This window comes from Pan paniscus, chromosome 2 (genome assembly GCF_029289425.2).
Source record: "Pan paniscus chromosome 2, NHGRI_mPanPan1-v2.0_pri, whole genome shotgun sequence".
Lineage (NCBI taxonomy): Eukaryota > Metazoa > Chordata > Mammalia > Primates > Hominidae > Pan > Pan paniscus.
This window is the reverse complement of record NC_085926.1, coordinates 33,474,345-33,762,702: the sequence shown is the minus strand read 5'-3', so window position 1 is coordinate 33,762,702 and position 288,358 is coordinate 33,474,345. Positions and strand designations below refer to the sequence as shown.

At 37.4% G+C, this 288,358-nt stretch overlaps 1 protein-coding gene across 50 annotated transcripts; it reads left to right on the top strand.

Moving 5' to 3' along the window:
* The first annotated feature begins 65,277 nt into the window (after nt 1-65,277).
* On the top strand, nt 65,278-287,220 carry CLASP2 (cytoplasmic linker associated protein 2). Of its 50 annotated transcripts, none has more exons than XM_055109607.2 (43): nt 65,278-65,730; nt 86,559-86,637; nt 93,558-93,661; nt 95,126-95,217; nt 96,358-96,433; nt 99,030-99,127; nt 119,792-119,862; nt 138,388-138,534; nt 150,935-151,014; nt 156,230-156,322; nt 161,025-161,170; nt 163,559-163,694; nt 171,213-171,283; nt 174,645-174,704; nt 175,810-175,887; nt 176,514-176,681; nt 179,063-179,118; nt 180,147-180,320; nt 186,569-186,592; nt 188,337-188,354; nt 190,808-190,909; nt 191,065-191,091; nt 194,579-194,605; nt 198,395-198,565; nt 201,382-201,489; nt 206,029-206,091; nt 207,019-207,125; nt 208,806-208,829; nt 209,932-210,176; nt 212,177-212,240; nt 221,992-222,155; nt 223,579-223,657; nt 223,789-223,839; nt 231,558-231,701; nt 238,133-238,276; nt 239,435-239,541; nt 244,024-244,177; nt 247,518-247,746; nt 265,402-265,595; nt 266,421-266,549; nt 270,915-271,121; nt 281,694-281,810; nt 284,742-287,220. In XM_055109607.2, the coding sequence occupies exons 1-43, from the start codon at nt 65,536-65,538 to the stop codon at nt 284,826-284,828; spliced, it is 4,710 nt and encodes a 1,569-aa protein (XP_054965582.1). In that variant the 5' UTR covers nt 65,278-65,535; the 3' UTR covers nt 284,829-287,220. The 50 variants fall into 50 exon arrangements, with proteins under 50 accessions (XP_054965582.1, XP_054965586.1, XP_063458304.1 ...); XM_034956047.3 differs by having other exon boundaries at nt 65,283-65,730; nt 150,932-151,014; XM_055109611.2 differs by lacking the exon at nt 223,789-223,839.
* Nucleotides 287,221-288,358: the final 1,138 nt, after the last annotated feature.

The window sequence follows — 288,358 nt, the reverse complement described above, 5'->3', positions numbered from 1 at the left end:
ATTTCTAGTAAGTCTATGGATTTTTCTATATGTTTCTTGGCTGATTTTTTGTACACTTTTGTACTTTTTTCCTTTTTTTCCCTTTCAGTTCTAGACCTACAGATGTACTCTTTAAAATTGCTATTTTGAATATTTCTTTTGGAGAATTTTTCTTCTAAGAGTGCTTTCTATTATAAGAGTAATAACCCTTTATTTTTCAAGTTGCAAATATTTTCCCCAATTTTTTGCTTGTGTTTTGGTTATATTTATGGAATTTTAAAGCATCAGGTTTCTGACGTGGAATTTTCTACTCTTATAGGCCCATACATTGTGAAATATCAGAATATTAGAGACAAAGAGATAATGTTCTAAGTGTCTGGAGAGGGAGAAAAAACAGGCCACGTACAAGGAATGATAATAAAAATGACTCTGGGCTTCTCAGCAACATTTGAAGGAAGAAGACAATGGAAGAGTGTCTTCAATGTGATGGAAAATGCCTTCCAACCTAGAAATCCTATAACCAACCAAACTGGCAATGTGAAGATTGACTATAGACACTTGTAACATCTGAACAAAATTAGGCCAGGCGCAGTGGCTCACACCTGTAATCCCAGCACTTTGGGAGGCCAAGGCGGGCAGATCACTTGAGGTCAGGAGTTTGAGACCAGCCTGGCCAACATGGTGAAACCCTGTCTTTACTAAAAATATGAAAATTAGCCAGGTGGGATAGTGGGCACTTGTAATCCCAGCTACGTGGGAGCCTGAGGCAGGAGAATTGCTTGAACCCAGGAGGCAGAGGTTGCAGTGAGCCAAGATCACGCCTCTGCACTCCAGCCTGAGCGACAGAGACTCCGTCTCAAAAAAAAAAAAAAATTAAAAAATTATCATTTATATTGATTTTCTTTGTTGCTATAAAAAATTGCTACAAACTTAGTGGCTTAAGACAACACAAATTTATTCTCTTACAGTTCTGGAGATCAGAATTCCTAAATCAAGATGTTAGCAGGACTGTTTCCCTTCCAGCGGCTCTAGAGGAGAATCTATTTCCTTACCTTCCTTGCTGCCAGAGGCTGCTTGCATTCCTTGTCTTGTGGTCCCTTCCTTCCTACATCCATATTTAAAACCAGCACATCTCTCTCTTCTCTCTATCTCTCGCTGTCTCTGTCTGTCTCTTTCTCTCATGCATACATACACATGCACACATATACCTCCTACTATCCTATTATATAGACCTTCATTACTACCTGTGACCACCCAAATAATCCAGGATAATCTCCCAATTTAAACATTCTTAATGTGATCACATCTTCAAAGTCTCTTTTGCCATTTAAGGCAACATATTCACAAGTTTTAGAGATTAGAATGTGGACATTTTAGGGAACCAGTATTCTGTCTACTACATCACACAATCACATTGCCTGTACTAAGATGAGAGAGTCATCTGAGAAAGAAGAAAATACGGAATATAGAAAATAAGAGATTCAACACAGAAAAAGGAAAAGACTCTCCATGCTGGTGGTGAAGTTGTGATATTCAAATGACAACTGCACAGCAGTCCTGATTGGGGCAGTGTGGTATGAGAGAGCCATGTCAACAGCTGTCCTTACCATGTTTCTGCCATTGTAACATACTTTTAACTTGATGGATATGCTTCACCAAATAGGGAATAAATCTAAATGTAGAAAGACAGATTAAGGACCCAGAGAATCTAACTAGAACCCATAAGGCTAGATAACAAAAACAAAAACCAACAGAAATAAATGATGTCAAACAGCCCTGAAAGAATCCAGATATTGGAATTATTAAACACAAATAATAAAACAACTATATTTACTATGTTAAAGGACACAAAAATTATGCTTGAAAATTTCAACAGGAAACTGGAAACTATAACAAGCAACAGAGCATGTTTTAAAAAGAATCAGATTGGATTTGACAATGGAAAGAAACCATAAATCAAGTTTAAGATCAGTGAATGGGTTTCCAGCAGATAGCAAACTGGAAGATATATTGAAAATACAATCATAAAACACTGCGACACTGCTGGGAATTATATTCGCATATATGTAATAATGTAAACATTGATTATTGATTTGACCAACTATTGTAATATAACTATATTGAGAATATTAAGGATAGCAGAAGACAGAATGACATTGTAAGACAGATAAATTCTCATCTACTACAATATGAAGCTGATAGATAATAGCTAAAGATAGTATATGCCTATTATTTACAAATTAGGTAGAGGTGTAAATGCCAGAGAGAGCTAAAAGCATAAAAGAATAGTTGTCTCTAGGAAGGAGGGAAGAAAGTAGAGAGGGATGGGGAAGGGAAATGCTGCATTTTATCATAACCTTTTTGGTACTACTTAATCTTTTTAAATATGTATGTATTATTTTAACAAAATAAAATTAAAATTGAAAAATAAAGATTAAAAAAGCTGTAGGACTGGATGAGATCATAAGGTAGACAGCTAAAAAAAAAGCACCAATATATAAGCCTAGGTCCTTCCAATATTTAGAGGTCAGGTAAACGAAGAGGAACCAGCAAAGGAGACAGAGCAGCTGGAACCATAGGAGGGGAACCATAAAAGAATGGTGTCCTGGAGTCCAAAGTATAGAAAATATTTCAAAAAAGAGAGAATGATCAATCACGCAAAGTGCTGTTAGGAAGAATGAAATTTGATTATTAAATTTGCTATCATTAAGGTCAACCTTCAAGAGCAATTTTGGTGGAATGAAAGCCTAATCTAAGTGGGCCCAAGAGAGTATGAGGGTGGAAAGTAAAGATGGCAGGAATAGCAACTCTATGGTAAGGAAAGGAGAATAGAAACCAGTGGGTCAAAAGAGGGTTTTGTCTATGTAAGTGTGAGCCTGTGTGTATGGTTTCAATTTTTGTTTGTTTGTTTGTTTTGTTTTTTTTGAGACGGAGTCTTGCTGTGTCGCCAGGCTGGAGTGCAGTGGCGCAATCTCAGCTCACTGCAACCTCCGCCTCCCAGGTTCAAGCGATTCCCCTGGCTCAGCCTCCCAAGTAGCTGGGATTACAGGCACATGCCACCACACCCAGCTAAGTTTTTGTATCTTAGTAGAGACGGGGTTTCACCATGTTGGCCAAGATGGTCTCGATCTCCTGACCTTGTGATCCACCTGCCTCAGCCTCCCAAAGTGCTGGGATTACAGGTGTGAGCCACCGCGCCTGGCTGGTTTCAAATTTTTAAAAAAATTTTTGGCCAGGCATGGTGGCTCACACCTGTAATCCCAAGACTTTGGGAGGCCAAGGAGGGCAGATCACTTGAGTTCAGGAGTTCTAGACCAGCCTAGACAACATAGTGAGACCTTGTCTTTCCAAAATAATACAAAAATCAGCCAGGTTTGGTGGAATGTGCCTATAATTCCAGCTCCTCAGGAGGCTGAGGTGGGAGGACTGCCTGACCCTGGAGAGGCAGAGACTGCAGTGAGCTGAGATTGCGCCACTGCGCTCTAGCCGTTGTTTTTTGTTTTTGTTTTTGTTTTTCGTTTTTTGTTTTTTGAGACAGGATCTCTCTCTGTTGCCCAGGCTGAAGTGTAGTGGTGCGATCTTGGCACACTGCAGCCTCCACTTCCCCAGGTTCAGGCGATCCTCCCACCTCAGCCTCCCCAGTAGATGGGTCTACAGGCATGTGTCACCATGCCTAGCTAATTTTGGTAGAGACAGGATTTCACCATGTTGCCCAGGCTGGTCGAATAAAAATATTTGAATGTTGATGAGCATGAACTATTACATTATGGGTCAGAAACATGATTAATATGTATATATTCCTAAAATAAATTCTACTGTGTCAGATAGCATCTATCAGCTTCAGTAGCGATAAAGAATAATTGCTAAACAGGTATTATTAAAACCTTAAAGAGACAGCTATCTTACTTATGGCACACAGCAGGCACTCAGTAAACATTTCTTGAATGAATAAATGTTATGCTGGCATTGTATCTGCTTTGCCAATCTAAACTGTATAACTAGTTAACCAAAATTTAAACTGGACTATAAAGCTTCTAAATATCTTAAAAGGTATATATTGCTGCTTATGTTAAAAAGAGCCCCCAAAACATGAACTAAACCAGGAAGGGATATTTGACATAAAACTGGTTTAAGCCATCATTCATGTTGTTTCTAAGAAGTACACTGCCAGATTCATTGAAGAAGAATTGAATTAGGTGATGGCAAGCCAGTTGCAATAATGAATGAAATTTACAGAAAACCTGAGGCAGAGATGTGGTTCAAATGAACCATTTCAACCTGGCCCCAGGTAAGCTCATGAAACTGGCTTGGTCTATCTGTGTGGCCCCTAGATCCCCCCTCACTCCTTCAACCTTTTTTCTAGGCTAACAATCCCTTCCTGTTTTCTCCACTCTCCCCGTAACTTTTCCAAATTATAAAGAACATATGTAGTATGTTGAAATTATCACTAAAGATACTCCTAATTCGTGTATCAAAATAGCCTCAGGACACATTCCCCAGAGACAGCATACCACCCCTGAGTTTAAATATGTTCTGGTATTTTCTCTGGAGGAAACGGCCATGATTTCTGGCCTTTATTTTCTACTTTTATCCCAAGAGTGTGCTTGCTGAAAGCCCACTTTCCTCCTCAAGTTTTGTACAGGTAGTTAGACAGGACTTGACATGGATCTTGTAGGGAGGCAGTGCAAGGAAGTAAGCTCTTTAAGATGTTCAGTAATCACACAACAGCCTTGAATTCAGGGATTATTTGGTATGTAAACACAGCTCCTAAATAACATTCGCCTAGAAAAGAAGATAATCTAATGCGAAATGAATTTCTTTGGCAACTTATTTAGAATCTCCTGTTCCCGCATGATTAGACCTACCCATGATTCTCATTCTGACCAATATTTTACTGCTTCACTGCTAGAGGATAAAAGAATGTTGCATTTTTAATTCAGTACATTATATCCAGTATATATCCAGTCTTAACTGCTGAGAGGGATTAATGAAGACTTAATAAATCACTGTGTTACAGCATAATACAAGATAGCCCTTTAATATTGTGTATCTGGATCTGACATCTAGAACTGCTGCAGCCATCTTACATCCATGAAGAGAAGAATAAAATAAATTTTTGCTGAACTTTGAGTATGTGCATTCAGATTTGCACACTGTATAACCCAGAGCTCCGGAAGATGGAACCAAAGTAACCACTTTTCAGAAAGTTCATCAGAGTCAGTAGGAAAGCTGCCTGATGATAAATTTGTGCCTCTACTATCTGGATTCAACAAACTGACTTGGGGCATAACAGTCAGCTGTGCCAAACTCTACTGTAACCAACCAACTTTGAGCTGACAATCCAAGGGGTTGTTTAAACCAAGCTATCATTTTTCCTTGTGAAAATGTGTGATTTCTGCTTTTAGAGGTCCCATCCTTGCCTTTGGTTGGAGACACAGGCTTCAGAAATCTGTGCTTCCTTTTATATACCTATAAACGCGTAAATACTCAAGACTTTACACTAAAATTGTATTCAAATTATATCTTTTCAGCTAAAAACTTACTCTGCCCCAGAATTTCTATTTTTCTTTTGTTTGGAACTCAAAACTGATATACCAAGGATGGCAAAGCAGAAAGAACCTGGTTCCCTGATGATATCCTTGTTACTAACTAAGAGCCCTCCTACCTCTGGACTTGTTGTTATGTGATATAATAAATTTCTTTTTTGGTTTGGGCCACATTCAGTTGGGTTTTCTCTTATTTGTACCAAAAGTAAAAGAACTGATATACCTTATTTTATTGCTCCATCAAAAAGAGTGTCTCCCACCGCATCACACACTGCTCCTTTATCCTCCTTTATTTCTCTTTATATGATTTAATCACTACCTGAAACTACATTATATATATATATTTTTGTTTGTTTGTTTGCTTATTTGTTTACTTGTTCATTGTCTATATTGCCCACTAAAATATAAGCTACATAAGGGATGGAGGATCTGCTCCCAAGCTCTCTCATGTGGTTGTTGTTAGCCCTCAGTTCCTAACTGGCTGTTGGCTAGAGGCCCTGTTTCTCACCATGCAGGCCTCTGCATGGGGCTGCTGGACATGTAAGCTGGCTTCCTCAAGTACTAGTGATCCAGGAAAGAGAGAGAGAGAGGGCACCCCAGACAGAAGCCACAGCCTAATCTCAGAAATGACGTACTTATAAAGCTTTGCATTCAGACTCCAGGGTTTGAGTCCTGAGCCCTGCGGGTCACTGAATACTGTTTGCCTCAGTTTATACATACATAAAATGGGAATAATAATATATACTTTTTGTCAAGGACTAAAATAGCTAATATATATTAAAAGCTTTGAATGTTATGATATTTACAGGTGAATTATAGGGCATCTGATATTTGCTTTAAATACTCCAGAAAAAGAATGAGCGGGGGGAATGATAGTGATAGATAAATAGGTATAGCAAAATGTTCAAACGTTGATAAATAGTTGAAAGTGGATAATGCACATATGGAAGCTCTTTTTGCTTTTTTCTTTATTTCTTAAGTGTGAACTTCTCCATAATAAAAAGTTACATAAGGCTGGACGTGGTGGCTTATGTCTGTAATCCCAGCATTTTGGGAAGCTGAGGCGGGAAGATGACTCGAGGTCAGGAGTTCGAGACCAGCCAGGCCAACATGGTGAAACCCCCTCTCTACTAAAAATACAAAAAAATTCACCCAGCATGGTGGCACATGCCTGTAATCCCAGCTACTCGAGAGGCTAAGGCGGGAGAATCGCTGGAACCCGGGAAGTGGAGGTTGCAGTGAGCTAAGCTCATGCCGCTGCACTCACCTGAGTGACAGAGCGAGACTCCATCTCAAAAAAAAAAAAGTTACATAATTGTTTACATAAAGTGTTTATAATAGTACCTGGAACATTAAATAACTCAATAAATATTAGTTATTACTTGTTTTTTCTTTTGAGACAGAGTCGCACTTTGGCCGGAGTGCAGTGGCGTGATCTTGGCTCACTGCAACCTCCACCTCCTGGGTTTCAGCGATTCTCCTGCCTCAGCCTCCTGAATAGCTGGGATTACAGGCACGCGCCACCATGCCCAACTAATTTTTTGTATTTTTAGTAGAGATGGGTTTCGCCATTTTGGCCAGGCTGGTCTCAAACTCCTGGCCTCAAGTGATCCGCCCACCTCAGCCTCCCAAAGTGCTAGGATTAGACATGTGAGCCACTGCACCCGGCCAGTTATTACTTTTAAAATGCTGGTTAAACAGATTTTTCTTTATTCAAATGCTATAATTTCTTGCCTACTGGGTCTTCATACAAGCATAATTCTTAAATAAGTTAACTTAGGTCTTTACAATACTCATTTAAAAATTATCAGTGCAGGCCAGGCACGATGACTTACGCCTGTAATCCCAGCACTTTGGGAGGCCGAGGCAGGTGGATCGCGAGGTCAGGAGATCGAGACCATCCTGGCTAACACGGTGAGATCCCGTCTCTACTAAAAAAATACAAAAAATAGCTGAGCGTGGTGGCATGCGCCTGTAGTCCCAGCTACTGGGGAGGCTGAGGCGGGAGAATCGCTTGAACCCGGGAGGCGGAGGTTGCAGTGAGCTGAGATTGCACCACTGCACTCCAGCCTGGGCAACAGAGCGAGACTCCGTCTCAAAAAAAAAAAAAATCATCAATGCCTTCAGCTATAATCATCTTTCTACCAGTGCCCAAGTAATCTTTGCAACTGCAAAAATGCAGATAAAATTTCCTATCTCTTATATATCATATATCCTATGAACCACAAGAGGGAGCCTATATTCAGAAACACACAAAAAGTAATTAAACTTTTCATGAAAATTTGTATGAATTTCAGTTAACCCCTCAACAACACAGAGTTAGAGGCGCTTATTCCTGCACAGTGGAAAATCTGCCTATAACTTTTGACTCCCTAAACTTTTAATGACTAATAGCTTACTATTGACTTACTGATAACATAAATGGTTGATTAAAATGTATTTCATATAACATGTATTATATACAGTATATAACACATATACTGTATTCTTACAATAAAGTAAGTTAGAGAAAAGAAAATGTTAGTAAAATTATAAGGAAGAGAAAATATATTTACTATTGATTAACTGGAAGTGGATCATCATAAAGGTCTTTATTCTCCTCATCTTCCACTTCGAGTAGCTGAGAAAGAGGAGAAAGAAGGATTGGTCTTGCTCTTCCTGGGGTGGCAGAAATCCACATATAAGTGGAGCTGTGCAGTTCACATTCATGTTTTCCAAGGGTCAACTATACCATTACCAAGAATGGTAGTCCACTGAGCTATTCCTCGGAACAAACGGAAGTATCAGTCCCCAGATAACAGCATTCTCTACTCCTTCCCCCAGCAGAGAGGCCAAAATTGTTTCTAAAGTTTCAAGAAAACTTAAACAGAATCTTCCCAGTGTGTGATGGTGGGGTGGGCTATCTTGGTAGGGAGTGATGTTGCGGTAGGGAAGATTGAGGACATACTTTGGTAGGCCTGGCAGAGTGACCTGTGTTTAGCTTTCTTGCAGTGCTTAGGAAAAGAGCCAGATACTATAGAGCCTGTCTCATGGGAACAAAACTCACAACAATATAAAGGAGCACCTAAAGGCATTTCCTTTTTTTTTTTTTTCCTTTTTTTTTTTTTTTTTTGAGACAGGGTCTCAAAAAAATGTTTTTGACGCTATGTTGTCCAGGTTGGTCTCAAACACCTGGACTTAAGCAATCCTCCTGCCTCAGGCTCCCCAGTAGCTGGCGTTATGGGTACATACCACCTCATTCAGTATCCCTAAAAGCATTTCCGAGCAAAATATAACTACTTGTTCTGGTGCCTCAGATTTTCCTGATGAGGATGATTCATTCCTTTAGAAGTTGACCATGCTTAAAATGCACTTAATCTCTGGATGAGAAAGAAGACTACTTTTCACTATCCTGGGGCTATTTTTCAGGTGGAAGAGCACTGGGAAAGGAATGAATATCAGGGTCACATGAAAAAGGCAGTTCTGGGAAGGTACCAGGCACCTGGATTGGCAAGCTAGAGGAGCTTAACAGACACTACCAACTTCAGACTGTCCCAGAGTCAGTGTGAAAAAGCACATAATAGATAATTCCAAAGACTGAGATTTGCCTAATTTTTATAATCTAGGATTCAGTCACATTTATTTTCAGCTTCGTAAACCATTTTTTGTAGAAGCTTTATGAAATATGCCCAGGGTTGGCAATTTTGAGGCAAACAAATTTTCCACTTTTTTCTTTTCTCCTGATTACTATAATTTTTTTAGTCTTATATAAATACTTCTCTCACAGAATTATGAACTTAAGTGCTCTGTGTAGAATGCAATTTTTCTCCTTTTTTTTTTTTTTAAGAAAGAGCCTCACTCTGTCACCCAGTCTGGAGTGCAGTGGTGAGGTCTCGGCTCACTGCAACCTCCACCACCTGGGTTCCAGCAATTCTTGTGCCACAGCCTCCCGAACAGCTGGGACTATAGGCGCACACCACCACGACCAGCTAATATTTTCTTCTTTGTATTTTTAGTACAGACGGGGTTTTGCCATGTTGCCCAGGTTGGTCTCGAACTCCTGGCCTCAAACAATCCACCCGCCTTAGCCTCCTAAAGTTACAGGCATGAGCCACTGCCCCCAGCCTTTTCTCTTAATACATAGAAATTTTACCTATGTGGCCAGGTGTGGTGGCCCATGCCTCTAATCCTAGCACCTTGGAAGGCCAAGGTGGGTGGATCACTTGAGGTCAGGAGTTGGAGCCCAGCATAGCCAACATGGTGAAACCCCATCTCTAGTAAAAATGCAAAAATTAGTCATGCATGTGGCACATGCCTGTAATCCCAGCTACACAGGAGGCTGAGACAGGAGAATCCCTTGAACCCAGGAAGCAGAGGATGCAGTGAGCTGAGATCGCGCTACTGCACTCTACCCTGGGCAACAGAGTGAGACTGTCTCAAAAAAATAAAAAAGAAATGTTATCTACCTGTTTATGGATTTGGATCTAACTTTGGTTGTAGTAGAGCCTTTTTAAAAAATATCCAGCATATCAAGGTCCAACCGTGGTGTACAAATGACACATTTAAGCTTCCCTGCAATGTTAACTTTATATAACGATATCTAATAGACATGTATTAAAAGTAAACTATGTGGGAGTACCAACATGCATAAGATCAGTGGGGTTTCTGAGTCTGATTTTTTATTTGGCTGGGAGGAGGGAAGGTTATAATAATTAATGCAGCTTATGTTAAACCTGGGGATGTTCTATACTCCTACTTTTTAGTTATATCATCCTTAAGGTTGCAGAACAAAATCATAGAGATACCCTAGAGCAGCTAAGTAAAAGGAACTTTTTTCCAGGCAAACACATGCTTTTAGCATGCCTGATACTTACTGTGATGGAAACAGAGTTGGTAAGAAATACTGATATCAGCAAGCGCCTCCTTCTCCTCTAATAAAGTGAGGCCAAAAATGGTTTTAGAGACCACTTGAAGAAAGCTTATGTAGGATTCTCCCAGAACAGGGGGGATGGGATGGACTGGCTTAGCAGAGTGATGTCAGTGGATTGGGAAAGTCTGCAAAGCTGAGGGAGGCATAGTATTTGGTGAGTTCAGTGGAGTGATTTGTGCTTAGCTCATTAAAGCTCCTAGAGGAGTATTAGGCAAGCTTAACCTTGAAGCAGCAAAGCAGCCCTCTACCTAAAAACCTGGAATGGGACAACTGATGAGAGGCCCCAGAATTGGCCATCAGTGTCCTTCTCTGTTGTGACCTTTGCCCTGACCTTGCATCTCTTAAGTTGTCACGGAGGAGGGAGATACCCACATTGCCTTCCTTGTAATGTAGTGTAGTAGGGAAGTTCAGAGGAATTCCAAGGCATGAATCTTGTCTAGTAGTTAAAGAAGACAAGGCCGGGAGGCATAACCACTCATTATTGCAAAGTGAGGGATCTTTTTCTTTAAGATGGAAATAGCTTTACTGATTTTTATGATTATAAATATAACACATGTGCACCGCACTTGATCTTAGCCAAAAGGCAGAGAAGTGATAACACATGTGCACTGCAAAAATGCAAAAAATAAGGAAAGAATGAACTCTATGATTTCAGTGGGATTAGTCCATAAATGCTGTTTGATACCTGATTTTTTCACCAATAGTATATTTTAGACATCTTTCCATGATAATGAATATCATTATGGCCACTGGGTATGTCTTTGTGTGAATGTCAAACTTAATGCTGGCAAAAATTCACACTGCTTACAGTATAGTTTCTAAATGAAGAAATAGTGATACAATAAACAAAGAACTTTGCATATGGATTCAATTATTTTCTTAGGCTATATTTCTAGAATTAAAACTGTTAAGTCAATTATTACATACATTTTTAAAATCTTGATGTATACTACCAAGTTGCCTTCCAGAAATTTAGTACCAATTTGTATCCTTAGCAGCAGACTATTGATAGTATGTATTTTCTACATCCTTATCAATTCCACACATTGTCATTTTTAACTCAACAAATTTTATTCCTTACTCAAAATTTTAAGAAACTTCCAAGCCCTAAATACCAATAATATGATACTTTTTTAAAGTTTATGAAAAAATAATAGTAGTCTATCAAATATTCATCAATACACTTTTTTTTTTTTTTTTTTTTTTTTTTTTTTGAGGAGACATGGTCTTGCTCTGTTACCCAGGCTGAAGTGCAGTGGTACAATCATAGCCCACTGCACCCAGCCAAGAAAACTATATTTTTAAATAGTCACTCCTGCTTCCCTCTTCTCCCAATCTCTGGCAACTGCAAATCTACACTCTTTCTGTATGCAAATCTACTCTCTATCTACTTTTTTAAATTTTAATTTAACCTTATTTATTTTTGAGACAGGGTCTTGCTCTGTCTCCCAGGCTGAATGGAGTCCAGTAGCATAATCATGGCTCACTGCAACCTCAACCTCTCAGGCTCCAGCAATCCTCCCACCTCAGCCTCCTGAGTAGCTGGGACTACAGGCTCACTCTACCCTGCCCAGTTAATTTTTTATTTTTTGTAGAGACGAGTTCTCACTATGTTGCCTGGGCAGGTCTTGAACTCCTGGGCTCAAGCAATCCTCCCACTCAGCCTCCCAAGCAGGGAGGCTGTGTGTCACCAAGATTAGTGAGATTCTTCTTAGCAAGATCAAAGTTTTGCAAAATGTCATTAGAAAATCTGGACCCAAGATAGGGCTATGGTAGGAGAGAAGATCTTTGCACTCTTGAGGAAAGTTACTTGGATGCTCCGGGTAGCAGTGAACAATCTGTGCCATAAACAGAACCAGCTCTGCTAGTTCTTTGCTCAATTTATTTGGTTGGTATTTGAAAATCTCCACATTGGAATTGTGGTGATTATACTGCTATAGAAACTCTTCAGTGTGAGTCCTGCTTGATTAGATTCTGTCATTGCACCAGGATGCTGGTCACATTGTGGTTTCTGTTGGATGTGTTGGCTGCAGACTGGCTCCATGGTGAGCAGTTCTATGAAAACTCAGATGGCCAACAGCCACCAATCAGTTCTAGCTGCAACTTCTATCAGACATTTTTATTATAGCCCTCCAAGTACTATGTGAAGTTGTATCTTTGTTTTTGATTCGTGTTTTCCTGGTGACTAATTATGTTGAGCATCTTTTCATGTGCTGATTGACCATTTGTATTTATTTATTTATTTATTTATTGAGACAGTGTCTCACTCTGCTGCCCAGGCTGGAGTGCAGTGGCACAACCATGTCTCACTGCAGCCTTGACCTCCCTGGCTCAAGCGATCCTCCCACCTCAGCCTCCCCAGTAGCTGGGACTACAGGCATGCACCACCATACCCAGCTAATTTTTAAATTTTTTGTAGAGATGAAGTCTCACTATGTTGCCAGGGCTGGTCTCAAACTCCTGGCTCAAGAGATCCTCCCACCTTGGCCTCCCAAAATGCTGGCGTGAGCCATCACCCAGCTCTTGATTCAAGACTTCAACTTTCACTCTGGTCCTCAGTTCACTCCTTGGAATCGAGAACAGGATTCCACGACCTGGCCTTTGTTACTGCCCAGCACTGGACTCAAATTCTGCCAATGACCCCTTGTGTTTCTGGCACTTCTGGCAACTACCTTGCTTCCCCCACCTGCTTCCTGCAACCCCATCCAGACTTTGAGATGCCCCATGTAGGGTTTTCAAATAAAAATACTTACAATGTTTGGAACATACTTACACTAAAAATTAATTATTCATTTGAAATTCAAATGTGATTTGATATCCTGTATTTTTATTTGCTAAATCTGACAACCCTAGCCCCAGAGCTCTGCCAAGAGGATTCGGGGGAGGGGGGAAATGCATTGAAAAAAATTCATGAATACCTTTTATTTTTTTCTTCTCTTTCCTGGTATAGCCATTTTTCAAAGCACTACCTGGGTCTGTATGTCAAATACTTCAGCAGCCAAGCCAATAGTCACAAACTCAGATTTAAACACCTATAATCCTGCCTTCAAGAGAGAAGATATTGTACATTGAATCTGGTAGTGTTTTATTCCACTGGGATTCACCGTCATCTAATGTATTATGTTATAGCAAGCTACATGGTATGGCCATTTAACCACATATATTTACAATGTGCTAATTTATACTGAAAAGCGTATTTTCACAAATTGTTAAAAGTATGAATCTCATATAGTGAGTGTATGTCAAAGTTTTATTTAATTAATGAAGAAACCAGAAGAAAAAGACAGTAGTTTGATGAGAATATGAGAAACTGGAATATATGTGACAGTGGGAACAGAAATGCTGAAATCAGATTGTTATACAAGATATGAGCTGGGCACATGGCTGATTCCTGTAATCCCAGCACTTTGGGAGGCCAAGGCAGGAGGATAACTTGAGCTCAGGAGTTCAAAACCAGTCTGGGCAACATGACAAAACCCCATCTCTGCAAAAAATACAAAAATTATCCGGACATGGTGGTGCACGCCTGTAGTCCCAGCTACTCAAGAGGCCGAGGTGGGAGGATCACCTGAGCTTCAGAGATCAAGGCTGCAGTGAGCTGAGACTGCACTACTGCACTCCATCCTGGGTGACAGAGTGAGACCCTGTCTCAAAAAAAAAAAAAAATTAGATATAATACTGGTTATAAGCTACAAGGCAATAAGGCTGGGCATGGTGGCTCACACCTGTAATCCCAGCACTTTGAGAGGCCACGGTGGTGGATAGTTCACTTGAGGTTAGGAGGTCAAGACCAGTTTGACTAACGTGGGGAAACCCCCTCTCTACTAAAAATACAAAAGTTAGCCAGATGTGGCCGGGCATGGTGGCTCATGCCTGTAATCCCAGCACTTTGGGAGGCCAAGGTGGGCAGATCACAAGGTCAGGAGTTCAAGAACAGCCTGACCAAGATGGTGAAACCCCCGTCTCTACTCAAAATACAAAAAAATTAGCCAGGCGTGGTGGCGGGCACCTGCAATCCCAGCTACTTAGGAGGCTGAGATGGAGAACTGCTTGAACCCCAGAAGCGGAGGTTGCAGTGAGCCAAGATGGTGTCACTGCACTCCAGCCTGGGTGACAAAGCAAGATTCCATCTCAAAAAAAAAAAAAATTAGCCAGGTGTGATGGCGGGTGCCTGTAACCCCAGCAACTTGTGAGGCTGAGGCAGGAGAATTGCTTGAACCCAGGAGGTGGAGGCTGCAGTAAGCCAAGATTGCCCTGCTGCACTCCAGCCTGGGCAACAGAGCAAGACTCTGTCTCAAAAAAAAAAAAAAAAAAAAAAAAGTGACCAGTCAATAAAACCATAACCTTTGGGTTAACTTCTCCACCAGAGAGAAGGAAAAACTGATACCTTACCAGGTTTTACAAGTTAACGTCTATTAATAACTTTCATAAAGTCACATTTCCTGAGCAATATCACCCTCAGGTGGGTCTATTAGAAAATGTCTAATGTGATTTTGGAAGGCCACTTAGTAGAATTTTTTTTGCCTTTTGTTCAATTTTTGGAAAATTTTTCCTGTATAACATGTACTACATTTATAACCACATAATTAGACATGGAAAAATAAGGGATAAAGACAAATAATATGCTCGATCTCCCTACCAGTCCATTCTGGGGTGAGCCTGAGATAAGGGATTAAAATATCTACTCGTCTTCAGTTCCTCTAAGCATCCTGGGGACTCAGATCGATGAATATGAGCTCAATGTTTAATGTTGTAGGTTTTCCAAACAGAAGGTTACCTAAATGCAAGCCAACTATTAAATGTAGTGCTGGTCCAAAGAAACATAATCTGTTCCAATACCCGTGGAAAAAATGACCAGTTTGGGTCCCAAAAATTGCTAAGGATTTCCAAGGCTAACTTTTACTGTTTTAAATTTTGGCATACATACTGAATTTAGAATCCATGAAAACCACCAAAAGAGATCCTTCTGTAATATTGATTTTTTAACTGATTTTTTTTGAGGAGGTAAACACATATTTTATAGATTTCAGAAAATACAGTGAGGTTGTATCAGACACGTATCAGGCCCAGATCTCTTTTTCTAATCTGGTCCCTTAGCGGCTCTGAAGGTGAATTGCTAATTGCTCAGAGCTGCCTCCTTTTCTAGAGAATTGTCCCGGCCAATAGGAGCCACCTCTCCTGAAAGGGTACTCCTCCTCCTGAGGGCAGCTCACAGCCAATGACTGACTGAGAAAGGTACAAAAGCCTGGCCCCTTTGTCTCCAGGTAGGACCAACTCGATGGAACTATTCACACTCCAGAGCTCTTCAGGGTTTCAAGTAGAAGCTAGGCTCCAGCTAAAACCACATCCTTGCTTGATTTTTTTTTTTTTTTTTTTTTTTTTTTAGACAGAGTCTCGCTCTGTCGCCCAGGCTGGAGTGCAATGGCACGATCTCGGCTCTCTGCAATCTCCGCCTCCCAGGTTCAAGTGATTCTCCCTGCCTCAGCCTCCCAAGAAGCTGGGATTACAGGCGCCTGCCACCGCGCCTGGCTAATTTTTGTATTTTTGGTAGAGATGAGGTTTCACCATGTTGGCCAGACTGGTCCCAAACTGCCGACTTCAGGTGATCCACCTGCCTCGGCCTCCCAAAGTGCTGGGATTACAGGTGAGCCACCGTGCCCGGCCTTTTGTTTTATTTTTTTGTGTCAACATTTTACCAATTTAAGTGAAGTATAGAACAGTTACCTCCCTATAATTCCCTTTACCCACTCCCATTGACAATATAATTGTCTAAAATGTTTCCTCTACATATTTTGGGAATCACATTAGCCAATGTTATAATTTTTGCTTCAATAATCAAACATAATTTAGAAAACTCAAGAAGAGAAGTCTGTTGTATTTATCTACATTTTTACACTTTCCATTGTTCCTTTTTCCTTCCTGATGTTTCATGATTCCCTCTAGTTTTTTTCTGTTTAAAGAGTTCCTTTAGGCCGGACGCGGTGGCTCACGCCTGTAATTCCAGCACTTTGGGAGGCTGAGGCAGGCGGATCACGAGGTCAGGAGATGGAGACCATCCTGACTAACACGGTGAAACCCCGTCTCTACTAAAAATACCAAAAATTAGGCGGGCGTGGTGGCACGCACCTGTAGTCCCAGCTACTCGGGAGGCTGAGGCAGGAGAATGGCGTGAACCCGGGAGGCGGAGCTTGCAGTGAGCCGAGATCGCGCCACTGCACTCCAGCCTGGGCGACAAAGTGAGACTCCGTCTCAAAAAAAAAAAAAAAAGAAAGAAAAAAAAGAGTTCCTTTAGCCATTCTTTTAGAGTTGGTCTGCTGGTGACAGATTTTTTAGTTTTTCTTAATATCAGAATGTCTTGATTTTTACCTTCATTCCTGAAGACTATTTTTGCCCATATGTAAAAGTATGGGTTCACAGTTCTTATCTCTCTTTCTTTCTTTTCCTTCCTTCCTTCTCTCCTTCCTTCCCTCCCTCCCTCCCTTCTTTCTTTCTTTCTCTCTCTTTTTTCTTTCTTTCTTTTTCTTTTTTCTTTCTTTCTTTTTCTTTTCTTTCTTTCTTTCTTTTTCTTTCCTTTCTTTCTTTCTCTTTCTTTCTTTCTTTTTCTCCCTTCCTTCCTTCCTTCCTTCCTTCCTTCCTTTTCTCTCTCTCTGTCTCTCTCTCCTTTCTCTCTTTCTCTTTCTTTCGACAGGGTCTCACTCTGTTGCCCAGGCTGGAGTGCAGTGGCATGATCTCGGCTCACTGCAACCTCCGCATCCTGGGTTCAAGCTATTCTCCTACCTCAGCCTCCCGAGTAGCTGGGATTACAGGCACGCACCACCATGGCCAGCTAATTTTTGTATTTTTAGTAGAGATTGGGTTTCACCATGTTGAACAGGCTGGTCTTGAACTCCTGACCTCAAGTGATCCACCTGCCTCGGCCTCCCAGAGTCCTGGGATTACAGGCGTGAGCCACGGCATCTGGCCCACAGTTCTCTAAACACTTCAAAAATCTTGTCCCACTTCCTTTTGGCCTGCATGGTTTTGTATGAGAAATCTGTTGTTTGAATTGTTTTTTTTTCCTACAGGTAAATCATTTCTGTCTTATTGCTTTCAAATTTTTCACTGTCCTTGGTTTTCCGAAGTTTGATTATAATGTGTCTTGGTTATATTTCTTTGTTTTTTTCTGTTTAAGCCTCAATTAGCCTGTGAAATTTATAGGTTTATGTCTTAATGCCAAATTTAGGAAAATTTTAGGCATGAGTTTTTTGAACACTTTTTCAATCTCACACTCTTATTCCTCTCTGATAATACAATTTATTGGTTTTTGTTAAGGTTCCACAGGTCTCTGAGGTTCTATTGATTTTTTTCTTCAGTGTATTTTCTTCATGTTGTTGAAGTTGGTTACATTTTATTGATCTGACTTCAGATTAATTGATTTATTCTTTTGTCTTCCTTAGTCTATTATTGAGCTTATCCTGTGAGTTTTAATATTTTATTGTATTTTTTTCAGTTAAAGGTTTTATTTGGCTCTTCTTTACATATTCTGTTTCTTCACCAAAGCTTTCTACTTTTCATTTGTTTCAAGCATGTTCAAAATTTCTCATCGAGTCATTGTATGATGGCTGCTCTAAAATCCTTGTCAGACAGTTCAAGTGTCTGTGCCGTCTCAGTGTTGCCATCTGTGGATTGTCTTTTCTCATTCTAGTTAAGATCTTCTTGGTTCTTGGAATAATGACTGATTTTTAAAATGCAATCCTGGATACTTTGGTTATTATGTTGTGAGGCTCTGGATATTATTTAAATCTTTGGTTTTATCAGGTTTCCTCTGATACTGCACCAGTCAGGGGAAGGTTGATGCGCCTTGTTACTGCCAAGTGGAAGTGAAGGTTCAAGCTTTTCATGTGGTCTCCCCCGAAAATGTGGAGAATGGAGGGGCTTGTTACTGCATGATTAGGGTGACAATCCTAGGTGCCCCACCTGGTCTTCTCTGACACCATCACAGTGTTGGGGGAGGAGGAGAGGAGGAATACCTCATGCCAGCTGGGTGAGACTGGAAGTCTACAAGGGTGGGGATGGGGACCTCAATTTTTCCTGTGGCATTTCACTACAGTAGGACAATTATTGTCTAAGTTTTCTCTCTTGCTAGGTTTCTCTTGTTCTTTCCCTTGGTGAGAAATAACAGGCTTTTCTTGGACATTTTTCCCCTTTTATTTATGTCTGTTGGCATTTCTGGTTGCCATATATATATATATAGTTCAGCCTAATGGCTGGCACATAGTAAGTGCTCGATACAGCATTGAGCTATTATTATTTACAACATAGCATAACCTAGATATAAACCAGATTGTACCAACCCATGGATCAGCAGGCTGTCACTTCTTGTTTCAACGTTTTGCACTATCTAATATATTCCAGAAGACAGTATCTCAAGTCCACTCCTGAATAACCCACACTTGAATCCAACCTTTCCTGTTTGCCACCTCATGGTCTCAATCCTCAGCACCAAAACTGGCCCTTTCCTGCTGGTCACCATTTCCCATATCATAACTGCCCCAGGTAGTTGCAGCCCTCTGCTGCATCAAGTGTTCAAAGATGTCTTGCTTCAGTTTCCCCCACAGCACCACATATATCAGGCTTACCAAAAGTTTTAGCATATTATTAGAGTATTGTTATAGAAAAAAAAAAACATTAAAACTGTTTACCAAGGCCAAGTGCAGTGGCTTACACCTGTAACCCTAGCACTTTGGGAGGCTGAGGTGGGAGGATTGCTTGAGGCCAGGAGTTTGGGACCAGCTTGGGCAACATAGTGAGACCCTGTCTCTACAAAAAGATAAAAAAATTAGCTGGGCATGCTGATGTGCACGTGTAGTCCCTTCTAATTGGGAAGCTGAGGGGGAGGATGGCTTGAGCCCAGGAGTTTGAGGCTGCAGTGAGCCATGATTGTGCCACTGCTCTCCAGCCTGGGTGACAGAGTGAGACCCTGTTTCAAAAAATAAAATAAAGGCCGGGAGTGATGGCTCACACCTGTAATCCCAGCACTTTGGGAGGCTGAGGAGGGCAGATCACAAGGTCAGGAGATCGAGACCATCCTGGCTAACACGGTGAAACCCCATCTCTACTAAAAAATGGAAAAAATTAGCTGGTGCGTGGTGGTGGGCACCTGTAGTCCCAGCTACTTGGGAGGCTGAAGCAGGAGGATGGTGTGAACCTGGGAGGCAGAGCTTGCAGTGAGCCTAGATCACACCACTGCACTCCAGCCTGGGCGACAGAGAGAGACCCTGTCTCAAAAAAATAAAATAAAATAAAATAAAATAAAATAAAAATTGTATATCATCAGTCATCATTACTCCTAAATCATCCATACTATAAAATGTTGATTATTTTGTATCAACTAACACTCTTTGCTTTATTTTTGTCTTTTGCTTTATAGGTTGTTAGAACTGTACTGTTTTCCCTAATAACCTATAAAGTGAAAGACAAAAATTATGGCTATAATTTTTCAAACAGCAATATTTTTTCTTGTCCCTTTAATACTAGAAACAGCCTACAACAAGGGAGTATTAAAAATATCTTTAAACAAATTTTTATTTTAGGTTTGGGAGTATATGTGAAGGTTTGTTACATAGATAAACACATGTCATGGGGGTTTGTTGCAGATATTATTATATCACCCAGGTATTAAGCTCAGTACCCAATAGTTACCATTTCTGCTCCTCTTCCCCCTCCCCCCCCCACCTCAAGTAGACTTCAATCTGTTGAAAAACATCTTTTAAAGTATGTTTTTTTCTGTGTCATTCCACCACGGATTTAAGCATCTTAAGGTAACATCTAATTAATAACTTCCTAAAGGCTTAATTAATAAACAGATGTAAACATCTTAAGACATAACTAATTATGTAACTCTAATTTATATAACTTCATATCCTCCAGACAGAGACACATTTTCTTTTTATGTGGCCAAGAAATATTTACAAAGCATGATGAATATAATAGTCCATATAAAATAATCAGGCTGGGCATTTTGGCTCACGCCTGAAAGAAATTGAAGAGGACACCAAAAAATGGAAAAATATTCCAATGTTCATAGATTGGAAGAATAAATATTGTTAAAATATACATACTACTCAAAGCAATCTATAAATTCAATGCAATCTCTATCAAAATACAAGTGACATTCCACATATGTTTACTGCAGCACTGTTCACAATAGCAAAGACTTGGAACCAACCCAAATGCCCATCAATGATAGACTAGATAAAGAAAATGTGGCACATATACGCCATGTAATACTATGCAGCCATAAAAAAGGATGCATTCATGTCCTTTGCAGGTATGTGGATGAAGCTGGAAACCATCATTCTCAGCAAATTAACACAAGAACAGAAAACCAAATACCGCATGTTCTCACTCATAAGTGGGAGTTGAACAATCAGAACACATGGACACAGGGAAGGGAACATCACACACTGGGGCCTGTTGGGGGGTGGGGAGCTAGGGGAAGGATAGCATTAGGATAAATACCTAATGTAGATGATGGGTTGATGGGTGCAGCAAACTACCATGGCACGTGTATACCTATGTAACAAACCTGCAGGTTCTGCACATGTATCCCAGAACTTAAAGTATCATTTATAAAAAGACAAAAAGATAAAAAATAATTTGTAAAATATGTTAATGGATACACAATAAAAAACATGTAATTTGTGACATCAAAAACAAAACAAAAAACAAAAAACAAAATACCCAGTGACATTCTTCATAGAAAGAGAAAAAAAAAATCCCAAAATTTATATGGAACCACAAAAGGCCCAGAACAGCAAAGCTATCCTAAGCAAAAAGAATGAAACTGGAGGAATAAAAAGAGCTATAGTAACCAAAACAGCATGGTACTGGAATAAAAACAGACACATAGACCAATGGAACAGAGTAGAGAACTCAGAAACAAATCAAAACACGTACAGTGAACTCATTTTTGACAAAGGTGCCAAGAAAATACATTGAGGAAGGCAGTCTCTTCAATAAATGGTGTTGGGAAAACTGGATATCCATATGCAGAGGGATGAAATTAAACTCCTATCTCTTGCCATATGCAAAATGAAATAAAAATGGATTAAATGCTTAAATCTAAGACCTCAAAGTATGAAACTACTACAAGCTAACATTGGGGAAAATCTCCAGGACATTGATCTGGGCAAAAATTTCTTGAGTGGTACCCCATGAGTATAGGCAACCAAAGCAAAAATGGACATACCATATATGATACATATGATATGTATCATATATGATATAATATATATTATATTATAAAACATATCATATGTTTGCATATATATAGTATCATATATATGCAAACTGCCCATCTGACAAAGAATTAATAACCTGAATGTATAAGGAGCTCAAACAACTCTATAGGAAAAAAATCTAATATTCTGATCAAAATGGGCAAAAGATTTTAATAGACATTTCTCAAAAGAAGACATACAAATGGCAAACAGGTATACAAAAAGGTGCTCAATATCACTGATCATCAGAGAAATGCAAATAAAAAATACAATGAGATATCATCTCACTCTAGTTAAAATGACTTATATCCAAAAGACAGGCAATACCAAATGCTGGCAAGGATATAGAGAAAAGAGAACCCTTGACATCATTGGTGGGAATATAAGTTAGTACAACCACCACTGGAAAACAGTTTAGGTATCTCAAAAACTAAAAAATGAGCTACTATATGATCCTGCAATTCCACTGCTGGGTTTATACCCCAAAGAAAGGAAATCAGTATATTGAAGAGAGATACCTGCACTCCCATGTTTGTTGCATCACTGTTTACAATGGCTAAGATTTGGAAGCAACCTAAGAGTCCATCAACAGATGAATGGATAAGGAAAATGTGGTACTTAGACACAGTGGAGTACTATTCAGCCATAAAAAGAATGAGATCCTGTCATTTACAACAACATGGATGGAACTGGAGATCATTATGTTAAGTGAAATAAGCCAGGCACAGAAAGACAAACACCACTTGTTCTCACTTATTTGTGGGATCTAAAAATCAAAACAGTTGAACTCATGAACATAGAGTGTAGAAGGATGGTTACCAGATGCTAGGAAGGGTAGTGGGGAGCTAGGGGGAGGTGGGGATGGTAATGGGTACAAAAGTAGTTAGAAAGAATGAATAAGACCTATTATTTGATAGCATAACATAACCTATATGTCCATAATTAAGGGACCAATTACCTTAATAGCTTTGGATATTAAGAATATTCAACAGCCTTTACAAAAGGAACAGCACTATGTGTACTGGTTAGGAGCTGTCTCCAAGATACAGTATCAAATAAAAAGGCAAAGGAAAGAATAGTGACAGTGTATGATACCATTTGTGTATAAAACAAAAATAAACCCACAAACCACATATTTAATATAGTTATTATACATATATGTATTATATGTGTATATTTTTATATTTCTGGAAGTTTACCCAAGACACCGGCAACCTTGATTATCCCCTCTTAGTGAACTGAGTGGCTGAAGGAAAGACACAAGAAGGAGTATTACTTTTCACTCTATGTCCTCATCTTACGTCAGTTTCCCTATAATTAGAGTCTGAGACAGAGATTGTTGATTCTGTGCTCTTCTAAGAGGAGTGAGGCAAGGAGGACAGGGCCTGGATCAAAAATCAAGCAAGGGGCCAGGCGCGGTGGCTCAGGCCTGTGATCCCAGCACTTTGGGAGGCCGAGGCGGGTGGATCACGAGGTCAGGAGATCGAGACCGTCCTGGCTAACACAGTGAAACCCCGTCTCTACTAAAAATACAAAAAATTAGCTGGGCTTGGTGGCGGGCGCCTGTAGTCCCAGCTACTCGGGAGACTGAAGCAGGAGAATGGCGTGAACCCGGGAGGCGGAGCTTTCAGTGAGCCGAGATTGCGCCATTGCACTCCAGCCTGGGCGACAGAGCAAGACTCCATCTCAAAAAATAAATAAATAAATAAATAAATAAATAAATAAATAAAATAAAAATCCAAAGAATACAAAAAGAAGAAATTGATAAATTATGCTAATCCCATTTCTTTAAGTAAACCAAAAAGCTTCTTTTGAAATGGAGATGTGAAAGACTTCACATTACTAAATTGCTCAGTATGACGATGATAAAATCTCTTCATACTATAGGCAGACTATTTTAGAAAAATGATTATATTCTATGCCCTAAAGAGCAGTGTATAAATATATGTGTGTGTCTGTGTGTGTGTGACCACGTTCAAGTTTATGGCTCAGCCTGTTTTCATCATTAGCTTTATGAGACTTTAATGCACTCAGCTGACAATATGCAATAGGCACTTATGGGGCGGGCATTCTCCCCACCTTGACTTGAGAGCCCACACAGCTCTGGCAGCCCTGGGAGGTAATAGGGAACTCGGGAGAAAGGACTCTTCTTGGAGAACCCCTACAGTCAAGGAAGCTAATGAGAAGCAGGAGCAGAAGAGTGAGAGTAATTTTGTCCCCAGCATGTGAGACAACACCTGGGGAACTATGAGAACAGACAGGGCATATATGAGCAGAGATTAGGTTCTTCAGTGGGTAGGCAGAAGCTCAAAGTCATTGTAATTAGAATACTAAAGAAAATGTAGCTTTTTTTTTTTTTTTGACAGTCTCTCTCTGTCGCCCAGGCTAGAGTGCAGTGGTGCAATCTTGGCTGACTGCAACCTCTGCCTCCTGGGTTCAAGACATTCACCTGCCTCAGCCTCCCGAGTAGCTGGAATTACAGGCACCCGCCACCACGCCCGGCTAATTTTTGTATTTTCAGTAGAGATGGGGTTTCGCCATGTTGGGTAGGCTGGTCTCAAACTCCTGACCTCAAGTGATCATCCCTATTCGGCCTCCCAGAGTGCTGGGATTACAGGCATGGTCACTGCGCCTGGCCAAGCTTCATTTTTATTTTTAAGTTCAGTGAAACTTAGGCATATAGGCTATTGTTGCATTCTCAGAGGTCTTATGATATGACTTGTTCTTCAGTTCTAGGTAGCTAAATCACTTCTGATGAATAATCATTTCTAAAAATTATAAAAAAGAATTGTGTATATTCTCTATTCATTGTGTAAGAGATGTTACTATTTTAAACTTGTTCCTACTTTTAAACTATACTCTCCCAAGATGTATTTAAATTTTATTTTCTCATATTTTGTTTTCATTTGCGTTGGAAAACAGCTGACCTTTATATTTATTTTTAAAATTGTATTTTAAAAGGGTATTATTAAATCATTCTGATTGCATTAGTTGGGATTTTTTTGTTGTTGCAAGTCACAAAAACTCAAAGTAGCTCAAATAAAAAAGGATTATGATTACCTTCAACTACAGTTGGATTTGGGGGCTCAAACACAGTTCTCAGGGACTCATGTTTTTCTCTTATAATCAGCAGCTATGTCAGTCTCAAAAAACTCTCATTCCAACAAAAAAGCAAGAAAAGCCCTGGAGAGTACTCTAATTGGTCCAGCTTGGTTCACGTGCCTATGTCTGAACCAATCACTGTTTCCATGGAGAAGAATGGCTAGGCCTGGTCATGAGTGAGTGAACATGGAGAGCCTCACCACAACCACATGAAATGGCTCCCCTACAGAAAAGGGGTGTCCTAGTACCAGAGTAAGAGGAAAGGAATGCAAATCACACCCATATGTCCAACAGATGTCTACCCACTGTTCTTCACAATGTGAATACAGAGGTAATAAAACATGGACACTACCCTTAATGGGCTCATTCTCTCCAATCTTCTTCCTTTTTCCTCCTTGATTCATTTGACACTTCAGTAAAGTGCTTTACCTCATTTGTAAGGTGCTACTCCAGATTGGAGCCTTCTGATTTCTGTTTAAATATCTTTGTGATCTGGGGGTTTCCATTTTGGAATTATACTCAAGAAAAATTCCTGAACATTTTGGGATTCTCCCATTCACTGTGAGAACAAAAACATTTTAAATTAAAAACATTATTTGCCTAATGTTGTAAGGGGTTGTAAGTAAAATATAACTGGTAAGACCAGAGGCTCCTTTTATTAAAATAAGTAATGCATGATTGAAGCAATTCTGGGGAAAATAATTTCAATCTAGATCTACCAATCATGGTATAGGTGTGCCTCTGGCATGTGCACACATGTCCTAGGCATACCTTACATATGCACATCATTCATGCTCACCCCACCTCTCCCAGGAACCTGTAGAGTCAAGGAGTGTTTCAGTTATTACTAAGACTTGAATAAAGGGTGGGGGTGGGGGTAGGGGTAGAAGTGTATATGAAGCTGCAAATGCCAAGACCCACTATCTAATTTACCTGCCTCCTTCATTTTTAAGATTACCATTTATAATATGACTATTTAATGACTTTGATATGTATATCAAAATATCAAATATATATATAAAATATGTATAGTCTAATTTACCTGTCTCCTTCATTTTTAAGATTACCATTTATAATATGACTATTTAATGACTTTGATATGTATATCAAAATATCAAATATATATATAAAATATATATAGTCTAATTTACCTGTCTCCTTCATTTTTAAGATTAACCATTTAGAATATGACAATTTAATGAGTTTGATATATATATCAAAATATCAAATATATATTTTATATATTTTAAAGTAATTAAATATGACTAATGACTTTGATATTATATATGTGTGTGTGTGTATATATATATATATATACACATATATATAAAATATAAAAGAGAAAAGAACCTGAACGATTGCTTAGTCTATTTTCTTGCTTCAGAGACAGATCTATACCAGATTCAACTTAGGAATTAATCCTTGGGCAATAACATTCCAACCACTCTTGGTAATTTACTGCACTGGGGCCAATCCCTAGTACCCAACCCAGAACTTAGTTGGATTGGAGAACAAGATGGGGCATAAATGAACAAGGTGGGGCATACATGAATGGAAGTATTAATGAGCGATAGACAGAAAGAGAGCAAGCAAAAAAGCGAAAGCAAAAAAAGGGTGGTTTTTGAAATGAGAATAGAATTATTCAAAAAGTTATGTGATTCGATTTTTAGTTAAACGTGACAAATGAACCGTATCTATTTATTTTGCTACATTCTAAAACTTCACCAAAACAACTATACTTGAATTTTTAATGGATTTATTGAGGTACACTTGACATACAAACTATACATATTTAAAGTGCACAGTTTTATAAGTGCATGCGTGTGTGTGTGTATATATGTGTGTATCCATCTCCACCATTAAAATCAAGATAATGAACTTACCTATAATCCCCAAAAGTTTCCTTGTTTCCCTTTGTAAACCCTTCTTCAGATTCTTCCCCATCCAATACCCTTTCCCAGGCACCCACTGATCTGCTTTCTGGTCACTATACATTGCTTTCCATCCTAGAATTTCATAAAAATGAAATCATACAGTTTGTAATCTTTCATGTCTGGCTTCTATCATTCAGCATAATTATTTTAGAGTTGAGATGTAGAAGGTATCAATAGTCCATTCCTCTTTATTGTGGAATAACATTTTGTTGTATGGACATGCCACACTCTGTTTATCCATTACTTGATGAACATTTGAATTATTTCCTGTTTCGGGCTTTTACATAAACTTCCTACATATATTTGTGAACAAATCTTTGTATGGATATATGCTTTCACTTCCATTGGGTAACTACTTAGGATTGGAATGGCAGGATTGTATGATAGGTATGTGTTTAACTTTTAAGAAATTGCCAAGTTGGTTTCCAAAGTGATTATTGTCCAGCAGTGTAGAAACATCCTTGACAACAGTTGGTATAGTCAGTCTTTTAAATTTTATTTATTTTAATAAGTCTGCAATGGTATCTCATTCTGATTTTAATTTACATCTTCCTAATGACTAAAGATGTTCAGCATCTTTTCATCCATATGTCTTCTTTGGTGACACATATGTTCAGATATTTTGCCCATATTTTAACTGTGTTGTTTGTTTTTCTATTATTGGCACTAGAGAGTTCTTAATATAATTTAGATATGGCTCTTTATCATAATTTTACTTTGAAAATATTTTCTCTGAGTCTATGGCTTGGCTTTCCATGCTCTTAACAGTGTCTCTTGAAGAGTAGAACATTTTAAATGTTGAAGTCCAATTTATCAATTTCTTCTTCTTTTTTTTTTTTTGAGATGAAGTCTCACTCTCTTGCCCAAGCTGTAGTGCAGTGGTGCAATCTCAACTCACTGCAACCTTGGCCTCTAGGGTTCAAGCGATCTTCCTGCCTCAGCCTCCTAAGTAGCTGGGATTACAGGCCTGTGCCACCAAGCCCAGCTAATTTTTGTATTTTTAGTACAGATGGGGTTTCAACACGTTGGGCAGGCTGGTCTCAAACTCCTGACCTGAGGTGATCTGCCTGCTGTGGCCTCCCAAAGTGCTAGGATTACAGGCATGAGCCACTGCACCCAGCCTCTATCAATTTATTCTTTTATGGATTGTGCTTTTGACATTATATTTAAGCAGTCTTTGCCTAATCCAAAGTCACAAAAATTTTCTCTTAATGTTTTCTCCTGGGAGCGTTATAGTTTTATATTTATGTCCCGATCCATTTTGAGTTAATTTTTGTATAGGGTAAAAGTCATTAATTGAATTTTTTTTAATTTTTAATTTTTAAAATTTTTTTGAGACAGAATCTGGCTTTGTCACCCAGGTTGGCGTGCAGTGGTGCAATCCTAGCCCACTGCAGCCTCCAACTCCTAGGCTCAAGTTATCCTCCTACCTCAGGCTCCTGAGTAGTTAGGACTACCAGTGCACACCACCACACCCAGGTTTTTTCTTTTTTTAAGAGATGGGATCTCACTATGTTGCCCAGGCTAGTCTTGAGTTCCAAGCCTCAAGCAATCCTCCAACCTCAGCTTCCTAAAGTGCTGGGATTACAGATGTAAGCCACTGTGCTTGGCCAAAGGCTTTGTTTTTTAATTTTTTTGTTTTGTTTTTGTTTCATGCATATGGATGCCCAATTGTTCCTGTGGAGGCGTTTGTTGAAAAGACTATAATTTCTCCACCGAATTGCCTCTGCATACTTTGGGGAAATCAGTTGTCCATATATGTATGGGTCTATTTCTCTTCTTTCTATTCTGTTCCATTGCTCTATTTGTCTCTCTTCATGCCAATACCACCCTGTCTTGATGTCCATAGCTTTATTCCTTTTGAAAGTAAGTGGTGTTAGTCTTCCAGCTTTGTTCTTCTTTCTCAAAGTGATTTTAGCTGTTGTAGGACCTTTGCATTTTCATTTGAATTTTAGAATCAGCTTGTCAAATTCTGTATAAAATCCTGCTGGGATTTTTATTGGAATTGCACTGAATTCAGAGTTCAATTTGGGGAGTGATATGGTTTGGCTGTGTCCCCACCCAAATCTCATCTTGAATTATAGCTCCCGTAATCCCCACGTCATGGGAGGGACCAGTGGGAGGTAATTGAATCACGGGGATGGGTTTTTCCTACACTATTCTCATGATAGCAAAAAAGTCTCATGAGATCTGATGGTTTTATAAAGGGCAATTCCCCTGCACATGCTCTCTTGCTTGCTGCCATGTAAGATGTGCCTTTGCCCCCAATTTGCCTTCCACCATGATTTTGTGGCCTCCCCAGCCATGTCAAATTCTAAGTCCATTAAACCTGTTTTTCTTTATAAATTACCCAGTCTCAGGTATTTCTTCAAAGCAGTATGAAAATGTACTAATACAGTAAATTGGTACCAGGAGTGGGGTGGTACTGTAAGGATACCTGAAATGTGGAAGTGACTTTGGAACTGGGTAACGGGCAGAGGTTGGAATAGTTTGGAGGGCTCAGAAGAAGGCAGGAAAATGTGGGAAAGTTTGGAACTTCCTAGAGACTTGTTGAATGGCTTTGACCAAAATGCTGATAGTGATATGGACAATAAAGTCCAGGCTGAGGTGATTTCAGGTGGAAATGAGGAACTTCTTGGGAACTGGAGTAAAGGTCACTCTTGCTATGCAAAGAGACTGGCAGCCTTTTGCCTCTGCCCTAGAGATCTGTGGAACTTTGAACTTGAGAGAGACGATTTAGGGTATCTGGCAGAAGGAATTTCTAAGTAACAAAGTGTTCAAGAGGAAGCAGAGCATAAAATTTCAGAAAATTTGCAGCCCGATGATGCAATAGAAAAGAAAACCCCATTTTCTGGGGAGAAATTCAAGCCTGCTGCATAAATTTACATAAGTAAAGAGAAGCCAAATGTTAATCACCAAGACAATGGGGAAAGTGTCTCCAGGGCATGTCAGAGACCTTCACGGCAGCCCCTCCCATCACAAGCCTGGAGGTCTAGGAGGCAAAAATAATTTTGTGGGCTGGGCCCAGGGCCCCCCGCTTCTCTATGCAGCTCCCCTGCTCTATGCGATATGATGTGCTGCATCCCAGCTGCTTCAGCTCCAGCTGTGGCTAAAAGGGGCCAATGTACAGCTCAGGCTGTTGCTTCAGAGGATGCAAGTTCCAGGCTTTGGTGGCTTACATGTGGTGTTGGGCCTGCAGGTACACAGAAGTCAAGAATTAAAGTTTGGGAACCTCCTCCCAGATTTCAGAGGATGTATGGAAATACCTGGATGTCCAGGCAGAGATGTGCTGTAGGGGTGGAGCCCTCATGGAGAACCTCTACTAGGACAGTGCAGAAGGGAAATGTGGGGTGGGAACCCACACATAGAGTCTCCACTGGGGCACTGCCTAGTGGAGCTGTGAGAAGAGGGCCACCATCCTACAGACCCCAGAATGGTAGATCCACCAACAGCTTGCAGTGTGCACCTGGAAAAGCTGCAGACACTCAACGCCAGCCCATGAAAGCACCTGGGAGGGGTGCTGTACCCTGCAAAGTCACAGAAGTGGAGCTTCCTAAGGCCATGGGAGCCAAGTTCTTGCATCGGCATGACATGGATGTGAGACATGGAGTCAAAGGAAATCATTTTGGAACTTTAAGTTTCAATGACTGCCCTATTGGATTTCAAACTTGCATGGGACCTGTAGGCCCTTTGCAATAGAAAGGTTGAAAATTACAACAGAGGAAGTCCCCTAGAAAGCAGAATAAAAATCAAAGATACGGAAAAATAGAAGAAAAAAATATGAAAATTAGTGAGGGCATCTAGTCCAGGAAGTCCAACATCCAACAAATAAGAGTTCTGGAAAGAGAAAACAGAGCAAATAGAGGGGAGAAATTTTCAAAGAGTTAAGACAAAATTTCTCCAAATTAAAGGACATGGATTTCCAGATTGCAAGGGTTAATGAGTGCCTGGAAAAATACATTACAATGAACTATGTCAAGATACATCATCTTGAAAGTTTACTACAATTGAAATAAAGCATTCTACAACTGCTCAGTGAAAACACTGAAATCCAGAAGACTTTGAGCAATGTCTTCTAAAATGCAAGATAAAGTTATTTACAACATAGAATTCTATAGACAAACCACTCAATAGTAAGTGTAGAATAAATGCAGTTAGAAATACTAGGTCTTAAATAATTTATCTTCCAGTGGAGGATATGCCTCACAAAATACAGGTATAAACCAAGAAGGAGAAAACTATAGAATCCAGACAATATGCAGGTATAAACCAAGAAGGAGAAAACTACAGAATCCAAGATACAATAAACCAGAGAAGGGAATTCCTTGAATTTTAGTAAAATGAAGTCAAGACAGCTGTGTAGCCCACCTAGAAAGCAATCAGCCTAGGCTAGGACAGAACAGAGGGCTCCAGGAGAAATATCAAGCAATTGCACTGATAAACTTCTATGTGTTTATAGCCATTGGGAAAAGTTTTATGATTCTCACAAATATTTTGAGAATGAATTAATGCTAAATATGTGAAATATTAAACAAAAAACCAAGGCAATTATATATTCACAGGTTGCATGCACAAAAAATTGCACAGAAAGGAGATATAATCACAATTTTCTATGTGGCTCAGTAATAAACAATAGTTACATAGTTCATAATAAAATTACTATGAATATTAAGCTAACCACAAATTGTGATTTAAATATATTGGAAAAATGGGATGAGAGGAAGTGAAAGTGAGGAAAGGAAAATGGAAATGTAAGAAAAATAAATTCTCAATTTCCATTTGGAAAAGAATAGCTAATATTTAATTTTGAAAAATTTTTAAAAATGGCCTCATAAACTGGTATTTAGAAATATGGTAGTAAGTACCAAAAAAAAATGCTTAAACAGGTTACTTATGGGGAGTGGAAAGGAAAAATGGGGAAAGGTGTGCTATTTTTTACTGTCAAGTTTATTGAACTATTTGACCTTTAAAAATTATTCATGGTGGGCAGATCACCCGAGGTCAGGAGTTTGAGACCAGTGTAGCCAGCATGGTGTAATCCCATCTCTACTAAAAAGACAAAATTAGCCAGGTCTGGTGGCACATGCCTGTAATCCCAGCTACTTGGGAGGCTGAGACAGGAGAATCGCTTGAACTGGGAGGCGGGGGTTGCAGTGAGCCGAGATCGTGCCATTGCATTCCAGCCTGGGAAGTAAGGGCAAAACTCTGTCTGGAAAAAAAAAATTATTATTCATGTGTATAATTAAAATATTTTATTGAAATACAATATGTATACATAAATGTTCACATTTACAAGTAAAATTTTGATTTAAAAAATACATTTAAATAAGTCAAAGGAACCATAAAAAGCTTTACAGATGTGGCCTCGGGCATAGTTCACTGTTGATGGAAATGATGAGCCACTAAAAGTGTTTCTGAAAGTATGATTTCAGAAGCATTGGTTTGTGGTTCTCAAGCACTTTGGAGCTTTCTGAAGAAAAAGCAATAAACAATATTACTCATTCTTTTGAAATAAAAGATTAACTGTGACTTTCTGAGAAAGCTGATTACGTTCTTATAAGTATTACAGTCTTTTTTTTTCTACACTGTTCTGAAGGTACAGCAGCAATTTCAGTCTTAAAGAAGGATCTGAACTGCTCATTTTGACTAAAGTTCAGTTAACCAGATATAGATTATCTTTGCCAGAGTGTTTTGGAGTTATTTCTATGTGATTGTTTACTTTTGTCAAACTTAATAACATGGCTCTTGGAAGCCAAAAGTTAGTAATGAAAACAGTAACTGAAATACTACTACTAAGAATAATTTAGCTATTCTAGGCATTTGTCAACATCATTTATTTGGGCTAAGCCCAATTTCAAGCCTTTAAAAATGAACAATAAGTGGAAATTTCAGAACTCCAAAGAAACAGTAATTAGTGAAATATTCTGCTGCTCCTTTTTCTCCATGGCAATGCCCCCCAACCTTGCCTGCACACTGGAATCACTTGGGGAGCTTTTAAAGTTCCAGTCCTCAGGCCACACCTCAGAACAGGTAAGTCAGAATCTCTGGAGGTGGGACCCAGGCATTGGTATTGTTAAAACTCCCCAGGTGATTCCAACATGCTGACAAGGTTGAGAACAACTGCTTAACGGAAAATCATAATGAACAACATTCAGGTACTATCACATTGGTTTCAGTCCTTTTTTTTTTTTTTTTTTTGAGATGGAGTTTCACTCTTGTCGCCCAGGCTGGAGTGCAGTGGCCCGATCTCAGCTCACTGCATCCTCTGCCTCCCGGGTTCAAGTGATTCTCCTGCCTCAGCCTCCTGAGTAGCTGGGATTACAGGCACCCGCCACCACGCCCAGCTAATTTTTTGTATTTTTAGTAGAGATGGGGTTTCACCATGTTGGGCAGGCTGGTCTCGAACTCCTGACCTCAGGTGATCTGTCTCCCTTGGCCTCCCAAAGTGCTGGGATTACAGGCGTGAGCCACCATGCCCGGACGGTTTCAGTCCTTTTCTTAAATAATCCTTAAACCTCTGCTGTGAGATCCTCCAACTTTTTTGAGGGGAAGGCATTAGGGAAGGGGAGATTATCCTCTCAACCAGACACTGGCTTTAAAGGAGATGTTTGCTCCAACCCCCAATATAACCCCGCTTAGGGCAGTAAAGATTGGCAGGGATGACATCCAATCATAACTCCACTACCCACTTGAGCTTAGCTTCATGAGCAAGTTCCTCTCTGCTCTTTAGTTGCATTATTAAACAAAAAGTTAGCACATTTTAAAAAATAACAGTTTCATTGGGTTATGATTTATATACCATAAAACTCATCCTAAGTCTGCTGTCTTAAAAAAAAGGTCACTCATTGAAAGTGCACAATTCAATGTTTTTTTTAGTATATTCAGAGAGGTGTGCCACCATCATCACTATCTAATTTCAGAACATTTTGGTCACCACAAAAGAAACCCCACATCCTTTAGCAGTCCCTCTCCATTCTCCCTCTAGGGAATTCCCAGCTCATAGGCACCACTAATCTAATTTCTGTCCTGTGGATTTGCCTATTCTGGGTATTTCATATAAATGGAATCATACAATATGCAGTCTTTTATGGTGGCATCTTTCACTTAGTGTATTTTCATGGCTCATGTTGTAGCATGTATCACTGCTCCCTACCTTTTTATGGATGAATAATATTTCATTGTATGAATATACCATATTTTCTCTATTAACTCATCAGTTGATGGACATTTGGGTCTTTTTTTCTTTGGCTATCATGAATAATACTGTTATGAAATCTGCATACACATTTTTGTCTATTTTTATTTCTCTTGGGTATATACCTAGGAGTAGAATTGCTGAGTCACATAGTAACTCTATATTGAACTTTTTGAGGAACTGCCCAACTATTTGCCACAAATTTTGCAACAGTTTTTTTGAAGTCATGTGCAAGTATTAAATGTTTAATTTGTAACAATAAAATAGAATACAGTTTATTTTTCTGAGAATGATGTTCAGAGATTTTTTTTTTTTTTTTTGAGATGGAGTCTTACTCGGTCACTGAGGCTGGAGTGCAGTGGCATGATCTCGGCTCGGCCACCACACCCAGCAAGAGATCCTTGTTTCAATCCACTTTTAAAAGTCTTAAGTCCCCTCACCGTCCATAAAACAGTTTTTTCCTCTCCAGAAAGGGATGGGGAAGGGATGAAAGTTAAAATTTGAGGACAGCTGTTAACTACGTTTCTCAAGAAAGTCACATTAAAATCTCTGAACATCGGCCTGCCGCGGTGGCTCAAGCTTGTCATCCCAACACTTTGGGATGCCGAGATGGGTGGATCACGAGGTTAGGAGTTGAAGACCAGCCTGGCCAAGATGGTGAAACTCCGTCTCTACTAAAAATACAAAAATGAGCTGGGTGTGGTGGCAGGCGCCTGTAATCCCATCTACTGGGGAGGCTGAGGCAGGAGAATTGCTTGAACCTGGGAGTTGGAGGTTACAGTCAGCCGATACCATACCACTGCACTCCAGCCTGGGCAACAGAGTGAGACTCCATTTAAAACAAAACAAAACAAAACAAACAAACAAACAAACAAAAACAAGTAGCTCCTAATGAGTTGTCACAGATCTTTAGGACAAATATATAATGGATATGTGTATACAACTAGATTTTTTATATGACTATGACTATTTGGACATTTCGTGGGGAGCTCAGAAATTCATTTTTCCCTAGTCCACAGTATATAGTCTGTTCTAAAACTTTGTCAATTACTGGTATAAATTCATCAAAATGTAATTTTGTTTTCAAAAAGGAGCAGTGATCTTGCTGGTAAAAATCTATTGTGTGTCTTTCTTGAATTAGTGCAAAATAATGACTTCTAATAAAGCTAGTAAGTCTTGTTACAAACATAGGAGAAGAGACCCAAACTAGAAAAACATCATTCAATGTTGCACTCTAGGTAACAAAAACAGGAATAAATTCCATTATTGTTGGCTGGGTGTGGTGGCTCATGCCTGTAATCCCAGCACTTTGGGAGGCCGAGGTGGGTGGATCACAAGGTCAGGAGATCGAGACCACCCTGGCTAACACTGTGAAACCTGGTCTCTACTGAAAATACAAAAAATTAGCCAGGCGTGGTGGCGGGCGCCTGTAGTCCCAGCTACTCAGGAGGCTGAGGCAGGAGAATGGTGTGAACCCGGGAGGGAGAGCTTGCAGTGAGCCGAGATTGCGCCACTGCACTCCAGCCTGGGCGACAGAGTGAGAACTCTGTCTCAAAAAAAAAAAAAAAAAAAAAAAAAAAAAAAATTACATTGTTGTTAACAAATCTTGGAAATTCACGCAACAAAATTAATGACAAAGAAGCTTGGAGAGCTAACAGAATGAACTATTGGCGCAAAACTGATTTATCAAATGACGTTATTGGACGTAGAAAATAAACTATAATGTATGTATTCTCACAGATATTTATCTCTTTAGTTGGACCAAGCTATTCTGTGCAGAGCAGGAGTCAGCTCTTGGCAAACAGGGAAGATTGCTCAATGACTTCTTGTTCTATTTATTATCAAAGCCCATCTTACAGGAGAATGTTTTCTTTTTTGAGTTTGACCCATCTCACCTTGGTCTCCCATCTCCTGTAAGGACTGAGGAAATAGCCAGAATAGCCAGCTCCTCTCATGTTCATATCAAGTCAATGCTCAAAAGCAGTGAGAATAGGAAGCTTCGTTGTCCGCCTTTCCGGATTTTCTCCATATGGTAGCACTGATAAGCAAGACAAGTAAGTCCATATGGATCCACAGATTCTTGATTGGTTTCCACAGGTTGTAACTACACCAGGGGAAGAAACAATAGGTGCACATGGTGGCCAAGATACTGAGGAACTCACAGGTGCAGTATATTCCTTTTATCTAAAATCTATGCCAGATAATTTAATACATATATATATATATATATATTATAGGTGTAGGGTCTTACTCTATTGCCCAGGCAGGAGTATGGTGGTGTGATCATAGCTCACTGCAGGCACAAACTCCTGGGCTCAAAGTAGTCCTCCTGCTTCAGCCTCCTGAGTAGCTGGGATTAAAAGCAGACACCACCATGCCTGGCTAATTTTTTTTATTTTTTGCAGAGACATAGTTCTCACTATGTTGCCTAGGCTAGTGTCAAACTCCTGGCCTCAAGTGATCGATTCTCCCACCTCAGCCTCCTAAAGCTCTAGGATTACAGGAGTGAGCCACCTGTGCCCAGCCTTAATTTTTAAGTCTTTTCCTCAAACTTTGTCTAATGACATATTTCCAATAAACCCCTAAGTGCTCCATTACCTCTGGTATACAACTTTTTTTATTTTCCTGCAACATTGCCCATTGCAATATAATTCACACGGGCAGAAGTCATTAGCATGCAATCATATGGTTATGCAACCTGTTTTCAGTCAAGATCTCCATCACCCTTGGTCAGATCCCACCTCTTTTCTTGTCTCACTTCACTTTTTGACTACAAAACTGTAGAAACTATACAAACGTTTCTTTTTTATAATGCCTGTGCTCTTGTGCTAGACCAGTCTTTGCGTTGCTGTAAAGAAATACCTGAGACTGGATAATTTAATAAGAAAAGAAGTTTAATTGGCTCACGGTTCTGTAGTCTGCATATGCATGGCACTAACATCTGCTTAGCTTTTGATGGGGCCCTCAAGGAGCTTTTGCTCATGGCAGAAAGTGAAACAGGAGCAGCCACGTCACATGGTGAGAGTGGGAGCAAGGGAGGGGAGGTGCCACACTTTTAAATAACCAGACCTCAGGAGTACACACTCACTACCGTGAGGATAGCCCCAAGCCAAGAGGGATCTAGCCCATGACCCAAACACCTCCTATCAGGCCCCACCTCCAACACTGAAGATTACATTTCAACGTGAGATTTCGGCAGGACAAATATCCAAACCATATCAGTCCCCAAATACTCCACTGATTGAAACATATTCATCTAATTCCACTGATTATATTTTACACTAAATTATTTACAAAATATTTTTCACCAAACATTCCTGAGCATAGATAACCATATGATTACATATCTTCCTCTTCAAATCCTCTACTAAATATAAATTACTTATTAGCTATCTTAAATATCCGAAATCCAATAAAATAAATTAGTAATATTACTAATTAATATTATTTTTTATAATATTACTAGTCTGGAAAGTGTGCTTTTATATCTGGACTGATTACATAGACAGCAAGGGAGGGCACCAATATGCAAATAAAAAAGGTTGGACTGAATGTCAATCCACATACTGCTTTATTCACTGTTTTGGTGAGGAATGATATGCTAATTGACCTTGACTTAATACTGAAGGAAATCATGAAAATAAATATTGTAAACACAGAGACTGGAAGTCTGGAGAGGCCAAAGGGCACTACATCAGGTCAGCTGCAGACAGCAGTTGCAGAGCCCTCAGTCACTCAGTATTTATGCAAACAGAAAACCTCAAAGTAACCTGTTTTCAATGCAAAGTAGCTTCTGTTACGTTTTTAGGATTTCAACTGAACAGCATAGATTTAAAAATGGGCAGCCGGGCGCGGTGGCTCACGCCTGTAATCCCAGCACTTTGGGAGGCCGAGGCGGGTGGATCAAGAGGTCAGGAGATCGAGACCATCCTGGCTAACACAGTGAGACCCCGTCTTTACTAAAAAATACAAAAAAGTAGCCGGGCGTGTTGGCGGGCGCCTGTAGTCCCAGCTACTCCGGAGGCTGAGGCAGGAGAATGGCGTGAACCTGGGAGGCGGAGCTTGCAGTGAGCCGAGATCGCACCACTGCACTCCAGTCCGGGCGACAGAGCGAGACTCCTTCTCACACACACACAAAAAGGGCATATTGATGCTACACACTTGCTTAATTGTATAAGCTGCCAAATGATCCTGGCCAGTCTGACCAATCCTGATGGATTTTCTGTGAACATTGAAGTTCTCAACTGACTCATACTCACGTATAGGTAGTCACAGTGTTTGAGATGCAGGCTGAGAAAAATGCAGTAGCAAACTGAGGTGGAGCTAGGCATTTGCCATTGTAGACAACTTATAAAGACGATCATGTTACCTGGAATTAGTAGTGATACTAGAGAATGAGGGTTATGAGGAGAAGGGACTATATGAGAATTCATAATATATTTGTTGATATTTTCCTGTAATTTTAAAATTTTGAAATAATTTTTAAAAAACAGAAAAATTTCAAGAGAGAGAAAGAGATGGTACAAAGAACTCTTGTATACTTTTTTTTTTTTTTTTTTTTTTTTGCGATGGAGTCTCGCGCTGTTCGCCAAGCTGGAGTGCAGTGGTGCGATCTCCGCTCACTGCAAGTTCCGCCTCCCGGGTTCACGCCATTCTCCTGCCTCAGCCTCCGGAGTAGCTGGGACTACAGGCGCCCACCAACACGCCCGGCTAATTTTTTGTATTTTTAGTAGAGACGGAGTTTCACCATGTTAGCCAGGATGGTCTCGATCTCCTGACATTGTGATCCGCCTGTCTCAGCCTCCCAAAGTGCTGGGATTACAGGCATGAGCCACGGCGCCCGGCTTCTTGTATACTCTTTATTGCAATTCACCACTTGTTAAAGTTATGCCACCTTTGCTTTATTAGTCTCTCTCTCTCTTTTTCTCATTCTCTCTCTCTCTTTTTTTTTTTTTTTTTTTTTTTTTTTTTGAGACAGAGTCTCGCTCTGTCGCCCAGGCTGGAGTGCAGTGGCGCGATCTTGGCTCACTGCAAGCTCCGCCTCCCGGGTTCACACCATTCTCCTGACTCGGCCTCTCGAGCAGCTGGGACTACAGGCGCCTGCCACCACGCCCAGCTAATTTTTTTGTATTTTTAGTAGAGACAGGGTTTCACAGCCTTAGCCAGGATGGTCTTGATCTCTTGACCTCGTGATCCGCCTGCCTCAGCCTCCCAAAGTGCTGAGATTACAGGCGTGAGCCACCATGCCCGGACCTCTCTCATATTTTTATTTTCTGGATCATTTGTGAGTAAAATTGCTGATGTCACAGCCCTTTACTCCTAAATGCTTCCAATTTCTCATGAAAAGAAAGAGATATACCATCTTCTCCCAGATCTCCTTCACTAAAGGAAAAAACTACTTACAGCCCTGTCATCTTTAATTAGAGTTAATATCATGAATAGCAGAACAAAATGGTGTAAGATTCTATGATGAAACTTTTCTTTCTCTTCAATTTTATATATTCCATCTAGCAGCTATGTATTGGTAGAACAGTATGTGATACTTAAAAAATTTTCCTCTTATGTTTACATATTTAGGCCAAATAGTCTAACTGCAGCTATTGAGTGAGGTAAAAAAAAAAGTCTAGATTATTAGAATGAAATCAAGAAACTATGTCAAAGACATAGTTGTAAACCTGTGTGTGTGTGTTTGTGTATGTGAGATGGTGTCTCCCTCTGTCGCCCAGGCTGGAGTGCAGTGGTGCAATCTCGGCTCACCACAACCTACACTTCCTGGGTTCAAGTGATTCTCATGCCTCAGCCTCCCAAGTAGCTGGGATTGCAGGCATGCGCCACCACACCAAGCTAATTTTTTGTGTGTTTTTAGTAGAGATGCGGTTTCACCATTTTGGCCAGGCTGGTCTCGAACTCCTGAACTCAAGTGATCCACCTGCCTCAGTCTCTCAAAGTGCTGGGATTACAGGCGTGAGCCACCATGCCTGTGCCATAGTTGTAAACCTTTCTTAACTTACAGAAAAATTGCAAGGATTAGTACAGATTTTCATATACTCTTTACCCAGTTTGCGTACATTTGTCTGCATTTGCTTTATCATTCTCACTTTGTATATGCAAATGTATGTATTCTTTCTGTATCATTTGGAAAAGGGAAACATTGTACCATTAAATACTTCAGTGTGTATTTCTAAAGTACTAGGAGATTCTCTTAGATAAGCACTGTGCAATTATCAAAATCAGGAAATTTAACATTGATACAATACTATTATCTAATTCACTATCCGTATTAAAGTTTATGGATTTTAATTCACCTTTTATTGCTGTGTTTCTGCCAGTCCAGAATAATGCACTACATTTAATTGTCATGTCTCTTTAGTCTCCTTTAATCAGTAATCAGGAATACTCCTAACACTTTTCCATGTATTTCTATATTTCTTGACCTTAACCATTATAAGACTTTAAAAAATTATTTCACCTGACTTGCTAGCTTCATGAAAGAGATTCGGAATTGTAACCAGCTGTAACTATCAATGTTAGTACAGTTTATGTTAGCCATGATGTCATATTCTTGTTGGAAATGAAACATATCTACAGGGCCCTTCCATGACAGTCTTGATCAAAAGTTGCCACCATTTATAGCAATTGTCACCACCTAATTGTTGTTTATGGGAAACTTTCAGAAACTGGCCAATAGCTTGGTTTTATTTTACCATGTTATGCAAGTAGAGTAATAAAATAAATAGTTGGGAAAACTTTAAACATAAATTGCAACACATTACATATATGTCTTTCTATGTATATACTTTTAAAAGGGCAGCAACAAGATCTATATGAAAGAAACTACAAAGCTCTGATAGGGAAATCCAAGAAGAACTAAAACAATAAAGAGATAGTTCATGTTCATGGGTAGGAAGACTCACTATTATCAAGATAGCTATTTTTCTTAATTTATTCTCTAGATTCAACACAATCCCAGTCAAAATCCTAGTAAATTATTTTGTTGTTTTCAACAAACTGATTCTAAAGTTTATACAAAGACCCAAAAGACCCAAAATAACTAACACAATATTAGATAAAAGCAAAGTTGGAGGATTGAAACTATTCGACTTTTAAGACTTGCTATAAAGTACAGCACCAAGCAGTGTTATTGGCAAAAGAATAGACAGTAGATCAACAGAACAGAATAATAGACATCCCAGAAATAGACCCACATATAAATACAGGCAACTGATTTTTGACAAAGGAGCAAAGGTAATACAATGTATAAAACATAATCTTTTCAACAAATGATATTGGAACAACTGGACACATAGAAAAAAATGAATCTAGACACAGACTTTACACCCTTCACGAAAACTGATTCAAAATAGACCATAGAACGAAATGTAAAATGCAAAACCATAACACTCCTAGAAGACAACACAGGAGAGAATCTAGATGACTTTGGGCATAGTGATGACTTTTTAGATACAACACCAAAGTGATGGTCCATGAAATAAATAATTGATAAGCTGGACTTAATTAAAATGAAAACTTCTGCTCTGTGGAACACTGTCAAGAGAATGAGAAAACAAACAAGCCATAGACTGGGAGAAAATATTTGCAAAATGCATATTTAATAAAGGACTATTAATAAAAATATACAATGAACTCTTTAAAGTTAATAATAAGAAAATGAACAAGAACTCAATAGCGAGAAAACAGATAAACACAATTTAAAAACGGGAAAAAGACCTGAATAGACATTTCTTAGATGAAGACATACTATGCCATAAATTTAAACAACTAAAAAAAGTTTAAAAAGAAGACATATAAATGGCCAAACAGTACATGAAAGAAAATGCTCAACATCACTAATCATCAGGGAAATGAAAATCAAAACTAAGCCAGGCACAGTGGCTCACATCTATAATCCCAGCGCTTTGGGAGGCTGAGGTGGGCAGATCACCTGAGGTCAGGAATTTGAGACTAGCCTGGTCAATATGGTGGAACCCTGTCTCTACTAAAAATACAAAAATTAGCCAGGAGTGGTGGTGCATGCTTGTAATCCCAGTTACTCAGGAGCCTGAGGCAGAAGAATTGCTTGAACCAGGGAGATGGAGGTTGCACTGAACCATAATCGTGCCACTGCACTCCAGCCTGGGTGACAGAGTGAGACTCCGTCTCAAAAAAATAAAGAAAATAAAGCAAAACTGAAATGAGATATTACCTTATACCTTAGAATGGCTATTATCAAAACATCAAAAGATAGCAAATGTTGGCAAGCATATACAGAAATTGAAATTCTTGTATACTGTTGGTGGGAATGTAAATTGGCACAGCCACTATGGAAAACCATATAGAGCTTCCTCAAATAATTAAAACTAGAACTACTCTATGATCCAGCAATTCCATTTCTGGAAACACATCCAAAAGACATAAAATCAGTATCTTGAAAAGATATCTACATTCCCAGATGCATTGCAGCACACACACACACACACACACACACACACATATATATATTTACACATATACACAATGGAATATTATTCTACCTTTAAAAAGTAGGAAATCAGCCGGGCGCGGTGGCTCACGCCTATAATCCCAGCATTTTGGGAGGCCAAGGTGGGCGGATCACGAGGTCGGGAGATGGAGACCATCCTGGCTAACACTGTGAAACCCCGTCTCTACTAAAAAAATACAGAAAAAATTAGCCGGGCGTGGTAGCAGGCGCCTGTAGTCCCAGCTACTCCGGAGGCTGAGGCAGGAGAATGGCGTGAACCCAGGAGGTGAGCTTGCAGTGAGCCGAGATTGCGCCACTGCCCTCCAGCCTGGGCGACAGAGACTCCGTCTCAAAAAAAAAAAAAAAAAAAAAGTAGGAAATCCTGTCATTTGCAACAACATAGGTGAATTTAGAGGACATGATGCTAAGTTAAATAAGCCAGGCACAGAAAGATGAATACTGCATGATAACTCTTTTATGTAGAATCTAAACAAGTCGAACTCATAGAAGCAGAAGGTAGAATGAATGGTGTTTGCCACGGGATATAGGACAGAGGAAATGGGGAAATGTTGGTCAAAGGATACAAAGATTCAGTTATGCAGAAGAAACAAGTTCTGGAGATCTAATATATAGCATAGTGACTATAGTTAACAATAACATATCATATACTTGGAATTCACTAAGAAAGTAGAACTTAAATATTCTCACCAAAAAAAGGTAACCATATGAGGTAATGGATATGTTAATTAGCTTGATAGTGGTAACCACTTTACAGTGTATACATATACCAAAATAGTACATTGTACACTTTTAAAATATATAATTTTTAATTTGTCATTAAGTTTAATTTGTCATTAATTTGTCTCAATTAAGTTGGAAGGGAGATTGGCAAAGACTCTGAACAGATACCTTTTCAAGGAAGATACACAAATGGGAAATAAGCATGTTAAGAGATGTTCCACATCACATATCATTAGGGAAATGCAAATTAAAACAACAATGAGATACCTCTACACATCTATTAGAACAGCCAAAACTCAAAACACTGACAATACCAAATGCTGGCAAGGATGTGAACTCTCATTTATTGCAAAATGAGATAGCCACTTTGGAAGACAGTTTGGCAGTTTGTTAGAAAATTAAACATACTCCTTGGTATTTACCCAAAGGAGTTGAAAACTTATGTCCACACAAAACCCGTACACTCATGTTTAAAGCAACTTAATTCATAATTGCCAAAAACTTGGCAGCTACCAAGATGTCCTTCAGTAGATGAATGGATAAACTGTAGTACATCCAACGATGGAATCATATTCAGCACTAAAAAGAATGAGCTACTGAGCCATAAAAAGACAGGGGGGAAACTTAGGTACATATTACTAAGTGAAAGAAGCTAATCTGAAAAGGCTACATACTGCCTGATTCCAACTATGTGACATCCTGGAAAAGGCAAAACTATGAAGACAATAAAAGGATCAGTGGTTGCCAGAGGTTAATGTGGAGGAGTGACAAATAAGTGAAGCACAGAGGATCTATTCTCACTATTATAATACCATTCAGAATAGTTACATAGCCATTCCATATGATAGTGGATACATGCCAGTATAGACGTGTCAAAACCCACTGAATGTACAACACTAAGAATGAACCTTAAGGTAAACTATGGACAACGGGTGACACAGAGTTGTCAATGTAGGTACATTGATTGTAACAAGTCTACCATTCTCTGGAAAATGTTGATAGTTGGAGAGGCTGTGCATATGTGTGGTAGAAAGTATCTGGGAATTTTCTGCAGTTTTTGTTTAATTTTGTTGTAAACCTAAAACTTCTCCAAAGCATAAAGTGTATTCTTTTTTTTACCACATATCCCATATTTTACCCATACATTTAAAACCCACATCCCTCCAACCCAGCCCCTGTTGGTCACAGAGTATAAAGTTTCAGCTAGACAAGATGCATAAGTTCTGGATATCTATTGTACAGCATAGTGACAGCAGTTAATACTATATTGTATACTTGAAATTTGCTAAGGGCAGGTCACCTGAGATCAGGAGTTCGAGACCAGCCTGGCCAACACGGTGAAACCCTGTCTCTACTAAAAATACAAAAATTAGCCGGGCGTGGTGGCGGGCACCTATAATCCCAGCTACTCGGGAGGCTGAGGCAGGAGAATCGTTTGAATCCGGGAGGCAAATGTTGCAGTGAGCCGAGATTGCCGCTGCACTCCAGCCTGGGCAACAGAGGAAGACTTCATCTCAAAAACAAAAACAAACAAAAAGAATCCATTTTTTCTCTATTCCAAGTTGAAATATTTACCTTTCCAGTTTGGGGCATATGTTCATGTAGTGTTGAAAATGGCATCAGTGAGAAATTGCTCAGTGATTTCAGGGTTTACACTTGATCATATATTGAGGAATAGCTAACAGTGATAACCAAAACATGCTGCCAGTCCAAATGATCTGGAGTGGAGCTTAAGGTCAACTACTTTAGCAGGCATAACATTAGAAAATAAACCAAAAAATAAAAATAAAAACTCCACTGGATATAGAGCTTGACCTACAGCTCAAGCTGTATAGAAATTCTTTTCGAAAGTCTTCAAGTAACATCATCTGTTTCACACATGCTAACCTTTATTCACTATAAAAATGTAAATGAATCTTTTTTTAAAGTTTCCTAAATTTGGTGATCCAAACAGCCACCAAGTAGCCCATATAGGCAAAGTTGGAGAAACTATGTTGACCTCCAAGACTTACAAATATTTTGGGACGGTCTCCAACATACTTTGGACCAGGGGGGTTTTAACTATTTTAATACATATTTTTAAAATTTTGAATAAAGCTTTTGATTTTTCATGACTTAAACAAAATTTTAATTTGAAATAATCTCAAGCTCACAGAAAAACTGTAAGAATAGTACAAAGAACCCGCATACATACCTCACCTAGCTTTCCTAATTGTCAATATTTTACAGTAATTTTATTTTATGTAGTTTTATTTTTAATTATAGAATTATTACATGTTTATTGGAGAAAATTATTAAAAATATTTAATATAATAAAGAACATAGATATCATCAATCATCCACTATGAAGAGAGAGCCACTGTTGACATTTATTTTATCTATGTCAGGCTAAAATTTTTATTCTTAAATGCTTTTTTGGTAATGATTGGTATTTCTTTCCAAGTCTGGGATTAGGGTGAAGCAAGTGATGTGTTTAGGGCACAAAATTTAGGAGGCTCTCATTCTCAGAGTTCTGTAGAGTGAGCATTTATATGATCCTGAGAGTGAGTATGTCCTTACATTTTGTGCTGTAGGTACCTCAGATGCCTCACTCTATTCCCTGCCCTGTTACTTTTTATGTTTTCTTCCACCCTCCATTTCGAGCTATGAGAGCAGAAAGAGAACAGGATGTCTCTTTCTCACTTCAGAGTTTCAAAACCCTTAAGGATGGAAAGTGCTCAATGAATAAACAATGTTTGGGAGGGAAAAAAACTGAATAATATTTGCACCAACTCCTGCCTTGTCACTAAAAATTATTTTATGAGTACAGGGAAAAGAAGAGGGGAAAGGGAAATGATGGGAGTTTAAGGAAAAATGAGACCTTGCCTCTTACCCACTCTGGGAGAATATGAAAGCCAACTCCCAGAGTGCTAGAGTGTATCATGCTATAGTGTAGCATGGGAATAGCAGTGGGACCTGAAGGCAGCTTGAGTATAGGAATTAGGGTCAACTCAGCAGCGATTTGCCTATGCCTGATAACCTAGGTATCAGATGCTGAGTTGAAGGTTATCAGGGCCCTACTAAATTCCCCCAAAGGCTCCTGGAACTTAGATGATGCAGCTTGAGAAAGAAGGTGTAGCTAGAGGGACACACAATTTAATGAAGATTACATTTCTACCACCCCAGTGGAATGGAGGTTTACAATAACAATTATACAGGAAAAAATATGTAATGTTTTCTGTATACCTGAACATGTCTCCTAAGATGTGTGTCCATTATGCAAGAGCAGAATGACCCACTGATCCGAATCATATTATATGACCATGAGATATGGGTGGGTGAGTAAAAGTTGAAGTTATATAGCAGAGATTCAGCCTTTCAGAAGACAGGGGATCCTCTCAGGAACCCATTTGCCACTATGGCTTTCTTTGTGTTCTCAACCTTACATGTCCAACTACCCATACTATTTCCCTCAGTTAACATACCCTCCACTTCCAACTTTTTGTTTGGAAATGTTATCTGCCTTCTAAAACCCAGAACATAAGACCCACTCCAAGACTTTCCTGATCATGAAGCTATGGGCACTTCTTCCCCATCTCTTTGGGAACCCACCATGTGTATTTAGGGGATATTTAATATTTTCTGCATGAATAAGTGATATGTGGCCTCAAATCATACTGTGAGTCTCCACATCTTATTAATAAATTTATACTTTTCATGCAAGTATGAACTGTATCATACATATAAACATGAAGGTGTTTTAATAGTACTCAGTATGTATAAGAGGTATTCAATGTACATTTATGAAAGGATGAATTCCCACGTTGTCTGTCCACCAAAATGGAATACTTAGTGTCTTCGACTGACTTCTCCCAGGACTCTGAGCCAAAGTTTCAGGTGGAAGTGATTTATTAAGAAATTGCACCTAGGTCAAACTAGCAAGGGAGTGAAGGAAGCAGGATAGGAAAGGGGATGCAGACAAGCAGGGTACAGGTTTAGATGACTTCCTGGACTCACTCTGATCCTGTGGAGAGCTGTGTAGCATAAGATACATCTGTGAGTTCATCCTGTCTCGAGGCTAGGGAGCTGGGCTTTTGTATGCTAGTCAGTGGCTGGCTACCAGCTATTTTGGGGGATGTGAACTCCCAGGCATCTCCAACCTTCTAACTGGAGGTGGCTCCAATAGCCCAGGGGCCATCCTTCAAAGAAGGTTGCAGTGTAGCCTGAGGAGATTCTGAGGGGATCTGAACGGGGTACCAGTATGTTCACTGCACCTGGTGACACAGTTTTGTGGGCTTCATTCTGAGGAAGATGCTCCTGTTGATCTTTGTTTTTTAGTCAGTTAATTCATTTCTTTTTTGGTCTGTTTGCTAATTTATATCCTATCTCTTTGTGTTGGTTTCTACAAAACAATAAAATATTAAAAAGTTATCCTTAAAGAAAACTAAATATCAGATAATCCAAAGATTTATGTTTGAAAAAAAGGAAATCATAAAAGTTCTGGATGAAGGCTTAGAGGGGCTTTGGGAAGCAGGAGCTTAAGAAGGTTAAGCTGCTCTATAGAAGGACATAGAAATAATTTGTTTTTTACATATATTTTTTAACTCTGAAAGGCAAGCGCAGGGAAGAGAGAAGTGAGTATAGAAACAAAGGATGTAGCCAAAAGACTACTGAGAAGAAGAATATCTAATGTTTGATCCTAAGATGACTATGTGGCTCCGCCTCCCTAAACATTGATCGTAGACTGCCACCAACTCAAAACCTCGGGTAAATAGGAAATTTTTTTTTAGTATTAAAACTAAGGAATGGATTGCAGACAGGGTAGAGATGAAGTTGCAGAATGGAAAGCAAGAAGTCAGTGGAGGCAGCCAGAACCAGAAGAACCATGAGACCATGACTCCACAGGGAAGAGCCACACATCTTGGCAGGGACACTGGGTTTCCCTTTCCCTAAGGTCTAGAATATGAACATTGTAGCGTACAAAAGCCCAATCTTATCTAGATCCTTCCGATAACTGGATTACTCTAAGGAAGCTAACAGCGCCTGAAAATTTCTTTATAACGGGCTTTTATAAAACAATATACAATCATAATATGGGAGAAGTTATGTGAGTCATGTGAAAATGCAAAACGAGGAAGAGACAAAGGCAGAACCAGAGCCCAGACATTGTGAGTCTTAGTCTGGTCTTCTGCTATATATTATTGTTCCCAATAGCAATTTGCAATGGCAGGAACAGAGTTACTGACTGTGTCTGAGGCTTCTTGGAAAATCTTAGTATTAAAACAGAGAGTCTGAAAAACGGGTTCATTAAATTCCCCACTCACTTTGGTTCAAATCCAAGGTATTCTATGGACTTGGAAAAATTGGCTGGGTGAACTTTTCTTTTTAACGGCACATTAAATCCCTTCTACTCCATCCTTCTTTTTAAAGACTTAACAAGTAGGCTTTGGTATTAAGAAAAAGTAAGCTATTCACAATCTGAAAACTTTTAGAATGGTGCAGGCAATTCCTGAGACCAGGGAGTCACTGTATGTATTCCAGGGACATAAGAAAGGCTTTGGGGTTTTCAAGAAACAGCAACTAGTTTCTTGTGACTGGGGATGTAAGGTATACAAAGCCTGGAGAAATCATAGGAGCTAGGCCAGAAACTTGTCATCTGTCTCTCCGCAATGGGAGGTTACTGAAGGTTTTTCAGTAAAGGAACAGTATTAAATCTATCTGGGAAGGATCATTGGTTGCAAAGTGCAGAAAAAGTCAAAGGGAAGCCGGGGGTTTTAGTCAGCTTGGGCTGCTATAACAAAATGCTATAGGCTGGGTGGCTTAAACAATAGACATTTATTTCTATTGCCCAGCATTAGAGTGCCAGCATGGTTGGGTTCTGTGTGGGTCCTCTTCTGGCAGATGGCAGTCTTCTTGCTGTGTTCTCACATGGGGTGGGGATGGGACAACACTCTCTGGTCTTCTCTTTTAACACCACACTAATTCTATCAGGAGGACCCCATCTTCATGACCTCATCTAAACCTAATTACCTCCTAAAGGCCCTATATCCTAATACTATCACATTGGTGGTTGGGACTTTGGCATATGAATTTTGGGAGGACGCAAACATGGCTTCAGAACACCAGGGAATCATTTTTTGAGGAGGCTTTTGCAATGCTTTAAAAGAGAAAGGTTGTACTTCTACTCTTGGAGTGAGAGTCTCACTGACTATCAAAGATCTGACTAAGATATTAGGAAAGTAAAGTCCAAAGAGGATAGAATGATTTCACTATCAATTACTTCAGATACACACACACACACAAAACAACTAAAAGAAAAGTCAGCCTTCGTGCACTTAGCCTGAATGCTAAATGCTCTGGTAAGGAAATACAGGATACTAAAGCTTCTCTGACTTGTGAATACCATGATATTGTTCCCCAAACCGGGGTGTCAAGTAAATGTGGCAGCTCATGTTTGGACTCAGGCTGGAAACATCAATGAGAGGGTAGGCGCGAGAAAACTGAAAGGCATTGGAAGGTCAAGGCCGCTTCTGGAGGGTGAAACCACTGCTCAACTCAAGCTAAGTGTTGCCTTTCGGGAAAGTGGGCTTAATATTGCAAGACTTTCCCATTTCCCAAAAGAAAGTAGTATTCCAAATTTCTATGTGGGCTCCACGGCATTTTAAAAATTGAAAACTAACTCTAATTTTTTTTTTTTTTTTTTGAGACAGAGTCTCGCTCAGTCGCCCAGGCTGGAGTGCAGTGGCTCAATCTCCGCTCACTGCAAGCTCCGCCTCCTGGGTTCACGCCATTCTCCTGCCTCAGCCCCCTGAGCAGCTGGGACTACAGGCGCCCGCCACCACGCCCAGCTAATTTTTTTGTATTTTTTTTTTTTTTTTTTTTTTAGTAGAGACGGGGTTTCACTGTGTTAGCCAGGATGGTCGCAATTCCTGACCTCGTGATCTGCCCGCCTCGGCCTCCCAAAGTGCTGGGATTACAGGCGTGAGCCACCGCGCCTGACCAACTAACTTTAATTTTTAAAAACAATGACATGGCCCAGGCGCTGTGGCTCACGCCTGTAATCCCAGCACTCTGGGAGGCCGAGGTGGGCGAATCATGAGGTCAGGAGTTTGAGACCAGCCTGGCCAACACGGTTAAACCCCGACTCTACTAAAAATACAAAAAAAAAAAAAAAAGAAAGAAAAGAAAAAAACACAACAAAACAAACAAAAAGAAACAATGACACTGTATGAGCCCAATAATATATGTTTGTGTGCTACATTTGGTCTGCAAGCATCATATGACCTCTGGCCTCTTTCCTAAACTAATTTATGGAAAATCCACTTTACACAAAGCCCTGTGCTCTGCTCTAAAGATAAAAGATGAATTAGGTACACCCTGCCCTAGAATCACTGGCAGTGGAGTAGGGGGTCAGATAATTATAATAAAATATGCTGATGCTCTGAGAGGTTGCCCATATGAGTAGGTCCTACTAAGATGATACCTAAATTGACATCTGTGTATCTATATTTTAATTGAATATTTCAGTGCTATATGCCAACTGGCCTAAAATAACATCTTTCTATAAGGGCTTATGTGATTTGGATCTGTGTCTCCACCCAAATCTCGTGTAGAATTGTAATCGCCAATGTTGGAAGTGGGGCCTGGTGGGAGGTGATTGGATCATGGGGGCACGTTTCTCATAAATGGTTTAGCACCATCCCTTTGATGCTGTCCTTGAGATTGTGAGTTCTCATGAGATCCGGTTTTTATAAAAGTGTGTAGCACCTCCCCTCTCTCTCTCTCTTGCTCCCTCTCTGGCCATGTGAAGTACTGCTCCCCTTTCTCTTTCCATCATGATTGTAAGTTTCCTGAGGCCTCCCCAGAAGCCAAGCAGATGCCAGCATCATGCTTCCTGTACAGCCTATGGAATCATGGGACAAATAAACCTCTTTTCTTTATAAATTATCCAGTCTCAGGTAATTCTTTATAGCAATGAAAGAATGGACTAATACGGCTTACATGTAGTATGATTGAAAACAAGGACTTCTGTGACTATCTGTAGGTTATCTTATATACTGTTATTTTGGAGGGAAAAAGTTTTGCTGTATTTTTTGGCTCATGGGTAGATGCAGTAAAAGGAATCAGAAATCAGGGACATGAGATGTGGTCAAAGGAGGAAGCACCATGCTGGATGGAGTATTAGTTTCCTAGGACTGCCATAACTAATTGCTATGAACTTGGCTTACAACAGAAATCTATTCTCTCACAGCTCTGGAGGCCAGAAGTCCAAAATCAAGGGGGCAGCAGGGTTGGTTTTTTCCTTCTGGAGGCTCTGAGGGACAATCCCTTCCATGCCTCTCTCTTGGCTTCTGGTTGCCAGCAATTCTTGGTATTCTTTAGCTTGTAGACATATCACCAATCTCTGCTTCTGTCTTCACGTGGCTTTTTTCCCTCTGTGTCTATCTACTCCCCTTCTCTTCTAAGACCTTTGAGGTCTAAGGACGTCATCCCTAATCCAGGAAGATGTCACCCTGAGATCCTTGACTTAATTACATCTGCAAAGATCTTTTTCCAAATACTGTAACGTCACATTCACAGGTTCTGGGGGCTAGGATACAGACATACTTTTTGGGAGGCCATAATTCAACCCACTACAGATGTTCCAGTACAGTGGTTTTCAACATGAGTCAAAATTATTTTCATAATAATACTAAGACATTATCTGCCATTTGCATTGTGTTGACATTTGCCCTGATGATACAAAAGCAATAGTGGGCAGAACTGAAGTTTCCTTAGCATGAACAATGCAGTGGCAGCAACTGCACCTGAGAAGGTGCAGGTGTAGATGGTGCAGGGAGAGAGAAGTGGGAGAAGCAGGCCTGTTCTGGAGCTGGGTCTTTGGCAGCCGAGGGCCACCAAGGCTGGTCGTCATAGAGCCACAGTAGACCCCAGGAGGACCCAGCAGGAACAAATAGCTGAGGCCGAGGCAGAGCAGCAACTATGGTTGAGAGGATAGTGATACATACCAGGGTAGCCTAGAAGCAGGCACTAGCCCAGCCTGTGAAAGGGTCTTGGGTACCAGGCTGTATCTCCTTTTCCTGGATACAAGTTTTTAGGGCCCTAGGGTACAAGATAAAGTATAGTCTCAGTGGCAAATTTCAAATGTCACGTTTTTTCCTGAGGCAGTAAAATAAGTGTATACCTCCCCAGAGGGACCATGGTGGCAACAGCTCTTAGAGAGCATAGATATCCAGAGGCTGGGTGCTGGGGTCAGACTTGATTGGATTTTGTCTTAGCCTGGGTTCTTCCAGAAGTGAGGATTCGGGTGCAAGTACTTGATTCAGGAGATAATCTCTGGACAGGTGGTGAGAGAGTGGGGAAATGAGACTTGCAAGGAAGGATAGACAAGAAAGGTGGTGTTAATGAATGAGTTACTGTAGGAGGCAACTGGGACTTAAGCCCTCTGGAGCAGTGTAGAATACTTAGAAGTGTCTCACAGAGAGGCAAGTAAGCTGGAGAACTTATAGTTCAATTCCTACACCCCCTTTCTGTTGAGGGTCGCCCCTCGGGTCTTAACTCCCCAGCCATAATTTCATTGCCGGAGAAAACCATCAAAAAGAGAAATGCAGGAATTGAGTGTATAGAATGGTCTGTAGGTAGGGGCACAGTCGAAGGACTGACAGTTTTGAATCTCCTTTCCCTAAGCTAATTAATTACATGGCTTTTATTCTCTGTGCTTCAATTTATTCATCTACAGAAGGATGATGATAATAATTGAAACTCATAGGGTTGTCATAGGAATTAAATGACAAAATACACATATGTAAAATGCTTACAAAATTCCAAGAAGCAGACTAAATACGATTATCAAATAACTTCTGGAATGTTCCTTAAATTAATTATTTAAATTAGTTATAGTTATCTCTCTCTTATAACTTAGGAAGATGATAATCTATTTGGCATTAGTTGCTGTTTCTTTAAAAAATGAATCTAATGGTTTTTCCTAACAGATTTTCAGCTTCACTAGTGTTTACAATTGTGAATTTCCCTCTGTCACTCATCAATATTTTTTAGCTGTGTGATCTTTCTTTTTCTATTTTACTTTTAGAGACAGGGTCTCACTTTGTTGCCCAGGATGGTCTATGAACTCCTGGCCTCAAGCTAACCTCCTACCTTGGCCTCCCAAAGTCCTGGAATTACAGGTGTGAGCCAGTGGGCCTGGCCAGCTGTGTGATCTTTCATTAACTGAACTGATTTCAGTTGTCTGGAAACTGCAACATTTTCATTGGGGCCACAAATATAAATAAAAAACTGAAGTGTCTTTCACTTCACCTCTCCCAGAATGCCAATGCAAAATGTGATAAATGTATTTATATTTTCCAACCGCAGTATAGATTTCTAGAGATATTCTGCATATATTTAACTAAAGTTTGCCTTCATAAGTACAGGTCCTTATTTATTTATTTATTTTGGCCTAGGCATCAACCAAGGTGGAGCTAATAAAACTGCTTCACGGATGGTTTGCTGTGCTTAGCAATTTTTTTAATACACAGATCAAATTCTGTTGCACAAATGCATCTAGGAGCTCTGAATGATTCGGGACTAGAAAATACATCTCTCCTCACCTGTTTATATTTTTTATCTCCAAATGATGACTTAAACTGTATATCTTGAGTATCACCACCCAAACTGTGTAGTTTCCTCCCCTAAATGAGCATAGCTAAGACAAGGGATTTGGGGCAGGATTACTTGGACTCAAATTTTGGCTTTGACATTCAATAGCAGGGTGAACATGGGGAAGTTACCTAATCTCCCTTTGCCTCTATATCCCCATCTGTCCATTGGGAATATTCATAGTATCTACCTCATAAGTTTATTATGAGGATTAAATGAGCCTATATTGTACAGTACCCAGCTCTTAGTAAATGCTAAGAGTTTGCTTAATAAAAATATAAAAGTTTGTATATGTTGACTGTTTAGTATTCAGTATATACTTTCCCTTTTATGACTGGTGCTTTGTGTGGATCAGGTGGAAAGCAGTATAGGTACCCATTTATCTTTGTGGAGGCTGTCATTATTCTTTGTCTAGACAATTGCATTGAACTTTTGTAGGGGGTCTCATCACTGGCCTTCTCTTGGCCATAATTCTAGTTTTTTCAAAAAGAATTTTTTTCTTTTTTGTAGAGATGGGATCTCACTATGTTGCCTAGGCTGGTCTTGAACTCCTGTAATCCTGAAGTGGAAGGACTCAAAGTGATCCTCTCACTTCACCCTTCCAAAGTGCTGCAATTATAGGTGTGAGCCACTGCACCTGCCTCAAAAAGTTTTAATAGTTCTGTATTAGTCGGGGTTCTTCAAAGACCCAATAGGAGACATACCTTTTTTTTTTTCCACAAAGAAAAATAAAAATTCAGCCTTGAGATAGAAAATTCTGACCAGCAGCTACTCTTGGCTAAGGCAGTATACATCTATACAGTAAAGAAAGCTTTCAAAATCAACATGTTCGTTATAAATTTGACTCAAAAATCAAATAAGCCATTTACTTTTTTAAAGCAACATTTACTTCTTTACTACTCCTCTGAGAAAATATAAAAATAAATTTTCTGCAACAAAGTATTCTTGGGCAGAAACCTTGAAATAGGTAACCTCTTCATGGAGTTCTGTCAGGTATTTGGCTTTATCTCTGCATACTTCCATAGACTCTTTTCCAGAAAATTATCTGTGTTAAAATACTTTACTATCTGGTTGAAAATGTTTTCACCAGTTATTTTACTAACATGCATCTTCACAGACATCACCATTACAAATAAAATAAACAATTGCCTAATCAATAACAATCATGCATTCATCCAAATATAAGAAAAAGAACTGGGTTACATATAACTTTTTTTAAAAAAAAATATTCGAATGTGTGCATTAACTATGCCGCTTTTATAAGAACATATTTTTTAAATGACTGGCGGCCTCTTTTGACCTAAACAGATATGGACATATCTACCTTTTAGGGTGTCACTAATTTTTCTTCTTTTTTATAAACTTCAGTTTCCTAAGGCAATTCAACAACCTCTTTTGAAGATTTATGCAATTTTTAATGATTAGCATGTTTAATTTTTTGGTACATTTAATTATAATACTCTACTCAGCCTTCTCTGTAACTGAAAAAAGTGATCATAGTTTTCTTTAAAAGTTTGTAAAATTGGTTGTTAAATGTCATTTCAAATATAATGGTTTCATGGCCAGGCAAAGAGGCTCACACCTGTAATCCCAGCACTCTGGGAGGCCGAGGCGGGTGGATCGCTTGAGGTCAGAAGTTTGAGACCAGCTTGGCCAACATGGTGAAACCTTGTCTCTACAAAAAAAAAAAAAAAAAAAAAAAAAAAAAAATTCGCCATGCGTGGTAGCAGGTGCCTGTAACCCCAGCTACTTGGGAGGCTGAGGCAGGAGAATTGCTTGAACCTGGGAGGTGGAGGTTGCAGTGAGCTGTCACACCACTGCACTCCAGCCTGGGCAACAGAGCAAGACTCTGTCTCAAAAAAAAAAAAAAAAAAAAAAGAAATAATAATGGTTTCAGGAAATTATTACTCAGTTTTCTCAAATAACAAATACCAATCTTTAGGCTCACTCACATATCCATAATAATGGAAATTTGTATTATAAGTAAACTTCTAAGCATATCCTGTACATTCTGGACGGACTTCAGCTTATTAGAATGGTGACTGGAATACCAATGCCCACAGTTCAGGCTGTCAGTAATCTCAGTAATTTCAGGTTTTTCTGAATATTTTCTATTTTCACTGTTTCAAACTTAAAATTAAAACTTACTCCTTTCGGGGAGAACAAAGCGGCCCTCCTGAGAGTGCCCCATATCTCTCCTCCACATCCACCGTGATCCACAACCACAGTGATACCACCATGTCTGACCTTGTTGTCTGGTCCCTGTTCAATTCGCTCTTCATTGAACTGATGCTGCCTGAGCTTCATAGCACTGGCCTACTCTGTGAAATCTAGGGACAGGAAGATGGTTGGCAACCTGACTGGGGCCCTACTATGCTTCCACTGCAAAGTGCCTGAACATCTATGTCCTGATCTTCAGCATCCTTGTAGCCACTGCACTCATCATGATTTTCACCACTAGCTCAGGGATAATCTCCCAAGCAATTTCTCAGATGACAAAGGATCTCCAAGGCCAGTAGTTGTGCCCATATACTCCACCATCCATTGCTGGCCTTGCACCTTGCCTGGGGCTGTTGGCCCTGCCCACTTGATTCTGCCCATTTATGCAGCAGTTTATATTCACATACTTTTCTACAATGGTATTTGATACAGGGCATGTGTTCTTGAAAAAAAAATACTTACTCCTTTTAACCATTGACTCATGCTCCTATATGAAAATACAATGTAAAAAAGTATTACAATTAAAGATGGTGTGATAGTCAGCTTCCGAAATGGTCCTCATCTTTGCCTCCAGTTTTTTATGTCCTAGCATAGTTCTCTTCCACACTGAATAAGACTGACTTACATCAACAGTAGACTATGGTGGAAAAGATGGTGTGTGACTTCTGAGATTGGGTAATAAAAGATATTGTGACTTTCTCCTTGGTATTTCTTGGATTACTCACTTTGGAGCAAGTTGGCTGCCATGTCAGGAAGACAATCATGGTAGCCCTATGGAGAGACCCTTGAGGTAAGGAAGTGAGGCCTCCTGCCAGCAACAGTGGGAATGAGCCACCTTTCCATGGCTGACATCTTGATTCTAACTTCATGAAAGAACCTGAGCCAAAACCATCTGGGTAAACTGCTCTCAAACTTCTGGCCCATCAAAATCTGTGAGATAATAAATATGTGTTGTTGCTTTAAACCATTAACATGAAGATAATCTGTTACGCGGCAATAGATAAACTAATATAGAAAATCATATAGAAACCAAATTTGCAACACAAACTTTTCAGTACATTTTTCCTATCAGAAAACTCTGCTAAATGGGTCAGGCACGGTGGCTCACGCCTGTAATCCCAGTACTTTGGGAGCCCAAGGTGTGTGGATCACTTGAGGTCAGGACTTTGAGACCAGCCTGACCAACATGGTGAAACCCCGACTCTACTAAAAATACAAAAAAATTAGCCAGGCATGGTGGTGTGCGCCTGTAGTCCCAGCTACTCGGGAGAGTGGGGCAGGAGAATCTCTTGAACTCAGGAGGCAGAGGTTGCGGTGAGCTGAGATCGCGCCACTGCACTCCAGCCTGGGTGACAGAGCAAGACTCCATCTCAAAAAAAAAAAAAAAAAGAAAAGAAAAGAAAAAAGAAAACTCTGCTAAATGAAATGGAAAAGGTGTCATTTGGAACAAAACATCTGGTCATAGGCAACTGGGATGGGAATTTATTTTATGGGAGTTAATGAATAACTTTTTGTCACAAAACATTTTTCAGGTCTTTCATAAGGTGGAAAATTTATTTTTGAAAATACTGGCTGGGTGGATCCTTGCAGACTAGGCAAGAAAGGTCATGTTAATACAATGGGTAGCAGTAATGTTTTCACGGTCTATCTTACCACCGTCTGACATGTTTTTGATACATTTGACAGGAAAACATCACTGGACACCCCGGCAACATCAAAGCACCAAATTTTCCTGTCATTAATTGCACATAAAAATGTTCTATTTCTCCTGGCTTTTATGGAAAACAAGGCATTGACTGTCATGAAAAAGTGGTATATTGTTTTATTTTCCTTATTACATGCATGTGACAAAACCTTTTTAGGGCTTAAAAATTCCAACAAGAACTCTCTCATATAGGTCCCAGAAAGCAGCTGAACTAGCGTGGCCATGATTACTGAACTCTGCCTGGCATTTCCTCCTTCGGCCTCCAGACTTCTCATTCCTGGGGTTTCTTTTCTGCCTCTCCCTGCTGAAATCACCCCCATGGTCCCACTCACCCCATTTGCTCCCATATCAAGAAGCTTCTCTTGAATCTTCCATGAAAGAGTACTCTCTCCCAGCTTGGACCATACCAGTTTATGACTATTCCTATATTTAGCATTTATAATTTACACATTTTTGGAGTTGAATTTTTCTCCCACGGAAGAATTTAAATTCCTTCTGGATTTGAATTATACTTTATAAGAGCTTAGCTCAAATTCTTGAAAATGGTAGGAGGCCCAAAGGTATTTCCAAACTGAAGGGTTGCATGAATAAGTCTTTCTGCACCTTGAGGGAATAGTGGGATGTTAGGAGAATTGAAGCCATTGGTGGTACAGAGATGAGAAGTCTTTTCAATAGGCAAGGGGGTAGAAACTCTGCAACTCTCAATTTTAACTCCTAGTCACTTTCTTCAACAAAGCATTGCACTCATTGGGAACCTACCTTTGACTTTCTTTCATTGGAAATCAATAAGCAAATATTTAACTCCCAGAAAATGATTTTATTGCAAACATTGTTGGGACAAGTGTATTTACTCACAGAAATAATTTTGTTGCAAATATTGCTTGGACAAGTGTATTGCATCTTTATTAATTTCTGTAGCAATGTATGAAGCTTTATTTGGCCTTCCTAGCTTAACTTTCTTAATATTGGTGCCAACTAATATTGGTATAAAAATATATTTACTACATTTATGGAGTCATTTCACTTTGTAATAGATTCAATTTGATTATTACCATAAAAGAAAAGAAAAAAATAGCCTTTGGTGGTGGGTGACAGGATTTTTTAAACCCTGTTTACAAACTAATAACTTAGCCTATGACTATTTCATTGATGCTGGCAGAAGACCTGAGACTCCTGGGTCAGGGACAAAGGACTTTTCTACTCACAGCACAGCAAGTAGCATAAACTCATACACTTTGCCTCCCAAATCTCGTGGAGAGAAACACTGAATTGGGGATTCTGCAATTTTACAGAAACCAGTAAGCAAATCTGTTCTCTGTCTGGGAGGGAGACATTATTTCATCCCTCAAGATTGCTCGCTGCAAACATAACCCAGAGAAATAGCCCAGGTAATGAGTAGTCAGGGCCTTGTATTCTTGGCATACCTAGCAAAACATATGCAAGACTCATGGAAGAGTATCTCTCCCAACAATCATTATGAATCTGCATTATTTAGACTGAAACAACGAAGCTCCGAGAAGGTAATAGATGACTTTATTACATTTACAAAGCCATTAGTATCAGAACCTGGGTTTTCCCAAGAAACTTGCACTAATATGTAAAATATTTTATATAATTTTTTTGTTTTAATCACAGGCTTAAATGATATTATTTGAATATAAATAAAATATTATTAAGTATAAATAATATATTATTAATATGAAATTTAGGCCGGGTACAGTGATTCACGCCTGTAATCACAGCACTTTGGGAGCCCGAGGCAGGAGGATTGCTTAAGCACAGGAGTTCAAGACCAGCCTGGGCAACATTGTGAGACCCCTTGTCTACAAAAAATAGAAAAAAATTAGCTAGATGTGGTGGTACATCTGTAGTCCTAGCTATCCAGGGGGCTAAAGTGAGATGGTTGCTTGAGCCTAGGAATTTGAGGTTGCAGTGAGCTGTGATCTTGCCACTACACTCCAGCCTGGGTGACAAAATGATACCTTATCTAAAAAAAAAAGATATTTAATAAAGGCATACTAAAACATGATAACAGAACTTTATTAAATATTTTTTAAATATTGCTATATAAAATACTATTAAATATAATTTATATATTAGTAAATACAACTTTACCTTTTTTTAACTTTCTAAAATGTGTATACTAGAAAAATTTGAATTATGTATACTATATGCTCACATATATATTATATTTCTATTGTCTATCACTGAAATAGACTGTAACTGCTTTATCTCCTTTTTTCTTTTTAAATATCTTGTTCTGAATCTCCACCCCCCAATCCTTTTTTGGGTACAACATGCATATAGTAAATGCATCATGTACTTATCTTAAGCACAGAACTTGCTGAATTTTTACCAATGCATATGCTCTTATCATCACCACCCAGATCAAGACACAGAACATTTCCATCAGTGCAGGAAGCTGTCTCAGGCCCTTTTCTAGTCAATGTCCACTGACTCCCTTCTTTTGTGATACCCACTATTTAACTTCCATCACCGTCAGTAAGTTTTTCCTACATTAGTAGTTCATGTAAATGGAATTACACAATATGTACTCTTCTGTGTCTGGCTTCATGTGCTGAATGTGATTTTTTAAAAGACTTAGCCTCATTGTTGAATATATCAGTAGTTTGGTTTTTACTGCTTTGTAGAATTCCATTGTATGGCATACAATGGAAACCACATTTATCTATTTTCCAGTTGATGGATATATGGGTTGTTTCCAGTTTGGGTTATAATGAATAAAGCTACTATGAACATTCATATATATGTATATCCCTTTTAACCTTTAAAGAAAGATTGTGATAAATCTTTGGCAAGACACTCCCCTCTATTCCCCCACCCCCACCCCAGTACCTAACACAATGCCCTTCTTGAAGGATATTTGCTGAAGCATGATTTCAAACCAGCTGTGTGATGATTTATTTGTCTCCTAGCCTTCGTATGGAAAATAAAATCCAGTGGCAGAACAAAGTCTACTCAAAGTTTCCACTATTATCACAAATAATGAACAAATAAGTCAGGAAGTCAGTCTGCTGTATTTAAATGATCTATTTCAGTCTTGTTGCCAGTTAAAAATAGACTTCTGTTCCCAGATAAATTTTAGTGACTGATCATAAAAGAATGCAGATATTTCCTACACCATTTTCTTTTTTAAAATTCCTCCCCATTTTCTCCACCTCCTTTCTTTTTTCTTTTTAGCAGAAATTCAGAGAAAGGTGGGTCCTAAATGGAAATATAAATAAATATTCAAAGAAATACAATATGTTTTGCAAGGAGTGTTATTATTGTGGTAGTTAATTCAAAACTTTCTTCTTCCAATTTTCTTTTCTTTAAGTCTATCTATTTGAAAGACCACAGAAGCCAGACATCCTGGGTTTGAATCATGGATCTGAAATCATGAGTGAGTCTGGGAACTTAATCTCTGAGCCTCAGCTTTCTGCTTGCTAAGTTGGGGATGTAATATCTTCCATACAGGGTTGCTTAGAGGATTAAAAGCCCTAACACATGATTAGGCATGAGTCTTTGTGAAGCCCAGTCCTTATTGAATCCATACCTTCTTCCTGCATGATTACCATTTGTTTCCTGCTCTCTTTGTCTCTCTGAAAACTTGGGCATCATCAGGCATCTGTCTGCGTCAAAGTTCCCAAATTGTGTGGCCAGCACCCTGGGGTGCCGAAGCACACACACCAAGAGCACTCCAGGATATTTTAAATTTTGAAGGGCAATGGTGATCATGGGCATTTGTGAGACATGTAATGGCTCCAAGTAGTGCATGGTTTCAATATCAGATTGTGGTACATTTTTTTTCATTGATGTCGTGTCTTTGTATTGTAGCACATTTTTTTTGTTGATGTCATATCTTTGCAAGACTGTGTTTTTTGTGGTTGTGTTGATTTGAAAAAAATCAATCAAATCTTTGAGCCCAGGAGTTCAAGACCAGCCTGGGCAACAAAATTAGACCCTGTCTCTACAAAAAATAGAAAAATTAGCCAAGCTGAGTATTGATGTGCTCAACTGCCTGAGTATCGATGTGCAACAGGATGAGAATGATGATATTCAGTCTCATTCCAAGGTTAGAGAAATTGGGCAGTAACCAATAGGCACAGATATCTCATTTATAAGTGGGGTTGTTCAAGAATGATATTTAAAATACAATTTTTGATTTGCATATTTTTTTCATATGCCTAGTAAGTTGCTAGGATATAAATACTAAGTTGTTTGGATCTCACCTATTTAGTGGACTTCTTAGGTGTTTCTTTTGGTCTAGGGATGCTGCGAAAAAATGACTGAGGTGCTAGCAATTTTGTAAACTTTCTGCTCTAACAATGTTGAACCTAGGACAGATAACAGTGATATAAATAAAGATGTAGATTTTGTAGTGGGTATATACTGATAATAACAAATGGTTAATCAAAATAGTTGAGACTACATCTTGTAGACAAACATGCAACTCTCCAGGAAACCAATTCTTTAATTAGTTAATTCCTAGTTATCCTCAAAGTTCAATTTAAATATAACCTCTTCCAAGAAGCCTTCTTTAATTTATAACTTTTCTACTCCCATACTAAGTACTATCTAGATAAGGAGCCTCTCATCTAGGTTTCAAAAACCCTCTGTTTACCCTCTCACAGCATCTCAGAAATGTTGATTTTCTTGTCCCTACTAGAGCTTGTGGGCAGAGACCAGGTCTAAATGAACTTTGGGTCTTTGGAACTTTGGCACAGTATCTAGCACAATATAGGTGCTCAGAGGATATTTGTTAATGAATTAATGAAACACAGAAAGAATATATAAGTAATAGTGACCAATGTTTACTATTAACTTTATAGGCCAGGTGCAGTGGCTTATGCTTGTAATCCCACCACTTTGGGAGGCCAAAGTGTGAGGATTGCTTGAGGCCAGGAGTTCGAGAATAATCTGGGCAACACAATGAAACTTCATCTCTACTAAAAATAAAACACAATAAATGATAATTAATAATAATTTTACAGGTTCTTCCAGAGTTACTCCTAAAGATGATTTAGTTAACTTATAACTTAAAAATGACCTAGTGTGATTTCCAATTTACATTAAGTTCAGAAAGGGAATAGAGACAACCAAGGGTGAAGAGCAGCAGTCACCTTTGGTCACAGGAACAGGTAGAGCTGAACCTAGAATCCAGGGCTCCTGCATTTTTTTTTTTTCTATACCACATACTGCACCTGGTCACCAGCAATTACAGTGTAAAGTTCTTCTGGATAGGATCCTCTTTTTATATCTTTCTGCAACCCTTTAAGAACAGAACCTTTGGACACTCAAATCCAAGGAATAGTTACCATAATGTATTAGTCAGGGTTCTCCAGAGAAACAGAACCGGTAGATAGATATGTGGAGAATAATTTTTTTTAATTTTTTAATTTTTTTTGGAGACAGGGTCTTGCTCTGTCACCCAGGCTGGAGTGCAGTGGCACAAACACAGCTCACTGCAGCCTCGACCTCCTGGGCTCAAGTGATCCTCTTGCCTCAGCCTCCCATGTAGCTGGGACCACAGGTGTGCACCACCATGCTTGGCTAATTTATCGATTTTTTTTTGTAGAGACAAGGTCTCACTTTGTTGCCCAGGCTGGTCTTGAACTCCTGGGCTTAAGCGATCCTTCCACCTCAGTCTCCCAAAGTGCCGGGATTACAAGTGTGAACCACTGCACTTGGCCTAATGAGAGGATAATTATTATAGGAATTGGCTCACACGGTTAAGGGAGGCAAGAAGTCTCATGTCTGCTGTTTGCAAGCTGGAGAACCAGGAAACCTGGTGGTGTAATACAGTCCTAGTCTGGAGGCCTGAGAATTGGAGGACTGATGATATAAGTTTCTGTCTGAATACTAAAGTTTGAGAACCAGGAGCACCCATCTTTGACAGCAGGAAAAGATGGATGTTTCTGATCGAGCAGAGAGAGTGAATTTGGCCTTTCTCCACACTTGTGTTCTATTCAGGCCTCAACGAATTGGATGATGTCCACTGACATTGGGAAGGGCCATCTGCTTTACTCAGCCCACCAATTCAAATGATAATCTCTTCCATAAACTCTCTCACAGACACACTCAGAAATAATGTTTTGCCAGCTATTTGGGCATCTCTTGCCCCAGTCAAGTTGACACATAAAATTAACCATCACACATAGTTTACTTGATTGAGGCACAGTCTGAGGGAAATTACAACCAATTAAAGATGGAAGAAACTTTACAACCTCAATACAATGTGAAACACAGAAATACTGAAAAAAGAACACAGAAAACAGTCAATCTCTTTGAATTTTGAGTTTGTTTATTCTTAGTTATTGTGAATATTTCAAATATCAATTTTTGTTGAATTCATTCACTCATTTAACTTAAATTGGCCACCCATTATTTGCTAGGCACCACCCTAGGAAAACACAAAGGTTCCTGGAGCTTTCTGTGTATTAGAAGAGAAAGATATTACATAAATAATCATTTTGTTGTGATTGGGAATAATTGTCAAGAAGATAAACACAGTGTGCTTTTGGAATGTATTAGACAACTTTACCCCCACCAGAATGGCTAAAACTAATAACCCTGACCATATCAAATATTGTGGAGCAACTGGAACTCTCAAGCATTGCTGGTGGGGATTTAATATGATCCAGTCACTTTGGTAAACAATTTGGCAGGTTCTTCTAAAGTTAAGCATACAACTTACAAGACCTAGTAATGCCAGTCCTTGGTATTTATTTACCCATGAGAGAAGAAAATATATCCACACAAAAACTTGTGCACTAACCGTTGTAGCAGCTTTATTCATAATTATAAAAAATAGGAAACAACCCAAATATCTACCAACAAGTGAATGGATCGACAAATGGTAGTGATTCCACAGAATGGAAAGCAATAAAAAGGAATGGACTTCTGAGACACCAACAGCGCTGGATGGACCCCAAACATTATGCTAAAAGAAACCAGACTCCAAAGAAGTACAGACTGTATGAAGTTCAGGAACAGGGAAAACTATGTTACCGTGATAGAAATCAAATTAGAATTGCCTAGGGAAGAGGAGGTAATTGGGAAGTGTCCTGGGACTTCCTGGGGTGTTGGAAACGTGCTGTACCCTCATTGGGGTGGCGGTTCCACGGGTGAATACATTTGCCGAAACTCATGAAGTGTACGCTGAAAATCTGTGCGTTTTACTTTAGGCAAACCGAAGTTTTGTTTTGTTTTGTTTTTTTAAGTATTACACAGTGACTGTGGTGGTGGCTGGAAGCACAAGTCAGGAGTGTATTCTTTTTTTTTTTTTTTTTAAACCGGCAGTGGGGGCGGGAAAGGGGGATGCCAAGTACTTTCCTAAGTGTTGAATACAAGTGGAGGCAAACTTGGAAACGTTCCACATTTCACAGGGCGAGGGCAGGGTGCCCTGACAGCGGCTAGCAAAGAACGGCCCGCCTCCCAGGGGGCTCGGCCCAACTCGGACCCCAAGTCTCCCTAGAGGTCCTATCGCTCCCAGCGGTTTCCGCAGCCACCTCCACCACCTCCGCAGCAAAACGCTAGCCGGACGGGAGGGCCCTCGCCGGCGTCGTGCTGACGTCACGCGCGTGCTGACGTCGCCCGCGGCCGCGGCCTCTGAAGCGGGCTGGGGATCGGGGGGCGCCGAGTTTGACTAGTTTGGGGGCGGCTGGGCGCTTGGCGTTCCTCCCGCCGCCCGCTGCGCCCCGCAAGCCGCGCCCCTGGCGGGCTAAGTGAGTCCCGCCCGCTCCCGCGGGGACCCGCACTGGAGGCTGGGCGGCTCTCGGCGAAAGTTGGCCGCTCACAGACTGGCAGGCGGGCGGGCGGCCGCAGCCATGGAGCCCCGCAGCATGGAGTACTTCTGCGCCCAGGTGCAGCAGAAGGACGTCGGCGGCCGGCTGCAGGTCGGCCAGGAGCTCCTGCTCTACCTTGGCGCCCCCGGCGCCATCCCGGACCTGGAGGAGGACCTGGGCCGCCTAGGCAAGACAGTCGACGCGCTCACCGGCTGGGTGGGTTCGAGCAACTACCGGGTAAGCGACGGCGGCGAGGCTGGGCTGGTCACGCCCTCCGCGGCAGCCCTTTAATCCCGGACGCGAGCGCCGGGCCGGCCGGGAAAGCTCCCGTCCGAACCACTGCTTAAGAGGGGAAACACACTTTGGGAAGCACAGGCGGGCGGATCACGAGGTCAGGAGTTCGAGACCAGCCTGACCAACATGGTGCAACCCCGTCTCTACTAAAAATACAAAAATTAGCCGGGCGTGGTGGCGGGCGCCTGTAATCCCAGCTACTCAGGAGGCTGAGGCAGGAGAATCGCTTGAATCTAGCAGGCAGAGGTTGCAGTGAGCCGAGATCGAGCCACTGCACTCCAGCCTGGGCGACAGAGTGAGACTCTGTCTCAAAAAAAGTAAAAAATAAATAAAAATAGGGGAAACAGGGGGGTCCCGCGTCCCCACTGGGCAGCCCGCCTCTTCGTACGCGAGCCGAGGACTGACTTCTGACCACATTTTTCTACACTTGTGAACAATGACAAATTCAGCGATTCCGTGACACGTTGCGGAGTTACTAGGACACAATGTTGATCACTTATTTTGAAAAAAAAAATCAGCGAAAGACTTCGACATTTGTGTTCACCTGTGTAAACACTACCCAGACCAACACATAGGACGTTAGGATACGATTTTAGGTTGATGTGTCTTAGTAGATAGGCTAATGCTGGGGGGGAAAAAAGTTACAAAGATGAGGTACGAGAAAGAATGAGCCTTTCTGAAGAGTTGGTGGTAGGCAGGGTGTAATGTAGCCGCGTTGGGAGGCCAGGTAAATATTTTGTATTTAACTTGCCCCGTAGTCGTTAGTAGTTACTTTTCTTTCTTGTCTTCTGGTGGCAGTGTTGCTTTAAAATGCTGACTGCAGCTTCCCATGGATGAAGTGATTCTTCTTAGTAACATATTCTCATGATCCAGCGAATAGGCTGTACTTTGAAACCTTTTATTCAAAAAGAGAAGAAAGACAAACTCTAGAATTATGATGCAGATTTAATGGTAAAGCCCAGATGAGTTTTGGAAAGGTTAGACTTTTTACAAGGATAATAAAGTTTGAGAGTTACCCACGTCGATGCTTCATTACATACCATCTCTTGATTATTATTTTTAAAAAGTTTGGGGAAAAGGTAATTTAATAATATATCATTACCATTTGGGAGATTATTTCTTTGGAAGAAACAAGCTAAATTTACTCTGTAAGAAAGGCATATACATATTCACACTCAAGATAGTTGATTTTATGCTACAGCATAGACTGTTGTAGAAAGACAGCGCTTTGGTAATGTTTGCACCCCTTCCGAAGTGAAGATTGGTGTGCCATCTTCTACACGGGCTGTTGTGAATTGGCTTTGGGCCATTTCACTCTTCAGATGTACCTCAGTGAATGACAGTTGAGCAATCACGCTGATATTCTGTGATACCACAGTATGCTAGTTTTCTGTTATGCCTCTAAGCCCTACTTCTACTCGGTGCTGTGTTTTTAACTGTTCTTTAAGAGTTAGAATCCATCAGGGGTCTCATCCGGGTTCTTTTCTGTTTTCACTACGTATTTTCTCCATGCTCCTCACTAGATAATGTAGCCCAAGACAATTTCAGCAATCAGAAGAGAACTGCCATAGTCTCCCACCACCTATCTATACACTTCCTTGTAGCTGTGACCATATAATCTTCCTTTTTCCTTGTTAGAATAGATAAATTGCCTGTTTTCCTCATTTATGCAATTCCCTCCACGAAAGTATTAGATTCCATGCCTTCTTGCTTACTCAAGGACATTGATCCATCAATTCTGCTCTCTTTCCTAAATCACTAGTTCTTCCCTTTCTGTTGAATTCTATAGCATAAAAACTTTTCTGACATTGCTAGGGAAAGGGCATTCTAATTAATCTGTTGCTTTAAGTTTTATAAACTAAGTTACCCAACTGGGTAATCTTTTTTTTTTTTTTTTTTTTACTTAAGATACAATAAAACATACTTAACTGTTTTAAAAAGTGTGTCATAGGAGCTTTTGAACATACAAATAGAATCATACTTCAATTTCAGTTTATACTGAACAAAATACAGTTTTTCTTTGAATTGGTAGTACTTCAGAATCTGAGTGTCTTAACAGTCATTGTGTGAGTAAATTTGAGTGCCTCCTGTATGCTGGGTATTCAAGATGCTAAGGATCCATCCAGCTTTGAACAAGACAAGGCCCATTCATTCAGCTGCATTAGGATATTTATCGATGACCTATTATTATCAGGAACTTACTCTTCTACGCATTGCAGATACAATGTGAAAAAAAGACAAATCCTTGTCTTTGTGGACTTAGATTCTAGTAGGAGGAGAGGAATAAGCAGGAAAGATAAATAAAATGTATAGTGTGTTAGATGGTGATAAGTGAACGGAGAAGAAAACAGTGAAGGGAATAGGGAATACTAGGCAAGATGCATATGTTGGAATTTTAAATAGTTGGTCGTTAAAGACCTCATTGAGAAGGTGACTTAACAGAAGATGGGAAAGTGAGATCCCTGCCATTGCGTTAGAAAGAGGTAGACAGGTATAGAAATTAGATCATTTCAGGTAGCATGTGCTTGTAAATCAACATGGTATGAAATGATTATGAGACTCTACTTTGGGTGGTCAAGAAAGGTGACATGTGAGTGCAGACACTGAAGAAACATAAGAGTCAAGAATGATTGAAGCAGAGGAAACAGCAAATTCACAGACCCTAGTTTTGTGGAGGAACATAAAGCCAGCCTGGCTAGAGTTTAAATGAGTGAGGTGTTAAGAAAGACGAAGTTGAGGAAGCAGCTGTAAAGTCATAGGATTTTATTCTAAATGTGGTGGCAGTAACTGGGCAGGTATAACATCATAGGATTTTATTCTAAATATGGTGGAGGTATAACATCATAGGATTTTATTCTAAATATGGTGGAGGTAACTGGGCGTGGTGGCTTATGCCTGTAGTCCCAGCTACTTGGGAGGCTGAGACAGAAGGCTCACTTGAGGCCAGGAGTTTGAGACCAGCCTGGGCAACATAACAAATTCCTGTCTAAAAAAATATAAATACAGTGGGGGGTTTTATGTGTGTAAAGGGTGGCTGCTTTGTGGAGAGTCGACTATAAAGGAATAACAGAAGCAGCAGAGAGATAATCGTGGCTAGGCCTGGTTTGATAGCAATGGCAATGCTGAGAAGTGGAAAATTTGGGCTGTGATTTGGTGGTAGATCCGACAGGAGCTCCTGGTGGATTGGGTTTGAGGGTTGAAAGAAAGAGAGGAATTATGGATAATTGCCTTGATTGAGCAGTAGGTTAGATTGTGCTATTTATTGAAATAGGGAAGACTGAGAGAAGAACAAATAAATTGGGTGACAGATGTAAAAAGTTTAGTTTTTACTGTGTTAGGTGTGAGAAGACTGTTACAAGTTGAGATGATAGACAGTTGGGGTCCCAAGTTCAATGGAGAAGTCATAATTGAAGATTCAAAATATGGAAATAGGCATATATGTAATATATGTAGTCTGACATTTGACTTTTACTAAGAACAGTCCTGCAATTTCAGGAGTTCTCAAATTTTTAAATGGCATTATGGCAATAAAATTTGCCTCATAAAATACAGTTAAGTACGATAACCACAATTTACAGAGTCCTTAGTGAGTACCAGGCACTGTCTCAAATGCTTTATTTGCATTGTCTCATTTAATTTTTGAGATGGCCTTAGGAAACCAGCATACTATTATTTTCCTTTTTTTTGTAGAAAAGGAGACATAAGTATATTGCTTTAGGCCATAGACCTGGTAAATTAGTGAAGGAGGTGCTTGAGCCTAGGGAGATTAGAATATCCATATTCCTTTTCTCTACTTTTATAAACCTCTTCAATATCCTATTATTTGCCAGCTCTACTTTTACTTTTGTATATTATGAGGATTAGTAACATTTACATTTCATCTGCAACCATAGAGTAAGTTGACGTTAAAAAATGGAGAAAACACAGCCTGAGCAAGATAGTGAGACCTCATCTCTACCAAAAAATTAGCCCAGGATATTGAGACTGCAGTGAGCCGTGATTGGGCCACTGTACTCCAGCCTGGGCAACAGAGCCAGACCCTGTCTCAGGGGAGAGAAAAAAAAAAAAGTGAAAACATTTATAACTATGTAGCGCTATGTAGTGCAGGGCTGTGTGCTAGCATTTCATGTATTTTCTCAGAATTCAAAATCATAGACCCTTTCGCATTCTGAGGAGGATTCTTCCCAACATTGGTGTCACCTCAATTATATATCCTATAAACTATTAAGAAATATGCCATTTTTTAGTTTGCCAAAAGAGATGAGGTTTATCTACCCATTAATACATATTGATGTTGCCTATTCCATTTACCTGCCATATAGGTGAACATCCAGGTTGTTTTTAATTCTTTACTCTTAACATTGTCCTTTTTGTCACCTTGTTACATATGCATAAAAAATTTTACTAGGGCAGTGATTCTCAATCCTGTCAGAGTCAGTGCCCCTTTTAATTACCCCTTCTCCCTTTTCAATTCTGAAATTTATAGATAATATCTGATAGACATAAATTTTAAAAACCTCTATAATGTCTTAGCTGTACTATAAAGGAAAATCACACATAATTTATAAGGTAAAATATATTTCAACATGTAAATATGTCATACTGACTACCCATGAAGACATAATGATAGTTACATGGTTGTAAATGCTGCCACTACCAATTCAGACCACTACAGGTATATGGTTGCTGGTGATTCACACTTTCTTTTTTTTTTTTTTTTTTTTTTTTTTTGAGGTGGAGTTTTGCTCTTGTCGCCCAGGCTGGAGTGCAATGGTCTCAGCTCTTTGCTCAGGTCTTTGCTCTTGTCGCCCAGGCTGGAGTGCAATGGATCTCAGCACACTGCAACCTCCACCTCCTGGGTTCAGGTGGTTCCTCTGCCTCAGCCTCCTGAGTACCTGGGATTACAGGCACGCACCACCATGCCCGGCTTATTTTGTATTTTTAGTAGAGACAGGGTTTCGTCATGTTGGCCAGGCTGGTCTCAAACTCCTGACCTCAGATGATCCACCCGCCTTGGCCTCCCAAAGTGTTGGGATTACAGGCGTGAACCACCATGCCCGGCTTGACCCTTTCACCAGTGGCATTACTGTTGGTGATTATGATATTCTGGAACTCTAAATTCGGAACCTCATTTCTTTGAACTTGAAGAGTTTTACCACCCCACGTGACATCTGTTTCATTAAGCTTACCCATTAATCATATCCTTACATCCATTCTTTTTTAAAAAATTTTTTATTATAATTTCAGTGGTTTTGTGGGTACAGGTGGCTTTTGGTTACATGGATAAGTCCTTTGTTGGTGATTTCTGAGATTTTAGTGCACCTGTCATCCAAGCAGTGTACACTACCAATATATAGTCTTTTATCCCTCAACCCTCTCCCAACCTTCCCCTTGAATCCCCAAAGTTTATTTTATCATTCTTATGCCTTTGATTCCTTATAGCCTAGCTCCTAACTTATAAGTGAGAACATACGATATTTGGTTTTCTGAGTTTCACTTAGAATAATGGCCTCCAGCTCATCCAAGTTGCTGTAAAAGACATTATTTTGTTCCTTTTTGTGGCTGAGAAGTATTCCATGGTGTATGTATACCACATTTTCTTTATTCACTCATTGGTTAATGGGCACTTAGGTTGGTTCCATATCTTTGCAAATGTGAATTGTGCTGCTATAAACGTGCATGTCCCTGTGTCTTTTTTATATAATGACTTCTTTTCCTTTGGATAGATACCCAGTAGTGGGATTGCTGGATGGAATGGTAGTTCTACTTTTAGGATTCTTTAGGGAATCTCCATACTGTTTTTCAGAGTGGACACCAGCAGTATTAAAGTGTTCCTTTTTCATCACATCACATGACACCAACATCCATTGTTTTTTGACTCTTTAATTATGGCCATTCTTGCAGGGGTAAGGTGGTATCTCATTGTGGTTTTAATTTGCATTTCCCTGATGATTAGTGATGGTGAACATTTTTTCATATGTTTTTTGGCCAGTTGTATATCTTCTTTTGGAAATTGCCTATTCATGCCCTTTGCCCACTTTTTGATGGGATAATTTGGTTTTTTTTCCTTGCTGATTTGAGTTCCTTGTAGATTCTGGATATTAGTCCTTACATTCATTCTTAATTCTATTTTCTCTCTTCATTCTTGTTTTATGGTCCTTATTTGATAAAATGCTATACTGCACTGAGCATGGTGGCTCACACCTGTAATCCCAGCACTTTGGGAGGCTGAAGTGGGCCGATCACCTGAGCTTGGGAGTTTGATACCAGCCTGGCCAACATGGTGAAACCCTGTCTCTACCAAAAAAAAAAAAAAGAAATAAAAAAATTAGCCAGGTATGGTGGTGCATGCCTGTAATCCTAGCTATTCGGGAGGCTGAGGTAGGAGGATCCCTCGAACCTGGTAGGCAGAATTTGCAGTGAGCTGAGATTGCGACACTACACTCCGGCCTGGGTGAGAGAATGAGATTTCGTCTCAAAAAAAAAAAAAAAAAAAAAAATGCAATACTGGTTAATCCCACTCAGCCTACCCTATAGCTACACTAGGGCAACTGAAGGTGTTTGGAGAAAAACACAAAACCTCTTTAACTGGCTTCATTTTAAATTCCTGACCATTATATGGGCCCTTAATGCTGCCTGACAGTCATACTATATTTTCTTAGTTCATTCACTCTTTCACTTAAACAACTATTCTACATCTTTTCCTCTCCCCTTGGTCCTACTAGTACCTCTTCTACAATCATCATTGTCAGCTGAGGCATGCGTTGCTTCCGACTTCACTGAGAAAATGGAAGGAAGCAGAATTTCTTTTTTGAGATGGAGTCTCACTCAGTCGCCAGGCTGGAGTGCAGTGGCGTGATCTCAGCTCACTACAACATCCGCCTCCCGGGTTCAAGTGATTCTCCTGCCTCAGCCTCCAGAGTAGCTGGGACTACAGGTGTATGCCACCATGCCCAGCTAATTTTTGTATTTTTAGTAGAGACGGGGTTTCACCATGTTGGCCAGGCTGGTCTCAAACTCCTGACCTGTGGTGATCCACCTGCCTTGGCCTCCCAAAGTACTGGGATTACAGGCGTTAGCCACCGCGCCTGGCCAACTCCTAGGTAATTTAAAGTGTTAGAGAGTATCATAAATGCTATTTGTTCTTTTGTATTTTTATTATTTATTTATTTTGGAGACAGGATCTTGCTCTGTTGCCCAGGCTGGAGTGTAGTGGCACGATCATAGCTCACTGCATCCTCCAATTCCTGGGCTCAAGTGACCCTCTGGCCTCAGTCTTCTGAGTAGCTGAAACTATAGGTATGAGCCACTATGCCTTTAAAAATTATGTTTTTTGGCATATAGAAATAAAATGGCATTTGGTATATTGATTTTTATGGCTAGCCTGCTTATGATAATAATTAAAAACATTTTTTATCCAATTTGTGGATTTTTAAAAGGTTTTCTATATGTATATCACAGACTAACAACGATTTTGCTTGGTTTTGGTGTATTGGCTAAGACCCTTAGGATGAGGATGAATAAAAGAAAGTATACCTCCTTGTGTTCTGGGTACCAAGGGTGTTTTCTAACATCTCACCATTAGGAATCATGCTTTCTGTAATTACAAAAACTTTACTATGGAGAATATTGAACATATGTAAAGGTAGACAGTAAAATAAATTCAGCCACAAAGCTTATCAGCCCGTGGCCAATCCTGCCCCATCACTGTGTCACAAATCACAGATATCATATTGTTTCATCCCCAGGACTTCCTAGTTACTGTGTCAAAGATATATGTTCTTTTAAAAAAATTATTAATGTAACCTCAACTTCATCACAATTATAAAACAATAATTCCTTGATGTCACATGTGCAGGGTTCACATTTCTAAATCTTTTAGTAAGTTATTTTAAGAAAAATTAGGAACCAAATAACAACCACATGTTGTGATTCATTAATATATTATCTTCCTATTGCTGCTAACAAATTATGACACACTTACTAGCTTATACACTTATACATTTATTCTTTTACAGTTCTAGAGGTCAAAAATCTAATATGGGTTTCACTGGGATAAAATCAAGGTGTCAGCAGGATTATATTCCTTCTAGAGACTTCAGGGGAGAATTTTCCAGCTTCTAGGGGATGCCTGCTTTGCTTGGTTCTTGGTGTCTTTCTCCATCTTCAAAGCCAGCAGTATAACGTCGTCACATCTCTTCATCTGACCTGTTCTGTCATCAAATCTCCTCTGACTGTGGCTTTTGGCCTCCTCCTTATAAGTACCCTTGTCTTTAAAAGGATTCCCCCTTATAAGGACCCTTCAAGTAAATCCACACATATATAGTCAACTAATTTTTGACAAAGACACCAAGAATACACAATGGGGAAAGGATAGTGTCTTCAATAAACAGTATTGGAAATACTGGATATCCACATGCAAAAGAATGAAATTGGATGAAATATGGTGAAATTATTTTACACCGTACACAATAATTACCTCAAAATGGATTAAAGACTTAAATGCAAGACCTAAAACTGTAAAACTCCTAGAAGAAAACATAGGGGGAAATATCCTTGACTTTGGTCTTGGCAGTGATTTTTTGGATTTGACATGAAAATACAGGCAACAAAAGCAAAAATAAACAGTGGAACTACATCAGACTACAAAGTTTTCTGGACAGCAAAGGAAGCAATCAACAAAACAAAATGGCATTCTACTGAATGGGAGAAAATACTTGCAAATCATATTTGATAAGGGTTTAATATCCAAAACGTATGAGATGCTCATCTAACTCAATGTTTGAGAAGATACCAACATCAGTAATTGTCAGGGTAATGTAAGTCAGAACCACGATGAAATATCACCTCATACCAGTTAGGATGTCTGCTATCAAAAAATCAAAAGAGAACAAGTATTGGAGAGGATGTGGAGAAGAAAATTGTACACTGTTGATGGGAATGTAAATTGGTACAGCTATCATGGAAAATGGTTAGGAGGTTCCTCAGAAAGTTAAAAATAGAACTACCATGTGCTCCACTTCTGAGTATATATCCAAAGAAAATAAATCACTATCTCAAAGAGATATTTGCATTCCCTTGTTCATTGCACCATTATTCACAATAGCCAGGATATGGAAACTGCTGTGTCCATAAACAGATGAATGCATAAAGAAAATGTGGGGGGTGTGTGTGTCGTGTGTGTTGTGTGTGTGTGTGTGTATATACACACACACACACACAACACACACGACACACACACAAAGGAATATTATTCAGCCTTAAAAAATAAGGAAATCCTGCCATTTGTGACAACATGGATGAACCTGGAAGACATTATGCTAAGTGAAATAAGCCAGACACAGAAAGACAAATATGGCATGATCTTACTTTTATGTCAAATCTTTAAAAAAAAAAAAGTCAAATTTATAGATAGTAACAGAATAGAATATAGAATGGTGATTACCAGGGGTTGGAGGATGTGGAAAAAGGGGAGGTATTGGTCAAAGGGTACATGCTTTCTGTTATACGATGAGTAAGTTCTGGAAACCTAATGCACAGTATGGTGACTATAGTTAATGTATATTGTACTTGAAATTTACTAAGAGCGTAGATGTCACGTTCTCACCACAAAACAGATGGGGAAGGAGGAGACCCTAGTGATACCTTTAGGCCTAGGATAATCCAGAGGAATTTTTCCCTCTGAAGATCCTTAATTATATCCACAGAGTCCCTTTTGCCAAGTGTGATACCATATTCAGAGGTTCTGGGAGTCAGGATGTAACGCCTTTGTGAGGTTATTATTCTGCCTGCAAGAGTCAACATATTTATTAAGTCTCTTTTAATGTTTCCCCCTCAGTCTCTATTTAAAAAAATTCTTGAGTTTTATTTGTGTAGATTTTCCCACAGTCTGGATCTTGCCGGTTTCATTCGTGTAATGATGTTTGACTGTTCCATCTGTTTTTCCTGTAAATTGGTAATTTAGTTAGATCTAAAACTTAAATTGAGTCCTTTTTTGCGGGGCAGGGAGGCAAGACTATTTAATAGGAAATACTCTCCTTTCATCTCCTTCCTGGAGACACATGAGATATGGAAGGCACACAAGCTCTAGGTCTCTTTTTTGTGTGTATGTGATGTTAGAGGCCATTAACGTTCAGTGTCTAGATCTGTTAATTCATTAGAGTTTGCAAAATGGTGGTATTTGAATTCTGTTATTTCTTCATTTATTGGCTGGAATAGTTTTATAAGGAGAAACTTTCCCCATTTACAGTTATTTGATTACCTAGTGATATGGTTTATATAGAATGGTAGGTATATTGCTATGATTCTTTCCATTTACTTACTAATTGTGAAAATAATGGTTTTTTTAGTGTCCTTCAAATGTTTGTTTTTGTTTTCATATAATTATGAACTCATATATTTAAACATATCTAATGTGTTTCAAGACAATGCAGTTACTATCCTTTTTGATATTCAAACTGTCCTATCTTGACATGACCCTAGTAATCTTTGACTGCTTCTTTGCTGTCTGGTATCACAAGATGTATTTCCTGCTCCAACTGGGGAATGAGCCACCTCTCCAAGAAGCTCTTGATCTTTTTTTCATGGGAAGAGGTGCCTGGAAACTGCAATGTGGTGCTAGTGGTATTCATGTTCCTTGTTTGGTCATTGTTTCTAGATTTCTTCAATGGACAGAGGTAGATTTTATTTTATTTGGTTTATTTTTATTTTTTGAGACAGGGTCTCTCTCTCTCTTTGTTGCCTAGTCTGGAGTGCAGTGGCATAAACACAGCTCACTGCAGCCTCAACCTCCTGGGCTCAAGCAGTCCTCTTATGTCAGCCTCCCAAGTAGCTGGGACTACAGGCGCACACCACCATGCCCAACTAACTTTAAAATTTTTTTTTCTAGAGATAGGGTCTCCCTATGTTGCCCAGGCTGGTCTCGAACTCCTGGGCTCAAGCAATCCTCCCGTCTTGGCATCCCAAAGTGCTGGGATTACAGGCATGAGCTACTACACCTGACCTAGATTTTATTTTAATTTTAAAGAAAAATATGTCATGAGTTCATACTGATATTTCTAATTCAGATTTAAGACTACAGTTTTTACTTCTGTCTGTATCTTTTTTCTGTCAACAACAATAAGATTTATAAAGACTGTTAACTGTATTTTTCAGAGTTTTGTTTTTGTCTGTAGGATATGTCCCATTGACAAGATAGAGCCAAATTACTGTGTTTCAAGTCACTTGAAAATAGTCTTTTGTGTGGTTATGCTACTAACTTGATGTAAATTTAGATTCATTTATTTTATTTCATTTTCAAAATAGTTGTTGCTAAAAGAAGATATCTTCAAATAACTCTAGTTTCTCTGTTCCTTGTATCCTGTTCTCACCGTTAAAACTTTATTTTCCATCATTGTGTCTTTGTGTGTTTTTTGTGTGTTTTTTGGGAGAGGATCTCACTCTGTTGCCCAGGTTAGAGTGCGGTGGCACCATCATGACTCACTGCAGACTTGACGTCCCAGGCTCAGGTGATCCTCCCACCTCAGCCTCCCCAGCAACTGGGACCACAGGCGCATGACACCATGCCTAATTTTTTATTTCTTGTAGAGATGGGGTCTTGCCATGTTGTGCAGGCTGGTATCAAACTCCTGGGCTCAGGTAATGCTTCCACCTTGACTTCCCAAAGTTCTGGGATTACAGGCATGAGCCACCTCACCCAGCCATCATTGGTTTTTATAAACATTTATGTCTGTCTATATCTATTTAATTCCCCTTTTTTTGATATACATACTTTTCCCAACTTTGCTTTTTTCACTTAACAGTATACTGTGGAAATCATTGCATAGCAGAATTAGGGTAGTCTTCATTTTTATTTTTAAAGTGTCATAGTATCCTGTAGTGTGGATACACCATGGTTTACTGAATCTGTCCCATATTGATGAATGTTTGGATAGTTTCCAGTCTCTTGTAGTGAATAATTTTTGCATGTCTTTTCATAATTTTACTTGTATATCTTGGGGATAGATTCCTAAGTATATTCTTAAGAGTACACATTTTTTCCTGCTTATTTGAGATACTGCTTGGCTCATATATGTGTAATTGAGTCTATTTTGGATTTTAAATTTTAACAGCTCTATTGATATCTCATTCTGTATAATTCACTCATTTGAAGTGTATATTACATTGATTTTGTAATAGCTACAGGTTTGTGCACCCATCACCACAGTAAATTTTAAAACATTTTCATCACCTCCAAAAGAACTCTTTACCTTTTAGCTATTATACCACCCTCCATACCCACCCCAACCTAGTCCTAAGCTACCACTATTCTACTTCTTATCTTTATAGATTTACCTATTGTAGACATTTCTTATAAATTGAACCATATAACATGTAGCCTCTTGTGACTAGCTTCATTGAACTATGATATTTTCAAGGTTAATCTATGTTATAGCATGTATCAGCCATTCGTATTTATGGATGAGCAAAATTCTGTTGTATGCATATACTACATTTTGTTTATCTGTGCATCAGTTGGTGGACATGTGGGCTGTTTCCACCTTTGACTATTGTGAATAATGCTGCAGTGAACATTGACGTACAAGTATGTATGGCTGTATCTGTTTGAGTCACTTCCTTTGGGTATATACCTAAGAGTGGAATTCCTGGGCCATGTGGTAAATTTATGTTTAACTTTAGGAGGAACTGCCAAACTGTTTTCTTCAATGGCTGCACCATTTTACATTCCCACCACCAGCATATAAGGGTTCCAGTCACTCTACGTCCTTACCAACATTTGACATTTTCCATTTTCCTAGTAGGTGTGAAGTAGTATCTTATTGTGGTTTTGATTTGCATTTCTTTAATGACTAATAATGTTGAGCATCTTTTCATGTGCTTATAAGCCATTCATATATATATATACATATATATATATACATGTATATATATATTTTTGACTGCGTCTCCATCTGTCACCCAAGCTGGAGTGCAGTGGTGCAATCTTGGCTCACTGCAACCTCCACCTCCCAGGTTCAAGTGATTCTCCTGCCTCAGCCTCCCAAGTAGCTGGGACTACAGGCGCATGCCACCATGCCCAGCTAATTTTTTATATTTTTATTAGAGATGGGGTTTCACCGTGTTAGCCAGGATGGTCTCGATCTCCTGACCTCAGGTGATCCACCCGCTTTGGCCTCTCAAAGTGCTGGGATTACAGGCATGAGCCACTGTGCCTGGCTGCCATTTGTATATCTTATTTGGAGAAATGCCTATTCAAGTTCTTTGCCCATTTTTGTTTTTTAATAGGTTTTATTTTTTTAGAGCAGTTTTAGGTTCACAGTAAAATTGAGTAAGAGAGACAGATTTCTCATATATCTGCCTGCTTCCGCATAATGCACAGCCTCCTCCACTGTCAGCATCCCCTACCAGAGTGATACACTTGTTATAATTGATGAGCCTACATTCACACATCATTATCACTCAAGGTCCACAGTTTACATTAGGCTTCACTCTAAGTGTTGTACATGCTATAGGTTTTGATAAATATACTTAACATTATAGTATTATGCAGAATAGTTTTACTGCCCTAAAAATCCTCTGTGCTCTGCCTAAAACTTCCTCCTTCCCCAATCCCTGGCAGTCACTGATCCTTTTACCATCTCCCATAGTTTTGCCTTTTCCAAATGTCATGCAGTTTGACTCCAACAGTATGAAGCGTTTTCAGGCTAACTTCTTTCACTATAAGCATACATTTAAGATTCTTTCATGTCTTATTCATGCCTTGATAGCTCATTTCCTTTTAGTGCTGAATACTATTCCATTGTCTGAATGTACTACATATTTATCCATTCACCTACTGAGGGACATCTTGGTTGCTTTCAAGTTTGCCAACTGTGAATAAAGTTGCTTTAAACATGAGTGTGGGCTGGGCATGGTGGTGCATGCCTGTAATCCCAGCCCTTTGGGAGGCCAAGGCCAGTGGATCACTTGAGTCCAGGAGTTCAAGACCAGCTTGGGCAATGTGGTGAAACCCTGTCTTTGCAAAAAACAAAAACAAAAAATATGAGTGTGTAGGTGTTTTATGGACATCAATTTTCAACTCCTTTGGCTAAATACCAAGGAACATGAATGATCATTGGATCATATGGGGGAAAGTATATATAGCTTTGTAAGAAACTGCCAAAATAACTGTACTATTTTGCATTCCTACCAGTAGTGAATGAGAGTTCCTCTCTCTCCCTACCTTTGTCAGCACTTAGTGTTGTCGGTGAATTGGGTTATGGCCATTTTAATAGGTGTGTAGTGCTATCATAATTTTATTTGCAATTCCTAATGACATACGATGTTGAGAATCTCTTCATGTGCTTATTTGCTGTTTATATATCTTACATCTTTTTTGGTGAGGCACTGTTTGGATCTTTTGCCCATTTTTTGAGTTGTTTATTTTCTTGTTGTTGAGTTTTAAGAGTTCTTTGTATATTTTGCATTACAGTCTTTTATCAGATGTGTATTTTGCAAATATTTTCCCCCAGTCTGTGGTTTGTTTTCCCATTCTGTAGACATCTTCCATAGAACAGAAGTTTTTAATTTTAGTGAAGCCCATCTTAACAGTTATTTCTTTCATGGACCATGCCTTTGGTGTCATATCTAAAAAGACATTGCCACATCAAGGTCAATTAGATTTTTTCTTATGTTATTTTCTAGGAGTTTTATATTTTACGTTTAGTTTTATGATCCTTTGAGTTAATTTTTGGTGAAGGGCATAAGGTCTCTGTCTAGATTAATGTTTTGCATGTGGATCTCAGTTGTTGCAGTACCATTTGTTGAAAAGATTATCTTTTCTTCATTATATTGCCTTTGCTTTTTTGTGAGAGATCATTTGATTGTATTCATGTGAGTGCATTTCCAGACTTTCTATTCTTTTCTGTTTGCTCATTTTAAAAAATGGGTTATTTGTCCTTTTACTATTACGTTGTAAAAGTTCTTATGGATACAAGTCCCTTAACAGATATATGTTTTACAATTGTTTTCCCCTATTCTGTTGGTTGTCTTTTCACTTTCTTCATCGTGTTTTTTTGAAGACTAGGTGTTTTTAGTTTTGATAAACTCTAATTCTTTTTTTGTTTGTTGTTTATGCTTTTTATGTCCTGTCTAAGAAACCATGGCCAAGGTCACAATGATTTACCCTATGTTTTCTTCTAATAACTATAGAGTTTTAGCTCTTACATTTAGGTTTATGATTCATTTTGAGTTAATTTTTATGTATGGTGTGAGGTAGTGGTCCGCATTCATCCAGTTGTCCTAGTACCATATGTTGAATCATTCCCCCATTGAATGGTCTTGACACCCTTGTTGAAAATCAGTTGCCCATAAAAATGTATGGGTTTATTTCTGGACTCTGAGTTCTATGTCATTAATTTATATTTCTCTTCTTGTGCCATTGTCACACTGTCTTGATTACAGAAGCTTTGTAGGATGTTTTGAAATTGGGAAATTTGAGTCTTCCAACTTTTTCTTTTTCAAGCTTGTTTTGACAATTCTGGGCCCCTTGAATTTTCATATGAATTTTAGAATAGGCTTCTTAAACTCTACAGTGAACCCAGTTGGCTATCAGATAAGTATTTTGCAAATATTTTCTCTTAATCTGTGACTGGGTTTTTCATTTTCTTAGCCATGTCTTTTAAACAGCAGAAGTTCTTAGTGAAGTCTGCTTTATCAATTTTTAAAATTTTATGTTGTCTCCAAGAATCTTTTATGTTTTTTTCTTTTATGTTTCTTTTCATGTTGTCTCTAAGAATTATTTGTGTACTCCAGGTGTAAAGATTTTCTCCTGTGTTTTCTTCTAGTAGTTTTATAGTTTTAGGTTTTATGTTTATATCTCATACATTTTTGAGTTGATTTTTGTAAATGATGTGATGTATAGGTTGAGGTTCATTTTTTATTTTGCACGTGGATATCCAATTGTAACATCACCATTTATTGAAAAAGTATATTTCTTTCCTTCATTGAATTGCCTTTGCACAGTTGTTGGAGATCAGTTGACTATATATGTGTATGTCTATTTTTGGACTGCCTCTTCTGTTTCATTGATCTATATATTTGTTTGTTCTTTTGAGACAGGGTTTACTCTGTTACCCAGGCTGGAGTGCAGTGGTGCATTCATAGGTCACTACAGCTTCAAACTTTTGGGCTCAAGCAATCCTCCTGCTTCAGCCTCTTGAGTAACTGGTATTATATGCCTGTGCCACCATGGCCAGCTACTTTTAAAATTTTTTGTAGAGACAGGTTCTCGCTATGTTGCCCAGGCAGGTCTCCAGCGATCCTCTTGTCTCAGCCTCCAGAAGTGCTGGGATTACAGGCATGTGCCTCTTACAGCCCCCACATTGTCTTGATTACTGTAGGTTTATATTAAGTCTTCAAATCAGATAATTGCACTGTAACTTCATTTTTCTTACTCAATATTGATATGAGTATTCTAATTCATTTACCTTTCTATATACATTTCAGGATCAGCTTGTCGATTTCTGCATCAAATTCTACTGGAATTTTGATTGGGATTGCATTCACACAAGAACAATTTGTGGGGTTTCAAATCTTTATAATATTAAGTTGTCCAATTCATGAACTTGGTGTATATATGTATGTGTATGTGTATATATATATATATATATCCATTTATTTAGCTCTTTTTCTATCACTTTCATTAGCATTTTGTGATTTCAGCATGTAGATCTTGGACTTAATTGTTAGAATTATATCTAAGTATTTTGTGATTGTTGTTAGTTTTGTAAATGATACAGTATTTTGAAAATTCCCAATTGTTGAGTGCTGGTCTATAGGAACACAGTTTGTTTTATTTTATTTTTTTGAGACGGAGTTTCACTCTTGTCACCCAGGCTAGAGTGCAATGGTGCGATCTCAGCTCACTGTAACCCCTGCCTCCCAGGTTCAAATGATTCTCCTGCCTCAGCCTCCCGAGTAGCTGGGATTACAGGCACCCACCACCACACCTGGCTAATTTTTTTTGTATTTTTTAGTAGAGACAGAGTTTTACCATGTTGGTTGGGCTGGTCTCGAACTCCTGACCTCAGGTGATCTGCCTGCCTCACCCTCCCAAATTGCTGGGATTACAGGCATGAGCCACTGCACCTGGCCCACAATTGATTTTTTTATAGTGACCTTTTATCTCATGACTTTACTAAACTCAATAGACCTAGTATTTGTTTTAGAGTGTCAGTTAGTTTTTAGAGTAATTAAATACATATATTTTTAAGGTTTTTTTGTTTGTTTGTTTGTTTGAGACAGTGTCTTGCTTTGGTGCCAGGCTGGAGTGCAGTGACACAATCTCAGCTCACTGCAACCTCTGCCTTCCAAGTTCAGATGATTCTTGTGCCTCAGCCTCCTGAGTAGCTGGGATTACAGGTATGTGCCACCACACCCAGCTAATTTTTGCATTTTTAGTAGAGATGGGGTTTTGCCATGCTGGGCAGGCTGGTCTCGAACTCCTGACCTCAGGTGATCTTCCTGCCTTCCAAAGTGCTGGGGTTACAGGCATGAGCCACTGTTCCCAGCTTATTTTTAAGGTTTTAAATATTTATTTTAATTTCAACTATTTCCTGTTATTTCTTAGTGTAGATCTAAGTTTTTGTCTGCTGTCATGTATTTTTTCCCTGAAGATTTTCCCTTAACATTTCTTGTGATACAGGTCTCTTGTAATGAATTCTATTAGATTTTGTTTGTTTGAAAAACTTTTTATTTCTCCTTTAGTTTTAAAATGTCTTTTAAAATATCTTTTATTTTAACTAGGTATAGAATTATGAAGCGACAGCATTCTTTTTTTTTTTTTTTTTTTGGTAGTACAATAATCTGTGGTTTTGCTTTCTACGGTTTCACTTACCTGTGGTCAGTTGTAGTCCCAAAACAGGTAAGTACAATATAAATTTTAAGAGAGACAAGACACATGTAACTTTTGTTATAGTATACTGTTACGGTTATTATACTTTATTATTGTTAATCTTTTACTGTGCCAAATTTATAAATTAAACTTTATCATAGGTATATATTTGTAGGAAAATTTATATATAGGTCTCAGTACTGTCTGTGGTTTCAGGTATCCACTGGGGTCTTGGGATGTATTACTTAAACAGATAAGGGGGGACTACTATACTGTAACAATGTCATTCCATTGTCTCCTTACTCTCATACTTTTTGGCCGGAAATCTTCTGTACTTGTGTATTTAATGTCCTTTTGTTTTTTTCTCATTGACTTTAAGATTTTTCTTTCCTTTGGTTTTAACAGTTTGAATAGGATGTGTCTTGGTGTTTTTTGGAATTTTCTGTTTGGGGGTTTTCTGAGACTTAGATGTATGGTTTGATGCCTTTCATTATTTTTCCTATATTCTTGGCCATTTTCCCTCCAAATATTTCTTCAACCTTGTTCTCTCTTCTAGAATTCCTATGACATTATGTTGGGCAATTTAATATTATCCCACTGCTCTTGAATGCTTTGTCTCTCCCCTTCCCTTTTTGTTCCTTTTTGTATTTCAATTTGAGTAATTTGTATGAACGTATTTTCAGATTCCCTGATTCTTTCCTTCTCTGTATCAAATCTTTTGATGAACCCATCAAAGGCATCTTAATCACTTTTACCTTGCTTTTAATGCATTTAAAAAATTATTTGTATTTTGACTCTGCCTTAAAGTTTTGGTCTCTCTGCTGGAATTCCTTTTATTCCTGCATGTTGTTGGCTCTTTTAACTAGAACATTTACTACATTAATCACAGTTATTTAAATGGTCTGATAATTCCAGCTTTCAGATTATCTATGTATTTTGTTCCATGCTTTATTCTTGATATTGGTATTTATCCCTCCTTGCTTTTTTGTGTGTCTCATAATGTGTGGTTGAAAACTGGACAGTGTTTAAGATGTTTAAGAGCAAGTTAAATAGTACTTATGCCTGGAGATGACATGCCTTTTTTCTGCTAAACTTATATATAGTGTGGAGCTATGCAGTCAGTCTAGTCAGGAGTTGAGTTAGGTTTCAATGTTATGATTGCTATAGTTGCTTTAGTTCATATTTGCTTCAGATTTTTTTGTCACTTGGTTAATTTTATGAAGGGTTTTCCTCAAGTTTCTACTCAACTCTGCACTTTAGGTTTTCCCTATTTTCTTGTGCTTCATAGAGGATTCTTCTTTGTGTTCTTGCCCCTTCCCCACTGGTAGACTGCTGTTGCTTCTTATTTCATGCTTGCTGGTCTGGTTGGGGGAAACAGCGTCATTCTTTGTTTTTCTGGTCTAGCTTCAGTCTTAGGAAGCTTTTTGTTCTGAGTCTTGAGGTAAGGCTTTATAAAGACCATGGCTTTCCCCAACTAGAGACCTTTAATTATATGGGCCCCAGGATGTTTTTCTGCTCCTTCCTCTGGGGTAGAAGGCTTTTTATCTTTTTCCTCTCCTTAATAGCATTGAGTTTTACCTGTGCCTTAGGCGTAACAGTGTTTGATATCCTTCACTGAGGAGCTTCAAACTTTTATTTCTTAGCTTCAAGCTTTTGTTTCTTACGGGACAAGGGTACTAGGAGCCTTTGTGCCTTTCCTGCACAGGCAGCGGTTTCCTTCCCCCAGGACTGTACCACCAAGAGATACTTTATCCAATATCCTGCTCAGCCCTTAGTCTTAAGAGTGTCCAGTGGAGGTTTGTGGAGAAAGAGCTTGCAAGTAGGTGTGAACTAGATCCTGTAAGTAGGTATGAGTTCTCCTTGTGTCTGTGGCTAGTTGTGTTTTCATGCTAGCCCACACTCAGTTGTAAATAGTTTTGTTAAGTATAACTGACTTCTTCTTACCCACTTACATCATGGGTTTATTTTCCTCCTGTCCTCTGTCACATGTGACCTACTGCCTGTGTCCCATGTCTTTGTTTAGATTTCAGGTTAGTTGGTTATTCTCCAGCCTTAGCTTTCTGATGGATTCAAGAACAGTCATGATTTTGTAGACCCAGTGGGCTTTTTCTTGTTAGAATGAGAGGGATATTCTTTCCAGTTTCTACATCCCAGACAGAAGATGAAATTCCTCTGTAATTAAAGAGGCCTTCATTTTTAACTGTTACATTTAGGAAACATTTCAAAGTTACAAATATAGTTATGCATACCACATAACAACATTGTGGTCAATGATGGACTGTATATACAATGGTGGTCCCATAAGATTATAATAAAGCTGAAAAATTCCTATTGCCTGGTGACGTCATAATTGTTGCAATGTTGTGCTTGCATTACCTTTTTTATGTTTAGATACGCAAATACCATTGTATTAACAGTTGCCTACAGTATTTTGCACAGTAACATACTGTACAGGTAGTAGCCTAGGAGCAATAGGATATACCATATAGCTTAGGTTTGTAGTAGGCTATACTATCTAGGTGTAAATGCACTCTGATGTTTGCACAATAACAAAATTACCTGATGATACATTTGTTAGAATTTATCCCTGTCATTAAGTGATGCATGACTGTAGAGTCAGTAAACTCCTGTGTGACCTTTGTCTAATTTACTAGTTAGCATTGTGCCAAATATGCTTTATCGCTGTCTTCCTGTTTACACGTTATTATTGTTGTTTTTATTGTTGAATCATTTGAGATTAGGGTGCTTAACCTCATGACTGTTTACCCTTGAATACTTAAATCTCATTTTTAAAAAATGTAATATATTTATGAAGATCTTTTATATGTCAAAAATTAAATACTGATATTAAAGTATGCATCAGTAATTTATATTCATTAAAATCCCTTTTTATCTGTAGGTATCATTAATGGGATTGGAAATTTTAAGTGCCTTTGTGGACAGATTATCAACACGCTTTAAATCCTATGTAGCAATGGGTAAGTTAACTTTGTTTATTTACAATTCTAAATAAGATTTGACATGATGACTTTTTTCGTTAGTTTTTATTTAGCAGAAATAGTTCTCTGTAAATTAAAAAAATGTAATTTCTGTAATCCCAGCACTTTGGGAGGCCGAGGCAGGTGGATCACCAAAGGTCAGAAGTTTGAGACCAGCCTGGCCAACATGGCAAAACCATGTCTCTACAAAAAATACAAAAATTAGCCAGGTGTGATGGCGTGTGCCTGTAATCCCAGCTACTTGGGAGGCTGAGGCAGGAGAATCTCTTGAACCTAGGAGGTGGAGGTTGCAGTGAGCTGAGATCATGCCACTGCACTCCAGCCTGGGTGACAGAGCAAGACTCTGTCTCAAAAAAAAAAAAAAGTAATTTTATGTAACCCAGAGATCTGCTACTTAGCATTTCAGTTTACCCAGAGACAAGGTTTTAAACTTACTTAAATCACCTTTGAGGCAAAAAAAAAAAAAAAAAAAAAAAAAAAAAGAAAGAAAGAAAATTGTTTTTACTGGATCTTTTACTATTTTGTGAAATGCCACAATTTGTAATATAACTTACAGTGCCATGTTTCAGACTATTTATGGGGAAGGATCAGTTTCTTCATTGCCAGCATGTTGCAGACCAATATTTTATAAAATACAATAAAAATAAATTATAGCAAAATTAAATGAAAAAAAAAACAAGACCCAATTTTTTATCATTAGATGCAACAAACAAAATTTCTTTGGTCAAATTGCTTTAAAAACATTTTCTAAGTACTCTAAATTTCCTTATCATAGACAGTCTGTAGATTGATCCTAGGCTGTAGATCATACTTTGAATAGCACTTACTTACAGTGTGTTTGTAGTACAGTGCATATGGTAGGATAATACTCTTCTTTGTATAGTTATTAGGATTACAAAGTTGGCTCTGACTTATTTTCTAAACCCAAATGACCTTCATGTACCTTTAGAGTATGTTATAAGTGGATTTGATCCTATTATATAGCAGCATTATATAGCATATAGAAGGGTAGCCTCAGATATTAGTGATTTTCTTTGCTTTTTTCTTTTGTATTTTAAAATAGAGATGGGGTGTTGTTATGTTACCCAGGCTGGTCTTGAATTCCTGGGCTCAAGCAGTCCTCTCACCTCAGCCTTCCAAAGTGTTAGCATTATAGGCATGAACCACCATGCCTGGCCAGTGATTTTCTTTTGTGGATTAAGTTAATGCCTCCTAATATCAGTATATCATCACACTTAACTTTTTGATATGTTTGGTTAACTTTTTTCTTCATGTTTGGTATGCTACCTACCATTCTGTCAGTTTTTTCTTTTATTTTCTAGTTATCTTTTCAACAGAAGCATCTGATGGGGTTTCTCCTATCTTTATTATTTAGTTTTAATCAACACCAGGTTCCACTTCATCCTTTGTGTTAATATTTTCTGAAAAGATTTTTTTTTAAGCTGTTAGTCTCCCCTTACAACTCTATAGTAGGCCCATGGACTCACTGGCTCACACCTGTAATCCCAACAGTTTAGGAGGCTAAGGTAGGAGGATTGCTTGAGGCCAGGAGTTTGAGACCAGCCTGGGCAATAGAGTGAGACCATGTTTCTACAAAAAAAAAAAAAAAATTAGCAGGCTTACTGGTGTGTGCCTGTAGTCCTAGCTACTCTGAAGGCTGAGATGGGAGGTTGGGCCCAGGATTTCAAGGTTACAATGAACTAAGATTGCACCACCAAGCCCTGGGCAACAGAGTAAACCTCTGTCTCTTTAAAAAAAAAAAAAAAAAAAACTATAGTAGATATTGAAAACTGCTCTGCAAGTATTTTACTTGTTTATGTTTTCTTTCTTTCTTTCTCTCACTGTCTCTGTCTGTCTCTTTATTTTCTTTCCTTCCTTTGTTTTTCTTTTTTGAGATGGGATCTTGCTCTGTCACCCAGGCTGGAGTGCAGTGGTATGATCGTGGCTCACTGCAGCCTCAGCCTACTCAACACTCAAGTGATCCTCCCACCTCAGCCTCCTGAGTAGCTGGAACCACAGGTGTGAGCCACCATGCCCAGCCTGTATTTTCTTAAAATATTTTGAATCAGTGTTTAAAATTGAGAAGTTTTACATGAAAATTCATATTTCTGGCTTGTCTCAAGAAATTGCCTAATGTAGTGACCCTGATCAGAAGTTGCTTTGTAGTTTCTCCTGTGTCTAGGTGATGATCTTTCCAATTCGTAAAACCTCCTCCACCCCCAAAATCCTCTTGTCTCTTCGTAACTGAGAAAGTTAGGTATGATATGGTAAGGTTGGAATACTGCACTTCTTAAACTGGCTCAATTTCAGCATTTCCTGTGTCTCCTTGACCATAAACATTTGTGTTTGTGACTGTTGCCCTGTAGTAGCTCCCTGTTATTAATTGCTACAGAGAAAATTTAGACTTAAGAATAGTTCTAGGTATTATGTATCTCACTTATTTTTCAGACACCAGGAGTACCACATGGGGTTTTATGTACTGACTACACTCATACTGAGGCAATGGGAATATTGGAACCAGAATTCTAGTTTGACTCCCAACACTGCCCTCTTTTCAGAACTTAATTCTCTTAAGCTGTCTTTTACCATATATGTTCCTTCTCCATCTCAGTAGACTTTTTCTTTGTAATCTTCAGCAAGTACTTTGTCTTCACTCTAAGCTAATCAGAAACTTCCTCACTCTTTCTAGGCCTAGCTGAACTTGTTTGTGCATCTGCTGTGCCCTTATTTCTTTTTGAAATCTTCCCCTCTTCTCCATGGTCCTTTCTTTCCCTTCTAAAAATGTACTTCAGATTTGAGAATCTCAGGAATTTTCAGGTTAACCTCACCCCACATTGAATTTTTCTTTACTCTGTGATTCTTATACAGTTAAATACTTAATAAATTACATTAACTTACTTTTGTTGGTTAGTGTTTTTCATTTGTATTTGTGCAACTAGATGGCACATGTTCACACACTCTTATGTATGTATAGTTTTTCCTTTTAATCTCCTATTCTTTCTGTTATCCCTGTGCATTTACTGTCAGTCAATATTGTTTTCACTTTGAATCATAAGTGCTCATCATTTTCCTTAATGAAACTTGAACTTGTTATTACTTTAGGGTAATATACAGTGTGGTATAATAGGAAAATTTTATCACAGCTTTGCTATCAATTAATTGAATGCCTACTTTTTACCCATTTTTGCCTATTTACCTTTTACCCTTTTACTACTTTACATACATGAAAGATTATCCTCACTTCATTTCTAATTTGTAGAACAGCTCTGCAAGATTGGCAGCATACCTATGTGCTCTTAGAGAGGTATGGAACTGGACTAAGAGTCCCAGAGTTAGCTTTTTGGTTTTATCTGTGTTACAGAACTTAGCCAGATCTCTTTAGGAGTCTTTCTGTAAAAGGAAGGAGTTGAATTGAATTATGTCTGGAAGGTTTTTTGATAATCTAACTGTAGATATATATAACTTGATTTGAGAGATAATGTTTAGTTTTGGTGCACTCGGGTTATTAGTTATCATTACATGTATTTTTAGTATTCTTTTACGTTAAAAGTGGAAGTGTTTTAGGAAAATTGAGATTCATTTTTGGTTTTAGATACAGTTCCAAAAAGAGTATGAGCTCTATTAATGTAATTCTTAAATATATAATCTATATACATAGTATTAATAATAGAAAATATTTGTTTCCTTTTGTGACCACATATATTGTGGAAAAATATAATTTTCAAACAAAAAATATGCAATTTACATTTAATATTGATCACCAGCCCTGGTTTTATAACTGATTCAGTAAAGGATCTCATATCTTATAAATTTTGTAAACTATTTTAAAATTTTAAACAATTTTAACCCAAAATGTTATTGTAGAAGGAATACAAGAATAATCAGGCTACCCGGTTATCACTTTTGTAGAATGGTTTGCATCTTGTACGATGCTAAAAGAAAAAAAAATACTAAGAGTTACGTTTCAGACTTCTTCCATGTGTCATTGTCCAAATTCCAGTCTGTGATAGATTGATTCATTTGTTTAACACATTCATATGGAGAGCCTATTGAGTGAAAAATTCTGTTCTGGATACCCAATAAATATTTGTTGAATATTCATCATATTAAATGATAATTCAATGATCATGGGCTTGGTACAGGTGCTTTTTCCTTATTTTACTTCATCCTGTCACTAGTCATGTGAGGTATAGTTCTGTCATCCTTCCGTATTTTACAGACAAGGAAACTTTGAAGTTCAGGGAATTTTCTGTTTTGCAATTAGTAACTGGTAGAGTTAGGAATACAGTCCTGTTCTATTTGACTTCAAGGTAGTATGTGTTAAAAAGCGATCCAGTGCAAAAACAGTATGAATTTCTTGTTTAAATTATTAGCTGTAATAATTTTATGTAATGTGAAGTTTTTTGTTTTTGTTTATGTTTCGTAAAATGGTTTTTAATATTAAAGTGAGCCCCTGTTTGGGCCAACATTTGAATTTTCTTGTTGGAGTTAAATTTCACCTCTCAGGAATGAAGTGTCTTTTCTTTTTCCATTATTGTTATATGGTTGTTAACATATACACACACACTCAAACACCTCAAATTATAAGTAAATGGAGATGGTTATGACTTTGATCTCACATTGTATAGATATTTATTTATTTATTTATTTATTTATTATTTTTTTGAGACACTGTCTTACTCTGTTGCCTAGATTGGAGTGCAGTGGTGTGATCTTAGCTTACTGCAGCCTCTGCCTCCTGGGCTCAAACCATCCTCCCACCACAGCCTCCCAAGTAGCTGGGCTACAGACACGCATCATCACGCTCGGCTAATTTTTATAGTTTTAGTGGAGATGGGATTTTGTCATGTTGGCCAGGCTGATCTCAAACTCCTGGCCCCAAGTGATCCACTTGCCTTGGCCTCCCAAAGTGCTGGGATTACAGGTGAGAGCCACTGCACCTGGCCAGTATAAATTATTTAAAACCTGGTTTCACTGCTTGTTGTTTGCATGACCTTGGATAAGTTATTTAATCCTGCTGTGCCTTCTCTATCAAATGGGCCTACTCTGTTTCATAGGACTGTTGCAAGGATTAAATGAGATAATTCAGTGGTTAGTGCATAATACTATCTAACATTTGTTAAGTGTTTACTATTGTCTTCTGCCTTTCAGAAGCTATCAGAACCAGAAGCCCATAGTGGCCAACCTTATAGATGTTGATAAATTCTTCTAGTGTTAACAGTACATCCAAGATGTATGAGAAGAATTTTAATTGTTCCTATTGATGAACGTTGCCTCATAATTAGACTTATGATTTTTATGTTGAGGACATTGATTTCTTACACAGTCATTTCTGTGATTAAGCTTAATATCTTTCCATTTGGCATGTTGCCTTCTCACTCTAGTCATTTTTTTCCCAAAAAGAATGTAATTTCTTTTTTCTTTAACTCTTGTTCATTACTATATCAGTTTTGGTTATTACATTATAGATAATAGATTGGCTTCAAATTATATACACATTTAATTATATGTGTCTATAAATAAACCAGGGAAATATTTTTCTTGATCTGTTTCTTTCTCCTTCCCTTGTTTAACTAGACTTAGTCCTCCGTTGATTCAGAGAAAGAAAAGCTATGTAGTAGTCCCCCATTATCTTCAGGGGCTGTGTTCCAAGACCCCCAGTGGATTCCTGAAGCCTCCGATAGTCCAAACCAGTCCATGACCTGTTAGGAACTGGGCTGCACAGCAGGAGGTGAGTGGCCAGCAAGTGGGCATTACCACCTGAGCTCTGCCTCCTGTCAGATCAGCCGCAGCATTCGATTCTCAAAGGAGCACGAACCCTATTGTGAACTGTGCATATTGAGGGATCTAGATTGTGCACTCTTTATGATGCCTGATCCCAAAACCATCCTCCCCACCCCCTGCCACTGTGGAAAAATGGTCTTCCACAAAACCAATCCCTGATGCCAAGAAGACTGGGGACTGCTGCTATACATGCGATGTGTTTTTGATCTGATAACCAAAACAGCTACTAAGGGACTAATAGGCAGGTAGCATGAACAGTGCGGGTATGTTGGACAAAGGAAGGATTCACATCCCATACCGAATGGAGCAGGACAGTCCAAGAATTCATCATGCTACTCAGAATGGTGCACAATTTAAAACTTATGAGTTGTTTATTTCTAGAATTCTCCATATAATATTTTCAGACCACAGTTGGCCATGGGTAACTGAAACCACAGAAAGTAAAGCTGTGGATAAGGGGGGACTACTGTATAGCTGTAATATCAAAAGAGAAACAAGGCAAATTTCCTTGCTTTTGAACATGCAGAATGATGATAGTGATAGTGATAGTAGGTGGCATATTATAGAAAGTGCTTACTCTGTGCCCTTTACTCTTTGAGTTGTTTATGTGTATTATTTTTTAATTTTCAATAATCCTCTGAGATGAGTACTGCTACCCACATTTATGGCTGAGGAAACAGACAAAAGGTGTCTAAAAAATAGACATTTGGTCACACACCTAGTACGACCACACTAAATGGTAGTGGTAATTTAAGGGATTACAGGAAGATAATTTTGACTATGAGATATTTTGGCCCTATGAACTGACTTTAGAACCTGTTCCCTTTGAATTCTACTTCCTCCTTGTCCCCTCCTCTATACATTTCTCTGAGAAAAATAATATTTAGTTTTGCTGTTTTTTTAACATTATTATAAGGAGATATCATGCTGCATGTATTCTTGTGAAACTGCTCAGTTATTTTTTATTGGATTCATGTGTAAAGAACTTAAAACAATTTCTTTACCTCACAACTCTTCATTTATGGAAACAATTGCTATTTGTAATTTTGAAAAATATAGTTTTTAATGGAGATGAGTTATAAGTAATTACTCTTTTACTCCCTCCCCTTCTTTAGTTATTGTAGCTTTAATAGACAGAATGGGAGATGCCAAAGACAAGGTTCGAGATGAAGCTCAGACTCTGATATTGAAGTTAATGGATCAAGTAGCACCACCTATGGTAAGCCTACATTTTAAAATTCAGATTTTGCTAATGGTAATCACAGGAAATCATTAAAGCCACAGCAAGCATGAACACTGAAATTTTAAGCAATGATTTGTTGCTAATACTGTTAAGAAGTTGATATTTAAGATACAGTGTCAATGTTTGACTTTCTGGTTTTTTGCTTCTGATTCTTATTTTGTACTCTTAATGCTTTTTTTAAAAAAGCTAACTAATAGATTTCAGTGATTTGACAGTATACGGATTATGTTATACTTTAGGATTTTTTGGTTTCTCTTTTTTGTAAATTATAAAATGTTTATTGAGAAAGCTTATTTTGAGAACACTGAATGCTATATTGTTCATTTCTGCAACTCCTACAGAGACCAGAAGAAAATTTTTTCACAGGTGATTACTTTGTTTTCCCAAATATTTTATATTTCAGAACTAATTTTTTTTTTTTTTTAAATATTGTGGTGGGTATCCTTCCACTCTTGTTTATTCATTTACATTTTAGGTTGTTTTTGGCTTTCTGTGATTACAAACAGTACCATAAGGGGCATCCCTTGTACTTCTATCTTTGAACATAAATATAGGTATTTATATGGAATAGCATTCCTGAGGTAGTATTGGTGAGTCAGGTTACTCACATTTAAGATTTTTTTTTTTTTTGTAATTTCTTAAGCCACCTTCTTGAAAGTTTGGTAGGGAGAGAGAAATATATTAATAGAACTGAATACAGACTACAGAAAGAATACTGAGTACAGAAAGAGGAGGGCTGTGTATGTTGTATATTTGAATTTAGTTAAAGGGTAAAGGTGGTGTTTCCAAATGTGGAGAAAGGATTGATTGGTACAGTTGGCTTTACGTTTGTAAAAATAAAGTTGGATTTCTTGTTACGCCCAAAATAATTGGTTTAGATTATTTGTATAGGTTTATCTATGCTTTTTCTAACAGAAAAGTGTGGTAGGTAGCTATAAAATGAATTGCCCAAATACGTCTCTGAATTTGGATCCAGCATTAAAAGGAAGAAAGTCTGAATTATAAAATGTCCACAAAAAAAAAGCCTGTTCCATGTGAGTCTATATTCGTTGCTAGGCAATGTTGGACCACTTAAATACTTACTGGACTGCTGGACTTATAATGGCAGCATTGTTATTGAAGGTTTCTTAATTATAGAAGAAATCCTGTGTCCTTGGAAATTCTAAGGTTTTCAGTTGTTGGACATGGTTCTTCTGAGAATAATCAAAATCTAAAGTGAAATATATATAAGTACTAAAATGTGATTAAGGTAATAAAAATGGGTGAGAGCAATTGTGTAATTTGGCTTAGAAAAACTTGTAAGTAGTGGAGAAATGAACAACAGTCTGATGAAAACATTCAGTTACCGATAAGGTTGGTAGTAAGATTGGGAAGAAATAAAACATTATAACATGAATAATTTAGTTTTTTGTTATACGTTTTTACTTTTCTTTCAAATAGTACATTTGGGAGCAGTTGGCTTCTGGTTTTAAACACAAGAATTTTCGATCTCGAGAAGGCGTGTGTCTGTGTCTTATTGAAACCTTAAACATGTAAGTTTTATGATTACTGAAAATAACTGTCTTGTTTTTTATTTCTCTAAAAAAACCTCAGTTCACAAAGTCAAGGAAAGCTATGGTAATAACACATTTAAAATTATTAAAGCATATAACTTCATTTGATACCTTTACTGTTCATTTTTTGTGTATGTTATCTTTCATGTTCTTAATTTTTCAGTTATGTCAGTAATAAGTGTTTCTCTTTTTTTCTTTAGTATGTTAATAGTAGCCACCCAAAACAGATGGTCATGGAACTGATATGCTGATAACTTAGTATCTATTTCTGTTCTGGATTGAATTTGGAATTGCTTTTAATTCAATGATATTTCACATATTATAGTCATTTCCCATCCCCACCCTACCCCTAGAGCAGTGTGGGTGGGTACCAGAATCATAGACCAAGCAAAACTTTCCCAGGTAACTGGACAGTGAGGCTGGTAGCTGTGTGTAGAGTTCTGGCTGCCGTAGTTGCCACAGAACTATGACTCTGATCTGAAAAAATGCTAGGACTTTTGTTCTTGCTGTGGATTATTTTTTTAGGTTCTGTGCAATGTCATAGGTCATATGTAGTAGCTTTCAGCTTTTCCTATAGTGCTACTTCCTTTTCTTAACTATATTTTCACTTATTTTCTTTTATTACTTTATAGTCCTTTCTGCCCTCTAGAGCCTATAAGTGTACTCAGTCTGCACAGCTCTTTGTGCTGGGTTTTGGCTCTCCTGCCATAAGCATAAAGATCTTTTAATTTACTTATTTCATTGGAATGCATTTATTTGAGACCAGAGTCTAAAAAAATCACAATTTTAAAAGTGAAAACTCTGATTTTCTTAAGTTATTCATAGGTTGCTAGGTTTAAGAGTGCCATTGTTGAACATTTTAATCTATTAGAGTATGTGTTGTCTTCACTGTCAGTTGTGATTATTCAGGTTTGCATACTACGTTGCTTAGAATTATTTTTTGCTACATTGCTTAGAATTATTTTTTGCTTATGTCTCATATCCTTCATGTTTTAATGATGTGTGCCCATCCTGTCCACTATATTTGTTATATTGCTACAAACAAGAAGGTATAAGGATATTTTGTTTACTGTTTATTAAAAACAAATTTTCTTTATTTTTTTCTCAAATTACATTTAGTTTTGGGGCTCAGCCACTAGTCATCAGCAAATTGATACCACATTTGTGTATCCTGTTTGGAGACTCCAACAGTCAGGTAAAATTTTATTTACATTCAAGCATTGACTGATTTTTTGGCTACCATTTCTTTTCTAGTCCTCTTATTCTATTTTTAAAAAAGAAGAGAGAGGGTGGAGGGGGATGCTGAAATCAAGATTTTACCTCATTAAAAAAAATCCATCAAAGTTAGTTTTTAAAAACATTATATTCATGAAAGTTGCTTATGTTTGTCAGTTGTTTGGCTAGTAGTAAGGACAGATGGGACTTAATGGTTAGTTCTTGAGTGTGAGAGACTGAGTAACAAAGAGCTTAGATTCCCTGCTACAGTCTACCTGTATGTTAATTGTGGGCACAGATTGTCAGCTTCCTTTGGTTATTGCTGAAATTGGCTGCATAACATTTTGCAATTGTAAGAACCCTACTTAACAGAGAGGATTTATATCAGTGGTATATCAGTTATTAGAAACTTTTTTATCTGAACTGTCTATACCAGCGGCCCCCAACCTTTTTGGCACCAGGGACAGTTTTTCCATGGGCGGGGTAGGGATGGTTTTGGGATGAAACTGTTCTACCTCAGATCATCAGGTATTAGTTAGATTCTCATAAGGAGTATGCGACCTAGATCCCCTCACATGCACAGTTCAAAATAGGGTTTGTGCTTCTATGAGAATCTAATGCTGCCACCGATCTGACAGGAGGTAGAGTTCAGGCGGTAAAGCTTGCTTCCCTGCCGCTCACCTCCTGTTGTGGTCCTTGAACAGGCTACGAACCCATATGAGTCCATGGCCTGGGGCTTGGGGATCCCTGGTCTATACTATAGGTATAATACAGGGATGTGTTCTGGTTCATGTCCCTCATGGTGAACTTGAATCTTGACTGTAACCTTTTGGCTCAGCTTGGCGATTTGGAGTGACCTCAGGAAAGATTTTCCCTTCTTTTAGATCCTACCTGCTCTGAAGACGTTTGCAGAGAATTCTACTGTCTCTTCAGTTGCTATTTCACAATGAGCTGTGCAAGGGAACTAGAGCTACCTTTCAAATTCCTGTATTCAGACCACATTCTTTTTTTTTCCTTTTATTATAGCAAATATAATATAAAATTTACCATTCTAACCATTTTTAAGTGTAAGTTCAGTGGCATTACGTACATTCACATTGTTTTGCAACACCCATCACCACCATCTAGCTCCAGAACTTCTTCATCTTCCCAGACTGAAACCCTGTACCCATGAAACAGCAACTCCCCAGTCCCTGGCAGTCCCCCGTCACACCCCCGGCGCCCCCTCCCCTTCCCCAGCTCCTGGCAACCACTATTCTCCTTTCTGTCTTTGTGAATTTGACTGTTCTGTGTACCTCGTAGAAGTAGAATGATAGAATATTTGTTCTTTTGTGTCTGGCTTGTTTATTTAGCATAATGTCTTCAAGGTACGTCCGTCTTGTAGCATGTATCAGAATTTCCTTCCCTTCTTTTTTAGGCTGAATAATATTCCATCGTGTGTATATAGCACATTTGGTTTATCCATTTATCTGTGGATGGACATTTTGGTTGTTTCCACATTTGGCTGTTGTGAATAATGCTGCTGTGAATATTAGTGTAAAAAGTATCTGTTTGAGTTCAGGCCACATTCTTGAAATGCAGTCTTAATACAGGAAAATACATTAACCATGATCATAATTTGTATTAATATAATTATTGGCAGTTGTTTACATAATCTTACTACAGATAGGATTTTTTTTTTTTTTTTTTCTGAGACGGAGTTTCGCTCTTGTTGCCCAAGCTGGAGTGCAATGGCGTGATCCTGGCTCACTGCAACCTCCACCTCCCTGGTTCAAGCGATTCTCCTGCCTCGGCCTCTCAAGTAGCTGGGATTACAGGCACGTGCCACCACGCTGGGCTAATTTTTTGTGTTTTTAGTAGAAATGGGGTTTCACCGTGGTAGCCAGGCTGGTCTCAAACTCCTGACCTCAGGTGAACCGCCAGCCTTGGTCTCCCAACGTGCTGCGATTACAGGCATGAGCCACCGTGCCGGGCCTACAAATAGATTTATTATTTTATTTATTTATTTATTTATTTATTTATTTATTTATTTTGAGATGGAGTCTTGCTCTGTCGCCCAGCCTGGAGGGCAGTGGCACGATCTTGGCTCACTGCAACCTCCACCTCCCTGGTTCAAGCAATTCCCCTGCCTCAGCCTCCTGAGTAGCTGGGATTACAGGCGCATGCCACCATGCCCAGCTAATGTTTTTGTATTTTTCGTAGAGGCGGGGTTTCACCATGTTGGCCAGACTGGTCTCAAACTCCTGACATCAGGCAATCCACCCTCCTTGGCCTCCCAAAGTGCTGGGATTACAGGCATGAGCCACCGTGCCCGGCCACAAATAGATTTTTTAAAAGCTTAATAAGTAACTTATTGACAAGTTTCTCAAATTTCTGTAAAATCATCTTTTAGTAGTTTTTTCTAGAAGTATCTTGGCAGGCCCTCTTGTTTTTTTACTGATGACAAGCCATATATGCAGGGGCATTAAAATCCACTTAGAGCTTCAAGTTGGTCTGTTAGTGTAATGTTACCTTGAGATGAAGTATTTTATTGTATCATATATAAGTTTATTAAAAAGTTCTGAATTCTTTGACAGGTGAGAGATGCTGCAATATTGGCTATAGTGGAGATTTATAGACATGTGGGAGAAAAAGTGAGGATGGATCTTTATAAGAGAGGAATTCCCCCTGCTAGGTAAGTCTTGCTAAATTTGGTTCTTTTTTTTTTTTCACCACTAGTTTTAAAAGTTTTCATTTTATTTGTGTATTTCAATGTATTTTTTATTTATTTATTTATTTATTTTTTTGAGATGGAGTCTTGCTCTTGTTGCCCAGGCTGGAGTGCAATGGCGCGATCTTGGCTCACCACAACCTCTGACTCCTGGGTTCAAGTGATTCTTCTGCCTCAGCCTCCCGAGTAGCTGGGATTAGAGGCGCTTGCCACCATGCCCAGCTAATTTTTTGTATTTTTAGTAGAGACGGGGTTTTTCCATGTTGGTCAGGCTGGTCTCAAACTCTCAACCTCAGGTGATCCACCCACCTCAGCCTCCCCAAGTGCTGGGATTACAGGCATGAGTCACTGCACCTGGCCTATTTTAATTTTTTTTTTCTTTTGAGACAGAGTCTTGCTCAGGCTGGAGTGCAGTAGCACAATCTTGGCTCACTGCAACCTCTGCATCCTGGGCTCAAGTGATTCCCCTATCTCAGCCTCCCAAGTAGCTGGGACTACAGGCATACGCCACCACACCTGGCTGATTTTTGCATTTTTAGTTGAGATGGTTTCATCATGTTGACCAGGTTGGTCTCGAACTCCTGACCTCAAGTGATCTGCCCACCTCAGCTCCCTAAAGTGCTGGGATTAGGTGAGAGCCACCGTACCCAGCCTGTGTATTTAAATAGGTTCAAATTTTTGAAATTTTTTTTGTTTTGTTTGTTTTTGAGACAGGGTCTGGCCCTGTTGCCTAGGCTGCAGTGCAGTGTTACGATCTCGGCTTACTGCAACCTCCACCTCCCGGGCTGAAGCCATCCTCTCACCTCAGCTTCCCAAGTAGCTGGGACAACAGACGTGTGCCACCACGCTTGGCTACTTTTTGTATTTTTTGTAGAGATAGGGTTTCACCATGTTGCCCAGGCTGGTCTTGAACTCCGGAGCTCAAGCAGTCCTCCTGCCTCAGTCTCTCTGGAATTATGGGCGTGAACCACTGCAGTCAGCTGAAATGTTTTAAAATTCAAAAGATACAAAAGGATATATATGTTGTCACCATTTAAAAAGTTCTTAAGGTCCTGTAATATTTTTTGTCATTGTTTCATTATATATTCATTTATTATTTAGTATGTAATTATGTACCATTATCAAGTAATCATCCTTTGATACCAGGTGGTAATAGTCATTATTTGGGAGATGCTTGAGCAAGGATTTACTAAAAATATTAATTAATTCATCAAGTAAATCCTTTAAAAGTATGTACTGTTGAAAGGTACCATACAATTTATTGGGTAACAGAAACTGTATGAGAATCAGTTTTTTAAAAGCTTAATAAGTAACCAATTGTAGGGTTCTTACAATTGCAAAATGTTATACAGCCTATTTCAGCAATAACCAAAGGAAGCTGACAATCTGTGCCCACAATTAACATACAGGTAGACTGTAGCAGGGAATCTAAGCTCTTTGTTACTCAGTCTCTCACACTCAAGAACTAACCATTAAGTCCCATCTATCCTTACTTCTAGCCAAACAACTGACAGTTTGTTTTTGTTTTTTAAATTAGTCACTACTCTTAAAACCTGTTCAACTAAAAAGGAAATCAAGAATATATGAGTAGTGTGGCATTAGTCAGATCACTAAAGATCCTGCTGATAATCTTCTAGTGTATCAGAAAATATTTTTCAATGGCTTTTTTTCTTTACTGCTTCTCAGTTTATATACTTTTATTAAGGGTATTTGTATTAAAGTATTTCTTTTTCTTCATAATGAAATTTTGAGGGCATTCACTAAAGGAATTTTTTAAAACTTTTTATTAGGATATTTAGCATTTCAAACAAATACTCAAGTAGGTGGAATAAAATACTTGGTTTAAACAATTATCAGTGTGTATCCAGTTTTTTGTGTTACACCCTAGACTACTTACCCTCGTGCTGTATTATGTTGAAGCAAGTCCAAGTTATAACATTTCACTTGTAAATATTTCAATGTATTTTTAAAAGAAAAAAATTTTTGTCAGTCACAATACCATCATCACACTCCATAAAGTTTTTTTTTCATGTAATTCTATAATATCAAATATGTAGTTAGGGTTCAAATTTCCAGTTGTTTCATAAATATCATAAGTGTGTGTCTTAATCTGTTTTGTGTTGCTGTAAAGGAATATCTAAGGCTGGGTAATTTATAAAGAAAAGACATTTATTTGGCTCATGATTCAGGGGCTATACAAGAAGCATTGTGCCAGCATTTGCTAGGCTTCTGGTGAGGGCCTCTCACAGCTTCTACTCACAGTGGAAAGTGATGAGGAGGTGGTGTTTGCAGAGATCACCTGGCCAGAGAGGAAGCTAGAGAACAAGAGTCAGGCTCTTTTTAACTACCAGCTCTCCTAGGAACTAACCTAGGAAGAACTCATTCACTCTTCCCTGCCCCAGGGAGGACAGGACATTAATCTATTCATGAAGGATCCACACCCATGACCCAAACACCTCCCATTAGGTCTCACCTCCAACGTTAGAGATCAGATTTCAGCTTGAGGCTTGGAGGGATCAAATTCAAACCATAGTAGTATGTATGTGCTTTTAACAGTTTGTTGAACCAGGGTCCAAATAAAGTCTATATGTTATATTATGTTTTGTTAAGTCTTTTAAAACCTTTATGTACTCCAACACTCTTTTATCCTTGTGTTTTATTTGTTGAATAAGCTGACAGTTTATTCTGTGAAGTTTCCCCCATTCTGGAGTTTGCCAATTCTTTTCCTGTGGTATATAGTTTAACATGTTATTTTCTCTTCATATCCTGTAATTGTATAGTTAAATCTAGAGATTTCAACAGATATTTGGTGGGGTGATGTCAGGAAGAGCAAGGCGACTTTACGAGTGGTGATGTGTTCTAGTATGATGTGTTTCATTATATTTGATTGTCTCTCTTAGCAGCAGTTGTTTGCCAATACCAATTATTTGCTGGTAATAAGATTGTCTCAGAAATAAGCTTTTTGTTGACTTGATCATCTATTCATTTTCTACTTCCAGGGCTAACAAGAATTCCATTTGAGTAAATTCTACATCATTTTATGGATGAAAGAAAGAAGTGATGTTAACATATGTATTTGTGTGTGTGTGTGTATGTATACATTATATCTTTTCTAAATTTATATTGAAATTACTTTATTCTTTTTTTTTTTTTTTGAGATGGAGTCTCGCTCTGTCACCCAGGCTGGAGTGCAGTGGTGCGATCTCGGCTCACTGCAACCTTCGCCTCCCGGGTTCAAGCAATTCTCCTGCCTCAGCCTCCTGAATAGCTGGGATTACAGGCACATGCCACCATGCCCAGCTAATTTTTGTATTTTTAGTAGAGACGGGGTTTCGCCATGTTGGTCAGGCTGTTCTCAAACTCCTGACCTCGTGATCCGCCTGCCTCGGCCTCCCAAAGTGCTGGGATTACAGGTGTGAGCCACTGCACCTAGCTTTATTATTGTTAAATAGATTTTAATTTAATTTTTTTGAGACAAGGTCTTACTCCTGCCCAGGCTGGAATGCAGTGGCGTGACCACGGTTCACTGCAGCCTCAACCTCTTGGCCCCAAGCAATCCTCCCACTTCAGCCTCCTGAGTAGCTGGGACTACAGATGCACACCACAACACCTGGCTAATTTTTAAAATTTTTTTGTAGAGACAGGGTCTCCCTATGTTGTCCAGGCTGGTCTTTAACTTCTGGGCTCAAGCAGTTCTCCTGCCTCAGCCTCCCAAAGTTCTGGGATTATAGGCATGAACCACCATGCCTGGCTAGACTTTATTTTTAGAGCACTTTTAGGTTCACGGTAAAATTAAGTGAAGGTACAGAGATTTCCCATATACTCTGTCCCTATACATGCCTAGCCTCTCCCATTATCAATATTCCTCAACAGAGTGGTACATTTGTTATAATTGATGAACCTACATTGACATATCATTATTACCCAAAGATTATAGTTTGCACTAGGGGTGACCCTTGGTGTTATATATTTCATGGGTTTGGACAGATGTGCAATGACATGTGTCCGCTATTGTGGTATCATACAGAATAGTTTTACTGCCTTAAAAGTCCGTAATGTTTCATCTGTTTATCCCTCCCTCTGGCCTAATCCTTGGCAACATTCATCTTTTTACTGTCTCCATATAGTTACATTCATACAATATGTAGCTTTTTCAAATTGGCTTCTTTCACTTCATAATACATATTTTAAGTTTTCTCCATGACTTTTCATGGCTTGATAGCTCATTTCTTTTTAGGGTTGAAAACTTTTCCATTATCTGGAAGTACCACAGTTTTTCCATTCTACTGTGGGACATCTAATTTGCTTCCAAGTTTTGGCAATTATGAACAAAACTGCTAAAAATGTGAGTTTGCAGGCTTTGTGTGGACATACATTTTTGTCTCCTTTGGGTAAATACCAAAGAATGCAATCACTGTGTTGCATGGTAAGAGTATGTTTAATTTTGTAAGAAGTTGCCAGACTGTCTTCCAAAGTGCTTGTACCATTTTGTATTCCCACCAGCAGTGAAGGAGAGTTCCTATTGCTTCACATTCTCACCAGTATTTGATCTTGTCAGTGTTTTGGGTTTTGGCCATTTTAGCAGGTATTTAGTGGTATCATGTTTTAATTTTGCATTTCCCTGATGACCTATGATTTGGAGTACCTTTTTGTATGCTTGTTTGCCATCTGTATATCTTCTCTGGTGAGATGTTTGTTCAGATCTTTTGCCCTTATTTAAAATGGATTGTTAACTTTCTTATTGTTGAGTTTTAAGAGTTCTTTTTTTTATTTTGGGAAGCAGTCCTTTAACAGATGTGTCTTTTGCAAATATTTTCTCCCACTCTGTGGCTTGTCTTCTCATTCTCTTGATGGTGTCTTTCAAAGAGAAGAAAGTTTTAATTTTAATGAAGTTCAACTTATCAGTTATTTCTTTCATGGTTCATGCTTTTGGTGTTGTTTTAAAAAGTCATCACCAAACCAAAGGTCAATTAGATTTTCTCCTATGTTATCTTCTAATAGTTTCATAGTTTTGCTTTTTATATTTAGTTCTGTGATCCATTTGAATTAATTTTTGGGAAGGATGTAGGTCTGTATCTAGATTCATGTTTTTGTTTGTGAATGTCCAGTTGACCTAGCACAGTTTTTTGAAGAAACTATCTTTTATTCTTTATATTGACTTTGTCCCTTTTCCAAAGATCACTTTTATCATATTTATGTGGTTCTCTTTCTGTTCCATTGATCCATTTGTCTGTTCTTTCACTAATACTACACTGCCCATAGTTTTGTAAGTTAGGTAGTGTCAATCTTCCAAATTTGTTCTTTTCCTTTAATAATGTGTTAGCTATTCTAGATCTTTTGCCTCTCCCTATAAATTTTAAAATTGTTTTGTTGTTATCCACAAAATAACTTGGCTGGAATATTGATTGGAATTGCGTTGAATCCATAGATCAAGTTGGGAAGAACTGACATCTTGAAAATACCGAGCCTTCCTATCCATGAATGTGGAATATGTCTCAATTTATTTCTTATTTTTTGGTTTCTTGCATCAGAGCTTTGTACTTTTCCTCGTAAAGTCTTACACTTATTTCGTTAGATTTATACCTTTATGTAGATCTGAGTTTTTGACCTGTATCATTTTCCTTCTCTCTAAAGAACTCCTTTTTAACATTTCTTGCACTACTGGCAACAAATTCCTTCAATCTTTTTTCGAGAAAGTCTTTATTTCTTCTTTACTTTTCAAGGATAATTTTACTGGGTATAGAATTCTAGATTGGTAGAAAAGAAAACTAAAAAGAATTGTAGATTAGTGTGTTTTTTCTGTCAACACTTTAAATATTTCACTTCACTTTCTTCTTGCTTGAACAAAGAGAAGTGGGATGTAGTTTTTATCTTTGCTCCTCTATAGGCAGTGTTTTTTTCCCCCTCTGGTTACTTTGAGAATATTTTTCTTTATTTTTGATTTACTATAGTTTGAATATGATATGTGTAAGTGTAGTTCTTTTGTCATTTGTTCTGCTTGGTGTTCTCTGAGCTTCCTGGATCTGCGGTTTGGTATCTGGCATTAATTTGGGAAATTCTCCATGATTATTGTTTCAAATACTTTTTTTCAAATATTCTTTCTGTTCTTTCTTGTTCTATTATCCCCATTAACATGTATGTTACATCTTTTATAGATGTCCCACAGTTCTTGGATAGTCTCTTCTGTTTTGTTTTCCAATCTCTTTTTTCTTTGCTTTTTCAGTTTTGGAGAATTCTATTGAGATTTCCTCAAGCTCAGAGATACATCAGTGTGCAGTCTAGTAATAAGCCCAATAAGGACATTCTTTAATTTTATTAAGTTTTTCATCTCCAGCTTTTTTTTTTTTTTGGTACTTTGTTAGAATTTCTTTCTCTCTTCTTACCTATCTACTTTTTTTTTTTCCTTTTTGGCATGCTATCTGCCTCATTCTTTGGAGCCCTTAGCTATTAATCATAGTTTTTGTTTTTAAACTTAAGATAAATTTTTTATTTTATAAAATAGGAATAATTTTTTTTTTCAGGCAGCAAGCCCCACGTGTGTTAGACATTTTTTTTTATTTTTTATTTTTTATTATTATTATACTTTAAGTTTTAGGGTACATGTGCACTGTGCAGGTTAGTATACATGTGACATGCTGGTGTGCTGCACCCACTAACTCGTCATCTAGCATTAGGTATATCTCCCAATGCTATCCCTCCCCCCTCCCCCCACCCCACAACAGTCCCCAGAGTGTGATGTTCCCCTTCCTGTGTCCATGTGTTCTCATCGTTCAATTCCCATCTATGAGTGAGAATATGCGGTGTTTGGTTTTTTGTTCTTGTGATAGTTTACTGAGAATGATGATTTCCAACTTCATCCATGTCCCTACAAAGGACATGAACTCATCATTTTTTATGGCTACATAGTATTCCATGGTGTATATGTGCCACATTTTCTTAATCCAGTCTATCATCATTGGACATTTGGGTTGGTTCCAAGTCTTTGCTATTGTGAATAGTGCCGCAATAAACATAAATGTGCATGTGTCTTTATAGCAGCATGATTTATAGTCCTTTGGGTATATACCCAGTAATGGGATGGCTGGGTCAAATGGTATTTCTAGTTGTAGATCCCTGAGGAATCGCCACACTGACTTCCACAATGGTTGAACTAGTTTACAGTCCCACCAACAGTGTAAAAGTGTTCCTATTTCTCCACATCCTCTCCAGCACCTGTTGTTTCCTGACTTTTTAATGATTGCCATTCTAACTGGTGTGAGATGATATCTCATTGTAGTTTTGATTTGCATTTCTCTGATGGCCAGTGATGGTGAGCATTTTTTCATGTGTTTTTTGGCTGCATAAATGTCTTCTTTTGAGAAGTGTCTGTTCATGTCCTTCGCCCACTTTTTGATGGGGTTGTTTGTTTTTTCCTTGTAAATTTGTTCGAGTTCATTCTAGATATTAGCCCTTTGTCAGATGAGTAGGTTGTGAAAATTTTCTCCCATTTTGTAGGTTGCCTGTTCACTCTGATAGTAGTTTCTTTTGCTGTGCAGAAGCTCTTTAGTCTAATTAGATCCCATTTGTCAATTTCGGCTTTTGTTGCCATAGCTTTTGGTGTTTTAGACATGAAGTCCTTGCCCGTGCCTATGTCCTGAATGGTAATGCCTAGGTTTTCTTCTAGGGTTTTTATGGTTTTAGGTCTAATGTTTAAGTCTTTAATCCATCTTGAATTGATTTTTGTATAAGGTGTAAGGAAGGGATCCAGTTTCAGCTTTCTCCATATGGCTAGCCAGTTTTCCCAGCACCATTTATTAAATAGGGAATCCTTTCCCCATTGCTTGTTTTTCTCAGGTTTGTCAAAGATCAGATAGTTGTAGATATGCGGCGTTATTTCTGAGGGCTCTGTTCTGTTCCATTGATCTATATCTCTGTTTTGGTACCAGTACCATGCTGTTTTGGTTACTGTAGCCTTGTAGTATAGTTTGAAGTCAGGTAGCGTGATGCCTCCGGCTTTGTTCTTTTGGCTTAGGATTGACTTGGCAATGCGGGCTCTTTTTGGTTCCATATGAACTTTAAAGTAGTTTTTTCCAAGTCTGTGAAGAAAGTCATTGGTAGCTTGATGGGGATGGCATTGAATCTATAAATTACCTTGGGCAGTATGGCCATTTTCACGATATTGATTCTTCCTACCCATGAGCATGGAATGTTCTTCCATTTGTTTGTATCCTCTTTAATTTCATTGAGCAGTGGTTTGTAGTTCTCCTTGAAGAGGTCCTTCACATCCCTTGTAAGGTGGATTCCTAGGTATTTTATTCTCTTTGAAGCAATTGTGAATGGGAGTTCACTCATGATTTGGCTGTTTGTCTGTTATTGGTGTATAAGAATGCTTGTGATTTTTGTACATTGATTTTGTATCCTGAGACTTTGCTGAAGTTGCTTATCAACTTAAGGAGATTTTGGGCTGAGACAGTGGGGTTTTCTAGATATACAATCATGTCGTCTGCAAACAGGGACAATTTGACTTCCCCTTTTCCTAATTGAATACCCTTTATTTCCTTCTCCTGCCTAATTGCGCTGGCCAGAACTTCCAACACTATGTTGAATAGGAGTGGTGAGAGAGGGCATCCCTGTCTTGTGCCAGTTTTCAAAGGGAATGCTTCCAGTTTTTGCCCATTCAGTATGATATTGGCTGTGGGTTTGTCATAGATAGCTCTTATTATTTTGAGATATGTCCCATCAATACCTAATTTATTGAGAGTTTTTAGCGTGAAGGTTGTTGAATTTTGTCAAAGGCCTTTTCTGCATCTATTGAGATAATCATGTGGTTTTTGTCTTTGGTTCTGTTTATATGCTGGAATATATTTATTGATTTGCATATATTGAACCAGCCTTGCATCCCAGGGATGAAGCCCACTTGATCATGGTGGATAAGCTTTTTGATGTGCTGCTGGATTCGGTTTGCCAGTATTTTATTGAGGATTTTTGCATCAATGTTCATCAAGGATATTGGTCTAAAGTTCTCTTTTTTGGTTGTGTCTCTGCCAGGCTTTGGTATCAGGATGATGCTGGCCTCATAAAATGAGTTAGGGAGGATTCCCTCTTTTTCTATTGATTGGAATAGTTTCAGAAGGAACGGTACCAGCTCCTCCTTGTACCTCTGGTAGAATTCAGCTGTGAATGCATCTGGTCCTGGACTCTTTTTGGTTGGTAAGCTATTGATTATTGCCACAATTTCAGCTCCTGTTATTGGTCTATTCAGAGATTCAACTTCTTCCTGGTTTAGTCTTGGGAGGGTGTATGTGTCCAGGAATTTATCCATTTCTTCTAGATTTTCTAGTTTATTTGCGTAGAGGTGTTTGTAGTATTCTCTGATGGTAGTTTGTATTTCTGTGGGATCGGTGGTGATATCCTCTTTATCATTTTTTATTGTGTCTATTTGATTCTTCTCTCTTTTTTTCTCTATTAGTCTTGCTAGCAGTCTTATCAATTTTGTTGATCCTTTCAAAAAACCAGCTCCTGGATTTATTAATTTTTTGAAGGGTTTTTTGTGTCTCTATTTCCTTCAGTTTTGCTCTGATTTTAGTTATTTCTTGCCTTCTGCTAGCTTTTGAATGTGTTTGCTCTTGCTTTTCTAGTTCTTTTAATTGTGATGTTAGGGTGTCAATTTTGGATCTTTCCTGCTTTCTCTTGTGGGCATTTAGTGCTATAAATTTCCCTCTACACACTGCTTTGAATGTGTCCCAGAGATTCTGGTATGTTGTGTCTTTGTTCTCGTTGGTTTCAAAGAACATCTTCATTTCTGCCTTCGTTATGTACCCAGTAGTCATTCAGGAGCAGGTTGTTCAGTTTCCATGTAGTTGAGTGGTTTTGAGTGAGTTTCTTAATGCTGAGTTCTAGTTTGATTGCACTGTGGTCTGAGAGATAGTTATAATTTCTGTTCTTTTACATTTGCTGAGGAGAGCTTTACTTCCAAGTATGTGGTCAGTTTTGGAATAGGTGTGGTGTTGTGCTGAAAAGAATGTATATTCTGTTGATTTGGGGTGGAGAGTTCTGTAGCTGTCTATTAGGTCCGCTTGGTGGAGAGCTGAGTTCAATTCCTGGGTATCCTTGTTGACTTTCTGTGTCGTTGATCTGTCTAATGTTGACAGTGGGGTGTTAAAGTCTCCCATTATTAATATGTGGGAGTCTAAGTCTCTTTGTAGGTCACTCAGGACTTGCTTTATGAATCTGGGTGCTCCTGTATTGGGTGCATATATATTTAGGATAGTTAGCTCTTCTTGTTGAATTGATCCCTTTACCATTATGTAATGGCCTTCTTTGTCTCTTTTGATCTTTGTTGGTTTAAAGTCTATTTCATCAGAGACTAGGATTGCAACCCCTGCCATTTTTTGTTTTCCATTTGCTTGGTAGATCTTCCTCCATCCTTTTATTTTGAGCCTATGTGTGTCTCTGCACGTGAGATGGGTTTCCTGAATACAGCACACTGATGGGTCTTGACTCTATCCAATTTGCCAGTCTGTGTCTTTTAACTGGAGCATTTAGTCCATTTACATTTAAAGTTAATATTGTTATGTGTGAATTTGATCCTGTCATTATGATGTTAGCTGGTTATTTTGCTCGTTAGTTGATGCAGTTTCTTCCTAGTCTCGATGGTCTTTACATTTTGGCATGATTTTGCAGTGGCTGGTACTGGTTGTTCCTTTCCATGTTTAGTGCTTCCTTCAGGAGCTCTTTTAGGGCAGGCCTGGTGGTGACAAAAATCTCTCAGCATTTGCTTGTCTGTAAAGTATTTTATTTCTCCTTCACTTATGAAGCTTAGTTTGGCTGGATATGAAATTCTGGGTTGAAAATTCTTTTCTTTAAGAATGTTGAATATTGGCCCCCACTCTCTTCTGGCTTGTAGAGTTTCTGCCGAGACATCTGCTGTTAGTCTGTTGGGCTTCCCTTAGTGGGTAACCCGACCTTTCTCTCTGGCTGCCCTTAACATTTTTTCCTTCATTTCAACCTTGGTGAATCTGACAATTATGTGTCTTGGAGTTGCTTTTCACGAGGAGTATCTTTGTGGTGTTCTCTGTATTTCCTGCATCTGAATGTTGGCCTGCCTTGCTAGATTGGGGAAGTTCTCCTGGATAATATCCTGCAGAGTGTTTTCTAACTTGGTTCCATTCTCCCCGTCACTTTCAGGTACACCAATCAGATGTAGATTTGGTCTTTTCACATAGTCCCATATTTCTTGGAGGCTTTGTTCGTTTCTTTTTATTCTTTTTTCTCTAAACTTCCCTTCTTGCTTCATTTCATTCATTTCATCTTCCATCGCTGATACCCTTTCTTCCAGTTGATCGCATCAGCTCCTGAGGCTTCTGCATTCTTCACATAGTTCTCGAGCCTTGGCTTTCAGCTCCATCAGCTCCTTTAAGCACTTCTCTGTATTGGTTATTCTAGTTGTACATTCATCTAAATTTTTTTCAAAGTTTTTAACTTCTTTGCCTTTGGTTTGAATTTCCTCCTGTAGCTCATAGTTTGATCGTCTGAAGCCTTCTTCTCTCAACTCGTCAAAGTCATTCTCCATCCAGCTTTGTTCCGTTGCTGGTGAGGAACTGCGTTCCTTTGGAGGAGGAGAGGTGCTCTGCTTTTTAGAGTTTCCAGTTCTTCTGCTCTGTTTTTTCCCCATCTTTGTGGTTTTATCTACTTTTGGTCTTTGATGATGGTGATGTACAGATGGGTTTTTGGTGTGGATGTCCTCTCTGTTTGTTCGTTTTCCTTCTAACAGACAGGACCCTCAGCTGCAGGTCTGTTGGAGTTTGCTAGAGGTCCACTCCAGACCCTGTTTGCCTGGGTATCAGCAGCGGTGACTGCAGAACAGTGGTTTTTCGTGAACCGCGAATGCTGCTGTCTGCTCGTTCCTCTGGAAGTTTTGTCTCAGAGGAGTCCCCGGCCATGTGAGGTGTCAGTCTGCCCTTACTAGGGGGTGCCTCCCAGGTAGGCTGCTCATGGGTCAGGGGTCAGGGACCCACTTGAGGAGGCAGTCTGCCCGTTCTCAGATCTCCAGCTGCCTGCTGGGAGAACCACTGCTCTCTTCAAAGCTGTCAGACAGGGACATTTAAGTCTGCAGAGGTTACTGCTGTCTTTTTGTTTGTCTGTGCCCTGCCCCCAGAGGTGGAGCCTACAGAGGCAGGCAGGCCTCCTTGAGCTGTGGTGGGCTTCACCCAGTTGGAGCTTCCCGGCTGCTTTGTTTACCTAAGCAAGCCTGGGCAGTGGAGGGCGCCCCTCCCCCAGCCTCACTGCCGCCTTGCAGTTTGATCTCAGACTGCTGTGCTAGCAATCAGCGGGACTCCGTGGGCGTAGGACCCTCCGAGCCAGGTGCAGGATATAATCTCCTGGTGCGCCATTTTTTAAGCCTGTCGGAAAAGCGCAGTATTCAGGTGGGAGTGACCCGATTTTCCAGGTGCCATCTGTCACCCCTTTCTTTGACTAGGAAAGGGAAGTCCCTGACCCCTTGCGCTTCCCAAGTGAGGCAATGCCTCGCCCTGCTTTGGCTCGTGCACGGTGCGCTGCACCCGCTGACCTGCGCCCACTGTCTGGCACTCCCTAGTGAGATGAACCTGGTACCTCAGATGGAAATGCAGAAATCACCTGTCTTCTGGGTCTCTCACGCTGGGAGCTGTAGACCAGAGCTGTTCCTATTCGGCCATCTTGGCTCCTCCTTAATCATAGTTTTAAAAAAATTCCTGGTCTGGTAATTCCAACATATCTTCCATAACTGGATCTGGTTCTGTTACTTGCTCTCTCTTTTTTTTGTCTTTTATAATGCCATGTAATTTTTTTTTAATAGTTGGACATGATGTATCAGGTAAAAGGAACTACTTGAAACAGGCCTTTAGTAATGTGTTGGTAAGGTATGGGAGAGGAAGTGTTCTGTAGTCCTGTGAGTAGGTCTCTTTTAGTGAGCCTCTGTCTCTGGATTGTGAACTTCACAAATGTTCCTAAGTGTTTCCCACCCTCCTCTCACTTAGGTGGGACAGAATGGCTAGCTAGAGTGGGCTGAAATCATATATTTCCCTTTTTTTTTTCAGGTGGAAGGGTATAGGAGACTGGAGTTCGGGATTTCCATTTCTCCACGTGGAAAACTAGAGCAGCAGGAGATGGGTATTTTCCTAGGTCAGTTAGGCTCTGATAAAACCCCAGCAGGTTAAGTCTAATTAAATAGTTTCACTTAAGGTCAGACATTGTTAAGGAGAACAGAATACACTCACATATTTCAAAATGGTTCTTTTTCGGTTCTCCCTGCTGGAAACATGATAGGATTTTGCATTGTTACTCACTCTGAAAACCAAGTTGAACTCCTGGAGGTAAAACTCAAAAAGTGTGATCTCCCTCTGCACCACCATGACTGTGTCCCCTGGAGTTTTTAACTCTCAAGAGTTGTCCACTCTGATCCTCCGCCAATTTGTTAACTACAGGTCAGGTTTTCCTACCCTGGCACTGGTTTTCACAGAGGTTTCTAATGATGGGTTATGCTCTGGTAAGTTGTGATTCTCTGTTTTCATCTCCCCATCTCTAATTTTTGGTGCAGCAGTTTGCCGTGTGACCTCACTTTTCTTACAGATCTAAGAAGAGTTGTTGATTTTGTAGTTTGTTTAACTTTTTACTTGTTGTTAGGGCAGAGTAGCAACTTTCCAAGCTTCTTACATATGGAAATCAGAGGCGGGAATTACTTTTTAAAAAAATATTTTAAATGTTTATTCAGCTAGGAACTCCATACAGAAAAGTGCACGAATCATTAGTATACAAATCTATAAATTATAGCAAAGTGAATGCGTGCATGTATCCACCACACAGATGAAGTAGAACATTACAACATCCCAGAAGCCACTTCAAATCCTTTTAAATGTTTACCTCTTCTCTTCCTAAAAGTAACCACAATCCTGACTTCTAACACCATAGTTTAGTTTTGCCTGTTTCTGAATTTTATATTAATAGAATCATATACTTTTTTGTGTTTGACTTCTTTCTGTTAAAATTATGTTTTTTACGTGTGTGTGTGTATATATATGTGTGCGTGTATATGTATGTGTGTGCGTGTGTATGTATATATATAGATTCTTTTGGGTTGTTGGATCCAGCTACAGTTCTTTTTGATAGCCTTATAGTTTTCCATTGTATGAATAGACTACGAATCCAAACTATAGATGGATATTTGCATTGTTTTTGGTTTACGGTTTTTATGAGTATGCTGCTAATAACTTTCTTGTATATGCTTTGTAGTATACATACTAATTCATTCTTTTGGAGGCATTTAGTTGATATGGACAGTTTTCCAGAGTGGTTGTATCCCATTTGTATTATCACTGGTACTGTTTGCAAGTTTCCATTATTCTACATATTCACCAATATTTTGTATTGTTAGGCTTATTTTTACTAATTTTAGGTTTTTAGTGGGTGTAGTGTTTCATTGCAGTTGTAACATGCATTTTTCTGATTACAAATAGAGAGAAGCACCATTTAATCTGTTTATCAGCCATTTGGATGTCCTCTTTTGTGGTGTTCTTTTCAGGCCTCTTGCCAATTTTTTTTTTTTAATTGAGTTCTCTTTTTAAAAACTTGATTTGTAGAACTTTTTTATATGTTCTGTATACAAGCCATTGTCAATGCTATATGCTTCAAGTATCTTCTCTCACTCTGTGACTTGCTTTTGTACTTTCTTGGTGATACCTTTTGATGTACATAAGTTCTTAATTTTAATGTAGTTCTTAGTCATTTTCTTTATGAGTAGAAATTTCTGTGCCCCATTTATGAAATCTTTGCTTACCCTAATGTATGAAGACATTCTTGTATGTAATTGTCTTAACGTTTTATTCACATTTAGATCTATAATCCACTTGGGTTTGTTTGTTTGTTTGTTGGCAAATGCAATGATAAAAGACTTCAGGTAAAAATTTTTTTCATGTGGATACTCACTTGACCCAACACCACTTATTGAAAACATCTTTCTTCTTTTCTTATTTTGTTATAAATTAAGTGTGCACATATGTGCTTAGAATTTTTGCATCTATGCTCAAAATGACGACCTATAATTTTCCTTTCTTCTTGATTTATATCTTTTGTTAGTAATGTTACTTGTTAGAGGAAACTCTTTATTTGATTTTCCTCTTATCAGAATTAACTTCATAGGGGTTTTATCATATGCAGGTAGCTAATACTTTAATGTTCTTACTGAAATAGGCCAATGACTTATTACCCCTAGCCATTCTTACCATTTCTCCCTCCTCGAAGTGGGTAGTCACTTGGCAGATGAAGACTCTGAGACCCAGAGCAGTGACAGCTAGTCAGTAAGAGGTTGATGGCTTCCTGACACGCAGTCCATTGTTCTTTCTTCCATGCTGTGCTTGTGTCATTCTCCTTGGTGATGCTTCTTTAGCAGGTAGTAGGCAGTGGAGGACTCTGGGTACGTGAGCTTTGCTTTTCAAACATGCAGAGTGTTTTCTATTCTTGACGCCTATGGCCTCATTATTTTATAGGTAGTATTTCGAATCCTCAAAATAACAACACATATTAAACAGATCTTAAACTTCTGTAAGTTAAAGCATAGATTAATTTTGGTTTACACCTTTCTTCAGACTGTTGTTCCACTATTTCCCTTTTTCCACTACCATATATTCTCAAGAGTTTATACTGAATATTACATTCATTTGAAACAAGTATTCTTTTGTTATAGTGATCAAATTCTAACTTTAATGTTTAGAAGGCATAGTTTTGATTCTCAAATACTGCTCCCTTTATGGTTTCCAAATTTTCTGTTGGATATAGCCCTCTAAAGTTAAAGTTTGTTTTTGCCCACTCTTAAATTTATATCAGAACCATTCTTCTTTGTTAAAACAACTAAACTTAAGTATGGTTCATAAAGACATTAAGTCAAATAGTTTTTTGTTTTGTTTTGTTTTTTTGAGTTGGAGTCTCGCACTGTCACCCGAGCCGGAGTGCAATGGCACGATCTCAGCTCACTGCAACCTCCGTCTTCTGGGTTCAAGCGATTCTCTTGCCTCAGCCTCCCAAGTAGCTGGGATTACAGGCCCCTGCTACCACACCGGGCTAATTTTTTGTACTTTTAGTAGAGACGGGGTTTCACTGTGTTGGCCAGGCTGGTCTCGACCTCCTGACCTTGTGATTTGCCTGCTTCAGCCTCCCAAAGTGCTGGGATTACAGGTGTGGGCCACTGCGCCCAGTGACATCAAATAGTTTTAAAATAATAATTAAACAATTTTTTTCTATCAAATATTTTTTAAAAAGTAAGTTCTGGTGGTATGGTACTAGCATAACAATAGATATAGATCGATGGAACTATACTGAAATAAACTCATATTTTTGGTCTGTTGATTTTTGTCAGAGGTGCCAAGACCATTTAATAGAGCAGGAAAGAATAGTGTTTTCAACAATGCTGCTTTATAAACTGGATATCCCCAGGCAAAAGAATGAAGTTGCAACTCTTCCTCACTCCACACCCAAAAATTAACTCAAAATGGATCATACAACCAAATGTAAGAGCCAAAATAATAAAACTCTTAGAAAATACTAGGCAATGGTTTCTTAGATACAACACCAAAACACAAGCAACCAATGGAGAAAAATAGATAAATTGGATATCATCAAAATTAAAAACTTATGCTTCAAGGAACGCCATCAAGAAAGTAAAAGAAAACTCATATTATGGGAGTAAATACTTGCAAATCAAATGTCTTTTTTTTTTTTTGAGATAGTCTCACTCTGTCACCCAGGCTGGAGTGCAGTGACACGATCTCGGCTCACTGCACCCTCCACCTCCCTTCAAGCAATTCTTCTGCCTCAGCCTACTGAGTAGCTGGGATTATAGGTGCACACAACCATACCCAGCTATGTTTTGTATTTTCAGTACAGATGGAGTTTCACCATGTTGGCCAGGCTGGTCTTTAACCTTTGACCTCAAGTGATCCGCCTGCCTCGGCCTCCTAAAGTGCTGGGATTACAGGCATGAGCCACCGTACCTGGCCAAAATCAAATATCTTCTAAGACACGTATCTTGACTGTTATAAGGGGCTCTTTACAACTCAATAGTAAAAGGACAGATAACCCAATTTTTAAAACAGACAAAATATTTGAATTTCTTCAAAAAGAATATACAGATGGCAATAGCACATAAAAAAGATGTTTAACACCATTTAACCATGAGGGAAATACAGATCAAAACTATTATACACCCCCAGGATGACGAAAATAAAAACTGATAGACAAATAAAAATGATAGACAATAACAAATATTGATGAGGATGTAGAGCAATTGGAACCCTCATACATTGCCATTGGGAATGTAAAATGGTGCAGCAAGTTTGGAAACAGTTTATAATTCCTCAAAATGTCAAACATAGAATTATCATATAACCTAGTAATTCCATTCCTAGCTGTATATGCAAGTGATATGAAAACATTCCTCACAAAAACCTACACACAGGTGTTCATAACAGCATTATTTATAATAGCCAAAAAATAGAGACACCCCACATCTACATATGTCCATTACTTGGTGAATAGATAAACAAAATGTGGTAAATCCATACGATGGAATATTATTTGGTCACAACAGGGATGACTGATACATCATGCATCAACCTCGAAAACATTCATGAAAGAAGCCAGTCACAAAAGGCCACATATTGTATGATTGCATTTATGTGAAATGGCCAGATATGGCAACTCATAGGCTAGATATAGTCTTTAGAGAAAGGAAGTAGATTAGTGTTTGCCTGGGACTGGAGAGATCAGGGTAAATGGGGAATGATTGCTAATGGGTATGTGGTTATTTTTTGGGGTGATGAAAATGTTCTAAAATGGATTATTTGGTTGCACAACTCTGCAGATATACTAAAAATCATTATATTGTACAGTTTGAAGAGGTGAATTGTATGGTATTGAATTCTATCTCAATAATACTGTTATTTTAAAAAGATAAAGTCTGAGATACCTAATTGTCTCTTTCATGTTATACTTGGGATTTACTATTCTTATTCTAAACTTTTAAGTCTGGACTTTGGTTAGGGTTGCTTTTCTAATTCTGTCCTCCTTACCCTATGAGTTAGAACCTTCCTAATACTTTACTGGCCTCTATCCTTATCCTAAGTCAGAACCTTCCTAGAGCTTTGTAGGCCTCCTAAATTGTGTTTATAATCTTTTGGACAATCCAGTCTCTGTTGTATTTTTCTTCCATTGAATTTCCTAATTTCTTCCCCTGAATTACTTAAAATATCTTAGGCTCTTCTTTCTGCTCTTAAATTGTTTATTTCTTCCTTTTTTCACCAAATTATATGTATAATAATCATCTATTATAAATGCGTTTGTTTTTCTAAAATAAGTGTATAGAGTTTAATGATGGGGTTGGAGGGATTCAGTGAGGGCCACGTAGAAAATTATACTGTGTTTGTTGTTTTGTTTGCTTTAAAGATAAGTTATGAACTTATCCTTTATAAAATTTTGAACAAGTGACTAAAATTTTTAAATAAATACCAAACAAAAGTCAGATGTTAATTTTACTTGAAAGTTGGTAAAGTGAGAATCATTAGAAGGAAAGAGTGACTGAGAAGAGAGAGTAGAACAGTCATAGGAAGAGTGTATAGAGTAACTGAAGAGCTGGCAGCAAGGTTAATGCTGCGAGGCAATCATCTACTCTGTGTGTCTTTCTTAGCCCAACCCAGTCCCAAAAGACCTTTGGGTGATACCTTCTACTCTGGCCCCTTTTTCTTCTTTTCCCCTCCCCCCCTCTCTCCCATATTCGTATTATATTTGCCTACTATTTCATTTGAACCCTCTTCCACTAAAGCTGCTTACATCCAGATTCCTGTCTCCATGTATTATCTGCCTTACCTTAATTCCTTGCCAACCCACTTCTCTTTCTGAGCTTTCTGTCCTAAATTTTTTACTCCTGTTCTTCTAATCTATAGCCAAATGTTATGCCCCTTCATGTCTTGTTCTGCTTTTTCTCAAACAGCTCTCCGAAATCCTCTCCTTTCTTTCTTTCTTTCTTTTTTTTTTTTTTGAGACAAAATCTCGCTCTGTCACCCAGGCTGGAGTGTGCAGTGTCAGGATCTCGGCTCACTGCAACTTCTGTCTCCCAGGTTCAAGCGATTCTTGTGCCTCAGCCTCCCTAGTAGCTGGGACTACAAATATGTGCCACCACGCCCAGCTGATTTTTGTATTTTTGGTAGGGATGTGTGTTTTGCCATGTTGGCCAGGCTGGTCTTGAACTCCTGTGCTCAGGTGATCTGTGCTGCTTGGCCTCCCAAAGTGTTGGGATTATAGGCATGAGCCACCACGCCCAGCCTCCTTTCTGAGGTTCCAGCCTCCAATTCCAATGCTTCCTTCTATCTTATGTCCACCTCTTGTGTCTGGGCAACCTGCTTGGTGTCTGTTCAACCCTCCAGAATATACTACTCTGTAGGATAAAGAGACCTGTGTCTTTGAACTGAAATGCTTTCAATATGTAAATAGTTGTATTTGTTGAATTTATTGGAAGTAGGAGGTGATGTTAAGGTTTAGAAATCCTATTATAATGAATTCCTAGGAGATTTCAACTAAAAAAAATTTTAGTTCTTACTGAAATAAGCCAATAATTTATTTCAAAAAGTATCTGTATCTATAATTTACTGGTAAGAAATGACCACGATGAGGACCAAGGCTTAAGTAAGGTTTTAGGAAATGAAATTTGACACATGTATATGGGTAAGTCAGAGAAGAACATTTGGCAACTAAAGGCAATATGTCAGTGACCCTCCTCTCTTCCCCAATTCTCTAAGTCACAAATTTAAGAATGAATCATAGCACAATATATTGGAAAGGGAAAGAAAAGCAAACTAAAAAAAAAGTGCTGTCAGTTTTATCCCATTTCACTCTGAAGAAAATTTGTATATGAATATAAAAGTATCAGAAAGGATACAGTTAATAAATACATTCTCTGAATGATAGAAATGTGGTTTTTTCTTTGTTCCTATTTATATTTCCTAATTTTCTTTTATAATGAATGTACATTACTTTTGTAATAAATACATTTTTAACTAAGAAAAGTGATAGCAGAAGTGCAGAAAGTGTAATTATCCTGAATATAAAATTAGAAGCACCAGTGGAATTGGTGTTGTATGAAAATAGTTGTGTGAAACAGGGATAGCATCAGATTATCAGTGATATTAGCCATCTCTTTAGTTTTTGATATTTTATATTTTATTGTTTGTATGTTTGCCTTAAGTTACTTTGGCATGATTTTTATGTGCCTTTAAAAGATGTCTTGGTGACTGAGTAGACTTATTATGAGGTTGAAACTAGGATATTTTTGATGGATTTGGAGAAATGATTTTATGATGAAACATGAGAAACTGCTTTGTGTAAAAATTGTCTTTTCACAAACATACCTGCAAATATGTAGAGTCCTACCTATATGTGACTTCTTTCAACTGAAGAGAGATGGGTTTTGTGTCTTCTTTCAGTGAGTTAATTGTGAAAGAGAGTTGTATAGAAAACTAGCTGAATCCCTACAATTGTTTTTTCTAAGGGAATGGTGAAGGAAATTGTTTCTATTTAATCTATATGTTTTAAAAAATCAAACAAACCCAATTTATTCTTTATTCCCAGATTAGAAATGATATTTGCCAAATTTGATGAAGTGCAAAGTTCAGGCGGTATGATTTTGAGTGTCTGCAAAGGTAAGAGTAATTAAGCTCTCAAACACTTCTAAGACTATTTAGCAAAGTTTTAGGCACTAAAATGTATTATATATCACTGATTCAAAAGAGTTGATTTTGTGGCTTGAAAACTTAGTTGAGATATAATAACAAAATATTTACATCCTGCTGATAATTATCTATCCTCTGATTCTTTTGGAGTGAGTGGAAATTTAATAGTGGGTCAGTTGTGTAAAATGATACTGTTCTTTTTTTTTTTTTTTTTTTTTTTGGTGATACTGCCTTGTTTTTTGTGTCTTCTGGGTTGAGGTATGATGACCCTCTTGCCCTCCATTTTCCATGCATAAAATGTGTTTTTATACCTAGAATAATTGTTTTACTTAGTTGTCTTTAATAGAAATTGTGGGGTTGATGGGTTCTATTATATCTGTGTACAGACTATAATAGATCAAGAGACTATAACTGATCAAGAGACTCATACACAGGAACTTCACTAGCATAATCACCTCGGGCTTAAGTAGAATGAGACCAAGTTGGAATTCAGGGAGGTCTGGAGTTAATATCTGGTATTGATTTGATTTTTGTGGTTCCTCTCCTTTTTGTAAAGTTGATAAATTATGTTTAGCTTTGTTGGGTAGCATTTACCTACACTTGAGACTTTAAATATTAATTAGCCATATTTGTAAAGAATATATTCTATTTCCAAAGATAATATAGGTTGCTTTTCCACCTAGTAAAGTAGTTTCATATTAAAGAGAGTGTGGTTAGTTTAGTAATATAAATGATGTTGGAGTAAAAATTTGGTGTGTGAATTTATAGTCAAATAATTGGAAAACTAGTTACTAATATAATTTAGTTACTGTTCTTTGGGTTAAACCAAGACTGAGGATGTGTTGCAGGAAGTCAGATGGAGTAAGTGAGTGTTAGAAAGATTGTGTTTACCCACATCTAAACTTAGTTCCAGAAGCATAAATTGACTTCAGTGCTACCAGTCCTCACCTTGAATGCCAGACAATTCTCACTTCACTTCTCTGAATAGAAAGTGTTTTAAGTATCTTCTCCTTATTTTTCTAGCAGTTACCTCTGTCAATTTCTGTAGAAACCAGAAACAGTAGGAAGAGATTTGATAAGATGCTTGAACTTGTGTGTTTTCATAACGTGATCGTTTGTGTATTTCAGACTAAGTTAGTTACAACTCTAAGGAAAAAAGTAGAATACCTATAAAATCTAAGGTATTCATTGCTTGGGTATGGTTTATTTCGAAAGCACTGTTATTCTTGTATTTTGTGACATTATTTCTGTTACCTTCAAAATAGAGCTTTTTTGTTTCTTTAGTTCCCATTACTTTTTCTCTTGTTTATCACTCCATAAACAGGGAGGTTCGGAGTTAGTCTCTGGCATTTATTTTTTTTGAAGAAGACTTCAAAGATTGTTTGCATTGATGATTACAGTCTGAATATTGCAAGTATGGTCAAATGTGAAAGTTAAAGTCATATTGGTCATAATGTTTTTGATGATAATATGCTGTCACTGAAAAATTCCTTAATGAATTAATTAACAAGAGGATGCTAGAAGAAGGAAACCTATTTACCACGTTGGAAAATCCCAGGGCCCAGGCCTCCTCTTCCCTGTTTTTATTCTCTCTTTCTTAGTGATCCAACCCCACTCAAAGGCTTTAAATGATAACTCTTTGCTAATGATTCCCAGTATGTAGGTCTAGCCATCATTCATCTCTCCTTTGGGTTAGGTCTAGACTTGTTAGCCTGTGGCCTTGATGACGTTCCCATTTGGCTGCCTAATAGGCATTTCAAGCTTACTATGTCCAAAAATGAAACGCTGTTATCTTTTCTTGCCCCTCAGATCTGTTCCTTCTCCAGTCTTAGCCATTTTAGTCAGTGGCACCATCATCAGCTCAAGCTAGAAACCTGACTTGATTTCCTATTCTAACTGATCAAACATTTCTACTTCTGAAATACTAACATATCCCAAATTTGCTTATTTTTTCCATCTCCACTGCTAATATCCTCTCTAAATCTCCTTTAGCTTTTGCCTGGACTACTTCTGTAGACTTCTGTTCCATGTTTGCCCCCAGGAATCCATTTGCTACTCAGAAATCATAGGGATCTTCTTAAAATGTAAATTAGATCATGTCACAACAGGAAGAAGATAATGAAATTTCTCCCCTTAAGGAGCCTATAATCTAGTGATGGAGATAGATCATAAACAAGTAAATAAATGGATATACAATGTGGTTACAGTTGGTAATGGAGGAAATATAACTACTCCTTGTTTAATGAGTTTAAATTATTCCTAAATACCCTGCTGCCAAGTGAAAGACCATTAGATGAAAAAATTATTTTCACCAGTGTTAATGAGAAAAATTACGGTGTGTTTCATCCCAGCCCATGATACTTGAGTAGTTTTCCCAGGTAGAAAAATATATCAATTGAATACTGAAAACAAATTTTTATAAGTAACAATTTGAAGGGAAATTGTACATGAAGTAATACCATGGAGTTTAATTCAACTTCTTTATTTCTGCACAATTTTTCCCCACAAAATTTTCAGGCCTTTGTTGATTCATTTTTATTGCACACTAAAACTAAAACTGTAAATAAAGTGATAGAAACAGGAAAACATTTTAGGACAGAGTAAAGGCTCGGCATGAAATCTTGTGGAAATAGTTCATGCACACAAAGAGCTGTTGAAGATACTACCTTTTCTCTCCCTCACTTGGTGCATTTATGCAAAATAAATTGTTTTGGGTCTGTCCAAAAATGGCACGCAATTCAAATTTGTTCCACCTGATATTCTGTGACCAGAAACTGTTATGGTAAACAAAATTTTTTGGTGTGTCTTTGCCTGAAACCATAATAATGACACATCATACATCTTACAGCATATTGATTTAGAGTGTTTCGTGATGAAAAAAATCATTTTACTAAATACAAGAAACCAAAGGATGTGTTGTAAAGGTGATATAACTTTTTTATAGCTAAAAGTTGTCATCTGAACAGTCATTAAGTGAGTTATAGAGTATTTGATGGTTTTTTGAACTCAACTTGTTATATTGTAAAAGTAAGTTAGGCAGAGTCCCTAAATGCAGTAGAATTAGCTCTGCTGTTAGAAGAAAACTGGATTTAAAATCTGTCAGATCGTGACTAGAAGGAGGGAACACCAGCCCTGTAGGAAAGAAAAGACTGAAAGTTGGAGGCCCCCTGCGATTATGGCAGGCTCTGGTGTCGTTATGGAGCTTTCTAGACAGTCTCCTGCACAAACCAAGGATGTAAACACTAACAATGTTGGTGGCTGTAATTGCAAATCCTTTTCTCTTTCACTGTGGAAAAAACTATGCATAATTCTTATTTGTCGAGTGTGTGTTTAGGACCTAATGCAGTCTTGGCCATGCAATCATTAGTAAAGTATTTTCTGGCTTCTCTGTTTGAAACAGTTGCTAGGAAAAGAATTGTTCTTGGAGGCTGGCAATAAAATAAAACCTGGAAATGAGGCTTTGAAATTACCTTAATATTTGGCTTCTATGAGTCAATAAGATAACTTCCAGTCTAGTGTTGTATATTTTTATAACATACCCTTTGGTGAAAAGCAAAGCAGCTCTTTTCTTTGGTTGATTTTTAAAATGTATCTGTTTGTGATCATGAGCTCCAGGGCCTGCCTTCAGAGCTTGACAATGTGCTGATGGTTGTCAGCTTGGATAGAGGGTGCTCTGCGCCCCTGCAGCTGCGCATTGGCTAGGTTCTGTCTCCACCAGAAGCAAGCTTTGTTCCGTGTGGCCCTGCTGTCCGCGCACAGAGCAGCCTTTGATGGGCTGCCTTTGACGTGATTTGTTTACGGCAGCCAGAAATGCTTCCTGCATAATGAGAGCAGTTAATCATGGAAACTGGGCTATTCCTGTTTATGCACTTCTAGCAATCTTCTGTTGTAAATATTAAAAGGTAACGACAAAAGGATGAAAACCTTTTTAAAAAGGCGCAAATCAGTTAATCCATCAGATCATGTGATTGCTACTGATTACATGGATATCTTTAGGGAAGCAGAAAATGATTGCTGAACACATGCCTTGTGTTTTGATGATTGCATTAAAAGTCCCCCAGCGGGATGGCATTTATTGGCTCTCAGAGCTTTTCTTAGATTAAATTTCAGGCAGCCAGTACAAGGAGAAACATCATAACCTGTATCCAACAGCATATGTGCAGCTAAAGAGTAATCTTAATCAAGTCCTTCTAGGCTGTGCTAAATAAACGAGGGTTTTCAGCAAGACCCCAGACTTTTATTTTGAAGTGGAGTAGCAGCTGTTGGCTATTGCGGTGCAGAGCTGCAGCGAGGCCTGGGTCACACAGTGCTCCGGGTGTCTGCAGGCTGCAGGCCGAGCCCAGTGGCGCAGGCACTGAGCTGTACTTATTTGCTGTGCTATTTGACCTCTTGGTTTCAGAGAGCTCCCTGGACCATCTAATGGCTATGGGAGATGGTGAGTAAGATTTATTTTTCTTCTTTTGCTTCTGTTATACACTTCCTTTTAAGGTGACGATCATTTGCTGTGTAAGAAATATATTTCTCCCTAAAGAATGAAGGACACTTGTGTGTTTATGCGTGTGTGTACACTTGTGTGTACATTTATGCATGTGTGTGCATGTCATTTGACATCTTTTTTCACTTGATGTGTCTGTGTGGGATCTGGCAAGCATGAGGTGACAATTTACCTTGCAACCCAAGCAAGCTTCAGTCTTGGTGGTAGATATGAAGGGATATTGGAAGAAACGTGGAATATGTGCAGAAGCTTAGAGGAAGAACATTGCCTTTGGAGGAATGACAGATTTTGGCAGGAAGATTTGACTAGCTAGCTTGATATCCTTCCTGTTGTATTTGACACAAGTAGAATTCTGTGGAAATAAAATATTTAAAGAAGCAAAATGGCTTGCCATGGGCATTATTTTAATTCATATGATTGTTAATTGTCAGTGTCCCAACATTTTTCTAGAAAATATTTAGCCTTTTAAGATTATGCACAGGGTATAATTTGATTAAAAATTGATTTTGCCTGTGTTTTAGTTTGGTAAGGATAATTTTAAAAACACATTATTTCTATAATGCCTTATTAGGCATTATAGTTCTCCAAAGCACTTTTGTATACTTAATATATATTAACTCCTCAGGTGTGAACAACTCTGTGAAGTGTTCAGAGTGTTTTGATATTTCCATCTTACAGATTGGGAAACTGAGACCTGCTGAGACAATATGTCCCAGATCCAGGCACAGAAAGCAAACCAGTACCAAATCTAGGGTCCCAAATGTGCATTTGGTATTTTCCATTATAACACTTAATACTTGAGCTTTTTTCTTTTTTCATTACACCTTTTTTTGTTACGAGGCCTAGAGATATACTTTATAATCACATCAACATCACAGATGTGTATGAAGGGAAACCTGAGGTTCCTCAAAAATGTTTTGAGTGTTTTTTTGCCAGGTTCTTAAGGAAGACTGGTCCATATCTGGAGGTTTTAATTCTTAACAGTTTCAGCCTTCCTTTGACTATGTATGTAGTGAACTCTTCTAAGAAGTAATTCCCCTAGGGGCTATGAGAGATAGGATACAAATATATCAAAATGATGGTGTTGGTAGACAGTCATTTGAAATATTATGTACATTTAAATGGAAATCTGATAGAAAATTTGGTTTGGCATATCGTTATGATTTATTCCAAGAATTTATGTAACTATTTTATATGATCTTATGGAAATAAATGAGAAAATAATTTTTCAACTACCAATTTTTAAGACAAAAGCAGGATTAACAAATAAGTTCTCATATACTTAAGGGCATTGCCAAGTTTCTTCCTTTTTTAAAAAAAAAAACCAAACCTAATTTGTAGATAACCCTAAATGTTGCATTTGGTGTGGGCCATATCCAGATTTTATTTTATTTCTTAAACATTTTAGGTTCAATGGTTACAGTTTTATATTTACTTAGTTTTTCTTTTTTCAAATAATACATAACATTTGGACTGTTGAGGAATATATTAATTATTTTTTAAAAAGTAACCTCTGACAAAGATCAGAGGGTAACATTTCAGCTAATTCTCTTCTTTAAAAATATATACCTTTATAAAAAATTTAAACAATAAAGATATGTATATAGTGATAGGCTGTCTTGGGATTTATATAGTTCTTAACAGTTTGATATATACTCCTGCGTGTTAGTCTTTGTCACATCCAGTGCACATACACTATACCAGAATCATGTAAACATATAAAACATGAACATATAAAACAAATGGATTATACTGCCCCTACCTGATGTTTTTTGTTTATTTACGAACTTACAAACTTTGTTTATTTACGAATATACAAATGTCATTTCCCTTTCAAAATTCAAACAATGAAGGTAAAGCAAAAATCCCTTCAAAACCACCTTCAAGCCCCGAGCCCAGGTGTAAACAGAGGAGAACACTTTTATTAATACGTAGCATGTCTTTTTCTACCTGTTACTGTGCCTTTACATACATACTAAATATCAAAGTATATGGTTTTGCTTTGACTGTGTTTACGTAAATGATACCATTCTGAATGTAATTTTGCCATTTGCTGTGTTTACTCAATATGGGATGGAGCTTTTTAAAAAAATACCATCATGTGTTATTTCGCATCATTTTTTAAAACGGTTGCATAGTATTCTATAATATGGACATATCATAACCATTTTGTCTTCTATAGAAATTTGTTTACTATATATAATTTTTCTAAATGGTTCTGAAATAAGCACCTTTGTACAAACTACATGTGTTTGTGTATATACACACAGATATATTTCTTAAAATAGTCTGGACGTGGAATTTCTGAATCAAAGTTTTCATTTATTTTAGAATTGTGTTAGATATAGCTAATTTGCTCCAAAAGAGGCTTTACCACATACACTCCCACCAGTAGTGTCTGCTGTCCTACATTCTTTTCAGTTCTGGTTATTATTAAAATTTGTCTATCAGATGGTTGAAAAATATCTCACCCTTTATAAACATCTATGCTTTCTGATAAGATTGATCACCTTCATGTGTTTGGTTATTTATATTTCCTCTGACAAAGGAACTTTGTCAGCATTGTAGCCAACTTTTTGGTTGGTTGACCTTTTTTGTGGTTATTTATACTTGCTTTTTATATATTCCAGTTATTAATCTATTATCTATTGAATATGTTATGTAAGCTTAACTTCAAGACCATGTGAAAGATTTCATTAGCAGTTTTATTTCTAGGCAAACTTGGGTTTGTGAAGCACTATAATGGCTTTCACTTATGAATTGAGGGTGGGTTTGGGGGGCTTTTCAATTTAGTTGTCCTCACCCTTACCCATGAGTATTAAATCAAGTAGTCAGATAATCATGCAGTAGCTCTGGGCAATCAAACCAGATAGAGTTAAAAACCTGTAGGATTATTATGTGGTGCTGAGCCCTGCACTCTGCCTCAAAAAGCGGGCAAGAGGAATTTGGCCTTTTGTTGTTATGCTGCAGAGTGGCTGGAAAGAAATAAGGTTTTGTTGTAAATAGATTCTTTCTAAACTTTTAACATTTCAGCACAGTCTATTATTCCAAAAATGAGTCTTTAAAAATATATATAAAAGTGATGATATAACCATGGCTTTCTAGAGACCAGCCTTCTGGGACTACACCAAACTAATATATAACTTGGTATGTGTATATATATATATATATAACTTGATTTACAATTGTTTATAGAACAATAGCAATAAATTAGTACTAAATAGATCTCTCTTCTTCCATGCTGTTGAATATTCTTTGTGATACACTGGGATTGGGTAATTTAAATTAATGAAAGAAAGCAACCATTTGACTTACTGGCAAGAAGGCTAACTTTTCTTGTAGGGACATTGATAGAGGGAAAAGAAGTCTATAAGGTGAAAAAGTAAATTACAAGAGACAGAAGATTGGGCATTAGCAGTAATACAGGCAGTAAGTAGCAGGCACTAAGATTGAAAATAGACAATGACTAAAATAAAGCCACCCTATGGTACCTTCCTGCTGTAGCCATTGAAGGTGTTGTACAACCATCCTGTGTTTTAGGTCTGTGTTAAGGGCATCTAAGTGCATATACTGTACCTTTGAATAAATAGTGTCCTTCTAAGGCAGTCTCATTTAACAGGTGCAGGGGGTTGGGCACCAATAGTAACATATCCTCAAACCTGATGTTGCTAATAAACTTGAATCTTCAAGAAAAGGTTTACATGTTTTCTTTGTACATATAGAATAGTACAATTGATGTTCTTAAAGCTGCAGTAGGCTAAACTGTCTTGAAAATTTAAGTAGTTGAAATGACTAAATTTTGTAAAGGTTCTAAATAAACCTGATTCTGAGCCTCATTTATTATTTAGTTTGTTGTTATGGCTATTATGGCATGTGTTATTTAATTTCATTAATACCAAATAATGGTTTAAATTGTGATTGTCCCGTTACTTCATTGGACTGTTCAAAGTCTTGAATTTTTAAGGGACCCCTTTAAATAAAAGGGCAAAAGTCTTCAAATATATTTTTAACTAGTCAGTTATATCTACCTGGAAATTTCAAGATACTTTATCAATTATCATGGCCTCTATTAAACTTTGTATAGAACCGACTTTATTTCTTATAAATAAAATAGTTAACTAAGGTTGTGCTGCTGAGAATACTGCATCTTCATGTGAATATTAAAATATAGCCAGTTGTCTTATTTTTGAAGTCCTTGAATTTTCAATTTCTAATAATTTTACTAAATTTTTTCATTTTAGTTTAAATTGAAGATGTTTTAAATTTTTACTATTTGATTCTTTTACTTCTGAAAGCTTGTGATTTTCTTTAGCTCTGGGAAGTTTTCTCTTATTATTTTTTCGTAAGCTTTTCCCCTTTATTAGTTTAGTCTTTTCTTACCTAATTGTTATTCAGATATTGAACTTCCTGGGTTGATCCTCTGTCTTTTATGTTTTGTCTTCGCTTTCAAGTTTTATGTCTTTCTCTTATTCTATATTCTGGGAGATATCCTTGACTTTCTCACCCAATCCTCCTATTAAATTTTAACTTTGACAAACAAAAGTTTAAATGTGTCCAAGAACTTGCTTTTTCCTTTTTCCGTGGTTCCATTTCCACAAAATCCTGTGTGTGTGCACTCATGTGCACATTTGTGTGTAAAATGTTGTGTTCCCTGAATCGGGGATGGGAAAGAGTTTGATAAAACGATTCCGTAGATTTTCAGTTGCTCCTTGTGCTCATCCCTGTACTTTCTGGCTTAGAAATAGTCACTTCTCTGTTATTCTGCAAGGTAGATAAATTCTCTGCTGTTTTAGCTTCTGAGAATCACAAGTTGTGGCTTTACTGAGGTGTTAATGGTGTTATTCTTCAGTAGCTGTTAGTTCTTTTTTTTTTTTTTTTGACAGTTCAGAGCAAAGGGAATGTGCCTTCTTTTTTTGCATCTTTTAAGAATTCATTGTGATCTTTTAGATGCTGATTTCACGTATTCCACCCTCATCTTATTTTCTTTACCCTTTTGAGTTATATTATTGGGATTCCAGTGCAGGATTTTAAGCAAGGGAGTAAAGTGATTAAATTTATTATAATTTTTTAATGAAGCATTTCAGACATACCCAGAAATAGTATTATAATGAATTTCCATTACTACTTATCATCCAGTTTCAAGAAATTATCAATACATGACTAGTATTTATTCATCTAGATCCCTACCCCATCTTTTCCCAGCCCTGCTATCCTGCTGGACTAAGATGTGTGTGTATGTGCACATGGTACTCATCATGTATATCAAATAAAGTGTCTTTTAGAAAGACAGTTACAATACCATTGTCACACCTAAAAGTTTAACCCTTAGTGTCAAATAATGTGTTCACATTTTCTCAATTGTTTTATAAATATCTTTTTACAGTTTGTTTTGAATCAGTATTTGAAGAAAGTTCACCATTGCAATTGGTTGATATACCTCTTAAGGCTCTATTCATCTATAGGATTTATCTCACTTTTTTCTCCTCTTGCCATTTATTTAGTGAAGAAAAAAACATCTGTTAAATATTCTTCCTGCACACTAGATTTTTTTATTGTGTTGTGTGGTGCTTTTATATTTCTGCTTTTTAATGTTTATCTCCTGTATTTCCTCAAAATTGAAAATTTTTCTAATGGCTTGATCAGAATCAAGTCTAATTTATTAGAGTGGGGTTGGTACATATTTTCATGTGTGGTATTTTGGATTTCTGTCAGAAGGCATACACTGTCTGATTGTCTTTCTTTGTGATCCTAATATTGAGCAGTGGGTTTAGGTGTTATCAGCCTGATCTGTCCTTTATACAGTTCCCCCTCAGCCTTTCATTTAGTGATTTTGGCAGCTGTTGATCCAAATTATTTTTTAGAGGATTATATTGTCTACTTTGTGGTTTGGAAAGAAGTCAAAAATAGAAGCAAGGAGACGAGTTAAGAGGCTCTGGTAGTAGTATAGGCAGAGACAATACTGGTCTGGCCTTAGATTAGGAGTGGCAGCAGAGGTAAAGAGAAACAGTGGATTTAAGCACAAGAACTGTTGGTAGACGATCTCTGTGGGTCAGAGGAAAACTTGAGCACATTATGAGCCTGAGCAGCTGAGTAGATGGTGACGTTATTTACTGGGATTGGGGAGGACTTAGGGAGATCAGTTTTGGATGATGTTGGTGTTATGTGTCTATATGAAATTAGAGTGGCTTGGAGATACCCATGGGGGAGATACCTAGTAGGCAATTGGATATATAGGTCTGGAACTCAGAGATGGTCTAGGCTAGAGACAAACATTTGAGAGTTGTCAGCATATAGAAGGTATTTAAAACCGTTGAGAATGAATGAGGTCATTTAGAGAGTGTATAGTCTGGAGAGAAGGAGAATACTCAACATTTAATTGTTGGGTAGAGAAAGAACAGCCAACAGAAGAGACTTAGCTAGAGGGACCTGTGAGATTAGAGAAAAGCCAAGGAGAGCTTCCCGTTGTAAAAGCACAGTGTGGGAAGTGTAGACAGCTAAAATTTGAGTTTTCCAAGGTATCTGTGGTATAATAGTTTATAGGGATTAATGTTTCCTAATCTCAGTTTGTAATTTAGCTGTTAGATATAACCATAGTCACTGCTGGATATGCAAAAGTGTAAAACAGCTCAGAAATCCCAAGTCTTGTTGTTCATTGTTTTAATTAGAACAAGGAAGGATACAGCTTCAAGGGAAGAGAGGAACTTTGGTATAAGAAACTACTTAATGTGAATCAGAGCATATTTTGTGCATGAAAATTTATAGTGTTGGGGGTTCTTCTTACTGAACTGTTTGTTTCACTGAAGAAAATCCACATAAGATGTATTTTTTTTCTATGAGATGTGGTATAAATTTTGGCTTGCTCTTTTATTTGCCATGTAAAATGGTGCAGTTTATATGAATTTGAGAAGCAGAAGTTTCGGGTTTTGGAATACATGTACCCATAAAAGTGAAGTGGAGGCCAGGTGTGGTGGCTCATGCCTGTAATCCCTGCACTTTGGGAGGCCAAGAAGGGCAGATCACCTGAGGTCAGGAGTTTGAGACTATCCTGGCTAACATGGTGAAACCCCATCTCTACTAAAAAGACAAAATTAGCTGGCCATGGTGGTGCATGCCTGTAATCCCAGCTACTTAGGAGGCTGAAGCAGTGGAATCGCTTGAACTCGGGAGGCAAAGGTTGCAGTGAGCCAAGATCACACCATTGCACTCCAGCCTGGGTGTCAACAGCAAAACGCTGTCTCAAAAAAAAAAAAAAAAAAAAAAAAGTGAGGTGGAAAGTTTAAAAAGCCATTTCAATACATGTCTTTCCCGAAGTGAGAAAAAGAAAAAAAAGGACAAGGCGTGATTAATATAAATTCACAGACCCTTATCTGAAACCTTGGGGACCACTTGTGTTTTGGAATTCAGAATGTATTAGATTTTAGAAAATTAATAAGGTCATACCCCATGTATTATGTAACAGTTTCTGCTGGGCTTGGGGCAGCACCCTATAATCAAGCACATTAATGTTTTCTGGGTTTTTTTTTTTTTTGAGACAGGATCTCGCTCTGTTGCCCAGGCTGAAGTGCAGTGGCACGATCTTGGCTCACTACAGCCTCCACTTCCTGGGTTCAAGGGAGTCTCCTGCCTCAGCCTCCCAAGTAGCTGGGATTACAGGCATGCGCCACCATGCCTGGCTAATTTTTGTGTTTTTTGTAGAGATGAGGTTTCACCATGTTGGCCAGGCTGGTCTCAAACTGCTGGCCTCAAATGATCCACCTGCCTTGGCCTCCCAAAGTGCTGGGATTACAGACGTGAACCACCACGCCCAGCCATGTTTTTGCCATAAATGTATGTGAATTCATACTGAGTAGAATACACATAAATAGCCTCATATCAGTTCACATCATGTTTTGTTATAAACTGAGTTCAGATGAGTTTAATGCCACCAAATGAGTTTAAAGGACAAAACAAAAGTTGGGTTTTCAGAGCTTTTTGACTTTCAGGCATGCAGATAAGTCATTGTGGGCCTATAGTGTCTCAGTGCTTGCTAGGGGCAGTTTCCAAGTGTTACTTGAAGGCAACAAAAAGTAAAACCTTATCTTACTTGGTCTTCTTTTTCCTTCTCTTCTCTTTCTGCCTGTTTGTCCCCTTCTCCCTTCTTGTACTCCTTTCTTCCTCCAGTCTCTCCCTCCTCTTTTTCCTTTTATCGCTTCCTCCATCCACCTCCTCTTCCCCTCCATCTCTTCCATTGTTCTCCATTTCCTCTTCCTGTATTTCATCTCTTCTCCCTCTCCTGCCTCCTCCATTTCCATCTATTCCTACTTCATTTCCATCTCTTCCTTCTCTATTTCCATCTCTTCCTTTTCTCCATTTTCTTTCCTTCTTTCCCATCTCCATTATATAGAAAACCACTGCAGCCTGCTCACTTTAATAATTTCTATCCTTCAATATATTTTAATATGCTTATCTTGTTCAGTTTCTGCACCCAATCATACCAGTCTCTTTTCGAAACTTTGGAGCAAGAACAAAAGTGTCAATGTCAACACAGTTGTAATTTGTAATTTGCTTTTTGTGTTTAATTCTTTTGTTTATTCAGTAAATATTTTAGCACCTACTATATGTATCCTAAATGGTATCTTCTGATTTGTCTTTCAATTCACTAATGATCCCTTGAGTTGTGTCTAAGCTACTGTTATGCATGCCCACTGAATTTAAATTTCAGTTACTATATTTTTATTTGTAGAAATTGCATTTGGTTATTTTAAAAATCTATGTCACTTTTTATAATTTTTCAATTCCCAAAGTCAAGTTTGCTCAGTTATTGTATAGTCCGTGTCTGATAACTCTAGGATTTTAAGTGGGTCTTTTCCTATTGTCTGTTTCTTTTTATACTGTTCTTGGCTCATGGTTTCTTGTTTCCTGTTGTACCTGGTGCCTTTTGGGAAATTATTTGTGGGAATAATTTGAGGCCAGACACCTTCTTCCAGGGAAATTTTGCATTTTGTTTGGCTGTTGGTTGGGAGTACTACCAGTCTGAGCCCACAGAGTTTAAGGTCTTGAGTGTCTGGACCACCCAAGCAGTTGACCTTAATGAAGCACTCTATTTGATTCATTTCTCTGTTATTCTCTTTCAAGAAGAGCTTGAAAGGAATTGACTATAGGAAAATAAGATCTTACTTATGATTTACTTTAACCTCGAGGGTATAGTTGTTTGGTATACCAGCTTTTGGTGGGAAGAGTCCCTGTTAGACTGCATCTAATGTGGGTTTTGAATTCTGTTCCCTTTGCCCCACAAGGCCTTCAGAATAGAAGTTCCACTGTACTGGTTTTATCCTTGTATTTTTTACTATATTATAAAATATTTATTGCTTTTATTACGTATAAAAATTTGTACATTATTTAGTGTGTATCATTGTTTGTGTTTGTAGTATTACTTTAAATAACTTAGTAATGCTTTCACTGGAGACTGAAAGTCTCCATACTGTGAAATGTGTGCCGTTCTAGATATTGTTCCACATGTTGAAGATATAACAGGGGCAAAGTTGACAAAAGTTTTTAATCCCACAGCTCATATATTTCAGTAGCAGGACACAGATAAGCAAAATAAGTAAAATATATAGATGATAAGTGCTAGGAAAAAATAACACAGGCAGGGATACATCAGAGTACCAGGGTGTTGGGAAGTTTGTGATTTTAGTATCCAGAGAAAACTTCGTTGAGAAGGCAGCAGATGAATAAAGACATGAAGATGGTGAGTGAACAGTATGGATGTGGATGAAAAAAGCATTCTAGGCAGAAGAAGCAAGGCAAAGGCCCTTCCATGAATCATAGGAGGGAGGCTAGGCTGGTGGGGGGATTAGAGAGAAAGAAGTAGGAGATAAGGTTGGAGAGACCTGTGTGACCGTTAAGATCTTAGAGTTCTGGTAGACCTTTTTATGTAGTCATAGGAGGATTTTGAACAGTGATGTGATATGACTTTGTTTAACCCAGGATGCCATGTTGAGAATAAACTTTAGGGGACAAGGTAAGCAGCAGGAAGAGTTAGTTGACTGTGACAGTTATTCCTAGACTGTTCTAGGTAATGGGGTTGCAGCATGAACAAGACAGTTTCTTCTCCTTAAGAAGCTTCCAATCCACATATAAAAATCAGTGTCTATTATTTCAGTAAGTGATAGCTGCTAGGAAGAAAATAATTGAGGCTTGTTTTGATATTTCATAATTATTTAGAAAAAAATTTAAGCCCAGAATATTTATAACCTTTTACAAATGTTTAACAAAAATTTTAAATTTTAGGGCTAGTGATAATGAATTAGTTTTATGAATTCTTTTAGCTGATAGTAATAAAAACCATAACCTTATTGGAAGTGGGTAAAATTTTATTTCTTCCTATGTTTATAGATTTATTTTTCCTTTTTAGTTTTTCAGTTTTTGTTTTATATATATGAAGCTGTGTTACTGGGTACATAAATATTCAGGGTTCTGATTTTTTTCCCATGGAATAACCGCTTTCTCATTATTAAACATCTCTCTTTATCTCCAGTAATGCTTTTTCAAGCTGCTTTGTTTGAAATTAGTGTAGCTACACCAGCTTTCTTTTGATTTGTGTTTTCCTTTAGTCTGTCTTTCCCTAACCTTTTTGTGACCTTATAGGTAAAAATATATCTCATTTAAGCAACCTATTTTTAAAAATTCAGCCTGGGTCTTTCACTTTTACTAGTTCATTTATATTTAAGAGAATTACTGATATCCTTGGTTTTATATTTACTATTTTATTTTCTGTCGTATCCACTTGTTTTATTTTTCTTTTTGTATCTCTTCTTTTCAGTTAATCAGATATTTTAAATTTATTTTCATTTTCTTCTATGTGTATACTTACTCTTTTTTTTTTGGAGACGGAATCTTGCTCTGTTGCCCAGGCTGGAATGCAGTGGTGCGATCTCAGCTCACTGCAACCTCCACCTCCCAGGTTCACGCCATTCTCCTGCCTCAGCCTCCTGAGTAGCTGGGGCTACAGGCGCCCACCACCACGCCTGGCTAATTTTTTGTATTTTTAGTAGAGACGGGTTTCACCGTGTTAGCCAGGATGGTCTCAATCTCCTGACCTCGTCACCCACCTGCCTCGGCCTCCCAAAGTGCTGGGATTACAGGCGTGAGCCACCGCGCCCGGCCTACTTACTCTTCTTTTAGTAGTTAGCCTAGAGCAGAGATTGGCAAACTGTTGCTTGCGGATCAAAACCATCTGCCCTCCTGTTTTTGTATATAAAATTTTATTGAAGCACAACTGCACTCGTTTGTTTACATATTGTGTGTATATAACTGCTTTGGTGCTATAATGTCATAATTGAGTAGTTGCATGGAAAGGCCGTATGTGTATGGTTTACAAAGCCTAAAATATTTGCTGTGTGGTCCTTTATAGAAAAAGAATGCCATCCCCTCCCCTAGGGGAGTGATTCTTAAACTCAATCATGCATCAGAATGACTGGGAGGGCTTGTATGTTAATACATAGATTACTCTAGAGTTTCTGATTCAGTAGGTTTGGGTTGGGGCCCAGGAATTTGCATTTTTAACAAATTGCCAGGTGATGCTCAGCTGCTGGTATAGGGGCCACATTTTGAGGACTGGTGCCATAGATATTACTATGCATCTTTGACTTATAATCTAAAATAAATTATTAATCTAAAATCGAATTATATATAGATATAATCTAAAATAATCTAAAATAAATTATTGTGTTTACTACTTCCTCAGTAAGGCTCAAATCTTTAGAAACCTTTGACTTTGTTTGCTTACCTTTTAGTAGTACCATTTTATAATAACCTCATACTAGAACAGCCCATGTCTTGTCGGTAGTAGAATGGATATTAATAAATTGTGGTACTTTCACACAGTAGAAAACTATCAGCAATGAAGATGAATCTTCCAAACATTATCTTCCAACATTGAGTAAAAAGAAGCTAGATACCAGAATACATATTGTATGATTCATTTTATATAATGTTCAAAAATGAACAAAACCAAGTGTTAGAATTCGAGACTAGTTAGCTTTGGTAGGAAATGTAGACTTTTAGGAGTCTCGAGGGTACTTACAGGATGCTGGTAATAATCTGTGGATCTGGATACTGGTTATACTGGCATGATCATTTTGTGAAAATTAATTAGCTGTGTACTTATGATTTGTATACTTTGCTGTATTTTGATAAAAACTTTAAAAATTAATTTCCCAGTAGTTTGAGAAAAGAGTTAATTTTTTTTTTAATGGTAGGGATATATTTACTCTTCTCAATTCTTGTGTGTGTGTAGGAACAGAATACTGTTTCCATGGGAACTTCTGGCTGCTCTGTGTTTCAGTGCTTAACTTTCTGTAGATTTGTATGTCTGCTCTTTCTTAGCTGCATTTTTTTTAACATAACAGTAGCAAAGAAGTTTATTTGGAATTGTATTAGTGTTTTTAACAAAGCAGTCTATGTACTGCATAGGTTTTAAGCTTATTAATTTATCCAAACTGACTCCCTAATAGTGTTATGCTAAAAAAATAATTTTTTAAGAGTAGAAGATAATTTTTTCCTGCGAGTTATATTACTTAAAAACACTTTCTGAAATAGAATGTGACTTTAGAGTGTCTATTTGATTCTTTTTTCTTTTAATAAGTCTTAAAACTTTCTTGGCATATTTTAAGATATATTTAATAGTTAAATAGTTATATATTAAAAATAGTTATTTTTCTTTAAAATATTTAATAATATCTCTTTATAGGAATTATTTAATTCTAGGTGATTGGGTGTTTGTTTAAGTAAAGAAAGTTCATTGAAAGGAAAAGATTCTGGCATATTCATCTGAAGCGTGTGGTAAAGCTGCTTCTCTGCCTCGCCCATGTTATTTGTCATGGTTGATTTGTGCAGGGTCCTAGAGAAAACCATCTCTTCTCAGGAGAGTAAAATACATTGTGTGTGTGTGTGTGTGTGTGTGTGTGTGTGTGTGTGTGTGTGTGTGTGTGTGTATGCTGGGAGATGTTTCATTTGCATATAAGTAGATGATACTAGTGTGGTCATTCATATTCCGAAAGGAGCCTTGTAGAATCATTTATGAAAACAAATTGTTTTGTTTGGTTTCTATGGCTTAAATAAAGAGCAGATTTTAAGATTACAGAGTTAATTATGCACAGTAATGAGCACTGTGGCAGTCTATGCTTTACTGATGCAATAAGCATCCCAGCAGAATGAATATTGCATAAAACCTTATTTTCTATTTATATAAATTTTCATGTCAAAGAAAAACAGATTTCTAAGCCTTTAGTTTTGAATGCCTTTGAAATTTTGATATAGAATAAGGATTATAGCTAATAGAGAATTTTTTAGATGCATGGAGAATTTTTACCTTTCATCTGGCAGTAGCTGCCATAAGATGATGTCACCTTGTAGCTGATTGGCTGTTACAGCACCTAGGGCAGGGAAGAGAAAGAAAAATGCCGGCACAAACCTCAGTGGTGGTTCTGTGGTTGTTTCTGTCTTTTTTTGATAGAATCTTTGATTAGTATCGAATTTACTGTATTTGGCCATGTGAACTATTGGGAGCCTCCTAGGGTGAGGGAAATTAAGAGCTTTCAGAGGAATGAGGCGACTGATTTGCAAACGGATCTGTGATTGTAAGTTGCAGAATCTGGGTATAAGGAATAAGGCAGGGCGTGCTAGAAGATACACTATGGGAGGAGCTGGCAGAAAATGCAGAGTAGCAAAAACATGAAAAATACTTTTACTACCTTTAGAGTTAAAATGTTTTATGTTTTGACTTAATATGTATAAGTAAGAAGTATGAAAATACTGCATTTTGATTTTGAATTACAGAGGATTATTTTATATGGTGTTAGCCAATATATAAATGCTTATTCAAAGGACCTTTATTTCGTATTATATATCTTACCAAAGTAATGATTTTATATATGGCTTTATTTTATTTTTGAGCTTTAGGGAAAATGGAACAAAGCTTAGTTCTCTTAAATACATTTTTCTGATGCTTTGTGCAGATAAAAGCTTCGATGATGAAGAATCAGTGGATGGAAATAGGCCATCATCAGCTACATCAGCCTTCAAGGTTCCTGCACCTAAAACATCCGGAAATCCTGTCAACAGTGCAAGGAAGCCTGGTTCAGCAGGTGGCCCTAAGGTTGGAGGTAATGTAAATCCATTTCAAATCTGTTATGCATGCTCCATGCCCTTGATATGGCCACACATACTTGGAACTTCAGAGGAATATGTTTATTCATGACTGCAGCACGATTGCAGATCTGGAGTCTGTTGCAACATTCAGAAGAATACGATGCCCTTTTGAAATGTATAAAATATTGTATACTGCTATTTCCTCTAAGAATGTATGTGAATTAGTCTCTTCTTGAGGGTATTTATTTTTCAGATGCCATTTTGAAAAAGATTTATGGAAGTTTTTTGGGGTTTTTTTGTTTGTTTTTTTTAAGCAGAGAACAGGTTTTTCAGAATTTGGCTACTAATTTTCAAGTGCAATAGCTGTTACAGAAATGTTGAATTATGTAATGTTTTTACACATTCCTCTAGGTAGTAAGTCTTAAATACTCCAGCATTTAAAAAATGGTTGAAGATACTGGGTACTGAATCATTTGTCACAATAGGAGATGGGTGGTGGTCAAGTAAAATTGCCTCAAAAATGGTTCCTGGATTAAATCATAATAGGAAAATAAGAAAAATCAGGTTTCGTGCAATTTTATAATACATAGCATATTCATTGATCATATTAGAACTGTTTCTAGCATATTGTTTATCTTTAAATTTTTTAATGGGTATTCTTTCATGTGTTAATTAGAAAGCCATGAGTATATTTCCGGTGTTAGTTTCTGCTACATCTTTCTGATAGAATGAATCTGTGAAAATAAGGGTATTTAATTCTAAAAAGACAGTAATCTCTTTCTCTTTTCCTTCCTTTCCTTTTTAAAAATAAATTTATGTCTTAGTTGTGATATTTTGGGAAAACATATCTTTCCTTGTTTACAGTAACTGGTGAGAAAATCATGGTCTTGAGGATTTTTGTTTTTTCTTTTTGTCTATAGTTCTTTTTATTAAAAACCAAAAAGGAAAGAAAAATAAACTGTATATTTTGACCAGGTTCCATAAGGAGTTGTGTTCCCTTGATCTTTCTATACAACCCCCAGTTTTTTCCCATCATGTGAGATTCTAAATATAGAAAAACTATCATAAGTATTTCATTTAAACGATCTTCTGTGTCATATAACTAGCAATAAAGATGGTGTGATATATATACATACACATATGGGTGTATAAATATATATATAGATGCACATATAACTAAATAGCTGAAATTAAAATGTCTTGCTGATTTCTCCGGATGTTTCAAGTAATCTATACTTTAGATTTTTAATTATTTTCTTTTTGTCTTGTAATTTTATGATTGTATTCTCATCCAAATGTTAGTTATGATATCCCATTAGAAGATAGTTTTTATGTTGCATTCCTATTTACCGCTAGTAAAAAGTATATGACATTTTTTGGTTTCTTCCTTTTATAACAAATAGCTCTCTTCAGTTATTACAAGGGGAATCTTTTTCTTAATTTTGAATTACAGAATTCTAATCTATGATATTATAATTTTATGAAGCTGTCTTTTTAGCTTAAAATGGATGAATATTTGAGATTTGTGGTGATAATATATAACATTTTATGAATTGAACCAGTGGCTTATAATTTTTTTTCGTGGTTTGGTATCTTTTTAGAAGAAAATTGAAATTTACCTATCATTCTGATATTAATCATATTGATATAATCAGATACTCCTTTGTAAAAAGGATAAACTTTCTTAAGCTCCTCCACCCCCATTCTTGTAGTTTCTATTCCTACCAGTTAAATGAAAAGGTTAAGTAGCTTTCATGAGTATAGTAATTAATCACTTAAAGATTTTATCAGCCATCTAAGCAACAGCCTTTCTGCCAAAAATAAGGTAGAAGCCTTCATTCCTTTCTCCTTTTTCTCTTCCTCTTCCTCCTCCTTTTTCTTCTTCTTCTTCGTTTTGGCAATTGCAGGTATATTCTTGTTTCTTTTTTTTATCAGAGCTCATTTAGGTTTATTGCCCATTTTTCTATCTAAGAAAAGAGCTACTGGCCAGAGGATATTGATATTATTTCTAAAATGAATGCCATTCTTGACTGTCAGTCCTTTGAAAATTTAACTTTAGTTTTTTTGGTCTTGGCAAAGACTTGCTGATTTTTAAATTGGTTGTAGAAAGTTTTCTTAGAGTTGTAGAATTTTTGAGTTGGAAAAGACCTTGGGAGTCACATAGTTTCTTTAATAAAATTCCTGATAGATGATTATTCAACTTGATTAAAGTAGTACTATCTGCTCTGAATTAAAATTTAGAACAAAAATCACCTGCCGTGCCACTACACATGGACATAATCAACTGCTAAATTATGATTTGTTTTCTTCCAGTTACTTTTCCAATTATTTTTACATATACAAATATTTTCTTGGTAGAAGAACAAAATTGGCACTATTCATTGTGTAGTTTTTTTGTAACATATTTTACCCTAAGCATTTTCTCGTTGTCTTAAATTATTAATTGAAAATTATTCATGGCTAAATAATGCCTAGGTTGCCATAAGCCTTTTCTCCTTCTATAAACCGTGTCAGCATTCTTTTATATATATCTTTCAGCACATCTGCAATGATTTCTTTGGAATAAATTTCTAAAGTTCGCTGGATCGAAAGATGCAGGGATTTTTAGTGTTCTCTCAGTTTGGCAAAGTATTTTCCAGAAACAAGCCCATTTCAGTTCTGAATAAACAAATTCTTTTTTATGTTGCATTAAAATCTACCTCCTTGTAGCATATGCAGGGAAAATGAATTATTTGTCAACATGCTTTCAGATACTTGAAGATTGTTCTATTTCTCTTTATGACTATTCTGTTTTCTGGACTATACATTATCTTTCCCATGATTTTACATTGAATGGTGGTGATTCAGTCTCAATGTATTATTTGCTACTCCGAGGTATATAATAAATAGATAGATGTGATTAGCTTCTAATTAAAGGGATATAGTAGGTGGAAATGTATAATAGTGGCGTAAGCCAGACACAGCCCACTGGGTTTGACAAATCTCTTTTCAAGTAAGATTACCAAAATAAAAAAAAAATACAGTGAGCTTCTTTGGAATCGTGACTTAATCTGCTTTTGTAGTTTGGGAATGTATTTTACTTCTTCTAGAGATATATATCAAGATTAGGGCTGTATGCAATTTTTAGCAAAGTATCCTATCCAGTTAATTAAAGCTCATAAGTCTTGTGTTTAATCTTTAGTGTATGTTAATTTGCTTTGTTCTTTGGCCTTCGTATGCCACCCTTTTCTTCTCATATTGTATTAATAATTGTGTAGCCTTTAAGCCAAGGAGACTTGAAAAAAAGGCTATGGCTAGGTTCATAGAGTATATGTATCATTGCTATAAAAATCCATATTATATAAGTGTTGAAAGTGTTACCTTTGTGCCTTACTAATTAGAATAAGGATAAAGTAAATTCTCAAATAGTCTATTTTCTGAATAACACTTGTAACTTCATAATAGAAATTTAGATAAACACATTTTTCTTTCTTTTGGCTAAATGGTTACTAGAATTGCTGAAAGTACCTGATTATTTAAAATATTTATATCTTTACAGTATTTTAGGTAACAATTTTTAATACAATTCTTTAATGTTCTTATATATATTCTTTCATTTAAATTTCAAAATGAAAGATTCTGAGATTTAAATGAAAGAATGTATATATAAGAACATCTCTGAGCAAACTGACTTTACTGATGAGCAAACTGCAATTTGGAGAAGTAACCTGCCAGGGTCATTTATCTAATAAGAGGGCAAAGCACAAAAATCACTTTGCTATACTGCCATCATACTAATTTCTATTGGTAAATAAGGTTTCTTTTAGATTCTATAGCACTGAGATTGTAATCTACAGAAATGATCACTACTTTTCGGCATCCATAAATCAGTCGTTTTAAAGCTCAACTAGTATGATTCCCAGCAAAATAGAGCATTTGGAATAAGCAGACCTTTAATTTTTACATTGTAAATAAAAATGCTTTTCAGTATTTTCTTGTTGAAATTGCCTTCTTCAAGTTTATTTTCTGGGTTATAATATCCCTATTCCTGTATCAATCATTTTGGCTGCTACTCTTTTTAAAAAATAAGGGTTGAATTAGATGATGATATAATTATCATTTTTAAAATAACTAGTACCAGATTTTGAGGTTAGTGATTTGTCATTGAAGCTTGTATGTAATCATTGAGACACATCATTGACCAAATCTTCAATTCTTAAAGTTCTCTTTTACTCACTCACTCACTCACTCACTCACTCATTCATTCATTCAAGTGGACAGTGTATTTTCTCTGTATTGTTTCTATCTAATGTCAAAGACTACTTAGAAATGGTTTTAACTTTCAGTTCTTATAATTAGGTAATTGCTGCCATTTTACATTTAGTAGTACTTTCTAATCTTTATGATATTTTCTATTTGTTTTACTTCACTTTATGTCTAACCTGAGATTTAAAGAATGTCCAAATATCTATTTTCTACAAATGATGCTAGTTATTCCCATTTTTCCCATCATGCAGACAACAAAATTGTTTTTCTTTTGAACAAATAAAGATCACAAGAATCAGTATATGTAATAAAATAAATCTTAAGAATTTTGTTTTTTAATTCTGGAATCCAAAATTTTGACTAGTAGACCTTATTATTTTGTTTTTCAGCTTTCTGTGAAACCAAGTAACACTTCTGTGTTTTGGTTTTGTTTTCTTCCTCTCTTCTTCCCTTTCTGAAGAAGATACTAAAACTCAGAAGATTTTCACCTTAAAGGGGCGTTAAAGATTATCTGACCCAGATTCAGGAAAAGAGATTGAGCCTCAGAGCATTGAATGATGTGCCCAAGATCAGATGGTTATTAGTAACCATCTAATGAGATGAGATGAGACGAGAACTCAGTGCTTGACCCACTGTCAGGGGCTTCCTCTTGGATCATCTCCGGGTAATCTCCTAAGTAATACTGCATATCATACATATTTATTATTTTTAATCCCATATAGCAGATCACTTTTATTGAAATCTGGAATTTAGGGATTGACCAGTCGCCAGTCTGTCTGAAATTACTGTGAATCCCAGATCATTGACTATCCATCCCTGATGCTTTCTCTCCTAACGTTGATTATACAGTACGTATGATTTGAGTAAATAACATATAAATTATTTTAACTATAAAATAGTAAGTTGCATTATTTCTTACTATGTATAAGAATGTGTTTTACTGTAATTATATTATTTGACCCCAATTTTGTTTTACTTCCTGTGCAAAAATTAAAGTGACAAAAACATTTTATTATACAAGGTTTATTTTTTGAGGAATTCAGAATGTTTAAGAAAAGAGAAATTAAGCCAACTAAAGACCTAGCCTTTCTATAGATGTTACTGTTTCTGTTTACATTTGTATATAGAGCTTACTATGTGCAAGGCTCCACGTTAATCAACAAAGAGGACCATATTGGGACATGGTGGCTCACACCTGTAATACCAGCACTTGGGGAGATGGAGGTGGGTGGGTTACTTGAGCCCAGGAGTTCGAAACCAGCCTGTGCACCATGGCAAAACCCTGTCTGTACACAAAATACAAAAATTATCTGGGTGTGATGGCCCATTCCTATAGTCCCAGCTACTAAGGAGGCTGAGGTGGGAGGATCACTTGAACCCAGGAGGTTGAGGCTGTAGTGCACCGTGATCACACCACTGCGCTCCAGCCCATGTGACAGCGAGACCTTGTCTCCAAAAAAAAAGGACCATATGGAATGTTTAATTCATGGTTTTAAACTTACAAAAAGATATAGTACCTGCCCATTATTCTGCCAACTAGTGTTAATTATTGTTAGCATTTTGGTCCTCCCATACTTTATTTGCCTATACTTTTTGACTGAAATTTGGGTATTAGAAAATTGTGAAGTCTCTTATAGGAATACAAATGAAAGTTTACCTCAGAAAAGAGTGAAATGTTATTATTATAGATCTCACATATGAAGAATTTTCCATTAGTTAGAATCATTATAGTTGATCCATATGAAGTAGAAGTTACAATAACTGCATGCTTGGCTTACATTTATCACATACATTCTAATATAGTTGACTTGGTAAGAAGCATTGTTTCTATAAAGGACATGTGAATATAAACAATTTTTTTCATCAACTGATCATTTCTGTCTTTAAAAACCAGTTTATGTGTTTCTTACTAATGAAAAGAATTGAGGCCGGGCGTGGTGGCTCATGCCTGTAATCCCAGCACTTTGGAAGGCCTAGGCGGGCGACTAACAAGGTCAGGAGACCGAGGCCATCCTGGCTAACACGGTGAAACCCTGTCTCTACTGAAAATACAAAAAAAATTAGCCGGGCATGGTGGCGAGTGCCTGTAGTCCCAGCTATTCGGGAGGCTGAGGCAAGAGAATGGCGTGAACCCGGGAGGTGGAGCTTGCAGTGAGCCGAGATTGCGCCACTGCACTACAGCCTGGGCAACGGAGCGAGACTCCGTCTCAAAAAATAAATAAATAAAAATAAAAAAATAAAAAGAATGAAAATCATTCTCATGGTTAAATCAAACAACGGAGAGTTTTAAAAAACTTTAATAACATCTTGCCTCTCTCATCACCCTGAGGTGTAACTCATGTTAAGTTTGATATGTATCCTTCCACGTATTACTCCATGTTTATTTATGTAGGCACTCATATTAGGTTTTATTTTTCCCATATTAAACATACCGATAAAAACTTCACAAGTTGCTTTTTTTCACAGAACATCTTTCAGCATCAAGAATGACAGCTATTGCATCCTTTTAATTAGTGATACAGTATTCCACATTATTGATGTACCATGATTTAATAAACTTTCCCTATCGATGTCATTCAGGTTGTTTGCATGTTTAAGTCATTACAGAAAATGCAGATCTTTATGTTCTTATATGTTTTGAAATTCTGCTGCTTCTATTTTATAAAATAGATTCCTCTAAATGGAATTGTTTAGTCAAAGGTTTTATGTGTTTTTAATTTTAATAAAGACAACATTTTACCTTCTGCAGCACTGAATATACCAGCCTCATTAATTATTGCCATTGTGATGGGTAAAAAACGATGATTCGTTAATTTGCATTTTTTTCCTCCACCTATCTGTCTGGCCAACAGCTTGCAAATATTTACTGAAGGCTTTTAGTGTGCTGCTAGTTTTGAAGTCTCTGGTAAATGTAAATGAACACGAAGACCTTGGCCTCCTGGAGTTTATATTCTAGTGAAGTTCAGGTTTTTTCTTTTTCTTTTTCTTTTTTTTTTTTGATACGGAGTCTTGCTCTCTTGCTAAGGCTGGAGTGCAGAGGCATGATCTCGGCTCACTGCAACCTGCACCTCCCAGGTTCAAGCGATTCTCCTGCCTCGGCCTTTCAAGTAGCTGGGACTACAGGTGCCTGCCACCACCATGCCCAGCTAATTTTTGTATTTTTAGTAAAGATGGGGTTTCAGCATGTTGCCTGGCTAGTCAGGATTTCCTGACCTCCAGTGATCCGCCTGCCTTGGCCTTCCAAAGTGCTGGGATTACAGACGTGAGCCACCACACCTGAGAATTCTATAATGTTATCTGTAAAACAGTTTCCTCATCAGTTTTTATCTCTGTGACTTTGACTTTTTGGAGTCTAGGCCAGTTGTTTTTTAAGATTGTCTTGTGTTCTGTATTTGTCTCATTTCTTTGTGATGTTATTTATTTCTGTAGCTCTTTTATTTTCTGTAAGTTTATTAACCTATATATTCACTTCCTTTTAGTCAGCTTACCTACGTATTTAAGTTTTCTCAGTTGTCCTAAGAATATTTTTTATAGCTTTTAAAATTCAAACCAGGATATACTTATTCTCTCTTGGATAGTTGGTAATTTACTGTTTATTTCTCAGGTGATTTTGTCTTTAAACAAAATTTTTGGCCAGGCATAGTGGCTCACACCTGTAATCCCAGCACTTTGGGAGGCCAAGGTGGGTGGATCACTTGAGGTCAGGAGTTCAATACCAGCCTGGCCAATATGGTAAAACCCTGTCTCCACTAAAAATACAAAAATTAGCTGGGAGTGGTGGCACGTGCCTATAGTTCTAGCTACTCTGGAGGTTGAGGCAGGAGAATCGCTTGAACCCAGGAGGTGGAGGTTGCAGTGAGCTGAGATCACGCCACTGCACTCCAGCCTGGGCAAGAGAGTGAAACTCCATCGCAATAAATAAACAAACAAAAATTTTTTTCCTGACTTTAGCCAGCTGTCTTTTCATATCTTCTATATATATTCAGAATTTTTTATATTCTCATTCATCTTTCTTTTATACCTGTAATTGCTGTTTAGTTAATATTGAATTTATGTTGGAGAATTGTGTTATAGTTTTTTCCTTCTTGGTAGGTGTTTTTTTTTTTTAATTTTAGGGAGTTACTTTTATCAGCAGAAAATATTTCTGTCCTTTGTTTTCTTATTGGAGCACAGTATAGATGTCAGATTATTTTGTTTATGATGATATATTGGATTTTCATAGACCTCAAGTAACAAGTGGATTCCGTGGGGCCAGGAAAAAAAGGTTTGCTTAGTTTTTAAGTTTAAGAGGGCCCTCTTCTGTTGGTATAGTGAAATGCACCTTCTTTACTACGTGATTTGTTGGGGGCTTTCTACTTCTGATTCTGTGATTACCATCTTATTTGAATAGAGCCCTTATTTTTTGTTTCTTCCTTTTCTTTATCCACCAGGATTCAAAAGGATACCTCCCACTTCTAATTGCTATTTACTTCTTGTCCTAGAGAGAACCTTAGTTGGTGTCTACGTTATACAACTAACTACCAGGATTCTTTTCTACACAGTTTCCTCTGTTTTTTTTCAGTAAGGGCTCTGTAGTTAACATTGCTTGTCTTGGATGTTTATATTTTCCTCAATTACTTGAAATGAAATTTGAAGTGTTATTTGTCTCTTATTTGTATTAAAAGCAAGGGCTATGGGTAATTTTATTTGCTCTCTGTGGGTTTTGGAATATTTGTTTGTATATTTGATTTGAGTTTGGATGCCTATCATTTTCCTAAGGGAAGTAGAATGTCTACTGTAAGTTTTAATACTGGATAAGGAAAAAACTTTTTTAAAAAACTGAATAATCCATTGTCTCTGCATTTTGTTGAATTTTGGGACATTATTATTGAATAGTTTCTACCTTCCCCTTTGATCTGAATCACTTCTTTTTCATATATCAAAATTTCTTACATTTGTGGGTCTGTTTTTGAACTTTCCATTTTATTTATTTGGTTAGTTGGTCTATCCCTGCACTAAAACCTCATTCTCCTAGTTATTTCAGCTTTGTAAGTCTTGTTGTCTGATAGCGTAAGTAGCCCCTCTTTTCTTCTGCAGGAATGTTTGGCCCATTGCTCTTCCAGACAGATTTTAGAATCAGCTTGACAAGTTCCACAAGAAACCTTTTTGGAAGCTTGATTATTACTGCAACACCTAGGGAAGACTGGACACTTCATGATACCATTCCTTCTTGTTCATGAGCCTGCAATATCTCTCCGTTTATTTCATTTGTAATTTTTTTTTTTTTCTTTTTTGAGACAGAGTCTCGCTCTGTCACCCAGGCTGGAGTGCAGTGGCACGATCTCAGTTCACACTCACTGCAACCTGTGCCTCCCAGGTTCAAGCGATTCTCCTGCCTCAGCCTCCCAAGTAGCTGAGATTACAGGCACACACCACCACTCCTGGCTGGTTTTTTTTTTTTTGTATTTTTAGTAGAGACATGGTTTCTTCATATTGCCCAGGCTGGTCCCAAATTCCTGAGCTCAGGCAATCTGTCTGGCTCAGCCTCCCAGATTACAGGTGTGAGCCACTGCGCCTGGCTCTCCATTTATTTCAGTGCCTTAATATTACATTAAAAATAATTATTTTCCCAAATTTTTTCACTCTTTCAAATTTCTAACTTCGTTGCTAGTGCTTAGCAATGAAATCGATTTTTGTATATTGATTTTATTTCCAGCTACCTTAGGAAGTTGAATTTTGAATGATTTTACTATATAGACAACTGAAATTATATATATTTATTGTGTACCACATGTTTTGAAATATGTGTCCATTGTAGAATGGCTAAATTGAACAGTTAATCTATACATTATCTCACTTCAGTTTTTAGTGGTGAGAATACTTAAAATCTCTCAGCAATTTTCAAGAATACAATACATTGTTGTTAACTGTAGTCATGTTGTACAATAGATCTCTTGAAATTATTCCTTCTATCTTAACTGAAATTCTATATCCTTCGTTGGTCAAAGGATATTTTTTGACTTTTCTGTCTACACCAGTGTGTGAGAAACTGCATCTGGCAGGCCATATCTGGCTATCTGGTTTTGTAAATAAAGTTTTATTGAAACACAGCCACACCCATTCATTTGCAGAGTTGAGTAATTGCAGCAGAGCCCATATAGCCCTTGAAGCCTAAAATATTACTGTGTGGCCCTTTATAGATAAAGTTTGCCACTCCCTGATACCATCATACCATTTTAAATAGTAATGATGGTTTTGTTATATTCATTAAAATGCGCATCTAATTTTTTCCACTTGTAGTCTAAAAATTACTTTTGCTAGGTACACAGTTTAGATAATATTTTGCCAATATTTTCTTCTTTCAAAACTTGCAAGATATTATTAGTATATTCTCCCTGGCTTCCACTATTGCACTTGAGAAATCTATTGTTCAAATTGTTGTTCCTTTCTAGGTGATCTCTTCTTTCTCTGATTACTGTCTCTGTCTTTGGAGTTGTGCAGTTACACCGCCAAGTTCTAAGTTTGGATTTCTTTTTATTTATCTCGCTTGGGTTATGTTGCACATCCTGAATTTATAAAGATTCTTGTTTCATTAATCTGGAAATTTCACAGCTGTTATCTCTTGTTAAATATCTTTAAGACACCCCAATAGACATATGTTAGTTAGATATTCTCATACTGTCCTTTGTATCTCTTTATGTCTTTCCATTTCCTTTTTCTCTTTGCCATATTTTGGGTAATGTATTCAGGTATATCTTCTAGCTCTCTAAGTTGTTCTTAAATATGTTTAATTTTTTTAAAAATTTCAACTCTTGTATTACCCAATTCAGATTGTTTCATCCCCCCACTCCCAAGTTCATCTGTTTATTCCTAATGGCCTCTTGTTGATTGGTCATCTTTGTGAGTCCATCCTTCTTTGTGAGTCCATCCTTGATTTCTTTAAACATATATATTCACATCTGTTCTGTAATCTGTACTGGACAATTCTAATATCGACGGTTCTCAAATCTATTATCTGTTCCCTGTGACTCTTGCCTTCTTGTGTATTTGATCTTTGATTGTGAACTCATTGCTTGAACTTAGCTGGTGGGAGTCCTTTGGGCCTACCAGAAACAACTTTCTTCCAGAGAAGATTTATTCCTGCTTAACACTGGGGAATCGTCAGTCAGAACTGCGTCAGCCTCTCTTGTCTCAACTCAAGAATTCTAGGGTACTCTGCCCCACTTATTGGTTGGGGACTTCGTTTTTGGATAGGATGAGCTGCAGAGTCACATTGTCAAAGGAGCCTACATTCAGGAATGAGAACTCAGGGGCTCCACAGATCTGGGACTCAGACCTCTAAGGAGAGGGTGGAGGCTAGTTGGTGCTGTGTGATGGCACAGTGAGCTGATTCAGTGAGTGTTAGAAAAACTGCAAACTGGAGTCAGGTGCTGCTCCTGGAATGAGTGGTCTACCAGAGTTGCTAGGATTCTACTGCAAATAATGGAAAGCAATCAGGAAGAAACAGTTCCCTTCCTTTAGCTTCCAGTCTCTCTCCAACACCCCCTATTGCCAGAGTTTAAGAGGAGAGGAAACCATTAAAATCAACAGAAAAATTGGTTTAATGAATACTAGGTTCAGCATCTTAAAGCAGTGTATATATAGAAGAGTAGGTTTAGAACTGAAAGAATAGCTTAGTTATTGGCTCTTCAATAACTGCTGCCTACTAAGTTTACTTTTTTATTGTCAATGTGCAATAATGGAAGATTTGTTTGTGTAATTAATTTCAAGACTCTCATTTCTTTCATGCTTTCCTGACCATAGTAGCATACACAGATTTTCTGCATCACACTATCATTTATTGACATTTAGTGTCATTTTAAGTTGCTGTTCAACTTTTAAAATGTTTGTCCTTACTTATGTTTATTTGTGTTTGCTAGTGCATTGAACAGGGAGGTGGGTTTTAGGGCTGTGTTCTTACAGTTTGAATATTACAACCCACCTAGCCTAGTACCTTATAATGAATCGGCATTACAAAGTACATTGACCTTTCTGAAAGTTGGAGATTTTTTAAATGCTTTCTTATAAAATGGAATATCCCTCAAAATTATACTTTTGTTGATATCAAAAGAGTTTTATTTTTCATGTTGTCATTAATGTTAAGATGCTTAAAAATGAACCTTAGGAAATTAATTTCCTTTTAATTAGCAGGTGCTTCTAAGGAAGGAGGTGCTGGAGCAGTTGATGAAGATGATTTTATAAAAGCTTTTACAGATGTCCCTTCTGTTCAGGTAAGGCTACCAGTGGCACTCCCCGTGAATATTGCCTGTGTGCCTGTTCATATAATTATTTGTCTCTGTCCCTTTTTAAGAATTCTTTTTTCCTTATATAGCTATATAAATGAAATATTTGACTTATTAATACCAAGCCATTATTTGTTGGTACAATTAGATTTTCAAGTGATTTTTCAGTGAGGCTGAAATAAAATTGAATCATATTGTTGAATCACATTACACTGCAGTGTTCAGATTCTTAAATTAATGAGTTTTGAGCTCAGAGAATTAGATTAGTTGATGATAGAAGTTTGGAAGTCATTCATATAGATATAATTGAAGTAAAGTGGACACATGCATAAATAAGAGTATTATTTCCATGACTTAAAAATACACATAAATGTTATATTGTACATAACATTCTACAGCCTGACTTTTTACTGTTTTTTTTTTATATTTTTTCGTGATGTAAAATTTGTGATTCTAGTTCATTCATTTGGATTGATAGATGGTATTCTGTTGTATGTACAGACCACAGTGCATGTATAGTTTGTTTCTAATTTTTGGCTATTCCATATCATGCTGCAATGAATTTTTTTTTTTTTTTTTTTTTTTTTTTTTTTTTTTTGAGATGAAGTCTAGCTCTGTTGCCCAGACTGGAGTGCAGTGGCACAATTTTGGCTCCCTGCAACTTCTGCCTTCTGGGTTAAAGTGATTCTCCTGCCTCAGCCTCCTCAGTAGCTGAGATTACAGGCGCCCTGCACCATGCCCAGCTAATATTTTGTATTTTTAGTAGAGACAGGGTTTCACTATGTTGGTCAGGCTGGTCTCGAACTCCTCACCTCAAGTGATCCACCCACCTTGGCCTCCCAAAGTGCTGGGCTTACAGGCGTGAGCCACCACACCAGCCTGCAATGAATATTTTTGTACATATGTCCTTGATTATTTGTAGGTAGGAATTTCTTTAGGGTATAAACATAGGAGTAGAATTTCATAGTTATAATCTTTAAGTTTACTTAGATGTTACCCTGTAGGGTTGTTTTACCAGTTAAAACTCCTGTGAGAAAGGTATGATAGTTCTAATTTCATCATATCCTTGCCAATACTTGTTGTTGTCACTCAAAATATTTTTACCAGTATGATGAGTATGAATACTCTTTAGCATGTCTATTTGAAAATATTCTCACATTGCTTTACTTGCAAACTACCTTCTATTGCCTGTATTACCTTTTTAGCTCTCTGAAAGGAAAATTGTCCTTAAGGTATTTAAGATCTTAAAAAGTTACAAGAAAGCCTTAAAAAATTTTCTGATTTGACTGTATTTTATCCCTTTATTGAGATATATGTTTTTTCTTATTTTAAGATACTTTTTAAATAATAAGGAAAACATATCCCTTCCTCCTTTTGTGTTTTACAGGCTTTCATATAAGGGAAAGATTAGTGTTGTAGGAACAATCAGTAAAACTTAGTTGAACTTGAATATTTTTATTGTTTGATATGTTCTTGTCAGACTGGTAACATCATGGTATGGGCAGCCAAGGGCTATTCAACTATACGGAGGGGAAAAAGCTATTTTATAATTACTCATTGCTTTCTTCCAGCTGGCCCTCTCTGCCACACTCACCACCCTGTAAAGGTGTTCCACACCTTCCATTGTTCCCTTGGAAACATCTTTTTCATAAGCAGCAACTCCCCTAAGTCTTTAACCCCATTTTTAAAGAGTACGTTCAATGTTCTTGCCTTGATTAGAATCTGATTTTTTTTTTTACGCTCTTTAAAGTTAAAGCTGTTTATTATTCTTGGCTCTCATACTCTTAGTAATTGATAATAAGTTTATTGTGCTTGCACTCCTCATTATTACTTTGTGACCGTTATTCCTATACCCATTTATATGAGGTTCATGCTCCCTGGCCAGCCTTCTTATTATTGGCACGTACTGATCTTGACAACATTCCAGTGCTGCCTAGGTTTGAATCCCAGCTCTGCCACACTAGCTGTGTAACCTTAGGTACATTACTTAACCCTCTGTACTTCAGTTTCCTCATCTTAAAATAGGAATTATTTGTACATATGCCGAGGGTTATTGTGAGGCTATGACAGTACAGATGAAGTGTAAGAAGTATATGTTAGCTATTATTATTTTCCTAAATTTTCACACATTCTTGATGAATTCAGTTTCTAGACCTCCTCCTCACTTTCACTGTAGCTACCCAGTTCATAGTCACACATTGGATTTTGATATCATCTGTGTGTTACCGTTATGTTTCCAAAGTCATTAATTGAAGTATCTCATTACTGACTAGGATCTCCTTGCTTTTTTAAGTACTCTAACAACTACTTCTGCATGATTTCAAGGATCGTCAGTCCATTGTTTTTTCTACTCACTCTGAATTAATCATCTGTCACTTTATACTTTCCTTCTCATCTATGCTTGATTTCCTTCTTATCTAAGCTTTGATAACCGTGGTTTCTTGCAGTAGGACTGTACATATTATACTAAAATCCCTTGGTTCTCTCTTTTTTTTTTATAGCGAAGTATTAAGCAATGATTTTTTTTTAATACTCATTTTGCAAAACTACAACTGTGGATATTCCCAACTTTTTATTTTCTCTGTGTCCTGAAACCGTGCTGCTAGAGAAAGTCACATGTTAGGGCTCATGATTTTTACTGGAATTCACATAAAATGAACCCTCAACAATCTGATACACTTACTATGTTTCTGTGATCAGTTATTTCTCTGCTTAATATAGCTATCAGACATGTTTCTTTCCTTTCTATCCATCAGCCAGCCTGTCTCTGTCCTCCTCTCTTCTCTTAGTATATGACCTAGCCCCTTACTTTAGTAAATAAGTAGTCACCATCAAATGGAAACATGATCTTTCTGTTACATTCTTCTCTGCTGTGCATTCCTTCTGTCCTGTTGCTCCAGAAACATGGTCCTTCTTCAAAGGCCAGCACCTCCACCAGTGCTTCAAAGCCTAGTATTTTCTGCTTCCTTAACACATTTACACAATCAGTAATCTCATGTGGGTTCAAGCTCTTTCTGTTTATCTCTTAACGTGGCTGGGTTCTTCAGTTTAAAAAACAAAAGTCTCACTGGACTCCATATCTTCCAGATACTATTTTTTATTTTGGCCCTCACAGTCAACTTTTCCAAAAGAGTTGTCTGTACTTGGTATTTCTATAACTTAACTTGTTACTCACTTCATCCCACTTCTTTCTAGCTTATTCTTACATTGAAACAGGTCTTGAGTAAATCACTGATCATCGTTGAGGCACCAAAATCAACCAGTTTGGGATTTTTTTTTTTCTTGTTCTTCTATCAGTATTTAGCACTGTTGACTATAGCCACTGTTTTGTTGTTTAATTTTAGGTGCTTGTGATATGATGTTCTTCCATTTTATTCCCCCTACATCTTTGTCCACTTCATCTCTGTCTCTTTATAGGCACATCCTTCTCTACTTGCCTGTTGAATATTGGAATTTCTTAAGGGTTAGTTCTGGGCCCTGTCTTCTCATTCTCTGTTTTCTTACTGAGTCACCTCCTTCAAACCCCTGGCTTCAGTTCCCACGTTTATCTAGATAATGCCGAGATTTTAACCTCCAAGCCAGACCTCTCCTGAGTTCCGAAATGATTTATCCACTGTGATTGTTTACCTGACACCCCCTTTCGGATGTCTCAAAGACACCTCAAACTTATCCTGTTTGAAATTGGAATAATGGTCTTCCAGTATTCTGTGTATGTAAACCATTACTTAATCAATTACAAAAGTTAGAAACCTAGGAATCACTCTACTGCAACAGACACCTAACTTAGTGGGTTTTCAAGCTTCTTTTGCTTGTATGCCTGCTAAAAGAATGTTTAAAGAATTATGTACCCCCTCACTGAAGTACGTTTTTGAGTTGACTCTCTTCTTCCTTACTGGGGGAAGGGGAACCTTGCATTGTGTTCCAGGGGAATGCATCATAAGATTAGGGGTGGTAGAAGGTTCTGGAAAACGGCAGAGGGGTATTGTGAAGAGAAGGTGAGAGGCAGGAAAGAGCTAGCTCAGAAGTTTCTTTAACCACATAACAGTGTTACCTGGTCACCATCTACCTCTTCAGCCTTGTCTGATGCCTTGTTCTCCTTTGCATTTACACGCATTCTTTCTTTCTCTCTTGCTCTTACTCTCTGTTAAGCAAAAGGTGAATTTAATAGCTGTTGAAAGTGGAAGATGTAAGGCAGTTTGATGAAGGTACTCAGTTGGTATCACCAGGAGTCTGTTTCTCATTTCTAATTCCTCTGCATTGTCTCCTTCCATGGTCAACAATATGGTTATAGCTGTTCCATCCTCACACCTGGGTCATTGGCTCTTCTCCTAGTCCCTTTATACTTTTTATTCCTTACTCTGGCTTTCTTTCATTTACTTTGTCACAGAGCCTTTGCACATGCTATTAACTCTCCAGGGAAAGCAAATCTGTCCACTTTGCCTAATGATATCCTACACATTCTTTAGCTCTCAGCTCAAGCTTGACTTTCCTCATAGGTCAACCCCCTCTTATGTATAAACTTTCATTTTCTTTTGTGGGACTTGCTACTTGTAGTTTCGTATTTGATGTCATTTGATTGATTTTTAAAATCTCCCTGAGTGTATTGTACTCTCCATAAGGCAAAGACCATGTCTATCTATTTGGCTAACCATAGTTTCTCCATTGCCTAGCATAGTACCTCTGTGTTATGTGAATATTTGTTAAATGAATGAAAGAATAATGGTGAACAGCAGTTTGACAAAGGGTTGGCTCCAGAGGAAACAAAATGTAGCTATCCTGACTACAGTTTATCATGACTGAGGAGAGAAAATTAAAACTAACTTATAACATGTCCTTTTTGTAATATTGGGTAATATGTATATGAATGCAATAAGATAGGTTATACACTTGAAGTCATTTTGAGAAATTAGACTTTTATTTATTCTTAGATATTTTACATCTTGTTTTTAAAATTACAAAGCATTTTGAGAGCATATTTGAAGTTATTCATGAGGGAAGAAATAGCAAAAATGGTAACAAGTAAGGAAGAAAAATAAAGCATTTTGTGTTATTATTGTCTATAATGTATTTCTATTCTCCATTAGAAATGGTGCTAGAATGGGAAATAAACTTAATAGGTGAAAGATTATTTTAAACATCAGGGCATAATTTTGATATTGTTCATTGCAAGAAACATTGTTATAATTCTGAATCTTTTTTTAAGATTTATTCTAGTCGAGAACTCGAAGAAACATTAAATAAAATCAGGGAAATTTTGTCAGATGATAAACATGACTGGGATCAGCGTGCCAATGCAGTAAGTTTTTGTCTTTAATTTTCTTATCTTCTTTCTTTATTGATGTTCCTTTTAAAAAACATGGAAATTCAGTAGTAGTACTATATGGTATTCACTTATAAAATAGAGAGTCTGATAGGTAACATTTCTTTCTGGAGAATATATTGATATAATATTCATTTTCTGATTTAGGATTGATTTTTATTTTGGTTTGGCTGATCAGGTGGTGCCTATCCTACACATTTGGTAGCCTCACCACATGTGCTGTTTTTGACTGGTTAGTAAAATGTGAGATTCAGAGGGCTTTAGCCTTTCTGTGGACTTATATAGTTGCTTATTAGCACTATCCTCAAGTCATATAAGGTTTACCAATAAAGCAGTTCACTTTACCTGCATGCTCAGTGTTTTCATAGCATCAATATAAATTCACAACAGGATATGCATTTATCTGGGTTTTTTTCTTCTCATGTGAATGTGATGAATATTTCTCCTGTGATTTCATTTATAAAGGTCAGATACCCTTGAGTTAAGAATATTTTATTTGGTCTAAATCCCTTAAGGAAAATATTTGATAAAATTTAAAATAATATTTGTGTTGACAATAAGCAATATATTTTTTAAATTTGTGAACTTACTGTTTACATAACCAAATTACATTTACCAAATGAGTACCTCAGAGTTTTCAAGAAGCCAGAGAAAAGGGCTGCATTTGAAGACTGTTCTGCTTTGAGAGGTCCCAATCTGGCTGATCATGAAAATCCCTCTTTTGATGAATTAAATCAAATGCAGGGCCTTTTGACAAATATGGCTTTTATGACACTATGAACAAAGGACCATTTTTGTCTTTGTTAGGAAGTCTACATATCTTAAAACATTGAAATACTGTTTTTAACAGAGAGTATTCCTCCAAATTTGTTAAATATGGCTCCTATTCTTCAATTCTGAGATGAGTCTGATACAGAAAGATTTTTTGTCACAGGTGATCTGTAGAGAAACATGACAGATTAAGTGTTATTAGTATAAAATGTGAACTTTTTACTTAAGGGTTTTTTTGGTTTTACTTAAAAACTACCCATTTGGAAACAACAGATGGTCTTTTGATTTTTTTTTATTAGAAAAATGACACAGGCTTATTGTAATAAGTGAAACAATGCAGAAAACTACAGAGAAAAAGTTAATAGTTTCCTGCCTATTAAAGAAACAAACTTTTGTTGAGGCTAAGATGGGAGGATTGCTTGAGTCCAGGAGTCTGAAGTTACAGTGAGCTATGATTGTACCACTGTGCTCCAGCCTGGGCAACAGAGTGAAACGCTGTCTCTAAAAAAAATAAAAAAACAAACTTCATTTTAGAGTATATCCTTTTCTGTGTTATATGTATTTAAACATATATGACAAGATATGCACAATTTTCCCCTACTCTTTTTGTAAACCAAAAAAAAAAAAAGAGAGAGAGATCATACTTGATACATTACTTAGTAACTTGCTTTTTTTTTTTTGGCTTAACAAATGGTGCTCATTCAGTACACCTGGTATAGATGTCAGGCACATAATGAATAGTTGCTCAGATATTTATTGAGTGCAGGTTAATATGTACATATATTCCTTAGTGTAATATATATACATGTAATGTGTGTGTGTGTGTGTGTGTGTTATAGGAATCTGATCTTTGTTTGTTTTTATACTTTAAGTTCTAGGGTACATGTGCACAACATGCAGGTTTGTTACATATGTATACATGTGCCTGTTGGTGTGCTGCACCCATTACTTGTCATTTACATTAGTTATATCTCCTAATGCTATCCCTCCCCCCTCCCCCACCCCATGACATGTAATTTTTATAATCATTTACCATTTGATGGATTTTCAGTTATTTTTTATTGTTTTGCTATTTTAACAGTGTTTCAATAAACATCCTTACACACTTTTGTAACAATGGTGCTTTTATTTTTGTAGGTTAGATTTTAAAATGTGGGTTGTTGGGTAAAGAGTTGCTGCAATTTTATTTTAGTAGATGCTGCCAAAATATTTTGAACAAAGGTATTAGTCATGTATAATCTTACAGTGTTTGAGAGCATCTGTTTTCTTTTCAATTTTAAAAAATTTTTGCCATTGTGATGGGGAGAAATGTGTCTTTGTGAATTTATCACTAGTAACTTTTAACATATTTAAATGTATTTATTTTACCCAATTTAATCACAGGTTACAATAGTCTCCCCTTATCTATGGTTTCAGTTTCCATGGCTTCAGTTACTCATGGTCAACCATGGCCAGGAAATAAGAACGTACTTTGATAGAGAGAGACCCGCATTCACATAACGTTTGTTACAATATATTGTTATAATTTTTCTATATTATTACTGTCAATCTCTTACTGTGCCTAATTTATAAATTAAACTTTATCATAGGTAAATATGTATAGAAAAAAAAGCATATATAGGGTTCAGTACTATCTGAGGTTTCAGGCATCCACTGGGGGTCTTAGTACATATCCCTTGCAGGTAAGGGGAAACTACTATATTTGTCTTTTTCTTATTTTATTGTCATTCTTTGTGTATCATCTTATACGTTGCAGGTAATTTTATCCTACCATATTGTGATTTTTATTTTGTTTTTAGTTATAATTTAGACACTTGAAAATTCTCCTCTGTTTATGATAGTTTTCCCTTCCTTATATGCCCAAGATTATATAATATTCTTTTGATTTTTTTTCTAATGTCCATAGCAGGGTTTTTTTACATTTACATCTTTATGCATCTGATTTAACTTTAAAGACATATTTTAAAATTTAGAAAACCTCGAGTTAAATGTGAAATTATATACAATAATGGTGTGATAAGTAGACTTTTAGCTTCTGAGTGTGTATGAGCACAGATGTGCACGTGTGTGTATCTCTTTATCAATGTAGTTTTATTATGTATGTCTGGTTTTCATGTGGATAACATTTGGCAATCAAATATTGAAAAAGTAATGATTTTTCTTGTCTGGTTGCTCTGGCTAGGCCTTCTAGTACTCTGTTGAATAAAAGTGTTGAAAGCAGGCATCCTTGTCTTATTCCAGACCTTAGAGGAAAGGCTTTCTGTTTTTCCCTGTTCAGTAGGATATTGGCTGTGGGTTTGTATTGTATTGTATAAACCACATGCAGGGAGAACAGTATGGAAGTTTCTTAAAAAATAATAAAAATAAAACCACAATATGATCCAGCAATCCCACTGCTGGGTATATATCCAAAAGAAAAGAAATCAATATATTGGAAAGATATCTGCACTTTCTTGTTTATTGCAGCACTATTCACAAAAATCCAGGAGATGGAATATACCTAAATGTCCATCAGTGAATAAATGGATAAAGAAAATGTGGTACATATACACATTGGAATATTATTCCACCATAAAAAGGATGAAATCCTGTGGCTTGCAACAACATGGATGGAACTGGAGGACATTATATTTAGTGAAATAAGCCAGTCACAGGAAGAAAAAGATTGCATGTTCTCACTAATATGTGGGACCTAAAAAAAAAAATTGAACTTGAGATAGAGAGTAGAATAATGGTTACCATGGACTGAGAAAGGTAGTTGGGGGTTGGGTAGGGAGAATAAAGAGGAGATGGTTGAAGGGTACAAAAATACAGTTAGAGCAAGAATAAGATCCAGTGTTAGGCAGCACAATAGGGTGACTGTAGTTAACAATAATTTATTGTATATTTCAAAATAACTAAAAGAGTGGAATTGGAATGTTCCTAACGGAAAGAACTGATTGATGTTTGAGGTGATGGATACCCCAGTTACCCTGATTTGATTGTTACACATTGTGTGCTTTTATCAAAATATCACATGTACTTCATAAAAATGTACAACTGTTATGTATTCATAATAATTAAAAATGTAAGAAATTAAAAATTCAACAGCAGGCCAGATGTAGTGGCTCACTCCTGCTGGGAGGCCAAGGTGGGTGGATCCGTTGAAGCCAGGAATTTGAGATCAGCCTGGCCAACACAGTGAAACCCCATCTCTACTAAAAATACAAAAATTATCCAGGCACGGTGGCATGTATCTGTAATCCCAGCTACTGGGAAGGCTGAGGCACAAAAACCACTCAAACCTGGGAGGTGCAAGTTGCAGTGGGGCTGCAGTGGCACCACTGCACTCCAGCCTGGGCAACAGAGCAAGACACTGTCTCAAAAAAAAAAAAAAATGTTCTACAGCAAAAATAAGTAATGCTAGAAGTTTCCAAATTTGGCACTTTTAAAAATAGGCTCCCTTAGTAGATAGTGATGGTAATGGTCACACAACATTGTGAATGCACTAAATGCCACTGAATTGTATACTTTAAAATGGTTAAAATAGTAAATTTTGTTCATTTGTATTTTACCACAATTAAAAGAAAGACTCCCTATTATCACACTGGGGATTAAGCTAAAAGACAAATGAATAAATAAATAAAATAGATTCCCTTAAAACTTTGGAATTTATATACTTATAGATTACATTTCTCTGTCGTGCTTATAACTAAATCTGTAATGTTATTTTTCAGACAGCTTTTTGTTGGCATATTTATTTACAAGATACATTTAATGCTACTAAGATGTCTGAATATAGTAATGTAATGAAACATTATATATGTTTCATTTATTAGAAAGTTTTTGTTTGAATAATGAAGTTTAGGTAGCTTCTTTTTTTTGCACTTCCACCTTTTTTGTCAATAATGAAAATTCTTTATTTCAGCTGAAGAAAATTCGATCACTGCTTGTTGCTGGAGCTGCACAGTATGATTGCTTTTTTCAACATTTACGATTGTTGGATGGAGCACTTAAACTTTCAGCTAAGGATCTTAGATCCCAGGTGGTTAGAGAAGCTTGTATTACTGTAGCGTAAGTATATTCCTTTTATGATAAGTGTTTTTTATGAATGAATTTAGTATTCACTGATTCATTGCTCATTAAGTCAAGCAGTAGCAAGATAGCTAAAAAAGTATATGATCCAAAAATCATTTTTATTATACATAAGGATTCAATCTGTATGATTTTAAAAAAATTCCTTAACAGCTCTTTATACCAACATTTTAAGGTTGGTATACAGATATTTAAAATATCTAAAGCCTACTGGTGGATTTTTTATCATTAATTCTTCAAGTATAAGATGAAAATGAATGGGTCTGGAAACTGGCTGTATTCACTTTTCTCACTACTAATTTGGGTATTAAACACTCAATTTCTGATATTTTAGCAATTATTCTGGCATTACAACATGCATCATTAACTTAGCAAAACCTAAACTTTAAGTTTGTAGTCTTCCACAATACAAGGATGGTAGAACTTCTATTTATTACTATTTCTGACCTAAGCAGTGTTGTTGCATATGCATTCCTTTGAAGATAGGGAACAAAAAGTGCCCACTAGCAATATTTCTAATCAGGATTGTATTAGATATTCTAGTCAGAAATGAAGAAAAAAAAGGCAATATAAGGATTGCAAGAAAAGGAACAAAACTGCCATTATTAACAGATGATATAACTATCCATGCAGAAAACTACAAGAGAATCTACAGATAAATTATTATAATAAAGGGACTTTGGCAAAGTTGCAAGATACAAGTCCCAGTATACCAAAATGACCCAAATATCTCCAACTAGCAAAGAAAACCCAAATTAATACAAAAACCCATAAAATGTAACCATGAAAAATACACTTAAAACATGACTAGCTCTCTTGCAGAAAATTGGACAATATATGTAAAACATCTGTTTCCACATAATAGACAGCAGACAGGGTAGGAGTGGATTTCTTAAAAGATGCAAGTATGAGTTTTGTCCTGGAGGCACTATGGGGAAGGAAGGGGGAACCTAAGCAGAGCAAGGCAGTCTCACTGAGATGAGGAAACAGAGACTAGAGTTTCAGAGGCTGAAGTGGTCACAATTGGCAGTGCAGAATACTGGAGAGAAGAGGGGAGATTCACACACACACACACACACACACACACACACACACACACACACACACAAAGAGCTACAGAGATCATAATATGGGAATCCATGAGTCTAGATGTATACTAACCTGCCCATGTAAAAGGTACAACTCTCTGAGGAAGGAAGGGAACGAATGCCTGGGAGCTGTAAGATAAACAATTCCCAGAGCTCATATAGGGATAGGAGAGGTTTAAGATCTGACCAACCAGAATGGAAAAACCTTGGTGAACACCAAAGGCAGTCAGTAGAAACCCCAGAAAGGCCATTGCATAGGAATAGTACTAAACCAGCTCCAAAGTAAGGCAACTCTTGACTCTGCCTCTCCCAACAAGCTTATAAAGATCAAGCTGATTCTCAAGTACATTACCTGCCTACCAAAGTAAAACTCATGCTCTTTAAAGGAAGACAACATCCAAACATATCCACACCTCCCTGCTTTTCATTTGAGGTTCCTTTTTGCCTGTGAGTTCAGACATTGGAAAACTAATATTATAACAGTGCATAGGTCGGAATCTGAGCTCTTTGAATCAAGAACCTGAATTATTGGAGCTAACTCTATCCCAACCATGTTTTCAGTAAGATACAAATATATAAAAATTAACCAGTATTGCAAGCATTGTCAGCACTTTGAGTAGTTACAATATCCCTCCTAGTTTAACTAAAATCATACAATGAAAGGCTGGTTTAGTTGTTTAAGTACACAATTGGAAAGAGAAGTCAGATGTCCTAAAGATCACCCAATAAGATATGGTAGAGTTGTATTTTTGACTGCGGATTTGGAAATCCTACTCCAAAAAAGTGAGGGAGTATTTATGACTAAAAAAGGCGTGATACTATTAATAGAAATAAAGAATATCTTGAGGAGCATTGATTTGAGTAAGATTTTGAACTTGTTTGTAAAAATATGCTGAATTTAAGATTGATAATGGACCATCAAAATGGAAATAACTCATGGATCAAGACCAAAGGTCAGAACCATCAGAGCTGATTATTTCACCTGATGTGTCCTCAGTTAATAATTAAATTCTGAAATCAAATGGCTTCTCCAAGTGCTAATTGCAAAGAGATGAGGAAAATGCCAGATTTCAACTTTGGACTAGCCAGTTAAAGATGGGGAAAAGAAGGAAATATGTAGTATCTAGGTTTCCCTTTCTTTCTTCTGTTTTTCTGCCATTACAACTGATTAAAATACAAATTCCTAAGTTAATTGAGTAAAAGAGTATTTTAAAATTATATGGTTCTATCTATATTTAATGTTAAACTATTAAAAAATACTTTTTGTCTTCCTTTGTAGCCACCTTTCAACAGTTTTGGGAAACAAGTTTGATCATGGCGCTGAAGCCATTGTACCTACACTTTTTAATCTCGTCCCCAATAGTGCAAAAGTCATGGCAACTTCTGGATGTGCAGCAATCAGATTTATCATTCGGGTAGGTTTGCTCTCTCGTTTTCTACTGCTGCCTCCTCCCCCCACTTTTGTTTCTTCTTCCTCCCCCTTTTTCTCTCCTTTCCCCACCCCACCCCTCTCTCTCAATGTAAGTCATGGAGTTTCTTTTTGAACCCCAAAAGCAAATCATTTTTGAATTATTTTTCTGATAGTGAAAGCCACAGATGGTCATTATAGAACTAGAGGATTGCAAAGTAAACATGTTTGTATATGGAATAAAATACATACATACATGTACATATGAGTACATATATGTATCTACAGTTACGTGTGTGTATAATCACAAATGTTACAGAAAATAATAAAAGACAGGCAAATTTTTAATGTAGTTATGTGCCACCTCACAAAGTTTCAGTCATTGGTGGGCTGCATATACAACAGTGGTCCCATAAGATTATAATATTATATTTTTACTGTACCTTTACTACTTTACTACTTTTGGATATGTTCCGATACACAATACTTACTATTGTGTTACTCTATCCTAGAGTGTTCAGTACGGTAATATTTAGTACAGTATTCAGTACAGTAATTCAGCTACAGGTTCGTAGCCTAGGAGCAATAGGCCTTAACATATAGCCTAGGTGTGGAGTAGGCTATACCATGTAGGTTTATGCAAGTACACTCTATGATGTTCATACTATGATGAAATCACCTAATGGATTTCTCAGAACGTATCCCCATCATTAAGTGAGGTATGTCTGTATTTCTCTTCACTCATATCTTGAGGAAGTCTGAAAGAACAGAGTTGAAAAAACAAATCTCTCCCTTTGAATTCTATTCCTTTGTTAGTAATCACTTTAGCAATTTAATGTGTACTTTTCCAAACTTCTATTCTGTGCCTATACAAATGTATTTGCTACACATATAGAACATGTAAGTATACATAGTATATTCTTTAACTTCTTTTTTTTTATTTTTTATTTATTTGTTTATTTTGAGATAGAGTCTCACTCTGTCACCCAGGCAGGAGTGCAGTGGTACGATCTCAGCTCACTGCAACCTCTGCCACCCGGGTTCCAGCTATTTTCCCGCCTCAGCCTCCCAAGTAGCGGGGACTACAGGCACCCACCACCATGCCTGGCTAATTTTTTTGTATTTTTAGTAGAGACAGGGTTTCACCATGTTGGCCCAGGCTGGTCTCAAACCCCTGGCTTCAAATGATGTGCCTGCCTCAGCCTCCCAAAGTGTTGGGATTACAGGCGTGAGCCATCATGCCCAGCCTAGCTTCTTTTTAAACTTCATGTACTTGGGCAACATCCCTTATCCATATGTGTAATTCTTTTTAATGTCTAAATTAGTCTTCTCTTAAGGATATAGCATCAAATGATCCTCACCAGGCCGGGCGCGGCAGCTCACACCTGTAATCCCAGCACTTTGGGATGCCAAGGCAGGCGGATCAGCTGAGGTCAGTAGTTCGAGACCAGCCCAACCAACATGAAGAAACCCAGTCTCTACTAAAAATACAAAATTAGCCAGGCATGGTGGCGCATGCCTGTAATCCCAGCTGCTCGGGAAGCTGAGGCGGGAGAATCACTTGAATCCGGGAGGCAGAGGTTGTTGTGAGCCGAGATTGCACCGTTGCACTCCAGCCTGGGCAACAAGAGTGAAACTCCATCTCAAAAAATATATATAATAATAATAATAATAATAATAATTATCCTCACCATTCTTATTCCTGCAGTCTTCTTCCTGGAGTCCTTTTTCTCCATTCCTTTGCCAATATTGTCTTTTATCAGTATCTTTGGCATTTTATAATTTAATAACCATTATTTCATATTCTACTTTGCATTTCCTGCATTATTAGGGATGTTAGCTATTTTTTTCCTTCTATAATTCTTCTATGGATTGTCAGTTTATACTCTGCATTTTTTCTCACTTCTGAGATCTTTTTATATATCAAGGATATTAATTCTGTGTTGCATATGTTGTGGTATTTTCTGCAGTCTGACATTGCTTCAAATATTGTATAAGCTCTTTTGTTATATATCAGAATTTTAAATTTTTATGTATTGAGACTTGTTCATTTTGTGGGTTTTGTTATAGTTAAAACAACTTTCCCAATTTCACAGTTACACAAAAATATTCAATCATTTAGAACTTCTGTCATTTTTTTCTTAGGTTTAGATCTAACTGGATTTAATTTTTGTGTGAAATATAGATTTCTAACTTCATATTTCCCCCAATACAAAGCCAATTGAGCCAGTAGCGTGTGGTGAATTACAATGTAGCCTTTTTTTGAAATGGTGTTGTTTTCATGTAATAAATTTTCATAAATATGTAAGTCTGTTTCTTAAATGTGTTTTCAGTTTCCTTGATCAGTTTGTCCTTTCCTGTTAAAAAAAAGTAAGTTTATTCCTAATATTACTTTCCCGGGAAGTGTTCTTTTTCACTATTTTCATATTTTAAATTAAATGCTAATTTTCGTATTTTATATTAAATGCTAATTTAAAATACGAAAATGGTCCTTTTTTCCCATTTCAGGCTTTTTTTTTTTTAAGATTGTAGACAACCTTAATCCAGAACCTTTGTAACAATGTTAGAAAATATAGAGGCTGGGCATGGTGGCTTACGTGTGTAATCTAGCACTTTGGGAGGCTGAGGCAGGTGGATCACAGGAGTCAAGACCAGCCAGGCCAATATGGTGAAACCCCATCTCTACTAAAAATACAAAAAAATTAGCTGGGCGTGATGGTGCATGCCTGTAATCCCAGCTACTCTGGAGGCTGAGGCAGGAGTATTGCTTGAACTTGGGAGGGGGAGGTTGCAGTGAGCCGAGATTACGCCACTGCACTCCAGCCTGGGCGACAGAGCGAGACTGTCCCAAAAAAAAAAAAAAAAAAGGAAGTATAGTGGGAATTATTGAGATCTTTGTTTTATCCTTGAATTGGGTGGGATCATATTTAACGTTAATTAAATATGATTTTTAATGTGTTTCTATGGATATAGTATATTAGATTATGGAAATTTCCTGCTGTTCACATTTTGCTAAAGTTTGATCAGGAATAGATGTTGAATTTTATCAGATGGCCCTTTAATATCTTTAGAAATGATTATCTTTGTTTTTTCATTTATTCATTATACATTCAGGAACTAAATTCTGCTTGGCCATTGTACATTAAGATACTGCTAGATTCGGTTGGCTAAGTTTAGTAAGATTTTGGCATTCATTTAAATGAATAAGTATTTTGTGAATTTTTTTTCCTGTTTTACATATTTTGTTAATATATTGTTCTGCTATTAGGGTTTAATGACCTTTAAGATTATATAATAACATTTCCATTGTTTTAGGCTCTGGGCATCTTGAATCTTTTATTTTGAAATGTTGGCGATCCTCTCGCCTCAGCCTCCCAAGAAGCTGGGATTACAAGTGTGAGCTCCTGCACCCAGCTGACTTTTTCTTTTTAGAATGTTATACATTCTTTTATATATACTTGGCAGAGGCATTATTTTGGGTTCTTTATAATTCAGTTTATAGTTTTATTGATTGTAGTGAGATTATTTAATTTTTCTAATTCTTTAGTTTCTATTTTTTTTTCAACTTTTAGCTCATTTTATTTTTCTAGATTTTTGTGGTATATCTTTAGACAATTTGCACTGCTTTTTCTTTATTATTATAAGGCTTTGGGTTTTCTTCTGAGTTTGGCTTTGGCAGCATCTCAGTGATTTAAATTTACCACATTTTATTTATGTTTTCAATCATTTGTAATTTCCATTTCAACTTCTTTGAATTACATAATAATATTTTCATTTTCAGATGGTGCTTTTGTTCTTATTGTCATTATTTTTTAGTTTCATGACATTCTGATCAGGGAATTTGGTTGTATGATTTATTCTTTAGTGAATGTCTTGAAATTTTATTTGTGTTCTAGTATGTCATCACTTTATATAGGTAGTCGGTTATCATTTACAAATGTAGAATTCTTTGGCATAGAATTGAGTACTTTGTTCATCACTAAATCTAGCTTATGTTTTATTTACGTTATTCAAGTTCTTTATGGTCTCTTTTTTTTTAAAATCTACTTTATCTGGTAAATTCTGGTTCTAATTTTGTCAATTTCATTTTTCTGACAGTTCTTGATATATGTACTTTATGTATGGTCAAGGTTTTTTTACTATTATCATCTTGAAATAGTATTTTTTTCTTATATTTTGTTTCCTGTTCATTGTGCTGCTTTTCTTTCCTTTTTTTTTTTTGTAATTTAGAAGTTCCTTATTGTCAAGAATAAAACCTTTGTTATGCTCCTCTCTGCCTTTTAAAAAGTATACATTTTATTTCATTCATGTCATTTTTTCCCTTACCCATTGAATTAAATTTAACAAAGATATTTTCATTTTCAGCAACTGTAATTAACTGTAGTTTTTTACTGCTTTTATTTCTGACCCATTTATTGGTATACTGTCACTTCCCTTTTTTTAATTGATTCTGGGTCATTCTTGTTTGGCTTTAGTGTTTTCTCACTTTTCATATATATTTTTATCTTTGTATAATTTGGTTTGGCTTTTCCTTGCCAATTCAGAATATGGGGACTAAAAATTTGACCGTTGAACTTCAGGTTCACTTTCCTTTTCTTTCACAAATTTTGTTGTTGTTGTTATGGAGTCTCGCTCTGTCACTCCAGTGGCGCCATCTCCACCCACTGCAACCTCTACCTCCCAGGTTCAAGCTATTCTTCTGCCTCAGCCTCCCAAGTAGCTGGGCTTTCAGGCACCTGCCACCACGCCTGGCTAATTTTTGTATTTTTAGTAGAGGCGAAGTTTCACTATGTTGGTCAGGCTGCTCTCGAACTCCTGACCTGCTGGCTCACTCCTGTAATCCCAGCACTTTGGGAAAGTGAGGCAATCCGCCTGCCTTGGCCTTCCAAAGTGTTAGGATTACAGGCGTGAGCCACCATGCCCGGCCCGTTTTCTTAACTTTTTATCGTTGCCTCTAAAAATGAGACTATTTGATTATTTTATAGCAAAACAACCACCACCACTACCAAGCAACCTTTAGGAAGTTTTATAAGAAGTCCCTTTGTGTGAAGATTTTCCCCACAGCAGGTCTAGGAGTCAATTGTCTTTCACTAATACTATTCTTATACAGTGGACAAGGATTTTTGACAGAAATTGGTTATCTTAAATTTATGTTAATTTTCATGGATCTTTTCTTTATTTAGTACTTCTGTCTTATTGGCTCAGATCTTTTCCTGCTGTTACTTTTGTTACACAAATTCTGAAATCCTCGATGTCACTTATCATTTTTTGAATAACTTCTTGTCTCTGTCTTAACAGCTGTATGTAAGGAAAAATTCCTTTAAATTCTACTTATTTGAAAATACCCATTTTGTGATTCTCAGGCTTTACTCTTTATACTTTGTTTTCAAATTGCTCATTTTTCACGTTATTATACTAGCCTATCATCTCACCAATAATGCAATAATTTTTAAATATTACCCCTGTTTTTCTTTGCTTTGTTTATTTCCTAAGAGTCTACTTCCTTAGATTGCTGTACTTAATTTCTAATTCTCTTTTTAATTTTAGGAAGCTTTTTTTCCCCTGTTGTCAACTTATATTAATAAAGTGTAAATTGTTCTGACTTAGTGTTTGATTGAATGCTTCATCTGTAATTGATGTAAATTTTTACTTTCCTTTGGTACAGCTCCCCCTGAGTATGATGTAGCAATGGTTAGGTTAGTTTATCTCTCCATCCTTGCCACTGTCATGGATGTGATTAACCCAGCATTAGGATTTTGGAGAAGTTAGAAGAAAAAGAGAGAAGTGTGGTAGGTAAGACCTCCTTTATAGTTGTTGTAGCTAGGGGATCTCCATGGGTTTTACCTCCGTAGTAATGTTTGAGAAGTGGGCTCTTGTGAATGCTGTAGGGAGCAGGTCCACAGAGTCCTTTCATGCTGAATTAAACAGTTGACTAACAGGCATGTCAGCACACTTTCTTGCATTATTCTCATCTTCAACAGCTTCAAGTCTATAGATCGTTTCTCTGTAGTGGCTGAAAAAAAGGTTTTTCCTTTATTTTGGTTGAGTTAGCTGTGGCAAACACTGATGTGCCATATGCACTTTCCTTCAATGAAAGACTTGTTTCCCCAATGCTAGGAGAACTGTTAGTAGACAGCCTTCTGTTGCCAGTCTCTTAAAGGATTATTTCAGCTAGAGAGCTGCCTTTCCCAAGGTGTTGCCCCTTCCCAGTATTGCCCATATCCAATAACTGATTGATGTGGAAGTATAAAGGTTTGGCCATCTTGGACCAATTCAAGAGTATTCTCAGGGACTATTTCAGTTTAGAGCTTCGTAATGGTTTTGGGCAAAGATAGCCTTGGGCTGTATCACAGTTCAATTTCTTCCTCTGCCTGCTCCACTCCTGCTTCCTTCATCTCACATTCACAGATGGTAACCCCAAGGGCATTTACAAAAAATTAATATGTAATGTACATATTTTGGGGGTACATGTGATATTTTAATGCATTCACATGTGTCAGTGTCAAATTAGGGTAATAGGGAATTAATCACCTTAAATATTTATCTTCATGCTAGGAACATTCTAATTATTCTCTTTTAGCTATTTTGAAATGTACAATAGATTGTTGTTAACCATAGTCAACCTACTGAACTATCGAACACTAGATCTTATTGTTCTAACTCTATACCTATTAATCAACCCCTTTTCACTCCCTCCTCCCCCATCCTTCCTAGCCTCTGATCATGACTAACCTATTCTCTATCTTCATGAGATCCACTTTTGTTTATCTCCCACATGAGTGAGAACATGTGATATTTGTCTTTCAAGGGCACTTCCTAATACATATCCTGCATGCTAAACTCCATCTCATAGCCTGCTTCCTAGATAACCCAGCCTGTACCATTAGCTCAGAAGGAATACAGGAGATTTAAGGAATTAAATATGTATGCTTATGTTAATGTCTATTATGAACTTTTTAGTGTTTGCTTCCCTAAAGAAGGGCATAAGAATTACTAATGGAAATCAGAAGATTATGTCTTTATGGAACTTCTACTTGAATTCTAGAGAGATACGATTCAGCCAGAATGAAGTGAAAGTTCTATTAAGACCACCATTTCAAAGTGCATTCCCAATAGTTAAGGAAATAGATTCACTCGACTACCTGCTTTGATGACATTGCAATTATGATTTTTTACCAGCAGTAGCCATGGTACTTCAGAAAATGTGGCCAGTACATGCCCAGTCCCTCTTAGGGCTCCCTCTCCCCCAAAACTATATTGTCTTAACAGTTCTTTGCAGTTAAACGGTTAACTTTTCTTTGTTAGATCATATTATATCCATACCTGTCCTTTTGAAACTGTATCATCATTACATTACATTAATTCGGGAAAACTTTTCAAGACTGGTCTTAATTTCTTTCAAATCTAATATCTGGTCTTTTTGTCCTCTTGTAACATAACTAAATACTTGAATGTAAGGCAAATAGAAGAAAGGACCACATGAAGTGTGTAGTATTTTCAACCTTTTCTAAAACATCTTTTTCAGCATACTCATGTACCCAGACTTATACCTTTAATAACAAGCAATTGCACATCAAAATCAGTTCCCGTGAGGAGGTAAGTTTAATTTTTTGTTGTTGTTGTTGTTAGTATAGCTCTGATACTGCATTGTTTACTTATTTGTCTGCTGCAAGAATTGGTCATTAATTTCTTGCCTTCCAGAAAACCATAAAAAAGTGTTTTGTTTTTTTTTTTAATCATATCTCATGTAAGGGAAAAGGGATGAAGTGATTATTATGACCACCCACTTTTCTTAGTTTTATCGTATTAAGCTTTGGTTTATTTGGGCTGCTGGTTGCCTTGGTTTTCAGAGAACAAGGAGTACAGAGTCAGGTCTGGGCTTGAGTCCTACAACTGCCATTGACTATTCTACCTTAGGCAATTGTTTAACTGCTCTGAACCTTAGTCCCTGCATAGGTTAGTAGAGCTAATAATATCAACCCCGTAGAACATAAGGATTAAATGAAATACACATTAGTAGAATGTAGCCTGGTGTTTGGAACGGAGTATATAGCCCTATCAGGTCTTTCAGTTAGTGTCTGCCTCTGTCTCTGGTTTCTACAATTCTTAACATCACACCTGTAAACCTGAATAACAAGAGAGTTTCTCTGAAAGAAAATGATATTAGTATTTATGCAGGAATGAGGATTACAGTGGTATTTTGCATACGATAGTAAACTATGCGTATTCAGGGAGGTAAAGGAAAACAAAGGTTTTTAAAGGAAAAATGAGGTAGATTACATAATCATTTTGAGGTGGTTATCCTGGGCTACAAGGATCAGTAACAAGGGTGATGCCAACTTGAGGTTGGACAGGCAGTTGCTGCGTAGATGTCCTTGCAGAATTTTTGTTTGTTTGTTTGTTTGTTTTTGTAAGGTTGCGATAGCCTTTGTGCAAGGTTGTGTTTTTTTGGAGTCTTTTGTGATAGCTCTTGTTATCAGTCATTTATTCATAAGAACTCTCCCTTAATGGCCTTCCTCATCTCCATTTGTCAAGTGTATGTGCATGTGTGTGTGTTGTAACACAAATGACTTCATTTTGATTCTGACAACTTCACACCACTATCGCCAACAATAATAAAGACAGGAAAAACAAGATTTGTACATTTGATGTTTAAGAAGATTGTAAAGAACTCTGCCTTTTTAAATTAGGTAAATATGTTTAATTAAATACTGTGTTAGGAAGAAGCTGAATAAGACATTGTTATTTGAAGTGGTTCAAACTTTTGACAACAGTTGTTCAGTCATCTCTGTCTTATGTCAGGGGTCAGCAAACAACAGCTTGCAGGTAAAATGTGGCCAATAGTCTGGTTTAGTACAGCCTACACATGCTAAGGGTGTTTTTTATGTTGTTAAAGGGTGATTTAAAAGGTAGGGGATGGGGGTGAAGAATATGAGATAGAGACTGTATGTGGTCCACAAAGCTTAAAATATTTACTGTCCAGCCCTTTACAGAACAGTTTAACCAACCCGTCTTACATTGAGGAAAATGGTAATTGGAAAAATAAGAATGTGACAGAAGACAAAATCAGAAAATGTACCATAGAATTGCCTTAAAAATGGGGAGCAATCCATTAACTGTAGGGAGAGTGAGTGGAGTACAACCTAAGCAGAAATGTAAAGCTATGTCATATGCTGCAGAGCCATCAGATAGGCCCCTGAGGCCAGAACATATGATAAATGAAAGGTTTCAGTGGGAAAAGAAGGTGGTTGAAGGCTGGGGAGTAGGTTGAGATCATAGTGTGGAGGGCTTTGAATGTTATGAAAAGGAATTTTGACATTATTTCATAGATAGTAGGAATCTTTGACAGTTGTAGATTTTTGGTGAGGAGGTGATGTCCAAGCCTAATTTTTACTCCAGCTATGAAAGTGATTGAGAAGAAACAATGAAAAGCATTGTTTAATTAGATAGGAGTTGTTATAATTCATGGAAGAGAGAAGCAGAGTCTGAACTAGAACTGTGTTGAACTGTGTCGATAATTGATTGAAGGTTTTATTTAATTAACAAATTCAAAACATTTCACGTGTAGAAATGAGACTTGATAATTGGATATAGATGAGGAGGGCGGTGTTAAGTGCTTCAGACTGTGAGTTCTGGAGTCAGAATGCCAAGGTTTAAGTTTAACTCCATCACTTTGAGCAAGTTAATTTAACCTCCTCATTTCTCATTTCCTAATCTGTAGTATATGAGCTAAAAGAGTAGATTTGAAAGGGTATGAATTAATTCGTTGTTTTCTATGTAGTGTTTGAGTTGACATTCACTGCCTATGTAGAGACATCCATAAACCAGTTGGAACTTTGACAGCTGAAGTGATACATCAATGCTGGAGATACAGGACTAGATGTGATAATTATATCTCATAAGCAGAATTAAGGGTACAGATTATGTTGCCTCAATAAAAAGACTATAAAAAGATAAGTGGGCTAATATTGGTACCAACCAGGTGAGCATCTGTTTAAGGGAAAGTGGAGGAAAAAGTGTTAATAAAGGAAGAAATACAGGTCAGAGCTGTGTCATCAAATGCCAAGGAAGGAGAGGAGCTCAAGTATGAGACAGTTGAAGAAACTGAGAAATAGAGGACTTAGGAGAAAATGTACACAAACTTTATGTAAAGTCATATACATACATATGTAAGGAAACAGTGTAAAGATGAAAGATCCAGATTGTTGTGGCTTTCTTGATCACCATTGTATATCTTCACTGTCAAGTGCATAGATGTTTAATAAATATTTTTAAATTAATAAATGAAACTTGTTAAATTTTATTTAATTTATTTTTGAGACAGGTTCTCACTGTGTTGCCCAGGCTGGAGTACAGTGGCAGGATCTCGGCTCACTGCAACCTCCGCCTGCCAGGTTCAAGCGATTCTCTTGCCTCCACCTCTCAAGTAGCTGGGAGTACAGGCATACACCACCATACGCAGCTAATTTTTGTATTTTTAATAGAGACAGAGCTTCACCATGTTGGCCAGGCTGGTCTCGAACTCCTGACCTCAAGTGATCCACCCACCTCAGCCTTCCAAAGTGCTGAGATTACAGGCATGAACCACAACGCCCAGACTTAAGGTTTATATTTGACACACATTTTAAGTTAAAATTATGAGGAAGTCTTAAAGTATTTTTGAACTGTTTAGCATAACAATAATTGGATCCTGAGTAAGTTCAGTATTCACAGTTACTTGGGAGGCCGAGACAAGAGAATCACTTGAACCCGGGAGGCAGAGGTTGCAGTGAGCCGAGATCGCGCCATTGCACTCCAGCCTGGGCAAGAAGAGTGAAACTCTGTCTCAAAAAAAAAAAAGATATCTAAAAACATGTCTTATGCTTTAATTTAGGGGGCAAAGTGTAGTAGTATAAAAGAAAGTGTTAATGTATTTCTCAATACAACATTTAGTTATCATTCAACTTTTATTTTTCAGACGTTCATTTGAATTTTTAGATTTATTGTTGCAAGAGTGGCAGACTCATTCGTTGGAAAGGTATGCATTCCCTCTTCCTTCCTCCCACTTTCCTCCCCATTGTCACCAGTTCTTTAGAAGTTGATGGTATTGGTTTTACATTATTTCTCATTTTGCTTCAAAGGTTATTTGTACTGGTTTTCCTTTAAAGCTGTGGTGGTGTTGTGCCCCTCTTACTCATTACAACCATGAATAGTATGATTTTCTTCTTTGTTTGTGGGATGGGTAAGGGTTTCTCAAATAGAATGGGTTATATAAGATACTCCAAGTTGAGTTGGGCAAAAGTTTAAAAATGTATCTCTAGTCATATGATGTAAGTTTCCTGAAGTGTAATCAATCATGTAATGAATGATTTAAGATGGAAGGAGCCTCCTTTCAGAGGAAGGAGATTTTTAAGAAGAGATATTTGTTGGGAGGTTTCTCCACACCAGCTGTCAGATGTCATTGGTCAAGTATATACTGGGCAATGTCTAGTGTAACTCTGAGATGAAGGAGAGGAAAATGTGGGCAGCTGATTGGTGACTGGCTATTTGCATGGCTATATTTCTCATTAACTTCAAGTTTGAAGCTTGGAAGATATTGTATTTACCTTGAGTATATTGCTGATTTTTCATTTTCATGAAAATTCTTGAATTCTTAAAGCTCATTTTTAAAAAATAAAATTTGTTTTTTAATGTAGGCATAATATAATTTCAAGGTTTCTTTGCGTTCTTCTGTGGCAGCTACTATTCAAATTTGGTCAGATCACAATTGATCACACTTAGCAAATCATTTCTACAGTGGTGGATTAGTGAGGAACCACACAGAAGATTCTTTTTTTCTCTAATTTATTAAAAATTAAAAATTTACGTACTATGTATTTATACACTATCTGAATTCCATGTAAAAATAATTACTTTTAGATTTATAATAATTGGATTGTCAGAAGGAAACCATACATGAATAAAACATATGGGGCAGATAATTAGAAAATCTTATGGTCTTAGATTTATTATTGTACACTAATTAATTTTTATTTTCCTCGCCTACCTGTTTGTGATTAATATGTAACATATAGGCATTAAGTACCATTTGTGGTGAAACATACAGCCATATCATAACTCTAAAGATGTATTTTATTTTATAGACATGCAGCCGTCTTGGTTGAAACTATTAAAAAGGGAATTCATGATGCTGACGCTGAGGCCAGAGTGGAGGCAAGAAAGTAAGTCAGTGTAGTATAGTTTTGTGACAGTTTAATCTTTTTAAAAAAAAAAATGTATTAGGAGAATGAAAATATCAGAAGTGTCCAAGTATTTTACTTGACTAGCCCTCCAGTAAAATTAAGATTGTTTTTTCTCCGTTACATCTGTATTAGACATCTAATAGCCTCCTACATGTTGCCACTGACATGTAATCATCAGTATTCTTTTTTTGTCATAACCTATTCACTTTCATCATGAATAAAAAGACTATCACTTATCAAGTTTGTATTGTGTACCTGATATTGTTTGAAGTACTTGTTATATGTTATTTTCTAATCCTTAGAATGATCCTCCGAAGATAGTGTTATCTCCATAGATGGCAACTGAAATTTGGACACTTAGGGGTTTACCCAAGGCCACACAAACTATAAGTGGCACAGCAGGTTTTGAACTGAGATCTCCTTTTCTCAAAAGCCTTCAGTCTTTCCACTGGAACTTGTTCAATTTAGAAAGTGTTCACCTGACAAATATCAGATAATGCTGAAAACCAGTGGGCTTATCTTCATCCTTCTTGAACGTACATGTTACTGTTAATGTCTAATTATGTAAAGCTATTACTTCATCTGCTTTTCTTTTTTTTTAACAGGACATACATGGGTCTTAGAAACCACTTTCCTGGTGAAGCTGAAACATTATATAATTCCCTTGAGCCATCTTATCAGAAGAGTCTTCAAACTTACTTAAAGAGTTCTGGCAGTGTAGCATCTCTTCCACAATCAGACAGGTCCTCATCCAGCTCACAGGAAAGTCTCAAGTAAGGTCATATAAATAATGATTACTAGTCTCTTCCTCTCCTCAACTCCCTGAAGTTTCATAAGTTGGATACTTGAATATCTGTTTGCTTTCACCTGAAGCCTTGAAAGAATGATAATTCTAATACACTTATTTATTTTGGTCTACTGTTTCAAGAGTTGGATTACTTTCCAGCATAATTCCTTCTCTTTGGATAAAGAGTTCTATGATTCATATTTTGCTTCAATATGTTCATGTCTGTAGAAGCCTGGGAAGCACTACATTTTTTTTTTAATACCACAAAAACAGTACTTACAATAAATAGCCCATTTAATGGAGGAATTGTAATGGAGATTCAGAAGTTATCTTGAGAATTCTACAACACTATGTGACTAGTCTGCTTTCCTTCCTAACCTCTCGCACAGCTTAAAAATTCAGGAAATCCCTCAAGGGACAACATTATCTAGTATCTGACTTAGTTCTCTGTAACTCCATTCTCATCTTGATGACAGCTACCTCAAATCCTTACTGCTTAGCAGCCATAACCCTGTTTTCTGTCTCTCTAGCCCTATGAGATTGCTAAAATTACTGATGCCTTCTCCACTTCCTAGCACTGGCCCTGTCCCTCTTCGTGACCTCTTGCCCTGTGCCATGTATCTGCAGATTTCCCCCAGGGAAGAGCAGCTCAGAGAATGTCAGCTTAGGCCAGGCATGGTAGCTCATGCCTGTAATCCCAGCACTTTGAGAGGCTAAGGTGAGCAGATCACCTGAGGTCAGGAGTTCGAGACCAGCCTGGCCAACATGGTGAAACCCCATCTCTACTAAAAATTAGCCAGGCATGGTGGCGGGTGCCTGTAATCCCAGCTACTTGGGAGGCTGAGGCAGGAGAATCGTTTAAACCTGGGAGGTGGAGGTTGCAGTGAGCTGAGATCGTGCCACTGCACTCCAGCCTGGGAAACAGAGTGAGACTCTGTTTCCAAAAAACTTCTCTGTAATTTCTTTCTTTTTGGGATCTTGACCACCACAAAGATTGCCGGTTGCCTTGGCAACTCTGATGCAGAACTGGGACCAGGGTGAGGCAAGTGAGGCACCTAGGGTACAGAATTTAAGCAGGCACTCACTGGGTCATTCAAATACTGTACTAAAGTTCAGTTGCTTATAGGTTTTCAGAGTAAAAGCAGATATGATCTGATTTCAAAAATAATTATAGGAATAATGACCTATCTAAACTTTTATTTAAATTTCTGTTTAAACTTCTATTTAAATTTGTGATAAGTTCCTCATCTGAAATGAGCTGTCTTTGTTGCTTTTGTTCTCTTTTTATTAACTATGCTCAGACTTTAAAGTATATACGAATCACCTGAAGATCTTTTCAAAATCTAGAATCTGATTCAGTAATTTTGGTGTGGGGCCTGAGATTTTTCATTTTTTGCAAGCTCCTAGGTGATGCTAAATGCTGTTTGTTCATGGACCATATTTTGAGTACAAAGGATCTAAAGGAAGATATTTTATATTGCTCTAATGTGACATTTTTTAAACATAAACAACTTTAGATTCTGTGAACCTTGAAGTGATCCGCCTCAATCTAAGAGAATAACAATTTTGGGAGACACTTATAAAAATAATATGATGTTAGCTTAAACATTACACGGACATTACAACCTTACAACTTAGGTGAGAGAGGCTTTGGTTATGCTGAGTTGCCTATGTGCTAGTGATAACACTACCCCTTTCTTCTTCTAAGTAAAATATCTCAGGATACAAGTGAAAAATAATAGTACGGTTATCGAGTTCTCTTTGGTGGTCACCATGATGTGTGTTGAGGAGCAGAGTGAACAAAGGCAACCTGATCCCTGTCTCTGTAGAGCTTAGTCTTTATTCACTGCCAGTATTTTATTTTTGCTTCATAGCTAATTGAGACACATTGATACCTGATGATTGGGAGGAACTGTTCTAATGCGATTTGTAAAAGGAGAATTCAAATTGGAAGTACCAGCTAGGCACGGTGGCTCACACATATAATTCCAGCACTTTGAGAGGCTGAGGTAGGAGGATCACACTTGAGCCCAGGAGTTTGAGACCAGCCTGGGAAACTTAGGGAAACCCGATCTCTATTAAAAATTTAAAAATTAGCCACGCTTGGTGGCAGGCACATATAGTCCCAGGTAACTTGAGAGATTGAGGTGGGATGATCACTTGAGTCTGGGAAGTCAAGACTGCAGTGAGCCATGATTATGGGACTACACTGTAGCCTGGGTGACACAGCAAGACTCTGTCTCAAAAAAAAAAAAAAAAAAAAGAAATACTTCTCAACTTTCCACAAAATTCAGTAGTATTTTATTGGTTTTTATCAGAGGAGTGTTAAATTCTCTTCTTACTAAAAGCATTTTTTATACTTTGCAGTCGCCCTTTTTCTTCCAAATGGTCTACAGCAAATCCATCAACTGTGGCTGGAAGAGGTAATTTTCTCTTTAAATAAGAGTTATAACCTATTTTATCTTTGAAACAGTAGCCTTCAAACTCTTTTGATGTGCTCCATAGTGAAAAGATCATTTTACTTGGTAACTCAGTACCACACATATGCACTGTACCTGTATATGTATACGTGTATACATATATAATAAAACCCGAAGTTCCAGGAAGCCATACTTACTCTTACTTGTGATGCACTCTGTTTTCAATTGTTTCATTTCTTCATAATGCTTCTCATGACGCACTCAGTTGATTTTACAACCTATTAATGGGTCATAACTCACAGTTTATAAAACTCCTGACCAGCCTGGCCAACATGGGGAGACCCCATCTCCACTAAAAATACAAAAATTAGCCGGGCATGGTGGCACGTGCCCATAATCCCAGCTACTCAGGAGGCTGAGGGAGGAGAATCACTTGAACCCAGAAAGTGGAGGTTGCAGTGAGTTGAGATCACGCCACTGCACTCCAGCCTGGGTGACAGAGCGAGACTTTGTCTCAAAAAAAATTAAATAAATAAAAATAAAAAACTGAAAAACTGAAGACCAGAAATTGAATGACTTAATTTGCATTCCCATGGAGTGGCAGAACCTCCATTAATTTTTTAACATCTCTACTCCTGGACTAGTTTTTCTTGTATTTTTATCATAGTAAAAAATAATACTGCTGCCTTCTATTTATCTTGTACAGTGCTTCCTTTGCACAAATCAGTCCTAAACATCATCTCTTCATCTGCAAAACAGTCCTATGAATTTTACAGTCACAATGTCATCATTTTTCCCATTTTTATGGGAGAGGAATAAGGTAGAGAAATATTGAGAAAATTGCTGAAGACTTAGTTGTGATTGAAACTGAGGCATTCTGACTTTAAAATGCTTAATAGTACTGTCCATTTGGCCACTGCCTTTTTATTGACCATTTGTCATCAGATTAGCTCATGGTGGTCAGGTTTATATAATTTTCATGTTTTCAGTGATTTAAATGATATAAGTTATCTTTGCTTTGTATTTCGTAGTATCAGCAGGCAGCAGCAAAGCCAGTTCCCTTCCAGGAAGCCTGCAGCGTTCACGAAGTGACATTGATGTGAATGCTGCTGCCGGTGCCAAGGCACATCATGCTGCTGGACAGTCTGTGCGAAGCGGGCGCTTAGGTGCAGGTGCCCTGAATGCAGGTTCCTATGCATCACTAGGTAAGAGAACTGATTATGGAAAATTGTACCGTGTTCTCTCCCTGATCTCTGTGAAGACAAGTTCATATACCTTAATCATTTCTATTCATTCTTGTTATTTAAGGATAGTCCATATGTTTTAATATAATTCTATATTGGGGACACACTTCTGAGGAATCTGAGCTGCCTTGTTTCTCCTTTTCCCTTGTTCTCATCATCGTCTTGATCAAAGAAACAATTCTTGAATCCATGATTGCCTGTAGAATTTTCATAACTGCACTTCTACCACATCTAGCCACTGGTTTCTAAGGGGGTTTGGGAAGGGAATTGGCTTGTATCTAACTTTCCTGTTTTCTTTCTCCTACTTCTCTTCTCTTACCAAGAATGTGAAGCCTTTTGGAGATCTGGGAGAACTGCAAAGCTCTACTCTGTCTAACCAAACCCTAAACATATATTCCAAAACTCTATTCAATTTGATTTCTTCATGTTTTTATGTCTATCAAATTAAAAAGTCGACGTTGGTTTGCGTATCTCTTCTTCATGCTTCCATTTTTTTCTTTTGGGTAGTACTGGTGGAACACTAAGCAGGCAGATCGCCAGAACACAATACAGGTTGAGCATACCTAATCTAAAAATCTGAAATCTGAAATGCTCCAAAATCTGAAACTTTTTGAGCACCAACATGACACTCAAAGGTATTTTGGACTGAGGCGGGCAGATCACCTGAGGTCAGGAGTTCGTGACCAGCCTGGCCAAAGTGGCAAAACCCTATCTCTACTAAAAATGCAAAACTTAGCCGGGCATGGTGGCTCATGCCTGTAATCCCAGCTACTTGGGAAGCTGAGGCAGGAGAATCACTTGAACCCAGGAGGCAGAGGTTGCAGTGAGCCAAAATCGTGCCATTGCACTGCAGCCTGGGCGACAGAGTGAGACTCCATCAAAAAAAAAAAAAAAAGGTATTTCGGATTTTGGATTTTTGAATTAGCAATGCCTAGGGATGCTCAGTCATTTAAGTATGAATGCACATATTTCAAAATCTGAAATCTAAAACATTTTTGGCCCCAAACATGTTAAATAAGGAGTACTCAACCTGTTAGAAGTGCAGAGAATTTAGGTATGAGTATAGTGCATGATAAAGTTGGCACAGCTGCATTCAGAACCGTGAAGAGGAATAGATCATTCAGTAAATTGTGTTTAGACACATGGTTTACAATCTGGTATAAAATTAAGTTAGAACCATGTTACACACCATATAGAAATATATTCCAGATGATAAAAACATTAAAAACATAAAGCAACTTGATGAAAACATAATAGGTGAGTATTCATCAAATCTCAGGTTGAGACAGGAATTCCTATACATAAAAGCAAATAAGCCATGAAGGAAAAAAATCTCTTGAATTTAAATCTAAAGTATGAAAATATGAAATCTTAAGCAAAAACTAAAAGGGAAAAATATTTTGCCACATAGTAGTAAAAAAGTTAAAATGTTGAGGTTTTTCAAGTCTGTTAAAAACAGATGAGCTTATTTTTATAGAAAAAATTCTACATATATCAAGAAAAGCATATGTCAAAATGGCCAACAAATACCAGAATAAATGTTGAACCTTAGCTGTAATCAAACAAATACAAATTGATAGACCTGTAACTATAACACAAAAGTTAAGGGTAGTGCCCACTGTTTTCAAGAATGTGGTAAAAAGGGCCTTATCACCGGGCACGGTGGCTCACACCTGTAATCCCAGCACTTTGGGAGGCCGAGACGGGTGGATCACAAGGTCAGGAGATCGAGACCATCCTGGCTAACACGGTGAAACACCGTCTCTACTAAAAATACAAAAAAAACTAGCCGGGCGTGGTGGCGAGCCCCTGTAGTCCCAGCTACTCGGGAGGCTGAGGCAGGAGAATGGCGTGAACCCGGGAGGTGGAGGTTGCAGTGAGCCGAGATCTTGCCACTGCACTCCAGCCTGAGGGACGGAGCAAGACTCCGCCTCCAAAAAAAAAAAAAAAAAAAAAAAAAAGGCCTTATCAAGCAACACTGATGTGAATTAGTGATGGGACACTTTTTCTGAGTTCCAATTTAGGAATTCCATGAAGCATTTTTAAATCAGAATGTTTGCCCCAGTAATTCAATGTTTACATAATTATGTTTTTAAAAAGAATATTCATGTTTTTAATAACGTTATTAGCATCAACCTTAATGTGTAACAGAGGGGATGGTTGAGTTATATTGTATCCTTATATATGTTGTGCAGCCATTAGCAAGTCATATTTTCAACAAAGGTTGAATTATGCAGACTACCAAATAGTATGTAGTAATTTCATCATTTTGTGTAAAATTATACATAGAAGAAGGACTGGTGTGATATATACAAAGGTGTTAACAGTGTGTTGATTACTGCTTTTAATTTTCAGAAAACTTTTTGTTTCAAAGCATTACATTGCCAAGAATGCAAGGTTATTTCAGTATGTGAAGACCAGTCAACAAATGTACCATATTAATAGAAGAAAGGACCAAAACCACATGATCATCTCAGTAGCTGCAGAAAAAGCATTTGACAAAATTAACACCCTTTCATAATAAACATACTCAACAAACTAGGAACAGAAGTCATCTTTCTCAACCTGATAAAGAGAATCTGAAAAATCCACAGCTAACATCCTACCTGACGATTAAAAAACTGGATATTTTTCCCTAAGATCAGTAACAAGACGAGAATGTCCACTCTTGGCCCTATTTAACATTACCTTGAAGTAATGTTAAATTGGAGGTGCTAGCCAGGGCAATTAAGCAAGAAAATAAATAGAAGGTATCCAAATTGGAATGGAAGAACAAACTCTCTCTCTTTGCAGAAAACACAATCTTGTGTTTAGAAAATCCTAAGGAATCCACAAAAAAAAAAAATATATATATATATATATATATATATGAGCAAAACACATTACATTGAATATCTATTATTTTTACCGAAGAAAAATACTGTATTTAAAGTGCTTTAATGTGCACTAGAAAGCCAATTTGGGACAATTTTTTTTTGTGAGAACCTATTGTTGTTCTTTAAGGTTTGAATTTCATGTTTCATTGTAAAAAGGAGAGTGCCACTACTTTTTTCTTTTCTTCATCTGACCCAGGTTCCCACTCAGGGACAATCAGCTACCTGCCTGTGGCTTTTTCAGGGGTTGGATAAAGGATGTTCTCCTTCTTACCCTCCTTCCCTTTCTCCCTTCACCCCACCCTACCCGCTGTGTCTCCTGTACCCTTCTTACACACATAAGACTGATATAACCTCTGTTTTCTTCTACTTTGAGCCTCACTTATGGCTATACATATATGAATTAGAGGGAGTGTTCTGTTAGTTTTCAGCACACACTTGAGCACTTAGTTTTTGCTAGGTACCAGGGATCCAGAGGTATATGCTTCTATACTGAATCTCTCTCAGTCTATTGGTAGGTTGCTGAAGGATGAGCAGCTAAAAGTTTGTTGCGTTTTATGCATTTTGAGTTTGAAGTCCCTGTGAGACTTCAAACTGGAAGTTTTCAGTGGACACTTGGTATATAGTAGTATAGAACTTGGCAGAGAGGCCGGCACAGTGACTCAACATCTGTAAACCCAGCACTTTGGGAGGTTGAGACGGGTGAATTGCTTGAGCTCAGGAATTTGAGACCAGCCTGGGCAACATGGCGAAACCACACCTCTACCAAAACAAAAATTTAACCAGGTGTGGTAGCACATGCCTGTGGGCCCATCTACTAGGGAGGCTGAGGTGAGAGGATTGCTGGAGCCCAGGAAGTAGAGGCTGCAGTGAGCCGTGATCACACCACTGCACTTCAGCCTGGGTGACAGAGCGAGACCTTTCCACGTTCTCCTAAATAAATAAATAAATAAATAAATAAATAAATAAGACAACAACAACTACTTAGCAGAGTGATGATGATTAGATTAGATTTGGAAGTCATTAGATGATTTTACTTACTGTAATCAATATTAAACTCAGAGCATTCCTTCTTAAAGCAGTTGCTACTGGTTTTTGTTATCTCTAAAGTACTGAATTTTTTGGCAGCAGGGATATTTTAAGTGTTTTGAAGTTCACCCTTTAACTTCAGCCTGAAGAGGAAACTTGGTGGTAGGAAACAGGAATTTAAGTTAAGGTAACCTTGATGTTTGAGTGCATATTTATGAATATTTATTCTAACAATTGAGTTTATGGAATCGCTTGAGTGGAAAAGAAAATATAGTTTCAATGAGGTCATATGGACAGAAGTCAGATTTTAGTTGGTTGATATAGAAGTTGGAAAGAGAATCTGTGTAAATTATTGTTACGCCTGACGGTCAAGAAAAGGGGTGAAAGAATGGTAGGAATTATCTGTGGTTGAAAGAACTTATCATCTTATAAGATTGGAGAAGTTAATTATGTTTGTATCCTAAGGTGGCAAGTCAGTAGAGATGGAAAAGTTAGAAGTGTAAGGATGAAAGGAGATAATTAATAGCTAAGTTGCTGTGGAAGGTGTGAGGAATGGGATATGGAGCATAGCCTGGGAGTTAGTCTTAAATGTGGAAGGGTGAGCCATTTCACAGATGTAGAAGGGGAGGAAGTGATGGAAGGGAAGGAATTGGAAGAGGTAGTAGATATCAGATACGATATTTTGGAAAGTTGGACATTAAGAAGAGTGTGATTGGGGAGGTTGTCGTGACTTTCTGCCTGAAGATTCAGAGTCAGGATCATGTGCTAACAGGTGACTTGAAGTTTAGAATAGCCATTTGGGGAGAGTAGACACAAGAGGTGGGGCACTCATGGCTGACACTTGTTAGAGCAAAAGGATTTATTAGAGCGAAAAAAAAAAAAGACCTGTGAGATAGTCTGAAGGAGTCTAGACACAGGCTTTCAAAGTTTGTCTCCCAGAGCTAGGGTTGAGGGGCTACTCCTTCCTCAAGCAATGAAATAGAGCAATGTGGGCTGGGCACAGTGGCTCACACATGTAATCCTAGCACTTTGGGAGGCCTGGGTGGGCAGATCACTTGAGGTTGGGAGTTTGAGATCAGCCTGGCCAACATGGTGAAACCTCGTCTCTACTAAAAATACAAAAATTAGCCAGGCGTGGTGGCACATGCCTCTTAGTCCCAGCTACTCGGGAGGCTGAGGCACAAGAATCACTTGAACCTGGGAGGTGGAGGCTGCAGTGAGTCGAGATTGTGCCATTGCACTCCAGCCTGGGTGACAGGGCGAGACTCTGTTAAAAAAAAAAAAAAAAAAAAAAGAAAAGAAATACAGCAATGCAACATGTTCACAGTGTTTCTGCCCAAGGAAGCTAGCTTAAGACTCACGCTGGGGGGCCAGTAGGGGATTGGCACTCTGCTTGCACAACCAGCCACAATTAGGCACATAAGGCACTCTGCTTGCACAACCAGCCACAATTACCAGAATCCCAGACTCCCAAAAAGAAAGGAGGTTTTCACCATAAACCACACTGTTTGCAGAAACAGCTTAGGCAAACTGTAGCAGAGTTCAGTGTCCCCACAACTTCTGCACACACACTTAAAATAACCTTATCATTAATACAGGGAGGATCCAAAACGATTACCAGAGGCCAGCCCCACAAGCATACACTTCTTAAGAACAATATCAGTCCTGCTATGTTAAATCCTTTTAGCACAGGCACTAAACACCAAGTCAGATATTTATTCCAGTTTCTAGTAGTGCCAGTGTGCATGACTTCATGGTTGTGTAATTTTCTCTATGGGACATCTCAAGTAATAGAATAGAGAAAGTGAGTTAGATTCATCCAGATGTGAAATTTTAAAGGGACTGAAAGTTCTAAGAAAGGATGTGGGTGGGGAAGCAACGAGGTGGTAAACAGAGGCTAATGATGAGAGGGCCTAAGTGTGGAATTTGGGGGTATATTATAGGCAAGAGAGAAAAGAAACAAGGCAATGTGACTGTCTGGGAAAAACTCACAGACTAGAGCAGGGGATTGGCATGATGGCAAAGTCCAAAGCTGGGACATGGGCCTCACTAACTTTTCTCTTTTTAGGCTAGTGAAATAAACTCATTATCAACTTTTAAAAAATTCTCTACTTAGTACATTAGGTGAAGTCTTTATCTCACATCTGGTTTAATTTCCTAGTCTGTTTTAGTTGAAAACAAGCTTGATATATACGTCTGTACTGTGAATTCTGTCTTCTTAAAGAAAATGTTTTCTAGGAATTATAAAAATCATTTCTTCTAATATACTAAGTTTTCCTCTGTTCTTTGCTTGCGCTTTCATCAAAGAGGATACTTCTGACAAGCTGGATGGTAAGAACTTCCTTTCCTAATTCTACTAAAGATTTTTATGGAACCTGGATTCTATATAATATCCTTGTTCATTCTTCTCTTAATTTCTAAAAATATATTATTAATACTTATTTAGTGATAATGTTAATGTGAAAATGGCTACATAATTCTCTGAATGAATTTGGGGTTAGGGATATCTATTGGGCATACCATATCCCAGTCTGCTCAAATACTAGGTAACTATTTTGTTTTAACTTATAAAATGTTTGCCTGAGCTCTTAGAAGTTCACCTCTGAATATTCTCGATTTGTTAAGTCTTAATAAAAAATATTGGATTCAGAAGAATGGAAAGAAATCTCCTAAGTCATTTCATTCACCTCTTTAGTCTATTAAGTGATATGACAAATGACATATTTCGTAAGTTCATATGATTGTTTTTGAAAATGAAATGCAAGTTACAGAGGCCGACTTTTTAAGAGTGCGTTGTAAACTAACATTTAGTCAAAACTGAACTTTAAACTTTGCCCTTTTAATTTCAATATTCAATTGATTACAGTTTATCTGTAGTGGCTTGGTTCAGTAACAACCCTGTATGATGTTTTTTGTCTGATACTAGATAGTATATTATCCACACTTTCCCTTCACTTCAGCAGATACCATAATGTTACCTATGCGCTTGACCTTTTTAAAATAACTTAAGATACTAAACTAAATCTGTATGTCACATTATGAGATCTAGGAAAAACAGACACTATATATTTTTCTGTAAATTATTATGTAAATGGAAAATTGATCTAATATATCTTCTGTTTTAATGAGATAGAACATTTATTAAACCTTGGGTTAGGTACATGACTGCTAGTTATATTAGTGTCTGCTTTTCTATATGATTATAATAAAATATTGAATGAAATGATAGCCCATCAAGAGATGGTTTCTATGTATCAAACCCCTTAGACATCCTAATATTGATATTCTGGATCCTTTAAAAACGAACTTTTATCACTTTCCAGTTCAAAATATTTTCCTGTTTGGGTAGGAAATCTCAATCTGTTTGAGAAGTCACGTCTGTTATATGATGTGTTACTCTTACTGATGTTCAATCCTATGTTTAAAAAAAATACACAAACGTATATTATTGCCCTTTAGTAGTAGTGAGTTATGATGTTTGTACTTAGTCATTTTTTTAATAGATTTCATCGACATCTTAAGGAATGCACATAAATGTTGAATAAATAGCTAATGAATTGGATTGATAGGTTTTTGCTTTGTAGATGCTTTGATAAAAATGGGCAAATGAGGCCTAGGTCATAGATTTTATTCCTATGTTTGTCAGTTAGCTTTTTCTGATTCCTTTATGGGCTACCTTTTGAAAATGCAGAGAAAACATTTCTACTCTGGAAAGGTCTATAAAATTTCATTTTCAAGGAGTAATTACAGAGTTACATTTTTTTGAGTGATGAGTTTCTCTAATTTTTTATACCATTTCAAATTTTAAGAATGCAATATAGCAGACAAAAAGTGTTTCCTATAGAATTTTGTTATTTTTATTTGTCTAGTTTCCGTGTGCTGTGAATCATTGGATTACCTCAAATTTTGTTTTTCTCAAAATGAACCTTCCCGCAGTTAATTTAAGGCTGTCAGACTAAAAGTTAATTTTTTGTTTTTACCCTTTCATTGTAGTGTTGGGTGGGGATTGTGAGGTAGGTCTTAATATCAACATTGGCAGAATTTGTTGAAATGTTGTTTTATTTTTCTTATTTAGGAACAGCATCTGAAGATGGTAAGAACTATACATTTTGTTAGTAACACAAATACATCTACATTACTATTTTCATTGGTAGGAATTAAATATTAGAACTAAAATAGGCTAATTTCTTTGCAACTCTTTATAATTTGCCAGTTGTAGTAAGTTCTACATTTCATATTTGGTTGTCTTAGTAATGTGTGGATTTTTTTTTTTTAATTCTTCATCCTGCTGGTTTGCTTTGTACTTTGGATCATCTCATGCTGGAAAAACATAATTGCTTAACATGTTTAATAATATCTAGTATGAAGTAAGCATATAATTCATTTTTTATAGTAGTGACATTAATGCTTTTCTTACATGTTTGTGTTTTTGTTTTTTTATTTATGCCAATTCATTTATACTTTGAGAGATCATGCACCATTGTTTTATCATTGAAGTTTTAAATGCATTTACTTAGTCTGCTTTTAAATATGTCTTCTACTTTTGAATCAGTAACTGGGGAGTTGGTCACAGATTCAAATTGAATTTGAGATTACACCAGAATTGCTATACATATCTTACTGAGCTAGTTCACCTTAAAAATAATTTTTATAGTTTTCAATTTGTAGAAAGGAAAGTAATTCAATGTTTATATTCACTCTACCTGAAGTCTGTCTTTTTAAAACCTCCGATTCAAAATATAAATTTTTTTCCTCTAAGTTTTACGTGGATGACTATTTTTTGTGACACAAAACCAAATAGATTAACTTTTTTATTTGGTCTCATATTTACTCTGATATATTTAAAATAATTTTGTATTTTAAGTTTTAAATTGGAATACTCTATAAAAACATGATTTCTGGCCAGGCATAGGGGTTCACACCTGAAATCCCAGCACTTTGAAAGGCTGAGCTAGGAGGATTGGTTGAATCCAGGAGTTTGAGACCAGCTTGGACGACATAGTGAGAACCCATCTCTACAAAAAATTTTAAATTTAGCTGGGTGTGGTGGCACCGTCCTATAGTCCCACCTATTCTGGAGGCTGAGGTGGGAGGACCACTTGAGCCTGGGAGATTAAGGCTACAGTGAGCCATGATCATGCCACCGCACTCCAGCCTGGGCAACAGAACAAGATTGTGTGTCAAGAAATAAATAAAAATAAAAACATGATTTCTCGCATTGTGGAATTGTAATTTCAAATGTTAATATCAAAATACTTAACATACTCTCATTTCTTTGTTATATACAATGTAGATAAATTCTCCATTTCAAAAATAATAATTTGGTCATTTTGTTTTACTTTTTAGTCAAGAGAACTTTGTGTCCTGCTCAAAATAGACTGTAAAAGGGTGAGAGGCCTGAACCATGGGCTCACTAGGGGCCTTGAAGTTGATAGTATGCTGGTATTCTACCAATTAAACTTCTGGTTTTGATTCTGTTTTATTCCTAGTTCTTATTACTCTCTTATCTTTTCTCACTCATTTCTTAATTTTGTAATATCTCCTTATTCTTTGAGTTTTTATTCTTATTATTTAGTATGTTTTTTCCTAATTAATATGGTCATATTGGGCTAGCCAGTATTTCATGTATACCCTACAAATTGTATCTTTTATCTAAAAATAATTCTGAGCCCTTCTTTTTGAATGACAAACCTTATTGGTTCTGATTTTATAGCAGTTGAGACTATTGCTTAAGAACACCAAAGTACCCACCAATAATATATTCTGTCCTCACTTATTTTTATTAACTGCAGCTAACTTAAGCACTTGACAGACATGTTGCTTGTAGTTCAAGAACCCTAGAAATAGGGTGAGGATGTTTGTGGCCTAGTTTTGTGGAGGGGAATGAGGCAGAGTGGTAGAATAGAAAGGAGTGCAGTTTGGGAGGTATGAAAAGAAATATATTGAGAAAAATGCTAACTCTTATGTGATATGTATTTCCTCAAATCACTTTCTAAATGAAATAGTTGATTGGAGGAAGAGAGCAGTAAACATGTCCATATACATATGTAGTAATCTGATATAAAGAGATTAAATCTTTTGCCTAATTATATCTCTTCCTTCAGATCCCTTTAGAAGTACATTTTCAGTCAAAAGGATGGTTTGAATTGTTTCCAAGCTTAGGCTTATATTTAAAACTGTAGGGTTGACTTGAGAATAATCTGAACTTCATGGAAACTGAAATTTCAGAATTGCAACTACCAATTGAGAAACAAGTGACATGCTTATGGTGATTATCTTAATTGTAACTGCTGGACTAATATATAAACTAAGAATGTAAATCTTTTAGTTTGATTCTTCTTATCCTTGAAGGAAAATTAGCTTATGGTATAACACGTAAAAAAAAAATCACTGTTTATAAAATTTTTAAGAGAAATAGAACCCGTAATTGATGATTACATTATTACAGAATTTGGCAATACCTAAAAATAGTGAGATTTTCTCCTCTCATTATTAAACATTATTATAGAAAAATGTTTTTAATTATGTAAATATTTTATTTCTCAGGCCGGGTGAGAGCAAAACTTTCAGCACCACTTGCTGGCATGGGAAATGCCAAGGCAGATTCTAGAGGAAGAAGTCGAACAAAAATGGTGTCTCAATCACAGCGTATGTATTGCTTATCAGCCCTCCTATATTTGTCACTATGTTAGGATAAGTGTGTTGCTTTTGTATTACTGTATTAGACGATTGACCAGTGGATAAAGACAAAGCTAATTTAAAAAAAGACAAGCCACATACTGAGTTCTTGTTCTGTACTTTAGGTTCATCATCACCTGACAAAAATGAAGGTATTTTTTTCAATGTTTTGGATCAGTTGTTGTGCATGTTTTGGAATTTTTTGAGTGGGTGTTGTCTTGTCTTTGGTGTTTTATTAGGGCTGCATCATTGATATCTGCCACTTAGAAAGAAAAACTTCATTTGCCGTACAAACTTTTGCATGGAGATATTTTAAATAGCACAAATCCTTAGCATTAAGGTGTTCACATTCTACTCAGAAACTTGCTAATGTAGAAAATTATGCTTTTTAGAGACGAAATAATTGCCATATATTAGCATCAAAATCTGGTTATATCTTAGGTAACATTATTCAAGGACAGATACATGATATCTTATTTTCCCAAAAATCTGTTAGATTATCTATTTTTGATTACCATTTTTGGCAGGTATATACTAATTTATAGTGAGGAAACATAATTTGAAATGACCGATTCTGTTTCATTCATGTTAAATTTAAGATTTACATTTTTGCTCTTTCACTGGAAGCTGAGTTTGTCATAAGCATGATTATTAAAAAGTACAATTTTGAGGTCTAGCTAAAATTAATCATTTATTTCTATGTTTCAGAATAGTAAACATATTTATGGCATTTTTAAAAAGTATTTATTTATGAATGAGAGATGGGGTCTTACTCTGTTGCCTAGGCTGGAATAGAGCAGTGTGATAATAGCTCATTGCAGCCTCCAACTCCTGGGCTCAAGCAATCCTCCCACCTCAGCCTCTTGAGTGGCTGGTGCCACAGGCTTGCGCCACCATGCCTGGCTAATTTTTTGTTTGTTTTAAGAGATGGGGTCTTGCTGTGTTGCCCAAACTGATCTTGTTCTTCTGGCCTCACGCGATCCTCCCACCTCGGCCTCCCAGAGTGCTGGGATTACAGGTGTGAGCCACCATTCCTGGCCTCATTTATGGCATTATTAATTTAAAATCATTTGTTCCTCTTCCTTCTTTACCAAGAGATTTTCATTAGTGCTTACCTCTGAAAACAGGACAGTTTTCTAGGGAAGTAATTGTAGGAGTTATTCATGTGCTTCACTATTTGTTTTTCTTTTTTGAGACAGGATCTCACTCTTGTCACCCAGGCTATAGTGCAGTGGCACAATCACTGCCCACTGCAAGCCAGGAACTCCTGGGCTCAAGGGATCCTCCTACCTCAGCCTCTCAAGCAGCTGGGACTAGAGGTGCATGCCACCACTCCCGGCTAATTTTTTTTTATAGAGGTGGGTTCCCACTGTGTTGCCCAGGCTGGTCTCAAACTCCTGGGCTCAAGCCATACTCCTGCCTCTGCCTGCCAAAATGCTGGGATTATAGGTATGAGCCACTGCACCCAGCCTACTTGGCTATTTTTGAAAGAAATAAATTTAACTCTCTTCTGCCATTGTTTAGGTGATTTATTAGGATATGGATGTCCTATTTGTTTGTTTTTAACCTGATTCCTGAATTTTGAAATCAGGAAAGAGAATGGGGCATTGAGGGGCAGGATAGTGATTACGCAAGTCTTACCCACCAGATCCTTCTCTTTTTTCAAAGTCAGAAAATCCAGGCAGAATAATGATTGGAACACCAAGAAGAGTCCTAAAAAATAAGCAGAAGTAAATTGGTTTGCAACTTGAGGGTTATTTATGAATGGGAAAACTTTTATCTCAACTAAATCAGTAGATCATATCATATTCTTCCCTGATCTTGTATATTTTTAGAGTAACTTAATCTTTAGCAGTATATCATAGTAGTTAGAAGACGTGTGCTTCCATATGTGCTGCCCAGACCAGTATTAGCATCATCTGGGAGCTAGTTAGAAATATACAATCTCATATGCCATTACAGATCTACTGAATCCAATCTTTAACAAGATCATCAAGTGATTTATATCACAGTTAAGTCTGAGAAGTACATACTGGTTTAGATCATAGATACTGGAGTCTGCCCAGGTTTGAATACTGGCTCTTTGAGGTTATTTGAAGTTACTGCACTTCTATAATTTCATCTGTAAAACGAAGAGGAGAATAGCATCTACATAGGATTGTTGTGAGGATTAAATGATGTAGCATATTTAATAGACATAAAATATTGCTTAGCCCTGAATAAGCACTATATATGTTGGCTAATAAAATTGTCATTATTTTTTAATTTTTTAAAATTTAAAAAAATTTTAAATACTGCAGATGATCCTTATTATTTTTAATCAAATGTCAACTGAATTTTAGACTGCTTTTGTGTACTTCTGTACCTTGTTATTCTTACTGCCTTCAGTAAACAGAGAAATAAACAATGAAGTTAGGAAAATTAAAGCATAAAGATAACCAACCAGGAATTTCCATGTCCATTGTCTAAGGATAAAAATTAATTGTGAGATATTAGTTCTTTTCTGAAACAATACTGAGGCTGATCTTAGGGCAAAGACTCAAAGGGCTTTTTTTAAAAAATACTTAAGAGACCTCCTTTTCAGTTACATTGTAAGTAAGGATCACTTCACTGGAAAATAGAATAATTTTTTGCATTTGGCTTTTCACTTTGAAACCCATTCCATAATCCTCCACATCTTCTCCTAAATTGTGAAAACACAATAATTGACTTTCTTAGACCAAATAGGACTTTAAGATTAGAAGACTTTCCCGCTGTAAAATCATTTGGGTTTTATATTGGAGGGACTTTTGTTTGTTTGCTTGCTTATTTATTTGAATGACTATATGTTCCATTCCGAATTCTTTTGTAAAAAAGGTATTATGTAATTTGTATGCAAGTTTCTTTACAATATATTTGCACAGAAATATTACTGTGATCATCATCCTTACTTTGTCATAAAGTAATTCATTAGGGCTTGCATGGTCTTACCATATCTTTGTATCACTACTTAGAAAAAAAAAGTCTCTCAGATCAAAGCAGGTGTGTTCTGATGGCTAACCAAAATAAATAAATAAATGGAGACTCAATGGAGAGAGCACTAGATCTATATTTATGACAAAATTGTGTCCCTTTTTCTGTTGGTAGTGGCTGGTTGTATACAAATGATTGTACAGCCCGTCAGAAACTTTGTCTCCTCTCCTACCATCTTTTGTTTTTTTTTGGTGCATCTTAAGAAAGATGACATTTGTAGCTTTTTCATGTAATTTTTCTTCAGCTGTACAATATTGTAGTTGTTCCTTATGAGTAGTTTTAAATTAAATGTTTAATGAAAACATTTAATGATTTTGATTTTCGACTGTCAGTAGTAGAAAAGCTGAAGAATTTACATTTACTGTTGCAGTCTCATTTCATCTGCTTTGTACATGAGTGTCTGATTTCAGTTGATTAGCTTTAAAAACAACTAAATGTACTGCTTTTGTTAAAGACATCTGTGCTTTTGGGATTTTTTAAAGTTTGCTTTTTTTGCCTTAGGGTTTTTTAATTTTCTGAGAACTGACTAAAGCTTTCTTATTTCCATCTGCCATCCATTTAAAAACTGCTCCTTCCCTCTTCATGGATTATAATCCTTACCCTAATTCTGCCTTTACACTTGTTCAGGATCACAATCTGCTAATACCATTGGTGGTAAGAATCTATAGACTTTATATGTGCATCTATTGTTTGATCACCTATTTTCATTATGAAGAATGGGTTCTATTCAGCAGAAATTCTTAACATCATAGTCTATCATTTGTAGTCATACTGGGGCAGAAATTGCCAATTGTGATTTTTCTTTGGCCTTTGTCTTATTACCAAAATTTTGATTTTTTTTTAAATGACACAAGTTAATACTGTGGATATAAACATTCAAAAGAAACAGGAGCTTTTGTCATGCTTTGAAATGCTATAAAAACTATAAAATGGTAGTTTGAAAACTTTAGGTAGCACAAGAGAAAATAGGTGTTCGATGTCAAGTTTTGCAAATATGGGTATTTTCTGGTAGCATGCTATTCCTTGGATACATCATGACACTTTTCAACAACTCTGGTTTTCCCAAAAGAAATAATTAGCGTTGGTGGCTCTTTACTGGGGAAGGAGCCTTGGTATTTTTTTCCAAGTATGAATAATTCCAAAGTGGGTCATAGGTACTAGAATTATCACACTCTTGGTGGGAATCAGGAGTATTGCAGAGGAGAGGGTTAATGATTAAAGCAAAATGAACACTGACAATTTTATTTCCTAGGATAGGGCAGGACTGAATTTAAATTTGTAGAGTGCGCTTGCATAATTTTAATAAATTCAGTAAATCTAGAGTAGAAAGAGAAGTTACTCTGTTTCTGAACTACAAGTTTCCTATCTGCTGAATAGACCCACATTTCAAGAAATTCTGCAGTCTCTCCTACCAACACTTCCACCCCCCAAATTTATATTGGTTTTAATAGAATACCATATTGTATGTGCTCAGTTCATTATTTATACTTTTTATATTGTTGCGAGTTTTCCCATAAAACATTCCATTGGCCTATCTTGCATTGTGAGTTGTGGCATGTTGGGTGTTTGGATGTTTTTGGTGTGTATGTTCAGTTTAGACACTGCATGGAGAAAACAGGTTCCTTATATGAGTATCCTTAAGGTTATAACTGAAAGAAACTGGATTTAAAGATTCTTTGCTTGAAACATCATGAAACATTCAAATGAGCTATTTTAAAATACACTTGAATAATTGCCTTACAATAATTTAGAATTCCTTCTATACAGACAGTAAATTGTTAATTTCATTGGAAACACTTCTTTGTTTTACAATATTGTTATCACTAATAGGAAATAAGTTTCATTTTGTATGCTGGTAAAGTTTAAGAATTAAGCATTAATATAAATTGTATTCAGCAAGACCATTCCAAGAAAACTGTAGTAAGAATCACAGATCGGCCGGGTGCGGTGGCTCACGCCTGTAATCCCAGCACTTTGGGAGGCCGAGGCAGGCGGATCATGAGGTCAGGAGATCGAGACCATCTGGCTAACACGATGAAACCCTGTCTCTACTAAAAATACAAAAAATTAGCCGGGCGTGGTGGCGGGTGCCTGTAGTCCCAGCTACACAGGAGGCTGAGGCAGGAGAATGGCGTGAACCTGGGTGGCAGAGCGTGCAGTGAGCCAAGATCACACCACTGCACTCCAGCCTGGGCGACAGAGCAAGACTCCGACTCAAAAAAAAAAGAAAGAAAAAAGGAATCACAGATCGCCAGCCCATGGACCATGTCTAGTCTGTCTCCATTTATGTATTATTTGGCCTATAGAACATGATAAAAATCTGGAAATATCAAAGCTTTCATTTTCGAAAAATCCCAAGACCTATCCACTATTACCTCAAGACAAAGGTGGCTAGAACTAAAAAGTCACCTCTCACTTTAGGAAAGGGCAGGCACTCCCCCTCTTGATCAGTCATCTTACTACTCCCTGCTTTACACAGTGCCCCTCTCTTTTTTGACATCCTGTGCTTGTCCCATTGGCATTTGAGTCTCTGTGGAAATGAAGCCTGATTGGGTAAGACTGTATAACATATAATCATACAGCCCTCTTACTGGGTAGAAGTAGTGCCCACGAAGGGAAAAGGTTGCTTTCATGAAGATTTATTTAATTGCAACTTTAATTTTTCTGTTACTTTTCTGAATCTACATTTAGATTATATCTTGGAGTTCTTATCTAGTACTTTTTCTATTCAACGTAGACATAAAGTGCTTTGATTGACAGGGAGCTTATCTCCTTAAAATTTAACCCTTGCATTTCTAGTTTAAAAACATGTTTTTAAAACTTTTTTTAAACCCATGCACAGTCTCTGAAAAGATTTTACTAACTCTACCTGTGTTCCTGACCACATGTCCACCTTCCAAAACTGAAAATTACTCATTTGAAAAGAGGCCAGGCGTGGTGGCTCAGGCCTGTAATCCCAGCACTTTGGTAGGCCGAGGCAGGCAGATCACGAGGTCAGGAGTTCGAGACCAGCCTAGCCAACATGGTGAAATCCTGTCTCTACTAAAAATACAAAAATTAACCAGGCGCGATGGCAGGAGCCTATAATCCCACCTACTCAGGAATCTGAGGCAGGAGAATCACTTGAACCCGGGAGGCGGTAGTTGCAGTGAGCCAAGATCGCGCCACTGCACTCCAGCCTGGGTGACAGAGCAAGACTCCGTCTCGGGGGGGAAAAAAAGAAAAGAAAGAAAAGGATCTGATTCATTTGATGTTTTCCCCTTACTCCCCTTCTACCCTTAGGACTTCTATAACCCAGAATGTCACTACCCAAGAGCGCTTTGCTATTTGAAGACAAATAGCAAAAAACAAGTTTCTTTTTCAGCTGGCCCAATTTTGTCAGCATTTAAAATTTAATTTTGTTAAGTTTAAAAATACGTCTAATAGTAAGACAGATAGCTTTGCTGTACCATTCAGAGAAATCTCAGCAGGCAAACTATTTTAAAATGAAACAGATTATCATTATTATATACTTAACAAAAAATAGTGATAGAATTACTGGGTTTTTTTTAATACAGTCATGCTCTGCATAACCACATTTAATCAGTGACCGACCACATATGTGACAGTAGTCCCGTAAAATTATAATACTGGGAAGGAGATGAGGAACAAAAGACTGCGTATTGGGTACAGTGTACATTGTTCGGGTGACAGGTGCACCAGAATCTCAGAAATCACCACTAGAGAAGTTATTCATGTCACCAAACACCACCTCTACCCCAAAAACCGTTGGAAATAAAGCTTTAAAAAATTATAATACTATATTTTTACTGTACCTTTTCTGTGTTTAGGTATTTTTAGATACACAAATATTTACCATTGTGTTACAGTTGCCTACAGTATTGTTAATGGCATACTGTATAGGATTCGTAGCCTAGGAGCAATAAGTTATATACCATATAGATCTGTAGTAGGCTATACCATCTAGGTTTGTATAAGTACACTCTATGATGTTCACACAATGATAAAATCACCCAACAACACGTTTCTCAGAATGTATCCCATTGTTAAGTGACATATGACTGTATATAGCTTATTCACATAGAACATGATAGCCATATGAAATGGATTGTCAGATAAGTGATTTCTTTGGAAATCTTGTATACCATTTGTGTTCTAAAAATTATAATAATGTTGTCCTTATTAAACATAGTGTCTTATACCTCCAAAACTGAAAGTATATTTTAGATGATTTACCATTTAGTGCTCATATATGTAGTATACCTTTTTTTTTTCCAGGTTATAATTATATTTAAATCTTCCTCGGTCTATTTCCTTTGAGCATAGAACCTGCCATACTGTCACAGTTTTCTCTGTATTATCAATATTTCTTGAATTTTTATCCTTTCAGCAAATTCTCTTGGCATTTACATGTTAACATTTGTATATGTGTTTGGTGTTCAGCTGGTAGCCGGTCTGGGTCTCCAGGAAGAGTTCTGACCACAACAGCCCTGTCCACTGTGAGCTCTGGTGTTCAAAGAGTCCTGGTCAATTCAGCCTCAGCACAAAAAAGAAGCAAGATACCACGGAGCCAGGGCTGTAGCAGAGAGGCTAGTCCATCTAGGCTTTCAGTGGGTAAGATTTTTTTTTTTTTTATGTGAGACATGTAACCCTTTTTTTTTTCCTCAGGCTTTGGCAGCATTGAAGACTTTGGAATACAATTAGGACTTACAAATTAGAAGAAAATAACTTAAAAATTCAACAATTGAAGAATAGTTTATGAGTTGAATTAGGTATCTTAAATGTGTAATTCAGGGCCTGGCACAGTGGCTCATGCCTGTAATCCCAGCACTTTGGGAGGCTGAGGGGGGTGGATCACTTGAGGTCAGGAGTTTGAGACCAGCCTGGCCAATACCCCCGTCTCTACTAAAAATACAAAAATTAGCCAGGCATGGTGGTGCATGCCTGTAATCCCAGCTACTCGGGTGGCTGAGGCAGGAGAATCTTTTGAACCTGGGGTGGAGGCTGCAGTGAGCCAAGACCACACTGCACTCCAGCCTGGGCAACAGAGACTCTGTCTCAAAAAAAAAAAAAAAAACCAAAACAAAACAAACAAACCCTATAATTCATAGGAGCTTTGAAAAATATAACTAGTACTTTAAAGGAAAAGGTTATTGTGGAATTTTATAACATATTTATCACATATACACATATATACACAGTTTCTTGTGTGTTTGACATTCGTGTTATAGTTCAGCCCTATTCAAATACTAGTAAACTTTAATATTTTCTCTGTGTATTGATTAGGATACTTTCAATTTCAGATAATAGTAATGATAGATGAAGCCAGCTTAAACATTAAAAATGGATTTATTAGTTAAGTTTGAAGATTGTACGGCCTTCAGGATTGACTAATTAACATTGCTATGATGAACCCAAAATCTGTCTATTTTCCCTTTCTCTCACTCTCTCTTCCTTCTTTTCTGCTTTATCAACCATGTTGCTGACTTTGTCCTTAGGATAGCTGCTACTTGATCCGTCATTTCCAGAGCAGAAAGCCCCTAATTATTCCAGTTTATTTTTAATAATTTTTTTTATTGTTTTAAGTCTTTTGCAGATTACCTATGTAACTTTAAAAAATATTCTCATATTTAAAGAAAATACTCATATTTCTATTTCTTGTTTCGTCAACCTCAATCAGTATCTCAACTTCCATACTTTTTCCTTCACCTTCCACTCTTAGAGTTATCAATTTTTACATTATTAAAGTTTACACATACATTTTCTTCTGTATCCACAAGCAAGTCTTATGTACTTGTTCCATAAGTTGGCTTTAAAAGATGAAAAGCTGTAAATAACATATACTGTGTTATGAGTAAATGAATGTTGTTTGCAGCCAAGACACATAGTGTACTGTGAACCCATTTCTTCCCAAAGGTACAGTGAGTTCCCTAGGGACCACTTGAAGGAGAGTGTTCCTGTTATAAGGAGATGAATTCTCTTTCCTTACATTCCTACCAGTTATTTACTTATGTCGTTATAACTTATACCAGTTATTTACTTATTATGCCACGTTTTCATTTGCTGTGTATATAGAAAGTGACTAAGAATAGTGTGCACTTCTCATATCCTTTAGTATTGCTTTCCCTTCAGTATTGCTGAAAGGAAATATGCAGTTCCTTATTTTTTCCAGACTTTCTTTTCAGTTCTCTCTGGATTAGTTGCGTCTAGGCCTCTTGCTCAGCTATCTTCTTGAGATTCCTATTTGCTGCTTTCCTGGTTTGAATCACTCCCTCCTGGATCCTCTTTCTCTTCCTTTGCTCTTTTGCTTTGCTCGTACACATTCACAAATAAATTCCTTAGAAATAGTGTGTAGGAGTCAAGCTTTTTGAAACCTTACTTGTCTGAGAATGTCTTTATTGAGTAGATGGCACCGATTTCGTTTAGGCCTACAGACTGAATTACTGTTCCTAGCGCTTTTCATTTATTCTGTGCCTGGTATTTGGCCCATGAGCCTCTGAAGTTTTCATCTAACTAATTCACTTCTTTTTGTTTTCCAGACATTATTTTAAATTCTCTACTCCTCCTTTAGTCAGTCTTCACCCCTGTTTATTGTTTCTTTCGTTCCATATTTGTGGGTTTTTCATTTGTGAGGAGGTGAGAAAAAGAATGGGAATGGAAAGCATTGGCTTATTTTTTCCTCTTTTGTTTTTGTTTGTTTTAGAGACAGGATCTCACTCTGTTACCCAGTCTGGAGTGCAGTGAATGATCATAGTTCACTGCGGCCTCGACCTCCTGGGCTCAAGCAATCCTCCTGCCTCATCTTCTTAAGTAGCTAGGACTACAGGCATGTGCCACCATCCCCAGCTAATTTTTTTTTTTTTTTGTAGTGAGACAAGGTCTCACTATGTTGCCCAGACTGATCTCGATCTCCCAGCCTCAGGCAGTTCTCCCCCCTCACCTACCCATGTTGCTGGAATTAAAGGAATGAGCCACTGCACCTGGCATTTTTTCCTCTTTATCTTGAACTAAGAATTTAAGAATGGGTATTTTACTTTAGATTAATATTTGATAAGTATAGGGTTTTTCTCTCTATTAAAAGCAAGATTTTAACCTAAGATACCAAAAGTGTTAGAAGCCTCTATAGTTCAGTGAACAAAGAGAAAAATTGAGTTTTACTGTATTGTACAGTATGTTAAATATTTTTATTTGCAGCATTTTTAGTTTGGTAAAATATTATTTGCCCTTCTAATTTCATACAAACTAGAGGACCATATTTAAGAATTTAACTGTATTCCTGGTAATGCTTCAGCAAGAGTAATTTCTTTTCAGCCTTAGAAAAATTTAAGTTACTGATCAGTCTTTAAGAAAGAAAAAAACAAAATTTTTTAAAATGCAAACTCTGTTCTGTTTTCTCCCTTACTGTGTGTGCTGCTGTTGCTTCACACCAGCCCGAAGCAGTCGTATTCCTCGACCAAGTGTGAGTCAAGGATGCAGCCGGGAAGCTAGTCGGGAGAGCAGCAGAGACACAAGTCCGGTTCGCTCTTTTCAGCCCCTCGGTACGTATTCGGGCAGGTGTTATGTGCATTGCTTATCCATGGTGTTATCACTATCTGTTAACTTCAGCATACCTGGGATTTAGCTTTCTTTGTCGACAGATCTTTCTCTCTACCCCTTTTCTGTCATTTTGAGGAAAGGAAATTACACGTTTGGGAAATTCCTTTGACTTGATTTACATGTCTGAAATGAATATGTTAGTCATTGTATTAACAGATTGCCTTCATAATCAAGTAAATGTCACACAGGTTTAAACTTCAGAATATTGAAGTCTAGATCTTTCTTAACAAGTAAACCTGCAAATTTAAAGATATTTAAATATTTAATCTCAAGTGAAATGCGGACTAGTTTGATAAAATACTTTTGTCTTTTTCAGCGGAAATGTTAACATTTCAGCTTAGATCATTTAACTTAGGTTACTAAAAAGAATGCCACAAAATAACATCTGAACTACTTATTAATGGTAGGGATTAACATTTTTATAATATTTTACAGTTTAACAGTCATTTCCTATGAGCTAATGCTCTTGTCACTGCGGTAAAACTTGTTTGTCCCCAACTGTATTGTAACCTTGATTGTAATACTATATTTACCTCAATTATAAAAATATTAAATGATTTTTTAAACATTCAGTATTAGGATAACTGGAGAGGTACAGTTTTGTATGTACATTGAGAATCTTTAGAATTTCTGTGTGATCCTTCAGCATTTTAACTAGTACTTTGTTTAAATGCACAAGCCTGTAGCCATTTCAGATTTTTTTTCTTTTTTTTCTTTTTTTTCTTTTTTTTTTTGAGACGGAGTCTCGCTCTGTCACCCAGGCTGGAGTGCAGTGGCACGATCTCGGCTCACTTCAAGCTCCGCCTCCTGGGTTCACACCATTCTCCTGCCTCAGCCTCCCGAGTAGCTGGGACTACAGGCGCCTGCCATCACGCCCGGCTAATTTTTTTGTATTTTCAGTAGAGACGGTGTTTCACCGTGTTAGCCAGGATGATCTCGATCTCCTGACCTCATGATCCGACCGCCTCGGCCCCCCAAAGTGCTGGGTTTACAGGCGTGAGCCACCGCACCTGGCCAGATTTTTTTTCTTTAACACAGTGTAGTTTACTGTAATACTTAGAAGGTTGCTCTTTGGACTTTGGAATGCTCAGGGAGAACCTAGTTCTACTTATCCAGTGGAATTCTTATTTCCTCAGATACATATGGTAGTATAGAATTTCTTTCATTGTTGTTGTTGTTGTTGTTTTGAGGTGGAGTCTCACTCTGTTGCCCAGGCTGGAGTGCAGTGGCACGATCTTGGCTCACTGCAACCTCCACCTCCCAGGTTCAATCGATTCTCCTGCCTCAGCCTCCTGAGTAGCTGGGATTACAGGCACCCACCACCACACCCAGCTAATTTTTCTATTTTTAGTAGAGACGGGGTTTAATGATACTGGACCAAGCTGGTCTCGAACTCCTGACCTCAGGTGATCCACCTACCTCGGCCTCCTAAAGTGTTAGGATTACAGGTGTGATCCACCGCACCTGGCCAAGAATTTCTAGTGGTTAATTTCTCATTCTCTGGGCCATTTGGCTCAAATATACTAGGCTTTTTTGTACTGACCTAGAAAACCCCATTAAAGCTAGAATCACAGGAGTATGCCCAACCCTTGTTTGTGTTCCAGCCCCAGGTGCCAGAGAGTTTCCCTCTTTCTTTTCCCTCTGTGGGGAGGTGCCAAAGTAAAAAGAACTGTTCCACATCACTAAGGCTCTGTGTGGCAGGTACTTTGTCAGAGATATTTTTAGTTCATATGCAATAGAGTTAGTCTGCAGAATGTCTGTATGTGTGCATGTGCATGCGCATACACATATACGTGGTGCATCCTCATGGATATACATTTAAAGAAATGAAATAAATCCTACATGTGTATAAAATAATCATGCCACTTTCAGGAGTGGAGGGAAGTGGAGTTGGGTGTGTGGTGGTTTAAGAATGTATATCATAGGGTCAGGTGGCCTGGGTTCATTCCCCAGCTATGTAACCTTTCTATGCCTGAGTTTCCTCATCTATAAAACAAGGATAATAATAGTGTGTACTTCTTAGGATTGTTTTGGAGACTCATAAATGAGAAATACGTGAAAAACTCCCTCAAGGCAGTGCTTGACACATAATGAGCACTCAATTATCATGGTCATCATGGTCATCATCACTGCTACCACCACTGCTGCTGCTATTACCACTCTACCTCTTCCCCCTGAAACTCTAATCACTTACCCTAGAAACAGTTAAATTACACTTCAGTGGGAAGGATCTCAGATTTCTTAATGGCACCTGCATTTATATAATGTTGATATTGCACATTACTAGAAAACATATCAAGAAGAAACCAAAATGTGTTTCTGTACTTTGTAAACCTGTACAATAGTTAGAGATTAGAGGACCTTTATAATCTACTACTAATTACTGTGAAAGTAAACATTGTTTAATATACCAGTTCTTAAATATTTTGTCTAGTCATTAATATTCTAGTTCATCTCAAAGCTTCCATTTGACAATTTAAAATTACTTAAATTTTAATATTAAAGGAAACAGTTTTCCTGATTCTCATGAAAGTTCCTATTTGCACTGAAGATGACTAAACCTTTTAGTCATAGTTTTAGAAGAATTGGCTTTTTTATAGCCATTTTATTTACATATGGGTACTGCATAGCAAAGGCAGCAGATTAGCCCTGTTTGTTTTGCAGGGATGAAAGGTAGCATTCCCAGAGATTAAGTTGTTCTTGCTATTCCCATTCTCTGCTACATTTGCCTACATTCTTTGGTCCTTTCTATTATTTGTTTCTTTGGTGGAATCCCCTTGTTGCTTATGGCTGGATATTGTTATTCAGCAGATGAATCACAAGTTTAGCCTGAGGGCCCTAAAGCATCAGAAATAAATTAGAGCCGAGCAAAGTTTAACTTCTCTGGAACTTGCACCTTTAGTTTCCATGTATTTCTGGAACCAAGATATTTTAAAGGCTTACTTTATTTCAGACACCTATTATCTTCAAGTCACAGATAACTATTGATTCTGTAAAGTGTTTCAAAGATTTTTGTCCACTAGACATTTTTAAATTTGTTCAACTCCTCCTCATCATTTTAGAAATTATTTCTGTTAGGTAAAATTAAAACTAACAATGTATTTTAGTTTATTTTTCTAATGACACCAGTCACCTTTCGGGGCTAACTAAACATTTTCTGCAGCATTCTCTTAGTTTACATCCTCCTTTCTTTCAGTCTTCCTGTTTATTAAGGCTGTCCTGTAGCAAACAAAAGAGTGACTCATGTTAAAAGTATTTTAACTGCTCTAATATATCTGAGGAAGAATAACTTTCTAAATTAAAGTAATATATTTTATTAAATATTAAAATGCATTTTTTGGCTATTCATTTCTGTATGTAAGAGAAAAGTTAACTTTATGGTGTTATGGAAAATATGCTAAATTTAGATTTTAGAGCAATATATAGGGAGATATGTCACAAATTTCTACATTTTGGTTAAATTATTAGTATTTTTTTATATTCAAATGTGCCTTGATATTTAAATAATATACTGAATGCAGAATTTATGTTATGTGAACCATTATGGAAAATGTTAATGTTAACAAAATGAGGTGTATTGACTTTTCAACAATGTAAATTAAAGATGGTACATCTACTGTTTAAGGGCAGAGGAATTAAAAGAGTATAGATACTGAAATGTATCACTTACTAGTAGTGTGGCTATAATCAAATTAATTAATCTCTCTCTAGGCTTTAGCTTCCTCATCTTAGTTTGTTCAGGCTACTGTAACAAAATAACATAGATTATGTACTTTTAAATGACAGAAGTTTATTCGGCATGGTTTGGGAGACTAGGAAGTCTAAGATTAAAGAACCAGCAAATTTGGTGTCTGATGAGGACCCATTCCTTTGTTCACAGATGATGCCTTCTCATTGTGTTTTCAAATGTTAGAAGGAGCTAGCTAGCTTTCTGGGGTCTCTTTTGTAAAGGCACTAATCCCAGTCATTAGGGCAAATTGGCTCCTACAGGCCCCACCTATCTCCTAATACCATCACCTTGAGGATTAAGATTTCTACATATGAATGAAGCAGGTGTTGTAGAAGGTCAGTCAGTTAGACCATAGCACCATCTGTAAAACTGAATAGTAATTTACTGCCTCATTGGATGTCAGAATTAAAGGAGATAAGATTTTATTAGTTACTAGTTACCATAGTGGTTTTTTTTTTACACTATAATGTTCGTTTTTTTGTTTCATGCTTGTACCTTCAACATTTCCTTCCATTTGAATACTTCTTTTGTCTCCTGTAGGCCTGTCTGTCCACTTAGGTGTAAGATGTGTTTTTGTGTCAGGAATGATGGTGCAATGCTAATGTTCCATTGCCCTGTTTGGCAATACTCTGATCATTAACTATAAAGAATAACACCAGTGTTAACTAACTCTCCTTGCCTGACAGTAGTGCTGCCACTATTCCTTGTTTCTGTGGTAATAGATGAGGTTTGTATGGTCCTGTTATTCCAGCCTCCAGACACCATTCCAGATCAACTGGTGCCCTCTACGCCCCCGAAGTGTATGGGGCCTCAGGTGAAGGATGAGTACATTTTCACTATCATCTGGCATTCATCTCAGATTTTATCCTTTTCAGTTTCCATTAAATAATATTCATGTTTTAAAATTGATTTTTTATTATTTAAATTTAATTTGTTGGAGAATAAACTTTTTTTTTTCTTTTCTCCCAAGTAACGTTTTCCCCTTTAGCAACTATATTGAGCATTTTTCTCACTGGTATATGGACATTTTTTTGTATAACCTGTTGTGTCATTTTTAAATATAGAATTGTTTTTATGTTCTCATCTTTGTATATATGTTTAAAAAAAAAAAACCAAAATGGTGGATGAAGTGTTTTAATTGTAAATGATGGTATAGAAAGCAGCTGAGGGGGGGAATTCATCTCTGGTTTGTCTCTGTATGCCTCAGAATGTCGGGCACATAGTAGACACTTAACAGTTATCAAATGGATGTCTCTTAGTTGTAGAATAAAACCAACTTATCTTGAAGGACAGGAGATAATAATTAGAGCTTATTTTCCTTGTAAATTTCTAGTGTGCCTTCATGGATCTCCCTAACCACTATTGGTTGAGGATTGATCTTTGTCCTGGGTTACTCTTGTGATTCAGCCATATGGATGATATTTGCCTGAACTGATAGAGCTGGATTACAGGGCTATAGACTTGCAAGCCCTTAGTCTGCCAGCCATGCTTCCTTCTACCTTGTGGTTGTAAATAAATAGCGACCGTTCTTTATTTTTCACACATTGTCAGTAATTTTAATTGTCTTTACCCTTTTATTTTGCCAAAAACTAAATGTGCCCAGAAAATACAATATTGCTTTTAAAATGCTTTGCCCCATTGGTTTTTTTTCCTTCCCCTGTAAAGGTCTTAAAGTTTCCCAACCTGACCCTGTTATATTTATGACTCCTTCAAATCTATTTTCCTTCTTTTGATGAATTAGGTCCAGGTTATGGGATCAGCCAATCAAGTCGACTGTCGTCTTCTGTTAGTGCCATGCGAGTCCTGAACACAGGTTCTGATGTGGAGGAGGCGGTGGCAGATGCCTTGGTACTCTTCTCCATTTTCTTATCATTATAAATGTTCCAATTATGAAACTGTTGAATGAGTAAGCCAGTCTATCCATGTGGGAAAGGGGTTGGGGAAAAATCAGTGATTAAATCTAAAGATAAAATGTGGGCAGTGTAAAAAGCAGAATATAATTAATTCTTGATCCTTATTAATCAGAATTTTATACCAGGGCCAGTATTACTGATGGGCTATCAGAAATATAAATATAGATGTCTTTAATATGGTAATGTGTTTTATACACTATAGTATACTTAAGATAAGGGAAATAAACTATATAAATATGTACACTTAAAATCATGTAATTTCAACTCTAGCTTAAACTTTGGTATTTAGGGATTATTTTACTTTGGGGCTGGATTTTGTGTAGTATTTTATCTGTGTTTTTTGAACTAAAAGAAAGCACAACCTCAAGGCAAATTATAATTAAGATATATTATATCTTATAGTTAGATATAATTCTTTATGTCTGACACATTAAACAGTGAGATTTAAAAACATATTCTACAGATCCATGATAGCTTGTCAGAAGATTGCAATACATATATCATTGTTGTTTTTGTCACTTAAAATTATGTAAGAAGTAGCATTTTTAAAAATGTATGTAATTGGCTTTGGCTAATTTCCTAAGTCAATTCAGTATCACTTCCTCTTTCAGATTATGATATTAATCCTATGTTTGAGAAACATTTACTCAGCTTCTTACCCAGAACTTGTAAGAGGCCTCATCTTTGTTTTGAAATTAAAAAAAAATATGCTTCCTAAAATCGTAGATCCCATCTTAACTAGTGTTGATACAATACAGTGTTTGCCTCATAGATTTGAAAAGGCAAGTTTTTAAAAATATTCATTGGTAATAGCTATAATTTATTGAATATCACACGTGTAGTTCTGCGCTAACCATTTCGCTGTGCTGAATTTTTCCCGTTACTTCGGCCACTTGATTATTTTTTATAAATTAATATAATTAAGTAGGGACTTTGTTCTCTTCAACATGGGATATATTGATCACATCTTGTTCTGATGATATTAAATTAATGAGATGTTTTTGATTTGCTATTCCTCATCCCTGTATCTCAAATCATGTTTTCTGGGTTTTTTTAATTGGATAATTTACCAGTTAAATTCTGCTTACATAAATGTTATGAATTGATTGGGTTTTTCTTGAACTATTACTTAGAACACTGAGATGGTGTGTTTGAATTATATGAGGAATGTTTAACTACCAAGGCTAAAGTTTGACTCCCAGTAATCTGATTCTGAATACTTCCATTATTTGCAGAGCACAGAAGTTCCACTTACAACTACCAATTTTTAGGAAAAAACTTTCCAGCTAGTAAGCCTAATTTGTGCTGGAGAAAATCATAGAAATACACTTAACTTTGGAAATGACAAAAGGATCCAAATAGGAAGAACATTTAGGTTTCTTTGAGAAAACTGGTTATGGGAATATTTTTTGTAGCATCACTATTTCTCTTTGAACTAAAGAATATTGACAAGATTAAAGACACAGCCTGCTAATAAGCAGTTCTTTGTACCTATGTGTGAAAAAAACGTAATGTTTCTGATCATAGGCATTGTTAATGCCTATTTCACTGTGCTGATTAGCAAAATGTTCTTCATTATTTTCAATTTTTCTCTTTAAAAATTTACTGCTCTCAGCTCTTAGGAGACATACGGACTAAGGTATAGACATTGCTATTTTCTGACATCTTATGATACCATAAATTTTTTTTCTTTCATCAATTTAACAAATGATGGTCTTCTATTAAAAATTAAAGTAGAAGTAAAATCCTTAGACATACATAAATATGGTTATCGAGAGAGATACTGCTTGAATAATGTCCTCTGGAGGTGCTCATTCTTTCAGCTTGACTACTTCATACAAATGAAATGAGGTCATTCACACTGAATTATTGTGTTTAATCTGTTTTATAGACATCTTCACCACTCATCAGCCAAAATTCAAGTATCAGATAGCATAAAGATTTGTTTTCAGCTCTTTTAAGGAAATCTTAAATAAACTATTCTTTCTCATTTCACTTGAAATATGCAAGGTATAACTGGTATTTACATATATTAAATAAGATTTAGATGTAAAGAAATCAAAGGAATCTGAATATGCTTTCTTATATTTATTGAATTAAACAATATAGATACATTGAGAAAAGCATAGAGGGCTCTCAAGGAGTTCGCCTCCTTAAAATAATAGTAGACTAAATAGTTTTTCATCATTCTTTGTATTTTATTTCTCTAGGAGACATGAGGGTTGGGTACAAGGGAAGGAATAGTGGCAAGAGAAGTGGTAATGGAGGTAAAAGGAGAATAAAGAAAAGATAGACAGAAAAAAATGGAACTTTATACATGGAAAATGTTTTTCTGATCCATTATACTCTTTCTTTAAAAAGGTAATATTTTCTTCTTACCAACTCAAATTTCTAGTATAGTTTCTGTTCATTTACATTCTAGTAGTTCTTGGTTTTTCGTGCAAAGGGGAAAGGAAAAACCCACATTTTTTAGCGCTTCCCACTTTACATATCTGAACTTCCATATAGTCTTACTCTGCTTCTACCACTTCCCATAGTTAAGGATTATTTTACCTTCTACTAACTTCTAAAACTTGTTTTCTGAAGAAAAACTAAATACTGACATTCTGTTATTACAATGATTAGGAGCATGCTTTGCACTGATTTTAAAACAAAAATCAATCCTTTTGTGGTCAGTAGAAATTATGAAATACCAATATATTCTTTTGGCTACTGCTAATGAGATTCTTGATGTATAACAGAAAAAACCAGCTCGAAGAAGATATGAATCATATGGAATGCATTCAGATGATGACGCCAACAGCGATGCATCTAGTGCTTGTTCAGAACGCTCCTATAGTTCTCGAAATGGTAGTATTCCTACATATATGAGGCAGACGGAAGATGTGGCAGAAGTCCTCAATAGATGTGCTAGTTCCAATTGGTCAGAAAGGAAAGAAGGCCTCCTAGGTCTGCAGAACTTATTAAAAAATCAGAGAACACTAAGGTGAGATGCGTTGTCTTAAAATGATTTTACTATCAGGTTAGCGCTTTTTGATTTTACTTTGTTTCTGTAACACTTTAGAGATACTGGTGTAGAAACAGACTTGTCCTGAATTCATATGGTTGCTTCAAAGTGTTTTTCCAAAGCTTCAGTCTTTTAGGACCATCTATACTTTCATTACTAAAAAAAAAAAAAAAAAAAAAAAATTTGTTCTATTAAGCAAAACATTTTGAAAGGAAACTTTTTATTCACACATAGAAATTAAATTTAAAATGTTATTAATTTTAATATTTAATAATAAAAAGTACATAGTGATAAAACTGACTGGTTTATTAAAATTTGTTTCTGCTAAGTTTTTCAATGAGAAGAAGAATGTTTATGCTTATTTGGAAATGAAGATATATTCTTAGTGTGCATGTAATATGTGAATTTTAGTGTAATACAAAGTTGAGTTGGACTGAATTTCTTTAAGAACAGATATTTGTTAATATTTTGGGTTTGGGGTTTTGTTTCCTTTACTAATGGTATTAGCTTGTTTTTTCCCCCTACTTGCCTTATTGTCCTTGTCTGTGTGATGTTTTAAACCTATAGTTGACCCCTTTGAGAATCTAGCTTCAGATATTTCATAGGTTTAAGCATGGTGGAATGTGCAGGGTTACTTCCTGACTTGATACCTGTGAAATAAGAGTTTGTTGTACTTACTTCCTGTGTATTTATTTTAGGAAGTATTAGAACTATATAATTTAAAATAAATGTTTCTGTATTACCTAAATATATTTTCATGTGTTCATATCACACGTCATGAATCACTGCAATCCACCATCATAATATTGTTCCCAGCCCATCAAGATTAAGTTAATATTAGATTCAGCGTGCCATTGTAAATGGCAAGGGAGTAGGCATAGTTTAGAATGATTTTAGCCCGTAAGTATAGCAACATTTAAGAAAATGTCTTAACACCTAAAAGGATAGGATTCATGTGTTGGTCATTTTAAATGGCAAGGGAGTAAGCATAGTTTAGAATGATTTTATCCCATCAGTAGCAACATTTAAGAAAACGTCTTAACACTTAAAAGGATAAAATTCATGTATTGGGAATGCCATATGTAAAATTTCTCCTGTCACACTCCATTAATGAAGGATAATTGTATTTTTCTTCTTAACTTTTAACCTTTAAGATAGTGTGGGTTACAACAGAATAATTGTTGTATTTGGTAACTTTGTATTTAGCCCTGACTGGTACATCCCACAAATTTCTCAATTTTTAGGGCTGATTTTTTCTATTGATTCCGTTGTTGTTTCTGTTTTTAAAGAGATGAGATCTCGCTTTGTCACCCAGGATGGAGTGCAGTGGCACAATCATTGTTCACTGCTGCCTTAAATTCCTGGGCTCAAACAACCCTCCCACGTAGCTGGTACTACAGGCGTGCACCACCACACCCAGCTGATTTGTTTTTTTTTTTTTTTTTTGAGACAGAGTCTAACCCTGTCGCCCAGGCTGGCATACAGTGGCACAATCTCAGCTCAGTGCAACCTCTGCCCCCCGGGTTCAAGCAATTTTCCTGCCTCAGCCTCCCGAGTAGCTGGGATTATAGACATGTGCCACCATGCCCAGCGCAGCTACTTTTTTGTATTTTTAGTAGAGACAGGGTTTCACCATGTTGGCCAGGCTGGTCTCAAACTCCTGACCTCCAGTGATCTGCCCACCTCGACCTTCCAAAGTGCTGGGATTACAGACATGAACCACCGTGCCCGACCATTGCAGCTGTTTTGTTAAAAATTTATAGAGACAGGGTCTTGCCATCTTGCCCAGGCTGATCTTGAACTCCTGGGCTCAAGCGAGCCTCTCACCTCAGCCTCCCAAAATGCTAGGATTATAGGCGTGAGCCACCATGCCCAACCTAACCTTTTTTTTTTTTTTAAAGAAAATTATATGTAAAGTTACTTTTACATGACTTCTTGCTACAGCAAGATATTAATTAACCGCTGTATTATCTTGGCAGTCGAGTTGAACTGAAAAGATTATGTGAAATTTTCACAAGAATGTTTGCTGACCCTCATGGCAAGGTATGTTTTAGTATTTAAGATTATTTATTTCTATAGGGTATCATTTGTATATTGTCAAAGCAGAAAAACTGTAGGCCATTTTTATTTTATTGTCCCAAAATGGCAGTAATATTTTCAAGCATAATTAAAATTGTTTGGTATCATATGTAATTTAGAAATTAATCTCTGGTAACTGTTTGAGCTTCTCCAATGATAGATGGTCTAAGACTGAAATAAAGGGGATACAGTTACAACTCAAGTAATTTAGTCAAGTTGGTGTATTTTGTGTTACTAAGACTGTTTTAGTGTTTGTAAAAGACATAATTGGGGTAAGTTGAAAAGGTTTTTAACATTTTATTTTGTTTTCGTCTGTGATTAATTACAGCATTGATGTAAATATGTTTCAATTTTGAAATAATAATTTTGTAGAAAAGAATTGTCATTAACACAAAGGCACAAAATGTGGTTCCAGCCATAGTTTGGTAGTAATATGAGACATTTCTTACATTGAAGTAGTCCATAAAAATTTTCAGAACTTTGTTCATTTTTAATGTTGATTAAAATATATTTATTTAAGTACTTATATGTAATCTGCATGTGTACTGTGAAATTTTGGTTTACCTTGATGCATAGTACTGTTATAAAACTGTGGTCACATATTCTGTTTCCAGCAATATGTTTGATAATGGTGAAATCTTCCCTTAGGATGCCAAATGTCTACAGGAGACTTTCTAACCTAAGTGAGCGGGAGATGTGGCAAGGAAATAAGAAAAATATTAATGAATTTCACTTTACTGTTTCTTTTTATTGTCTTCACTTTATTGTTGCACATCTCATTTCCTCCTCATTTTTTTCTATTTTTAGTATTTTCATTACTTACAACACTACTTAAAGATAATGAAATCCCACATTGTACATAAACTAAAATCCAGCTAAAGATTTAAATCCAGTGGGGGATATACTTAATTATTTAAATAAATTGCTTATACTTTAAAACAATATTTTCAAAGATTATTCTATCAGAAGTTATATTTATTTGAGGGTAAAATATCCCATTAAAAGACAAAGAAGAAAATACATTTGGTAAGCAGTTTACTAAAATCTTTTAAAGTTTGTAACTTATAATTGAACATGTAGATAACTATACCATTCTAGATGGATATTGCTATCACTGATTACAGCTGTAAGTCTTACTTTAATGTAAAAATTTCTATAAATCCTGAACAGATTAACTGTTGATATTTTTAGTTGGCAATATAAGCAAAGGACAAGACAGTTATTTGGGTTAATTTGTTTTATTAAACATTTAAATTAATAGTCTGTTCAACTTTGAAATATATAGTTATTAAGCATCTTCAATAATTCCTGCTACTGGAAGATATAAGACCAAAGCTAGATTATTTCTTGAAGTCACAGTTTTTGACTTTTTGTTAAGTCAATAATGCAGTTTGGTTGGATGCCATGATGTATAGTGATAAAGACAAACTTTTTAAAAAAAGACCAAATAGGAAAGCTGAGTTTAACACTGGTATAGGAACTTAACTGAGCACAAATGTTTGGCCTCTCTTAATACAGGTGGAGAACCAGCTACTATTTTCCCTAGGATTGCATCAGATTTCTCTTCTTAGGGCTTTATAGCAACATAAAATTCTTATCTACCCATCTTGTTTGTTTGATTTTGGTTTTTGTTTTTTAGTCAGTTCTGTGAAGACAAATGTAATGGGAAGATTTTCTTATTTTTGTGTGGCCATTGATTGTCCATCAGAGACTCTGTCAATAATGTAATTCATTAAGGATAAACTAGACATGTCACCATCCTGTGCCGAGTTAAAAATGTTTGAGTTTTTGCATTGTATTCTGATATTTTTTAAATAGCTGCACCCCTCCCTTTTTAATGTATTTTTAGACCAACAGTTCCATCTTCAGAATCAAGCAACTTTTTTTGATATCTTCTTTCTGAATGCAATTTTGTTCTATATCAGACTCAGCAACTATTTTCTGTAAATAATGTGGCTTTGCAGACCATAAGGGTCTCTATCCCAGCTACTCAATTATGCCATTATAGCATGAAGGCACCCTTAACAGGCAATGAACAAACAAATGTGTGTGTTGGGTTGCAATAAAACTTTATTTATGAACATTAAAATGTGAGGGGGGGTGTGTGTGTGTAATTTTTTTTTTTTTTTTTTTTTTTTTTGAGACAAGATCTCTTTCTGTCACCCAGGCTGGAGTGCAGTGGCATGATCTTGGCTCACTGCAACTTCCTCCTCCCGGGTTCAAGCGATTCTCATGCCTCAGCCTTCCAAGTAGCTGGGATTACAGTCATGTGCCACCACACTCTGCTCATTTTTCGTATTTTTAGTAGAGACGGGGTCTCACCATGTTGGCCAAGCTGGTCTTGAACTCCTGGCCTCAAGTGATCTGTCCATTGTGTCCCCCCAAAGTGCTGTGATGACAAGCGTGAGCCACCATGCCTGACCATGTGGTTATATAATTTTCATGTATCACTAAATAGCCTTTTGATTGCTTTTAAAGTCATTTTTTAAAGTGTAAGAATTAGAAATAGCTTGCAGGCCATAGTTTGCTGACCCCTGTCATATATGATCAACTCTTTGTCGTTGACACTAAAATAGAAACATATGTTCAGGAACCTATACCCTTGGAAGATGAAATTATTTGATGTCTGTAATTTGATAAATGAACTTTTTTTCCTTCATATACCCATATAGAAATAAATAATTAACCACAATATCTGTAAGACAATAATTTAGACCATAAATCAGCAAATGTATAATTTAAAGCCTTTTAGTATTTTTTATAAGTGAAGCAGTACAACACATATTGTACTGCAAAATGGTAGGCTTTGTTTGGACATTATCTTGACGGCAGTGAACAGTCACTGAGTAGACAAGACGTACCTTTTGGAAGGATTACTTAAGCAGTGTGAGGGAAAATTTAAAATAACAGGTATGGATAGTGGAGCTAGATTGCTTGGGTTCAAATTCTACCTCCAATTTTTTAGCAGTATGTACTTTAATTATTAATTATTAATCTGTAAAACAGTTAATAGTAATATCCACCTCATGTAAACCCTTAGAACATACCAAGTACCATATATACGTTTTTTAAAAATCAAATTTTTTAAATTAAGGGGTTTGCAGCAGATTTTTATTTTGACTGCTCTGGACCCATTTTTTCCCCCTCAAATGCAAGCAGTATCAGTTGCCAAAAGCCATCCCATATATTTCTGGCACTTGACTCTGGAAAGAACTGCCTTCACTGTGGTGCATGCTTTGAATTGGCATTTTATGGTATTTGTAACACTACCTCTTGAATCATACTCTTGAGTCTTGGACAGCTACGGTAGGAATTCAATCTGTGGCTACTAAAATGAGGCACAGTTGAGTCTCCTGACGAGCATTCTAGGCAGCTCAGCTGCCTGCAGTCTTTAGATCAGGAGACCATAACACACATCTTACCTAGGGAAAATAAAAAGTAGTAGTATAGTTACTTTTATTACTTCCAAGCAATAGTTATTGTTTCAAGCCTTCACAGAAATATTTTAACTTGTGAAAGTATTGCTTCTGAGAGGAGGAAAAAAAAGAGAAAAGAAAGGAAAAAATTCTATGGACTATGCTTTGGAACCAAATGTTGGCCCCATTCAGAAGTGGGAGTATGTGTCTATTATTCTTGGATTATTTTCAGATGTTTAACCTCAAGGATTGATAGGGTCTGGAAAAAAAAGAGTTTTTGTCTTTAGTTTTCTTAATTTTCCTGGCAAAGAGGTGCAAGAGAAACAAAATCATATGTTCTTCTCCCATACTATTCATTTAAGTCTTGTTTTAAAAACTATTTTGAGTTTATCATAAAACTTTGAAAAACATTTGTCACTTTTATTTTCTGAGTGTTTTTCTTCCATACAGGAACTTTGCATTGATGGCGACTAATTTGTGTGTTTTTCTTTTTTTTCTTTTTTTCTTTTTGCATGCTGTCCCCTGTGTTGGAACTCTCAATAGAGAGTAAGTTGGTTCAATATTTGTTGGAAACCTAACTTTACTGCATGACTGTGAAATTAACCCTTTTTCTCTATTTTCTCTCCCAAAGAGTTCATGCAGTGTTGGAACCTTTGCAATCCACGAAATGCTATTTGCAGTTATGCAAACTATCATTCTGTTTGGAGATATGCTTTTTAATCTACTAATTAATCTAATTTGATTATGTTCTTCTGTTCTATTTGATGACTGGCACACCTAAGATATAAGGGAGTTAAAGAAAAGTCTGCCTCAATTGTAATAGCTCGAATATTTTAATTCTTTTCCAATAAATTATATTTATGAGATATGTGGGATAATAAATTGATTCTATTGAAGATTGCTTCCATTGAATTATTTTAAAATGATTCTGAAGTTTCACAATTTTTAAAAAAACATTTAACCCCTGCCTTCCCACAAATGACATTTTATTAATGTCATTCCATAAAAGCAAACAGAATAGATTATGGGATAGTAATTCTCATCTTTGTCTTCTGAAAGAAAATGTGAATCACTAGTTTTATATTAGCATAGCCACTTTCCACTTTGTTCTTTAATCATAGATTAGGAAATGGGGGCATATTAACATCTGACAAGAACCCTTTGTGTTAGGGCAATCAAGTAAGACGTTTTATATATAACTTTCAATAAATTTTGGATATGGATAATGAATGAAGATAGATATGTATGCATGTATATGTAAGTACAGTTGACCCTTGAACATGAGGAGGTTAGAGAGGGACACAGACGCCTGTGCAATAGAAAAATCTGTATATAATTTTTAACTCCCCAAAACATAACTACTAATAGCCTAGTGTTGACCAGAAACCTTACCAATAACATAGTCAATTAACATATATTTTATTTATTATATATATTATATACTGTATTTTTTTTTCTTTTTTTTGAGACAGAGTCTCGCTCTTTCACCCAGGCTGGAGTGCAATGGCTCAATCTCAGCTCACCACAATCTCTGCCTCCTGGGTTCAAGCAGTTCTCCTGCCTCAGCCTCCTGAGTAGCTGGAATTACAGGCATGTGCCACCACGCCCAGCTAAATTTGTATTTTTAGTAGAGACGGGGTTTCTCAATGTTAGTCACGCTGGTCTCGAACTCCCGACCTCAGGTGATCCACACACCTCGGCCTCCCAAAGTTCTGGGTTACAGGCATGAGCCACCACGCCCAGCCTATATACTGTATTATTATAATAAAGTAAACTAGAGAAAATAAAATGTTATTAGCCAGGTGTGATGGCTCACGCCTGTAATCTCAGCACTTTGGGAGGCTGAGGTGGGCAGATCGCCTCAGGTCAGGAGTTTGAGACCAGCCAGGCCAACATGGTGAAACCCTATCTCTACTAAAAATACAAAAAAATTAGCCGAGTGTGGTGGCGCTGGCCTGTAATCCTACCTACACAGAAGGCTGAGGCAGGAGAATCACTTGAACCTAGGAGGCAGAGGTTTCAGTGAGCCGAGATCGCACCAGTGCACTCCACCCTGGGTGATAGGTGAGACTCCGTCTCAGAAAGAAAATAAAATGTTATTAAAATTATAAGGAAGAGAAAATATATTTACTTACTAATTGTTAGGTGGAATGGATCACCATAAAGATCTTCATTATTGTCATCTTCACCTTGAGTAGGCTAAGGAGGAAGAGGAGGGGTTGGTGTTGCTATCTCAGGGGTGGCAGAGGTGGAAGAAAATCCACGTGTAAGTGGACCCACACAGTTTAAAAGCATGTAGTTCAAGGGTCAGCTGTGTGTGTGTGTGCATATGATCATTTACTAAGTACCATTGATAGGATATAAGCATTTTTGAAAAATAATAGTACAGGCCAGGCACATGGCTCACGTCTGTAATCCTAGCACTTTGGGAGAATGAGGTGAGAGGATTGCTTAAGGCCAGGAGTTCGAGACTAACCTGGACAACAAAGGTAGACCCCATCTCTACAAAACTAAAAAAATTAACTGGACATGATGGTGCATGCCTGTAGCCCTACCTACTCAGGAGGCTGAGGTGGGAAGATTGCTTAAGCCCAGAAGTTTGAGGCTGCAGTGTGCCATGATCGTGCCACTGTACTGCAGACTGGGTGACAGAGTGAGACTCTGTCTCAAAAGTGATAACAAAATTTTTAAAATAGTACAATTTCTTATGTAGAGTACAGCAAATAACATGTCCACATTTTTATTTAGCTACTCACATTTTATATAATCAAAACAAATTTCTACTTAGGAAGCTCAGAGAAATCTTCTTGAAGAAAATGGCATCTCAGATCTTAATAGAACATAAGCTTTGGATATGTCAGAGTGAGAATAAAGGGCTTATTCGAAGTAGCTAGCCTGAGTCCAGAAAAAGAAGTGGGAGATGCTAGAAAGTTTATAGGAAATAAAAAGAAGTTAATCTTGGCTAGAATAAAGGGAAGGTCTTCCCTTGCATTGAAGAAAAAGGGTTGGCTACCAATTAGAGGGTAAATTTCACTTGATTTCATTGATCAACTTTTTATTGGGTTCTCAGCCTCTGATAACCTTAAGCCTGGTTCTAGTTCTAATTGGTGACACACAAGACTGTATAAAAATATAGTCTTTATTTTCAAATGGTATGTGTTAGAGATGGGAAAATAACATAAATACAGAAAAAGCTAAATAGCACCATAAATAGTTTGCCCCTCTGTGAGTTCTAAGTCAGGAAGATCAGTGGCCCTGACTTGCAATCCAAGAAGTTTCTTGACTAGGACTTGAATAGTAAATTCTATAGAGAGTCACATACTGTGTGTAAATGAATGGAGTGGGGCTGTGTTAGGAAATCAGGGTGGATATATGAGGTGTGTTCAAGGATAAAGAGTTTATGTTTCCAGATAGCCCAAGATCAGTTTGGAGTTAGAAACTTGTCCAGGTATTTTAGACATTATCTTATAGACAGTGAAGGAACAGTAAAGGATTTTGTTTCCATCCAAAGAGTCATATCACAATCTGATGGTCACAAAGAGACATGAGTTGACAAACTACAGCCTGCAGGCCACATCTTCCCTGCTGCCTGTTTTTGTGAATAAAGTTATATTGACACACGGCCATGCTTATTTGTTTATGTGGTGTCAGTGGCTGTGCTAAATGGCAAAGTTGAGTAGTTGTGATAGAGACCATATGGCTTGCAAAGCCCTAGGATATTTACTATCTGGCCTGTTACAAAAATGGTTTACTGAACCCTGGTATACAGGAAATATAAAACTAAAGTCAGGCTACTACAGAAATCCAGACCTGAGGTCAGAAATGCTTGGTGCCTTTAGTGATGGTGTGGTAAACAGATTTGGAGAAGGCCAGGAAAAAGGCCTCATGGGATAGATCAGAGAGACTGTGTCAAGTAGGTCACACTTATGATGAAAAGAGAATCAGGATGAAGACATGCAAAAGGAGAATTCCTGGCAACCAGAAAGAAGGGAAGTAAGAGGAAAGCAGTGTCAGGTTACAGAACCGCCAAACATACTAAACTTAATGAAGAAGCTATTATACATCATGATTAGAAAGTAATTGGTGGGAGCAATAGGATGGAAGCAGAGAGATAATTTCTTGAGATGACTTCTGCATCTGTAAGCAAAGGATTTCGGTAGAGAATAAAAAGAGTAAAGATAGTAGAGGAGACCATGTTTTAGAGAGCAGGAATATAAAGTAGAAAGATTAGCCATAAAATGAAGAAAATCACTTCTTGGATAAATTAGAAGGATAGGTATAGAGGAAATCAAATTGAGGGAAGAGTCAATGGAGAATTTCATGTTGAATGACAATAATGAAGATAAGTTAGGTCATCTGGGAATAGAGTGGATAGAGCACAACTGAAAACCAAGTGACCTAGCTCTAAGTCCTGGCCTAGCTATTAACCATCTGTGAAACATTGGGCAGGTCATGTAATTCTCTGCTTCCCTGTTTCCTCATCCATAAAATAGGAGGTTGACCTAGGCATTCTAATGTCTGTGATTTTCAGAATGGATTTTCATATAGGAAAGCTAGAGGTTGTAATCTTCAGGAGCATAGACAAGTGTTGAAACAAGGGTGAAAGTGAACCAAAGAATAGGATAATGGTGTCCTAGTAAATGAGCTTTGGGGGAGAGGCAGGAAGCTCTGATATGTAGTGTTTGCCCATTTCTGAGATGTAAATACTCCTATCCCGTGGTAGATTTCAAGCTACCAACCACTTCACAAAATTCCTGAATATTTAACAATTGACTCTCTAGACAGGTGCAAACTGATGCCAGCACATGACTGAACAGATTTGCTAGGTAACAGTAAGAATGAGTACCAGATTAGTTACATGCATTTGTCATAGACTATGTCTAGCGAAGCTCCTTGACAATATTCCTGGCCCTCAGGAGAAGGCCAGAGACAGTTTAATGAAGCAGTTGGCCAAGTTTGGAATCTAAGAGAATCCAAGTTCTTGGGGGATTATGGGGGTAGTGGTGGAACGAGAGTTAAAGGAATCCACACTGTGAGTAGGAACAGTGTTGAAGCACATACTGTCTGGGGACCAGAGAATACTCAAAAATTTAATTATAGTTTCTGCTGTTACAGGTATACAGCGTCTTAAGCAAATAGCTAAAGTATATTTTTATTTTTAACTCAGTTTAAATGTTGAAGCTTAATTATAATTCTGATAAAGAAAATCCTTCATTTCTAAAGAAAAAAAGAGTTCATCTATAACTGTATAAAGGGAATTCAAGAAATAAAATATGCATTGAGAGCAAAACTCTTAGTTCTCAAATTACCATATTTACTTTTTGAGATTAACTTGAAAAGTTAATAATTTTAAGTTTTTTTAACCCATAGTTTTTAATCTGTGATCAAAATGTTTATTATGATTTCTCCAGTAATACATTATGGCTGACAGTTTTTTCTTCTTTATCTAGAAACTAATTTTCCATTATGGTGTTGACTATCTTATAAAGAGATACAGCCTTGATAAAGGTCACTTTTCATAAGTATTTTAATGAGCTACATCACTTATAAACATTAGCTTCCCTTCACTATAATAATTTTTTCTACCTTATAAAAATGTTAAAACAAATAGATTAATATTGGAAGTAAGTAAAAAACCCATAAATGGGTATGGAGACTAATAGTATGCCATCTAGGACTTTTTAAAAATCACTGAAATTTAAATGTAGACATTCATCTTGGATTTATTTTAGATGCAGTTACAGTTAAATCATTTAAAATTACCATTGAGGCAGTTTTAATAAAGAATACATCCCATACCAAATTATTTGTGACAATTGTCATTTTGAGAAATCTGAGGATTCTCTAATTAGTCTGTTATGCCAGATAAATTTTATACTTTAAGGTCATTGTAGTCATCTTCTCATTTACTCAGTGCCACTCTTCAGAAAAGCTGAGAGTTACTGAAACTATAGTTTTTTTCCCCTACATTTTATACAAAACAGATTTCACTTTACCCAGTTTAAGCTGTGGCATCATTGATAACATTAGGTGTGCCAGCCATTATGGCCAAACTTTCTTTACCAAGTGATGCTGCATGGAGTAGCTAATTGTCGAACTTCTGCAGAAGTTGGATAACAGTTCAAATGTACTCTTGTATCACAGAGTCCAATGAAAAGCAAGAGAGATTGTTTTTCCGCTTGGCTGCCAATCGCTGTGCCTCTGATTCCTGTGTTCCTTTCTGTATTCGCTTTGAATTGAACATAGAGGTCAATATTTCCTCTTTTTTTCTCCCTACCTCTCCCCTTTATCAACTGTAGGTATTCAGCATGTTTTTGGAGACTCTAGTGGATTTCATACAAGTCCACAAAGATGATCTTCAAGATTGGTTGTTTGTACTGCTGACACAACTACTAAAAAAAATGGGTGCTGATTTGCTTGGATCTGTTCAGGCAAAAGTTCAGAAAGCCCTTGATGTTACAAGGTAATATTTTTTTTCATATATTTCAAGTTAACCTGATAATAACTAGGAATATCTAACCCCTGTGTTAATAGTTCAGATTTCTGGGTCCCTTTGAACAATTTTGACTGCATGGATTCCGTTTGAAGATTGTTAATTATGCCCATTCATATTGTATATTTAATGCAACATTTTTCCTTAGGTCAAGCCCTGCATTTTTTTTTATAAAAATTGTTTTAATATTGGTTGAGTAGTTCAAGGTGGTATTTTATCTTAATTGATGTATCAGCAGCTGGGCATGGTGGCTCACACCTGTAATCCTAGTACTTTGGGAGGCTGAGGCAGGCAGATCACTTGAGGTCAGGAGTTCGAGACCAGCCTGGTCAACATGGTGAAACCATATCTCTACTAAAAATACAAAAATTAGCCAGGCATGGTGGCAGGCACCTGTAATCTCAGCTACTCCAGAGGCTGAGGAAGGAGAATCGCTTGAACCTGGGAGGTGGAGGTTGCAGTGAGCCGAGATTGCACCACTGCACTCCAGCGTGGGCAACAGAGCGAGACTCTGTCTCAAAAAAAAGAAAAAAAAAAAAGAGGTATCAGCGAAGTAAGGTTGAAGATTGAAGATTTTATTTAGTCTACAATAAAAAGTATTTTCTGTGTATTTAAACAACGTTTTATTATGCATTTAAATATTCTAAATCTCTTTTCAGAAGGTTTTGAACCAATGATATATTTCTACTTTCTTGTGTAGATTGTTGAAGTCACTTATTTCAAATATCTGTTTACTAGGTTGAGGTGAGTCAGAATTCAGATTTTAGGTATAGAGAAACATTTCTAAGAATGTTAAACTTTTTACTGAATACATTTTTCTGATTAAATCTATAGTTGAGGCAAGATAGACTATTATTTCCTATAGTGTTGCTTTTTTTTTCTTTGAGACGGAGTTTCACTCTTGTTGCCCATGCTGGAGTGCAATGGCGCAATCTCGGCTCACTGCAAACTCTGCCTCCTGGGTTCAAGCGATTCTCCTGCCTCAGCCTCCCGAGTAGCTGAGATTACAGACATGCGCCACCATGCCTGGCTAATTTTGTATTTTTAATAGAGACGGGGTTTCTCCATGTTGGTCAGGCTGGTCTCGAACTCCTGACCTCGGGTGATCCGCCCGCCTCAGCCTCCCAAAGTACTGGGAATACAAGCGTGAGCCACTGCGCCCGGCCTGTAGAGTTACTTTTTAACCCTGTACTGAGTACAAATTCAGATGTTCATATTCTTCTGAGGATGCATTTATTGTATACTATACCAGGTAGTTAATACCACATGCAGATACTACTTCATGGATGTTTTTTGGATGACATTATGTTTTGGTATTAAGCATAGTCTTTTGCTGTTACATGCGTACTTGCTAACTAAATTTTTGTTTCGTTTCGCTTTGTTCTTGTTTCAGAGAGTCTTTTCCAAATGATCTTCAGTTCAATATTCTAATGAGATTTACAGTTGATCAGACCCAAACACCCAGCTTAAAGGTAAAAATTTGAGATCTTTTGAAGACATTATAAAGAATTGAAGTATTTATTAATAAAGTTATGTTGATATTTGTATTTCTGTCACATGAGAAGCTGTTCAATCAGTGGGTTTTGTTTTTATAAACTTTCAGACAGTCAAGCCAGCACTTCGGGACCAGCTTCACTCTTTTTGGAGCTCCAAGGTTTTATTGTTTTTGTTTTCATCTGCATTATTTCTTTTCTTAACTCTCTGCAGTGTTTGCATCTGTATTCAACTACTAACCTTTGTAAGCCTTTTACGCATGCACATATTTGATTTCAAATGTTATTTAAATGCAATGCCAGACTCTAAGTCTTTTGGAGAAACTTAATGGTGATACACATTTGGAAGGCATCACATTATTGCCATCTAACCCTAAGCTGGTAATGCAAACTCACTCTATAAAGTCTTATCTAATTTTATGTTTGTGATTTCCCATTACTTTTTTTTTTTTTAAGTGTCAGGCATTTTAACGGGTATTTTAGGCAAAATGTCAGTTTTGCCTATGTATTAACTAAGCAAAATTTTTTAAATTTAATCTCAGTCCCTTTCTTCAATTATCCTTAACTGAAATAGTAACTTTCTTTTTTTTTCTGATGTATGCATAACATTTGGAGTTATAATTAACTTTCTCGTTTGTTATATACACACATTTTTCAGTTAATAGAAAAACTAAATGGATTCCAATTTGTGATTTAAAATGATTATTAAATTTTACATAAAAGAAAAAAATGTAAAAGAATAGCTCCTGAATTCTTTGCTAAAGGTTTTTTTTTTTTTTTAGTGAGTTTTATTAAATGAGATTAAAGTCAGGGAAATAACAAGCATATGTGCTTATACGAGTCCTATATTTTTCTGCTCTATCCTGCACGAAATATATTTCTACAAGCGTTACTGCCCAGGATTGATTTTTCCCTTAAGTTTCTGAATGCAGTTGTGCCTCAGAATCACAATTATGTTTCTTATCAGGGCTGACTTTGTAAACCGAAAAGTGTCTGAGACAAGTCTCAATCAATTTAGAGGTTTAGTTTGCCAAGATTGAGGATGCATCCAGGAGAAAGAGACACAAGAAGAAAGCCTGTTCATTCTTCCAGAGAGGGTTTTGAGGACTTTAATATTTAAAAGAGAAAGAGCCAGCTTGAGGGGAAAGAGGAACAGTCAGGCATTCATCTCGTGCTCAGTAAATCTGCATCTTACCTAAGAGAAGGTAAACATAGAGTAGAGGAAGAAGTAAATGTATTTGTCTCTGGGTGAGTGGGGGATGATTTCTAGTCTCATCGTTGTCCTCTACCTGTGAAGATAAACTGTTAATTTACATTGTCAGCATGAGGGAGACCACCTGAAGAACTATGTAGCCTTCTATCTTGCAGCTGTCTGTTTATGAACAAATGGGAGTCAGTTTTCTGAATGACTGAGTTCCCAAGCTTAACTTTCCTTTTGGCATAGGCCGTTTTATTTTCCTTTCACAACTTACACTCAATATAATGTTGTTTTCTTAGAGCTGCTTGGAAAGAGATTTCATCTGTTTGATTTTGAAAAGTGACCTGCAGAAGAATAATTTACTTGATATTATTAATAGATATTTTTTAACTCATTTTATGACCAAGGCAGTGTGCTAGGTGTTCCTGGGAATATAAAGCTTGTAATTTTGTCATTATTAACTATAATATATAATAAACTCTAAACAATAATAAAAGTTATGATATAGGTACCTGTAGTGGTGTTCAAGTGCTACTGAAATGTATGTGGAGTTAACTAGGTGTGGTAGTTCATGCCTATAGTCCTAGCTACTCAGGAGGTGAGGCAAGAGGATCGCATGAACCCAGGAGTGAGGTTACAGTGAGCTCTAATCACACCACTGCACTCCAGCCTGGGAGCCTCTTTTTTTAAGAGACAGAGTGAGACCCTGTCCATTGAAAGAGAAAGGAAAGAAAGAAAAAAGTAGAAAATGTATATAGAGATGTTTCATGAACCAGTGCAAATGAAGGTCTAAACCAGCTTAAGAAGTAAGGGTGAGGTTGGGCACAGTGGCTCACACCTGTAATCCCAGCACTTTGGGAGGCTGAGGCAGGCGGATCACTTGAGGTCAGGAGTTTGAGACCAGCCTGGCCAACATGGAGAAACCCTGTCTCTACTGAAAATACAAAAATTAGCCAGGGGTGATGTTGGGCACCTGTAGTCCCAGCTACTCGGGAGGCTGAGGCAGGAGAATCACTTGAACCGGAGAGGCGGAGGTTGCAGCGAGCCAAAATCATGCCACTGCACTCCAGCTTGGGAGACAGAGTGAGACTTGGTCTCAAAAAAAATAAATAAATAAAAATAAGGGGTTGATAGTTGAGTTCAGAGAGAATAAGTTGCAGGAGACTTGAAGAGAAAGACAAAGCGAAGATTGAAATGAGATATGCACAAATTAAAATTAACTTTCCTATTGGAAAACATTATGCTGGAAACTGGAATCACAGATTGTTTCTCTAAAAGCCTAAATTATTTATAAATATGTATTTAATATAGATAATAGATGTATTAGCAAATCCATGAGGGAAAATCACTTTTTGGCTGGGCACGGTGGCTCACGCCTGTGATCCCAGCACTTTGGGAGGCCAGGGTTGGTGGATCATCTGAGGTCAGTAGTTTGTGACCAGGCTGGCCAGCATGGTGAAACCATGTCTCTACTAAAAATACAAAAAGTTAGCTAGGCGTGGTGGCAGGCATCTGTAATCCCAACTACTCGGGAGGCTGAGGCAGGAGAATCGCTTGAACCCAGGAGGCGGAGGATGCAGTGAGCCGAGTCTGCGCCACTGCCCTCTAGCCTGGATGACAGAGTGAGACTCCGTCTCAAAAAAAAAGAAAGAAAATCACTTTTCAACTCTTACACCAGTGTTTAGAATAGCAGGGAAAAGTTATATTGGAGCCATACTTTATGCCAAAAATAAATCCAGCTTTCAAGTGGGTGACAGGATTAAGTATAAAAAATTTAACAGATTATAGAAAACCACATGTAACTTGAGTATCAGATCTAGAAAATTTTTTTATTGATCTTTCAGATAAATGATGGATGTTTATATAAAATTTTACATCTCTTTCAGAGTGTCATGTGATTACATGTCAAGAGGAAGCAATGGGGGAAATGGCAATACAAAGTGATTTTATTTGAATTAGTAATACTTTAAAGATAAATATAATCTTTGCTGACCTCTTTTTCTGGGTTTCACAAACAATTAAAGAATTTCACATCCTTTAGCAGCTAGATTGTTTTTCCTTCTCTGAAAAAGAATGCATGTTTGCTGTATTAAAATTATAAACTAGGTATAACCTTGTAAAATATCCTAATAAATATACATGTTCAAATGATTATATATGTATTGTGGTTATGTTGCCTATTAGTATAGTAAACACATACATTCTGTGAAACCCTTGTAAAATTTTGCATGACGATAAATTGCTAAGGCACTGCACTAGTTGAATCTCACATAGTGTAAATAAATATATTCAGTTATTGATGGTGGCAAATTATAAACAAAATACATCGATGTTCATTTTTTGATTTAACGTAGTCACCTTCCAGCTATTCACACTGAGAGAGGATGACATTGCTTTAGGAATTCAGAATATTGGCCAGGGAATGGTGGCGTATGCCTGTAATCCCAACACTTTGGGAGACCAAGGTGGGCAGATCACCAGAGCCCAGCAGTTCAAGACTAGCCTGGGCAACATGGCAAAACCCCATCTCTACAAAAAAATTTTTTTAATTAGCTGGACGTGGTGGTGCACACCTGTAATCTTATCTACTCGGGAAGCTGAGGTGGGAGGATCACTTGAGTTGGGATGTCAAGGCTACCAGTGAGCTGAGATGACACCACTGCTCTCTACCCTGGGTGACAGAATGAGACCTTATCTCAAAAAAAAAAAAAAAGTCAGAATATTATGTGCTGTCATAATTTAATTGTGCCCAGTATGTTAAAACTAACCAGAAGTCTCTTTTCCTGTCTACTGCACATTTCTGATGGCTAATAGGTCAACTTTTTTTTTTTGCAATAAATTTATTTAAAGTTATAAATATGTCTTTTAATTGACAAGTAAAAATTCTATATATTTATGGCATATAATGTTTTGATATATGTATGCATTGTGGAATAGCTAAATCAAGTTATTTAACATTTGTATTACCTCATAGGTGTATCTTTTTTTTAGGTAAGAATACATAAAATTCACTCTTTTATCTATTTTCAAATATGCAATATATTGTTCTTAACTGTAGTCACCATGATGTATAGGTCTCTTTTTGTTGTTTTAATTGTTTATTTATCAAGAGAAACTATTTCTTACCCCACATATTCATAATTCATAGTTCAGAAACACAAGTCAGTTACAAACTTCTAGGTCATTCAACCTGAAGAAATTCTTTATATTCCATAATCCCTTTGCACTCTGAAATATACCAGCCTTTCTCATCTCCTCAAAATCTTTCATGGAATCATAATTTCTGTAGAAATCTTCATGTGCCTTCTTTCCTGGTTTAGATACAGCAAACTTATAAAAAGCTGCTACCCCCAGGGATACAATGAATGCTCCTACAATATGAAATTGCAGACACTTGGCCAGAAGGCCGTGCATCTGAGGTTTTATCATAGCACCGGGAGTCATGGTAGTTACTGTCCTTGATAGCTATGTCAGCCTCTACACCAACATCTTCCTGGCTGATGGAGAAATCAAATCTCTTAAACTTATTCCTCCTGTCTAACTGAAATGTGCCCTTTGACCAACATCTCTCCAGTCCCCTACCCTCTGGTAACCTCCATTTTACTCTCTGTTTCTATAAATTTGACTTTTTATGTGCTGCATGTAAATAAGATCATACAGTATTTGTCTTTCTATGTCTGGCTTATTTCACTTAAGGTATTGTCCTCCAGGTTCATCTTCGTTATCACAAATGACAGGATTTCCTTCTTTGTAAGGCTGAATAGTATTCCATTGTGTATATATACCACATTTTCTTTATCTTTACAACCATTGATAGACACTTAGGTTGATTACATTTTTTTTTTTTTTTTTTTTTGAGACAGTTTCGCTCCTGTTGCCCAGGCTGGAGCGCAGTGGTGTGACCTCGGTTCACTGGAACTCCACCTCCCATGTTCAAGCGATTCTCCTGCTTCAGCCTCCCGAGTAGCTGGGATTACAGGCGCCCACCACCACGCCCGGCTAATTTTTGTATTTTTAGTATAGATGGGATTTAACTACGTTGGCCCCGACTGGCCTTGACTTCCTGACATCAGGTGATCCGCCCACCTCAGCCTTTCAAAGTGCTGGGATTACAGGCGTGAGCCACTGCGCCTGGCCGATTCCATATCTTGGTATTACGAGTAATGCTGCAGTGAACATGGGAGTGCAGATGTCACTTCCACGTTCTGATTTCATATCCTTTGGGTATATACCCACTAGTGGAATGCTGGATCATATGGCAGTTCTATTTTTAATTTTTTGAGGAACCTCCATATTATTTTTCATAATGGCAGTACTAATTTACATTTCCACCAGCATTGTGGAAGAGTTTTGTTTTCTCCACATCATCACCAACACGTATCTTTCATCTTTTTGATAACAGTCATTCTAACAGGTGTGAGGTGAATATCTCAAATGTGGTTTTAGTTTGCCTTTCCCTGATGAATACTGATATTGATCATTCTTCCATATACCTGTTGGCCATTTGTATGTCTTTCTTTGACAAATGTCTATTCAGATCCTTTGCCCATTTTCTAAATAGTTTATTTGTTTTCTTGCTATTGAGTCATGTGAGTTTCTTATATATTTTGAATGTTAACCACTTATCAGATGAATGGTTTACAGTACAATATTTTCTCCCATTTTGTAGTTGTCTCTTCACTCTGTTGATTGTTTCCTTTGCTATGCAGAGGCTTTTTAGTTTGATGTACTCTCATTTGTCTATTTTTGCTTTTGTTGACTGTGTAAAGTTATAAATACTTCTTAAAATTCATTATGAAAGAAAAATGTAATTTTATCTCTTCTTTTTTTTAACTGGAAGTAGGAAGGGAAAAATGTACAAGTGTCAGAACCTTATTTTAATATTTTACTTCCTGTGAATTTATTCAGTATGGCACTTCCCAGAGACCTTATTTCACCTGAGTGACAAAAATGACATTAAAATCGATAGTAAGGGAAGAAAAAACATAGAAAAACATATTACCTTAAAATTTGACAATTTTTTCTCAAGTTTCAATCATACATTTAAACCTTCCTTATTCTAAGTCAGCAAATTCACATTGAATATGTGTTTAGCATCCTTGCTGTATCCAAGGACTGTGTACTATGTCATATGCTGTTTCTTAAGTGCACAGGTACAACATGGTGACTATAGTTAATAACAATGTATTGTATACTTGAAAATTGCTAATGAGGGGAAGTGGAATGGGGAGATGTAGGTCAAAGTATTCAAAGTTGCAGATCTATAGGATGAATAAGTCTAGAGATCTAACAGACAACATGAAGACCATAGTTCATAATATTGTGTTATATTTGGGATTTTTGCTAAAAGAGTAGATTTTAGGTGCTCTTGCTACACACAGAAAAGGGGTAACTGAAACGATGGATTCATTGATTTGCTTGACTATGAGAAACGTTTCACTATGTATATGTGTATCAAAACTTGTACACATTAAATATATAAAACTTTAAAATTGAATTTATAAAAAGAGAATTGCCAAGAGAATAGATTTTAAGTGTTCTCACCACAAAAAAATAAGTATATGAGGCATATGTTAATTAGCTCAATTATAACCATTCCACAAATATACATATTTCAAACATCTGCCTTCCATGCACCTACACATCAAGAATTACTGGGAGAATAGGCCGGGCACGGTGGCTCACGCCTGTAATCCCAGCACTTCGGGAGACTGAGGCAGGCGGATCATGAGGTCAGGAGTTCGACACCAGCATGGCCAACATGGTGAAACCTCGTCTCTACTAAAAACACAAAAATTAGCTGGGTTTAGTGGCGGGCGCCTGTAATTCCGGCTACTTGGGAGGCTGAGGCAGGAGAGCCGTTTGAACCCAGGAGACGGAGGTTTCAGTGAGCCGAGATCGCACCATTACACTCCAGCCTGGGCGACAGGGTGAGATTCTGTCTAAAAAAAAAAAAAAAATTATAAACCCACACATAACATTTTTATCCACGTAAGTGTTGTCTTTTCTTCAGTGGTACTTGTATAACTCATTTTTGTGACAGTTCTTTTGGAAGGCATTTCTAACAACTGGTGGACTCATTAAGGAACCTCATCTCATTGTGTGAGTCTGTGTTTGACCAAAAAAAAAAAAAAAAACTACATTGCCCACCTTGATTGCTACCTTGATTTGCCATACCTTATTTCCAAAGCACTTTGGTTCATTTTCCCAAAAACAAAATTACAGAGTTAATAAAGACTAGCTCCCTGTGAGGCTAGCCAAGAGTCAGCCATAAGCTCTGAGGGCTGATTTAAGGAAATGTTTATAATCTTGTCAAGATAGTCTTCAGCAGTTGTTCAAACTTGGGGAATGAAACACCTGGGACCTCGAAGTTCTGATTGTGTGTGAAAAACAAAAATCATCAACACTGTCATATACTTGTACCTCAGGTAGGTAGGTGATTGTAGTATTAATCACCTGGCTGGGCATGATGGCTCATGCCTGTAATCCCAGCCCTTTGGGAGGCCAAGGTGGGAGGATTGCTTGAGGCCAGGAGCGCAAGACCAACCTTGCCAACATAGTAAGACCCTATCTGTATATAAAAAAAAAAATCATCATCATCACCTGATTATTTTTGAAATGTTCTCTAGTGTCTCACAATAACCATCTTTCTGTCCTTACTCTTTGTGCTTTCCTCTGCAGGTGAAGGTTGCTATCCTTAAATACATAGAAACTCTGGCCAAACAGATGGATCCAGGAGATTTTATAAATTCCAGTGAAACTCGCCTAGCAGTGTCTCGGGTCATCACTTGGACAACAGAACCCAAAAGTTCTGATGTTCGGAAGGTATATTTTAATATGAGGTTTAGAAGATAAATTGGGAAAGCAAGTCAGTTATTATGGATTGCCAGTGAAGGAAGCTAATATTTTCAGGACCTTAGCAATTAGCAGTGAGTTATGAAGAGCTTTTTAAAAAATCTTTAAAATTGTTTCAAACTTTATCCAATTAATGTGAGCATAATTTTCAAACCTAGAATCAAAAGTAGCTGCCTTTACCACAATCCTCCCTCTAATTTTATAACCATTCAGAATATTTCAAATCATTCCCCTTGCATTTACCTATACATTTCAAATGAGAGCTTACACTGTTGTTTGATTTATCAATTTTTAGACTTGTTTTTAATCTATTGATGAATGTAGACATTAGGTATATCCGTCTATTTTGTTAAGTGAGGACCTAGCTTTCTCATACTTTCTGTATCCTTTCTAAGGTATTCATAAACTACTTATGAATCAATTACTAGTTATCAGTAGAAAAGATTTACATTTGACTGTGCAGGTATTCACTTTTATACCAAGTGATTTGCGACTGCTTTCTTTCTTATAGAAACGTTATTTGTCCTGGAGTTGATAATTTGCCTTGCTTTTTCATTTGCCTACTTTTTTTTTTTTTAAGTATCATAATATTTTCAACATCTCTGCTACATGTGTATGGCTATTATTTTTCATATGCTCAAAAGCATAGATTATTATTTTATTTTCTAGAGAGCTCCTTCTTAGACATTCAGTTGTTTTCTCCAGTTTTGACATGTTTCTCCCCAGGCCTGCTGCACACATGTCTGTCTGGAATTTCTCTTGAGCATCTTCCTGAGACTTATCTTCATCCGTGTTTACTTCTTCTTTTTTTTTTTTTTTTTTTTTGAGGCAGTCTCGCTTTTTCACCCAGGCTGGAGCACAGTGGCATGATACTGGCTCACTGCAACCTCCACCTTCCAATTCAAGTGATTCTCATGCCTTAGCCTCCTGAGTAGCTGGGATTACAGGCACCCACCACCACACCCAGCTAATTTTTATATTTTTGGGGTTTCTCCATATTGGACCAAGCTGGTCTCAAACTCCTGTCCTCAAGTGATCTGCCCACCTCGGCCTCCCAAAATGCTGGGATTACAGATGTGAGCCACTGCACCCAGCCTGTTTCTTGCATCTTATATTTACTTCTATTTACTTTCTTTTCTGGTGAACTATTTCCATCAACATTTGCTGCAAAAGGAGTACACATAGGCCGGACGCAGTGGCTCACGCCTGTAATCTCAACATGGTAGGCTGAGGCAGGCAGATTGTCTGAGCTCAGGAGCTTGAGACCAGCCTGAGCAACGTGGAGAAACCCTGTCTCTGCTAAAAATAAAAAAAATTGAGTGCAGTGGCATGCACCTGTAGCCCCAGCTACCTGGGAGGCTAAGGTAGAAGGATCACTTGAGCCCAGGAGGTCGAGGATGCAGTGAGACAAGATCGTGCCACTGCACTCCAGCCTGGGTGACAGAGTGAGACCTTATCTTAAAAAAAAGAAAAAGAAAAAAAGTACACAGAATATACATTTTTTGTGATCTTTATTTCCAGTGATGAGCACTGCACCTAACAACAGCAGAATATTCTTCTCAACTACACTAGGAACATTCTGCACGCTAGGCCATGAAACCTCAATAGATTAAAATGATAGAACGAATACACAGTATGTTCTCTGACCACAATAGAATGAAATTAGAGTCAATAATAGAAAGGTATTTAGAAAACCCACAAACAGCTCACTCTTAAATAGTCAGTGGGCCGAAGAGGAAATCAAAAGAGAAATAAGAAAATACACCAAGAAATACATTGAGATGAATGAAAATGAAGACATGGCATACCAAAATGTATGGGATAAAGCTCAAGCAATGCTTCTAGGGAAATTTATAGCTGTTAATGCCTACAATAAAAAGAAAGCTCTCAAATCAGTAATCCAATTCACCACCATAAGACACTGGAAAAAGAAAAGCATACTAAACCTGAAGACCGCAAAAGGAAGGATGTAATCAAGATTAAAGCAAAAGTTAATGAAATAGAGACTGGGAAAACCAGTGAAACCAAAAGCTGGTTCTTTGGAAAGATCAACAAAATTGACAAACCTTTAGCTAAACATATCAGGGTAAAAAGAGAAAACATTCAAATTACTGGAATTACAAATGTGCTGGGTGTGGTGGCACACACCTGTAATCCCAACACCTGGGTGTGGTGGCTCACACCTGTAATCCCAAGGTGGGAGGATCACTTGAGGCTGGGAGTCTGAGACCAGACTGGGCAATATGACAAGACCTCATCTATGCAAAAAAAGAAAATTCAAAATTAGGTGGGTATGGTGGTGCATGCCTGTAGTCCCAGATACTCAAGAGACTGAAGCAGGAAGATCACTAGAGCCAAGGAGTTCAAGGGTGCAGTGAGCTGTGATCGTGCTGCTCTACTCCAGCCTGGATGATAGTGAGACTCCCAACTCAAAAAAAAAAAAAAAAAAAAAGAAAAAGAAATGAAACCGTAATCGTTACCTGTTGTGGCAGGAAATCACTAGAAAATGTCTCAAGCTGATAATGAAGAGATAATTGTATAAGCCTGTCAATCCTATCAGTAAAAACAAGCATTACAAAAGGGAACTCTGGAGAGCTGAAAAAGGGAATTAAGATTTATAAAATGATGGCTGGGCACAGTGGCTCACGCCTGTAATTCCAGCACTTTGGGAAACAGGCGGGTAGATCATGAGGTCAGGAGATCAAGACCATCCTGGCTAACATGGTGAAACCCTGTCTCTACTAAAAATATGAAAAATTAGCTGAGTGTGGTGGCACGCACCTGCAGTCCCAGCTACTCAGGAGGCTGAGGCAGGAGAATGGCTTGAACCTGGGAGGCAGAGGTTGTAGTGAGCCGAGATTGCGCCACTGCACTCCAGCCTGGGCAACAGAGGAAGACTCTGTCTCAAAAAAATAAAAATAAAAATAAAAAATTATAAAACATTTTCTAAAACTTTTTTTAAAAATCTGTAAGTATTTGATTTAAAGACTTAAAAATTATTTTAACTACTGAGCTTATAAAAAAACTTAGATGAAATGGACAAATTCCTAGAAAAATACAAACTACCAAAACTGACTCAAGAAGAAATAGATAGCATGAATAGAACTATAACAGGAAATTGATCTAGTATTCAAAAACTATGCACAAGCCAGGCACGGTGGCTCACACCTGTAATCCCAGCACTTTAGGAGGCTGAGGCAGGTGGATTGCCTGAGCCCAGAAGAGACCAGCCTGGGTAACATGGTGAAACCCTGTCTATACAAAAATTAATTGAGTGTGGTGGCATACACCTGTAGTCCCAGCTACTCAGGAGGCTGAGGTAGGAGGATCATTTGAGTCTGGGAGATCGATGCTGCAGTGAACTGTGATTACACCACTGCACTCCAGCCCGAGTGACAGAGCAGCACCCCATCTCAAAAAAAAAAAAAATACGTAAAATAAAACTGCACAAAGAAAAGCCCAGGCTCAGATGGCGTCACTGGTGGTAAATTCCACCAAACAATTAATATCAATTCTTCACACATTCTTCCAAACAAACAGAAGAGGAAGGAACACTTCCCAGTTTATTCTATGAGACCAGTTTTATTCTGATACCAAAACTAGACAGAGACATCGCACATCAAAAAAAACACTACAGACCAGCATCTCTTTATGAATATGAATGCCTTAATCTTCAACAAAATGCTGGCAAGCCAAATTTAGCAACATATGTAAAAGAATTATATACCATGACTGTATTAGTTCGTTTTCATGCTGCTGATAAAGACATACTTGAGACTGGGCAATTTACAAAATAAAGGTTTAATTGGACTTACAGTTTCATGTGGCTCGGGAAGCCTCACAATCATGGCAGAAGTCAAGGAAGAGCAAATAATGTCTTACATGGATGTCAGCAGGCAGAGAGGGAGAATGAGCCAAGTGAAATGGGTTTCCCCTTATCAAATCATCAGATCTCATGAGACTTATTCACTACCACAAGAACAGTGTGGCAGAAACCACCCCTATGATTCAATTATCTCCCACCAGTCCCTCCAACACGTGGGAATTATGGGAGTATAATTCAAGATGAGATTTGGGTGGGGACACAGAGCCAAACCATATCAATGACCAAGAGGGATTTATCCCAGGAATGTAAGGTTAGATTAACATCCAAAAATCTATTAATGTAGTAGACCATATCAATAGTAAAAATACAAAAACCACATAATCATCTCAATAGATACAGGAAAATAAAACACTTAAAACAGGAATAAATCTTCATGAACTCCGATTTGGCAGTGGATTCTTGGATATGGTATCAGAAGCTTAGGCAACAAATGGAAAAACAGATAAGTTGGATTTCATCAAAATTTAAATTTTGCAGTATTCCAAGAACAAGAATACTGATGTGACTGTAGAAATTATTGGCACATTTTTAAGTCACAGAGTAATATGATTTATGTTTTTAAAGATTATGCTGTCTGATATGACAAAAATGGGCTAGTATAAGGGAGAAGAAAGAAGAAAGGTAGAGCTGATGTTGAAAGGAACCTAAGTCCTCATCTATTGTAAGAAATCACTAGAAAATGTCTCAAGCTGATAAATGAAGAAATAATTTTATAAGCCTATGAATCCTATCAGTAAAAACAAGCATTACAAAAGGGAACTCTGGAGACCTGAACAATGGAATTGAGATTTATAAAACCTTTTCTAAAACTGGTTTTTTAAAATCTGTATGTATGTATTACTTTGATAGACTTCAAAAATTATTTTAAAAGAAATATGAAATCTAGTAAAACAACTATGACATTAGGAAATTTAAAACCACAAGAAAGGAAGGATATGATCAAAATATACTAACGGTATAGTATTTTAAGTCATGTGGTGTTAGTACAGAAATAGACAAATAGATCAATGGAACATGAAGGAAGGTCCAGAGATACTTAGGTTTGTTTATATAGGAGATTAGTTCATTATACAGGTGTCACTTCAAGTCATGAGGAAAGGATATACTCATTGGTAAATGGTTTGGGAGCAATTGGGATGTCTGTCCCTACAGGGGAAATAAAGCTGAATCTCCAAACCAAAGTAAACTAGATGGAATAAAGTATATATTAACAATTACTAGTTCATTTGCTCAAGTTTACTTATGGTCCATTCAATGTGGTGGTTCCAAAAAAAAGTATGAGATCGTAACTTTTGTTTTCAAACTGCAAATATTAATAGCTTTATTTAAGCACTATTAACGTGTTACATACCCAGAGTATATACCCACACAACTTACACTTCTTTGTTTTTAACAAAATGTGCTCATAACACTCTTTTTTTTTTTCTTTTTCTTTTTTTTTTTTTTTTCCTTTTAAGTCTCACTTTGTCTCCCAGGCTGGAGTGCAGTGGCATGATCTCTGCTCACTGCAACTTCTGCCTCCCAGGTTCAAGAGATCCTCTGGCCTCAGCCTCCCAGGTAGCTGGGATTACAAGCACACACCACCACACCCGGCTAGTTTTTGTATTTTTAGTAGAGACGGGGATTCATCATGTTAGCCAGACTGGTCTCGAACTCCTGACCTCAAGTGATCCACCTGCCTTTGCCTCCCAAAGTGCAGTGTGAGCCACTGCACTTGGCCTGTTACAGCAGTCTTATAGTTTTTCTTCAGCAGTGTATAATAGACCTTTCTCAATTTCTACATTGAGAGCTATATCATCTTCCAAGATTGTGTTGTATAGTATTCCATTGTTCCAAAGTAACATAATTTAACCATTCCCCCTAGTGTTGTATATTCAGGTGTATTTTTCATAGAGTGGGTTCAGAAAAGTCCAAAATGAAGTGTGCAGATTTGGATACAAGTCATGTGATCATAAATGATTTGAGTTTCTCTCTCCTTAATTAAGTCTCTATATAATTTGAATTTCAAAGTTTGTCTGTTAGTAATGCAGTTGATTACTTCAGAAGCAGAGAAGAATTGTATAACTTTTCTTAACTGATCTGAAGCTTTATTTTGTTCCCATTTCCACAGAACGGACTTACTTTAGCTTCAAATTGTAGAGTTGTTAAGTTAACTGCTTGTGAGAAGATTAGATATTATTTCTCCTTGTAATCGTTTATTAGGAAAACTAAAATACTGTAGTAGTATGTAACAGAGTAACCTTGGAAACCGTCATGGTTAACTTTTCCATTGTCTGTTAGGTCATATTTGTTATGCTTTTCATATTCCCTTCTTACCTTAAAAAAAAAAAAGGTAGGTCAATTTTTTTTTTTTTTATCCTTCCAGCAAAACAGTTTGAAAGCAAATAAGAATATCTTCCTTTTCCCTGGGAAAGATGGTCAAGCTTTGTGCTATTGAACAGAAATGTAGGGGAAGAAAACGGTCTTGTTTGAGTAACAAAAATATATTCATCTACTGTATGCCTTTGTTTTTTAGGCAGCACAGTCAGTGCTGATTTCATTATTTGAACTCAATACCCCAGAGTTTACAATGTTATTAGGAGCTTTACCAAAAACTTTTCAGGATGGTGCTACCAAGCTTCTTCATAATCACCTTCGAAACACTGGCAATGGAACCCAGGTAATTGTTACTTATTTTCTTGGCTATTATATAATGTGATGGTTGATTTAATAATAATTGCTTTCTTTTATACGAAGTAAACTTGATCCTTAATATATAATTTTTGCATCTTTATTTGGCAGCATTTCCTGAGCAGAATTAAATATTGTCTTGGAAAGAATAGAGTCCCTATTCCTGTCCTGTTAATATTATATTATAATTTGTGTGCATTAGGATAGTGGTAAACAGTGGCCAGGTATGAACAAGAAAAGCAAAACGTGAGCAAAACATAGATGAGAGCACCAGCTGGAAGCCATTAGAATCAGGACATGCTCTTTAGATGAATCGATTCTTATTTGAGGACTAACAAGGATGACTTATTCCAGAGTTAACAAATAAGATTCAAAGGAGGTAGTGCTTTAAGAAGTGTGGTCACATTAAATGATCACAGGCTTGTCAGTCCATTTATACTTGGATGTGCAGGAATTTGTTTTGAAGAAGTAAGTTCTGAGTAAATGAAACATTGAAATATGTATATTTATGTGTTTGTGTATACATACATATATTTTTTACTGGTATGAAATAACTTACATTATATGCCTAAAGAATTGAACTGAAGCATTAAAAAGAAAGACATTTAATGGCAAATAAAGGAGACACACTGATGGCAGGCTTAAGGTAAAGTCTGAGGAGGGTTAAAAGTAATCCTAAAACAATTTCTTGTGAACCAGAGTCAGTCATCTTTTTAAAAGGAGTAGGGATTATTTCATCATATCTTAAGAATAGACATATTAATAGTATGACCAGATTTAACTCCCTTGGTGTAAAGCAAAGTCAAGGAGGGATAAAATTTGAGCATTAGTAATGGTTAGAAGAAGGAAATTAGCTCAGAACAGGAAGCTAATTTAAAATTACATTCAATCCTTGAGGGAAATGATGTTGCTAATATTTGAGAGCAGGAAGCAGGTGAGAACAGAAAAAGACTAAAGAGTTACATTACTAAGTAGGGAGAAATTTTCCCCCCAGAAACCAGACGTAAGTACATGAATATTTAAAATATTGACCTGTAAATATGGCCCTTTAATATGGTTCAACCTAATGTTTGTGTGGCTTCCTTAAGAGTTTTTTTAAGTGAACTTACCTGTAATATGTTAATATTTCTTTGACTCCCTTCATCAGAGTTCCATGGGGAGTCCTTTGACAAGACCAACACCACGATCACCAGCTAACTGGTCCAGTCCTCTTACTTCTCCTACCAATACATCACAGAATACTTTATCTCCAAGGTAATAAAAGGATGATTTTTCATGATGGTTTGTATTTGTAAATTCCCATTCTTTCTTTTTGAGACAGAGTCTTGCTCTGTCGCCCAGGCTGGAGTGTGGTGGTGTGATCTCAACTCACTGCAACCTCTACCTCCCAGGTTCAAGCAGTTCTCCTGCCTCCATCTCCCAATTAGCTGGGCTTACAGGTGCATGCCACCACACCCCGCTGATTTTTGTATTTTTGCTAGAGACAGGGTTTCACCATGTTGGCCAGGCCGGTCACAAACTCCTGACCTTAGGTGATCTGCCCGCCTCGGCCTCCCAAAATGCTGGGATTACAGGTGTGAGGTACCACCCTTGGCTGTAAATTCCATTCTTAAAAAAGCAAGCACTAATATAATTCAAGTCAGTTCCCACTTGACTTGAAAGGTCTTAGAAAAGTAGAAACTTAGCAAATGAAAAAAATTTTATTTGAAAGCCAACTACTTAAATGATAATATATAGGATATGGAATTTTTTATAAGTGGAAAGAAAACCTGACAGCCTTTTAAAATAAATTACTGCTTATTACATTAAATGGCATAGTTATATTTCTCAGAGATGCTGTATAAATCCAGTAAATTGCAAACTATGTCTTTCGATTACATTATACTAGTCAGTATAAGTGGTGATGAGGTCAGTTATAATGATGAGTTTAAAAAATTAAGCTTGCAAACAAAACATATAAATAACAAATAGGGGAGTGTTAAATATATAATGAATATATGACATATATGTATCATATATAATGAATTACATATATGTCATATATAATGAATTACATATATAACATGTCATATATCATAAATATATGACATTAGGTCATACTATGGTTTTCATATTCAGAATGATTTATTTCATATTCAGAATGATAACAGAATGATTTATATTCATATATATTTATTACATTTTTATATAATTAACCCTGTTTTTATATTTATTATATATTTAACCCTTCCCTATTTGTTATTTTTATGTTTTGTCTGTAAGTTTAATTTTTTTCATTATATATATAATGAATCATAATTATTATAATTCATTACATATATATGTAATTCATTATATATAATGATATATGAATTATATATATAAACATATATAATAAGTAAATAGTGAATATATACCTCTGAGGAAAAAATATGACTGACTAAGAGATTGGTCCTTAATGCAAAATAAAAGATGTGTACAATTTTCACACACTTGTATGATTCAAGCATGAGCTAGATTTCAAATGACATTCTTGACTGCTTAGTAGACTAAAATTTTATTTCCTTTTCTTAGCCTTTTGGAAAATTATTTGCGTAGAAGTTCAGCATCACTGATCATTAGAGAAATGCAAATCAAGCCCACAATGAGATACCATCTCACACCAGTCAGAATGGTTATTATTAAAATGTCAAAAAATAACAGATGCTGGCAAGGTTGTGGAGAAAAAGGAACACTTTTACACTATTGGTGGGAGTGTAAATTAGTTGAACTATTGTGGAAGATAGTGTGGCAATTCCTCAAAGACCTAGAGACAGAAATATCATTTGAGCCAGCAATCCCACTACTGGGTATATACCCAAAGGAATACAAATCATTCTGTTATAAAGATACATGCACATGTATGTGCACTGCAGCACTGTTCACAATAGCAAAGACATGGAATCAACCTAAATGCCTATCAGTGATAGACTGGATAAAGAAAATGTGGTATCTATACACCATGGAATACTATGTGGCCATAAAAACAGAATAAGATCATGTCCTTTGCAGAGACATAGATGGAGCTGGAGACTGTTATCCTTAGCAGACTAACACAAGAACAACAACAAAAAAATACTGCATGTTCTCACTTACAAGTAGGAGCTAAATGATGAAAACACATGAACACATAGAGGGGAACAACACACACTGGGGCCTACCAGAGGGCAGAGGGTAGGAGGAGGGAGAGGATCAGGAAAAATAATTAATGGACACTAGGCTTAATACCTGGGTGATAAAATAATCTATACAACAAACCCCCATGACACACGTTTGCCTATGTAACAAGTCTGCGCATCCTGAACACATACCCCTGAACTTAAAAGTTTTTTTAAGGAGTTGGGGCTGGCTGTGGTGTATTCCGTGGTGTATAGATACCACATTTTCTTTATCCAGTCTATCACTGATGGGCATTTAGGTTGATTCCATGTCTTTGCTATTGTGAATAGTGCTACAGTGCACATACATGTTCATGTGTCTTTATAACAGAAAGATTTGTATTCCTTTGGGTATATACCCAGTAGTGGGATTGCTGGCTCAAATGATATTTCTGTCTCTAGGTCTTTGAGGAATTGCCACACTATCTTCCACAATAATTCATTCACACCTGTAATCCCAGCACTTTGGGAGGCAGAGGTGGGCAGATCACTTGAGGTCAGGAGTTCGAGACCAGCCTGACCAACATGGCAAAACCCCATCTCTACTAATAGTACAAAAATTAGCCGAGTGTGGTGGTGCATGCCGGTAGTTCCAGCTACTCAGGAGGATGAGGCAGGAAAATCACTTGAACCCAGCAGGCAGAGGTTGCAGTGAGCTGATGTTGTGCTACCGCACTCCAGCCTAAGTCACAGAGCAAGGCTCCGTCTCAAAAAAAAAAAAAAGAGTTGGTATTTATAGTTAATAGCTTGATTTTTGTCATTAGCCATATATTATAGTGTGCTTCATCAAGTTATTCATTAAAATTATTGGATAATACATCAACATCTAAGAAAAATATATTGCAAACATTTCCTAGCCTATTTTTTCCATGTTCTACATATATGATAAATTTGGTAGCTAAATTCCAGCTTCAGTTGAATTTCAGCATTTGATTATAAAGTTCATGTCTGTAACATATAGAGCAGAATGGCTCACACTTGCAATCCTAGCACTTTGGGAGGCCAAGGCAGGAGGATCACTTGAGGCCAGGAGTTTGGGACAAACCTGGGCAACATATTGAGACCCCATCTCTACAAAAAAAAATTTTTTTAAATCAGCCTAGCATGGTGGTGTGTGTTTGTAGTCCTAGCAACTTGATAGGCTGAGGCAGGATGATTATTTAAGCCTAGGAGTTCAAGGCTGCAGTAAGCTATGTTTGCACCACTGCACTCCAGTCTGGGCAGCAGCAAGACCCTGTTCCTTAAAAAAAAAAAAAAAAAAAAAAAAAAAATTTGGCCAGTCACGGTGGCTCATGCGTGTAATCGCAACACTTTGAGAGGCCAAGGCGGGCAAATCACCTGAGGTCAGGAGTTCGAGACCAGCCTAGTCAACATGGTGAAACCCCATCTCTACTAAAAATACAAAAAATTAGCCTGATGTGGTGGCAGGAGCCTGTAATCCCAGCTACTCGGGAGGCTGAGGTGAGGCTGAGGCTGGAGAATCGCTTGAGCCTGAGAGGTAGAGGTTGCAGTGAGCCAAGGTTGCGCCATTGCACTCCAGCCTGGGCAACAAGAGTGAAACTCCATCTCAAAAAAAAAAAAAAATTATATTCAGTATTAAAAATCCTCTATCTTCTTACAAATTTGTGTTAAAATACATTTATCTCTTTGTCAAGCAGTACCATTACTGGGAGTTGATCACAGAGATTGATAAACTTTCTGTAAAGGGTCAGGTAGTAAATATTTTAGGCTGTTTGAGTCATGGTCTTAGAGTCTCTTCTCAACTCTGCTATTGTATGAAAACAGCCATCAACAATAGAAGTAGGAAACAGCCATAGACAATACCTAAATAAATAGGCACGACTATGTTTAATAAAATTTTATTTATGGGCTGGGTGCAGTGGCTCACGCCTGTAATCCCAGCACTTTGGGAGGCCGAGGTGGGCGGATCACCTGAGGTCAGGAGTTCGAGACCAGCCTGCGCAACATGGTGAAACCCCATCTTTACTAAAAATACAAAAATTAGCCGGGTGTGGTGGCCGGCGCCTGTAATCCCAGCTACTCAGGAGGCTGAGGCAGGAGAATCAGTTGAACTCGGGAGGCAGAGGTTGCAGTGAGCCGAGATCACGCCATCACATTCCAGCCTGGGGGAGAAGAGTGAGATTTCGTCTCCAAAAAAAAAGAAAAAATTTATTTATGGACACTGACATTTAAATTTTATCTAATTTTCATGAATTTTTTTGTTTTTTTCCAACCTTTTAAAAATGTGAAAAACGTTCTTAGCTTACAAGCCATCCATAGTTTGTTGACCTCTGGTTAATCAGAACATTTTTCAAGGTGGAAAGACAAACTAGTTATTAAGGTCTGTGCATTCTAGAGTAACTGTAAGGTGTCCTTGGTGGAAGGACAAAGAGACATGTACTTTAACTATATATAGCCGCTATTTTTTATTTTGCTAATTATGCTCTGAGAATATACATTCTCTAATCCTGTCTTTATAAATATCCTTATATAATCTCCTCAGATGTGTTTGTATTTTAAAACTACACCTAAGTAAAAATTAGTGTCGTCTTTTTCGTAGTGCATTTGATTATGACACAGAAAATATGAACTCTGAAGATATTTATAGCTCTCTTAGAGGTGTCACTGAAGCAATCCAGAATTTCAGCTTCCGTAGCCAAGAAGATATGAATGAGCCATTGAAAAGGGATTCTAAAAAAGATGATGGCGATTCAGTAAGTATTTTAATATCCTTACTTTCCAGACTATTTTATTGTTCATTAATAATTTTTTAAATTACATTTTGCTTTCTGTCATTTTCGAATATACTTTTCTAGGGATCAGTCACTCTACAAGTATTTACTGAGTATCTACCACATACCAGGCACTGTTTGAGGCATTAGATTTATACAACAAAATCACTGCCTTCAAATTCCTTTTAGATTTTCATATAGAGATGAGTATTATAGAGTTTTAGGATAGAATGTGCTTTAGAGGAAAGTGAATCTTAGATTGTGTGGTCTAAGATGCATTAGATTTATACGACAAAATCACTGCCTTCAAATTTCCTTTTAGATTTTTCATATAGAGATGAGTACTACAGAGTTTTAGGATAGAATGTGCTTTGGAGGAAAGTGAGTCTATTTTAGATTGTGTGGTCCAAGAAGGCCTCACTCCAAAGGTAGCATTTGCATTGAAACCTAAATAAAGCCACATAAAATCTAGAGGAGAATTCCTTGAAATAATTAGCAAATCCAAAGACATTTAGATGGGAACAAGCTTTGTATAGTTGAGGACTAGGAAGAAAACCAGTGTAGTTGGACCATTGTGAGAGAAAAGGAGTGGAACATGGGCCAGATCACATTGAGTCTTTTTTTTTTTTTGAGACGGAGTCTCGCTCTGTCGCCCAGGCGGGAGTGCAGTGGCGCAATCTCGGCTCACTGCAAGCTCTGCCTTCCGGGTTCACGCCATTCTCCTGCCTCAGCCTCCTGAGTAGCTGGGACTACAGGCGCCCGCCACCACGCCCGGCTAATTTGTTGTATTTTTAGCAGAGATGAGGTTTCACCGCGTTAGCCAGGATGGTCTCGATCTCCTGACCTTGTGATCTGCCCACCTCGGCCTCCCAAAGTGCTGGGATTACAGGTGTGAGCCACTGCGCCCGACCCACATTGAGTCTTGTAAGAACACATAAGAAGTTTAGAATTTTTTTTGCCTGTTAGGTGTAGTGATAGTAATTTGCATTGTCAGTTTATGCGGCTACAGTTAAGAATGTGTTTTGTTTTGTTTTGTTTTTTTAATAATGTGCCAAATGTTTTATTTCTCTTGTATGCAAGTAACTGACTCTCAAGTATTTTTAAAAACACATCATTACACTTAAGTAAGAATGTTATAACCTACAACATTCTTACATATTTAATATTATTGACATATTTGAATATTGTTTATTGCTTCTGCCATTATACACAGAATAGTTTTTTACTTTCTTGCTTCTTAGACTTTTCTCTGACAGCTTAGACTTTTCACAAAATGAGCCATCCCACCAGTTCCTGTGGAATTCATTGTTTCTCAGTGTTTGCAAAGTTACAGAACATTGTAGTGCTTCAGCACATCTCCAAAGGGCTCCTTCCTCTGACTTCCTGCCATCTTTGCTGCTGTTGTTTTTCTCACGGTGCCTATCTGGCAGAGCAAGATTGTGGTGAGCCTAGTATACTGGCTGCCAAAACCAGCTTATCACTGATATTTGAGGTTCCCTACCCTTCAAAGCTGCATGTGGTAGCAACAACAGATTAGTAGGAATCACTGCTTCATTGAGACTCAGGTTTTTTTTGGTTTTTTAGACACAGCATGGTACAGGGTAGGGAACTCAAATTGTGAATTTTGGGAAATGAGTTCAAATCCCGGTTCCTGGCAGTTATTAGCTAATCAGGTGATCACCTCTAAGCTTCAGTGTCTTCATTAAGAAAATAGGGATATCACTGCTTACCTTAAAAGTTGTTGTAAGTGTAATAAATCCTATGACTCTATTCAGCTCAGACCTCTTTCCTGAGTTCCACATTCACATTCAGCTGCCTGTTTGAACTCCTGGTCTTCTGCCCTAAAGCTGCTCTTTCCTATCTTAGTTAATGGCAACCCTAGTTGCCTAGCCAAAATCCATGGACAAGAGTTGTTGAGACCTCTGTTTTTCTCATCCTCCATACCAAATCTGTCAGGAAATCTTTTGTCTCCACTGCAGAATGTATCCAGAATTCAGCCTATTCTCACCACTGCCTTTCTGGTTTGAGCCATCATCTTCATCATTTCTCTCACCTGGATTATTAAAATTTGGCCTCCTTGATTATGCCCTTGACCTCCTATAGTCCACTCTCACTCTCACTCAACTCTATAGGAGGTCTCTGTCTCAGAGTAAAAACCAAAGTCTATACAATAGGCTTTTTTTCTGTTACCTCTCTGGCCTCATCTCCTGCTAGTTTCCTCCTTGTTCACTCTGCTCCTGCCACACTGGCCTCCTTGCTATTCCTTGAACTTACTATGCATGTTCCTGCCTCAGGATCTGTGTATTGGCTGTTTTCTCTACCTGAAACACTCTACCTCCGGATAGCCCCTTGGCTGATTCCCTTACTTCCTTCAAGTGTTTATTCAAGTGGCTTCTCAGTGAACCCTACTCATCCTATTTAATCTGTGAACTCCATCCTCCCACCTCAGCATTCATGATTCCTTCTTCTAACATGTCGTATACTTTATTCGTTCATTAAGTTGTTTTTTTTTTTTTTTTTTTTTTTTGGTCTGTCCCTCCACTAAAATATAAACTCTACTGGGGTAGGCATCGTTCTCTCTTTTGCTCACTGATGTATTCCCAATGCTGTGAACAATGCCAGGCATATAATATGTGCATAGTAAATATTTTAAGAATATTTGTAAAGTGCCTAGCAAATGGCTTGGCACATAGTTGCCCAGTGGATGGTGGTGATGCTGATACCCATGGTAGTAATTATTTTGATACCAGTATTTGTATCAGTATTCATATTCATATTTTGATAAGTATATACCCAAATTCTTTTGGCATCCTTCCAAAAGTTATGCAGGCCTTTTAAGCCTTTCTTTTTTTTTTTTTTTCTCCTTAAAGCAAGCCTTTTTAAATTTGATTTTATTATGCTTTGTTGACATACTGTTGTATGATATACCATTACCTTAATAATGGAATCTGGCAGCTTGTAGTACTGTATTGCTTATGAAAGTTCTTTTGTATCTTTAACTGACATGGAGAAGTTGCTGGTAATCACACTGTACATATTGTCTGGTCAAGTTGTTTGCAAGGGAACTGTAATAATCATTAGAGGCAGCATTCTTTTACAGTTCTCATTTGCCTTCACAGCTGTAGTTTATATTTTTAAGCTTTGACATCTGGAATATAAATTGTAACTCATAATGTTGATTGCCATTACTTAAATTTTTTAGCTGGTTATTGTTATCTTTTTAAAATTGTCTTTTAAGCAGTAGAGAAATATCTTTTTAGAATGTTAAATAGATACTTGAAAAATGAGTTAATTTGCTGTGCCTTTCACTTCCCATTGATAGATGTGTGGTGGTCCTGGGATGTCTGACCCAAGAGCAGGAGGTGATGCTACTGACTCAAGCCAAACAGCTCTTGATAATAAAGCTTCATTGCTCCATTCAATGCCTACTCACTCCTCTCCACGCTCTCGAGACTATAATCCATATAACTATTCAGATAGCATCAGTCCCTTCAACAAGTCTGCCCTCAAGGAAGCCATGTTTGATGATGATGCTGACCAGTTTCCTGACGGTATGTTCTGGGTCACACTGCTACTGTCTGTTTTGGAGAACTTGGTAATCGATGAAGTAAAAGAAATGCATATGCTCTTTTATTATAACTCCCAAAAAGTAACAATTTTTAGAATAAGAATGTTTTCTCCCATCTTCTAGGAACTCATCTCTAGTGCTTTGGTCATTTTCTTCTCCTGAATGAGAAACAGGGTAGTCATCTTGAGATCATGATCAAAATCAAGAAAACCTTAGTTACCACCCAGAAATAACTAAAACCAATTGTAGCTTATAAATTTACTTTACCTCTAGACACAATTTATTTGGTCATTAATTTTTATACCACGATGACAAAACCTTTGAAGAAATACCCATTCTTTATAGTAGCCCTTCAAGCATGAAGTCATAAACTTTTTTATTAATAAAATACATTTCAAGGACAAAATATAAGGAAAGTTACCATTAGGATTTGAATTTGGGTGAAATGGGCTTAGTTCTAAGCTCTAACACTTACTAAGCTGCATAGCCTGGCAAGATGGTTAACTTTCCCGAGTCTCAGTTATCACCTCCAAAAGAGGATGATGATGATTATACTACCTAATCCCAGTGTGCAGTAAGATGCAGGTAAGTTGTATAAAAACTGATGATATAGTACAGAACACTACAAATGTTTTAGTGTTTTGTTAAAGAGACTGGGTGTCACTCTGTTGCCCAGTCTGGAATGTAGTCGCTCAAACATAGCTCACTGCAGCCTTGTCCTCGTAGGCTCAAGCAATCCTCCCACCTCAGCCTCCTGAGTAGCTGGGACTACGGACCACCATACTCAGCTAATTTTACCTTTTTAAATAAATGTTCTATAGAGATGGGGCCTCCCTATGTTGCCTAGGCTGGTCTTGAACTCCTGGCCATAAGTGATCCTCCCACCTCAACCTCTCAAAGTGCTGGGATTGTAGGTGTGAGCCACTGTGCCTGTCCTAGTTATTTTTTATAATAAGGAAACATATTTTTTCTTAATTACTTAATTCATTAATACTTTTCTTAAGATTCTAGTACTATATAGTAATATATAACTATACACAGATAAACTTGAAAGTCTTTCTCTCAACACTATCCCATGATTCTATATTCAGGTTTTTCTTTATTCCCATAATGTTGCTGTCAGTGAACATATTTCTGCATAAACCTTTATGCCCGTAAATAATTCTTTTTGTGTGTGTCAGGCATCTTAAGAACAGTCAGTGGCCAGGCGCAGTGGCTCACTCCTGTAATCCCAACACTTTGGGAGGCCGAGGTGGGTGGATCACTTGAGGCCAGGAGTTCGAGACCAGCCTGACCAACATAGTGAAAACTTCTCTACTAAAAATATGAAAATTAGCTGGGCGTGGTGGCACGCGCCTGTCATCCCAGCTACTCAGGAGCTGAGGCAGGAGAATCACTTGAACTCCCTGGGAGGTGGAGGTTTCAGTGAACCGAGATTGCACCACTGCACTCCAACCTGGGCAACAGAGTGAGACCCTGTCTCAAAAAAAAAGAGCAATAAAGATAATTCACTTTTAAGAGATTTCTAGAGATGGAATTGCTCACTTAAAGGATAGGTGAATTTAAAGTTTTAAACTTACTACCTATTTACATCTCAGAATAGTTGGCTAGTTTAAGTAATGCTGATTTTCTCACCAACACAGAATGTTTAAAACTTTTTCTGATTGTGACGAATGTACATTTCCTTGATTATTAGATATTGAGGAATTAAATATTAGAAATATTTTTAAATTTTTAAAATTTTTATTAACAAGAAATAGCTTCACTTGTAATTCTTTGATTACTAGCAAAGTTGAGGAGTGTTTTTATTACCTTCTCTTTAATATATTCACAAATATCAAAAAGCCAAAATTATGACAGTTTACCAAACTAAGTCCAAATTGCATAAGGATGTAGAAAATTGCCACAATTATAGACTTTGATGTGTTTTAATCTGTCACAAATAGTTGACTGTCTTTCTGAGGTTTAGTCATTATAGTGGTGTAACATTGGTGAATAAATTGGACATAGCATGAAAGTATCCATTGAATACTATGTAGTAGCAACAGCCTGGTAAATTGAGACTTAGCTTCAGTAGCATTAATTATTTAAAAATCATTTATGCACATGGGTCACAAACTGTCAGACTAAATGTCAACTGACTTTTCTTGCCTTGATTGTACTATAAATATGTATTTTTTAATCTTAAAATGATCAAGAGCTTAAAAATTGGGAGTACAGTACAAAGAACTTTTTCTTCATGAAACATTTGAAAGTAAATTACCAACCTGATGCTCTGTCACGTTAAACACTTTAGGATTTATTTTCTACAAAGACATTCTCATGCATAACAACAAAATACTTATCAAAATCAAGAAATTAGCCAGTGCCAGTAGTCCCAGCTACTCAGGAGGCTGAGCCAGGAGGATCCTTTGAGGCTTGGAGTTCAAGGCTACAGTATACTATGATGATGCCTGTGAAGAGTCCTGTACTAAAGACTGGACAACAAATGAGATTCTGTCTCTAAAAAACTAATAATTACAAAAAATAAAATTTCTTTTCTTCCCCCTAAACCACAGAATTTTTTAAATCAGGAAATTATCATTGGTACATTAATAACCACCTAATCCTTAAAACCCCATTAGAATTTTGCCAGCTGTCCCAATAATATCTTTTTTCCAATTTGTTTTGCTGTGTTAAAATACACATAACATTTATTATCTTAAGCATTTTATATATACAGTTTAGTGATATTAAATACATTCATACTGTTGCACATCCATCAAGACCATCCATCTCACATAACTCTTTTCAGATTGTAAAACTGAAACTCTATACCAATTAAATAATAACTCCCCAATTCCACCCCCACTCCAGCCCCTGGCAACTACCATTCTCTTGTCTCTCTGATTTTTGTCTACTCTTAAGTACTCTATAAGTGGAGTCATACATTACTTGTCATTTTGTGACTGGCTTATTTCATTTAGCATGGTATCCTCAAGGTTGATTCATGTTGTAGCATATGTCAGAATTTTCTTCCTTTGTAAGGCTGAATAATATTCCATTGTGTGTATATGCCACATTTTGCTTATCCATTCATCCACTGATGGACACTTGTGTTGCTTCCAAGTTTTGGCTGTTATGAATAATGTTGCTGTGAACATTGGTGTGCACATACCTCTTCAATACCCTGTTTTCAATTTTGATGGGTAAATACCCAGAAGTAGAATTGCTGGATCATATGGTAGTTCTGTTTTTAATTTTCTGAAGACACTGTACTGTTTTCCATAGCAGGTATACCATTTTACTTCCCCACCACCAGTGCAGAAGGGTTTCAGTTTCCCATATCCTCACCAATACTAGTTATTTCATTGTTGCTGTTGTTGTTTTATAGTAACCATCTGAATGGATGTGTGGCGATATCCCATTGTAGGTTTTGTTTTTGTTTTTGTTTTCGTTTTGAGACAGAGTTTCGCTCTTGTCGTCTAGGCTGGAGTGCAATGGCGCGATCTTGGCTCACTGCAACCTCCACCTCCCAGGTTCAAGCAATTCTCCTGCCTCAGCCTGCTGAGTAGCTGGGATTACAGGTGTGCACCACCATGCCTGGCTAATTTTTGTATTTTAGTAGAGACGGGGTTTGTCCATGTTGGTCAGGCTGGTCTCGAACTCCTGACCTCAGGTGATCCACCCTCCTTGGCCTCCCAAAGTGCCGAGATTACAGGTATGAGCCGTTGCACCTGGCCGTCATTGTAGTTTTGATTTGCATTTCCCTAATGATTAGTAATGCTGAGCATCTTTTCCTGTGCTTATTGGCCATTTGATTACCATCTTTGGAAAAATGTCTTTTCTACTCCTTTGCCCATGTTTGAATCAGGTTGTTTATTTTTGTTGTTGTTGCAGGAGTTCTCTGTATATTCTGGATATTAATATCTTGTCAGATATATGATTTGCAAATATTTCTTCCATTCTGTGGGTTGCCATTTTACTCTGTTGATATTATTTTTTGAGACACAGAAATTTTTAATTTTCATTAACTTTAATTTGCCTATTTTTGTTGTTGTTGCCTGTGCCTTTGGGGGCTGTATATTCTATTCTTGTTCTATGTGTCTGTCTTTATGCCATTAAAATGCTGTTTTGATTACTGTAGCTCTGTAGTAAATTTTGAAATCAGGGAGAAGTATGAGTCCTCTAGCTTTGTTCTTTTTCAAGACTGTTGTGACTATTTGCTGTCACTTAAGATTCCTTATGAATTTTAGGATAATTTTTCTATTTCTGTAAAAAGTGTCATTGGGATTTTGGTAGTGATTGCACTGAATCTGTAGATCTCTTTGGATAATATTGGTATCTTAACATTATTAAGTGTTCCAATCCATGAAAATGGGATGTGCTTCTATTTATGTGTATTTTCTTTTATTTCTTTCAGCAGTCTTTTCTAGTCTTCATTGTACAAGTCTTTCACCTTGGATAATTCCGATGTACAGTCATGCAGTACATAACATTTCATACAGTGTCAGACTCCATTTATGACAGTGGTCCCATAAGATTAAAATGGAGCTAAAAAATTCCTATTACCTAGTGGTATCATTGCTGTCATACCATCATAGTGCAATGCATTACACGTTTGTGATAATGCTGGTGTAAACAAACCTGCACTGCCAACTGTATAAAAATATAGCATATACAATTATGTGAAATACATAATACTTAATATCCTTAATAAACAACTGTGTTACTGGTTTGTTTATTTATTTTTGAGACAGGGTCTTACTCTGTCACCTAGGCTGGAGTGCAGTGGCATGATCTTGGTTCATTGCAGCCTCACCCTCCTGGGCTGAAGCTGTTCTCCTGCCTTAGCCTCCTGAATAGCTGGGACAACAGGTACACGCCACCATGCCTGGCTAATTTTTTTTTGTAAAGTTGGGGTTTTGTGATATTGTCCAGGCTAGTCTAAAACTCCTGGGCTCAAGCAGTCTGCCTGCTTTAGCCTTGCAAAATGCTGGGATTACAAGGCATGCACCACCATGCACAGCCTGGTTTTAGTATTTACTATACTATACTTTTCATCACTATTTTAGAGTGTACTCATACTTATTTTTTTTTTTTAAAGTTAATTGTAAAACAGCCTCATTCGGGTCCTTCAGGAGGTATTCCACAAGAAGGCATTGTTGTCATAGGAAATAACAGCCCCATGCATGTTATTACCCTTGAAGATCTTTCAGTGGGACAAGATGTGGAGGTGGAAGACAGTGAAGTTGATCTTGACCCTGTGTAGGACTAGACTAATGTGTGTGTTTGTGTGTTTGTGTCTTAGGTTTTAACAAAAAAGTTTAAAAATTTTTAAAAACTTTGATAGAAAAATGGCTCCTCAAATATGAATGTAAAATGGCTCACAGATTTGCAGTCTAATTTCTAGGCTCTCTATTCTGTTCAGTGGTCTATGTGCCTGTTTTTGTGCTAGTACCATGCTGTTTTGGTTACTGTATCCTTGTCGTATAGTCTGAAATCAGGCAACGTGATGCCTCTAGCTTTGTTCTTTTTGCCTAGGCTTGCCTTTGCTATTTGGGCTCTTTTTTGGTTCCATATGAATTTTAAAATAGGTTTTTCAAGTTCTGTGAAGAATGTCGTTGGTAGTTTGATAGGAATAGCATTGAATCTGTACATTGCTTTGGGCAGAATAGTCATTTTAATGATGTTGATTCTTCCTATCCATGAGCTGGGATGTTTTAACATTTGTTTGTGTCTTCTCTGATTTCTTTGAGCAGTGTTTTGTAATTCTCATTGTAGAGCTCTTTCACTTCTCTGGTTAGCTATATTCCTAGGTATTTTATTCTTTTTATGGCAGTTGTGAATGGGATTGCCTTTCTGATTTGACTCTTGGTTTGGCTGTTGTTAGTGTATAGGAATGCTAGTGATTTTCGTATGTTGATTTTATATCCTGAAACTTAGCTGAAGTTGTTTATCAGCTTGAGGAGCTTTTGGGCTGAGACTATGGGGTTTTCTAAATATAAAATGATGTTGTCTGCAAACAGAGATAGTTTGACTTTCTCTTCATGTTTGGACGCCCTTTATCTGTCTATCGATCTCTCTTTCTTTCTCTCTTTCTTTCTTCCTTTCTTTCTTTCTTTCTTTCTTTCTTTCTTTCTTTCTTTCGAGATGCAGTCTTGCTCTGTCACCCAGGCTGGCGTGCTGTGGCGCAATCTTGGCTCACAGCAACCTCTGCCTCCTGGGTTCAAGCAATTCTCCTGCCTCAACCTCCCAAGTAGCTGGGACTACAGGCACACACCACCACTCCAGGCTGATTTTTGTATTTTTAGTAGAGATGGGGTTTCACCATGTTGGCCAGGCTGGTCTCAAATTCCTGACCTCAAGTGAGCCACCCATCTCGGCATCCCAAAATGCTGGGATTACAGATGTGAGCCACCATGCCTGACCTGGAAGCCCTTTATTTCTTTCTCTTGCCTGATTGCTCTGGCTAGGACTTCCAAAACTATGTTTAATAGAAGTGTTGAGAGAGGGCATCCTTGTCTTGTGCCAGTTTTCAAGGGGACTGCTTCCAGCTTTTGCCTATTTTGAATAATGTTGGCTGCTGTGGGTTTGTCATATATGGCTCTTATTATTTTGAGATATGTTCCTTCAATACCTAGCTTATTGAGAGTTTTTAGCATGAAGCAGTGTTGAATTTTGTCAAGTCTTTTTTTGTGTCTATTGAAATAATCATGTGGTTTTTGTCTTTAGTTCTGTATATGTGATGAATCACATTCATTGATTTGTGAATGTTGAGCCAGCGTTGCATCTAGGGATGAGGCCTACATGATCATGGTGGATTAGCTTTTTGATGTCCTGCTGGATTCGGTTTGCCAGTATTTTCTTGAGGATTTTGCATTGATGTTCATCAAGGATACTGGCCTGAAGTTTTCTTTTTTGTTGTTGTGTTTTTTTTGTTTTGTTTTGAGACAGTCTCACTCTGTCACCCAGGCTGGGGGGCAGCAGCATGATCTCGGCTCTCTGCAACCTCCACCTCCTGGGTTCAAGTAATTCTCCTGCCTCAGCCTCCTGAATAGCTGGGATTACAGGTGCATGCCACCACGTCTGGCTAATTTTTTGTGTTTTTAGTAAAGATGGGTTTTAACTATGTTGGCCAGGCTGGTCTCAAGCTCCTGACCTCAGGTGATCTGCCTGCCTCAGCCTCCCAAAGTGCTGGGATTACAGGTGTGAGCCACAGTACCCAGACTCTGCCAGGTTTTGGTATCATTCTGTGATGCTGGCCTCAAAATGAGTTGTGAAGGAGTCTTTCCTCCTCACTTTTTTGGAATCGTTTCTGTAGGAATGGTACCAGCTTTTATTTGTACATCTGGTAGAATTCAGCTGTGAATTCATTGGATCCCATGCTTTATTATTATTATTGGTAGGCTATTTTTTACTGATTCAATTTTGGAGCTTGTTATTAGTCTGTTCAGGGAATCAGTTTCTTCCTGCATCAGTTTTGGGAGGGTGTATGTGTCCAGGAATTTATCTGTCTCTTCTAGGTTTTCTAGTTTATATGCATAGAGGTGTTCGTAGTAGTTTCTGATGGTTTTTATTCCTGTGCAGTCAGTAGTAACATTCCCTTCATCATTTCTAATTGTGTTTATTTGGATCTTCTCTCCTTCTTTGTTAGTCTAGCTAGTGGCCTATCTATTTTATTAATTTTTTCAAAAACAACTCCTGAATCCATTGATCTTTTGAAAGATGTTTTGTGTCTCAATTTCTTTCATTTCAGCTCTGATTTTTATTTCTTGTCTTCTGCTAACATTGGGGTTAATTTGTTCTTCCTTCTCTAATTCTTTCAGTTATGAAGTTAGGTTGTTATTTTGAGATCTAACTTTTTGATGTTGGCATTTAGTGCTATGAATTTACCTCTTAACACTGCCATAGCTGTATCTCAAAGATTCTAATGTCTTGTATCTTTGTTCTCATTGTTTTCAGAGAACTTCTTGATTTCTGCCTTAATTTCATTATTTACCCAAAAGTAATTCAGGGGCGTGTTGTTTAATTCCATATAATTGCATGTTTTTGAGCAATTTTCATAGTCTTGACTTCTATTTTTATTGTGCTGTGGTCCAAGCTTGTGTCTGGTGTGATTTTGGTTCTTTTACATTTCTTGAGGATTGTTTTATATCCAATTATGTGGGCAATTTTAGAGTATGTGCCATGTGATGATGAGAAGAATGTATATTCTGTTGGTTTGGGGTGGAGAGTTCTATAAAGGTCTGTCAGATCCATTTGGTCCAATGTTGAGTTTAGTCCTGAATATCTTTGTTAATTTTCTGCCTTGATGATCTGTCTAATACTATCAGTGGAGTGTTGAAGTCTCCTGCTGTTACTGTGTGGGAATCTATGTCTCTTTGTAGATCTCTAAGAACTTGCTTTATGAATCTGTGTGCTCCTGTGTTGCGTGCATATATATTTAGGATACTTAGGTCTCCTTGTTGAATTGAACCCTTTTCCATTATATAATGTCCTACTTTGTCTTTTTTGATCTTTGTTGGTTCGAAATCTCTTCTGTCTGAAGTTAGGATTGCAACCTCTGATTTTTTGTTTTACATTTGCTTGGTAGATTTTCCTCCATACCTTTATTTTGAGTCTCTGTGTATTATGACATCTGAGCACTTTGGGAGGTCAAGGCAGGGCAGATCACTTGACACCAGGAGTTCAAGACCAGCCTGGCCAACATGGTAAAAACCCATCTTTACTAAAAATACAAAAATTAGCCGGGCATGGTGGTGCACACCTGTAATCCCAGCTATAAATTAAAAAAAAAAAAAAAGAAGAAGCAGCAGCAGCAGCAGCCTGCCCACGCTTTGGTAGAGCAGCTATGCTGGAGGAATCCCTTCCGCCCCCTGGTCAGATCAAACTCTATAAAGCCGGAAGACTGGATCAGCCAAGTCACCCAAACAGCAAAGATGGCAGCCTGCCCCTCCCGCCAGGAGCTCCTTCCTAGGGAGGTGCAGTGCCGTTAACAGTGGCTGTCTGGAATTCCAAGCCAGTGGGTCTTATCTTGTGAGGTGCTGTGGAAGTGGGGCCGCAGGCTGTCACTGCTCAGCCCCCTAGATTCAGCCTCTTTCCTAAGGCTATGTACGGGGGTCTAACCTCCCACTTTGCCGGAGCTGTAGCTACCTTTGCCTGAAAGCCCGAGTATCTGAGGCTCCAGGGTTTCCATGCATGCCTGAGTGGCTCCTCTGCCAAGACTCCACATAGTTCTGACAGACTGAAGGCTAGTGGAGTGGGTTCACAGGGAGATCTCCTGACCTGAGGGTTGCAGAGATCTGTGGGAGAAGCATGGTCCCTGGAGTCACATATTCACTCACCGCTTTCCTAGGCAGGGGAGGTTCCCCTGGCTCGGTGTTGCTCTCTAGTGGGCTGCTGTCCTGTCTTACTTTTCTTTGTTCTCTGTGGGTCAAGTTGTTTCCTTGATTAGTCCCATTGTGAGCACCTGGATGTTTGAGTTGAAGGTGTGTTTACTCACCCCTTCCCTTCCTCTCTGTGAGAGCCATGTACACTAGCTACTTCTGGTCAGCCATCTTGCCCCTTTATCCTTTCTCATTTTTAAGTTAACACATTTATAGCTATAAATTTCCCCCTTAGCACTGTTTTCACTGTGTTCCATAAGTTTTGGTATGTAGTTGTTTTTATTCAGTTGTCTCTCTATATTCTAGTTTCTCTAATTTCTTTGATCCATTAAGAGTGTGTTGTTTAATTTCCTCAAACTTGTGAATTTTCCAGTTTTACTTCTGTTACTGATTTGTAACTTCATCATGTGGTGGGAGAAGATACTATGTTTTATATCCATATTTTAAAATCTGTTGAAACTTACTTTGTGTCCCAACATATAACCTATATTGGAAAATGTCCTGTGTACACCATATATGTCTGTTGGATGTAGTTGTTTTATTGTATTAAGTCCTCTGTTTTCTTACTTCTGTCTCTTTGTTCTATCCATTATTGAGAGTGAGAATCCAATAATGAGAGTCCAACTATTATTGTAAAACTATTTTTCCCTTCAATTCTGTCAGTTTTTGCTTCATATATTTTGATGGTCTGTCATTAGCTGCATACATGTTTATAGTTGTTATTTATTCTTGATGCATATTGAATCTTTTTAATATATAATGTCCTCCTCCTTTATCTTTTGTAACCTGTTTTTCACTTAAGGTCTATTTTGTCTGATTATTATTATTTTTCTTTTTTTTATCCTAAGACAGGGTCTCACTTTCATTGCCCAGGCTGGAATGCAGTGACTCAATCATGGCTTACTGCAGCCTCAACTTGTGGGCTCAGGTGGATTCTCCCACCTCAGCCTCCCTAGTAGCTGGGATTATAGGCACATGCCACCACGCCTGGCTAATTGTATGTATTTTTAGTAGAGATGGGGTTTCACTGTGTTGCCTGGTCTGGTCTTAAACTCCTGAGCTTAAGTGATAAGTGATCTGCCTCCTTTGGCCTCACAAAGTGCTAGTATTCCAGGCGTGCACCAACACACCCAGCCTATTTTGTCTGACATTAGTATAGCCACCCCGCTCTCTATTACTTATTGATATACCTATTACTATTACTATTGATATACCAGGCAAATAGTAATTACTATTTGCAAAAGGATAGAATATCTTTCTGTCCTTTTTCATCCATTCTGCTAATCTCTGTCTTTTGACTGGGTGATTTAATTCGTTTACATTTAAAGTAATTACTGATAAGAAAGGACTTACTTCTGTCATGTTACTATTTGTTTTCTGTATGCCTTATAGCCTGTCACTTTTTACATTACTTTCTTTTGTGTTTAGTTGTTTTGTAGTGAAATGTTTAAATTTTTTATTTCCTTTAGTGTATATTTTATAGCTATTTTCTTGGTTGTTTCCGTGGGGGTTACATTTAATATCCTAAATTTATAATGCTACTTTAAATGTATGCCAGTTTAATTTCAATAACATACAAAAACTCTGTGCTTTTCCAGCTCTGACCCCACCCTTTTCAGTTGTTGGCATTATAAAATTACGTCTTTATACAATTGTCTCCAGAAATATAAACTGTCTTTTACTATATTAGTCTCTTAGATTATGTAGAAAACAAAAAGTGGAGTTACAGTCTGTTATTACAGTAATAGTAGTTTTTATAATTGCCAATGTATATATTTACGTTTATTGAGATCTGTATTTCTTCATATGGTTTCAAGTTACTGTCTAGAGTACTTTTAATTTCTCCCTCGCTTTTGAAGGACAGTTTTGACAGATGTAGGATTCTTGGTTAACAGTTTTTTTCTTTTAGCACTTTGAATATATCAGCCTACTACCTTCTGACCTCTAACGTTTCTAATGAGAAATCTGCTGATAATCTTACTGAGGATCCTTTTTATGTCACTGGTCACTTATCTGTTGCTGCTTGCAAGATTCTGTCTTTGCCTTTTGAAAGTTTGATTATCATGTGTCTTGATGTGGCTCTCTTTGAGTTCATTTTACATGGAATTCATTGAGCTTCTTATATGTTTATGTTCATGTCTTTCATCAAATTTTGGAGGTTTTCAGCCATAATTTTTTCAAATATTTTTTCTGTCTTTCTGTTCTCTTCTGATACTCCCACAATGAGTAGATTTGTTCACTTGATGATGTCTCACATATCCCTCAGGCTCTGCTCACTAATTCTTTTGCCTGCTCAAATACGCTTATTAAGTAATTACACTAGTGAATTTTTTTGTTTATTTGTTTTTTGTTTTTGAGATGGAGTCTCTCTCTGGCTCCCAGGCTGGAGTGCAGTGGCACGATCTCAGCTCACTGCAAGCTCCGCCTCCTGGGTTTGTGCCATTCTTCTGTCTCAGCCTCCCCAGCAGCTGGGACTACAAGCGCCCACCACCACACCTGGCTAATTTTGTGTGTGTGTGTTTTTAGTAGAGACGGGGTTTCACCGTGTTAGCCAGGATGGTCTCGATCTCCTGACCTTGTGATCCGCCCGCCTCAGCCTCCCAAAGTGCTAGGATTACAGGCGTGAGCCACTGCGCCCGGCCACTATTGAATTTTTTATTTCAGTTACCATACTTCTTAATTCCAGAATTTCTTTTTGGTTTCTTTTTAGGTTTTCTATCTCTTTACTGATATTTCCATTTTGTTCATACATTATTTTCATGAATTTATACACATCTTAACTTCTTAGAGCATCTTTAAGACAGGTATTTTAAAATCTTTGTCTAGTAGATCTGCCATCAGATCTTTTTCAAGGGCAGTTTCTGATTATTTATTTTTTCTCTGAGTATGCTGTATTATCCTGGTTCTTCATATGCCTTGTGATTTTTTTGTTGAAAACTGGATATTTGAATCTTAATAATGTGGTTACATTGGAAATCAGATTCTCTCAATACCCCAGAGATTGGTGGCTTTTGTTATTTTTGCTTGTTGATTCTGGTTCTGATTGTTGCAGGCTTTCTCTATGCCAAAGATCAGCCTCAGCCTGAGGTATAAACTTAAAGTCTTCTCAGATCCTTTCTGAGCCTGTACCTTTTTCTGAGCATCCATTGTCACTTTCTAACTCTCCATGTGTATGCAGTTGTTTTTGAATATGCTGGTCTTTAATGTCTGGCTCCCAAAAAGGAAAAAGAGAAAAATGAAAAAGGAGGGGCAGGACCTTTAAGCCCCTGAAAGTCACTTTAGCTAGAGGGGGAAGGGCTTGCAATAGTGAGGAAAGGTGCAACAATAATGGCTGCCAGCCTCTTTGTCTGTACCTCTGTTATCAGAAGCAACTGTGACTAGGACTTGGAAAGGGTCTTTGGAAGAAAAAAAAAAGCAGCAGTCAACAGTGCACAGGTCCTCAGTATCCGCAGGATAAGGTTCTTTTTTCATGCCCTGATTCCCACAAGCTGTGTGCAAGCTGCTCCAGCAACATGTGCACAGCTGCCTGTCAAGGGGCTGGGGCTGGTGTGGGGGGGAATGGGTAGTTGCTACTGTACTGAGAGCTGAAATTGATAGAAATTAACCACACTTTACCATCCAAGACTTTCCCTAGAAGTTCTAAGCCTTCCATAGACTAGAGTTCCAAAATAGTTACATCAGACAGATTCTGTTGTCTGGTTGAGGAGACAGAGTCCTGGTGCTTCCTAATCTACCATCTTCCCAGAATCTCTCAATAATATCTTACAGCTAAAGGATCCATTTCAGAACCACACATTGCATTTAATCATCATGTCTCCATCAGTGTTCTCCTCCAGTGTTCAGTCTTTCCTTAGCTCTCATGACCATGACACTTTTGAAGTTATTTTGTAGCATTTCTCTGAATGTAGTTTTGTCTGATGTTTTCTCATGATTAGAATCAGGTTATACATTCTTTGCATCAGTATTGCAGAAGTGATGGTGCATTCTTTTCATTGCACCGTATCTAGTAACACATGGTTTCACTGTGCTCCATCACTGGTGATGTTAACTTTGATCTCTTGATTATGGTGGGGCTTACCAGACTTCTTTACTGTGAAATTACTTTTTCTTTTTGTAATTAAGTGTTTTATCAGGAGATACTAATATTTTTAAACAGGTTACATATTCTTTTCATCATTAAACTTGAATTCATTTATTTAGGAAATTTTTTATTTTCTATTCTAGAAAATTTATTTGAGAAAATTGACATACATTTTTGTAACAGTAGGGACTCATAGTTTCCCATTATAACAATCATTATTTATTTATTTTGAAGCTCAAATTGCCCTTGATTTGACCAACAGGATTCCATTCAAGCCGGCTTTTGTTGTTCTTCTAACATGTCCCCATCCTTGCATTCTGGTACTGTTGTACTATCCCTGTGCTTCAGTCCTGGAATCAATCATTTCTCCAGGGATCCATTGTTCCTATTAAGGGAAGATGATTTTAAAGGCTAAGATCTGGACTCTAGATGTACTTACTGTTAGTGATATGTCACTGCTCCCCAGACCTCTCAGTGGGCAGAGCTAGGGATTGTGTGTGTGTGTGTGTGTGTGTGTGTGTGTGTGTGTGTGTGTGTGTGTGTAGAGATTTACATCTCTGTTTCCATATCTATCAAAAACCATGTTTTTACACCAGTAGTTCCATTCTGGCACCAAGGAAATTCTAATTTCCAGATTGATAACCCACTTTTCTGACAGAAACCTAGCTTTCGTTATCTTTAATATGTTTACCAATTTGATCAGTCCTCTGTACGCTACCAGTTTTTCTGCTATCTCTGCTACTACCTCCTTACTTGCACAGATCTACTCCTCATCCTGCTGGGCTTTGCCATTCCATCCTCACTCAAAACCATGAATGCCCTTCTTATTCCACTTTGGCTCCAACAGCTTACACCTGATTACCACTCTATGTGGACAGCCTTCCTACCTGTCTGGGCTGAAAGCTGATACATTCACCAGTGGATACCCTCCTTATAGTTTGTTTGGGAATCTGTGTACTAATGCCTGGTCATTTATAATTTTGATAACTTTTTAAAAATTATCCTTTGCATTTCTTTGATTACTTTTACCAACTTCTCATGTCAAGAGACAATATATCAGCCAGCTGCAGTGCCTCACGCCTGTAATCCCAACACTTTGGGAGGCCGAGGCAGGCAGATCACCCGAGGTCAGGAGTTCGAGACTAGCCTGGCCAATATGATGAAACCCCATCTCTAACAAAAATTAGCTGGGCGTGGTAGCAGGTGCCTGTAATTCCAGCTACTTGGGAGGCTAAGGCACGAGAATGGCTTGAACCTTGGAGGTGGAGGTTGCTGCGAGCCAAGATCACGCCAGTGCACTCCAGCCTGGGTGACAGAGCAAGACTCTGTCTCAGAAAAAAAGAAAAGAGAGAGAGAACATATCAAAAATATCATAAAGCCAAAATTATGACAGTTTATCAGGATCACTCCCTTGTTCTGTAATTCTCTTCTCCTTTACTAAGGATCACATATTTTATATTTGGTAAAGGAAGACATTTTTGGAAACTATAACTGAAATCTAAATTGGGTATAGTATTTTTGAGCTTGGGAACACTACTTCATCATAGTCTAATGTGTGATTTACTTCTGAAACATAGGCAGCCATTTTATGTTGAGTAAACATTCTTTGAAGATGGATAAGCCCTCAGTTAAACTACTGTAGTACAAAGAAAAGAAAAAAGAAAAAAAACTAAAGCAGTAGTAGTCCCATGCTTTGTATGGCAGTTGTTTTCATTTATTATCTATTTTCATTTTTAATGTTGAGATGAGCAAGACCCTGTTTGACATTATTTTATTATGAACGTTGTTAACATTATTCTTTTTTAAATTGTTCTCTATTTCTGTTCTGATTTTTCTTTTATTCTCTTCCCCCATGCACTTTCTCCTCCTTTTTTGTTTTTAAAATCTAAAATTTAGCAAAAGATAATTATTCAAGTCAGAATTTCTATAACTTTTATAGAAATTATTTCAATATCTGATACCTATTGATTATGTCTCTCACCCAGTGTTTCTGCCCACATTACAATCGGGCACACACATTTATCAAAGTTAACAAGTCCAAAAAAAGCCACTGATAACCTTTGTAAAGTTTACTAGGAACTATAATATTCTAGAATATTACTTCTAGTGAGGATAGTGCAGTTATTCAGGAAAGATTCATATAAAAGTTTGCCAACCTGAAAGACTATTTTGTACTTCTTGAGCACTGCCACAAAAATATTATCAGAATTGTAATTGTGTCAGTATTTGTCAGAAGGACACAGGAAAATTAATATTAATGATCTTACTGTATTCTAGGCCCAAGTCCTCACCATGACCCTAGGAGGCAGATGCTATTTTCCCATTTTACTGATAATAAAACTGCACCTTGGCAATAATTAGGAAACTGCTCCAATCACAGAGTATAAGAAGCAGAGATTTAATGAGACTACAAAGCCTATGTTCTTTTCACTTGACCATGGTGCTGCTCTCTGTCAGAAGAGGAAAAATTCAGCAACTTTGGATTATCTCATTCATATAGATAATTCAGTTTTGTAACAATCTGTGCTTTCTCTGGAAGAAATTATTTTTCTGCCAGTCATCTGTCCAGATCATTATATGTCAGGTCATTTCTAATTATCTGCTAGAGTAATTACAAAGCTTACTTTCATGGAAAAGATAACTGACTACCGTGAAAAGCATTTTCTTGTGAATCCCATTCATCCAGCTGAAATAAAAGACACTCTTAGAATGATCCTTTAACATCTTTGAAAGTCTGATAAGTTATAACTTTCCGGGAGTGATTTTTTGTGGGGTTTATAGAGACACATTCATCCTGCTGGCAATAGTTCTTGTTAAAACCAGCAATAGTGTTATATTGGTCTGCAGCGTGCTCTGTGGTTGTTTCATTCCAGAGAGATGGGAAGGAAATTAGTCTATGGCCCAAGCCCAGGGCACTACCTGCTGAAATCCCTCAAGGTCTGAATTTATAGTGTATTTGATCATAAAAAAATTTAAGAGGAACTCTGGTATTTTGTTACATTCAAATGTGGATTCTTAGATTTAACTGTTATTCCTACAAAAATGATTTAAAGCACTGTCTGATAAGTTGTTTAAAAATAAGCAGTGAGTGACTTTTCATGGTTATAAAATCCATGAGTTTGTAATTATGCTTTTAAAAAGAAGGCAAAAACAAATCAAAACTCCTTGGTAACCACTGGGCCCAATTCTTGATGCTAAAATTTAAAGAGAACTATATTAAGAATCTGTTCTGCCTTTTCTATAAAACTGTATTTCAGGATAATCAGAATAGGTCTAGTTGATAAAGTTATTCTCTACAGAAGAATTCTACCCCATGGAAGGAGTGGTATGATTAGATAATCACCATTTTTAACTCATATTAAAATAACTGATTCAACAACAATCAGTGACTGAAACCTTTGGTTAAAAGATTGATAGTCTGGGCATGGTGGCTCATGCCTATAATCCCAACACTTTGGGAGGCCAGTAAATCACTTGAGCCCAGGAGTTCCAGACTGGCCTGGACAACATGGCGAAACCCCGTCTCCACAAAAATTGGCTGGGTGTGTAGGTACACACCTGTAGTCCCACCTACTCAGGAGGCTTAAGTTGGGAGGATCAATTGAGCCTGGGAGGTGGAGACTGCAGTGAGCCATGATCACACCACTACACTCCAGCCTTGGCGACAAAGTGAAACCCTGTCTCAGAAAAAAAAGGGGAATGATTTATGGAGAAGTTTACAATGGTGAGATTAGATTGTCACTACCTAAATCCAGTGGTTGTTTTTATCATCACTAAAAGCCACTTAAGCCTCCTGGCATGAAACCATAGAAATACATACTGAAGTATATAAAGAGGAAATGACATATATGGGATTTGCTAGAAATACTTCAGATAAAAGGGAAGGGGGGACAAAGATGACGTAAGAATGGTAAAATCTTAAAAACTGTTAAATCTGGGTGATGGGAATATAAGCGTTCATTATACTGGTCTCACTTTTGTGTATTTTTATTATACAAAGTTTTAAGATAGCACCAGTGTTTTGGGAATGACAAAATTGAAAAGAAGGTTACTTAATGTCTTTTTTCTTTGTCTTTTTTACAGCAAACATGATGGTTATATCTGTGTTTCATCATATAAAGTTGTTATCCCCATACTTGTGAGAGTCACCCTGTAAAGTTACAGAACTAATACCATGTCCTTTTGACAGATCTTTCCCTAGATCATTCTGACCTAGTTGCAGAGTTGTTGAAGGAGCTGTCTAACCATAATGAGCGCGTAGAAGAAAGAAAAATTGCCCTCTATGAACTTATGAAACTGACACAGGAAGAATCTTTTAGTGTTTGGGATGAACACTTCAAAACAATATTGCTTTTATTGCTTGAAACGCTTGGAGATAAAGAGGTAAATGGCAAAATATGTAAACAGTAGCCTTTCCTTCCTGTCTCTTTTACATTGCCTGTTAATCTGATGCTACACGGATTTAGCAATTGGGAGAATGAATCTCTTCTGCTGCTTCTTTCTGCATGAACTTTTCACTGTGAAGTACTTTTTCTTCTAAACCAAGTAGCTCAACAATTTTGAACAATTAACAGGAAAAATGAAAGGTCGCAGGCTGAATTCTTATAGAAAAGTACATGTTACTTGTTTTACATATTTAGATTAGTTGTTCAGGAGCAACTTTTATTTATTTATTTATTTATTTATTTTGAGGAATAATCTCACTCATTCTCAAGCCCAGGCTGGAATGCAGTGGTGTGATCTCAGCTCACTGCAACCTCCATCTCCCAGGCTCCAGTGATTCTCCTGCCTCAGCCTCCTGAGTAGCTGGGATTATAAGCACGTGCCACCACCCCCGGCTAATTTTGTGTTTTTGGTAGAGATGGGGTTTCACCATGTTGGCCAGGCTGGTCTTGAACTCCTGACCTCAAGTGATCCACCCACCTCAGCCTTCCAAAGAGCTGGGATTACTGGCATGAGCCCCCGTGCCCAGCTCCAAAACTTCTTTTTATAGTCTGAATGTAGTTCTTGATTTCTTGCAAATAAAGTAAGTATAATATAAATTTTCAATTAGAGATAAGAAAACTTAATTACGTAGTATACCGCATACTTTATGCAGTTATCTACAACTCCTCCCCCAATATTAAGACCCTTAAGTTACAAAAATTGAAAATGTTAAAGATTATCTACAACCCAAAATATTAAAAACATTTAAATGTTTCTTCTTAGCCTACAATCAGGGCTTTGGCATTAAAGGTTTTAAGAGAAATCCTAAGGCATCAACCAGCAAGATTTAAAAACTATGCAGAATTGACTGTCATGAAAACATTGGAAGCACATAAAGATCCTCATAAGGAGGTAAGTTACCTGGCTGGTAAAGTATTATTCCATTATTTTATTTCATGAAACATGTAACCATTGTGTAAAATGTAGCCTTATTAATGATTTTCTTGAACATTTGCCTTGACATTCAGGGTAATACCTGATCGAGATGCAAGCATATTTTTTTCTATTAAATGAATTAAACAGTGATATCATGACCTTTCACCTAAAACAGGCCAGCTCTAGGAAATAATTTATTTAATTTTGTTTTCTCCTTCACTTCACTTTTAGTTTTCTACTTAGAGTTTAGCAATCTTATTTTCACTTTTCATTTAGCAATAAGAATTTGATTTTTTAAAATAACTAATGAAGATAAGAAATCATTGTTTTGGGGGGGTTGTTTGTTTGTTGAATCAGGATCTCACTCTGTCACCCAGGCTGGAGTGCAGTGGTGTGATCACAGCTCACTGCAGCCTCAGCCTCCCGGTTCCAGTGATCTTCCCACCTCAGCTTCCCGAGTAGCTGGGACTGCAGGCATATACCAGCACAACTGGCTGATTTTTGGTATTTTTTGTAGAGATGAAGTTTCACCATGTTGCCTAAGCAGGTCATTGTTATTTTTAAGTGATAAATTGCCTAGAGGAGCTATATATCTGTTGCAAGTTTATTCACCAAAGTAGTGAGGATAGCTTTCATGGAAGAGTTCCGTGAACCTGTTTCATAGTACTTGGTAGCCATGATATCTCTCTCCCCTTCTTCACCAGTGACATCGATTAGGTAACTATGAGGATTGAAAGAATTAGAAAAAAAATGTTCAAATAGGGACTATTTTTTTTATTTCAATAGGTTTTTGAGGAACAGATGGTGTTTGGTTATATGAATAAGTTCTTTAGTGGTGATTTCTGAGATTTTGGTGCATCCGTCACCCTAGCGGTGTACACTGTACCCAATGTGTAGTCTTTTATCCCTCACCCCACACCCACTCTTTCCCCCAAGTCCCCAAAGTCCATTGTATCATTTTATACCTTTGCACCCTCATAGCCTAGCTCCCACTAATGAATGAGAACATATGATGTTTGGTTTTCCATTCCTGAGTTACTTCACTTAGAATAAAAGATCACCAATTCCATCCAGGTTGCTGTGGATGCCATTATTTCATTCCTTTCTATGGCTGAGTAGTATTCCATGGTGTGTGTGTGCGTATATACACATACACATGGTGTGTGTGTGTGTGTGTATACAGATACACAATTTCTTTATCCATTCATTGATTGATGTGCATTTGGGCTATTTCCATATTTTTGCAATTGCCAATTGTGCTGCTATAAACACCTGTGTGCAAGTATCTTTTTCATATCATGACTTCTTTTTTTCTAGGTAGATACCCAATAGTGGGATTGCTGGATCAAATGGAGTTCTACTTTTAGTTCTGTAAGGACTGTATTTCTAAGAGAAAGCAACTGAGCAATAGCATTAGGTATCTATGGTAGAACCAAGACAGAAGCAAAAGACAAATCAAAAAAGGAAGGTTAAAATAGCAGTGAGATAAAATGAATCAGAGCCAAATGCAAGAGCTAAAGCTATAAACCTCTCCGAAGAAAGCAGAGGTATAAATCTTTGTTACCTTGGATTAGGCAATGATTTCATAATATAACTAAAAGCAGAAGCAACCAACAACAGAAAAGACAATTTGGACTTCCTCAGCATTAAATCCTTTTGTGCTTTATTAGCTTAGTGGTCAGCTAGAGGTAACATTTAAAAAAAAAAAAATTGGCTGGGCATGGTGGCTTACGCCTGTAATCCCAGCACTTTGGGAGGCCAAGCAGGTGGATCACTTGAGGTCAGGAGTTCGAGACCAGCCTGACCAACATGGCAAAACCCCATCTCCACTAAAAATACAAAAATTAGCCAGGTGTCATGGTGGACACCTGTAATCCCACCAATTTGGGAGGCTGAGGCAGGAGAATTGCTTGAACCAGAGAGGCGGAGGCTGCAGTGAGCTAAGATATGCCACTGCATTCCAGTCTGGGTGACAGAGCAAGACTCTGTCTCAAAAATAAAAATAAATAAAAAATCAAAGGAAATCTTTTCTGTCCTTCAAAGGACATTATCCTGAAAGTGAAAAGGCAACTCATAGAATGGGAGAAAAATTTTGCAGACATGTATCTCATAAGGTACTAATATCCATAATATATATTCTTACAACTCAGCAATGAAAAGATGGCCCAGTTTTTTAAATGGACAAAGGATCTGAATAAACATTTCTCCAAAGATATACAAATGGCAATAAGCACATGAAAAGATGTTCAACATCATTAGTCATTAGGAAAATGTAACCAAAGCCACAGTGAGAGACCACTTAACACCCAAAAGAAATATAGACAATATGTTGGTGAGGATGCAGGGAAATTGAAACCCTTGGGGTAATTACTTTTTTAAGAGATTTCACTGTGACTCTTTTAGAAGAGTGAATCATAACTTTTAAATATATCTGGATTTTTGCAGGGGTTTTGGGGTTTTTTTGTTTTGAGACCGAGTCTCGCTGTCACCCAGGCTGGAGTGCAGTGGCACGATCTCAGCTCACTGCAACCTTTGCCTCCTGAGTTCAACTGGTTCTCCTGCCTCAGCCTCCCAAATAGCTGGGATTACAGGTGTGCACCACCATGCCCAGCTAATTTTTGTGTGGAAACGGGGTTTCGCTGTGTTTGCAAGGCTGGTCTCGAACTCCTGGCCCCAAGTGATCTGCCTGGCTTGGCCTCCCAGAGTTCTGGGATTACAGACTTGAGCCACCTTGCCCGACCCAGTTTTGTTTTCTGTTTTTGTTTTTGTTTTATTCAACCGTGTTTGGTAGTGGTACATCTATGGCATTTCACTGAAAGTTTAAAAATGATATCTAATATTTGTAGTTTAGTTATCTACCTTTTGACCCAAATAAGGCCTGTAGCATCCCTACAAAATATAAAATTGACACCCTTAAGGTATTAAAGCTGAAATTAGCCCTGGGTCTTCTAACGTCCAGTGTATTTTCTTGTTTTTTGTTTGTTTGTTTGTTTGGTTGGTTGGTTTTTAGACGGAGTCTCACTCTGTCACCCTGGCTGGAGTGCAGTGGCGCGATCTTGGCTCACTGCAATCTCTGCCTCTCTGGGTTCAAGCGATTCTCCTGCCTCAGCCTCCCTAATAGCTGGGACTACAGGTGCATGCCACCACACCGTGCTAATTTTTTTCTATTTTTAGCGGAGACAGGGTTTCACCATGTTAGCCAGGGTGGTCTCGATCTCCTGACCTCGTGATCTGCCTGCCTCAGCCTCCCAAAGTGCTGGGATTATAGGCTGAGCCACCACTCCTGGCCTTTTTTTTTTTTTTTTTTCAGTGTATGTCCCACTGTACCTTTCTAAGCATTTTTCACCTATTGAGATCTTAAGTGAGAGACTGCCAAAGTAGCATCAAAAGCAGTTATTTTTACGTGTTCTTAAGACTATCTTTAGAGATTACAGACTCTAGTAAGAAGATAGACAGCCATTTCTTGTCTTCATCACAAAACCAGTGTTTTACCCTCCCCAAGCTCAATACAGAAGGAAGAAAATATTAGGAAAACAAGGAGGAATAGTATGTTAACTTTTGACAACACATTAATCATATGATTTTTATTTCATTTCTCATTAATGTGATACAGAGGGCTCAAGGACTCCTAGAGATGAGAGTACTAATAATGAGCAGGGCTTCAGCATGGCTTATGCAGGGGACTCCAGTCACATTGTAGTCTAAGTAAATAGAGCCTCCTCACCCTAACACAACTAGACCACAATTTGATTTAAAAACTACTTTAAGGCCGCTTACGGCAGCTCACATTTGTAATCCCAGCACTTTGTGAGGCCGAGGCAGGAGGATTGCTGGAGCTCTGGAGTTTAACATCACCGTGGGCAACATAGCAAGACCTCATCTCTACTAAAAATAAAAATAAAAAAAATTAGCCGGGCATGGCGGTGCGTGCCTGTAGTTCCAACTACTCAGAAGGCTGAGGTGAGAGTATCACTTGAGCCTGGGGGTTTGAGGCTACAGTGACTGATGATCAAGCCACTGCACTCCTTCCTGGGTGACAGAGCAAGACCCTATCTCAAAAAAAAAAAAAAAAAAATACTTTAGCCAACAGCAAAAAAGAACACAAGAAGGGAGAATAGTGTAATAAAGCCCATGTATCCATCATCTAGCTTCAGCTGTTACTGACATTTTGCCAATCCTTTTTATCAGTAATCTGTACCCTCACTTTTCATGTTTGTTTACTGTAGCATTTTCAAAGCAAATTCCAAATATTATATTGAATACTTCATGAAGTTTATACTTCCAGGATGTAGTGTAATATTTTAAAAATTACTTTCTGGCTTAATTTCCTATTTTTTTTAGGTGGTGAGATCTGCTGAGGAAGCGGCATCAGTGTTGGCCACTTCAATTAGTCCAGAGCAGTGCATCAAAGTGCTTTGTCCTATCATTCAAACTGCAGACTACCCAATTAATCTGGCTGCAATCAAAATGCAAACAAAAGTGATAGAGAGAGTGTCCAAGGAAACCCTAAACCTGCTTTTGCCAGAGATTATGCCAGGTCTAATACAGGTAAGCAACAAAGCTTGGAGAGGAATAAGCCATGATACATTTGGGATACAGTTATTTTAGGTACTTTCCAGGCATCATTACTGGCATGATCAAGCCTTCCTCCTGTTTGTCTGCAATATTCAGGACAAAGACTTTTCATAACTAGCCAGGGGGTTATAGATGTGGGTGTGGTAAAATTTACATAACATAAAATTAACGATTTTTAAGTGTACAATTTAGGAGCATTAAATACATTCACAGTGTTATGCAACCATCACTACTATCCACATACAGAAATTTTTCATCATCCCAGACTGAAACTCTGTACCCATTAAGCAATAACCCCATTCCTTCCTCCCTTCATCCCCCCCAGCACCTGGTAACCTCTATTCTATTTTCTGCTAGATTCCTTATAAGTGGAATAATACAATATTTGTCCTTTTAAGTCTGGCTTATTTCACTTAGCATAATGTTTTCAGAGTTCATCCATGTTGTAGCTTGTATTAGAAGTTCATTCCTTTTTATGAATGAATAATATGCCATTTATGTATTTGCCACAAATTGTTAATCTGTTCATCTGTTGATAAATATTTGGATTATTTCCTTTTTATTGACAAATATTGTAATAATTTCCTTGTAATATCTTCATGCACTTATATATATACATCTAGAAACAGAATTTCTGGGTGTTGCCAGATTTCACTCCAAAGTGGTTATACTAATTTATAGTCATAGATGTAATGTGTTTCTCTTTAGCTACATAAACCCCATCATAGAAACATTTTAACAAAAATGAGATGTGTTTTATAACATGCTTTAAAACTTAACCATACATTGTGAACTCTTTCCATCCAATAAATAATATTTTACAATATGATTTTAATGGCTGACTAATATTACATAGTATGTATATTAAGAACCCTCCTAAAGAGAACTAATCATTATGCATCTATAGTATTTATTTTTTATTCTAGTCTAAGCTTAATATTACTAAATTGGGAGGTCCTAACATAAGATCTAGATATCTTTGTCTATGCCTTAGTACTAAGAACAGAGTATAATAGGCTAGGCACAGTGGCTCACACCTATAATACCAGCACTTTGGGAGGCCAAGGTGGGCAGATCACCTGAGGTCGGGAGTTCAAGACCAGCTTGACCAACATGGAGAGACTCTGTCTCTACTAAATATACAAAGTTAGCCAGGTGTGTTGGCACATGCCGTAATCCCAGCTACTCGGGAGGCTGAGGCAGGAGAATTGCTTGAACCCGAGAGGTGGAGTTGGCGGTGAGCCAAGATTGTGCCACTGCACTCCAGCCTGGGAAACAGAGCAAGACTCTGTCTCAAAAACAGACAAACAAAAACAAACAAACAAAAAAAAACACCAGAGTATATATAATATGTATATGTCATATATATAATGGGTACTGAATCCATGTTTGCTGGATAAATAGCTTAGAGTATGAGGATGCTAGCAAAGAGCTATTGTGGCTTTAAGTTCTTATAAATTTCTTATTTCCTCTGATGATAGGTTGGTGCAGGATTTTATTGCATACGCAATTATTGGGAAAAGGCATCTTACCTATCAGAAAAGCAAAAGAATGCTAATGAACATAAATACTAGCATTTTAACTCTTTGCTATAGACTATTAAAATTAAGGTGTGTAGGTATTAGGACCAGAGCAATGAAAGGCAAGAAGGCAATGGCAATATACTTTTTGAATGCCTTCATATTTTCTCACTAGAAAATTATCTCACTGAGCAACTAGGATAGCATACAAAAAACATGAAAAACATCTTCAACAAAATTAGGAAAAGGTATCCCAGTGAACCCCAAAATATGAGCAGATAGGGCCAAACCGCCACCAGCAGCAAGTTCCCCTGCAAATATCAGTGGTATGGAAAAGTGTGAAGGAAAGTCAAAAGTTACTTTTAAGACCCTGGGGCCAGAGAATCACCCAAGTTCTCACCCCTAAAAGAGGTGTCCCCATTCAGAGTGAAAAGCTAAGTATACATAACTGATAAAAAAAATTGGAGGTAAAGGCAGAGGTCCTGCAGGAAGCCCAAATCATGCTGGGGTGGCATGGATCCTCAGGCCTCTTAGAAATACCTTGCAAAAGCTCCCTTCCGGAAAGAGCTTATTTAGCAAAAAATTCCTTGACTAGAGTCTAAACTAAGCATCTATGCAACCATAAAAAAGAACAAAATCATGTCCTTTGCGGCAACATGGATGCAGCTGGAGGCCATTATCCTAAGTGAATTAACGCAGAAACAGAAAACAAAATACCACATGTTCTTGTTATAAGTGGGAGCTAAACATATTGGGTACACACAGACATAAAAAATGGGAACAATAGACAACTGGAAACTCCAAAAGGGGTTGGGAGAAAAGGGAAGGGTTGAAAAACTACCCATTGGATACTGTGTTCACTGTTTGGGTGAGGGGATCAATAGAAGCCCAAACCGTCAGCATCACACACAGTATACTTACATAATAAACCTACACATGTACCCCCTGAATCTAAAATAAAATAAACTGAGCATTATAGCAATATTGTGGCAGAGGTGACTACCCAAAGGCCGTATTTTTTTAAAAAATGGGTAACAAGAAGAAAGAATCCTGCATCAGTAAAGCTAGAAAAGCTTTCATGGTGCAACCCACTCCCCAACACAGAAAATTTATTTTAAAATATAGAATACAGAAAAGTGTCTTTCACTTACACATGAGCAACAGAAAACGGTTGTGGAGGTCAAGCCCAAAGATACTGCCTATTCTTCAAAAAAGAGGAAGAAAATAATGGCGCGAGGTATACCTACAGTGAAGTTACACTAGACACATGGGCACAAAGCAAATGAAAACTTAAACCCAAATTTAAGAAAACAAGGTAAAAAAAAGTAAGAAAACTATAGAAACTAATAAAAAGCATGAATCAGATATTTTAAAGCTTGTAAAGGGGAAATTAGACAATAGATCTATTGAAAACAGAGCAGTCAGAGCTCAAGAAATAATATTTTACTACCAGTCTTCAGTGGAATATACCGTAAAGATGAAAGAAACTGCAAAGAAATCTTGAACTGCATTCAATATATTCATAGTTAGGAAAGATGCTAGTATGGTTATTTTTTAATAGTAATAACATCAATACACATATCAGATAGATAAGATAGATTAGGACAAAGCAAATAATGATGTCATAAAATGAAGTAAATCTTAAAACCTTAACTTTGAATTGGGTATGTCAAAATGAAAATATTATTTAATTTCTTATCTCAAAAAATGTTTCCTACTAGCCTCTGAATCAGTATCAACTCAGTAACACTGAGCATCCCTACCACCCAGATTGTGGTCTTCAAATACCATTTTCCACTCAAAAGAGTCAGGTGTCTTTGGGAAAATGACTGAGTCCAGGTTTGGAGCAGGTAATGTATAAAATGAGCCTGAGAATTATTGACTGAAAGCAAGGAAACTATTCATATTTGAGGGTCAAAAAGAATAATGCTACAATGAATTAAAATACATCAAATTTTAAAGTGAAATTCATGAGTTTTTATTGATACTTTAAAAACTGGCCAACTTTGAAGATTATTGGGTTATTCCCAAAATTGGTTAATAAAGAGAAAGAATCAAAGCACATAGACTACCTATCCTATTTTCAGGATAACCAAATATTTGATGAGATAAAGTACTTTTAGAAGGATTCCAGCTAGTAAATTCAGAAGAAATTATTGACTTACAAAATTATTTTTGGCCAGGTGTGGTGGCTCATGCCTGTAATCCCAGCCCTTTGGGAAGCCCAGGAGGGCAGGTCACTTGAGGTCAGGAGGTCGAGACCAGCCTGGCCAACATGGTGAAACCCCATATCTACTAAAAATACAAAAGTTAGTTGGCTGGTGGCAGACGCCTGTAATTCTGGCTACTCAGGAGGCTGGGGCAGGAGAATGGCGTGAACCCGGGAGGTAGAGGTTGCAGTGAGCCAAGATTGCAGCACTGCACTCCAGCCTGGGAGACAGAGTGAGACTCCATCTCCAAACAAAAAATATGTATATATATTTCTTAGGCAGTGTGTGGTAGCTCACACCTGTAATCCTAGCACTTTGGGAAGCCAAGGTAAGAGGATCACTTGAGCCTGGAAGTTCGAGACCAGCCTGGGCAACATAGTGATGCCTCGTCTCTACAAAAAAATTGTTTTTAATTAGCCAGGTTTTCTTACCTGGGTTGGTGGCTCACAGTGGCATGCCTATGGTCCCAGCTATTGAGCAGGCTGAGGTAGGAGAATCACCTGAACCTGGGAATTTGAGGCTGCAGTGTGCTGTGATCATGCCACTGCATTCCAGCCTGGGTGACTAAGCAAGAGCCTGTCTCCAAAAAATATATATATATATATATTATATATATACACACACACACACATATATATATATATATTTGGCCTCATTGAAACATTGGATATATGAAGTGATTTTCAGTAGCCACCAACATCGTTAGGTAAAAAGATGTTGGGGCAGGGTATATAATGGAGGAGTTAGACTAACAACATCTGAACCTACTGACCAATCTTAATATCACTGAAGGTGGGACAACTAGACAAAAGTTTTCTTGCCTGGCTTGGTGGCTCACGCCTGTAAACCCAACACTTTGGGAGGCTAAGGCAGGAGGATTGCTTAAGCCCAGGAGTTGGAGACCAGCCTAAGCAACATAATAAGAAACTGTTGCTACAAAAAAATTTTAAAAATTAGCCAGGCGTGATGGCATGTTCCTGTAGTCCCAGCTACTTGGGGGGCTGAAGTGGGAGGATCACTTGAGCTCAGGAGGTAGAGACTGCAGTGAGCCACAATCATACCACTGCACTTCAGCCTAAGTGACAGAGCAAGATCCTGTCTCCAAAAAATAAAAATTAAAAGTTTTCTTTTCTAAAGCAATTGAACCTAAATCTAATCTAGTCTTCAGTTTAACTGTCAGTTTAAAGGAAGTTCAGAGAATAGAGAAGCATGTTAAATTGTACCTTAAGGGTATATTCTGTCAAATTCAGAATGTAGGAAATTCTACGAGGAAAACTGCCAAATTTCTTTAATAAAGAAATGGCATGAAGAAAGAGGAAGAGGAGGTTATCAACTGTTAAAGAATCTCAAGAATCTAATCAACTTGGCTGGGTGTGGTGGCTCACGCCTGTAATCCCAGCACTCTGGGAGGCTGAGGCAGGCAAATCACCTGAGGTCAGGAGTTCAAGACCAGCCTGGCCATAGTGAAACCCCGTCTCTAGTAAAAATACAAAAAATCAGCCAGGTGTGGTGGTGCGCCTCTGTAATCGCAGCTACTCGGGAGGCTGAGGCAAGAGAATCACTTGAACCTAGGAGGCAGAGGTTGCAGTGAGCTGAGATTGAGCCATTGCACTCCAGCCTGGGCAACAAGAGCGAAACTCCTTCTCAAAAAAAAAAAAAAAAAGAAGAATCTAATCAACTTGAAAAAGAACAAAATTGGAGTACTTACACTCTCAATTTTAAAACGTATTACAAAGCTATGATAGTAAAGACAACATGGTACTGTCATAAAGGTAGACTTAATAGATCAATGAAATAGAATCCAAAAATAACCCTCACATTTATAGGCAATTGATTATCACAGTTTTTTGTGGGGAAGAAGAGTATTTTTAATAAATGTGATGCTAGGACAACTGGGTTTCCACATGAAAAACAATGAAGTTGAACCCCTACCTCACATCATATACAGAAATTAACTCAAGGAATGATGCACAGAAAATGGCAGACAGAGTAGGAAGCTCCAAGAATTGATCCATCTACTTAAGCAACCATTGAGCTGGCAAAAAATGAATAGAATCAACTTTTTTGGAACTCTAGGATCTAACCAAAAACTTATAGTAACCAAGAGAGTACTTAATGAAAGAAAAAGGCTTACTTTCAATACTTTAGAATAATACTACAATGAATTAAAATACATCAAATTTTATTTCAAAGCAAATTCTTTTTTTTTTTTTTTTTTTTGAGACAGAGTCTCACTCTGTCACCCAGGCTGGAGTGCAGTGGCACAGTCTCGGCTCACTGAAACCTCTGCCTCCTGTGTTCAAGCAATTCTCCTGTCTCAGCCTCCTGAGTATCTGGCTGGGACGACAGGTGCCTGCCACCGTGCCCGGCTAATTTTTGTAGTTTTTAGTAGAGACAAGGTTACACCATCTTGGCCAGGCTGGTCTTCAACTCCTGACCTCATGATCCACCCGCCTCGGCCTCCCAAAGTGCTGGGATTACAGGCATGAGCCACTGCACCTGGCCTATTTCAAAGCAAATTCTAAGTATCATGTCATATTAAATACTTCATGAAGTTTACACTTTCAGGACATAGGATAATGTTTTAAAAATTACTTTCTGGCTTAATACTTCCAGGACATAGTATAATGTTTTAAAGATTACTTTCTGGCTTAATTTCCTGTTTGTTTTAGGTGGTGAGTTGCCTGGATAATTTTTTTAATTTTTTGTAGAGATAGTGTCTTATTATGTTGCTTAGGCTGGTCTCCAACTCCTGGGCTTAAGCAGTCCTCCTGCCTCCACCTCCCAAAGTGTTGGGATTACAGGCATGAGCCGCCAAGCCAAATAAGAAAACTTTTTTAGGTGGCATCTCATTGAATGACACATAATGTCTAGTTGTCCCGCCTTCAGTGATGTTAAGATTGATCAGTAGGTTCAGATGTTATTAGTCTAATCCCTCCATTATATACCTTGCCCCATCATCTTTTCACCTAATGATTTTAGCAGCCACTGAAAATCACTTCATATATTATTGTAGCATGATTCTATTCATTTTGGCCAGCTCAGTGGTTGCTTAAGTAGAGGGGTCAATTCTTGGAGCTTCCTACTCTGTCTGCCATTTTCTGTGCATCACTCCTTGAGTTAATTTTTGTATATGGTGTGAGGTAGGGTTTCAACTTCATTCTTTTTCATGTACTGAAAATACTTTTTTACTTTCAGTAAGAAACTTACCTAACTGCCTACCATCCCCCATGCTCAGTAGCCTTGATGATGGTGGCCCATATTTGTGGTGTAGCTTGCTGGTGCCAGGAAGGACATGGACCTTGTTCTCAAAAAATTGTGGTTATGTTTTTTTTGTTGTTGTTGTTGTTGTTGTTGTTGTTTTTATCTCTGGCATTCCCTGAGAGGCTGGCACAGAGACTAGCCTTTGTTTCACCTCCCATCAGGCTGAAGTGGCTTCCTAAGTGGAGTCTATTGAAAAGATTTAAAAACATACTACCCATAGCCACCTGAGGCAAGGGAGAGCAGACAAGACAAGCAGCAAACAAAAGCCTGGGAAGGAGGAAGCTGAGGAAGAAGATAATTGGTGAAATAAGGGTTTTGCTGGGCCCACGTGTACTGAGGAATCCACCAAAAGTATGCTCAGAAAAGACCTTAGAGCAGGGGTCCCTAACCCCCAGGCCATGGACTGGTACTGATCCATGGCCTGTTAGGAACTGGGCCACACAGCAGGAGGTGAGCAGTGGGCAAGCGAGCATTACCACCTGAGCTTCGCCTCCTGTCATATCAGCAGTGGCATTAGATTCTTACAGAAGCATGAAGCCTATTGTGAGTTGCACATATGAGGGATCTAGGTTCCATGCTTCTTATGAGAATCTAATGCCTGATGATCTGAGGTGGAACAGTTTCATCCTGAAACCATCCCCCCATCACCCTTCCCCATCTGGAAAAATTGCCTTCCACGAAACCAGTCCCTGGTGCCAAAAAGGCTGGGGACCACCATCTTAGAGGGCCCTAGGCTTGGACCTCTGGATGTTCTTTGGGCTCCATGCAAGTAGGAGTTGGGCTAAGACAGAATTGTAGGCAGCCTAGCTAATTGAATGATTACGCAGCTCAGAGTCAATCTGCAAAGACTGGGAGAGTTTGTCTTGTTTTGTTTTGACCCCAGGCATTTAAGGAAATCTCTGTCAGGTCACTGGCTGACTGCTGAGGTAACAAAGAGACTTCAGTGACCACATACCGTAAACAAAATTTACTCAAACAAATCAGTGATCTAAATATAGCTACTAAAACTATAAAACTCATAGAAGAAAACATAGCGATAAATCTTTATGACCTTAGATTTAAGTTCATCCTCTATGGCAGTGGATTATTAGATATGACACCTAAAGCATCAATGATAAATAAAAAATAGGTTAGTTGAACTTCATCAAAATTAATAACTTTTGTTCATCTCAGGACCTAATCAAAAAACTGAAAAGACAACCTATAGAATGGGAGAACATTCTTGCAAATTATATATCTGATAATGGTCTACTATCCAGAGTATATATAAAGAACTCTTATAACTCAACAGCAAAAGGATAAATAACTTTTAAATGGACAAAGGACTTGAATAGCTATTTCTTCAAAGAAGATGTACAAATGGCCAGCAAGTACGTGAAAAGATGCTTGGTGTCATTAGTAATTACGGAAGTCAAAACCACAATGAGATACCACTTCATACCCACTGGGATGGTTGTGATCAAAAGAACAAAAATAACAGGTTTTGATGAGGATGTACAAAAATTGGAACCCTTATACATTGCTTGCATAAATACAAATTGGTGGTACAGCTGCTGTGGAATGCAGTTTGGCAGTTCCTCAAAAAGTTAACATAAAGGCTGGGCACGGTGGCTCACACCTGTAATCCCAGCACTTTGGGAGTCCGAGGCGGGTGAATCACTTGAGGTCAGGAATTGAAGAGCAGCCTGGCCAACGTGATGCAACCCCATCTCTACCAAAAATACAAAAATTAGCCAGGCATGGTGGCGGGCACCTGTAATCGCAGCTATGTGGGAGACCGAGGCAGGAGAATTGCTTGAACCCTGGAGGTGGAGGTTGCAGTGAGCTGAGATCACATACTGCACTCCAGCCTAGGCAACGGAGCAAGACGTCATCTCAAGGAAAAAAAAAAAAAGGAAAAAGATAAAGTTAACACAAAATTGTCATATAACCCACCTATTCTATTCCCAGGTATATACCCAAAAGAAGTCAAAGCAAATATTTAAATAGTTATACATGAATGTTCATAGCAGCACTATTCACAGTAGCCAAAAGGTGAAAACAACCCAAATATCCATTAATAAATGGATAAACAACATGATATATCATACAATGGAATATTATCCAATCATAAATATTACATTCCTATTCCACTCCTTGCCCATAATACCTCATTCTGCCATGTGATTCCCTAACTGTTCTGGGAAGGGACAGTGCGTGTCTTTTTGGACACTGAACATTATTTACCTGGCCTGTTCTTGTCACATACCAGGCACTTAAATATTTAAACATTGAATGCCATACTCTTTGCAGTGTTATTTGTAATAGGAGAAATTTCGCAGGAAGGAGGTTATTGGGGAGGAAGATGTAAACTTACAATACTCTAGAATGGTTAAATTAGGAAGCATACTAAATGAATGCCTCATATCATTATTATAAAGACCATATAGCAAAGTTCATTTACATTATAATTGCAATTATATTAAAATGATGGAAAATAAAATTAACAGTTTGATTGCATGACTTAGGAATAATGTACTTCTTTTAGCTAGATATCTATTGATATTTTAATGTTTCTGCAGTTGTTTTAGAAAGATAAAATGATTAGGATTTTAGTGGAGATGAGCTCTATTTTTTCCCTGGAGTAAAATGTGCATATTCATTCAGATAATTGATTCAAAAATATTTCATGGATAAGATTGCTGTAGAGTATTGAAATAGAGTAAGTAGTGTGATCAAAAGCGTAAGTGGGAGAGATGGACAGAGAAAGGGAAGATGTTAGTCAAAAGGTACAAAGTTTCAGTTAAAGAGTATTAGGTTCTAGCTATCTATTACACAGCACAGTAACTAGTTAATAATGTATATTTCAAAGTAGCAATTATAAAAGAAAATGCATTTTAAATGTTACCACAAAGAAATGATAAGTATCTGAGGTGATGGATATGTTGATTAGCCTGATTTGGTCATTCCACAGTGTACATGTATTGAAACATCACATTATACCCCATAAATATATACAATTATTATTTGTCAATTAGAAACAAGTTAATTTTTTAAATAAAATTAGGTTATTAAAGGCACAATAAAAGCATAGGGGAATAGTTTACATAGACTAGATTTATTAGAGAAAGTAATCGCAGGGATGGAACAGATGTAAAACTTAATCGGGCCTGGATTATGTGACTACCTTGAGCTACCAAACCAATGAGTTTAGGTTTTATCGGATAGTGAGGAGCGCTGACTGCCTTAAAACCTAATGCTTTAGGAAAGTTAGTCTGGAGACTTTTTTCAGGGTGAATTGGCAAGTGAGCAGCCTCAGAGTCAGAGAAGTGCAGCTTTCCAGACTAAGTAAGAACCTGATATAGAGGGCTAACAGTGAGGGCGCAGTAGGGGAAGTGAAGGGAGAGAAGGGCATTGTCTATGCTTGAAAAGGTTAAAAAGTTAACTTTGATCTGCACTTTTCTTTCCTTAGTATGCTCGAGATTTCATCTTTCAGCTGCATCTTCTGTCCCTGTTAAAAAGGTAGTTTTCTCAGATCCCCTGGAGTACTAACAGTGGACTTCTCTCCATAGGGTTATGATAATTCAGAGAGCAGTGTTCGGAAAGCTTGTGTCTTCTGCCTGGTGGCTGTTCATGCGGTAATTGGTGATGAACTAAAACCACATCTCAGTCAACTTACTGGCAGTAAAGTAAGTAGTGCTGCTGTGTTTTAGAGATGGTGGCCATAGTACATCTTTCAAAACTTAGTTACATGTCTGTAACAGTAAGCTTTTTATTTGGCATTTAATAAGTCAGGCTTTGAGCATCCAACTTGCCCTTATTATTTCTGTTTTGTATTTTATCTTTTTCTACTCTAACATTTGTTAGATGTTCACTCAGGTGAAGTCAGCAGTTTGTTGGGGTGATTGGTAGGTTTCTGTGAGAGAAAATGCCTGCAGCTTCTGGTTATTTATAATAGTCAGCTGACTCCTTACCAAATCCCAGACCCAAATCTTTACCCCTGACCACTGTTTTATTAAGAATAAATAGACTGTTGTGGTTATATATATTAATGGATTACTGTATATCTCTCCAAATATAGAATATCTGCACATTAAAAAATTTTTCCCCTTAAGAACTATGATAATCAAATATTTGTTCTTCTCTTTCTATTATCCAAATTAATGTGCAACTTTAACTTGGTGTGTTAAAATAAAAGTTTTCTAATTCATTGTTCAGACTTAAAAAAATAACTAAGTCTTGCCTTTCTCATTTGATTGCTACTACCAGTACTTTAAAATTCATTCTACTAAGGTGGCCAGGCAAAGTGGTTCATACCCGTAATCCCATCACTTTGGGAGGCTGAGGTGGGAGGATCACTTGAGACCAGGAATTTGAGACCAGCCTGGGCTACATACTGAGAAGACCGTGTCTCTAATAATAAAAATGATAATAATTGTTTTGAATTAGAAGTTTGTTCTCAAGGGTGAAGATAACTTCTGATTGTTGAATCATGGCTTATGAACCATTTAGCAGAAAGCACTCACCGTCACTTAAAGAATTTCTGAAACCCTAAGGATTGTCTTACTGTGGTCAAATTTATCTTTTAATAGCAAAAAAGCAGAATATACATATAATGGAAAATGAGCCTAGGTAACACACTTTACATTAAGTTATAGATAGATTTAACTATAATTCTTAACTCGGGTTATAAACCACCTCGAGACTTAGGTAAACTCTCATCTTAAGAAAAATGCATTCAGATAAAACCATGAGAGACAAAGTTTTAAAAAAATAGAAAAATGCATAATGGAAACAATTACATGTCGTTTCAGAGGGTTCTGTGATCCCCTGAATCCCATGGCTACCAGGTTAAAAACTCTTAGATCAAAGAGTTAATGTTTAAAAAGCAAACCTTCCAAAACAATTAAAATTCAGCACTGTATCAGAACAGTAGGTAGCCAGTAATAATGTTACATGTGAAGACAGTAGGTAGGTGGAAAAAATATTTTGGAATAACGTTAGATGAAACAAGTAGGCCAGATGTGGTAGCTCCCACAGCACTTGGGAGGCCAAGGTGGGAGGATCACTTGACCTCAGGAGTTCAAGACCAGCCTGGTCAACATAGGAACACCCTGTCTCTACAAAAAAAGAAAAAAAAATAGCCAAGCATGATTGCATGTGCCTGTGGTCCCAGCTACTTGGGAGGCTGAGGTGAAAGGATTGCCTGAGCCCAGGAGGTTCAGGCTGCAGTGAGCCGTGATCACACCACTGCATTCCAGCCCAGGCAACAGAGCAAGACCCTGTATCAAAAAAAAAAAAGTAGAACACAGAATTGTATATTTATTGATTACAAACTTCATAAAGTCATGATCTCATACAAAGACTGCAGAATGACACAGAGATATTTAAAACATTCTTGGTAGGATGACAGTGGCTTCATGGTCTAAGATCTTAGGTCCTGTAACCCAAATACCTGAATTCCTATTTTTGCCCACTTCTTACCCACCCCTGTGACCTCAGGCAGTAACTTAACCATTCTATATTGTGATTTCCTCATCTATAAAATATGAAGATAAAGATATAATGTAAAACAGCATATCGTGTAACACCTAGTACTCAATTGTTTGTTATTATTGCTTTAATGGTGACTTCTGAGTTTACTTTAATGTTATATTAGTCTGTTTTCATGCTGCTATAAAGAACTGCCGTAGGCCAGGTACGATGGCTCACGCCTGTAATCCCAGCACTTTGGGATGCCGAGGTGGGTGGATCACAAGGTCAGGAGGTCAAGACCATCCTGGCTAACACGGTGAAATCCCATCTCTACTAAAAATATAAAAAATTAGCCAGGCGTGGTGGCAGGCGCCTGTAGTCCCAGCTACTTGGGAGGCTGAGGCAGGAGAATGGTGTGAACCTGGGAGGTGGAGCTTGCAGTGAGCTGAGATTGCGCCACTACACTCCAGCCTGGGCGACAGAGTGAGACTCCATCTCAAAAAAAAAAAAGAACTGCCCTAGACTGGGTAATTCATAAAGAGATTTAATTGACTCACAGTTCCGCATGGCTGGAGAGGCTTCAGGAAACTTACAGTCATGGCAGAAGGGTGAGCAAACATGTCCTTCTTCACATGATGGCAGGAAGGAGAAGAATGGGAGAACTGCAGAGGGAAGTGGGCAAAAGCCCCTCACAAAACCATCAGATTTCGTGAGAACTCACTATCACTAGAGCAGCACAGGGGAACTGCCCCCATGATTCAGTCACCTCCCACAAGGACCCTCCCCCAACACATGGGGATTACAATTCAAGATAAGATTTGAGTGGGAACACAGAGCTAGACCATATCAAAAGTTTTATATGTGATCCCTACAATATATTTTGAAAAGACATGATAAAATACTCTGTCATGAACAACTTTCAAGACTTAGAAACTTTTTTGACTTTTTATATTTTTTTCAGATGTGCTAGGCAAAAAAAAAATAATTTGTTATTCCTAATTATCAACAATAACTTGGGCATTATCATAACCCCCAGCCTAAAATCTATCTTTCAGAGCTCACATATATGTATATAATATTTTAATGAGTATCTTATAATTTGGAGCAGCTTGCTCAAATGACATTTATTTGGCTTGAATCTGCAGATGAAGCTACTGAATCTTTACATCAAACGTGCACAAACAGGTTCTGGAGGAGCTGATCCCACTACTGATGTTTCTGGACAAAGTTAGTGAAGCTCATCACAGCGAACCAGGTCTCTCAAAAGAAAGGACAGATAGACCACCCTCATCAATGAAAGGAAATTCTCAAACACATCCTTTGAAACTTACTATTGTTTCCCAGTTTTAGTTTTTTGTTTCGTTTCGTTTTGTATTTTCTGTAACAGAGGACTATCCTCAGTCTGCATGTAACTTTTATGATAGTTATTCCAAATTCAGGAAGAAGCAGTATTAACATCAATTGATCGACACAAAGTAATTTTTAATTTAATTCATCATTTCACATGTTTGTACTTTGTCTTCCCATTAACCTTTGCCAGTGTTATGATTGTATAAATTTTTTTAAATGCTGGTTAAACAGGAATGCTTAAAGCTTTAAAAGTTTAACAGTCTAAAACATTTTTGCTTTTATTCAACTGCAGAATAATATTTTTATTGCTACTTTGAGTTTTGTTTCGTATCATGTCCTATGCTAGAAATATTTAAATGATGTGAAACAAAGCAGGACTAATTTGAACTACAGCTGGACTCCGTTTGTGTGATGGTGATACATGTCATTAGCTGCAACTTCTTTGGGGTGATCTATAGTTTGAAAACTAAAACCTCAAAGACAGATGTTACAGAATCAGCCAGTTCTGTAAAACTGATATTGTCTATTGGTTATTGATCTTGCCATCTTTATTTAAAACCATGTCCCTTCTATGATCCCTTAAGAAAGCTGCACCAAATCATCTGCCTGTTTTTTCTTGATACTTACTGAAATAGAAGGTTTTATTGCAGGGTTTATTTTGGTTTGTTTATATCTTTGTTGTGAATGATGCTTTTTTGTATTTATTAATATCAAATTCACTTATGAATAAACTTGATAATGGAAACGGACAAAAAAAATCAAGTGCGTGTGTGTCCTTGACCGTCTTCTGTTTCTCACGTAATAAACAAATTATCGAGACATGGGAGTGACCAGCACCTTTTCTTTAAATGGTGGAACCTGGTTTCCTTTTACCATGAAATTGTCTTACTTGAAAATATTGATCCTGATGAGAGAGAAGATGGTGCCAAGGCTGTCTTTGTATAATGGGCTCAAATTCTCTACCTCTTCAGGGCTAATACTTTTAACTGAGCTGCTGCCTATAGTGTCTTTTGGAAAACTACTTAAAGGGTGATTTTCTGTTACTTTTTAGCAAATTTTTTTAATCACCTCTTGCTACACCCATTCTTTTCATGTGCAGCCGACTCAAAAATTACCAGTTTTGGTGAAAGGCCAAAGTAGATAATTTGGAACCAGGATACTAATGATTTCTCATCTTTACTTTTTTTTAATCCTAATATAAAGTGAATTTGATTGAAAAGGCAAATAGCTATTAGGGAAGCAGTTTGCCATTGTTGCAGAGTTATCTGTACTTTGTTTAACTGAAAAAAATGTAGAAATATATGTAAAGAATTTAAGACAAGAGTACTGAATGGATGATTTGTCATAGGCTTTCCCCTTCCTTTCTTTCTGTTCTAGCAGCAGGAAAAGTTTCTCTATATCCTCTCCCTCTACCTGTAACAATTTTGTTTTCTACTGTTAATTACATTGTGTATTTATAGTTCTATGCTTACCGTTGTGCATATACTGGCAATAAAACTGTACATAACATTACTTGAAAAAGTTAATAATGTATATCAGTTTTTCTGTCTCACTGTGTAACAAGTCACTCAGTTTTATTTTAACTTTAGACGGTCTTGTATCAGTGGTGGTCTCTTGAATTTTGTAAGTTCATCTGAGGAGAAAAGATTTTTCAGGTGTAGCTACCACAATCAAAGGTATATAGCTACATACGCATGTATATATTACAGCTTATCTGTAAGAAGAAAATGCATTTTAAACACTGAACTCTTCTCAGTAGCATTTTATGACCTTTGGATATGTTTGTAATCATTTCGAATCAAAATATTGATTTAATTTTGACCTCTGGTTTAAGATACTGCTTTAACTACTGTTGACAACCAAGTAGAGTGACTTAAGCTGAATAGTAACTAACTGGAAAATTAGATAAGCACCTGGCATCTAATGGCAGGCAGGCACTCAAGAAATGAATTAACTACATAACGGAAAAGTATGGTTTAATGTGTCCAAATGAAAGCTAGTAGATGTAAACATGGAAAAATTGTGTTTACAATTTTATAATCTCAGTTGATAAGACTATAAGAAAGCTGATTATTTAAATCACTATATACAATACACCCTTAATTTGTTCATTCCAGAAACATACTGAGATGTCAGCTACTTAAAAATGGTCACAAAAAGCTACTGTTTATATTTTTCCTCCTGCTATTCTCTCCCAAATTAATTATTAATAAGTGTTGTTCATTTACTGCACTGCTGAGAACTAATTAAAACTATATATTCCAGATTGTAAAACATGTTTATTTCTTCTGGGTTTCAAAATCTATAATATACTTCTGACATTTTCAAGTAACACGTGGTTTGAACCTGAGGCTTCAATTTTGTAGTTAATCTGCTGTGTTCCTTCATATTTTGTTCTTACAGACTTTAAGTCAAAATTACTTTTATTATTAAGTTATGTCTTACAGTAAAAGACTGGAATCTTACTGATAACATCATTGATAAGGCCAGGTCTATTTGTTAATTCAAATGTAGCTTATAATTGCTCAATTAGAATAGCATTTACAGTAAATAGAAATGATAATTAGCATATTACTCCATAATACATGAGGCTTTTTAAACTTAATTTTTTATATCTTTGCTTCTGGTATTAGTTTAATTCATTTTGTTGCAATTAGTACAGTTTTGCAGCTATATAAAAGGTTTGGAATTCCGTTGTTGAAAAAAAAAAAGAGAAAGGCTGGGCGCAGTGGCTCACACCTGTAATCCCAGCACTTTGTGAGGCCGAGGCGGGCAGATCACGAGGTCAGGAGATCGAGACCATCCTGGCTAACATGGTGAAACACTGTCTCTACTAAAAATACAAAAAATTAACCAGGCGAGGTGACGGGCGCCTGTCATCCCAGCTACTCGGGAGGCTGAGGCAGGAGAACAGCGTGAACCTGGGAGGTGGAGCTTGCAGTGAGCCGAGATCACACCACTGCACTCCAGCCTGGGGGACAGAGCAAGACTCCATCTCAAAAAAAAAAAAAAGAAAGAAAACCTATCAGTTAAAAAAATTATCCATCTTTATTGTAGGATATTTGGAAAATAATGAAAAACTGAAGAAGAAAAAAATTATTTTTAATATCACCACTAAAGATAATCTGTATTGCTTGCTATTTTTTAGAATACTAAGATAATGAGTTTGATGTAATACTGAAAACTCTAAGGAAACATTAAATTTTGTTCACTGGAAGAGTGACAGGATTAGAATTAACTAACATTTTGAATACTTTTGTTCTGTGCATGTTATTTAACAATACTTTTGGGGGTTTTGTGGGGTGGGGTTTGTTTTTTGAGATGGAGTCTCACTGTCTCCCAGGCAGGGTGGAGTGCAATGATGCAATCTCAGCTCACTGCAACCTCAGCCTCCCAGGTTCAAGCAATTCTG

Coding starts and splice junctions, on each gene's coding strand:
- CLASP2 (XM_034956047.3), top strand. CDS start 65,536: ATGGAGCCCCGCAGCATGGAGTACTTCTGCGCCCAGGTGCAGCAGAAG. Junction 161,171..163,558: donor GAAGCTTGTATTACTGTAGC/GTAAGTATATTC, acceptor CTTCCTTTGTAG/CCACCTTTCAACAGTTTTGG. Junction 223,840..231,557: donor ACTCTTTTTGGAGCTCCAAG/GTTTTATTGTTT, acceptor TTTCCTCTGCAG/GTGAAGGTTGCTATCCTTAA.